The 284,287-nt window shown below is 46.3% G+C and overlaps 10 protein-coding genes and 3 long non-coding RNA genes across 21 annotated transcripts; 10 read left to right on the top strand and 3 right to left on the bottom strand.

Annotated features, from left to right (window-relative positions):
• Positions 1-83,551: 83,551 nt before the first annotated feature.
• LOC134360671 (uncharacterized) lies at positions 83,552-179,018 on the bottom strand. The gene is made up of 4 exons (XM_063075337.1): positions 177,931-179,018; positions 160,457-160,511; positions 115,230-115,345; positions 83,552-83,615 (listed from the first exon to the last, which is right to left on the bottom strand). The coding sequence occupies exon 1, from the start codon at positions 178,617-178,619 to the stop codon at positions 178,014-178,016; it is 606 nt and encodes a 201-aa protein (XP_062931407.1). The 5' UTR covers positions 178,620-179,018; the 3' UTR covers positions 83,552-83,615; positions 115,230-115,345; positions 160,457-160,511; positions 177,931-178,013.
• HOXC13 (homeobox C13) lies at positions 156,001-163,704 on the top strand. Its single transcript, XM_063075336.1, has 2 exons — positions 156,001-156,803; positions 162,158-163,704. The coding sequence occupies exons 1-2, from the start codon at positions 156,062-156,064 to the stop codon at positions 162,412-162,414; spliced, it is 999 nt and encodes a 332-aa protein (XP_062931406.1). The 5' UTR covers positions 156,001-156,061; the 3' UTR covers positions 162,415-163,704.
• On the top strand, positions 171,798-173,768 carry HOXC12 (homeobox C12). Its single transcript, XM_063075731.1, has 2 exons — positions 171,798-172,431; positions 173,229-173,768. The coding sequence occupies exons 1-2, from the start codon at positions 171,828-171,830 to the stop codon at positions 173,465-173,467; spliced, it is 843 nt and encodes a 280-aa protein (XP_062931801.1). The 5' UTR covers positions 171,798-171,827; the 3' UTR covers positions 173,468-173,768.
• A 29-nt stretch (positions 179,019-179,047) lies between the features above and the next one.
• Positions 179,048-182,960, bottom strand: LOC134360673 (uncharacterized). Its single transcript, XR_010021346.1, has 3 exons — positions 182,714-182,960; positions 181,989-182,307; positions 179,048-180,886 (listed from the first exon to the last, which is right to left on the bottom strand). It is a non-coding gene; the product is annotated as an uncharacterized LOC134360673 (long non-coding RNA).
• On the top strand, positions 182,422-183,165 carry LOC134360672 (uncharacterized). The gene is made up of 2 exons (XR_010021345.1): positions 182,422-182,531; positions 182,762-183,165. It is a non-coding gene; the product is annotated as an uncharacterized LOC134360672 (long non-coding RNA).
• Positions 183,166-189,928: 6,763 nt separating this feature from the next.
• On the top strand, positions 189,929-193,197 carry HOXC11 (homeobox C11). 4 transcript variants are annotated; one of them, XM_063075566.1, is made up of 3 exons: positions 189,929-190,698; positions 191,968-192,196; positions 192,320-193,197. In XM_063075566.1, exons 1-3 carry the CDS (start codon positions 190,017-190,019, stop codon positions 192,378-192,380), a joined length of 972 nt encoding a protein of 323 aa, XP_062931636.1. In that variant the 5' UTR covers positions 189,929-190,016; the 3' UTR covers positions 192,381-193,197. The 4 variants fall into 4 exon arrangements, with proteins under 4 accessions (XP_062931636.1, XP_062931634.1, XP_062931633.1 ...); XM_063075564.1 differs by having other exon boundaries at positions 189,929-190,702; XM_063075563.1 differs by having other exon boundaries at positions 189,929-190,702; positions 191,968-193,197.
• Positions 193,198-202,022: 8,825 nt separating this feature from the next.
• Positions 202,023-207,170, top strand: HOXC10 (homeobox C10). Its single transcript, XM_063075466.1, has 2 exons — positions 202,023-202,881; positions 206,067-207,170. The coding sequence occupies exons 1-2, from the start codon at positions 202,131-202,133 to the stop codon at positions 206,342-206,344; spliced, it is 1,029 nt and encodes a 342-aa protein (XP_062931536.1). The 5' UTR covers positions 202,023-202,130; the 3' UTR covers positions 206,345-207,170.
• Positions 207,171-215,881: 8,711 nt separating this feature from the next.
• Positions 215,882-216,916, bottom strand: LOC134360582 (uncharacterized). Its single transcript, XR_010021340.1, has 2 exons — positions 216,565-216,916; positions 215,882-216,122 (listed from the first exon to the last, which is right to left on the bottom strand). It is a non-coding gene; the product is annotated as an uncharacterized LOC134360582 (long non-coding RNA).
• A 51-nt stretch (positions 216,917-216,967) lies between these two features.
• HOXC9 (homeobox C9) lies at positions 216,968-220,240 on the top strand. Its single transcript, XM_063075155.1, has 2 exons — positions 216,968-217,592; positions 219,313-220,240. Exons 1-2 carry the CDS (start codon positions 217,055-217,057, stop codon positions 219,555-219,557), a joined length of 783 nt encoding a protein of 260 aa, XP_062931225.1. The 5' UTR covers positions 216,968-217,054; the 3' UTR covers positions 219,558-220,240.
• A 6,011-nt stretch (positions 220,241-226,251) lies between these two features.
• On the top strand, positions 226,252-229,157 carry HOXC8 (homeobox C8). Its single transcript, XM_063075467.1, has 2 exons — positions 226,252-226,687; positions 228,009-229,157. The coding sequence occupies exons 1-2, from the start codon at positions 226,252-226,254 to the stop codon at positions 228,299-228,301; spliced, it is 729 nt and encodes a 242-aa protein (XP_062931537.1). The 3' UTR covers positions 228,302-229,157.
• A 4,571-nt stretch (positions 229,158-233,728) lies between these two features.
• Positions 233,729-247,550, top strand: HOXC6 (homeobox C6). 5 transcript variants are annotated; one of them, XM_063074645.1, is made up of 3 exons: positions 233,729-234,264; positions 245,383-245,682; positions 246,389-247,550. In XM_063074645.1, the coding sequence occupies exons 1-3, from the start codon at positions 234,183-234,185 to the stop codon at positions 246,694-246,696; spliced, it is 690 nt and encodes a 229-aa protein (XP_062930715.1). In that variant the 5' UTR covers positions 233,729-234,182; the 3' UTR covers positions 246,697-247,550. The 5 variants fall into 5 exon arrangements, with proteins under 5 accessions (XP_062930715.1, XP_062930718.1, XP_062930714.1 ...); XM_063074648.1 differs by having other exon boundaries at positions 234,187-234,264; positions 245,457-245,682; XM_063074644.1 differs by having other exon boundaries at positions 234,235-234,264; positions 244,442-245,682.
• On the top strand, positions 234,188-272,357 carry HOXC4 (homeobox C4). 2 transcript variants are annotated; one of them, XM_063074642.1, is made up of 4 exons: positions 234,188-234,264; positions 269,848-269,964; positions 270,596-271,040; positions 271,536-272,357. In XM_063074642.1, exons 3-4 carry the CDS (start codon positions 270,602-270,604, stop codon positions 271,889-271,891), a joined length of 795 nt encoding a protein of 264 aa, XP_062930712.1. In that variant the 5' UTR covers positions 234,188-234,264; positions 269,848-269,964; positions 270,596-270,601; the 3' UTR covers positions 271,892-272,357. The 2 variants fall into 2 exon arrangements, with proteins under 2 accessions (XP_062930712.1, XP_062930713.1); XM_063074643.1 differs by lacking the exons at positions 234,188-234,264; positions 269,848-269,964 and having other exon boundaries at positions 270,036-271,040.
• Positions 249,901-252,101, top strand: HOXC5 (homeobox C5). Its single transcript, XM_063074650.1, has 2 exons — positions 249,901-250,354; positions 251,062-252,101. Exons 1-2 carry the CDS (start codon positions 249,901-249,903, stop codon positions 251,274-251,276), a joined length of 669 nt encoding a protein of 222 aa, XP_062930720.1. The 3' UTR covers positions 251,277-252,101.
• Positions 272,358-284,287: the final 11,930 nt, after the last annotated feature.

Raw genomic sequence — 284,287 nt, 5'->3', positions numbered from 1 at the left:
AATCTCATTGTTTAGAGGTACCAATTTTAGAGGACAGGAGCATGGATCAGGAAATATGGTGAGAGGCTGGCTCTGGATATAGGGTATTTGCAAACTATAGGTAGAGTTCTAGTGGAAACAAGGTGCTAAGTGTCTGATTGACTTTATGCAAACTGGATTGAATTCAGGGCTAGGATAGTCATCCCTAAATATCTGAAACCAATTATTTTAGTTGGGTTCCTTAGGTTTAATCAAAATTTTTATGTAATGTCCCTGAATAAAATCAGGATCGTTAGAGGCTGCTTTGTTAATCCCCTTGTCTTTGGACATCTGGGGCTTTTTCCCTTTGGAAACTAAAGTGGAAATGTGATCCTTTATCTTCTCTGTCCTACTTTCTATACTGATAGCATGTTCAGAATACCCATTATTCCTTATCTTGAGTCCGTATTCCTTAATAACCTTTATTTTTTTTAATAAAGAAGAGATCCAAAATAGAAAGATGAAGACACCAGTGTTGATGCCTGATATCTATTGGTCTTTGTGTTTATTTCCATGAACGATTAATAGATACTAAGAATGCTCTCGTTGTGTGCTCAGAGCTGGACACAGACAGGGTCACAGTGGGGAACACTAATACTCATTTAAAAATTTTATTTATTTATTTGGAATTTTTTTATTTTTATTCTTTGGCAGCTGGCCAGCACTGGGATCTGAACCCTTAACCATGGTGTTACAAGACAGAGCTCTAACCGGCTGAGCTAACTGGCCAGCCCCTATAATAGCCATTTTTGGTGTTCTACTAAGTCAGGTCCCTGGTTGTCAACAGCAACTGAATCAGAATGATCAAGTTCACGTAGCTCAAGTCCTTTTTCCCAGCATTGCTGTGAACTTTTAGCTCTGGAATGGGGTTGATCATGTTTTAGAGTGACTGACAAGATGGAATTTTTGTGGTTCTGGGTTCTTCTGGGTTAAAGACAAGGAGGAGATTGCCATTCTCTGGTGAACATTCCTCCCAGTCTACTCCTGATTGGCAGTCAAGTCTGGGGAGCAAATGGCCAAGTGCATTAGGAAGCTTAGGAGATGTTTTGTTAAACCATCCTCATTAAACTGGCACCGTCTGCCTTCCTACTCTCCTTTGTCCCAGTTACGGTTGTTTTTTGTGACAGATGTTTCCTAACAGTGTGTGCCAGCAGCATCTGGAAGCTTTGGGTGACTGCTGAGGTTTGGGAAGGCCAAATCTGGAGGTATTTATGTTGTTAGGGAACTTGCAACCATTTTCTTGCCATTGGGCCACCATTTAAAACCACTCCCCCGCCAATCTTCCTTTGGCCAGTGAAAATGAAGATTTCATCCTTCTCTAGCACTTCCTAGCCTGCACTGAAGACGGTTTCAGGAATGAGGTGGTGAGTAGAAAAGATTTGGAATAGATTGATGAAAGAATAGTGTGATGAAAGATGTCTCAGAAGGGCTAATTACATTTGGCATCTTGATATCTGTTGTCCTATATTTCCACTAAAAACCAAGGAAAGACATGAATTAAAGTTGTAGGAGTAGGAATTATAATTAAATGTAAAATCATACCTGGAAACTATTGGAATAGCTACAAAGATGCTTTGGAATCTCCTCTCTAGGCATCTAAAAGAATTGTCTGGAGACATTTTGGCATTAGATTGGATTAGGATTTTAGCAGGAAATGGTTTAGATAGAACTTTCAGATTTAATTATCTCCTTGCTTCCCACCCTGGCCCATCAGTAACTATTTGGGAGGAAAGGGAAGACATTGGCAGGGGGCGACCTGGGCATAAGGGCACGAACTTGTTCAAATAGTCCTTTAATAGCCTGATACACCTTATTCTCTGTGGAGGTAGGTGCAGCAGAAAGAACATGGGCTTTGAAGTCATGAAGAACCAATTTCAAATTCCAACTCTTCTTTTTACTGGATATATGATTTTGAAAAAGTTATTTAACCCCTGTTAATATGTAAAATGGAATAATAATACTTATCTCACTGTTTTTTTTTTTTTTTTTTTTTGTGACTGGTAAGGGTATCATGGTGTTGCCCGCACCGTGTTCAGCCAGTGAGCGCACTGGCCATCCCTATATAGGATCTGAACCCGGGGTCTCGGCGCTCCCAGCACTGCACTCTCCCGAGTGAGCCACAGGGTCGGCCCTCTCACTGGGTTTTTATGGGGCTTAAATGAAATAACGTATGTCCATTGCTTGCAGCTCAACAAGTTTTGGTTCCCTTTCATCTCTCTCTCCATATATCCCTAATTCTTGCACATATAACTGGTGCCCCCATTTGCCAGATATATTTTTTCTCTGCCTCCAGCCTCTGCAAGTCTTTCCCAATGCTTCTTAGCCATTCAAGCCTAGGGCCCTGATTTATTAATTTGTGTTAGTCCCACAAAATGACAATAACAGTATGTACCTTTTATAACCATGCTAACATGAGCCAAGGTTGTGGTTTCTTTCCAGGCACTTTTACTTGCTGACAATTTTGGTTGTAAATCAAAGACAAAGGAGTTCTATCCTCTCACCCACCCCTCTGATCTAAAGTCCCTGATTTGAAGCTAGATCGTTCTGGGTGGGATTTTACTTCCAACCCAAAAGTGATGGGAAGCTTGTTTATAAAGATCATCCAGGGGAAAAAAAAATTCAATAACCTTTACTTCGGGACATTCTTGTTTTTCTCCCAAATTTTTAGTTCGAAAAATATCAAACCAACAGGAAGTTGAAAGAATAGTATAATTTACAACCATTTATCTTTCACCAGGATTGACCAATTGTTAATATTTTGCCACATTTGCACACTCTCCTTCATATGTGTGTATATATATATATAAAATATACATAAATATATACAAAATATAGTTAATATTCAAATTTTGCTAATTGCCCAATAATGCCCAAGTCCAGTCAAAGGTTATGCACTGCATTTTGTTGTCACATTTCTTTATTCTCTTTTAATCTGGAATAGTTCCTTAGTCTCTTCTTTATGACATTCACAGTTTCTAAGAGTCCAGGTCAGTTGTTTTGTAGAAAGTCACTCAGGCTGAGTTTGGCTAATTGTTTTCATCATTAGATTAAGGTTGTGCATTTTTTGAGTATTATGTAAGAACACATTTTTAATTTTTAATTTTTTAAATTTTTATTTTTTTATTGTAACAAAGTAGATTGTACATATCTGTGGGGTACAGAGTTGAACATCAATACTCGTGTGCAATGTGTACTGCTCACATCAGAATAATTACTACATTCAGTAATACACACTCTCATTGCTATTTGCAGCCCTTTACCCATTCCTCCCTCCCCCTCCCGTCCCACTTCTAGTAAGCTCGGTTTTCCATGTATTATTGTGAATGCTGTATCTTTCTTTCTTTCTCTCTTTCTTTTATTTATATGTTTATTATTTTATCTCCCACGTATGAATGAGAACATATGGTATTTCTCTTTCACTTATTTGGCTTATTTCACTTAATATGATTTTCTCTAAGTTCATCCATGTTGCTGTGAATGACAATATTTCATTCTTTTTTATAGCTGAGTAGTATTCCATTGTGTAGATATATCACATTTTCCTTATGCAGTCATCTGATGATGGACATTTAAGTTGGTTCCAACTCTTGGCTATCGTAAATCGAGCTGCAATAAACATGGAGATACAGGTGTCTCTTCGACATGATGATTTCCATTCCTTTGGGTATACACCCAGCAGTGGAATTGCTGAATTGTACGGCAGTTCCATCTGAGGTTGTTTAAGGATATTTTTAAAGGCAGTGAGTGCCATGTAGACAGGAGCATGTATTTTTCCTCCCTGTTGTGTTCCTAGCACCAAGCACAGTGACTTGCATGTAGTATGTTCTTAATATTCATAAAATGAATGGATAACCTAAAACTATGACTGCCACTTTAGGTCCATTATTTTTCTACTGAGGAGAGGGAGAAGAGCAACCTTCTCCTGTATCTTCATCCCATTTTTATTATAAATCTTTGCACTTAAGGGGGTAACCCAAGACTTCTTTTTATTTTATAGTAACGTATCATATAATTTATTTAAAAAGGTTTTAATTGACACTTAATACTTGCACATATTTATGGGTACTGTATGTGATATTTCAACACATGTAAACAGTGTATAATGATCAAGTCAGGTCAATCAACATATCCATCACCTCAAACATTTATCATCTAAGACGACTTTAGTGAGACCACAGAGAAGAGAATACGAGGTAGGGACTATGATGGGAGGAAGCCATGGAGTCTCTATTCACCCTGCGTGGGCCGTGGTGGTGTTCATTCTGTGTACAGACGGGAGGATGAATAAGGTGGTCCTCAGATGGAAAGAAAACAGCGCACACAACCTGGGAGTATATGGTCTGTTTTCTCACTGAGAGAAATTAGTTATTTAGGTTTTCAGATTTTGCCATACCTCCCTCTCCTAACCCCCATTTGAATCCTAAGAATGCCATAGTGAAAATTGATTTCTGTCCCTCCTTCTTTCCCAGAGGGGACAACCCTATAATTCTCCCCTTCTCCACCCTCCCCCCCTCCCCCCACCACACACAAGTGTGTATTTTCTAACATTTATAAACGGTTGTTGGGCGGCCATTCTCTCCAGATTATTTATTGTTGAGAAAATCTATAACTCCTTGGACTTCTCATTTTGATGTAGAAGCTTTCATGCCTGTCGCCTGGGGGAAGTGAGGTTATGAGAGGTACTCTCTGCCTCTCAAAAATGTGTTTTCAGGCTTCCCTGTGGGGCTCTTTCTCTCCCTAGCTCTGATCATCTCAGACATTTCTGACAATCCTTCCTGAGGCATCTGGGGCTTGGGACTGAATTCATCTATTTAATTTTGCAAGGCTTGTGAGAGCCTGATTCACACTGCTCCTGCTCCTTTTCTGAGAGTCTACCTATACCTGTCTTTGCAGTCCTTAATTTCACTGGTTTCTGGGAAAAAGCACTCTTTATCTCCATATGAGCTTTTGGTTATCCACAGTAATGGAGAAGATAATCCAAAATAGTGAATATACAGATTGCTTTTGTTTGATTTTTACGTGATTGAATCCTGGCTTAAAGATAATCCATAACGTGAACAACTTTGACGAAAGTAATCCATCATATTAATCTCCCGTGGGTGGGTGTATGGCATCTCTTTTTTGGTGTCTAGAGTGGGAGACAGGTGGAAGAATGCCTCAGTTTGTTTAGCTCTCTTTTGTTGTCAGAACTACCAGACATGTGTTGAGAAATCTGCAGAACCTGTTCCCATGCTGTGTTTCAAACTTTGGAGGTCCATTCCTTAGTTTGAGAACCAAATACTTAGTTCAGTGAACATGGTGATCAGTAGCTAACATATGAAACCATCACTTTATTTAGGATTCTCATGACACCCAGAGTAAAAGCCGAAGTCTTCACAGTGACTCTAAGGCCCTTCATGAATGATCTGTCCTCCTGATTTCTTTCTGACCTCATCCCTTACCACCTCCCCCTCTTTCACTCTGTGCCAGCCTGAAATAGCCAGGTATCACTTCACATACATTAGGATGGCTATAACTAAAAAAAAAAAGAAAATAGCAAGTGTTGGTGAGAATGTGGAGAAACTGAAACCCTTGCACACTGCTGGTGGGAATGTAAAGTGGTGCAGTCGCTGTGGAAGACAGTGTGGTGATTCCTCAACAAATTAAACATAGAATAACAATGTGACCCAGCGATTCTACTTCTGAGTATATACCCAAAAGAAGTGAGAACAGCGGCTTGAAAAGATGTTTGTACACCCATGCTCATAGCAACATTATTCGCAATAGTCAAAAGGTGGAAGCAAGCCAAGTGTCTATTGATGGATGAATGAATAAACAAAATGTGGTATGTACATACAGTGGAATATTATTCATCCCTAAAAAACAAGACAATTCTGATACATGCGGCAACATGGATGATCCTCGAAGACATTTGTGCTAAATGAAATAAGCCAGTTACAAAAAGACAAATATTGTGTGATTCTACTTCCATGAGGTACCTGGAGTAGTCAAATTCACAGAGACAGAAAGTAGAATAGTGGTTCCCGAGGCCAGCGGGGGGAGGAGGGAATGGGCAATTGTGTTTAAAAGGTACAGAGTTTTAGTTGGGGAAGACGAAAAAGTTCTGGAGATGAACAACAATGTGAATGTACTTAATGCCACACTTAAAAGCAGTTACAGTGGTAAATTTTATGCTACGTGTATTTCAGCACAATAAAAAATGCATTAAAAATGGCCACAGTCTTTGTACTTGCTCTTCTCAGAGAACTGCATCATTGTTTGTTCCCTCACCTGCTCCTGACTGTTGGTGAAATGTTATCCTCTCAGTGAGGCCTTCTTGGACTATCCATTTTAAAATTGCAACTCCCACCCTGAGCACACTTGCTTTGCTTTTCTGTGCAGTACAGATCACAATCTAACACAATATATATTCTTGTTACTTATTTGTTTATTATCTGCTTCCTCCTGCTGGAATGTAAGTGACTTGAGTGGAAGGATTGTTTGCATTTTTTCATTGTTGTGTCCCTGGTGCTGAATAGTTGGGGACGAGTAAACATTTGTTGAATGAATGAATGATGACTGTGACTAGAAACAGGCTCCTAGAGAAGAGAAAATGAGAAGATTCCATTTTTCACCTGGCTTTGTTAACTAATTTCTTCTAGACCTTGGCTATATAGCTCAGACCCAGTCTTCATGATGGCTTTTGTGTTGTTTGCCTTTTCTTATGTGTTTTGAACTGTTTCCAATTTGGAAGTGCTGGTGTGCTATATTATACCACAGTTATTATTTAAAGCTCTCACCCTGAAAACTTCTACTGTCGTATTTCTGACTGCCCCCTACCAGTGTTGCCAGGGTGCTTGAGTCAGAACTTTGGAAACTCTGGGGTAGCTTAGATATCCAGAAAACTTTATACTTGTTCGTTTGGGAGATACAGGTTTGATTGGCTCCAGAACTTTGATTCTCTGGAAATTTTAAGGAGGAGAGAGCTTACATAGTTTGGGATTAAGAAAGGAGCTGAATTTGTATGCAAAGGGATTGATATAATCTCTGAAGATGTTGTGTTTAAAGTCCACTTCTCTGGAAATTTGAGACCTTAAAATAATTATCTAACAGCCCCATTAGGATTCCTCTCTAAATTCTTTACCGAACTTCTAGAAAAGCAGATTGTATCCAGACTGTATTTGAAGCTATTCAACAGGAGCCATGAGGCCAAACTTCCTGACTGGCAGGATTGTTAACACCCAACCAAGGGCATCGGTGAAACTTACTTCCTTGGAAAAATGTTTTGAAAAGGAAAGGTTCGAGTGAGGGCAGTGCCCTTCTTAGAGACGGAGGAATGAACACAATGACCTCCAGAATGAAGGAGAGTGGGTGGGGTTGGCTGGGAAGGCAAGGCAGCCTGCAATTTAGTGGGTGGATTGTTGGATTTGACATGAGTTCTTCTTGGCTACTTGGGATGGAACTTTTGTCTTGGAGTTTGGAAAGAGCTCAGAGAATGAGAGAAACACAGGGAGGAGGAGGGAGGTTAGGAGGGAGCCGGGGGCATTATGGAATTCATACAAGCTGGCTGCATATTGTCTGCCTTTTCTCTGTATTTCGTTAAGCACCTCCCCTGCGCCAAGCACCTCCTTTGGGAGAGACTGTTTCCTAATTAACGAAATTCACGGACCCAGGGCCCTCATTAGGAAATGTCCTCAGGAAGTGCTCTTTAAATAGAAGATTATGCGTGTTCTAGTCTCCTGTTCCCACCTCTGTCTAGCCCTTTCTCTCTTTCCAAAAAAATATTTTCTACTTCTAGGAATCCTATGATATAGCAATCAATCAATACATCTATGTATTTATTTACTCTGTCCTAAATATCTCTTTTGGTTGCTTGGTACAATTATGAGGAGATTCTTGTCCTGGGTAACAGGGGTTGGCATTGGGAGTGTGGAATTCAGGAGGAGGAAGTATGTGGATCTTGGCCCTACCCTCTGTAAGCTTTTAGACTAAAAAGGAATTTAAGGGACACACCCAGGACATCACTAGACAGAAAGGAAAAACTAGTTTCAGCAGAGCATCAGGGCTAGCTGTAAATGCTGGTGGAATGGAGAGAAGGTTGGAGATGGAGGACTCTGTCAGGATGTTATAGGAAGGGTTTTAGAAGTCGGGGGAAAGGTTGTAGAATAGGGTTGAGAAGAGCTAGAGGGTCAAGCCTGGATAGAAAGGAATGAGGAGGGTATCCCTGGCAGAGCAAGTAATGTACACAGGTTAAGGGCTTGTTGCATGAAGTCAGGATGTGAGGAGCAGATTTGCAGTTACAAGGCTGAGTTAGGAGTGAGAGGTGGGCTTGAGGGTAGGGGTAGGCAGAGTTAGGGAGAGGCTCTGACAGCTGGGTTGAAGAACCTAGACTGAATATAAACTATTGGAATAATTGCAGATTATTGTACAGGGAAGAGGTACTTTTGGGAATTGCACTTGAAGATGTTTCTCTTTATTGTTATACATTGGGTTGCAGTTAGGCTCTCTCAGGATTCCCAATAACGTGCTAATAATAAAATGCTTTTCCTTCTGTAGGTCTGGTTGTTTGTTTGTTCTGCCTACTTTCATTTGAGTCATAAAATGTGATTATTTAATTCCCATGTGTTTTTGTTCTTCAGGTTGCTTCCCTGGTATCTTCATACTTTGTTTATAGGTCCAGTTTCACTCGTCTTCAGCAAAAGTGGGAAGGGCCCAAGGACCACCCTGCCTAACAAAATTGAGGGAAATGGAAATGTACTCTCACATTTCTCATGTCTCATGCAGTTCTTTTGTTGAAGCTCAAGTGCACAGACTTGAGTGAATCGTTAAGCTCAGTTCATGGCACTCTGGCATCATCAGTTCATGTAAGGCCTCTTTGTGATGTGCTCTGTTTTTGCCTTTCATCCTCACCTCTATTCTTATTTTCCCTTTTGGAGGCATCTGCTGTAGTGTATTTAGTTAGCGCCCTTCCAATCCATACTCTATATGTTTATTTAGGTATATTAATCCATTCAACAAATATAAAGTGCCTACTATGTGCCAGGCACAGTTGTAGGTGCTGGAAATACAGTAGTGAACAAAACAAAAATTGTCTGCCTTCGTGTTGCTTACATCCTAGTGGGGTGAGACAAATCATGAACAAATAAGTGAGTAAAAGGTTTAATAGTGGTAAGTGCTATGGAAGCAAAAAGTCAGCCAGGGGATAAGTTGTATTGCGGGTGGTCAGGAGTGGATTGCATTTTATACAGAGTGATTAAGGAAGGCCTTCCTGAAAAGGGGATATCCACCAAATGCAGGTAAGGGAGCCATGAAGATATCCGGGGTAAGAGTGGTCCAAGTGTGGAGGACTGCAAGTGTGAAGGCCCTGAGGCAGGATCTTGCCTGGTATGTTAGGAGGCCAGAATGGTTAGGAGGCCAGTGGCTGGAGCAAAATGAATCAGGAGAGAGAAAAACAGAAGATGAGAGGTAGCTGGGCCAGTGGCAAATAATGTAAGGCTGTGTTTCTTTAGTGTGCGTAAATGACATTGTGTTGTACACTTCTTCCTGCTTTTACTTTTTCCACTTAACATTGTTTCTGAGATCTACACCATGTTACTATATGTAAATCTACTTCATTTTTTCTGATTGCTGTGTTCATACAGCAGATTTTATGTATATATTCCCCTAGTAATAAACGCTTGGGTTGCCTCCAACTTCATACTGCCACAAACAGTGCTGTGATGAATATCCTTATTTGAGCCTCTTTATGGACCCAGGAAAGAGTTTCCCTCAGTTATATATTTAGAAGTTGGATTGCTGGGTTAGAGGGTGTGTGCATACTTAATTCCACTAAGATTGTGATTCAGGATGGTGGCCGCAGTTACACTCAAACCAGCAGTGTGTGATAGTTTGTATCTTCTCATTTAACTCTCATATTGATCCCGTAAGGCAAGTATTATTATTCCCACTTTATGGATAAGGAAACCAAGGCTTAGAGAGATTATGCAAGTTATCTGAATTTATGTAGTTAAGCAGAAGAGCCAGGGCTCAAATCCAGCAATTTTGACTCAATATTCTTTACTATAGTACCCAGTACTGCCTCTTCCAGAAATAACGAGGCATCCATAGGCAAATGTATTATTACTATTATTGCTATTAATAATGTCTTTCTCTTCTAGTCATTTCCTCCCTTTAGGACTAGTTGGACAGAAGACAGAATTCTTGAGGTTTGAGGAGCCACCAAAGGGGAACTGTGGCCTCCTCTCAATCTCTGCCCATTTTAGGAATTGGGGTGTCAAAGGAAAGCTGTGCACAGTCCCAACATAGCCACAGGGAAGAGGGTAGTGTGGCATAGTAGTTCACCCTGAGTTTTGACATCAGACAGTCTTTGTTCAAATCCTGGCTGCATCATTTACTATTTATGTGACTTTGCACAGGTTCTTATCTTATCTGAGCCTCAGTTTCCTAATATGTAAAATGGAGAAAACAACAGGACTTGTCTATTCGGGTTGTTGTGAGGAAGTACAAGAAAATAGTGTAGTGCACATAGTAAATGTTCAATAAATGTCAGTTGTTGTTTTTGTTATTATTATTATATTTGAGTCTTGCACTTTTCAATGCCTGGTCTAACACAGTAAGCCTTGGACCCCCAAGGTGTTTAGCACTAGCATGCCTGAGAGTGTCTAGAATCCTTAAAGCTTCAAGGCAAAAATATATATGGAATAAAATAATTTTCATTTTCTCATTAAGGACAGTTCAAGTTTCGTTGGTTGATTTCAAGGCTAGGCATTTATAAAGATGAATTGATATTCAAAGTTGGAGAACTTTGGATCAGATTTTAACGTTAATTATTAGGCAGATTGTATTAAGTACATATTTTTATTAGGTACTGAGATAAGCATTGTTGTACTTAATCTGCCCAATAACCCTATGAAGAATTTACTTGTATTCCCATTTTACAATTGTGGAAACTAAAGCACATAGAGGTAAAATAAGTTGTTTAGAGTCACTCAGCTATGAAGTGGTTGAGTTGAGACTTGAATCCAAGCTGTCTATCTGCAGAGCTCTTACTCTTAAGTCTTTAGCATGCAGAGCTTTGTACTAAACCATGCTGTCTTCCTGTGAAGGAAGGTTTTAGAATCTCTTCCTTTTTAAATCTAGGACAATTCCTTGTCATTTGGGATGATTTAGAGCTGTCATGAGAAGTAAGGGGCTAGTCATAAAAGAATCTCCAGAGGGTGAGGATATGAAGTCTTTACGGTATTTATTATGCATCCCTTATGTCCCCCCAAGTGACAACTTCTGGCCTAGGGGATGTCCTACCTAGAGTATAGGGGCTGAGCATGATGCCTTCAAAAAAGTAGAGATTCTCTAACTGGGGATAAGATGGTTCCCTGCCACCCAAGGCAGCCTGATATTTATAAAACCAGTATCCACAAAGGCAAACAATTCTTTATCACCTCTGTGCGGCTTATACATGCCATGAATTTTCTGCGGTCAAGGTTTTATCACTGTTGGTTTTCTCTTCACACTTTTCATTTTGATTGCCTTCTACAAGGAATGTAATACCACTTATATATTTACCTGAGTCAGATTTATAAAGGTTGCTTGGATACAAAGGGCGTATCTCAAAGTCAAGTAGATAGGAATTCTGGATTATCTATTCTTTCAGGTTTTCTCTTCTCTGTTTGTACATTTGTTCAACAAATAGTTATTGAGCCTCTAATTCACAGTCTAGTACAGGAGACAGACAGCTGGACTGGCATCTTGATATTTTATGGCAAATGGGGTAAGCACAGGTGCTGTGAGAGTAACAGGAAGGACACCTCATCCAGAGACAGAGTCAGGGGAGGCTTCCTGGGGAAGAAATATCCAAACTGGGAACTGAAACATAACAAGTAGGAGTTAGTAAGGGGGCCAAAGAGGGTATTAGAGGCAGGAGAACAGGGTGAGTCTAGAATTGCATGGCGGGCGCATGGGAAGGGATGAAGCTAGAGGAATAAGCATAGGTCAGATTACGAATAAATTTGGAAGGGCCAGTTAGGCTTTATCCTGAGGTCAGAGGGAAACCACTGAAAGGTTTTAAGTGGCAACAACTCAATCAGATTTATAGTTTAGAAAAATTCCATGAGTTAAGAATTGACTCTCTTTACCTTACTTGCTTGTGAGTAAATCATAATGTTAGAGCTGGTGAATGGCAAATAAAGGAGTCTAGGTGGATTTGTAGAGGGAAAGCCTGATCCAATAACCCGAGGGTCCCTTTGGATAAACTGTAAAGAAGACTTTTCAATTTTGACTTGACCTTTTTGTTTTCAAAAACCAGTCAACATTTCCTGAAATTCTCTCAAAACCAAAGCCTGAGCAGGAAGGAAAGTGTGAGTTGCATGACTTGGTTTTCTCTGTTCTCCACTGCTCATTTCCGGGGCATTGCTGTGAATTGCTTACCCAAACCCTTGCTCCCTGTGAGGAGGGGAACATTTGAGTAGCAGCAGGAGAGTGGGGGTGGGGGGGGAGGAAGAACCACACGCCGAGCTCGTTCATTAAGAAAATATATTTGGCATATGCAGACAATGGTTTGAGAGAGTTAAAAATAGCTCCTCGTGAAAAATGAATAGGGAGTTATAAGTGAGTGTTTTAATACAAGCTCCCAGAGCAGGGCAGATTCTCCAGGCGGCTGGCGGCTGGCATCACAGATGGCTCAGGGTGTTTACAGAGCACGGTGTGGCCAGCGAGGAGAGTCGTCTCCAGAAGTGAGCTCACCTTCTCTCCCAGAACCCTGGGGAGAGAGGAGACGGAAGGAGTTGTTTCTGATTGTGAGTTACTGAGCCAGGTGACTTATTTCCTCTCTCTCTACCCATCACGTTCTCCTAACTGTGGACATAAAATTTGTAGTAAGTTTTGCCTTTTTGCTTTGGGTGAGGTTTTTTATATGTTGGAATTCATAAAATTTCTTCCTGGCTCTTCTTTCTTAGTAATAATAGACCCTTAGTTGGCTGCTGGATCCATTTCTTCAGGGTCTTCTTACCCAAGGGCCAGCTCCTCTCTCCTTGCACGTAGTTATGAAGTCTCTGCTGCTTTCTCCCTCTTCCTCTCTTTTCACAGTCCACTGTGGTCTAAGGTGAATAAAGTGACTCACATTCTTTGCCATCAGTACAGCTAAGTGGATAGTGCAGAATGAGGAGAGGGGCTAGCTGCACTTTGGGGGTGGGGGACCAATATTTATATTTTAAACCCAGATGATATTTAAAAAATGGTTCTGTAATTGCAATGAGGCCCTCTAGGCCGTGAATTAATGTGTCATAACTCACGCCCAAGCACTGCGCAAACATCCCGCGTGTGAATTATTGCACAATAAATTCATGCCCTGTTGTGTCTTACAGCTTAATTAGTACATGAAGCTACATGAGTTAGACGAACACAAATGGGATTATGTCATGTGGTGCGTAAAAAAGCAGAATGTTGGGAGGTATTTGGAGCTTTTTTCTTGGGGGGAACAGGATTGACTTTTCTATGACATCCTTTGGTGTCAGGTTTCTGTGATGTTTGGGCTGCAACAGGTGACATGTTCTTTGACATGTGACTTCTGAGCTTTGGTTGGTTGGTTGGTTCAGTAAATATTTATTGTGCATCACATTCTAGGCATTATGGAAGGATAATACATGTAAGAAGAAATATGGCCCCTGCCCTTAGGGAGCTTATATTCTAATACAAAAAGTAAGGCATAGCCGCACCACAAAGTAGAAAGTGATGAGGGCCAAAAGTAATATACAAATAGAGTGTCTTGGGAATTCAGGGTGGAGGGTGATCATTTTTGGTTGGCACAGTGGTGAGGGTCAACTGGTGAAATCAGAGAAGAGTTTGTGGAGGAATAGCATTTGAGTTGTCTCTCAAAGGATGGATGGGATTTTGCCACACAGAACGGGTGGTGGGGCTGGGCAGCGGATTCTAGGCAGAGAGAATAACACTCAGAAAAGCATAGGAGAGCAAAGCGAAGCAGTGTTCAGAGCACACTGAGTAGGCTGTGTAGCTTGAGCCTTGGCTGTGTGAAGGGACAACATGGACAGACCAATTGCAGCCAGAGCTTTCCTATGAGCATAAAATACTTCAGATTTAAACCCACTAACTATTCTGAAAATCCCTGGGGTTGGTTCTTCTGCTTGGCAATATCTATATTCTTGAACTTGATAAAGTTTCTTTACTATTGTCTGCCTTGGTCACCTGCTTGGAAAGTGCTCAGCTGAGAGCACAGTTGACTGCTCTGGGTTCTAGTCTTGTCTCCCCTGCTACCTAGCAATGTGACCTTGACCAAGCCACTTAAATTCTTCAGGGCTTTGCTTCTTTTTCAAGAAAGGTGAGGGGACCGGCCCGTGGCTCACTCGGGAGAGTGTGGTGCTGATAACACCAAGGCCATGGGTTCGGATCCCATATAGGGATGACCGGTTAGCTCACTGGGTGAGCTTGGTGCTGACAACACCAAGTCAAGGGTTAAGATCCCCTTACCGGTCATCTTTTAAAAAAAAAAAAAAAAAAAAGAAAGGTGAGAATAGATGATTTCTAAGGTTCAATTTAGTTAAAATATTCTAGGATTTCCTCTGGTTTTTCTGCCTTCTTGCTTTCTCAACTAGGTCTCTACTGCAAGCAGTCTGAACCTGCATCCTGCCAGCTTTTCACTAAAACCCATTGTTGGAATCTTAGGGGTACAATAAATAACACTCCAACTCCCCGCTTCTATGTTTGGAACCAATTGATAATCAAGACATATGAGACAGGCAGATGATTAAACCATCAGCTTAGATCAGCAGCTGCATTGGATTGCTAATATTGCATCACTGAATTAGACAGACTTATCCCTCAGTCACAGGTGGTGCTGAGCTCACCTGCCCCCCCTCCAGGGCCAGAGCCTTCTCTTGTTAGATTTTTGTCATGTCTGAGCAGGTCGGAATGCATGTGTCTTGTGGGCAGGCTGGCTCTGGGTGGCGGGTAGTGGGGAGAAGCAGCAGTAGCAGCAGCAACAACAACAAAACAAAAACCAAAATCCAGAAAGGGGCTGAGCTGGGCATGCTCAATGCTGTCTCTTCAACTCACCAAGCAAAGAAATTGCGGTGACAGAGGGAGCAAAGGGAGGCTGGGAACATCACTCTGCTCAGTGGCTTTCAAACTTCAGCATGCACTGGCGTCACCTGGAGGGCTTGTTACCGCACAGATAGCTGGCCCCGCCACCAGCAAGTCAGTAGGCCCGGGCGGGGCCTAGTATTTGCGTTTATAACAAGTTCCCAAGTGACATTGATGCTGTTGGTACAAGGACCACGCTCTGGAAACCAAAGCTCCAGCTGAAGCCCTTCCACATACAAAGATGAAGTGAGGGAAACAAAGACTCCCTTCTAACATTCACTTTCATCTAATAAAATGCCCAGATTAAAATACCACAGTTTTCTGTCTCTTTATTTTCTTAATTTTGTTTCCTAGACTGAAGATCCTAGACAAGGAGTGAAACTTGTCCACTCCCCATAGCACCCAGCTAGGCACCAGGCACATAATGAACATTTAATAAATATGTGTTTAATTGAATTGAGAAATAAATGCATAATTTATTTCTTTGGTACAAAAGATTCTCCTTCCTTGTAGGCTTGCACAGTCCTACTCCTTTAACACTATCTTCTAGGAGACTTCTTTGACAAACAGCCTTCTCCCCGTCCTTCTGGCACCTAGAACTGTACCCAGCTGCTGCTTCTAATTTTGCCTTTGTTTGGCTATGCCTGAGTCCTGGCGACTATCCTGTCTATTCCATCATAGTGGAATCTTGTTCAGGGCAAGGACAAGGTTCTCTCCTTCCTCTAGACCTCCTCCCCCAGCAGTGAGAACAGTGTTGTTCATTCAAAGAGCAACAAGGGATAATACAATCCTGGGCAGGAGAATGCCTGGAACAACATCCCTTGGGCCCTCTCCATCTATACCCATGGAATTCGGGGAGGGGCAGGAGGTAGCAAAGTTGATAGAAGGCCCAACCCACTCTTCCTGACTCCATGGAATCCCTGAAGACCAGACAGGCTCCAGTGTGGGCACAACAGGCATCTTTCCTGAAGCAGTCAGAGATTTATGCTTTGGCATAGAAGAATGGCCAGTGTATTCCTTTTGTATTTATATACAGGGCCTACCCTGGGAAGCAGGCATGAGAAGCTGCTCTCTTACTTGTGGGATCTCTGAAATGTTCCCAACAGGGAAGGTGACACCAGGGAAACCTGCTAGAGACAGGGTTACCCATATACCTGCCAACTCTTTTAGATGCCTTTTTGAGAGACTGGTGCAAAAACCTTGTGAGAGCATCTAAGATTCTTTGAGGTGAGAATTCACACCCAAAATGGAGAGAAAGAATGGGACTGAAATAAGAGGAAGTAGTAAGAAGGCAGGGATTGAGACATCATTACTTTGGAAGGGGAAGGTAAGAGTAGAAACTGAGAAAGAGGTATTTGTCAAGAGATGCTTCCTGGAGGAGAATGAATGCATATGGAGCAATTTGGGAAATAAGAAGGATAGGCAGATTAGAAAAGAAATGGGACAGTAATTCTAGGCTACATGGACCTTCAGAGTCATGAAAGAATGAGACTCTTGTGAGGGGCACATTTTTTTCACATTTCAAGTGGACTTTATGAGTCAGTTTTGTATTGTGTATTGTACAGCAGAGGGAGATTTCTGAATCAGGAAGGTATGAGCTATGATTCTCACTGCTATCTGGCGGACAGACAGACAGAGGGAATTGGATAGATGGACTTTTCCTGGGAGACTGTTGTAGAAACTGCTATAGTCATTTAGATCCTTGCTCTTCCATGACAAGTAGCAGATCCATGGACAAATAGCAGGGGTGTCACCTGGGAGCTTGTTAGAAGTGCGGAAACTTAGGCCCTAACCCAGACCTACTGAGTCAGAGTCTGCATTTTTAACAAACTCCCCAAGTGATTTGTACGCTCCTTAAGGTTTGAGAAACACTGGCCTTGATGATCGGTGATAGGTGTCTAGCCTGGGCTGGGCACTTCCTATGGAGAAGGTTAGGAAGGGCCTAAGAACTTTGAAATTGGGAGCTCAAGAGGAGGGGCCTAGGTTGGGGAAACTGAATTTGGGGAGGAGGGAGGAGTGTGGGCCCTCTCTCACCTCCCTGTCTCCAGGCCTCCCACACCAGTCACAATGCCAGCACTTGGCACTCTGCCGACTTTGAGAAAATGCCTGCCATGCCCACACTGGAGTCTGCCTGGTCCTCAGGGGCTCCCCTGGGGTGAGCGTTGCATGGGTTGGGACTGCTGCCAGTTTTGCTTCCCCTACTTCATGTGGATGGACTGAAAGGGACTGGGGAGGTCATGTCAGTCATGCCCCTGCCTCAAGGTTGTGCTGTCCATTAATCAAATGAGTGACAATTTTATTACACCAATGATACTAATTGAGGAGGCTATGGGGGTAGAGGGATTGAAGTAGGAGTTCTTAACTATCTGTAATGGAAATTAGGATATTTTTGTCTTTCAAAGACTTTAAGGAGAGACCAGATGACTAGATAAGGGGTTATACCCTAGCAGGGGCCAAATCAATACTTTTGAAAATATATTGTGATGATTTTTAATGGCTAATGACATATTTGAGACATACCAGAGATCTGGAGTGATGGTCAATGGAAAAAAGTTACCAGGTGGACATTTGAGAACTTCTGAGCTTTTAAAGGGTTTGTTTACTTTATCCCTAATAAGAATGAGTAACAAGAAAACATCAATATTGAAGGGAAATAGATTGAGATTGAACGTAAGAATTTTCTGGGGTTAGAGAGAGGATTGAGGGAGACAGGAAGATGAAGACTCTCTGGCCATGCATGTGGGTATCTCAGTTTGGTTTGGAATGCCCCAGAAAGATTCCTTCCCTGAAACAGAGAATGCACAAAACAAACTTCCAAAATCTTTCCTATCCCAAGGGTTCTCCAGTCAACCCCTAAAGTGAAAGGCTGGATGGATGTGTAGTGTATTTAAGGTGGTGAGGCATGGGGATGATGAATGATAGAAGAAAACAGTCTCATCAGAGCATTGAAACCCTTGCTAGACATTTCAAAACGGGGCTTGGATTTAGGATAATAAGTTGTATTTTAGGGCTCAAATAAGAGTTTTAGGTTTCCATGTCCTTTCACTGTCTATGTATCTATCTTGTTTCATCAATGAGATTTTTAAAACTCCTAACAGAAAAGAACATCATTTATTCATTACTGCTTTATCTCTCTAATGCCTAATACAATGATGATGATAATAATAGCTACCATTTTTTGAATACTATGCCCTACACATTGTTCTAAGTGCTTTATGTAATTATCTAGTGTAATACAACAGTTTCATGAGGTAAGTATTGTTATCCTCACTTTACAGAAGCTGAAAGTAAGGCTTGAGAGGTTAAGTAACTTTTGCAAAGTCAGTAGTGAAGCCAGCATTTGCACCAAGTTTGAGCAAAGCCTGTGCTGATAACTCCTGAGCTATACTCTGCAAAGAGTAGGGGCTCAGTAAGGAATAAATGATCATTGAAGCTTGATGGTGTATTTAGAGGTAATCAAAAGACAGTGGATAATTTTAAACAGTGAATAATGAAAAAGAATTTCTATTTGCTTTTTGGAATGTAGTCAGAGACACACTTAGTGACACATGCAAGCTTATACTCAGACATTCCCTCATTCACCTTTGCTGTGCCCCACCCTGTAGTCAGTAGCTTGGGAACGGGGGGAGGCTGGGTATAAAGCAACTCATTGAAAGTCATGTGTGTATGCACACTATATGGACACACGTGTTTGCATTTGGCTGGAAATATGCCCCAAGGAGTGGGGTACACTTATCTCAGTAGGTCTATAAACATGACTATATTTATTAGACTTTTTGTGTATGTGGGAGTGTGTGTATGTGTACAAATCCTGAATGAGTTAAACCAGCTATAGGGAACTGGCTGCCTTCCACCCCTGGTCTTGGCTGATGTGTTTGTACCAAACCCTGATATTTATTTTTCATCACCTCTCAAGGGAACCTCAATGAGTTTTCTTTCTGGGAAGTTTATGGCTAAGATGCTGGGCTGCTTTGGGGCCCCTATAAATCTGCTATAAGCAGAGGAGGTTTGCAGAGAAAGAGAAACAGCAGCCTCAAGGCAATCCCCTCCTGTCCTTTACTTTCTAGCCTCATACACAGTCACCCTTGTATGGACACCACCCACATAACCACTTTCACTCTCCTAGAGCCTCTCCATGGAAGGTGCTCAGAGAAACGATTTTATTTACTTCTTTGTTTCCAAGTGGGAATCTCTACTTTGGCTGTCCCAGAAAGAGGAGAATCAAAATGTTTACTAATTAAGAAATCTAGATGTTTAAATCTAATGTTTAAATCTAGGTCATTTAAACAGCGGTTCTGTTTCGTAAAATAACAGAATGAACTTTTACTGAAGCAAGAGTGATAAGAGGGGTTGAATGTCTGTTTATTTCTTTAGAAAACTTTAAGAGAAGGTTGTCTGAGATGCTCCTGGAAGCAGGATGCTGGGTGACCTGAACATTATTAGGAGGCAAACACAACATAGGATTTCCCCTCCTTCACCTTCCAATGCTGGTAGTTGGGAGACTTTTTTATGAGGATTTTTATGACAAACTTTACTTTACATTTGACATTTAACAGCATCTTCTGTCCAGGCCAGGAGAAAATATAGATATTTGTTGACATATGGTGTCAGGAGACTGAGGAAAATTGACTCTGGAGAAGGAAGAGGGAGGGGTTTCTCCCTTTCCTCAGGTATGTAAATTACCCAACTTAATTTGTGTAGCATATGCTTTTCTGTGCTTTGCGCTTTTCTCCGTAATGAGATCAAGAAATCATTTTGTTGTTAATAAAGAACTCAGTGGGGGGAGAAGGGAGATGAGAGACACATAGATGGAGGCATAATGGGGGCTCTGTCCTGTTTGAACCTTACATATCCTTTAAATAAGAGCAGATGCAAGAGAATTTGGGACAAATGGAACCTGAGCTGGGACCCAGGTCTTGGTTCCTGTCTTACCTATTCAAGGCCTCAGCTTCTGCAGCTTTATTTTGAGTGTCATTGGTTTTTGCATTTCACTCTGTAATGATGAACAGAAGTTCAATATTAAATGATGCCCAAAGTCAAGAAATCTTTCCCATTAGCTATGTCTTTTCTCTATAATTCCCTCCTCCCAGTCTCTCACTACTGAAATCCTATACAATCATCATGGTCCAGCTTAAATGCTATTTCCTGCCCAAGCCTTCCTGGATAACCCCATCCAGAAGCAATCTCTTTTCTTTGAACTCCTATAGTCCTTTGACTGTCAGTCTTACCACACAGAGTCTTCAGTTTTTTTTTTTTTTTTTTTTTTAAGATGACCGGTAAGGGGATCTCAACCCTTGACTTGGTGTTGTCAGCACCAGGCTCTCCCAAGTGAGCTAACCGGCCATCCCTATATAGGATCCGAACCCATGGCCTTGGTGTTATCAGCACCACAATCTCCCGAGTGAGCCACGGACTGGCCTTATCTTCAGTTGTTTTTATTGTGCATCTTCTCTTTCTTCCTTACTCAACTGTAAGCTTCTGGAGTAGAGGGATGGTGTCCTGTATATTTTTATGTTCTCAACACAGTGCTTAACACTGAGCTAAAGAACTGTTAAAAAAAAAAAAAAAACATAATGAGTGGTATACAGTTGAAGGGAAAGAGGTCATGGGTAGAGATGTGGAAGTAGGGGCATTATGGATATCGATTAAAGATATTGTTAATAAAACTTGGACATGATACTTTCAGGTATGTATCATATTATTAGGGAAATTTTATCCCACTAGTAGGTTTATTCCCTTATAATTTATTTATTCATCATTCAATTTCTCATTCAAATATAGAGCTTTTTCTAGTGGGAAATGGACAATAAGCAAGAAAACAAATGATCAGATAATTACAGATTGTGATAAACACATGAAGAGAATAAACAGCGTCTTGTGATGGAGACTACCAGGGAATGTTCTTTAGATAAGGAGATTAGGAAAGGACTTTCTGATCACTGTAATGCATTTACACTACTATAACAATGAGTTAATTTAATTTATAACCTGAATAACCACAATAATCAAATCAATAATAGAATAAGAATAATAGCCTTCCCACCAGGGGGCGCTTTTGTCAACCCAGCCTTAGGTTTGGTTCCTTCCAGCCTCCCTTCTACCTAAGGAATAGAGGAACTCAAGGCCCTCCCTTTGCCTCAGGATGGACCCTGCCCCCTCTTCTCGCCTAGGAGTCGGCAAGCAAAACAGGTGTTAAGAGCTTTGATCTTGCTAGAGACTTGGAGACAGATCAAGGTAGAGGCCTCCAAATAATGCCTCGGGATGTGAGAAGCTGGGGAAGAGATGGAGACAGAGGTAGACAAAGGGAGAGGCAAATTGTTGTCATAGAGATTCCCTTTTTACCTCTCATCTTAGTCTCAGTAGGTTCTGGTCTCTGTACGTCTTGGGGGAGCTGGTCAGGGCCTTTGGGCTTTTGGGGAGGGGAAAGATATCTCCTGAGCGACTATAGAGACCCTTTTGGTAATTCCTGGGTTCTTGCTACAAGGTTGGAGACAACCAGGGTTGTGAGAAGCATGCAGTCTGCCAATTCCCCAGCAGACTCAGGTAGTTCTTTCATTACTAGGGTCTTCTTTTGACTACTTTCCGTCCCCCTTCTTCCTGCCATAAGTTGGGGGCAATAGTTCATGTCTCTTGTAGAGAGGATTGGTCACATTCTCAACCCCTGCTTCCTGTTGGGTAACATACTTTGGTTGCTAGCTGAGAAATAATGGTTTCTCTTCTCAAAAAGGACTTGACCTTCTTGGTCATGCTGAGGGACACCTCAGACTGTTGAAAAGATCTTATTTTGGTTAATGCAAGTTTCTTTAATTGAGTTTGTGGCCCCCACCTCTCTTCAGCATGATCCAATCACCTCCCAATGGTCCCACTTTTCAAATACCACAGTCGAATTTCCCATTCTCTTAACACTGTGATAATGGGGATCAAACTTCAATATGAGTTTTGGGGGGACATTCAAACTATTCTAATTCTTATTTGGAAGTCCTTTTTGGAGTCTGTCCCTCAGTGGGAGGCAGCGTTATTGGTTTTCTTCTTAGGCATAAGGGATAGGGCATGTAGCTCAGGACAAGCCATGGTGAATTCTGGTGCCAGGGTTGACATTGGTGCGGATAAATATGAAAGATTTTCACAAGGAGCTGTGTTCAAAAGATGGTAGGAGGAGGAGGTAAGGATGGAAGCTAGAGGAAGAAAGAGGGTCCAATTACCCTCTTTGGGTCCCTTGAATCAGAGGATGAGAGAAAGAGGGAGACTTTAGTCAACATCATGTCTCTGTTTACTACTTTACTTCACACTTTAACTTTTTTCAACCACTTCCCCAAAATCCACATTGCTAATAACTTCCCTGATCCTTTATTCCACATCATGTGAGTTTATCTTGTTAAGTTACCCTGGAGCAGATACTCTTATGACCCATCTCAGTCAGGGGAACATTTTGTGATTTTTTTTTTTTTTTTTTTTTTTTAAAGATGACCGGTAAGGGGATCTTAACCCTTGACTTGGTGTTGTGAGCACCACGCTCAGCCAGTGAGCGAACCGGCCATCCGTATATGGGATCCGAACCCGGGGCCTTGGTGTTATCAGCACCGCACTCTCCCGCGTGAGCCACGGGCTGGCCCGTCAGGGGAACATTTTGAAGTCCTAAGTTCCTTCCACAACATTATAAAGCCACTAGTAACATCAAAGCAGCATTGGTATTGGGAATTTCTCCCTTAGACCTAAACTCACTTCCTTTTCCTGCAGCAAAGCTGTCTGCCTACCTCTTCGTTCATTGCTTTATCTTCTCTTTTCCCTCCTCACCAGGCCTATTTCTTTCTATAACCACTTAGCAGGGATGGGGAGAATGTTCTATACATTTTATTCACTCCATTCTTGTGTATTCAGTTTTTTAATTCTTCCCCTGAAAACTCTCCCGTCCTGTCTCCTGATCTCTTAACCCCCCACTACCCACCACCCAACCACCTGGCCAGTTCTTCTCATCTCCTTTCCTTCTCATTTCCATTCCTTTTTTTTTCTCCCAACCTTCTTTATCTATGATTACATCTTTGAGGAGATGGGAAGATAAGTTTTAGGGACAAAATATGTGAGGGACATATGCAAAAGGCATAGTGGTTAGTCATAAGGAAGGGCTATCAGGAAGAATCTGATAGACACGACATGCGTGGCCCAAGGGGCAGTTGCCTCCTGACCCATCCTTCCTAATAAATGGGACAGGGGTGATGGTGACAGGGACTTAAAATGTGGTTAGATTTGGGTCAGGCCAAAGGGAACTTCTTGGTCCTATAGAGCAGTGTTCTCTTACCCATTGTTTCTTTTCAATTTCTTAATTTGGACTTTGTTTAGTGAGATTATAATGTAATTGGTGATCCTTAAGGAGGTGGCATGAATCAAGATTATGGCCTGGATTCTATCTCTTTCTTGGCCTCAGTGTAGGTTGCTTTCTTTGGTCCACGTTGGTCCTTAGACATAACCTCAGCCTCTGGCTTCACTTAGTTAATGGTTAACCTAATTTTGGAAGTTGGATGGCTACAGAAACATGGTATTCTTTGGTGAGTGGGTTCCCTGTTTTCATTTGTCCATTCATCCGATTCTGAGTAGACCAGAAATAATAATAATGTTAATAGTAATGGAAACAACTATTTATTGAACACTGTACATAGTCCATCTTATTTAATTCCACAAGAATTCTGTGGAATAGGTAGCAGTATTCTCATTTTATAGATGAGGAGCTGAGGCTTAGAGAGGTGAGGTTCCTTGCTCATGGAATTATGACTATTTGCTTCTAAAATTTTCTTCTTCACCACACCGCTCTGCTATACTGTACAACTATCTTTTGGAGATCTTTAGGTAAAAAGACTCCTTTTTATCCTTAGTGCCCTGTTTGGTCTGAAGCAGCATCAGGAAACAGTTGAAAATGCTGATAGATTCTGAAGCAGACTGTCGAACCTGTTTTTCTCAGTAATAGTAGGAGGATAATTGAGAGATCCTTTTAATGAAAGACAGAGACCTTTTTTGGCTGTACCTAGAACAGTATGTGACACACAATAGGAACTGTGGGTTTAGTGAAGATAATGCTCTTAGTTTAGGATTGGGGATACTTGTGACAACCAGGGTAATCTGTGAACACTACCTAACCTCCTCTACACTAGCCTCAGAAAGGTAGTGACTCCCCGTTTATCTGGAGTTATCGGCAGAAAAATGATTATCTGCTTTCTGGATTTTTTGTGGCAAAGCTTAAGTCTAGATTGGCTTACTCAGTGACACTCTCCCCACCCAAACCAATTCTTCCTGCTGTATAGTTGTCCTACCACCCTGAAGCAATGTGACCTTCTAATATTTATTTGAGTTAAATAGAATTAATAAGGTAAGTTTGTTATAAAATATTATGTAGTATATTCTGAAGTGTCTACATCCATTGAGGATACAGTTATGGGTTATCCTAATTACTAATCCAAATTTTAAATAGCCAAAAGGTCATTTCAACTTGGAATGACCCTAAAACAGGATGTATCTTGTGTTCTTGGAATTCACAAAGTTTCAGATCAAATTACGGAGCTTCCCTGAAGATGTGCAAATCTTCTCTTGTTCTCTATTTGTCCCGTGTCCACCCCCTGAGCAGATGAGCACAAATAACTTGCCTATGCAGGATCTTTCTTTTTGTTAATTAAATTAAATTAATTTTTTTAGTCATTTATTTTTAACTGTACCATCTGTAAGACAGATGGGTGCCCATGATGACCAGCCCAGGTCTAGGAATGTGAGATTCTCAGGCACTGGAATCTGCAGTCTTCCACCTGAAGATAAAGCTTTGCAGCGGTAAAGGTGACAGAATCAAGCTGCTTTATAGACCTGAGAGAACTTAAGTGAGGGGAGGATGTGGAAGGGGGGTAGGTTGGAATAAGCAGGCAGCTTGGGATGCTCCTTGGTACTGGCTCCTTGGTAACGGTTACTTAGCAACCCCCATTCACCTCTCTTGGCTGCCTTCTCCCCCCGCCCCCCATCTCCCTCCCTTAGCTGCTGCAAGGAGCTAGAGAGCTTGAAGTGAATGACAATTTGGAGAAACAGCCGCAGCCTGAAGATCTAAGAGGCTCTAAAGAAGATGGATAAGAAAATCGATGCATAATAAAAACTGCAGGCAAAGCCACCTTGACGGAGGGCGGGTGGCTCTCTCCTCCCACCCACGTTAGTCTCTCCAGGCCCAAGGCCTCCACTTTAGCCCAGAATCCTCTCTTTCTTTTCATCTACCTTTTACTGGTTTAGGGAGGATTGTTTGCCTTTGGGGTGGAAAAGGTAGCAAGGAACCCAGAGGAGAAGAAAACAAAGTATATGTGGGCTATACGTGCATATGGGGGTGCTGGGTTAAGGGAAGAGTGATAAGGCAGGGATTATAAGAGAGATGCTTTGCATGGAAAGGGGTTTCAATTGTACCATAAAGTCATGCCCTTAGTCAAAAGGAAAACCTTAATCATGGAAGCCACCATGTGAAATGTGTGAAGCTACCCTCTCTGTAGGATATTAAAGAAAAAAGTGTAAGTAATCTTTCTGGAAGGTCTGGGCTGGAGTATGCCTTGGATAAATGAGCTACTATATGTATATGTATCTACTACTGACACATAGGAAGGATATAATAAATATCACTTTCTTACCTTTCTTAGAAGCTGGTGATTGAGGGAAAGACATTTTGGAGGTCATGTGGGCCTGAGAATTTGTAGACCAATTCTGTGACTACTAATGATTCTGGTTCTTAGTAGATTCCTTCCACACAGTCAGGAAGTTCTCTCTGTTATCAAGCTTCACCCCATTTTATTGAAATTAAGGCATTTGATCAAATAATCAACTCTTCATTCCTTGGTGTTTCCTGAACACCAGCCAGGTGTCAGGCACTCTGAAATAGGTACTAGGAGGACCTCATCTATCTGGGATACAGGGTTTAAGTATTATGCACAGAGAGTGAAATAGAAATTCAATAGGGAGTGGGAACCTCAAAAGAGATCAGACATATGAGAGTGGTTTGAAAATTGTAAGGTGTGATACAGTGGTACTGGCGAGGGGATTTATTTCAGGGTTTGAAGTTCTGCCCGTCAGCAGGGGATAGGAGAGATCATAAGTGGGGTGGGTAGAACTCATTCAAACCAGTCTGGTCCTATTGGGAACAGTGCACTGTTCCAGGGAGCTATGTGGGCCTATGATTATAGAGCTGAGTGGTGAAGGATTGGGATTAGAGCAAAACACTTCTGCAACCTGGCTTGGGCTTATCTGCTATCATCTCCTTCTACTTGAATACCTTCCACTTTCTCTCGAAAAAGGACATGTTTTTTGGTAAGCCATCTCTTTCCTATCATTTAAAGCAATCTAAAAGTTCCTTCATTTCAAGGCTGCCTAACTGGATTAGAGGAGAAACGGTGACTTCTTCGGTCTCACTGTGACTGGACTTGGAACCCCCACCCCCACTGTCTACCCCTCCCTCTCCATTTTTCAAACACTGCCCCCTCTTCTTATTTCATACAAATCTTGGTTCCTACTCTCAATTACACTCACTTCTGACTTCTGTGGGATATTATTATTTAATATTTCAACCTAGAATCTTCTGATTTTTTTCTCTTTGCTTTGTTTGGGTTCATTTGTCCTTATTTATTATCACACTGTGACTATATTATGAGACCTTAAAGTGCAGGAAGACTGTCTGTATAATTTCCTTGTATAACACCCAGCCCAGAAGTATGTGCAGACAGACAATGAAGAAATGCCTAGTGATTGGCACCCTAATGTCCTGCTGCCTCTTATATCAAGTCTACATCCCACATTCCCACCTTTGTGATCTGCCTATCACTACCCACCTTCTTCCTCCCCAGGTTGCCCACTTCATTTTTTTTTAGTGATCTACCTATCACTACCCACCTTCTTCCTCCCCAGGTTGCCCACTTCATTTTTTTTTAGTGATCTGCCTATCACTACCCACCTTCTTCCTCCCCAGGTTGCCCACTTCATTTTTTTTTTATAACTCTGCAACTTGGATTCTTTTTACGCTTGATTCTGAACATAAAACACTCAAAAAATTATTGAGGGGGAGGAAGAGCTCTTAGTTTAAGGAGTCAGGCTACACAAGTCAGAGCCTGAGAAATGCATACAAATGAAATTGTGTACTGGGTACCAGACACTAAACATACACAGTATAAAAGAGGGGTTGGAATTAGAAATGTGGCTTATATAGGAAAGCCTTCCTGAAGGAGGAGAATACTGAGTAGGGCTTGAAAGAAAGGAAGGGATAGACATTTTGAAAAGAAAGAAAAGGATAGATTAAAAAGGGAAAAAGATGTGTCAGAGAGAGGTCTGTGTGTTTGGAGGCAGACAGGATAGAAGCAGGTTTGTTTGGCTTAAAGCAAAGAGTGAGCATTGTGGAATCATGTGGAAACTGCATGAAGTTGAAGCTGTGAAGCTTAAGCTGAGGAATAATGATTTGAAATTAGTGGTAATTGTGAGCCATTGCTGGCCCCTGAGAAGGGGAAAGGCCGGGATGATGGTGAAGGTTAAAGTTGTTGAGTAGAGAATGACTCGGTGGAAACCGGAGACTCTTAGGCAGCTTCTTCTGTTGTCCTGATTCTGATCAGAGACTTGGTCAATGACCTGACTGGTGTGTGGGGTGAAGATACAGGGAGCGTGTTGTTTCCCCAGAGCTTGCATCACAGACTTCTTCCCTTTGAACAAAACCCTCTGTTTTCATCTCCTACTGTCTCATTGCTCCCCTTCCCCCTCTCCACCTTTAGAGGAGCTCTTGCAGGCCCAGCAGAGGTCTGCTGCTGCTGCTGCTGCTGCTTGTGGTGGCAGTGGTGGAAAAGGACTACTCCACTGGGCCAGGAATTCTCAGTTGTACCCTTTTGTGTTTCTTTATATGTCTATTTTTTAGACCTTTATCTGTGTCTAAAGAAAAATGGAAATTTTAATCTAATCACTTCTTGTCCTTCTAGGTTGGATGACGCTTGACTTATTTCAGACTGAATGTGGAGGTGCTAGACTTTCCTGGCCCTTCCCTGGCCACTTTGTTGCTCATGTCACTGTCCCTAAGCTTTTTCATAATATTTGTGAGATGCTGGGAGAGGCGGTTGTTGAGGTTGAGGAAGAGGATGGGCTCCTTGCAGGGATGTTCAGACATCGAGACCTAATAACCCAGAAGATTTAAGCATCTTTTGAAAGGGTTAATAAGATGATGTTGGGCCTAGGAAATGGGAGGATGGAGAAAATCAGTTCTCTAGACTTGGAGTTCTGGGACTAATTTTCTAGGTTGGGAGATCCTGGGCAAAAGTAAAGTGGGAAGCTTCCTAGAGAAGAGGGCAGGGATTGGGATGTAACAAATGTACTAAAAATTAGGCTAAGTGCTGAGGGTTTCAAGAATAAAGGTGGAGAGAAAATTGGCAGTGACCGAGTAGGTTAGTGTTTCTCTCAGTTGTGTTCCCGTAGACCTGCACAAGCTGAACCTGGAAGGCCCCCAAAGCAGGTAATCCTGTCCAACCTGCTTTCTTACCTGAACCAAACTGAAATGAAGGAAACAAATATTTACTGAGCATTTACTAGGTGCTAGCACTGGTTTACTCTTTCCATATGTTTTCTCTTTAAGTTAGATCCTCATAAAAATCTGTACACTAGGCTCAGAATTTAAGGTCTCAGATAAAAACTGGTAGAGGTGCCAGGTAAACTCACTTCGGACTTCAGAATCATTGCTTTTTCCATGACATTCCACTGCATTTCCATCCCCAAATTCCCTTCTCCAGTTGGTCAGTATGGTGTCTCCAATCATATTACATGCACAATCATGTATGTAAGGCGCTATGCTTCATGTTGTAGATACTAAAAAGAAAGGCAGTCCCTACCCTCCAGGTGCTTGAAGTCATTTGAGGATATATATACAATGTGTATATTTAAGTATGGCATTGGGAAACTATAAGTCAAGGCAGTAAGACAGTGCCCAGTGAGTGATACGGACAAGTGTTGTTGGAATTCTGCGAAAGGAGGGAATATTGTGATGGGATGACTAGAGAAAGCTTCATGGAAGTGGTAGGAATTTAAGGAAAATGATAAGAATAGGCAGAATATTCTACATGAACAGAAAGGCTCAAAGTTATGGAAGCAGGAAAGCAAAAGACATTCTATGGCTTTCTCTGAGCTTCTTGAACTTCTTAAGGTCAAGGATGATATACATTCACATTTGATTTCTGAGCATGCCAAATATATAGTAGCTAGATGTTCAGTGCATATTTGTTCAATAAATGAATGAACAAGTGATGCATATCTGGAACAGAGAGTTTGTGTAAGGACTTTGAAAGAGATGTGAACAGAACTGCAGGCTCTGGTAGAGGGGATGAAAAAACATCCAAAAACTGTTTAAATGAGATTATTCTTGAAGCAGTGGACATATACCTTGTAAAACAGATGAGAGGCAGTTGAGATACTGATGTAGAAGTTTAGATGAGAGATGCTAATGGACTAGACTAGGACAGTGGCACGGGAGTATAAACAAATGAACGGAGGTGCCAACATTGTGAAAACATCATGAACAGACCTCAGTCACTGATGGACTTTGATGAGTAGCAGGTAGGGAGGGTGGGTAAGATGACAGAAGAGGGAAAAGGAAAGAGAAGTAAAAAATGAAGGTGGAGATTCTCAGCTCTGATGACTAGTAGAATCGTGGCACCTGTAAAAATAAAGGGGGAAGTTAGAAGAGGCTGATTTTGAAGGGAATATAAATTACATTTTAGATTAAGTTGGTTTAAGGTGCTGGTGGAACACCCACTAGGATAATTCATCATACATTTTTGGAAGTGGAAGACTAGAGAGCATATGGTCAGGTCTGGAAGGACCAATTCAGAACTCACCCACATTAGGGCTGGCTGATTAGCTCGGTTGGGAGAGCGCAGTGCTGGTGACATCAAGGTCACGGGTTTGGATTCCCATACCAGCCTGCTGCCAAACAAACAAACAAAAACTCACCCACATAGAAGTAATAATTAAAGCTGTGAAAATGGATTAGATAATTGAGAAAAAAGGTGTCGAGAGGGAAAACTGTCTCCTTTGGGAAGGAGAGAGTACATAATAGGGCTGCCTTTAATGTCTTCTGGTGTTACCAGTTCTTGTCATGTTCTTGAGAGACAAAGTTAAATAACTCTCTAGAAACCTAAAAGACCTATGCTCAGTCCTCTGTAAGTCTTTTCTTCTTCACTAAACTCCAGATCTTGACCAGAACAATAATAGGCTGGGCTTTCATTGAAAATTTTTAGTTATCTTGGTGAAACAGATGGTAACTATCTTAGATACATGTTTGTCTTCTCGATTTCCAAATCCCTACCTAGAGAAGTAGTAAATGTTTGGGCAGTTCTGCTCAGGCTAGCTCCAAGTTTTCATGCTTTGATGCAAATCTACTTTACACCCTTTTATGAAAGGCTAAGAATCTCAGTCTGGGAAGTGGGTGGGTGGGGTGGACAGTGATTTGTTCCTGAGCCCCAGACGCTTCACAACTCCCCACCCTTTTTATGTTTCATCCAGAGATCTCAAAGCTCTAAACAAGCCTTGATCCTCCCTGACCCCTGAGTCATCCTCTCTTTCCATTTTCCCAGAATGGGGGGTGGTGGGGGGAGGCGATGTAATTCCATGTTTGGGGAGAAGTGTGTGGTGGGTGGGTGGGGGGCAACCACAGGGATCCAGGGGCCCCTTCCCAATCACGGGGTGGGGTGAAGGGCAGGCATTAAGGTGGCTCTAGGTAGTTTGGTTTCAGCTTGTCCTTTTGAGGTTGTTTTTATGACAGAAGAGACTCAGATAAAGAGTCCAAGCTGGAGAAATTGAAGAACAAACAAAGCCGTAAAAGACACCGATAAAATTCCTCCCAGCATGGAGTAGTCTTTGGAGCCTCTCTCAAGAACCTCAGAGTAATCTGGAAAGGCTAATTAAGCCTCACAGCCTTCAGTGGGGACTGGGGCAGGAGCAGGGTTAGGAGAAGAGAGCATTGAGGGAGATTTCTCTTCTCTCCCTCTTTGCTGAAGGGGCCCAGGTGTTCAAACATCCAATTTGGAGGTTGAATTAAGATGGGGAGGGGGGAGGAGAATGAATGATGGGAAATAGTGGTATTATGTAAGACCCCTTTTCATAAAGGACCACCTGAAATTATGGGGGCGGATAGGTAATGAGGATCCTGAACTAGACAACATCAAGAATGGAGAGTAACTGGGTGGGAGTGAGAGGCTCTGGGCCTGTGAAAATAGTAGGTCTGCACGAGGATGGTATGAACAATGGGACTAGTCAGGGATGGAGGCACCTGGACTCAGACGGTGAAGGTCTGAGGGTGAGGGGGGTCTAAACTGGGGGACTGTGAAGGTAAAACATCTGCATTTGGTGGCCAATAGAAGTTCTGGGTGGGGGGAACTATGTGAGAATAGGAGAAAGAATCAAAGGGATGCTGAGATCGGGGGTTGGGGGTTAGCTCTGTGTGAGCAAAGAAGAGACGTGGTGATCCGGGAGGAATCCTCAGCCTAGGTGAGTGGTTAGAAAGCCAGGGGTCAGTCTTTCCCCCCAAACCAGTTCTTTTTCTGTTCTTTGTTCCTGATGAATTAGTGGTTTGGCAACAAAGAGAAATCTTATGAACTGATGTGACTTAGAGGTGGGAGGGAGAGAGTTGATGGGGGAGTGTGCGTGAGGGGGAGCCATAGAGACTGCTGGTTTCCATGGTGATAGCCGAAATCTTCATTTCTATTCTCCTGAATTCTGCAGCATGTCAGGAGAAACTATAAGAGAGAAATGCTACTTTTTCATCTCCTCAAAAGAAAAGGAGGTTGGTGAGGGTAGGGGTCTTTAGCAGGGTAGGGTCTCTATGTTCCAAGATTAGTTGAGTTCTCTCCTCCATTTCTAGGTACACTCCAGAAGTTTGTGGATGGAGAGCAGCAGCAGAAACCGGAGACCCTTCCTATCGGTGGAGTGGTCTGGGCTTCAGGAAACACCTTCATGCAGTGCCTTCCTAATTGAAGTATAGACAGATAAGCCTCTCTGAAACCAGAGACTGAGTCTGGGTCCCCATGGTCAAGTGATCCTCTTGGAAATTTCCCTTGTAGCAATAGGAACCTATTTCCTACACACTGAATCTCTCCAGCTCTTCAAGGAGCCTGAACATGGTCTGCCTGCTATTGGGAAGAGGGGAATGAATCAAGGGAAGAGAGGTTGATGATGTTGGGTGGGTAGGAAAGGTCAGTGAAGAAGCCTTTGCTGCTATGGCCCAGCTGTCAAATGTGTAAGGTCTGGAGATTGTAAAAATCCTGGCTGTCCAATTCTATCCACTTTTCCCGTGAGGGCCAGAGAGCTCAAGTGACTCACCAAAAAAACACATAGCACATCAAGGATTCAAAATTGCTTCCTGTCCCAGAGTACCCTGACCTTTGCCCCAGTCATACCCTCTTTGTTGAGCTCTCAGTTGAGGTAGGTGCCCAGATGCCCAGCACAATGAGATCATGTCTTAGGCACAGTAGCTCCTATGTGCTCCCCAAATTCCTTCCACCTGCCTGACTTGTCTAGTGACTTCGGAGTAAAGCAGCTGCCAAAGGTGGCTCCTACATCCTTTGGGATTTGCTATGGGATGTTTGCTGAATAAATATCTGTCTCCTGTCTGTCTGTCTTGTGCTCAGTTCTTCTCAGCCCTCATATCCTTAGCACTTAACCTAGCCCCTGACTTCCAGGATCTCCGAGAAGTTACCTCCTCCAATAGGAGGCAGCAGCTGCTGGGGCTTTGAGGGAGTGCCTCTTGCACAGAAATTTCCCCTTACCTTCTTTTTTTCTCTGTGACCCTGCTTTGTTCTGTTTCACTAGTGTCCTGGTAGCCCCTCATTCTCTTACTCCTGTGTACCTCCAATGCCTGTTTTTCCTCCTCCTGGACACTGTAGCTCCTATGTCTTTTCTGTGTCCCCTTAGCCTTTTCTCTTCCCTTAGTTTCTTCATAACTTTTGCTCATCTCCCTACAATGTCCTTCAGCCCTTCCAACCTTCCTTTCTCCCTTCTTCACTCCCCTGTCTTGCTTCCCTACATATTTATTGAGCACCTTTTAAATGCCAGGCCCAGGTTAGCTCTGAGGGTACATCTGTGAACAATCATGCCCTCAGCTCTTTGAGGAAGTTTAGAGTCTAGTAGGGGAAACACAAGCACTAGAGCAATTTTCGTACAATGTGACAAGTGAAGCCTGCTGGCTGCCTTTTTCCAAAGTTCTCTTTCAGCTGTGACAAGTTGGATTGACTCACATTCCCTTAGTAGTGAATTCCAGTATTTCATAATTCCAGAGTTCTTCTCAATGCCCAATCTTAGTTACTCCTGCAGTTAAGATTATTCCCTGAACTTTAGTTTACTCACCTTTACTTTTTCTTTTTTTAAATGAGCATTATAATAATATCTACTTTCCTCATATCCTGGGGTGTTTGTGAAAATTGGTTGAAATAATGGGTGTAAAAGTCCTCTAAAAACTTTGTGAATGTTAGACAAGATTCCCTCTTAACTTCTCAGTGGAAATGGAGGAGAGCTTTTTCTCCTCCAAAGAGAACAGCTCAAGAGATAATTTTAAATAATTCTGAACTGCCTTAACCTTTAGTCTCTTTTCTATTTACTCATTATTTATAGAAAGCAATTCTTTGATCTCTATAGCCAATGAGATCCATGTCTCTTTAAAAAATTTTTCCTTGAAGAAAACATGCCTTTCATAGTACTGGAGGTTGAAGGCAGGCTTCAGAAAGGAGCTCTTCACCACCCAGGTATGAAAACATAAGTCATAGAAGAAATCCCCCAATCACGGTGCATTTCTTTGGCATTATCGTTGGAGTCAGGGGAATGGCCATGATGACCCGGGAGGAGTCTGAGGATTACATGGGAGAGAGGCAGTGATGCTTGATCCTCAGTGATGGATTTCTAAGATAGATTAAGAGTCTGACTAGGCTGCCCTGAGTCAGAAAATATCATCAAGCCCTGCTCCTATTATTAAGAGCAGCTGGCTCGATTCGCTCCATTACCTGCTGAGGTGGAGGCAGAGAACAGGGGCAGAAGCTGCTCAGGGGCAGAGAACGTTCCTGGATCCCAGGCTCGGAAGCCAGCTGCTTCCCAGCTCATTGGAGTCCATGCTGTCTGCGCTAACCCTGACGGACGGGTTGCAATGGGGTATCACTCTGTTGCTTCTCCAGTTGATGGATCCACATAACGGGTTTCAGGACAACTGCCTGACTTTCCAGGGTTTCCTTTCTCCTCTACCTAGCTCCAGACTGACCCAGGCATGTGCTTTTAGTTTTCCAAACTCCCTTCTCAGCCCCTCATAATCCTATCGGGAATTTCTTCCAGTGGTGTAGCTTGAGGCTCATCCTTTATTTTAGGGCAATCCTATTTCTTCACAGCCTGGTCCTGGTAGAAACTTTTACACATTGTGCTAGTGTCCTGTTGTTTTCAGTCCTTTCTCTAGCCCAAGCATGAACGTTCTCTTTTTTCCTGCCTTCTCCACCCCCTCCTTTTCTCTGTGTCTTCCATGACCCCTACTTTAGACAGAGGTGAGGTTTGGCTTCTTTGGCCTCGTGGGGTAGCCACTGTTTTCTTCTGTTTCCCACTTTGATGGTCAGTAGGTTCTTCTCACAGTTTGCTTTCATTCTCTACCAGTTAATTTCTCTACCAGTTAAAGTCATTCTCATCCCTTTTCTCCTTAATGTCCTTGTGGAGCCAGAGACAGCTGCATTTTCCCAAGGACTCTGAGCCTGGGCATTTTAAGGGCTTGCCTTTCCCCAGCGTTAGCCGGTTCTTTCATCTGCAGGCCGCTGAGTGAAGAGTCACACGCACGCACGGCACCTGCAGAGTTGCTCCTAATGACTCAAGATGAACAGGTCGCGCTCAAAGGCACAACAGAAACCCATCTGTAACATGGCTGTTTTTCTTTCAAATCCTTAAGAACATAAGCAACCCATCCTATGGTAGGAGAGTAAAGGCGGAGGGGAGGGAGTGAGAGATGGTTGCAGAGTTTGACTTCAGGAGGTGCATTTTCCAGCATGTCCTCAGCCTAGAGTGGGCTTGGATTCTAGTCATGTTTAGATAGTAGTGCTATCTTGTTATGACCTCTGCTTCCCCCATGATTTTTTTATTGTAAAATATATATAACATAAAATGTATCATTTTAACCATTTTTAGGTGTGCAGTTCAGTGACATTAAATACATGCACACTGTTATGCAACCATCACCACTATCCATCTCCAGAACTTTCTCATCTTCCCAAACAGAAAGTCTGTACCCACTAAACACTAACTCCCCACGCCCCTTCCCCCCAGCCCCTGGCAGCCTTCCGCTATGATTTGACTCATCTTCTTAAAACATCATTCTGACCACAGAGGCTCTAGTTCTTCTTCTATTTAATCTCAGCTCCTCAGACTGAATTCGAAGACCTTCTGCATTGGCCCTTGCAGACTCACTCCGAAGAGTTTCTATCACTTCTTGGCTCAGAGTCCCTTCCTGAGAGGCAATTCTGGGTCCTACTCCTCATGCAAGTCACCATTTCTCTACCTGATCCTTTGCATAGGGTGCCCCTCCCCACACTTCCCCTCAGCCAAGTTGACCCTTACTTTCACATTCTGTTCCATACTTCCCCTGTTTTCAGACACCTCATGTCCTCCTACAGTTCCCAAACCCAAGTCCGGCTGCCTGCCCCAAACAAAAACCCTGGCTTGGCTTGCCAGGTTACCACAGAGATTCAGTTTCTGGCTGAGGCTCACCAAAATCTTGTTACTGAACCCAAGTCCGGCTGTCTGGCCCCAAACAAAAACAAACCACATGAAGTCAAATGTTGGTGGAATAGGAAGTCAGCTTTTATTCAGGAAGGAGAATGGGCAGACTAAAGCCATCTCAAAGTCTCAGGTTTACTGAGGGGTTTTTAAAGAGAGGATTGAGGGAGTGGAATGTGGGAAGTGAAAAGCAGGAGGGTGGGGGACATGAGCTGTGGGGGCTCCATGCAAGGAGCCAAGGCAAGGTGTTGCCAGACTTCCTTCTGGCTTCTGTTTTCATCCTAGATGTTATCTTAGGGTCCTGCCTTGGGTTGGAATCAGCACAGCTTTACTGATGTCTTCCTCGCTTTCTCAGGGTTTGGACAGTACGTGTTTTGTGGCAAGTCTGCAACTCCAGGCTGACTGGAAAACAGCTTCACATTGATGTAAATAATGTCATCTTGCCCCATAACCGGGTTCAAAATATCAAATAACCATGAGAAAAGAGGGAACTCAGAGAAACACATGCTAAAACCAAACCAAAACAAAACAACAAAACAAAAAAAACTTTTTTTTTTTTGTCTAAAGCCCATGAGGTTTTAGGTCCCAATGTGGCTTCAGTCCTGCTCACTCCAACACTACCATGCCTTAGCCTCTATTACATGATCCCCTCTTTACAGCCTATGTCTAATACTCTGTCTGGCTGTTCTCATCCTTTCTTGCTTCTTTGTCTGTGTCTTATTTCCACCTCAGCCTGGAGGCAGCCTCTAGGCATGAGCTTCTCACTGAAGTCCATGAATTCAGTGTACTCTATTCTAAATCCTCACTACTTAAAGTGTGGTCCGGGGCCTAGCGGCATTGATATCACTCAGGAGCTTGTCAGAAATATAGAATCTCAGGCTCTACCCCAGAGCCACTGAATAAGAGTCTGCATTTTAACAAGATTGCCAGATTATTGGCATGCATATTAAAGTTTGAGAAGCACTGCTGTAGAAGGGGAGGTAAACAATTTATTTTGCAGGTGTGCATAAGTAAAAATTATCTATGTAACACCTTTAGACTAGATTCAAGGAAGAAGGATATTTTGTCTTCTTTGAATTGATGAGTCTCTAACAGAATTGCCTAGAAAGCTGAGGGTACAGGAGTCAGTGTTCTCAAGAGGAAGGCATGAGGCTTACATAATGAGAAACTCCCTAGCTGTTTGTTTCCTAGTTAGGCAGAACAGGAGCAAAGTTCCCTAAAATTCACTTTGAGGTCGGCTGATGGTGTTTCCCCAGAATTAAGCACTTGTCCCCAAGCAGACATTTGTCATAGAAGTCCTAGGGGGTAAGCGGGCTCCAGGTTTCTAAATAACCTCCTGGTTTCTGTCTCCGTGGCTGGTGCTGATTCATATTTTGTAAGAGGTTTGACTGTAGCTGGGAATAGCTGAAGAGCTGGTGTAATTCTCTGTTCTTCCTCATCCCGCTGAGAGGGAGTGAGGAAGGGCACGAAGAGTGGAGACAGGGTGTGGGAGTCAAACCTGTTCTTCACATAGCAATCGTCTCGTCTCACTCTTTGCTCTCACTCCAAAAAGCTGAGTCCACAGCTGGGAAAACTTGGAGCCAGTCTCTAAGTCTGCTTGGCTCGTATCCAGCCTCCCTCTTTTTTGTTCCTTCTCCCTTTGCAAATCAAGAGGAGTGGGAACATCTTCCCCTAGTCTCCCACTTACAGGTGTAAGAGAACTGTGAGATGCCGAAGCAAAGGCCGTGAGGTGGGAGTTTGAAATTCTTTAGGCTAGTGCCTGGCCCTTTTTGGTTACTCCAGAAGAAGATTCAAGATCCACTTGCCTTATTGCTCTTTAGGGCATGAAGGGATCATAAAGTAACAGGGGGGCAAAGTAGTTCGGGGGAAGATGGGGAGGAGGTGGTCTGTCGAGTGGGAAAATAATGTAAATAAGAGGTGTTTTGCCAAAATCAAGGGAAAAGAGTACTCCGAGTCTTTCCCACATTTTTCTGGGTCCCTGAGTCTCTGAATTTTCCTCTTTTGGTGGAGTAATGTGTTTCTTGTTCTTCTAGTGATGATTTCTAGAGCAGAGGCCTTCAGATATTGCAGCCTGAGCAAAAGACCTCATGTGTGTCTCTTGTCATCTCCAAAAGTATTTACCCTTTGAAGCAGTACCCTTTGAGTTTTACCACATGCTATTATATGATCTTTGAGTGTCATTGCATGGCCAGAAGTGGCGGGGTAAGGCTCTTGCGCCTGGTGGTGGGGACCAGGAGGGAGGCCCAGCCCAGGTCTTTCAGGATGTCGTTCCAGAATTTTAGTCACTCAGAGTAAATAATAATATCCTTCACTGCTCTCTTCCTTAGGGGCAGCTTGGGGCTGGTTATCACTAGGATATCTCACTCTTGTATTTTGTACCAGCTCTGGGACTTGACTCTTAGAACCACTGCCATAGCATTTGGTTCAGTATTGCATGGTCTAAACATGTCCATTTTCTCCATCCAGCTGAGGGCTCCCTGCAGCAAAGATAGGCACCTCCTTTCTCTGTATCTCACTTCATACCAATGTCAGTATAGAGTGGCTGGTAAGGAGAGAATTTAAGGGACTCTCACCTTTCTAGTGCAAAAAGTATCTAAGATGTTGACCCATTTGTATGTAGTTCCTTTATGAGAGAAGGAATAGGCATTTTTAAGACAATGTTTTGGGTACTTGGAGGTGGGGGTATATTGGTGATGGCTGGGATATGGAGAAAATATGAAATTTTAGCCAGGAGAAGCTATCTCAGGAATCTGTAATGAGTGTGTGTGTGTATGTTGTTATTTCTTCTCCAACAGGTGGCATAATTTTTATGACCAATTATTTCATTTGTAATGACGCCGAGATAACACAGATCTCATCTCATTCCATGGCACACACCAGGTACTCGTGGGAGCTAGAAGACACCATCCTTTATACAAGATTTGGTTGGCTAGAGTGTTTCCACCAAGATTCAGTTCTAGCAGGAGAGTGCTAAGAAAACACTTTGTGAATAGCAAAGTATAAAAGGTACTAGAAGTGGGGCATGGAAAGGACTGCAGGTTTAAAATGATTTATTGGGGGTAGGTAAAAGACCTGTCTTCTAGCCTGGGAATTTTGTGATCCTTTACAGCTTCTGATAGTGTTATTTACATGTAACAAATGAACAGGGGGTTTGGGCTATAAGTAGTGTCATCCCAAGCCACAGAGAACCAGTCTTTTCCCACCAAGGATCTTAGGGCTCAGTTGGAAAGGATTGGCTTTAGGAGCTTTAGGAGGTTTAGAAAAAGACGAGGGGCCCAGATTTGGGGAGGAAGGTGCTCCTCTTGGGACTAATGGCTCTCTTTTCCCTTACACCCAACTTTTGAGTCAGGAGAGTGCTGATGACCTGGACAGAGCTGGCAGCGGGCCCATCAGGTCTGCAGGCAGGCAGGTTAGGTATCGCCATCTAGTAGCTCCCTCTGATTGGTCTGGAACACCTACCTGCCCCTGCCTCCAGTTTTCTCCAGGATCTTGTCCATCTACTTGCCCTTTTACCATTTTCTGTCTGATTTTCTTGTCCATTAATTGTTAAAGATGGGGTATTTGAAACCAGCAGGCCTGGGCTTGAATCCAAGCTCTGTCACTTGGTATTGTATTATTTAGACTGTTTGATTTTGTTTTCCCATCTGTAAAATGGAGATAATAAGACTTACCTCTCAGACTAGCTGTAAGGGTTAAATAAGAGAATGTTTAAGTGAGGGCTTGGCACTTAGCAAATGCTTAATAAAAGGTAGTGAATAATTTTCTTTAGAATTTCCTCTCTCTTCTTCCTGACCATTTTCCATTAGAGTAGAGAGAATCAGGGAGAGAGAGAGTGATGCCCAAAAAGATGGACATCGGAGGTCGACTGTAAGAAAAATGGAAGGATAACAAGAAGGGCTGTTACCATGGAGACAGAGACACAAAAATTGTTATAGATAGAGGAACAGATAATGAACAAGGCAGAAGCAGAGAGAAAGTGAAAGATACAAAGATGGACAAGGGAGAGAGAACAGTGAAAGGTACGTGAAGGAATGAGGAGATGTAAAGTCAGATGGAAAGGCAGAGACGTGAGCGAAAGCCAGACAAAGCTTGTCAGAGGACAGAGATTTGCGGAACTCGGTGTAAGAGGCCTGGGGTTAGAACTCGCCTGCCTTCTTCTTGCCCCTTGCTACTGTAGGGCTTGAGTTCTAAATCCCTGGCCCATCCCCGCTTCCTCCCTGCAACCCGTTCATCCCCCTCCCAACTCCGTATCACGGCTCTGCCTCTATCCTGACGCTCAAGCAGCCCTGCTCCTTCTCTCCTGCTTACCTCATCCCACACCATCTTAGTTACCCAAATCCACAGGGATTTTTCATTTCAAACAAAACTGTTTGGAGTGCAAAAGCATCATGGTGTCAGCCAGTCAGTGCAATAACCAGGTGTAGTTTTACAGTCGCTCCCCCCGACTGTAACTGCACTTTCATATATCTCTGGCTGCGACAGGCAATTTTCTCTCAAAGATTGTTTTTTCTGGAGCCTGTGATTTCTACTCTCGCCTCCAACCTCTGGGATATTAAAACGGGGTCAGTGGCTCTTGGCAGGCTGACCGATTTGTGGCCACTCCCTAGCTCCTCTACTCACCACCCTCATTGCCATGTTTCCAATGTTGTCATCCCTCTGTCTCTGTACCCCATCTAGTCAGGCTGGAGGAAAATGGCTTCTGTGGTTAAAGCTCTCTAGAGAGATGCCTCAGCCTTCTGGGGGGTTACTGTCCTCCATACTGAGAAGTTTCGTCATGTGTCTAACCTTAAGAGTTGATGTTAAGTGGGGTGAGGGTGGGGATCCAGGAGAGGATTCACTTTCTAAGCCTCTCACTGTCTTCCTCCCATCCCTTCCCCACCATGACCCCGTAGTTCCTTTCCACGAAAGTATTGTAGCTTATTTTCCAAAGGGAACGTTTTGAAGAAATGGGTGAATATATATGTGTGTATGTGTGTGTGTGTGTGTGTGTGTGTGTGTGTGTATGGTTATATATATATGTTATATGTAAGGTTATATACATACATGGTTATATATAGGGTTTTATATACATAAGATTATATACATATATAAGGTTTAACGTTAGAGAACTTTTCTCTGCTAGAAACTGAGGGTGGAGTGGGGTGGGGTGGGAAAGATAGTGTGATCTGTTTCTGGAAAATTCAGAGAATAGAAGGAATTCTCATATAGATTAAGGGCTAGGCTAGGGGAGTTCTAGCATGAGGGGAAGGGATATGCAACCTTTAGATCTCTACCTCTCTGAAAAGAGATGATGCCTTCGCTCTTATTGCCAAAAGCAATCTCTTCCCACTGAAAGCAGTCTCTTCCATTGTTTGCTGGTATGGTATTTGGTGGCCAGAAAAATCCTTTTCCTATCTCACCCAGGTAGTGTTCTTTTCTTGGAAGAAAGACCTGTATCTGCCTTTGGAGTTGTCCATTTTGGGATTTCTCTATTCTTTTCCTTCGCTCATGGCCTGATGCAAAAAAAAAAATCCTTCCTGAGGTCTAACTCTCATTCCTCTTGCTTTGCTAACAGATCTAATCCTCTTGAAAAACAACATGATACAACATACTCCCCCTCCCCACTCATATCATCCCTTGTTTTTATTAAATAAAAGTAAGTGGAGCTATAAGATGTGACTGGCCTGGATCCCGGCTTCATAAAACAAAACTAACACCCTCTTTATCAAGGGGCTGAGGCATCCAGAGAAGATTTCTTAGGCCATTTTGCTGTCACGTAAATGGGAATCAATATTCAATAAGCCCTTGATGCACTACACTAGCGGTTCACTTAATACCGGCTTCCAGTACAGTAAGTGGCGTTGATATAGGGAGGGCTTGTTTGTAAAATAACACTGCAGCCCTCACCTCCTGGATATTGAATCTGGCTTCCTCTAGGCAAGAAGATTCAAGACTCTGAGGAGCAGGAGTGTCATTTTGCCAATCCCACTGCCTCAGGGCAGACTTTCCTATAATCTAGCTTGAAAAACAGAACAGATTCTATGCTTTTATTAAAGCCAACCAGTCTAAGAGATCCTAGAGGTTAATAGGCCCACATTCCTATTAGGAAGTTTCCCGCTGTGCCTGGCCTGATTGCCTCCTCCTTCAAAAAATTAGTCAAATTGAAAACCAATTGAAAAATAGAATTGATTCCACCACTAACATTATGAGAATAGATCCTCCTGTGCCCTGAAAACCTGCAGTGGTTAGAGATAATACCTCGTTTCTCTCAGCCCTGTGTTTGCTATAGGAAAAGCCTGCTGGCTGCCTGGCCCCCTGGTGGATGGATCGAAGTCTGGGTTTCTCTCTGCATAGTGACTGAAAATTTGGTAGGAAACGGACTATTTAAATATGGTTAATTTCTTTTCCATTGTATAACATTTTTGCTGGGAATTTGTAACCCTAGGCTTGCTTCTCCCACATAGCTCTAAGCAAGCATGTGTCAAGGAAAAGCAATCTAACATCTAAAAAGCTTCGTATAATACATTTCAGAGCCAAATAGATTTTAGAAAATTTATCAAACGTTTTCAGATTGTCTGTGCCACTGTTCTTCAGTCCCAGTGCTCACAGAGTTTAGGAATTAACAATTTTGGATGTAAGGGGGAACTTACAGAGAGATTTATCTTGCATTATAGCCGTGGCTATTTTTTATCCCATTTAGGGTGTTTGGCAGTTTAGAGGAAGCCAGGGGTAGAAGACTTTCCAGCACTGCTGTTGGGGGATATGCTTGGGATGTACTCTCTGTACTGACTCTGTCACTGTCCCTACAGGAGAAATGTCCTGGATTAAGCCTCCTAGAGTCACTTTAGACCACTTTAGAAAGTCTAACTTCAGCCCATCCTGTTACAGATAGGTTTAGTGAATCTAAAGCAAGAAGCAGGTATTTGGCCTCTCTTCCTGGGCACGAATTGCAGCGGGGAGCAGCCTGCAGTGTTTGCCTGCATTAAGTTTTTTTATGGAGGGAGCCCTCCAAAGATATTGAGTAATGAATGCGTGTTTTGAAGGAGAGATATAGATAAACTCTGGAATGTTTCTTGCCTTCAGAGTTCCTCACTTGGCCCAGCCTGTTTGCTTTGGACCAGAGCAGCCAGGATATCTGGGAGTGCTGATAACCTGGCTAGGGGCTTTTACAACCAGTTTCTGGGGTTCCTAAATGAAGGAGAAGGGTACTTGCTCTTCTCCTTATACAAATAGGAGGAAAAGAGATATGTTAAAGCTGCAGGTGCTGAAGTTACACTTAGCAAAGGACTTCTTGACAGCGAGCACATGGCTGACTCATTTAGCTTGGAGTCCACTGTCTTCATCTCAGGCCTTGTTTTCTGCTGCTCTGTGTCAGGTACTAGGACCAAATGTAGTTCTGACATCTCTAATCTCATCAATTTCCAGGTTGACCTGGCTGACTAGATGGGAGTCCCTACTTCCCTCTCCTTTTCATATGAGTCCTTCTTGAAGCTGTATGCTTAAAAGATAAAAAACGAAAACAGCGAAATGCTTTTCCTTGGTTAGATAGAAGGATCTATTCTCCCTGCAAAACCTTCAAACAAATTCCCTATATTAGTGAGGTGTGCACTGAGGATGAGACCAGATCAAGAAATTGAACGATAGAACAGATTCCAGGGCATAAAACTCCTAGGGGATCATGAACTCTTAAATTACTTTCTTGGGGAAAGAGGTCATGAGTGGGATTTAAAGATTTCACCACTCTCTGAGATGGTTGGGCTTTTCCCAGCAAAGGGACACATAGCCAAATGTTGTCTTGAAGAGTTCTACCAAGCCACATATGAGACTTTTTCTTTTGCAGCCTGCTTTATACTGGGAACTAACCAGTTATAATGGAGCAGTAGCATCTCAACAGAGCATATTACTGATGACCAAGCCCCTCTTCCCCTCTGGTTAAACTCCCATTCAATCATTCGGTACCTCTGGCAGTTCATTTCTTGCCTCAGCTTGTGTTCTGGCATCAGTGTTTCCCCACACAACAGCTGATGACATCTCTTGGCCTCCCCCATTCATTCAGCAACGCCTCTCCCCCCAACCCGCCTCCTCTGCCTGCTGTCCCAGCCTGTAACCCTGATCTCATTTCCTCCTACCTCTCACACCATTCTAAGACCTCTTGCCTCAACCTGTGTCTGGGCTCTTTTCTTTGGAGCCCCTCTCATTCCTTTGCAGAGCCCGCTCCTCTCCAATCTAGGATCTCACCTGAACGTTTGTACCCTCCCAAAGACTTTCAGGAACCAGGGGACTCCCCAGAGAGCAGGGTGTCTCCTGTCCCTGAGGTTGCCCCCAGCTCCTCGGTGGGGCAGATTTCATGCCTAGGTTGTGTGTTGTTTGTCTGTCTCAGACTTTGCAGCCCCTGAGGCAATGGCTCTGTCTTTGCAGGCTCAGGAAAGCCTTGGCAGCCAACAAATAATAAATAATACCCTGTAACACCACCTGCAATTGCTAATGAGTGTCTTTCCCCTGCCTCCCCCACCTCTTGGAGTTTGGGGGTGGGGACCACAAATTTCTGGGCAAATGTATGCCTTCTCGTTTTTCCTGTCTAGGAGAGTTGACATTGGAGGGTAAGGGTGCAGGTCCTTTGTAGGGGCACAGGGATAGAGATGACCTTGTGGGGCATATTAAATAAAACAGGGTATACTTTTAATATTTCTTCTGATTTTATAGTTTTGGAGAGATGGAAATCTTCAGGATCATGACAACAGGTCTGGGGTTGTTTGGGTTTCTTGGGGGCTCCTGGGCTTTGGTTTTCAAAGGCAAGCTGGGGAGCTATCACCTCTTCCCTTAAGGAATGTTTTCCTAAGTCATTGTTTGGTGCTCTAAATTTGATACTCAGGGGGTCATCTTCCTCCAAGTCTATGCACAGGTTAGGCCACTAAGAGACTCTACGGTCTTCTTTAAGGTTTGGGTTGTTAAGGTTAGCACACCAAAGTCGGTTTTCTTGTAGGTACCTGTGCTTGAAATTCCAGCAACTGCCACCAGGTAAATCAGTGGTGATTTGGCCTGGGTTCATTCAAAGAGAGCAGGACAGGTATGTAATCTTGTCCTCTAATGCATTTTAAAATTGTTACCCCAAATGCCATTATTTTAAAGTATATTTTCTAATGTAGGTTTGACTCTATTCAAAAACACATAGGCCAGCAGGCAAAAGCCTTTTAAACCTTTGTTGTGGTAGTTATAGTAGCAAAAGGGAATGAGTAGAATACATGTTTTTCAAAGGTTGTCTGTCTAGTGTCCCATCCAAATGGTCCATGGATTTCATTTGTGATTCACTTTTCTTAAGGCAGCCTTCGGGGTCTATATCAGGAAGAGTCATTCAAAAAGATTTTGGGTTCACTCCAGTGTAGTGATCTCTGTGGGACTTGGGGAGGCAGGTTGGGATGTTTTCATTTACTTGATCCACGTAGCTATTGGTGTGGTACGATGGAGGCTCTAAAGTGGGGTAGGAGAGCGGGATGGGTGGTAAATAGAAATCGCATTCTGATCTACATACTGTGGATGTAGGATGCAGTGGGTGAGAACTCCCCTTCTCAGACTGAATCCAAGCTTTGTATATAGGCCACTTCTATAGAAGAATTGGTTTTGCTTCTTTTTATACTCTGGAAAACGAAGACTAGCCCTCCCTTCCCTGCCATGCAGTGTCACTCCTAAGACGTGAGTTTCCTAGAGCCACCCTCCTCAGACCCCGTCTTGATTCAGGGAATGTTTCCTTAGCTACAATCCATCCTCTTAAAGGAGATGTTTTCCTAAATTATGCTTCTCTCTTCCAAAATTACCCCTGCTCATGCCTCCCGCCAGTTGTTGGGGTGTAAACAGTCTTGTCTGGTACTTGGGGTAAACGAGCTCTGTGTTGGATTATTCTGCATGACCCTGCTTGTAGACTGCTGGGGGAGGAGTTAGCCTCCTTTCCATTCCCTGGAGTCGAGACCCAGACCCAGGCCAAGGAGGCTCATTTTCCCACGTGTAGGAAGCTGATGGGCCCCCCTCCTGAGCAACATTTGGCTCCTTAGTTCCTCTGAGTCATCCCCTGACCCTGACATTCTGTAGTAAGGGCTCAGACCCGTCAGGCCAACCTCAACCAAGAGGGCTTAATGAGCACCTGGCGGCTAAGTGCTTTGAGATCTTTCAGATGAAAAGGGCTGTCAGTGGTTCTGGGGTTATTATTGTTAGGGTAGTGGCGGCGGCAATTACTCTAGATGATCAGGGCATCCAGCTCCCTTTGTCCCTCAAAGGAACACTCAGCTCTTGGAGGAATGGCTGTCTGCTGGCTTTATCTGCCTTGGGTTAGCTCCCTTTGTCCCTCAAAGGAACACCCAGCTCTTGGAGGAATGGCTGTCTGCTGGCTTTATCTGCCTTGGGTTCTCATGGGGTATTAGCAGCCTCCTTCTACTGCTTGCCCTCTTCCCTCTGCGGCTGGACAGGTAGCATTGCAGAAGTAAATTCTGAAATGCTCACTCTGGTTGTGAAGCAGTTCTGAAGAGTGTAGAGTGACAGAAGCCAGCGCCAGGGACGGAGGATAACAACCTCATTTGACTTCTGTCTCTAGGATTGAAAGGAGAGGAGAGTGGCTGGTGCAGAAGAGCTTGAGAAAACCAATTCTATGGGTAGGCATGAGAAGAAAAGGGAATGGGTTTGAACTACAGCTGCTCAGGAGCCATGTCAAGTTTATAGAGGTGATATGAAATATATCCAACCAGGGAAGTGGAAGAGGCACCTTCTCTGAAGGGTTTTAAGGGAAGAGAATTTTCATCTCTGACTTGGATGGCTGGAGTGAAGTAGCGTTGCAGTGGCAGAAGGATCACCAGGGTGACCTTAAGGAATATGTGCTCCTGAGTGAACAAATCCACAGGGCACAGCCCTCTTCCTCTTCTCTGCCTGAGAGAGGTGGGGATTATGTTCTGGGATTTAGTCCCGAATAACAGTAGATGACAGCAGAGTATTTTGAGGGGGAAAATTGGTTCTGCTGCTCCACTGCTCCTAAAACCACCTGGGTAGGATGGGTGGGTAGGAGGATCGCAGGCAGGGGAACTGGGGCCTCAAGTCCTTATCCCCTCCTTGTCCATGTCCTCAGCACCTTTACTCTGGGAATGAACACTGTTCCTTTGCCATTTCCACAAACCCAATCATCTTCCTTGGGAAGGAAGAAAAGTCACAGGTTATCCTTGAGAAGTCCATTTTTGTCCTGTCCTTCTGGGAAGTTATTTTTATTTCCTGGAAAATCTTCTGAACCAGACAGGAGAGATGCTTTTCTGTGTTTTAAGCCTGAAATAAAGATTTCACACACTCTAGCCTTAACACCCTTACCTTAACCACACAGATTGTCCCCTTTTCCCTTGCTTTTTAAGCCACAAATTTTGTATAGTGCCGTCTTCCTCACTCACATCTACACTGAGTCAGTTATTACCCTCCTGATCTACAGGGCCTTGAGATTTGGCCTATACCTCTGCATTGTTTGTTGCCAAAAGTGGCTGTTGTTTAATCTATTTTACCTACTCTGAATTATGTGATACTCATTACAATTATTAGAGGTCTAGAAAAGTGTATTTAAAAAGTCACATGGCTTTTAAAAAAAGGCTATAAATAAAAAAGTTGTGATTAATATAGAGAACAGAAAGGTCAGAAATGGAGGGGGAAGAGAGAGGAAATCGGAAGAAAAGAAAATGCTGATCGATGCACTGAAGTATTGCAAGCTCAAGAACAGGAGAATGCTGGCCTTTCCTGAGGCTAGAGCAGAAACAGCTGGGATTTTAAACATGAGGGATTAGGAGTAGGCTAAAGGAATTGCTGCTTTACCGGGAAGTCGAATGAGGCTACTCCTGAGAAATCTACCACGCTTAGAAATTCTGTGTGAAGGAACAGTGAAAGTGTAGGGGGAGCCGGTGTAGAAAGAGAGGACTGACTGCCTAAAACAATTCCTTGCCACCCTCATCCCTGGCTGTTTTCTGCCCTCTCTTATCTGTCAGGATTGTCCAATCCCGCTCTCTGAAACACATTTGATGACTCAACAATGACCAATTAGGCGTTAACACATCTATCTCGTGGGCTATCTAGTCATCTTTATGGAGAACAGGATCTTAAATCTCTGCTCATCAAGACAGCCAGAGGCTTTGCCTAAGCGGTGGAAAGAGCCATAGACATTTTTCATAATTATGATGACTTTTTACAGGGAGAGCTATAAGTCCTGCTCTATAACTTCAGTGTGAGAGAAGAGCCCATTGCAGATTCTGTGATGCAGGGAATGGAGCCATCTGATGGCTGTCTTCTTCAGGCAGTCTGTGCTTTCCTACCATGAACAACTTCTGGGAGCAAAATTCACAAAGAGGGGATAAATATGGCTTCTATTCTGGGAACCCTTCCACTGAGATGAGACAGACTATAATCTCCAGAGGCAGACAGTGAGTGACAGAAAGTCAGGAAATTAATGAGCAGTGCATAGTCTGGCTAAGCTCTAAATATCTGTGTGTAAGGAAGGGCATTTGGGGGTCATTAGCTATGGAAGCCTTCCTGGAGGAGGCAAACATAGAGCTGAGAACAAGATGGTCATTCTTAGAGGACGTGGCCTTGAGATGTGGTCTTCCTTAGAAGCATAGATATGGATCATCGAGAGTCTTGTTATCTTTTCCAATTGATTGATTAGCTCATATTCCCAGTCTCTCCTTATGAATCTCTCCCAATGCCCTACCCTACACCTCCAGCCTTTATAAGAATTTCATGACACCCCACAAGTCAGGCCTGAGATCCTCTTATTTTAGCACCACTCTGCCTGGCCCAACCCTGCTTAATGACTTTTTGGTCTATTTCCTCTTCCCCTATAATGCTGAACATTCTTACAATTTGCACTTCAGGCCCTGATTTCAAATACTAGATCCTCAAACTACTCAATTGTCTTTTTCTCATCCTTCTGTGCTTTCTTTACTACAACTAAGCAGCTCTCATTGGCCAATAAGAGGACAGCATGTCAAAATGTGAATGATCAGTAATCTCTGCTCATTTTCCAAGCCAAGTACCCCAGAGCCTTGCCTTGTCTGACACCTTTCTTTGGCTAATCATATAGCATTGATGGTCTTCCACCTCCTTATCTTAATCCTACTTATGTGTGTTTCAGTCTGCATGTCCCTGACAGCAGGGCCTGTGTTTGCATTTTTTGCTCCATTCTACACTCCTCATAGTGCAACTTAGACCCTAAATTCATATACTCCAAGGTGCCAGAGATGAACAATTACCTAGCAAATTTGATCTGGGTAGAAAACTTTTGGTTTTCTGGAGCATGTTAGGAGAATTAAGATATCCATATGATTGCTTCTGTGGCCTCTTCTTTAGTCAGGTAGGCACAATGTTATGAGTATATGTAAATCATAGAAATTGACCTTTGATATTCTCCAAAAAGATTCTTTCTTTGGCCATAACACAGAAAGGATGAGCTATTGTGCTTCATTGACTTATTCAACAAATCGCCTTATTTGTGATAGCTACTATTCTGGACAGAGGATAAAAAAATGAATAAAACAAGGTCTCTACCTTTTAGGCACTTTCAGGTTGGTGTGAAGATAGACAAGTAACCCAAATCTGACGGAGGTGTGTGCAGGTCCTGGGATGAGGGAGAGATATCCGACTCAGATGCAGGGAGGTGTCATTTATGGGCCCAGTCAGCAGAAGGGGAAGAGTGGTTGTGGTAGCCTCAGACTGAGGTTAGACACTAGAAAGACCTTCTCAATTAGATTATGATTTCTTCATCTACTCATTCACACTCTGAACAATCATTTACTAAGTCCCAACTATGTGCTAGTCACTCTGCTCACTTTTATTTAGAGATAGATAAAATTAAATCCCTGCCATCAAGGAGCTTTCAGTCTAGAGTGGTGGTCAGAAAAATAAACATCTAAAATAAAATATGATGAAGGCTGAATAGAAGCATGGGAAAGCTGACACCTCCTCAATTAAAACTTGTTGAAATGTTATGCTGCTTAGAATGTGGAAGGAAAAAAAGAGGGAATTTCAATGACTTACCCTCTTACTCCTTTCAAGTCTGTGAATAGGTTGATTCAAATTCCACTGTGCAGTTTATTTATCATCTGGAATCCCAGCAGTCGAAGGATCCGGAATATATCAAACTTCCTAGGTCTCTGTCTGGACACCCTTCCTAGTTCAGGAAGCAATTAGTCTGAGAGAGACAGAAGTGAGAGTGGAGGAGCAGAATATATATCCTCTTAAAATAATTTAGTAACAACTGTAGGTAAGTGACCAATAATTTATAGAGTCTATTCTTTTTATAGAGATATTTCCTTGCTGCTCAACCAGAGAGCTTGCTGGGTTTAGAGGATTAATCTTTGACGTAGTAAATATGCTCAAGTTATAATTCAGTCGCAGGGATAAAGGAAACTTAGACTTCTCTTGTACAAGGGAAAAAATATGAAATGGATTTGGTGAGGACCCACCATGGTAGTCTTTATTGTCTTTTGTAACTGGTGATCTTGTAGATCCTCTGATATAATGTCCTTATTTTATAGATGAGAAGACTGAGATTTACGCGTATGAGATGGTGGCAGATGCAGGACTGGAACCTGTGTCTCTTGACTCACTTCAGGGCTTTTAATACCACACCATGCTACTGCATGCCACAGTCAAACCTTACACATTCATGCCTTACCTGCAAGCTCTTGTATCGACTTCTTTCCCTTCAGTTCTTTTCTGTCCATCCCTGTTGTCTACTTTAGCCAAACCAAGTTCCCTCCTGGCCCCCTGTCCTTGCCACGTGTTTTCTCCCTCTGAAAGCTCCCTTAAGCACTTCCCCTCCCGGCTGGGATGCCTTCGCTTTTCTCTCCTTCTGCTCCTTTATTCCTCTCCAACCCAGCCCCATACTCCCTCTTCCAGGAAGCCTTCCCTAAGTAACCTTTTCTGTCTTTGAATGCTTCCTGACTCTGCATCTTTTCAGCTCAGTTGTTGGTTCGTACTTGTTGTTTTGTTGCTTAATAGGCATTCTGAAGTCATTTTAAAGATATTTATGTTCCAACAATTTACTTTGACAGGAGCTTCTTAAGGCAAAGCCTAGAACACACATCTTATATTATTCCCTGACTAGAGCTAGACCTAGGATTGGATAGTCTAAGAAAGTTAAAATTACCTCTATATTTGGGGAAAGGAAAAAAAAAAAAAAAAGAAAGAAAAGAAGACTGTCCAGTTTGGGGGTGATGGGAATAGTGATCTTGTTTAGAGGCAGTGGGTATTTGAAATTACTTCTTAGGGTTATTTCCAGTTCTGGGATTCTATAACCCTGTGAACCAACTTGGATATGCCATAGCCTTAACACGATGCTGTTACCAATTTTGTGGCCTGTGTTAATAAGACATCCCACAACTAATAGGTGGCAGAGTAGTGTGTCCATAGCAGGTTATAAAAAACAATAGCTTGGTGAATGGACCTTCCTATGTGGAATGCATTATTAGGTGGAGAACCTGGCTGCCCAGTGGATGACCTCAGTTGCTGCCTGGAGGTCTCTACCTCAGGGAAGGGTGGCCCTGAGAGCCATTTTGACCCAAGTTCAAATTCTCTAGAACAAACAAGCCAATCTCTTGCTCCAAGCTCCAGCCAAAGAGGCTCCAGTGTGTTTATTGACTCTTGCATGTCCCTGCCCTGGAGAACAAACAAACAACTCAACCTGACTCATTCCCTCCACCGACTGTACTCAGTTCCATTGTTGGGGTTTGCCAGGAAAAATCCTCAGACTCTGTGGAAATTAGAGAGCCAAAGGTTATGGGTTTCTGTTCATATATCCCTACTCCTGCCTGAAGAACATGAATCCTTCCTGGACGGGCTTCACTGATTCATTCAACAAATACTTACTGCATGCATATGTGAGGCTCTCCTCATGATTGGGGCTCCTGACTCCTGCTACAGAGAATGCTGATGTTCCCATCTTTTAACTAAATGGTTCGAAGACCCCTTTCCTAGCATCTTGCTGGAATAATAATGATAACTTTTATCATCCTTCCCACCACTGGGAGAACTTAGTTTCTGAATCCTAACCACATTCTCTCACTAAACCTTTGATGGATCATTTTTACCTCTTGGGAAACCCCACCTTACTTTCATGGAATCACGCTTCACATTTTCCTCCATAGAAGAGGAGGCAGACTTATGCTTATATTTGTGCTCAACTTACTTTCTACCATTGTTTTTAGAAAGAACCCAACTCAGACCCTCTCCATTGTTGTGTTTCCATGAGTGCTGTGTTTCCTAAGCTGTGTGATCCTCAAAGCGCTTATGTTTCACATGATGTTAATAGGGGTTTCTAAAAAAAGTATTACATGATCAGGTCAGTTTAGGAAACAATGGGATAGACAAAGTTAAAATCTTAAGCCGCAGGACTTCTCAGAACATTTAACATATAGTATTCATTTCGAATCTCAAGAGGGGACATAATATGACATATTTTTCAAATTATTAAACCATGGAATCCCTTTTAAAGAATAATATGTTATCAGTTTTTGGGACATTAGTGTTTCATAAAGTTCAGTTTAGGAAATGCTGATGTAGTGAAAGGAATATTATTTTTTTCTTTGTTATTGTGTGTGTGTGTGTGTTTGGGGCTGGCCAGTATGGGGATCTGAACCCTTGACCTTGGTGTTATCAGCATTGCATTCTCCCAAGTGAGCCACAGGCCAGCCTCGGGTCTTTGAATTAAGAGGCAGGAACCTGGAATTGCATTCCTCTTTGCCACTCATTTTTGTGACTCTGGGCAAATCACTTCACCTCTCTGGACTTCTACTCCTCTACCTGGAAAATGAGGAAGCTGAATAGAATTATCTTTCAATCCTCTTTTCGTTCTGTACAAAAGCACCCGCAGGTGGACCTAATATCCTAAGCCCCAGAAACAAAATCTGAGGTGGATATCTTGACACACCCACAAAGGACATACAAAATAATGGAATGAAACATTAAACCAATGTGACTAAAGAGAGCTGGAGTAAATACATTTTACAGGAAAGAAAAGATATTTGTGGAAAGAAAACATGGAGGTTCCATATGCAGCTATATGTCTGAAGGGAAAGATCTGAGAAAATTCCTTGGAAGAGAGGTGCATTGGTATCAAAAGAGGAAAGAGAGGATATTCTCTGCTGACAGGGGTGGGTGAGGAGTGGTGGGGTATCCCCATTTATGGGGCAACTACTTGGCTGAAAATTCAAAGAGAATGGAAGAAAGTTCACCTGGGAAGTATGATGGAATGAGCCAAATACTGGGTCAATGAGGGTAAAGGAAATTTTTTCTGGAGCACTTGAGAAAGTGGTCAACACGCATTTCACTCCCAGTGATCTGTGATGAGGTCGAAACCCCAGGGTGCTTGAACAAGGCGCATACATGTGTGGATGCCCTTGGAAATAGACAAATTCTCTAGTGGGTGGCCCAAACCTTTTCCCTCTTCCTGCATTGAGTGTGATGGGTTAGCGCCCTAGATTAAGTTCATGCCTCTGGGCACTGTCACTTACAGAAGATAAGAGCGATGAGTTTATCTTTATAGCTGTTCTGGTTTGATTTATATTCTGTATGTGTGTGTATATGTGTGTGTGTGTGTGTGTTGAGTCTGTATGTATGTCTATGTGTATGAATGTGTTTTCATATGAATGTGTACTTGCACACATATGTGGAAATGTGGCCATGTTTTATATGTATATGTGGTTTTGTAAAGTGCTTATGTGTCTATTTATGGCTGTGCCAATTGTAAAAGGGAGAGGTTTAATTTTATGTGAATGTGTGTACAATGGTGTGTACACCACATGTGTATGTGAAGAGTGGTCTGTTTTACATATATGAGGCATATACTGTATTCACATGTATATTTTATATATGAATGTTTATATGTATTTACATGTCTGTATCTTAGGCTGTATCTACTTGAGCTACTTATTTTTCTTTTTCTTTGTCTTTAGGGGTGGGACTGTTCTATAAATAAATGTTTATTGAGAGCCTGCTGTGTACAGGGTCTGTGTCTATGTACAGATATGGGGGGAGGGTCTCAGTTTGTAAGGATGTAGGAAAGCACACATGCACTTATATATATGTCACCAAATTTATGAAATGTCAGTGTGTATCCTGATTTCTCACCTAATTTTTAAATCTTGCATTGCATATCATTGTAAGCTTCCCCCAGTTGTTTTCTGGAAAAAGCAGGAGATAACTAACTAGATTTAGTGTAAGCATGTATATGCGTCTAATGAGGTATGTCCATGTGGTGTAAACTCATACCCTGTTCATTATCCATTTGTGATTTCCTCCTAGATCTTTATGCCATCTCACTCTAGGCACTTTTTGCTCCTACAGAGCTTGGAAAAATACCTAAGACCCTCATTCACCACTGTGAATAAACAGCTTGTTTTTCCTTCCTGGTTTGTCTAATCCAGGAAGAAAGGGTGGGAAATATCAATGACTGATATTAAGCTCTAGTTCTTTGAGAAGGCTTTTCTTTTGCCTCTCTTACGCCTCATCTTCTCTACCCTTCAACCAGTTCTCCTAATCCCTCGAAAGAGAGACACAAGGTTTTCTTTTCCCCAGAGAAACCAGAGGGAGAGCAAGAGAGATTTTGCTCCAAGGGAATCTGCTCCCATTTTATGGGGTTTGTCAATAATGTTCCTTCATTAAGATAGCATCTCAACAGAATGAAAGAGGCCTCTGCTCTTCGGAAAAGAGTTGTTTTTTCTTGGGGGGGGTAGTGAAGGGGGCATTAAATAAACCTGTTTTTTAAAAAAGTACCTCTGCAGCAAGGAAATGTGTTATTATTGTAATTGTCTAATGCTAATTATACTTATTACTATAATAACCATTTTGTTGTAACAAATGATGTAATCCTCTTTATTTCTGTCGCTGCCAGAGGCGAGTGGTGTGTCTACAGCGAGAGGGGGGATTGGGGAGTGTTCTTGGTGGGGAGATGCAATCCAGACCTAGTGAAGGTGGAAAAGTTTGTGCTGGTCAATGGCTTTGCACGTGGGGGTGGAAGATGCAGGGTGGAAGATACCTGGATTGTTTTACGCTTGCTTCTCTCTGGAACTTCCCATTCGAGAGTTTTTCCTGAAAGCATTTAATCATTCAGTCAGACCTTCATTTATTCATTCAACAAACATTCATTTAGTTCCTGCTTTGTTCCATAATGTTAGAGTTGGCCCTGGTGGTATAAAGTAAATCAGATAGGATCTTTACTGTTGAGAAACTCACAGTCCAGTGGTGGAGGCAGGAATGCAAACACTATTTTCAGTGCACTAGAATAAGTTTGATATGAAGAGGTGTATTTAGAGTGCTATGAGAATATGCATAGAAGAGGTGATTTATTCTGCATATGGAAGCCTGAAAAGCTGAGTCTTTTGGAGGAGCACTAGGAATTTGCAGCACAGAGAAGGGAGGTTAGTCATGCCAGGGAGAGTAAACTGTATTATTAAAAGAATGTAGGCATGATGAAGCCTGTTTGTTGTTGTTAATATTAATAATAATAATAAAAACAATAATAAAAGTAGCATATATTACTTCATATCAGACACTGTTCTAGGCACTTTCATGTGTCGATTCATTTAATCTTCACAACAACACTCTGGGGTAGTGCTATAGTGAACGTTAAGTAAATCAGTAGATGCAAAGTGCTTAGAACAGTGCCTGACATGAATATGAGCTATTTTACTGTTGTTTCATTGTTGCTGTTATCACCATTTAACAGATGAAAAACTGCAGCTTAGATTGAGTAACTTGCCCAATTTTATTCGTCCCATAAGCAACAGAGCTTGAGTTTGAAACCCAGTTCCGAATACAGCCCCAGTTTTTAGCCACTCCTGTACTTAGAGTATAGGGCGCATGCTAGGGAGGGGTAGTAATTTGTAATGAGACAACTAAATAGTTTGGGGCTAGAGTGTGAATGGCCTTATGTAGCAGTAGAGGTTTTTAAACAGAGAAGTAATAAGATAAGATCTGCGTTTTAGAAAGACAATTCCAGGAAACTAGGACGGTGTGGACAACTGGCCTACTGGGTCTTCCCATCCCAAAGTGAAGCTGAGCGTTCAGCTTCTGAGACTGCAAGCTCTTTCTCTCACTGCATTCATCTCTGCAGGTGATCCAGCCAACTGAGCTGACTGGCTGCCCTAGTTGGCTGGCTGCGAGACATGGAAGGAAGGAGAAGTGGGCAACTATCAGGTTAATAAGCTCTGTGGAGAGAGCCAAACCAAATTTCCAAGTCCCCACGATTGGGCTGTCTAAATGAAGTGCAGCAGTGTAGTATCAATAGGTCTTCACTTCCGTCAGTTAGTTGACACTGCCGATCTCTGACTTTTGGGCCAGGGTCGTGTCTGTCTGGTTCACCACTATATCTCCAGTACCAGCAGAGGGCCTGACAATGGTATATGTTAATAAGTCTATCATAGGAATTACCAGTCACTTGTTCTGGAGGTCTGGGTACCTCCAGAACAAACTTGGCCTAATGCTCCCACAGTTGAATTTTTCACTAGTAACCAAATAAGTTATTTTTCCTGTTATCAGTGCCCTTCTCTCCATCCCACTGCACACACAAACATATGTTTCCCCTCCTCTGTCTTCCCGTCACCCTGAGTTCAGCCATTTCACCATAGAGGAGCATATCAAAGATAATAGTAATAATGGCTAACCGTCATCGCATTCCTACCAGGTGCCAGGCATCGTTCTAAGCACTTTACCTGTGTTAACTAAGGCCTCACAACAACTATACAAGGAGATACTATTGTCATCCCCTCTTTACAGGTGAGTAAACTGAGTTATGAAGATGTCAACTCGTCCAAGGTCACACAGTTGTTAAGTAGCAAACCCTTATCCTCTTCACCAGTGCTTCTGAAAACCTAATATATATACAAATCACCAGAAGTCTTGTTAAAATGCACATTCTGGTTCAGTGACTCTATGTTGGGGTCCAAAATTGTGCACTTTTTATAAGCTCCCTGGTGATGCTGAGGCTGTTGGTCCATGACCACACCTTGAGCAGTAAGGCTCCATACCACGTTTGCTGCCTTTACATACCAACCATTTTCTGACTCCCTTTGTCATGACCTGTCAGAGTTATTTCCTGAATAGATGTGACATTTGTTTAAAAAAGTTCTATTAACCATAGGAGTCAGCTTCCTCCCAGGAGAAAAAGGGGAGTTTCAACAGGCCAATTGTTTTGACCTGTCTTTGTGATCCTTGTACAAAGAACTGAGCCTAAGCAAAGGGAAGGCAGCTCTAGACTTACTAGGTGTGGGCCTGGCTTTCTGTAGACTCTCATTATGCCTACTGGTTGGTGGTCACTGGTGGAGTCTCCTCTTTTACTGAGGTACTAGTTGAATTAGATCTAGGTATTTAGGGTGAAAGTGTCCCCACCTTGAGGCTTCTGCTGTCATCCATTAATTTACTGTGGCTCTGGAATCCCCAAGCTCAGATGTCTAGACTTCTATATCAGCCCCTTCCAAATGTGGAGTTAATAAGAGAAGGTAGGAAGGTATAGGAGAGCAAAACGTCATGAAAAGAGCAGATCAATAAATTTATGAACAGGTATTTTTAAAGGTCCTGATATTAAAATGCAATGATTTTTATCCTAAGCTCTAGGTCTCAGGTGAGTTGCAGAATAATGTAGTCAGCTCTTATCCAATATTTTTTCCTAATCAAGGCTGCCTTCCCCTTTATTTCCCAGCAAGGGGTACTTATGAGACATAATTCCTAAGGCAATTCTGAAGGCAAAGACACATTTTCGGAAGTTAAAAAAATACCACATTAAAACGTCCAAAATAAATTATTTTTTCTACTGCCTTGGTAAGTGCTGTGTCACAGCTCTCCTGCCTTAGCCCGGATAACTGGGAGTTAACTGTAACCATTTAAATGGGAAGCTGAATCTGTAGGATTGCTTCCTAGTTTAAGATTCTCTGATTCCATTCCAATCAGGCCTAGGACTCTGGTACTCGAGTGAAGCAGTTAAGACCCCAAGAAGCAATTATAGCTTCCAGAAAGCTTGTGCTTTCCCTTGGAAAATCCTTAGGCAGGTCAACATTTGGAGAGATGGAACTCCCAGTGGAGGAGGCATAAAACCTAGTGCTGTTGTTTTTTCTCATTCTTTCCCTTTCTTCCTGCCCCCGCCCCCCCCCAGCTCTCCTTAGAGTCCAGAACTGCATCATTGCCACCCTTGCTAGCAACAGCCACCCGAGTGAGGGTTCAATATTCAGACCCTTCCTCACTTCTCCCATTGAAATTAACAAAACAAAACAACAAGGTTTCTAACTCCTTCAACAAACATTTCAAAGTACCTGTGATGAATAACACACTGGGCTAGTTGCTATGGAATATACAAAAGCAAATGAGAGATAATCATCGTCCTCAAGACAGGGAGAATGCCGTGTGAAGATGAGGGCCAAGATCAGGGGATGCGTCTACAATCCGAGGAATGCCAAACACTGCCAGCAAAGCACCAGAAGCCAGGGGAGTGGGCTGGAGCATGTCCTCCCTCGCAGCCCTCAGAAGGAACCAACCCTGCTGACACCTTGATTTTGGGCTTCTAGGCCCCAGAAAGACAGTACATTTCTGTCATTTAAGCTGCTCAGTTTCTCTGCAGGAGCCCTAGAAAACTAGTAAAGATGTTAACTGTATAAAAGCAAAAAAAAAAAAAGAATAGACGAGTGGAGGAATAAGTTGTAAACTGAAATATGTACCATGAGAGAGGTACAGAGAGTCCTATGGGGTTCAAAGAAAGAGAGCAAGTAAAATAATCTGTATGAGAGGAATTTTTTAAAACTATAAATACTCTGTAAATATAAATTTTTAACTTCCTCAAGCAAGGAAAAGAGAACAAGATTGGGAATTGGGAGGCTTGGCCCTAGAACAGGGATTGGCAAACTATAGCCAAAGTCTGTTTTTGCACAACTCTCAAGCTAAGAATGGTTTTAACTTGTGTAAAGGGTTGTATTAAACAACAACAACAACAACAAAGAGGAATATGCAACAGAAACCATATGCGGCTTGCAAAGCCTAAAACATCTACTGTCTGGTCCTTTACACAAAAAACTGGCCAACCCCCTGATCTAGACCAAATTTTGCCAGAACTCTGTGACTGTGGACAAACCTGGCTAAAGGGCTGGACCTTATCCTATATATAATAGGGTTCATCAAATGACTAGGATGACTAGATCTGGTGTAGGAGGATGAATTGGAATGGGGATAGTAAGTAGAAATGTCTAGGAGGCAATGGAAAATTCTAACCTAGCGTGTAGAAAACCAGTGGGAGATGTAGATTTGGGAGTCATCAGCACACATGCAGGGATTGAAAATAGAACAGATGAAATCTCCCAAAGAGAAGACCAGGGATGGACACCTGGTAATACCCACTTCAAGGGGAGGTGGAAGAACAAGAGAAGAGAGAAGGGCACTGAGAAAAAGTGATCCAAAAAGTAGGAGGAGAACAAGGGATGAATATTATCACAGACGGAGAAGGTTGTCAGCAGTGTCACATGCCAAAGAGAGGTAAAGCAGAATGAGGAATGAGAAGAAGCCATTGGACAGGTCCCTGGTGGCTTTGTGGTGACTTTGTAACCACAGTTTCAGGGGAGTGGTGGTTTCAGGGGAGCGAGGCGGGAGTGCAGGGCAGTGCAGTGCCTTTCACGATGTTGGTAGTAAAGAGAAGGATAGAGACCTGCTAGCAGGCTGAGGGGGTGCAGACTCAACAGAAGCACATAACACCCATTTTGCCTACATGCAGGGGTATTTGAGGATCAAATTAAATAACACATGTGTAAGTGCTTTGAAGACTGTCAAGTACTCACAAATAAAGGGATTGTGTTGTTATAAATTACAGTAGTTCTAAATTCTATGACCATCTGAAATTATTTTTGTCTTTTTCTCTAAGTTTATAACTTAGAACCAAAACATTTCTATTTCCTATCCTCAAGTTTAAACTTTCCATTCTTGAAGACCTTTCTAGCAGCTGACTATGACCAACGTCATCTTCCTATTTTTTGACTTCCGAGTATAGAAATATCTGCACCAAACAGGCAAACCTATCTCTCATTCTCCTTGCAAGCCTTGTTTTCCATCTCTTTTGAGTCTTCACCCAGGCCATTTGCCTTGCTTAAAATTTAAGGTGGCTTATTTTAAGGCTTGACAGATTTAGCAAATAAAAATACAGAATGCCAATTAAATTTGATTTTCAGATAAACAACGAATAATTTTTAGTGTATATTCCATGCAATATTTGGGCATGAGTGTCCTTTATTTTATTTGGCAGCCCGACTTCTCCTGCTCTCTTAGTTTGTCCCTATGTGTCTCTTTCTTTACAACTCAACTAAAAGCTCTTCTCAGCTCCTTGGCATAACAATTTAATAAAAAGAATATAGCCTTTTGTTGACAAACAGACCTTAATTCAAACCCTGGCCCTCTACTTACATGTGTGTGACCTTGATTAAATCTTTTAGTCTGTCTGAATTGGTAAATTACCTTTCAAGACTCTAGTAAGGATTAAATTAAACAATGTTTGGTTTGATTGCTTAAGACTTACATATTTATTTAAACCTCCCCTTTCCAACAGATAACGTCTTTGCAGTGCATGCCGTCTCTGCTTAGATACTCATTTTATACCTCCTTCATTTATCTTGTTGCTTAGGTTTTCACTCTGGGTCAGAGACTTGGGGAGTGGGTCTTGCCTTTCCCAACAATAAGGGGGTGATCTATCCAAATCATTCCTTATAGCATCTAAGGCTGGGATTTACCCCCAAGGGGCCTCTGGATAGGATAGACTAATGGGCTCTCCTGTTCCTTTTTTCTCTGGATCACTTGAAGGGTTGTATTTCTTTGGGACCTCAAGGGCAGGTCTTCAAGCCCACGTTCTGTCACCACTGCTGTGCTAGCTTTGCATAGGTTTTCTGAGTGGGTTGATGGCGGAAAGGGTGTGGTAAGCTCTTTGGGGTGAAGGGTGGGGAATGGGGGGGAAACAACAGTAATCATTATTAATGTTCTTCTCTGTGACTCAGATTAATTATAATTACTGAGATTCATAAGAGAGAGTTGACATGATGGAATAATGGTAGAAAGGCGAAGGTCCTCATTGTATTTTCTGTTCAACTCCCAAACTCCCAGCCGGAGAACATAACTTCATTTACCCAGTTGGGCTCCTGTGTCTGCCCCAAATACCACTGAGTGCCAGGTGGAAGGTAGAACCTGATGCCCCTGTTCCTTCTTGCCTGAAGTTTACTCTCAGACATCCCTGTTATAATATCTATCCACTTCCTCTCCCCCTAGATATGGGTAAGTAGCCAGGTTATCTCCATCTCCCAGCTGTGATTTTTATCTCAAGCCTTGCAAAAAAATCCTACACATGACCAAACTCTGTAATAGAAGGTGTTTTTTCCCCCCTCTTCCCTTCTCTGGTCCCCTGGAGCTTATTTCACTGGAAGGGAATGCAGGTTGATGTATTTTTAAATGGCTTTGATTTTATCACCTTGCTTAATGATTTGGCACGTTATTTATTAGATGGGGAGCTTCCCAGAGGGGCCTGGCCCATTAACGTATAAATAATGTGGCAAATAGTTCAATAGAGCCGTAAAAAAAGTGATTTAGAAATAAATTGACCTCTGTTTGTTACATGTAAACGAAGGCCCAGGGTCATAATGTATTTCGTGCCCTTAAGCTGGGATGGTGGGGTTGGGATGGGAAGAGGTAAGCAGGGGGCTAGTGCAGAAATGGGGGGGGCAGGGATTTTTCATGCAGTCCTCTTTTATTTGCCATGGTTGAGGGTGTGGCAGGTGTGAAGTGGGCTGCATGTGGTGTGTGTGCAGCTGGGTGAATAGTACTTATGATCTGGGGCAGCCATGTGGTTGGTACAGATGAGGGGTATGTTGGTTGAAGGTGGGGGTTTCCTTACAGAGGCAAATCTCTGTGGTCTCCTCATTATCGTTTTTGTGTTTTTTGGCAGCTGGCAGGTATGGGGATCCGATCCCTTGACCTTGGCATTACCAACACCAAGCTCCAACCAACCGAGCTAACTGGCCAGCCCTCATTATCGAGAAGTTAACACTTAACTCAGGTATGTGGAAAGAGATGTTGATGGTTTGGATGGCTGTGTGTTTTTGAGGAGAAGCAGGTCTATTCAGATCACCAAAGGAGCTCATAGTGAGCTCCTTTGATGGGGACACTGTCTGATTCATCTCCTTCTAGTACAGTGTGTAGCACATAGTAGGAAGTCACCAAATGTTAATTAGAAATATAAAACACATATCTACATATCTACCATGATTAATGAAGGAAAGAACAGTACAGATAATTTCTGAACTAGTGGTAGATAAATAATGGATATAATAGCTCACATTTACTTAGAACTTAGTATATACTAGGAATTTTGATATGCACTTTACATAAATAACCTAATGAAATCTTTTAAATGTTTAGATTGTGAAGAAATATGACACATATTCATGAGTGCATAAAGAATATATGTGCATTTTAATGAATAATATGGCAAATAGAAACAACCATGAAACTACCACTCAGATTAAAAAAAGAAAAATCTTTGCCGGCATTCCGGAAACCACCTGTCCTGTAGGTCCCTTTCTCATCACAATTCCTTCCAAAAAAAGTAACTATCCTGTATTTTGTAATAATAATTTTCTGGTTTTCCATCATGATTCTAGTAACTTAAACAATATAGTTTAGCCTGTTTTTGAATTTTACACAAATGCACTCGAACTGTGCATATTCTTTTGTGTCTTGCATTTCTTACTCAATGTTTTATTTGAGACTCAGCCGTGTTGTTGCATGTAGCTGTGATTTGTTCATTTTCGTTGCTGCACATATTTCATTGTATGAATACACCATAACTTATCCATTCAGCTGGTGGTGAACATCTCCATCCTTTCCAGTCTTTATCAGTTGAAAACAGCACTGCTCTGAACATTCTCGATCATGTGTCTTAGTGCACATGTGCCCACATTTTGTATATACCTAGTAGTGGAATTTCTGGGCTATAGGGTATGTGAACATTCAAGTTTACTTGGTAATATCACATGTTTTCCAAGGTAGTTATACCACTTTTCACTCTGACAAGAGTATCTGAGTGTTCCTGTTGTTCTACCATCTTTGACAGCTCTTAGTTGTATAAGAGTTTTCCAATATAACCTTTACAATATCGTATGTCATTGGAACTATTATTCTTCCCATTTTACAAATGATTAAACTGAGGCCCAGGGCGTTTAAGCAACTTGCTCAAAGTTGTATAACTGGTAAATAACAGAGCCAGTATTTGAACTTAAGCCTGACTCCATAACCCCAGCTTTAAATCTCGATATTTACATTTTGTTTTAATAATGAATACTTGATAGATTTGGGATAAATTATATAACAAAAATTTTCAGCACATTTAACTTTTTAAAATAATTTTGTTTTTGTTTGTTGGCTGGCTGATATGGGGATCTGAAGCCATGATCTTGGTGTCATAAGGCTATGCTCTAACCAACTGAGCTAAGCAGTCAGCCCAACTGTTAAATAACTTTATAATGTTTCTTTAAATATTTAATGGACTATCCTTCTTTATGCTTACTATCAACTTGTGCAGTGGGTGAGGTGGCTTGTTTCATGGTTGGGGTGAGGGGAAACACAAAGATTAAGTATTTGTTTGAGAGTATCTAACATGGAGTTGACTGTAGGATGTCCAAGAGAAACTCCCAGAGATGATCCAGACCACCTAACTCCATAGGCAGGTGAAAGATCTGTAAACAATTCCAGGGAAAGAGACTCCACGCAGGAGCCAGAAAGTCCTTTTCTTGGGCTACCTTAATTCCTGCTGCTATTTTAACTCATTCCCTCTAGTGCATTCTTCCAAACACAACCCTTAATATATGATCAAAGGCCCCCTTTCTGGTTTCAGGGTATCTTGTTGGCTGGGCAGAGTTTCCAATAGAGTCAGGGCTTTAGGGTGTCTTTCATCCCAAGAGCTCAAAGCCTCCCACGGACATTAACCCATTAATCACCAAGCTGCTCTGTGAAGTTGAGACCTAGTCAGTAGGAGCCTCCCCCGCTTCCCAGGTAGAGAAACTGAGTCCATGACTTGTCCAGAGCTGCCTGGGGAGTCAGGATGGAGCCAGGCAAGGAACCTAGGTGTCCAGGGAGATCATCTTCTCTACCACCAGTGATTCAGAGTTCCAGGTTTCTTTTCTGTGCATTCAGCAGAAAAAAGGACTCATTGGAGAATGATGAAAGTTAAGGCTGGTGGTACAGAATACCAGGATCCTTTTTGGATTGCTGAGGAAAACAGCCTTGCCCAAGGAGATGTGCATTTCTAAAGGCCAGAGCTAGGTTCATTCATTTTTGTATCATCAGTTCCTAGACTGTGCTTGGTTCATAGAAGGCCCTTAATAACTGTTTGCTAAGTGAACGAATGTGTGAATGAATGAATGAATCAATGAACAAATGGCAGGTTTCCTGAATTTACCTTACTGATTTGGGCATTTTCCCCATTTCCATTTTTTTTTCACTGACATCTTTGGGAAGAGGCATAGGGAGGAGAAATTGAAATTTTAGTTGAACTTCTCTGGATGAGATGTGAGCCTCGGTGGAGCAGTGAGAAGAGATGCCTTCGGTGGATAGGCTGGGAATGGAGGAGGTATGGGTTCCTAAGACCCACCTTCACTTTGCTTAAGAAGATCTAAAAATGAAACTAAATTTTAAGCTTATTTTAGAAATTCTGTCCCTCACCTGCTGGATTACTCATCTAGGACATGCAACTGGACCAGTTACAGTCTTCATCCACTCCACTGCAACTAGTGGAGCTCTAGACCATCTGACCAGAAAATAATGTGAATTTTATTTTTTCCAGGTATCCATCATCTTGGTGCCATTCTCAATGGGTTCCTGTTTAGGGGAAGTAGTGAACATGTATTACTTAAAATGCTCTCAATGTGCTCAGAGATCACAAAATCAGACTGTTTTAGGGCTAGAGGAAATCCCTGAAGTCATGGCCTACAAAGTCCCTGTGTTCAGTAGAAAATGCTTAACCTAGTAATAGGATGGGTTGAAGAGGAGTTATCTTATTTAGAGTGTTTGTGTATATGAGGCTTGCTATATATATCTCTCTGTATATAACTACATGCATGTATGCAATTTGGCTTAACCATAATATGTAAGAATCTTTGTGAGTAAAGGCACCAGATGTGGGGAAGTCCGTATTTGTGAATGTCCCTTTGCTTCCTTTAGGTCTGGTATAGCTTTTCTCTATCTTCAGACTTTCTTTCCCCTCACCCCTCACTTGATGCTAGTTGGAAGCTCCTAAGGAATCTTGAGGTTGAGAATGTTCACTTCCAACTCTTCTCCTGGCATGTCTTTATTTCAGCCACCCATCTGATCCCATCTCCATCCCTAGGCGGGCTTCCTGCTGCCTTCGTTTATCTCCCTGTTTTATGATGTCATTTAATTAGCTCGCACACGGTGGTTTTATGGGACAAACACGGCCTTGTTTGCCTTATAACTGCATTTCATGGCTCTATGGGGACAGGTCAGGAAATCTCAGCCCAGCAGTGTTTGGAGTTCAGGAATGCTGGATCTTAAGGAACCTAGGAATTTTGGAAATGGTCTGACTTAGAGCTCTATCTTCTGCAAACTGGAAAAGAGTCACCTCTCTCTTCTCTAGCTTCCCATCCCACGGCATATGAATAATCCCGTGGGGGAAATGGAAAGGCTGTGCCAACCATTAGGGGGTGAGGAGATACCAATTCTCTTGCTGTCTTGAATCTCTGTTGCTTGTGTGAGCGTCACACACTTTTAGCCCATAGATAGAGTGGCTGCTTATAGGATACTTATAAGCCTCGTGAACATCAACTCTAGGGGAATGAGATACTGATATTGTAGGACACACACGAAAATAGGCCTTGTGAGAAAAATAGAGAGAATCTTGCTCCTTTGACAGAGGAATTTGTGGGTCAAATGAGACAACTGGGGTGTTGAACCCAACAGGGTTCATCAGATGCTAACTAGGGAAGTAGGGGTTACCATTTATTACTTAGGAATGCTTTGTTTATATTAGGAATACAATGCACTTTTTTGTTTTTTGTTTGTTTTGTTTTTGTATGTTGTTGTCTCATTAGTTAGTCAGGTTAGGAAGTTCTGGGGAGATATAAGAATGAATTATCTAGAACCATCCTAGAAAGATGAGTTCCATCTGATTTCCTAACATCTCTAGTGAAGGAGACCCTGCCCCCTGCTGCCCCGTGTGACAACATTTCGCCACAGCAGCTTTCCTTCTCTTGCCTGCAAAGTCACTTGTATACCTATACATGTACACAATAGAAATGTCCATAAGCAATTTCTTGATAAATTGCATGATTCTCTTCTCAGCTTTAGACAAAACTGTGGCTTGTTGTCTGTGAATGACAAAGTAGAAATACGTGAAATCTGTACAAAGCAAGGGATGGGCCAAAGGAACCATGAGAAATCTCTGCTTCTTTTGTCCTCTCTCTGCCCTCCTGTACCCCTGCCCCGCACTCCCCAGGAGTGAGATTCTAACCCTTTGGCCCTCGCTTCCTGTTCCTCCTCATCTGTTCTTCTTTCCCCCTCTCTCTGGCTCCACATCTTCCACATCTTCCTCCTCAGTGTCCCTATGTTCAATACACATTTGGGGTTCTCCTTCTGAAACTCATCAGTCTGATTTCTCCTAAACCAGGGCAGAAATATGTGCATGAAAAGGGGCCTGGGAAAGGGTGAGCAGGGCTTCTGGGGAAAGGGAAACTGAGGCAACATCAGGCCAGGATTGGGAAGAATGTTAGAGTAGAAGTTGGGAGAGAAGCACCCTAAATTGAAACTATAAATAAGAAAAAATAAAGTAATTCTAATCTCAGATACAGAAATCTATATGAATAAATTAATATGTCATAAATTTAAAATTGGATATTTAAAACATTGTTCTCCCCTCTTTTGGAATAGTCTGGATCTAGCTCTGTCTAGGGACTCGGTCTCTCTGGGGCCTCTGTTTCCAGAATCTACCTGGTCCAAATGTCTTCAGAAAATTTATCCTAATTCCCTCTTGCTGCTGCTTTCAACATCTTACAAGACTGGTGATCATACAATTCATCTTGAATGTTCCCTCCTCCCTGGGAGCTTGTGACAGCACATCTCACCTGAAAAACCATTAGGTTCTGAAAATGTTGGGACTGGCCCCGGCACGCCTTTGCCCTTCTGTGCTGTCCTATCTCCAGATGAATTCAGAGAAGGTGAGGGTGGTGTTCAATGGATGCTCCAACCTCCCCCTCCTCTTTCACTGAATTGCCAATATATTTTCTCTGACAGTTTGCACAGATAGTTAAGATACCGTGTAATTACTGTTGCATTTGAAAGCCAAACATGATTTATTTCTGACAAGCACAGTCATCTTTGGGATGACTTGGTGTGTGTGTGTGTGTGTGTGTGTGTGTATGTGTGTGTGTGTGTTGGTTATGTCTTTTTGTAGGAACAGAGTAAGTATTAGACTCTATGCCTCTCTCCCACTCAGCTACCTTCCTTTATTGAGTCAAGAAACATTGGCATATACAGAGCACTGGAGGGGGAGAGAGTTCCCACCCTCAGGAGGCTCTTGGTGTGATGGGAAAAATGTGATACATACTTAGGACAACAACAAACACACAGCCATAATGAGACAAGGGCAGAGAGCTGGCAGTGACAGAGGATGGTGAGGGACTACTGGAAGCAGAGTGAGTGGCCTGTCAGCAGAAGACCTCCTGCAGGAGGGGGTTGTGGGGCAGTATCTGGATGAGGAGATTCAGGGCCAAAGAGAAAGGAAAGGAGGGTGTCTTTGATGAGAGACAAGAATGACCTTTAAGGTAGAAGGAGAGAAATTTGCATGGAAGGAAGCTGTTTTGCTAGCTGAAATGAAGTGTCTGAATGAAGGAGTCACAAGAAAGTGTAACTGGGCAAGGAGGAATGTCCCCATGGGCAGAGAGGTCTAAGTGCCAGTTGGTGTTTTGTCAAGCCTCTGTTGGGAGGCATTTAAGTAGTGCCTTTGAAGCACCAGGTCCAAAGGGGGATTTCCCACCTGCTGTGAGGAACTGGGATTGACAAGGACAAGAAAGAGATGAGGGCAGCTAAAAGGAGTGGGGGTACAAAGACTGGAGAAGACAGTATGAGGGCCTGACTATTGCTTCTGAGCTTGTGGCAAGGAAAAAAGTGATTGGTTCTCTTCCAGTTCCTTCTAATTCCAGTAGGAGAGTTTAAGGTTGGTGACAGAAAGGATTTTATAATTTCCCAAAGCAAAATGCACCACTGCATTGTCTTCTATGCCCTGAAATAGGTTTGGGCTGTGAGGAGGGCACCTGGCTCTAAGGCAGAAAGGTGCGCAGGGATAGGGCCCATCTCCAGCCTTTGGGACAGGAGGGGAATGGGTGGTTGGTGTTCTTAAGTTTTGCTCTCGGCGTCTCTGGCTCAGGCTTCTGTCAGTGCAAACCTGCATCCCAGCCCCGCCCCAGCTGTTGATTATACCCCTTGGGATGCATCACTGCTAAGAAAGCAGATGTGCCAGATGTGACATGTTTGAAAGAAAAAAAATCCCTACCTCTGAACCTTGGGGAGAGCAGCTAATCACCATGTTGCTGCTGCTCATGGAGAGGGCAGGACTGAGGCTGAGTATATGCCAGCTTCATACCCTCTTAGCCCCTCTGCAGGGAGATCTCCAAGCTCTTAAGGAACCAGATATGGGTAAAAGGAAGCGAGGAGAGAAGCAAGAGAAACTGAGACCACATATGAAATGGAAGAGATTTTGGTTGCACGGTAGTGGGTGGGCTGCTAGCTAGTTCATCTTACTGGGTTGGGCTCCTTATGTAAGGAGGTGCTGGGGTGTGTGTGTGTGTGTTCTCTAAGTATGGGTTCCTCGGAATTCAACTAAAGAGCATCACTTTGGTTTATCTATCAACTTCTTCTAGATGACCCCCATGACTCCCTAGGAAGCTTCTTACTCCATACTTCCCTGCTGCCCCTAATTTTATTTTCTTCCTGTCCTCAGAAGTTGAGCTCAGAACTTGCTATATGTCTTGTCCTTTGCCTGAGGGTAGCCTTCTGAGCCTTGCTGACAGATGTCTCAGTCTGGGAAGCCCCAGCATGCTTTGCTTAGTGCCTCTCTGCCAAGGCGGCGCCTGAGGTACCCAAATGTCAGGGCCTCTGTTCTTCAGCTGCTCTCCCAGTCACTTCCCAATGCTAATGAGATAGAGGAACAATTCCTTTGATAAGACAAGGAGGGGACTAGGAGAAGAAACCCAAGAATGACTCTTAGGTGTACTAGAAAGTTGTAAGACCAAGGTCAAGGTAAAGTTACACAATACTATACAATGCCTGGGGAATGGAAATAATGGTGCTATGGTATTTGCAACCCTTAAAAATGTAGTTGATTCCAAAAAACATATGCTTAGATTCCTAGGAGGTGATTCTTAATTACATCTTTAAGTGTTGGCATTTCTTATTTTCTAAACTGGATTCAAACTCTTCTAATCTGAGTTAGACTCAAAACAAAGTAGACCTATCACCAAGACATTTTGGAGGCTAGTCCTAGGACTTTAAGTTAGTAAGAGTTCTGCAGTCCCTACCAGCTAAAAGTCTGCTGACTAAACCAAATCCCTAAATCCCAACCCTGTTCCTAAACTTGATTCTGAAATTGACCCTAAATGAAATCCCAATTCTAACCCTGCTCCTACCTCTCCCCTCCCCCATCTCCACTGCCTAGAATGATTTGGGGGTAGGAGGGATTAGGGAGGAGAGGACAAGATGAGGAATGCCTCTGGGGAAAAGGAGGAGGAGGAGATCCAGCCAGAGCGACCTGGAGGAGCCAGTGTGGTATCTGGGAGCCTGGGGCATGATCCTGGTACTTGCCAAGCCATGAGTCACTACATCATTCTCTATGGCATTTCGTTGGGGGTGTGTCTGGGCTGGCAGCTGGTAAACAGGCTAGCTTAGAATAAGGTGCTCCCCATCCACCCTGCTCCCCAATTTGGGGGAGAAGGGAGAGTCTTCTGTCCTGAGGGTCCTTCTTTCCTCTGTTCTTTTGATTTCACAAGACTCAAGCAAAGCAAGAGGAAATACTTGGCACTTAGAAATTCTTTGCCATTAGTTGCAAGGAAATCATGGAGAGACTAAATCACTGAGAATGCAGAGTCTTGAAGCTTCCAAACATGAGAGGTGACCTAGTCCAGCCCCCTAAGCGTCATCCCCCTCAGGGACGCTGAGTTGCCCCATTCTGCCCGATGCCCTCTCATGATGGGGCCCACACTCTACCCCACCTCCCTACCAGTGTAGTCATTGCCAGAATCCAGATAGGCATCCATTGTGGCTGGATAGAGATCTTTATGGGGTTAGACCTGTGCTTGTGGATGAAATAGCAGCTGGAAACACCTGGAACTTTTTTCTGAACCTCATAGCTACCCTCAGCTAACTTCAGTCATGATGCATCCATTTTCTATCTACAAAATGGGACCAGCCCCGACCCTTACTCTTGGGGAAGGGAGAGAAGGAGCAAGACACTAATGACTGTTTTCTGATGTTGAGGAATGATTAGGGTTATTATTGTTTATTCCTTGGGGAAGCCAAACTACCATCAGCATGACTCTAAACACATGTAATGTAACACAGTTGCTGTCCTGAGGGCTCATGGAAGCTCCAATCCTTCCTCTCTGTTCTTAGCCCACATCTGCCAATCCTACTGTAACTACTGTAAATAGGACTTGGGGGAAGGAGGGTGGCTGGTACCTTGATATCTTCCCTCTAGGCTTCATTTTCACAGCCTGGAGCAGAATTTACACTCTCTTCCCATCAGGGATTTACCTCCTGTCCCAGCATCCTCTGCCAGGTTTGGAGGCTAAAAGTCCTCTAAAGCCAACTGGGAAGTGAGTTGCAGGACTTAACATACACTGTGTTATGCGAGACTGCCAATGCTCCGTCCAGCGAATAACACAGTAGTCATGGCAACTAAGCCTTTTAAATTCCCAGGTGCTACCTACTTGGCAAGGACCAGTGCTTCAGTTTGTTGAGGATTTCAAAAATACCATTTTTTAATTTAGGAAAAAATCAAGATGTGTAAATCAAAATATGTAAGTCAAAAGAGGGTTGGGGTCAGAATTCCTGCTCTCTGCCTCTCTCTCTCCACATAATAATCAAACATTGTAGTAACAATAATAACTAACATTTAAGTAGCATTTTACGGTTCCAGAGTGTTTTCATTTATAATTACACAATAACCTTGTGTGCCTGGAATTCTTACCTTCATTTTCAGATAAGGACATCAAGGTACAGAGTACCCACGTGATTTCTTCAGGGTTACAGAATAGTAAGTGACAGAGTTGGCATTTGATAAAAGTCTAGTAACTGTGGCAAGGGGGCTGAAGAACTTTTTATTGTCCAACTATGAGAGAAAGGATTAGGGAGCCCTTTCGGAAGAATTTTTAGGATGGGGAACGCAAAGTTTCTAATTCACAGAAGTGTTCCTAATGCATAGCATCAGGATAAGATGGGATCTGGGGCCCAAAAGAAATAAGGTGTAAAATATAAAGTAAATCTAATTGTAAGGTCAGGAAAATATGAAGGAAACTGGGAAAGAAATGCCATCATCTACAGGCTGATAATATTTTATGCTAAAATCTTGTATATTCCAAGCAGTCTTACTTAGAAGGAATCTCCACAGGCTACTCTGTCCAGGTCCCCACCTCTGAGCCATACTGTTAGCATGCGGTTGGGTTCGGTGCCCAGTTCTTAAAGACATCAGGGGAGCAAGAGCTCATTGCAGCATTTGATCCTCCATCCATTATTAATTTTATCTTAGGCTTCACCTAAATCTCCTTTGCTGTCCTGGGCTTCTGACCCAGGGCAGTGGGGGGCTGAGGGTTTCAGCCACACCCCCCTGACATCTGCAACCAACCCAGTGACAACTGACCCACTGCTGGAAGTCTCCTGGTCTTCCCTGCAGGAATGAGGGGGGTGCCATGGGCCTCAACCACACCCCTCTCCTTCCTCCTTCTCCCATCCTATTTCCTTCCCTCTTCCTCTCTCCCCCTCCTCCCAACTACTCTGCAACAATATCTTAGAATGTAAAAAAAAAAAAAAAATTAATAAATAAACTTTAAAAAATTTAAAAAATAAATCTCCTTTGCTGCTGTCCTGCTAGCTCTATGTTAGTGGGGGTAAGGCATAGGGTGTGTGTGTGTGTGTGTGTGTGTGTGTGAGAGAGAGAGAGAGAGAGAGAGATATTTAAAAGGCTGTCTAGAAGCTCCAGTGTAATATACATTCATGAGTTTTTAAACAGAAATTCATACTTTTTGAGCTTCTTCAGTCTAAATAACACCAACTTCCGTGGCCTTTCCCCCTCATGTCCCCCTTCTGAATAATACTTGTTGTTCCAGTTCCCTCTGGGAGGTCAGGGCTCCAAGACTATGAAAAGCTGTTATGTCCGGCTGCTCTGATTCAGGCTGTTCTTGCATTTTCACTTCATATGTAGTAAAAGCTTCATGACAGGACTCCCCTCCTTCAATTCTCTCCCTTATACTCATCCTAAACACTGTTCCAAGATTTGTCTTCCTAAAGCATGACTCTAATCATGTGACTTTTTTGCTTAGAAATGTTTGCTGGTTCCCATAGCTACTTTGTTGAGGGCTTACTGCACACCAGGCACTAAGTGCTTTACATGCATTATCTAATTTAATCACTACATCAACCTATGAGGTAGGGGCTTTTGTTTTCTCCTTTTAAAAATAAGACAACAGAGGCACAGAGTGGTTAAATGACTTGTTTGGCATCTCATGACTGGAAAGAGGCAGAGCTGAGATTTGAACCAGACACTTGGGTCCCACAGTCCATGCTGTCTGTAATACTCTGTATATTTTTAAATGTATATATCTCTTGAAGTGAACAGATATGATGTAGTGGGGGGAGTGGTGAGAGGGAGGGGAGAAAGAGGAACAGGTAAACGGACACGAAAGTCAACCATAATGTATATTGAGAAGTTAAAATAAAAAAAATATATAAAATAAATGTATATGTCTCTTGATGGCAGAAACTGATATCTGTCATGCCAAACACCAAGCACAGCACACTATTTAGTAATGTTCAGTAAATGCCTGTTGATTATGATGATGGAGACAAAAGCAATTCTACATTTAATTTGATCAGGAGGAAGGGGGAATTTTAATTGTGATTATGCAATTTGCCTAGGATTATATGGACTTCTTGATCCCTGAGGACTTTGCTGACTTAGTTGAGGAATTCTCTAGAGAAAGACCCAATTTCTGTCCTTAGAGAGCTCCCAGGCTAATGAAGGTGACTCCACTTAGATCTCAGACACAAACATCTTTACTGAATTTGCATGGTTGTCCTGCACCACTCAACAAGAGTTTGGAGGCTCTGGTTTGCTCTGATGGTAGAAGGAGATGGTACAGGGAGACCAGAGAAACTGAAATTCTTTGGTGTCTCCAGTGGTCCTTGGAGATGTGTAGACTGGTTGTGGCACAGGGAATTTGGCTGGTCTGTGTGGTGTGCTTCCACTATGTGGTCTCCAGTGAGCCACTCAGCAAGATATGGTGGGCTAGGGATGATTTACCCCAGAACAAGGCAGAGCTGACAGGACAGGAAGAAGCTCCTCAAGACCACAGAATAGCAGAACTAAAGCTATAACCAAAGTCTCAAAGGAGCCCACCTGAATGTCTCAGTCTCACAGTGTGGTGGTGGAGAGGCAGCACCATTTCTATGGCAGAATGACTCGGTGCTCCAATCACCTGGTTGTGCCCGCCCTTGCCCCCACCACCCGCAGTTTGGTGAAGTGCCCTGCCCTGAAGCAAGAGCTGAGCTCCCAGTTTTTGGGGAAAGTGAGATGCAGCGTCGCCTGTCAAATGGGTGGTTCCCCACCCCCCGCCCAGTTTACGAGCCCAGGGTGGCTCCCTCCTTCTAACACCCTCCTTCTGTTTATGGCCCTGTGCAGTCTTTGATGTCTTCTTCTTGTGAAGGGTTGGTGGGGGAGAAAGAAGCCAACCTCAGCCAAAGAGGCCCTGCCCATGGTAGTTCTTGGGTGTGGGAAGGGGCTCCAGGGAGGAGGGCAGGGATTTAGCATAAAGAGCAGTAGGTTGGACAAACTGACATGTGGATCCCTTTCAGATTTGTATTTCTTTGGAAAACATTGACATGCTACTTGGTCTCTTTCATAGTGTTAGAAAGAGCATGCATAGGCTTTAGAGAGAGCCAGACCTGGGTTCAAATCCTAGATCCTCAATGTTTTGGCTTTTTGAGCTTGGGCAAGTTGCTTACTCCACTGAGCTTCAGTTTCCTAACCTAGATTGAGTAAAATACTATTTACTTCACAGGCTGTCAGGAGAACTAAGTAAAATGTGCACATAAAGTGCCTAGAAAAGTGTCTTACATCCAAGCGTGCTCCCCTAATTAAAAGATAAGTTCCTTGATAGCAGGGATCTCAGCAGCTTGCTCCCCGTCCTATCCCTCCACCTTCTCCAACACCACAGGCTTCTTTGCCTCTCTTCTTTGTTTAGGTAGAGCGACATTTTTACCAAAGCTCCCCCTGCTTTCCTTACAAATGCACAAATTTGAGGATCCGTGCCAATATTCTTTTCTGTCATCTGCAGGCCCCCATCTCAAAGGCCACCAAAAGAAAAGATAAACAGAGAGCTTCTCCTACCCTGGAGAATCCTGTAAACAACCCCCTCTTCACACTTGGCAGTTTTCCCTCTTCTCTGCCATATCCCCTCTCTCCTCCATTAAAATTATTTTATTTGCTTTGCTCCTATTCTTATCCATCTATAATTTTTATTTTATAGCTACCCCATAATGGTCTCTGGCCATCCCTACTGAATCACTAACTGGTCTTACTTTAGGATTTAATTTGGTTTTATTAAAATTACCAAAATTCTCCCTGGGCAGGTGTAGACCTGGGTAGGGCAAATCCTTCTGGGCTGTTGACTGTGAGGCCCCTCCCCACTGGTAGATTTCCAGACCGCTTCAGTTTTGCATTCAGCCACAGCGGGTGAGTGTTCCGGGTACAGATGGAGCATGTGTGTGTGTTTGTGTGTGTGTGTCCTTACCCTACTTTGTCTTGTAAAATTGGAGAAAATGAATTTCCCACTCTCGCAACCTTTACTGATCCATTTCTGCACACTTGATGGGAGGAGATGTTTATCTACCTTCCTTTTGCCTTTTCTAAATTCATAAATAGGAATTTAGAGAAATCCTAGGCAGCAGTTCTAAATGTAGCTGAGACCAGTGAATGTACCACAGGGTGTCTGTTAGTGATACAGGGAGGGTGTATGTGCGTGTGTGAGCGCGTGCATGTTTGTCTAAATGTAGCTTGAAGTGTAGATGTTTCCCAAGTGACTAGACACTATAGTCTCATAGAACTTTGAGGATATAGATTTACACTGCCTAAGGAAAGAGCCGTAATGTATTAAGAGGCTAAAAAAGCTGCCTACAAGTAGCTGCTATACCTGCACCAGGGTGTGTAGACACATCCTAACATGTAGACTCTATCAGAGGTAATTTTTGGTGTGGAGTCAACCACAGTAATAGGTTTTAAGCTGCTTTGTGCCTTTACTCTTTCTTTCCAGGGAAATGGGGTAGGAAAAGCTTGTGAAAAAAGATTTCCATTTAGATTTTCCAATGTATTACTTCTTCTTTTGGATAAAGGTATCTCCATTAGGATTGAGAAATTTTAGTTTTAGGACAGTTGGACCCAGAAACTGTAGAAGAGAAAATAGGATTCAAAGAAAATGAAAACAACAAAATTTAAAAAGCAACTTCCTGAATTGGATTTTTATATGAGGGTACTTTTAAAAGTTCATGGAAAGATTAGTATTATCTTTAAACTATTTTTCCATGAATTTTTGGAAGTACCCTCATATTTATCCTGGCGGTTGATCACTGACTGTCACTCAAGGCCACCAATCCACACAGATCCCATTGAGAGGTAGAAATTAGGGCAAACGTCTTCCACAGTCCCATGGACATCTTTATTTTATTCCCCTGCATGAAGAGAAACATTTTCAATTAATCAGAGCTTGTGCCTTCCTCTGCCTTCCTCCAAGTCTCCCCTCGTATCCTAAGATCCAGGTAAGCATTTTCCTACCTCTATCTACTCACATCCCAATTATCTCCTACAGGACTGGGGAAAAGCTCTCCAATGGGAAACATGAACTACACACTTCTTTACTAGAGAGTCCCATAAAATTAGGTCAGAGAGCTGCTGGGCTAGGAGTCTCTGTTTTGGTGCCTCAACTTCCACTCCCTCCCACTGCTTTGCTTGGCTGGATTCAACTGACATTGAATCTGCCTGCTGCTTGTAAGAGAAGTAGGAGTAGAGATAGGGTAAAAAAAAAAAAAAAAAGAAAAAGAAAAAAGAGAGTTAGCTTTGTATTATGGATAATGCAGGTACTCAAGTTCCCCCTTGAGGATATAATTTTGAATCTAGAGGGTTGAATGAGAAATGAGGCTGTTTGGGGCAGCCTAACACCGGGCACTTGAAAACTGATATTTTCTCACCATCTGTCCTTTCCTTTTAAAAAATAATGTAACTTGGAAGAATGTGATTATCCTAAAACATTTTATTTTTTAATTAAAGAGGGTTCATTATACTACCCGTCTCATCTCGTCCCAGAGGAGGGAAACCCTGTGTTCAGCAAGTTTGCTAAGAAATAATTATAGGTTCAGATCTTCCCCAGGCCCCGAAATTCAATTAAAATTTTTTTGTTTTAAGTTGCTTGCAGTCACATGGTATGTATATGTGTATGTGCGTGTTCTTGTGTGTTGCAGTTTTCCTTGTAACTACTCTGGGAATGGGTCCTCAAGTGGAGAGTCATCCCCACGTTTCCAGCCCGATTTCTTTGGCTGTATCTCTGTGAGCAGATATGAACATGATGAAAAATGCTTCTGATGAAAGAAAACTTACTTTGTGTTTTGTTTGTTGGTTAGTTTTTTTTTTTTTTTTTTTTGCTAGAATCACCCCAGTTGTCTACCAGTTCCCAATTCCTGAGATATATCTCTGGCTTATACTGTATTAGGTCCATGTAGATCAATGGGTCTCAACGTTCATTGGGGATCTGAATCACCTGGGGAACTTTTAAATGGCAGAGATGCCTGGATCCCACTCCCAGATGTATAGATTCGTCTGGTGTGGCATGGAGCCCAAGCATCAATGTTTTTAAAAGCTCCTCTGATGTTTCTAATGCAGCTAGGAATGTGAACCACTGGGGAGATGGCAGCTGTGTTTGGATTGCACAGATGATGTGGGGATTTTGCTGATTAGTAAAGAAACCTAAACAGTATCATGAGTCCCAATTTGACTGCCACCACTGCTCATCTCATTGTATAGTTACTTTAAGTCCTGTAAGCATAGGGGCAGAGTGGTTACCTGTCCCTTCTATCCAGACTCTAAGTTCTATTTAAACCTAGGTGGAAAGAGAAATTCATAGCTGTCCCCACCACCACATCTTTCCCCGTCCCAAGAGAAGGGGCAGTTCTATTGTAGGACTGTCCCTATTTATGTAAAGAAGCACATAAAGAAGATTATTTAGGGAGGACAGTGGACTCTCTACAGGTGACCGACCCTGTATGAGCAGGCTGGCACAGCTAGGGCATTCAGGAGATGGGGCAGTATTTATGGATTCATTTAAGTCACAGTTGACCTCTCCCCCAGTTTAAAGAAAATAGCTAATAACCCCCAGGCTTTAAGGCATAAGCCATCCTGGCAGCCAGAAATATGAAAAGAAGGTGGGTAGTCTGTGTGAGGCCAGATTCTTACCAAATAATAAACCAAAAGAGACATGTCTAATAGAAATCTAATAAATGAATTAATAAAATAAATAACATAAATGTGCCTATGAATCCCCATATATATCAGCATATAAATGTACATAGATTTATATATATTAGTGGCTTACATAATGTGTATGTGTGTGTATAGACTTAGACAGAGTGCTATTTAAATTTATTTATAGTCTTATGGAGCATGGAGGTAATTATGCAGGTATCTCAGGCATATTTTAAAAGAATTATAGTTATTTTCATATTATTTTTGAAAATTTTATGAATGTCCTGATGCTTCCAAGTATTTAGATTTATAAAGTATGTCTGTGTTTTCTAATTTGTATACAGATGTTTGTTGTTATCTATATTAACTTTTTCAGAAGGAGGGTACTGAATCTGTGTAAATAGGCAAAGTGGGCAATTCAGACTCAGGGTACTTTAGGATTTACATAATGTGAGTTTATTGATTATGGGAATCCAGTTCAAAAACCTTCACTTATTTGGTTCCATATAGATATGACCCCTAATAATTTGAACCAGTTGAATGTGCTTCATTTTGCTTTTGAGGATGCAGGTGTGTCAGCTTGAGGTGCAGCAGGTAGGACCTTCAGGCCCACTTTCACTTATCTGTACTCAGGAAGGGAGGAAGAGTGGGAAACTAACCAAGAAATAGCTAAGAAAGATACTTTCAGTTTGGCTTCGTGATGAAGTCAGGATCTCAATGTCTCTTTATCCTCTTCTCTTACACACAGGCACACACACAGGTATGCTTGCATGTACACATGTACACATTCACTCACTGTTTTGTCAAACTGACCCTCATTTCTTTCTGGGCTTGACTGGCAGCCGCTCAATGGTCCATGGAGGGGAAGAAGTGAACCTGAGTGGTCTCCAGAGACAACAATAGACCAGCACCCATTATCCATATATATAGATGCATACTAACATACGTAGAGGTATGCTTCTGTCCCAGAGAGATTGACAAAAGAATTGTTTACAAACCACTACAAAATCCTCGTCTGATTTCTGTGACATTTCTGCTTATCTGGAAATAGAGTTTGATTCTGTATCTGAAACTGGAATAGATATTGTAACTATGTCTCTCCAAATTGCCTCTAATAGCTGGGGCCCAGGGTACACAGTGGACAACGGGGGGTGGGAAGGAAGCCATCTACTACCATCTTCCTGTCCCCTGTGGATGGTCTGGGCTGGGCTCAGCTGACAACAGAGGCTCCTGAGACTCTGCTTTACAGGTCCATTTATGAAGATTTTTTATGAAGAAGAATATAGATGAGTTTTAATAAGAATCCTCTCTTTCTCTCTGGGCAGGGTCTATAACAACTTAGCTTTAAATATGCATCTCATTCTTCTAACTGCTTTCTCTTAACTTATTGGCAAAACCAAAATGAGGTAGATGAGGAGACAAAAACAACCTGGCCTTGGAAAAAAACAACCCTGTCCAAACCCAAGATTGACTACTTGTGGATGAAATAAAATAAAAGGGAGCTTTCTGAATTTTTTGGTCTTAGACTTCCCATTTTATTAAATAGGTACAACATGAAACCAACTTTATTGATTTTCTTAAATTCAGATCTCTCCACTTTGTCATGGGTGTATAGGAAGAGGGAGCAAAATTGCTCTGTGAGTTTCAAGGATGTTGCCCTGTGTCATACACACTAATGGTGTCATCCACACTAATGGTGGTGCCATTAATCATTGTGTGGACATATCAGCTTTCTGATTTTCTCCTGGGAGAATGGTCACATATTACGTAGGTCTGTGCCAACAGAGTGAAGTAAGGCAAGGTGGATTTTACCCCCTACTCATTTACTCATTCAGTAAAGTTTTTTTGAGCCCCTACAATGTACTGGGCATTGTTCTAGGTTCTGGGGTATAAAAGAACAAAATCCTTGTCTACAGGGTACTCACAGTATTAGTGGCAGAAACTGACATAATAACAAATAAGACATTAGCATCCCAGACAGAGTGCTAAGTGTAGTGAAAGAAATAATGCACAAGGTATTACTAAAGCACAAAGGAACAGAATCTAACCTACTTTTTGGGGTGAGGTGTGGGATAGGCATGGATTCTCAAGGACAAGCAAATGATGAGAACTGGAACTCTATTTTATTCACCTTTATATCTTCTAGTCCTAACTATGGTGCCATGTTTATTCAATGAGTCGATTAAGAATTTACTAGGTCTCTTGAAATGCAGTGGCAAAAGCAGTTTAATAGGAGTCAAGAGGCCTGTGTTCTGGTCTAGGATCTGCTCCTGCATTTTGTGGCTTGGCCATGTCACTGCCTGTCAAGATGAAATTAGGAGAAGATCTGCACCAATACCAGGCCTTTACTTCTCTGTTTAAAGAAAATGTTCTGTTCCTCCTTCCAGTATGTATATAATATATAACAAACAAAATCAGGGTTTTCCTTCTGTAATCCATTCATAAAATATTTGTCAGTTCTCTATAATCCTGTCCTTCCTCAATTTTCTGTGACACTTTTTAAAAAGTATTTTTAAGTTATTTGGAAGAGTATTTATAATTCCAGACTAGTTTCTGCAAAAGTTAGGGCAGGTTGACTAGTACTGAGGAGGCTGGAACCTGAAAGAAAGTGAAATAATATGAAATGACCCATTTGGCTTAGTTCTGCCAGTGCTGAAAAACAGTTTAAAATCACTGTGTACTTACAGCAATGGGGTAGCAGGCACAGCATGGGGACCACATCATATCCTCCTCCATAGACTACTTGTTTCTCTGCTTGAGCCCAACAGAACGAGGCTGGTGGCCAAAGTGTCCTGACCTGGTTGGAACAGGAGGACATGAATCCCTCCTGATCATGTTTCTTCTTCCTTTTCCTTGAAAGAAGGGAAATAAAAACCTAAATGTTCTACATCCAATCAAATAGCTCAGTGTTAAAGCTGAAGGGCCTGATCCTTTTCATAGTATTAAAACTCTCGTGGACCTCAGTCTTCTCTTCTGTAAAATGGGTATAATAATTCTCTCCCTACTTACTATTCAAAGTGCTTTTCTTTTATAGTACTTATCATAATTTATAATTTATATGTGATAATGTCTGTCTTCCTAAATAGATAGCAATATTTAGGAAAGCAGGGATTGTGTTCTTTTCCTCTCCATTTAATTCCCAGCATCTAACACAGTGCTTTCACATACTACTCACTCAATAAATATTTTTGAGTTAAATGAATGAATGGTATTGTCAGATCAAGTAAAATAAAATATTTGAAGTCCCTTCAAAAAATTATAAATGGAAATATGTGTACAGCATTCTTTCTTGTCATCTAGATTGTAAGTTCTTTGAGTTTAGGAAACGTCTTATAGTCTTTATTTCTCATTCAACCTAGTAGAGCACTTTTCACCAAGCAGGTGCTCTGTAAATAATTATGCTTATCACTATAGTGCTTAAAAGAAAATTATAATACTTGTAATATAATCTGAAAATGAGTTTAAGAAAACAATTCAATTTACAATAGCATCAAAAATAATAAAATACTTAGGAATAAATTTAACAAAAGGAGTATAAAACTTATACCCAAGAAACCACAAAATGCTGTTGAAATTAGGGAAGACCTAAATAAATGTAAAAACATCCCATGCTCATGGCAGTACTTTCCAAATTGATTTACAGATTCAATACAGTCCCTATCAAATCCCATCTAGCTTCTTTGCAGAAAGAAGTGGATCCCAGAATTCACATAGAAACCCAAGGGACCCAAAGTAACCAAAACAATCTTGAAAGAGAAAAAGGTTGGAGGACTCACATTGCCTGAGTTTAAAACTTACTATAAAGCTCCAGTGTGGTAGTGGCATAAGGATAGATATATCCTTATCAATGGAGTGGAATTGAGAGTCCAGGGATAAGCCCTCAAATTTTCAGTCAATTGATTTCAACATCAGTGCCAGTACAATTCAATGGTAAAGAATAGTCTTTCCAAACAGTGCTGGGCCAACTGGATATTCACATGCAAAAGAACTAAATTGGACTTCTACTTCACACTACATATACAAAAATGAATTCAAAATGCATCAAAGGCATAAATGTAATTGCTAAAACTATAAAACTCTTAGAAGAAAACATAGGTGTAATTCTTTGTGACCTTGGATTAGGCAATGGTTTTTTAGATAAAGGTACAATAAAAAAGAAAAATAGATAAATTGGACTTCATCAAAATTAAAAACTTTTTGCTTCAAGTGACACCATCAAGAAAGTGAAAAGACAACTTGCAGAATGAGAGACAATATTTGCAAGTCATATATATGATAAAAAACTTATATCTAGAACATGTAAAGAACTCTTATAACTCAATAGTAAAAAGACAAATAACCTAATTAAAAATGAGCAAAGGATCTGAATAGACATTCCTCCAAAGATGGTATCCAAATGGCCAATAAGCACAAGCATATGATCAAGATTATTAGCTATCAAGGAAATGCAAATCAAAACCACAATGAAATACAACTTCGCATCCACTAGGATAACTGTAATAATAATAATGAAAACAAGATAACAATAAGTGTTGATGGGGATGTGGAAAAACTTGAACCTTCACATTCACACATTGCTGGTGAGAATACAAAATGGTGCAGCCACTTTGGAAGAGTTTGGCATTTCTTCAAAATGTGAAACCTAGAGTTACTGAATGACCCAGCAGTTCCCCTTCTTGGTATATACACAAGAGAAATGAAAACATGTATCCACATAAAAACTTGCATATGAATGTTCATAGCAGCATTATTCGTAATAGCTGAAAAGTGGAACAACATAAATGTCCATCAACTGATGATGGATAAATAAATAAAATGTGGAAGAGTCATATAATGGAATATTACTTGGCAATAAAAAAGAAATGAAGTATTGATGCTACAACATGGGTGAACCTTGAAAGCATGCTGACTGAAAGAAGCCAGTCACAAATGACCACATATTGTGTAATTCCATTTATATAAGTTGTTCAGAATAGGCAAATCTATAGAGACAGAATATATTAGTGATTGCCCAGGACTAGGGTATTGGGGGGAAGTGGGGAGTGACTGTTAATAGATATGGGTTTTCTCTTTGGGGTGATAAAAATATTCTAACATTGATTGTGATGATGGCTATACAACTCTGTGAAGATACTAAAAACCATTGAATTGTATACACTTTAAATAGGTGAATTATATGGTATGTAAATAATGTCTTAATAAAGCTTTTAAAAAATTATAATACAGTGTCCACCATTAGGGAACCAAATAATTGGAAAAAATTTTTTGTTTCCATCTAAAAATCCTGATTATTTTATTTTGGAAGTTTATTTATTTATTTTTCTATTAGCTCAGTGGTTTGGAGTTTAGGGTAAAAGTTACAGGAAGGATCTCAGAGGAGAAAGAAAGAGCAGAGAACAGGGCAAAAAGGAATCCAAGTTGCTAAGTCTTTTGAGAAATGCCTGGGAAGCCTGTTCACTTTCCTAGCCCATGTAATTAGGTAGGTACTTTATCTTCAAGACTCCAAACTTGAATATTTTTTATTGCGATTTCTAGTTTTGATTGTGGTGTTCAGAACTGTGTTGGCCCAGTCTCCTTCTTTGGGTCTGGAGACATTAAAAATATGAAACATTGACCTCCTGGCATTCTTTAGTCTCCCACATCTGGATAATTGGTGGGTGTGGAAAGAAAGCCATGGAGAATTTGTGTTCATCTGGAGAATGGAAAGGTGACAAGGAGTTGGGGAATGACTCAAGAAGACTGGAGTCTAGGAACAAAATGCTCTGAAAACCTCTCTAAGTATAAATGGGAAGGAACTTGGACATCTTGATGACTGAGTTGACTCCTATTGTGCTGTAGCTTTGATTCTAGTCATGGTTTTCTTCCTTCCTCCAAAAACCAAATTTCAGTGACCTGAGTATCTGTCACACCCATTTGTTCTGAACAGCCCCTTTGAACAGAGCCTTTCTTGACAGAGAGAAGTATGGGTAGGTGAGGGAGGCAGAGAGATCTAGGAAAAAAAAAAAAAAAGAATTAGCTGCGGTCATTGGGAAACTCAGTCTGATGGGAGAAACAATACTCAGATTTAAGAACTAAAGAATTAACAAATAGAAAGACCTTCTTTATTTGAAAAAAAGCTTCCTGGATGAAAAAATGTTTAGCCACATTTTAAAGGAAGTTCAGAATGTATATTGTTGTGTTGTTGCAGAGGAGAAGAAATTCCATCCAAGGTAGTCCGCAGAAAAGTGATTGAGGAAGCAGTCCCTCCTCTGACACCGGGCCCCAACCACAGGAACAGGCTCTGCCCCAGAGCTGGTTAACTGAGGCCTTTTGCCTGCACATCCTGAGTGATTTGATGTGGCTAGCTGAAGTCCAGTTAAGGGTAAACTGAGGGGCAAGCTAGGGGATACTATGATGTAGCATTTTGGCCTAGGTCCTGACTAAAGAATTTGGTGCATTTGCAGTTACCTTTAAGGGGAGCAGAAGTCAGAGAGTTAAGATCCCTTGCTGTCATGTGGGTTACCTACACCAAAACAGACTTGTGTTCTGCTCTCTGGCCAGCCCTACTCTCTGCTCTTCTTATCCCAACTTGCCTAATTGATACCTTGGCCGATGGTGTCATTAACAATGCTTGAATAATAGCCTGACCGGCTGATTTCAAAATGGGAGAGGTGATTAATATGTCGGAAATCCAGCTGTGGGGAGCAGGAAAGGGGCTGTACCAAGGAGTGAACCATGGAGGAGGGGTCTTTTTGTGCCCCCTCACTGCCTGCTCACTGTCTTCAGCAGCAGGGAAGAACTTGGGGATTGAAGTTTGATTTCCAGCTCTTTCTTGGTTTGCTGATCTCTCTCCATTTCCCTCCCCTACCTCCCCCAACAGCACACGTTCTGACACCTACAAGCTCGTTACATGATGATGACCTATATTTTTATCTTTTTTATGAGCATCAAACACACATCGTCTTGCAAGCACATGTGTTTTTTTCCCCTATTGACGTGTGAGTGCCTTTGATGGTAATTTATTGTAGGGTTGAGCAGCCAGGTCTTAATTGTACCCTAAAATTGCTTACCATTTTGATGCCTCCAAACCATCCCAAAATGTACCTTTTTCCTACAGAAGGGTGTGGGGCAATCTCTTTTTTACTGTCTTCTATGGTGGAATGTGGTGCTTAGAGAGAACATGAGGGAGAGATTCTCCAGCTAGGTTTCAGGGACGCCGTGGTCCCCAGCTTCTAATTGCAATTGGGCTCTATGAAAGGTTTGCCCTACTCAGCAAAATTGAAGTCAGTTTTTCCCTCATAGTTTAGGGCCAACATGGCTTCACTGATTACTCAGAATGGTCAATGAGCAGTTTCTAGCTTTCAGACTTTTTGGGAAATTTCTATTGTGGCCACTTGCATATGTGAATCTAGAAGGGATTAGATATGAGAAGGTTGTACATTAGCCTAGGGCAGCTAACCCAAAGTATATCAGGCCTTCTGAAGTTATTCTGCAATAATCTCTACTTCCACATCTGACCACTCCCTCCCCTGGCTTAAGCAGAACTCAACATCCAGGATATCCAGTGGGGAGCAGAGGTAGAGGAGGAGGATGAGAGGAATCCTAAGAATTTAGATTCCGCCCAAGCAGAACTTAGTTTTTAATTATAATTTGAATTTGGGCCTAGTAGCCTCCTTTGCCTTGGCCTCACTTTGTCCCTTAGTACAACAGAGAGCATCATACCCTAGGACATTCACAGTCATTACAGGAGGATGAGTCAATGTTTCAGAACAACTAGGAATGTAACCTGCATCTCATGAAAATATAAGGGGAAAAGAGAGTCTGAAATTCCTACCTCTCTTTCTCGAGAGGCCAGGGCTGTAGCGTCCATATTGACCCAGGCTGTTGTGCTGGACAGTGGCCTCCCTATGGACCAAGTCCTTGTTAGCTCTTGCTACAGACTCTCCAGTCCAGCTGGGTTCACTTGTTCTCTGTCTCCCACACATGACACTCATCACATGTGCTTGCTCGTACTTGTCTCCAAACATTTATGCAGGCCAGTTTCCTCCTCCTCCAACCCTAGCTAGTGTTTCTCTGTCCTCCCTGATCAACTGTGTCCATTTCCTCTTTATATACCTGGTCTTAAACTCACTTCCACCAGAAAACTTCCTTAATTAGCTTTGTCTGGCTCTGAGGACTCCATTATTGTATAGATGCTCAACAATACACTGTTTGAGCTTATCTCTGTGTCCTGCTCTCTGCCTGTGCCCATGAAGGGACTTGGCGTGTCCATCTGAATGAGCTTCCTGACTGAGAAAGACTATTACCATCATCTTCCTAAAAAGACAAAAATGTCTCTTCTGTTAAAGGCATTCTCAAGAGGAAGATTTTACACTCTTTCTTGGTCTCCCATTTTTATGTTCATATCAGTGGAGTTGTAAAAATGCACATGAACTTGATAAAGACAGCAGCTTTCATGATGGAGTCTGTGGGAAATCTCATTTCCTTGTGATAGCTAGAAGATTGTTGGTTCTTACATTTCAGAAAATAAGTCAGTTATCTGGAAATTTCAAAGAAATATGGTACATCTATCTTAATTACTGGGTTCTCCAAGACACAGAGAATAAACTCTAAACTCTGTTGCTTGGTCTTCAGAGCCCTCCATAATGACACTACCTATATGTGCATTTCCATCCCTTTACATAACAGACTACAATGTCACAGGTGTACTTGGGGTTCTCGAACTTGTTCTATGCTCTTCTACCTCCAGACCTTTGCACACGCTGTTCTTTCTGTCTGGAATGTCATTCCTTTCCTCTTCAACCTGTGAAGATCTGACTCTTCACTCAAAGCCCAGCTTAAAATCTTCTCCAAGAGTACTTCCTAGTGTCTCTAGTGACAACTATTTCTGTCTCTTCCCCAACAATAGTGTCACATGATTTGAACCTCTATTGTAACATTGCTTGGTACTAGAATCACTTATATATGTATTTGTCTCTTTTACTAGTTTTAGGCTTTTGGAAGGTGGCACTTGTATGTTTTTAAACTGTACATCCCATTATATTCCTGGGCTTAGCATAATGCTTTGCACAGAAGTTGCTCAAGAAATGCAAATTAATTTGGATAACAGAGCCAGGTTTTTATGTTTATTTTGTTCTTATAGTAGCTTCTCTAATCATATCACCATTTTGCTCTGTACAAATCAGTCTCTGGGTATTCTCACCTCTATCTATGATAAAACTAGAATATCTAAAATAATATAAGTTAGACTGATGATGGAACTGGCAGGTTGAGAATTGATTCAAGGTGCCTGAAAACAGATTCATCCTTGGAAAGTTTCTGAACTAGTTTGAGATGATCTCTCCTGCTTGGCAAAAGGTTTTTGAAGGGAGTCTGTGCAAGTCTACTCAGGGAGGAACCAGGATCAAGGGAGAGGCAGCTGAAGATGAGAAGAAACTGATTTCTGGGAATAGAATCAGTTTAAGGATTTTGTAGGGCAGCAAAAAGAACAATATTTCCTTAAAGGTATTCATTTCACTCTTGGCACCAAGCTTGTTGCTTTATGCTACAATAATGTCACTGACAGCACTTTTCCTGTCAGGTGCCTAAGGAAGGGCTGACAGTACTGCTCCTATTTGCTTGTTGGTAGGAGGTGAAGGAAGAAATGGCTTTTGACTGCTTATGTTCCATATACTTTAGACAAATCTAAACCTCCTAGGTCTCTTACCAATTTTTCCCATCAACTACTCACTCCCCCACCATCTCAATTCTCCTGACTTCCAACAAAGTCTTTTTATTCTAAGGCAAACTGCTAAACTGTTTCCCTTGTTCGTGCTTACTCCCTCTCATTTCTGTTGGTCCACACACTCGTATCTTTAGTCCTTCTCCACTATGGTCGATCCTATAGCTTCCTTCTTGCCAAACTTGCCAAACTCTAGTTTACTATCTCCTCTTCCTCATCCAGAAAGTCTTCTCTGACTAGCTTCCAGAAACATCTTTAACTCTCATCCTCTCCAGCATTGATTTTCTGTGTTTATCTGTATCTTGTTTTCCATCATACAGGGAACTCCCCCATATTGATATTACTTTTCCTATGAGCTCTGTATTCATCCCCAGGGTTTCCACTCCCCCCAGTCTGAGAAATCATTGGCTTTCTCTTGCTTAGAAAGTTAAGCAACTTTAGCGAGTGACAATAAAGAGAGATTTAGAAGCTATTGACTCTCTTGATCCCTTTCTTCTATGCTCAGTCCTTCCTTTCAGATTTTTCTTTCTTCTACAAATGCTGGCTGAGCACCTGTTATGTGCTAGGCACCACTCTGATTTTTTGTCCCTGGAGAGAGCTTATACTCAGTGCTCTTTCTGAGTAGGAGTTTAGATATTGGTCTGATACTGGAAATTACTTAATCAAATCTTCCCAAACAATGTTGAAAGTGTGGAAGTCTGATGGAGTACAGAATTAGGATTTCTCTTCTCTGTTAACCATTCTCCCTATTCTTAGCATTGCTATTTGTCAATGGTCCATCTCTCAGAACTTTATGAAGAGTAGTTTTGTGTCTCATTCTGTGATGAACAGTTAGATTGCCTCAAACATAATTTTAGCATTTACTGAAGAACCCTAAGGAGTGGTGGGAGACTAGATATTCCAATCTTCCAACATCCTATGGGAACACACATGTTGTCTCTTTCACATACAAACACACACACACACACACACACGCACACACACACGCACACGCACACACACACGTGTGCATGCATGTGAAGGCTTATACAATTAAATATAGTTGAAACTAAATGGTTAGGTGAAACTGGAGCGAAGAAGTAATCTTAATTAGTTGGAGTTAATATAGGAAGACTTTGCAGAAAAAGGATTTGAGCTGGGTTTTAATTGGAGACTGTGGGAAATAGAGATTGTGAAGATGTTCTAAGGGATAAGAGACATTGTCCAACCAGGGGCTTTAATGTGGAAATGAGTGTGGCTGTGGGGGTTGGGGAATGGGTTATCTTGGCTTAAGCACAAGGTCTAAGTAGGGAAAGTAAAAAGAAATGAGTTTGGTGAGAAATTAGGGTGGAATTGGTAGAGGACCTAGATGACCAACCTAAGGATGTGTCTTCCTGGCTGGCAGCAGGGACGTAAATAAAATAATTTCAGGAGGGCTAAACTTTTTATTCTTTCTCTTAGCTTTTGAGAAAAAAGGATTAGGGCTTTTGGAACTCTGACTGCTATCTGACTAAGGTGCTCTACTAACATGAGGTAAAGAACAAAAACCAATTATAATGTAAGTGTAATGTCTAGCTTTTTATAGAATATTGTCTAAATTTCAGCTGTAATTATTTATTCAAATAGGCTCCCTGTTTCATTTTGGTTAGTTCTACTCTGGAATCATAGAGTGACCTATAGAAGTTAATCTACCCAGACACACGCTTCTTGCATCCTTCAGTCTACCCATTTTTCCCATATAACAGGGTTTCATGGTAAAGCAAAGAAACTTTCATTGACCTTTACCTTTCTGGAGTGACCATCTTGAGGGAAGGAAATACCACCTAGAAACTGTCTCTGGATTTTCCCAGCCTGCTATAGGAAGGCCTCCCAAGGCTGAGTTATGCTAACTGACCACAAGTGAGGAGAGTCCCAGCTCTGGGTTCCCCAATTTTTATATTTCCACCCCTGCTGGGAATTCCCCTGAAGCAGAAAGAAGGAGAATGTTTAAATATGAATAAGGGGGTAAATATTGTAATGTACCTACCTCTTCCCTTTGGCATATTTAGATTTAAAAGACAAAATACCAAGAACGTAATTAAATTTTTTAGAGAAAGAAGGAATAGAGTTATCAAAGAAGAACTTTCCGACAGAGTGGATAATTTAACTGAGTGAAAGAAATTGTGCAGTCCCTTTATCTGAGGAGCTGGAAGAATGGGGCCAGTTACCATCTGTCTGCATGATTTTGGAGACAGTGGAATAGATGAGACCCCCAAAGCTCTGTCTTCAGGCCTAGGATTCAGTGATTTCACAATAGGATACAGAGAGAGGTAGCTAGGGTGACTTGAACCCCTCTTTTCTTCCCTATGGCTGAATACCCTTCTTGTTCCTCAAGAAAAATATTTTTGCTCTTCTACTTCAGAGAGGAAAGGTTTTGAGGAAGTGAAGTTGAAGTTTATTTAACCTAGATGTGCAAATGGAATTTTGTGACCAATTTTGATATGATTTCTATATCTAGATGAATAGCCAATGTCGTACTGAAATGCGGTCAGTTCTTTATTCTTTCTCTTCCTTTTGTTATTCTTTCTTTTTTCCTCTTTGTCTCCGTTTTTCCTAGTAGAGACTTAACTGAACAATCCGGATATCCCTGACTGCCTGTTTTTCATTGAGTTGTAAAGAGCGAATTGAGGTTTGTGTGTAAGGCAGTGGGCTAAAAAAGGGCTATTTTGTTATCGATTTTCTTTTTTTGTTTTTAAAGAAAGCAATACTCTAGTAACTGTTTTGTCATGAATGCACTTAGTGAAATCCAAATAAATCCTAAATGTAAGAGGAGCTGAAAGTCTCCCAATTTAGAACACGGAAATTCATGTGATTCCCCTATTTTTAATCTGATACCTCACCCCCTCCCCCAGAGTTATTTGGTGTTCCCAAAACCAGAGGCTGTTTCCAGACAGTAACCTTTAATCTCTTGTTTTGTTATATTTGGTAAGTGAGCGTTGTTGTTGTACAAGGTGGTGGAGAACTCCTTAAAAGACTATAAGTAAGGAAAAATAAACAAATGGGATTATATCAAACTAAAAAGCTTCTGCACAGCAAAAGAAACAATTAACAGAGTTAAAAGATAACCAACAGAGTGGGAGAAAATATTTGCAAAATATACATCTGACAAAGGATTAATATCCAGAATATATAAGGAACTCAAACAACTTTACAAGAAGAAAACAAGCAACCCAATTAAAAAATGGGCAAAAGAGCTAAGTAGGCATTTCTCTAAGGAATATATACAAAGGGCCAACAGACATATGAAAAAATGCTCAACATCACTCAGCATCCGGGGAATGCAAATCAAAACCACACTGAGATACCATCTAACCCCAGTTAGGATGGCTGAAATCCAAAAGACTCTGAACGATAAATGCTGGCGAGGTTGCGGAGCAAAAGGAACTCTCATACATTGTTGGTGGGACTGCAAAATGGTGCAGCCTCTATGGAAAATGGTATGGAGGTTCCTCAAACAACTGCAGATAGATCTACCATACGACCCAGCTATCCCACTGCTGGGAATATACCCAGAGGAATGGAAATCATCAAGTCGAAGGTATACCTGTTCCCCAATGTTCATCGCAGCACTCTTTACAATAGCCAAGAGTTGGAACCAGCCCAAATGTCCATCATCGGATGAGTGGATACGGAAAATGTGGTACATCTACACAATGGAATACTACTCAGCTATAAAAACGAATGAAATACTGCCATTTGCAACAACATGGATGGACCTTGAGAGAATTATATTAAGTGAAACAAGTCAGGCACAGAAAGAGAAATACCACATGTTCTCACTTATTTGCAGGAGCTAAAAATTAATATATAAATTCACACACACACACACACACACACACACACACACACACACACACAAAACCCGGGGGGCAGGGAAGAAGATATAACAACCACAATTACTTGAAGCTGATACGACAAGCAAACAGAAAGGACATTGTTGGGGGGAGGGAGGAGAGGGAGAAGGGAGGGAGGTTTTGGTAAGGGGCAACAATAATCAACCACAATGTATATCGACAAAATAAAATTAAAAAAAAAAGACTATAAGTAGCAGTTAGACTCTCAGCTCTTTTTCCTTGATCTGCGGATTACTCACTCTGTGGATTTTTGCAGATTTTGTAGAAACACTGAGTCAAAAAGAGCATCAGGGATAGACACAGATGGCATGGATGTATGAGTGGCTTTGTGCAAGTATCTTTTTTGTGTGTGGAACTAACTACATTTGTGAATCTGCTTAAAAGTGGCCTCTACCACTAGATAGTAAGCAACATGCAAGGCTTATGTCTACTGTGCACCACTGTATACTGACCACTTAGCACAGGACTTGGCGCATGGTAGGCACTCAATAAATAAAGAATTACGTGTTCCTCTGCTCTCATCCACTGGCTTGGATAATGAGAAGTGCCTCCTTCTCAGGGTTTGGGAGGTTGCTATGCTATGGCAAAGGGAGGAATCAGAGACGAGCCACAGAGACTATGATCTGCTCTCTCTGGTGAGGCTGGCAGCCTTAGGGTAGATTCCTTGTTGGCTGTCCTCTTCCCACCACTGGCAGCATCCTATTATAATACCTGGAGCATGGGCCAGGGAATGATCCAGGGCTAAGGATGGGAGGAAGTGAGTCCTGGCTATCAGGACAGACATCTTATTCCAGTTGTAGTTGTCCCAGATGTGGCAGGGTTCCCAGCCCAAGCCCAGTGACCTGCAGGGCACAGTGGGGGGAGGGGGGTTGGTAGCATGAGTCAGAGAGGAATGTGAGGCTGGTTGTTTGGGAGTTTCATTCGGTGAGGAGAATCTGATTCCCCATGCCTCTCAGTTCTCTAATGGAATCTCCAGGGTCAGAGCCTAGAAACAATTACTTGAAGAAGTCCCACTGAGCACCGACAGTCTTTTGAGTCTCCCAGAACATTGGCAGGAGAAGAATTTAAAAAGATTTTAATGGGCAGAGGACAATTCATAGACCAGAAAAGTATCATAGAGTATTTCAATAGAAAGGAAGGTTGAGAGACCCTCTTATCCATACTTCTGACTCTATTCTAGATAAGTAAAAATCTCTCTCTCTTTAAGATCATCTGAAAATGAGAGCAATCCCATATGGAGGCCATGACCAGGGCGATGGAAGTGCAGTACAAATTCTCCAAGCTATCATTTCCTTATTCCTTTGGTGGAGTGAGTGGACACACCAGGGAGACCCTCACCTCTACCTCCTTCAGTGCTCAGATTCTTTATATATGGTGCACAGTGGTGGGAGATGATGGCAGGTGCAGAGAGGCCCTCATCCTTGGATCCTACAGGAGAGGGGACCTATGAATCTTGTAAATATGATGACACCAGCAATGACAGACTCTTCAGCCGCCTGGTAGTCTGTAATTGAAGCCAGGAATTCAGCACACACTCAGACACACCCAGCCTTCACCATGGGTTCCCAGAAGCGAGTTCTTGCATAGCCACTAGGCTGGGAGGACCCTCACTTAACCAGTCCTCTCTAACAAGCTCTGAGACCTCAGAGCTGAATCCTAAATTTTCAAATTTAGTAATTTTTTTTATCCCTCTCTCTATTTCCACTCCCAGTAGTGTCTAAATTGTTCTTGCTAGCTGTTCCAAGTTGCTAAACTCTCCAGCAAGTGAGATCCAAGCTCCATGGCAGTATAATGGGAAATCCTCTCATTTTGGTTTAACTGAAATCTTTTTCTGTAATAACCAGAATCTAAAATTGATCAAGCCAGAAAGTTTCTGCACTGCTCCAAAGCCCCAGGCAAATAGGCTGGGGATTTTTCCTGCTGTTCTCCACCTCTTTCCATAATGAGATGCTTTGTTTCCATGAATCGGCCCTGATCCAGACTTCTAGACTCTATGACAGGACATTTCATCCCTCCCTCTGCCTCCAGGCAGGACTGAACTTAACTCATCCCAGTCTGAAGGGTGTCTCCTTTAGACCTTGTTTCAAGATTTCCTGACTCTTGGGCCTCTTTCAGTTTAAAGTGCACAGCTGATTGCCCCTGTTGTCTGATCTTAATTTCCTATGGCAGTTCTAGCCCATTTCTTCTCACTGTGGAAAGGAAGATCCATGTCCCTCTTATAACTTTCCATCTAGAAGTGTTTTAGTTCTTTTGCAATGCTTCTCAAATGTTAGTTTGGTCCCATATTCTCCTTTTGCCAGAAGAAGAAAAAGAGTGTTATTTAAAATATGCCTCATTATCTGAACATTGTTGACCTGAGTTAGTATTCCATATTTCTTTTTTCTTTCTTTCTTTCTTTCTTTCTTTTTTTTTTTAAAAAAAGATGACCAGTAGGGGATCTTAACCCTTGACTTGGTGTTGTCAGCACCACGCTCTCCCAAGTGAGCCATGGGTTGGCCTGAGTATTCTGTATTTCTGTCACTGCTGTTTTTGTGCCTCACCCCCCACCACAGCTGATCCTTTCTTTGGCCTGAGACTTCAGTATCAGTTTTCTCCTCCCAGAAATGCCTTTCCCTCTCTCATCAGTCCTGACCTTCCATTACTTCCAAACCCCGTTCCATTCTCTCTCTCTTAGACTGCATTTCCTAACTCTGCATTCCCTGTATAGTCCCAACCCTTCTTAATTCCCATAGCAACAATGTAAAGAACTTCACTCAGCTGGACTCAAGACCTGCCCTTGCTACACAGTCTCCAAATATGACGTATAGACAAGAAGAGCCCTGAGGGGCACTCACAAAAGCAGCAGCATAGGACAATGGGATGTGTAATAGCATGGAAGTCAGGAATCCGATCTTCTAGCATGGATCTGGAACTTGGACAGTTCATAACCTCTCTGGCCTTTCACTTTAATTATTTGGACAAGGAAGTATTGAATTAGGCCATCCCTAAGAATTCTTTAACTTAAAAAATCTTTTGAATTCGTGCTTTCTTTTCTTTCTTGGTCTCTTCCAATATCATGGACAGAACTCTGCAAGCAGGGAAATCACAGAATTTTGGAGAGGAAGAATGAATTAAAGGACATAATTGATAGGGACAAATCTCCATTTTATGTGGCTGTAGTGCTGGTGGTAATGATTGGGAATTTTAGTGAGGATGGGGAAGGGCTGCTGCACCTCCTTATCCTCTTGCAATCTTACAAAAATTGCTGTATGTGTATCAAAGGGTAGGGAAGTGGCTATGGCCTAAGCCCTATATCCTCTGCACATCAGTGCAATGGCCAACAGGCACATCATAGCAGTGCATGTGTTGTTCTGTGGAAAGGTTGGCCCACCCTCATTCAAGTGACTGAAGAAAGACCCTACATTAAGTTCTTATTCATTTCTCTGTTAGAAATTCCCAAGTCCTATATGAGTAGAAAAGAAGACTATTTCTACCTGATACCAGTCTTCATTTTTTAAGTGAAACAAGTTTCTTCTATGATATAATGATCATTATGCTTCATAACAATCCCTGTAAAATAAAAGGCCATAAAAGCAGTAATTTATAAGACTATGTGGTCTCGTGTGTTTGTGTGTGTGTGTGTATGTATGTGTGTGTGTGATTTATGTGATTACCACTCTGGACTAGAGAAGACTTACAGAAATGTCACACTAACCATGCCACTTATCCTGAGCAGGAATAGAATTACATTATTTTAAGCAGTTAGACAACTTAGATTTTTTTAAAAAGGGGGAGTCCCTGAAGAGCTAGAAGAGAGAGAGGAAGAAAAGACTAATATTTATTAAATACCTGCTATATGTTAGGTATTGTCAAACAGCCTTTATATACCACATATGCCTAAATGTAAGGTGAAATGTTATCTTCCCAAAATGATTTCTCAGAAAAGAAGAAGGTGTTTTATATTTGAATCCTTACAAAGTCTCATATTATAGAATACTTTTTCAGTTACTTTTTGGAGAAGACACATTAGCCTGCAAAAACAAAAAACAAACAATCCCCTCCTCCACCAAATAAAAAAACCTAATTAATGCTAGTTTAGATTGCTTACAGAGGCCATTTGATGGAATCTGTTTTTTTTTTTTTTTTTTTTTTTTTAAAGCAGACTTGAATTTCTGGGAACATGACAGGCTGGGTTATTTGAATCAACTTTCCTGCTGAAAACTAAAAATTCTGGATAAAATATTTAAAACACCTTAAAAGCATCAAAGAGCTGAGAAGTAGTAAGGAAATATGAGGACAAAATCTAATGGAAAGTGAAAACTCAAAGTGGTAAGTGGAACAAAAAGGTCACTTTTAAGCAGAAGGTAATTGCTGATAAAAAGCAAACTTGAACTCTGGTTTTGATGGCTAGACTCACAAGTTAAAACTCAGAACTGGCTCAAAGTGGGGAATATAATAGGAGACCCTCCCCACATAACATGAAAAATCAAAGGGTTATCCCCTTAGGGTAAGAGTGAAATAGAAGTAAACCTACTGCCTCTGCCACCTCTCCAAAGGATTATAAGAACATCTCCTTGGTGTTGGGCAGAGCAAGGCGAAAAGTCCAAGCCAGCCTGATTTGCAGCCCAAGTTTACATTTACCTGGGTAGTCAAAAAGAACCTTAAACTTTGAATTTAGTTTAAAATGACTCAAGACTAGTATTTCCCCTAAGGCAGCTGGCAAAAGCAAAGGCAAATCCTCCCTCAATAAAGACATCTTCATCCCAAGCCTCAAGAATGTCCACAAGTAATTCTTCAAAAACAATGAATAAGCAAGCACACAGAAAGAGAAGGTACCATGAGTGAGAATCAGCAAAAACAACAGACAGCAGGAACAGATTCACGAAGACTTCAGAGACTGAAATTGTCAGGCACATATTATAATACAAGCTTGAAAATAGTTGCAGAGAATATAAAAAGTGATCTACTAGATTTGAAACAGAACCAAGTAGAATGAACCTAACAGCAGATTGGACCCAGTTCAAGAGAGAATTAGTAAACTAGAAGAAAGGTCAGAAGAAACCCAGAATATACCACAGAGAGAGACAGATATGAAAATATGGAAGAGTTGAGAGATAGGGAGGATAGATTGAGAAGACCTACTACACAATAATTAAAGTTCCAAAGCAGAAGGAGAGAAAAATAGAACAGAGGCAACATTTGAAGAAATAATGACTGAGAATTTTCTAAAACTGATTTAAGACACTAAGAATCCTAGTGAATCCCAAGCAAGATAAATTTTTTAAAAAATGAAAAAACAAACAAAAAAGGCTACACACATGTTAATGAAACTACAGAATATAAAATATGAAGAACAAAACCGAGGAGCCAGATAAGACTTCTCGTTTCTGGCCATGAAGAAGTAACTGATATGGAACTTGTCCTTCCACCATAAACAACTGGAACACACACACACACACACATACATGTTTTTAGACATTGGGACAAGAGGCGGTGCAAGGCTGTGATGCCTGAGAGAGGGGAAACAAACAAGGAAACAAATCTCTCTTGCTTCCAACCCGGAAGCAATTTTCTTCATTTTTGTTTTTGTTTTTGTGTAACATAGTTATTGTACATATCTGGGGGGTACAGAGTTGAGTATCATTACCTGTGTGTAATATGTGATGCTCAAATCAGGATAATTAGTCTGTTCAACATTACACAATGCAATCATTTTTTATGGCCCTTTACCAATTCGTCCCTTTCCTCTCCCCCTCCCCCTTTCCCATCTCTGGTAACCTCAGTTCTGTTCTCTCTTTCTGAAAGTTCAATGTATTATTGTGATTGTTGTATCTTTCTTTCTTTTTATTATTATTATTATTATTTAGGTCCCACTTATGACTGAGGATGTGAGATATTTCTCTTTCTGTGCCTGGCTTATTTCACTTGACATGATTTCTCTAAGTTCATCCATGTTGCTGTGAATGGCAGTGTTTCATTCTTTTTTATGGCAGAGTAGTATTCCATTGTGTATATATATATCACATTTTCCTTATCCAGTTGTCCGATGATGGACATTTAGGTTGATTCTAACTCTTGTCTATTATAAATAGAGCTGTGATAAAAATGGGGGTGCGGGAATCCCTTCAACATGATGATTTCCATTCCTTTGAGTATACACCCAGCAGTGGAATTGCTGGATAATATGACAGTTCTATCTGTAGTTGTTTGAGGAACCTCCATACGATTTTCCATAGTGGCTGCACCAATTTACAGTCCCACCAACCTGGAGGCAATTTTCAAACAGCAATGGGCGCGGGGGGCATCAAGCAGAGCGTGGTGGTCATTCTGAGTTGAGGAGATAGAAATTGGAGTTTAGGAAAGCTGAGACAGCTAGAACTTGTGTGCCGAAATACTTGAGGGGAGAGAACTATGCAGAGAAAGAGCTCCAGGAATCTGTATAGAGCCTCCTGATATCTCTGAATACTAATCTGTGCATGGGTAGAGTAAAACCTCATGATGCTGAGCAAATAAAAAACAGCAAGTAAGGGTAAGCTGAGCAATTCCCAGAGTTTACACAGAGCTTGGAAACATTCAAATTCCACCCACCCAGAGAAGACAGACATCATTGAACATTTGAAGTAATTGGTAGGGACTCAAGAAAGATGATGCCTTATTATTAAAGCTAAACTAGCTCAGACTTATCCCTAATAAAACTTAAAAACAAGCCTCAAAAAGATAAAGCCTATCTGCAAGTAACTTAGTGTTTGCTAAACAAACTTCAACACTTTTTTTTTTTTTTTTTTGTCTTTTTCGTGACCAGCACTCAGCCAGTGAGTGCACTGGCCTTTCCTATATGGGATCCGAACCCGCGGCCAGGAGCGTTGCTGCGCTCCCAGCGCAGCACTCTACCAAGTGCGCCACGGGCTCGGCCCCTTCAACACTTTTTAAAAGAAGACAGAAAAGTCCAAACAGCAATGTAACATTCACAATGTCAGAATCCAATAAATAATTACCAGACATGCAAAAAGGCAGCAAGTTGTGATTCATAAATAGAAGAAAAATCAGTCAAGAGAAACAGACCTAGAAATGACAAAGATGATGGAATTACTAGACAATGACCTTAAAACAGTGATTATAAATGCATATAAGGATATAAAGGAAGACAGAACATAAAGAGGACAAAAGAAGATACTTTTAAATGGATTTTCTCAAGCTGAAAATATATCTGAAATGGAGAGTTTACTAAATGGGCTTAACTGCAGATTTGATACTGCAGAAGAAAAGACCAGTGAGCTGGAAAACAGAAACAAACCATACAAACGAAAGCACACAGAGAAAAAATACTTTCTTTTTGTTTAAAAATAAACAGACTCAGTGACCAGTGGGACGATATCAAGTAGTTTAACATTCATGTAATGATACAGAAAAAAAATACTTGATAAAATAATGGCTAATTCCCCCCATTGAATAAAAACTATAAACCTACAAATTTAAGAAGTTCAATGACCTCAAGTTGGTTAAACATAAGGACGACTACATCAAAGCACATCATAATCAAATAGCTGGAAAATCTGAAAGTAGCTGCAGAAAGTAGCCAGATGTATTATATTAAATATAAGGGAACAAAAATAAGAATTATTAGAGATGTTTTGTCAGGATCAATGTAAGTCAGGAGGTATTGGAAGAACATTTTGAAAGTATTGAAAGAAAAATATGTGCCAACCTGGAATTCTATATCCAGTTAAAGTGTTTTTCAAAATGAAGGTGTAATAAAGTCTTTTTTCCAGACAAACAGAATCTTAATAAATTCTGAGTGTTAAAGGAAATTTTTTAGAATAAAGGAAATGATACTGATGGAAACTTGGGCCTACAAGAGTTCCAGAAATGGTAAACATGTGGGTAAACATTAAAAGACTTTTTCTTGTTTTAAAAGTTTCTATAAAAGATAACTGGCTGTTTAAAGCAAAAATAATAACAATGTATTGTGGGGTTTATAACATACATAGAAGTAAAATGTACAACGACAATAGCCAAAGGAAATGTAAGTAAACTGGTATGAAGTCCTTACATTATATATGAAGGGGTATACTGTTTGAATATAGAATCTGATGGTTAAAGATGGATATTGCAAACCTTAAAGCAACCAATAAAATAATAAAATAAAAAGGTATAGTTATTAAGCCAGTAGTAAAGATAAAAATGGAATCTTAAAACTTACTGAATCCAAAAGAGGAAGGGGGAAACAAAGAACAGATAGAATGAATAGATTTAGTTTCAGCTACATTGATAATTACATTAAATATAAATGATTTATACATTCCAATTAAAAGGTAGAAATTGTCAGATAGAATAAAAAAGCATGATCAAACAATATGCTATGTCCAGGAAATGCATTTTAAATATAGAGTTACAGTTAAAAGTAAAAGGGTGGGAAAAGATGTAGCGTGCAAATACAAGTCCTAAGGAAGTCAGAGGTGCTGTGTTAAGCTCAGACAAAGTAGACATTAGCACATGGAATAGTAAGAAAAAAAAGAGAAATAGGTCATAAAGATAAAAGGTTCATACATCAAAATAATATAATAATAATAAATAAATAGCTGGCAAACTGCAGAGCATCAAAATACATAAAGCGAAAACGACCATAACTATAAGGAGAAATAGACACATCGACCATTACAACTGAAGTGGTTTTTTTTTTTTTTTTTTTTTTTTTTTTATAATTGAAGATTTTTAATTCTTCTTTCCCAGGAGGTGATAGAATGAGTGGTCAGAATATTAGTAAGGATATAGAAGTCTTGAACAATGTAGCTAACCAACCTGACCAGATTGTCCTTTACAGGACATTACTACTAGCAGTGACTGCAGAAAACAGTGGGCCCTCTGTATTCATGGGTTCTGCATCTGTGGATTCAACCAACTGTGGGTTGAGAATATTTGAAAAAAAAATGTGTCTGTACTGAATATGTACAGACTTTTTTCTTATTGCTATTCCCTAAGCAATACAACTGTTTACATAGCATTTACATTTTATTAGGTATTGTAAGTTATCTACAGGTGATTTAAAGTATACAGGAAGATGTGCATAGGTAATATGCAAATACTTTGTCATTTTATATCAGGGACTTGAGCATCCTTGAATTTTGGTATCTGTGGAAGGTCCTGGAACTGATCCCCCTGGATTCTGAGAGACAACTTACATTGTTTTCAAGCACACATAGAACATTTACCAAGGTAGACCATTTTCCCAGACCATAAAACAAGTCCTACTAAATTTAAAAAGATTGAAATCATGCAGGGTATTTTCTGACCACAACAGAATTAAATTAAAAACCTAACAAAAAGTGCATCTGGAAAATCCCCATATTTCAGAAAATTAAATATAATATTTCTAAATAATCTATGAAAGAGAAATCACAAGGTAAAATAGAAAACAGTTTATTATAAAATAAAACACAGTATATTAACATTTGTAGGATGTAGCTAAAGCAGAACCTAAAGGGAAACATATCTGTAAATTCTTCTTGTAATAGAAAAGAAGAAAGTCTCAAATCAATAACCTAAAATTCAATTTAAAGGACCTATAAAAAAAAAGAGCAAAATAAATCTAAAGTAAGTGGAAGGATAAAATAATAAAGATTATAGTGGAAATCATGAAATAAAAAATAGACACATAATAGAGAAAATCAATGATACCAAAAGCAGTACCATTGAATAAATTAATAAAATCTATAAACCTCTAGCTAGCATGATAATGAAAAACAGAGAGAAGACCAGATTACAAATATCAGGAATAAAACAGGAGACACTATATATTCTATAGACTTTAAAGGCTTTATTTAACAGACTTTAAAAGGGAATATTATGAACAACTTTACATTAATAAATTAGATGAAATGGACAAATTTCTGAAAGACACATGTTACCAAAACTGACACATGAGTAAAAAATGTGAATAACCTTAGCTCTATTAAAGAAATTGAGTTTATAATTAAAAAACCTTCCCCTGAAAAGAACAACAAACCCATATGCCTTCCCTGGTGAATTCTATGCAACACTGAATGCAGAAATAATACCAATCCTGCAATTTCAGAAAACGGAAGAGGAGGAAACACTCTATAACTCATTTTATGGCACCGACATTACATTGACATCAAAACCATACAAAGACATTATAAGAAAAGAAACTTATAGACTGATATCCCTCATAAGCATAGATATAAAAAATTTTAACAAAATATTAACAAATTGAATCCAGCAAAGCCAGTTTAACATCTGAATATCAATCAATATATGTCACCATATAAACAAATACATAGAAAAACTGTGATCACCTCAGCAGAAAAAGCATTTAACAAAATTCGGCCAGCTAGAAATAGAAGGGAACTTTCTATTTCAACAAATAGAAATTCTCAACAAGCTAAGGGAACTTTCTCAATCTGATAAAGAACATCTGTGGAAAATATGCAGCTAACATCATATTTAATGGTGAACATTTTCCCCCTAAGATGAGGAACAAGGCAAGTATGTCCACTCTTACCAATTCTGTTTAATGTTATACTGAAAATCCTAGCCTGTGCACTAAGGCAAGAAAAAAAGACATACACACTGGAAAGAAAAAAGTAAACTTTTTATTTGCAGGTAACATGATTGTGTATATATAAAATCCTAAAGACACAATCTAGGAAAAAAAGTATTAGGACTAATAAATAAATTGAGATATGTTGCAGGATATAAGGTCAGTATACACAAAAATCAATTGTATTTCCATGTATTAGCTATGAACAATTATAAAATAAAAATTTTTAAATACTATCTATAGCTTCCAGTCAACATGGCAGAATAGATCCCCAGCACCACTCTCTCCCACAAATCAACCAATTTACAACTGTTAAAAAGCAACAGCAGCCAAGCTGGAGCCGCTAGAGCTCAGGGGAAGAGCAGGAGAGACCTATGGAGTGCATAAAGGTGGGAGAAGCCACAGTGAGAGAAAGAAAGGATAGCTCCCACCATTTTTGAGCCCCACTTTAAAGTTGGAGCTGGTGAGCACACAGAGCAAGAGCTGGCAAAAGCCACAGCTGTGCCCTTCCTATGAATTTGCTTGGAGGCAGCAGGGGAGAAGAGGACCTTGGCCCCCAGGTCAGCAAGACCATTAACAGGGTTCCTGTGGACCCACATAGAAGTGAGGAGCCACAGACAACAGAAAAAAGGAACCACTCAGAGGCCAGTGAGTCATCACAAGGGACCAGTGCATGGCCCATCCTATGGGAAGTGTTTGGAGTGTGGGTGGTGGAGGAGAAAGGTCCACCAGGGGAACATTGGGGCACAGCAAGGACAGCTGATCTTTCCTCCAATCAGCACAGGACTACTCAGTGGAGACTGGTCAGGAATATAGAACTGCAGGAGGTGCAGTTTGCTGAAAAGACTCAGGCCCAAACCAGAGTTTCTATGCAACCCAGGTATACCAGACCCCACGAGACCTGGAAGTACATACAAAGTCAACCATTAAAACCTGAGCTGCACAAAAAGCCTTCCCCAGGGAATTAGCAGCAATGAAGCAACTTAGCTTAGCTCAATTATAGGGTTCATGTGCTGGTCCCCACGTGAAATTCCTCCATTTTAGAAGTAAGCAAATGACAACAAATTAGCTCCAGTGCAGAGTTTAAGTGGTGGGAACAGTGAATAATCCAACACAGAACTGAAAGAAAAAACAAAATACCCACAGATCAAAGTTTGATAACTAGTAAAGGTCTAACACCACCAAAGAACACCTATAAAACCTAGAAGGACCAGAAGCCCCCTGGGCTCCCAAGCCAGGGAGATGGGAGGGCTGAGGGCCTCAGCTAAGCCCCCCCAACATCCACAACCAGCCCAGTGACGACCACTGAGCTGCCACAGGAAGTGGCCCGGGCCCCTGAGCTGGAGTAGTGGGGGGCCGAGGGTATCAGCCATGACCCCCACAATCCACAACCAGCCCAGCAACGACCACCAAGCCACCACAGGAAGTGCCCTGGGTCCTGAGCCTCGGCAGTGGGGGCTGAAGGCCTCAGCCACACCTCTCTGACATCCACGACCAGCCCAGAGATGAGGCAGTGGGGGGCCGAGGGCTTCAGCCACAGCCCCCTAACACCTGCATCCAGCCCTGGTCTCTCCTGCTGGAATGAAAGGGGAACCATAGGCCTCAATCATGCTCCCCCTCTCCCTTCTCTTCTCCTTCTCCCCGCAACTGCTCTGCAACAACATCTTAGAATGAGATGTGGAGCTTGGGGAAGCTGAACCCAGCTGCAACCAGGTAAAGAGCACAACAAAAACACCATTTTCATACAGGTAGCCCTCCATAGCCACTGCAATTGCCATGGCTGCCACAAAAGTGGCTAGTTCTCCATAGCAGCAGTAACAGCCAACGTGCAGATGGCATGCCAGACTCCCAACTTCATTGACACAAGGAGATGCACCAGCAGACACCAAAAAAATAAAAAATAAATAAAAAGAAGAGCTCCTCTCTCTTCACAGAGCACACTCCAAAGTAATACGAGAAGCATCTGATTTATGATAATAGGGGAGGACTTGATCATACCTGTCTCAGTACTGGACAGATCATCTAGGCAACAAACCAACAGTTAATCTATTAGATGGAGAGAACAAATCTATGGTTATTAGAGGAGGGAGGAGGAGGGAGGAGGAGGGAGAGAGGGAAGGGGGGAAGGGGAAAGATTGGATAAGAGGCATAAAGAATAAGTATGATTTGTAGCAATGGATATGCTAATAAAAATACATTAAAAATACTATCTATAACAGCATTAAAAAACCCACATGAAATATTTAAGAATAGATTTCACAAAATATTGTGTAGGACATGAACACTGGAAACTACAAAACATTGCTGAAGAAATTAAAGAAGACCTAAATAAATGAAGAGATACAATATGTTCATGAATTAGAAGATTCAATATTATTAAAATGTTAGTTCTTTCCAACTTGATTATTAAAGAAACTGAATTTGGAAAGATTTATTGCAATTTCAATCAAAAATCCTACCAGCCTCTTTTTTTTGTAGAAATCTATAAGCTAATTCTAAAATTCATATGAAAATGCAAATTACACAGAATAGCCAAAACAATTTTGAAAAAGAATAGTTGGAAGACTTACCTGAATACAAGATTCATTATAAAGCTGTGGTAATCAAAACAGTGTGAAATTGATATAAAGATAAACAGAATAGAGAGCCTAGAAATAGATCTATACATTTGGTCATTTGACTTTTTTCCCAATTTTTAAATTGTGTCTAAATACATATAACATAAAATTTGCCATCTTAACTATTTTTAAGTATACAGTTCAGTGGCATTAAATATATTCATAATATTGTGAAACTATCTTCATTATCCATCTCTATAACTCTTTTCATCTTGTAAAACCAAAATTTTATATCCATTAAACAATAACACCCAATTTCCCTCTCTCCTTAACCCCTGGCAACCACCATTCTACTGTCTGTCTCTATGATTTTGTTGGTCAATTGATTCTGGATAAAGGTGCCAAGATAATTCAATGTAGGAAAGAATACTCTTCTATCCAGTTGTGATGGAACAATGCATGTCCATTTCAAAAAAGAAAAAAAACCCCAGCAAACACAACTTTGACCCTTTCCTCACATAATACACAAGAATTAATTTGAGTTGAAGCAAGACTTTTCTACAAGAAAACATAAGAGGACATCTTTACAATGTTGGGGTAGGTAAAGATTTCTTAGGATGAAAAACATGCACCATAACGTTTTTAAATTGTGAATTTGATTTTTAAATTAAAAACTTTTTTTCTTAAAAAGACTTCTGCTCTTTGAAAGACACTATTAAGCAAATGAAAATGTAGTATAAGAACATGAGAAAATATTCACAAATAAATACATATGACGAAGGACTTGGATGGACAAAGAACTCTTACAACTCAATAATAACAAGGCAAACATACTAATTTAAAAATGGATAGACGATCTGAACAGACACACAAAAGATACAAATGGTCAATAAACACATTAAAAAGTTGGTCAACATCTTTAGTCATCAGAGAAATGCAAATTAAAATCACAGTAAGATATTATTACAACACTAGAATGTCTCGAAATAAAGACTGACAATTCCACATGTTGATGAAGATGTCATGAAATAAACATACACTTACCTTAAAATCCAGCAATTGCATTACTAGGTATATACCCAATATAAATGAACATATATGTGCCCACAAGGAGTTGTACACAAATGTTCATAAGCAACTTTATTCATAATAGCTAAAAACTGGAGGCAACCCAAATGGCCATCAGCTGGTGAATGGATATACAAATTGTGGTATATATACACAATGGAATAATTCTCAGCAATAAAAAACAATAAACTACCCATACATGAAACTTTAGCATATTGGACAGAATATATTCATATTTTTTCTCTCATATTCTTTATTCTATTAGAATTATTATCTTTTTCTTATTTATTCACATGAGTCTGTTATACAGTTCAGGTATTCACTAGTCAGAGAATGGTTCATGACCAGCAGTATTGGCATTACCTGGAGCTAATAAAAAATGCAGAATCTCAGGTCCTGCCCCAGACCTACTGAATCAGGATCCACAGTTTAACAAGATCCACAGGTGTTTCACATGTGTGCTAAAGTCTGAGAAGCACTGGTATTTAGTCTTTCATCAAATTTAAATATTACAATTAATTTTTTCCAATCTACCATTTTCTGTTAATTTTACTTATGTGTTCTTCATGTTTTTCATTGGAAAGAAATTCTTATTTGATGTAATAATATTCATCCAAAGTTTCTTTTGTTTTTTTTTCTTTCCTGTTTTCTATTTGATAGATCAAGTTCTCTTCTGCTGCTTTAGAAGTTCTTATGGCTTTGCCCTTAACTTAATATCCATATCTATCTTATCTACCCTTTTTTATTTTAAAATATATCATTATCTAAAATACTAACAGGATAAGTTCTTTAGCATGCTGTTGGGTGTCTGTCTTCCATAATTAATTTTTCTACCATGTTGATATCTTCTGGATTTTCAGTTTATATTTTCATGGGTATACCTTCTTTTTCTTTAGTTTAATCCTAGCTTTTTTCTACAACAATAAACTTAAAATTTTTAAAAAATTTATCAATATACAATGTAGTTGATTTTCGTGTCCCTTAACCAATTCCTCTTTCTCCCCTCCCTCTCTCCCCTCCCCCCATCATAACTGTTCACTTGTCTTAAGAAGTTCAAGGAATTGTTGTGATTGTTGTGTCTTCTTCCCCCCTTATTTGTTTGTATGTTTATTTATTTATAGCTCCCACAAATAAGTGAGAATGTGGTTTTTCTCTTTCTGTGCCTGCCTTGTTTTACTTAATATGATTTTCTCCAAGTCCATCCATGTTGTTGTGAATGGTAGTATTTCATTCTTTTTTATAACAGAGTAGTAATCCATTTTGCAGATATACCACATTTCCCTTATCCACTCATCTGATGGTGGACATATGGGCTGGTTCCAACTCTTGGCAATTGTAAATAGTGCCGCAATAAACATGGGAGTACAGATATCCCTTCGACACGATGATTTCCATTCCTCTGGGTATATACCAGAGGTGGTAACTCAAAGTGGTTTTATATCTTAGGGTCTTATGTATGAGTCTTTATCCTTTATATTTCCCCCAGCTGATGGATAAAGTTTGCTATAGGGCTAGTCCCAAGGCAAGGTTTATCTTCTACCCCGTCACACTGTTTTCTGAAAACAGGCTTGTTTGTGTGATTCCTTTAGTCCCACTTCCTTTGTTTCTCTGAAGCAAACTGGGTCTAGAGAAGCTCCTGTTGCCAACCTGTATACCCTGTTGTGAGAGATTTGGTTTTGCACTCAAGGTATGCTCCCTGAAGCAGTACACTTTGCTGATTCTTTACATCTGCAGCTAGGTGCATCCTCTGTTTCTCCCCCCAATCCTGTTCAATGGCTACTTCTTTTGGGACCCTATCTATTTCTTGGCTCATCTTTCTTGTGGCTTCACTGAAGATTTCTCATCCTCCTTGTTATTTTTGGTGAATTTACAAGAGGAGAAAGGAAATATGACATCTTTATACTGCCATCTTCACATTGCCATCCTAAAACAGGAAGTCTGTCTAAACTATCTTGGAAATTCTTGCATCTTCAGCTTGTAGCACGTCTTTTAAGGTAATGAGTTCACTAATCTACTAACTGAATGTAAAACAGTTTATTCTTTTATGATTTAAAATGTGCCTCTCATTCCATTTTTTCAGGATTTGGTAAATATTATATTCACCCACAATCATAGCCTTCTTGACTTAAAAGTTTTCACCATATGCTACCCTCCAGATTTTATCTTTTTACATAAAGATCACTATTATCATAAGTCAGCCCTTCATGTCTTCCCTGGGCTATCTCTAACTTCATTATGTCTAGGGAGAAGAATCTAGGAGCAGGGTCGTTATCCTATGCGTGGCCACACCACTGTTTTGTACAAAGTCACCTCTGAACACTGGTCTGTAAGCATTCTAGTATTCCTGTGCTCCCAGTGTCAAAGAACAGAGCCTTGTCCTCCAATGACAGTGATATAAAAGAAATGAAAGTCATTCCCTGTCTTCTGCGATCTCCTAGTCTAGAGTCTAGTTTGGGAAAGTTCTCTCTCTCTCTGTCTCTCGCACACACACACACCACCACCAGCACCACCACCAACAACAAAAGACTTAAGAACACTTAATAATGTAATATCTAAAAAGTGGCAAAATAGCATAATAAAACTATATTTGTAACTGCTGAGCAGTCATAGAGCAATAGAGCTGTCACTATTGGGTTGAATTAACAAGGGAAGTCTTCCTGCAAATAGCAAATTTTACATGGAATTTAGACAAAACAAAGTTTAAGTCATTGCTATGAAACTTATTTGCGACAGAATCTTGAGCAAAATGCCTAATCCTTCCAAATGCCAGTTAACTCTTTAGTAAAATGTAGACAGTACCTGCCTCAAATGTTTTTTTTAAACGTTAACTGAGATGATACATCAAAACCCTTAGCACAATGCTTAGCATGTAATATGTATTCAAGAAGTCTTAGCTATTCTTATTTTTATAAGGAGAGAAATTTGAGTTACTGCAGAAGGGCATTTTTGATATGAAGACCTGAGGTTCTGCATGAATATAGTATGTACGAAAGAGGAAGTACTTGAGCCAGAGAAGAGATTCCATTTAGAAATCCATGAGATGAAGAGGTGGGAGGGGTGGCAAGAGTGTGTGTGTGTGTGGGGGGTGGGATAGGGGAAGCTGCAAAAGAGATGAGTTAAGGCCATACTAAGGAGCTTTGATTTGATATGATGAACAATAGTAGCTACTACATAACAAGGGGACCCCATGAAAACAGCTTTCATGGACTGTTGATTTCTAACCAGTGACTGGTTAATTTAAAGACGGGAAAAACTGGAGGCATGAAAGCTGGTTAGGAATTTGTTGAGATAATCCAGACATAACCAATTTGGTTCTAGACCAGGTTTAGGACTATAACAATGGCAAAGAAAGTATACCAGATTCAGCTGATGGGCCACGCCAGGCTGGATCCATGTCTTGCCTTGATTTCTGGCTGGACTGCCTGTTGTTGCTGAGAGGTTCCAAGGCTCAGTTACAACTGAGCAACCTCCCTCTTGCTGCTTGTGCACACTCACAGGCTGCGGCCTCACTGCACACTATGCTGTGCATCTTTTATCTTCCATTCAGGCACTTCCTTATTGCCATCGATGCTTAAGAAGCTTGTGTACAGCACATATGCATACAAGACCCAGAAGTTCATGGTAATCAACACCTTACGGGAGAAAACTTGAATAATAGGAGCTATCAGGTGAATTCTTTTCCCTTCCTTTCCCTACACAGGCTGTTTAGGGATGCAGATGCTTCACATGGCTCATTTGAAAACATCCTTCCATGTGAAGCAATCAACTTTTCATAAAGTTATGGCCAGCCATGGAAGGCATTCCTTTTTATCTGCGGTCTCTTTTTTTCTGCTTTACTCTCTTTATCCCCACTCTTGCTTCCCTTGGATTGCACTTCTCAATAAAGTATTATCACACAAACTTTTGCTTCAGGCTCTGATTTTTAGAGAAACTGGGCCAAGAGAGAAGAGTAGAATCTAAGAGATGCTAAGGTAGAGGAATGGAAAGAATTTGGTTATACCCTAACTGTGTATGGCAAAGATTAAGGGAAAATTTAAAAACTAGCTCCAAGTTTGTAGATCTGGGGACCTGGGGACGGATGTGTGGTGAAGGTACTCTTCATAGCAGTGATGAAATGGGGAAATTAAGAGTCAACTCTACTGCTCTTTAAGGTATGGGAGGGGCTTGTCTCTATCACAGAAAGATGGTGGGAAAGTCTTTGGTCTCCTGGGTCAGAGTCCTTGCCCTGTATCCTCTTAACACTATTTATTTATTTATTTAAAAAAGGTGACTGGTAAGGGGATCTTAACCCTTGACTTGGTGTTGTCAGCACCACGCTCAGCCAGTGAGCGAACCGGCCATCCCTATATAGGGATCCGAACCCGTGGCCTTGGTGTTATCAGCACCACACTCTCCCAAGTGAGCCATGAGCCAGCCCCTCTCTTAACACTATTTAATGTCTACATTTACAATGGCGTTGGGACAAACTGGGTTTGGTTTTTAATCCATTTTATGGCATGAAGTTTAATAAAAACAAATACAGTCAGGATGAAAGACTTAAGAAATAATCCTCCCGATTTTCATTTTAATATATAGTTTAACAGCAAAAAACCCTAATGAACAGAAATTAGTACCATTAAAAAAAAGGGGGGGGGAAGCAAAGCTGTTTGTCTAAACTGGCCATACTGAGCCCAAAGAACCCTCACGCTCCAAAAACAAAAACAAAAGCAAGGATTGTAGTGTTTGAGAGGAGGTTTCTCTGGAAGGACATTCAAATGTCCTTTTTTCCCCTCAGCCTATCAATCAAGTATTTGTCCCCATTGTGAGTGGACTACATATAAGGTTCTCCACAGGTAGATACTAAAGAAACATTAGGCATCAGCCTTATCCTCTTAGGACATGAAATATAATAGAAGGTTCAGACCACATGAGAATGAAATAAACCAGGATACTTACACAGATCAAGCAAGCCCAGCAGAGACTGAAGTACACAGCTTCTATCCACTCTCAAGTAGCTCAAATTTAATGTGCTAAAAAGTAGAACTCATGTGCTTCCTCTAAGCCTGCTCTTTCTTTTGTGGTCCCTGTTTCCACTGAGGGCATCCAGTTGCCTGTGCCAGAAACCTGGTCATCATTCTTGACCCCTTCTTCTCCCTTCCTCTTCCTCTCTATGATTATTTAAGTGACCAAATACTCCCGGTTTTAACTCTTGAATATTTCTCAAATCTACCTCCAGAGGTGGCAGCCTGTATTGACAGCAGTCTAGGCTAACAGTCTTCTAGCTTAGATCCCCTGGTGAGGAATCTCCTCAGACTCACATTCCTTTTCTAGGTGAGTGAAATACAAATTTCAAACCTAAAAAATAAAGCTGGGAATTCATCTGCACCCTTCCATCTATGGGAAGTTGGCATAGGCCCCTGAAGATTGCTGTGCACGTCAAACCAAATGGGACATAGAAAAGGTGGTTGAGGAAACCCAAGGGACTGTATAAGATGTCAATGCAGCTGTATTTTATTGGACGTTGTTAAGTCCTCCCATGACTTGGTACTGCATGTGCTAGTCTTGGGATAGTCAGCTGCTGGGGCTTTAAGAAGCAGAAAATGGGAGAGATGAGCTTGATTATTCAAATAAAGTAGATTTGCCATGTAGATTATCTGAATAATTGCCTCCTTGTGATCTAGGGCAACCTGACTCCCATACTTCTGGAGCCACAGGAAATCTGAGAGTCATGATCATCTGTGAGAAACTAAATAGAGTGTCTGAGGGGGCAACTGCAGAGTAGGAAATGAAAACAGACTATTCAAAGTGGCACGTGAGTAACGTGTTCATTGTGGCAGGTAAAAATTCAGCCCAGGCTGGAAGTGAGTCAGGGGAGCAAATTTTGGCTGGTCTCTGACAATTTCCTCATTTTATTTTTTGAACTTAGGTTGATTCATAAGTAATTTCATTTAACATCCACTTATCCCAGCATTTCTAACAATTAAATTTCCATTCTCAAGGAAGCAGTCCCTAGTTCCCCTCACCCAATATCAGTTTCCTTTTTATTCTATGTTCACATAGTACCAAGGGACTCAGTCTGTACTGTATTTATTTGCACTTATTTGTATGCTGCTTTGTGAGTGTTTTTAAGCCATTTTTCTATATGTGTGCCATGTTCCCTTAAGTGGATTTATGTTCTTTTAGGTAGTCTCTTCAGTAGTCATTTCCTCCTCTCCTCTCATTTGCATTTTACAACTCTGTTCATTTGTTGCTGTCTCATAAAACCTCCATGTAACTTCTTAATACCTTCATCTACACATTGCCTTCTTTCTGCTATTGACTAAAAGTATGAAAGCAATGCTGCATATGCAGTCGAGATATAGTGCACATGCTATTAGGTTTTTGCTTTGCAGACGATCTGCTTTAAGACAACATGTCAAGGAACTCTTTGCATTTCACAGCCTGGGTTCCTTGTGCATACTCTGTGTTGCTGCCCACTGTGCACAACCAGCTGAGCCTCTCGCACAGAACACCATGGACTTTGCCCTACTCTGCTTGGAAACCACGTTCTCCTTCTGTACTTGGCAAGTGAGCAAGAACTCATGCTTCTAATCCCAGCTTGAATAGTTAAAAACCTAGCTCCTCTCCTAGGCAGTTAGTCACTCATACCATCTGCTAACATAACGCTTTTTACAAACCTTTACTAAGGCCCATGCTCATTTTATTAGTGTTTGTTTTCATGCTGGTCTTCACCAAAATGCATATTTCAAGATTACAGCTTGTTCATCTTTATACCCACATCACCAAATACTGCATCTGCCACACAAAATGTTGGAGAATAAATACGCAATGACTAAGTTCTTGTATGGTGTGTTGATAATTCTCTGTTCTATATTTCCATCCCTACAAGGAGCCTGCCTGGACTAATTATTCCAGCTTTATTCTTCATATGCCTTCTTTGCCTCAAGAATTAGTGTCCAGCTGTTCCTAATCCATCCTTGTCACCATTCCAGCTCCCCCATTAATTGGCAGAGCCAGAATGGGGCGAGGGGTGGTTTAAACAAATCATGTATTCATTTATCAGATATTTATTCCAATATTTATATCATGCCTACCATGTGTCAGCTACTATTTGTTCTAGGTGCTGAGGATACATCAGTTATCTAGATAAAGTCTCTGTTGTCATGATGCTTATATTTTAATCATTTAGTTTGAAGGTCAGGCTGAGAGACATATTGAGAATGGAAAAGTGAGCTTTTTGCCCTCATGGTCTAATAAATTCAATCCAAAGCCACACACAGCTTTGTTTTTCCATTTTTATTTGGTAATTGAGTCCTATCTCCATGTGTCTTTCTGTCATCATGTTTCCCAACAACAAACACCCACAACGATACACACACTTCTCCCTAGCACCCATGTCATGCTGTAGACAGACACACCTGTATGCTCGTGCAATCACTACACTCAACAGTTCTACAGTGTATATGTACTCATAATTATACATTCACTCCAATATCAGACCTCCCAAGATACAAAGTACACCACCTTCTCCTCCAATAATACGTTATCTATTCAGACACATTTTCTAATGCATATGCATGCAGGTGCACACAGAACACACCAGCAGACCTCAGCTTTCCCTCCATTCTCCTTCCTTCTTTCCCTAGCAAGGAATGGATGTAGAAATATGTTCTGTCACGAGCAAAATCTCTTTGAAAACTATCATGTTCTCATAGGCTAAGTTGAGGCTGGAAACCATTTAAAATAGTGCAGTTCTCCTAGGAGGAAAAACGAGTGCTCTCTGCTGGAGAAGGACACTGAAAGAGAGAAACAGTTTATGCAAAAGATGGCCATTCTGTGCAAGGTGCAGTAGTCCTGCCATTCTCCCTACCTTTTAGACATTGCTCCAAATCCTAGATTTTTAGATATCAGTGTGTTGCTCTCCTGTCTCCCAGCAGAACCCTGACCTATAACAGACACAGTGCATCTCATGTGAGGGGAAGGAGAGAGAGAACTAATACGTAAAGACTATCCTCCTTAGGTCAGGACTTTTATATATGTTATTTTATTAAAAGTTTAAAACAATTCATGTGGTAGATAGTACTTAACTTCATTTTGTGAATGAAGAAATCAAGGTTCAAAGACATTAAGTAATAGTGGCTTTAGGATGTGAACTCAAGTCTGACTGACTCCTAGTTTATGGTCTGTCTTTCTTTCCACGTGCTAGGACTGACCCACCAGGAAAGTTTGAGTTTTTAGAGTTCCAGCCACCCCCAACATCACAAGGGTGTTCTGAGTCAGGGGCAAGGGTTATGGATATAGCTTATGTTCATGAAACAAACACATTGGCTTATAATAAAATGGATCTACAACAAGACCCCTTTACACACACATGCATGCAAGCACACACACTCGAGAGGACTTCAAAAAGTTTGTGGAAAAATGGAATTAAAAGATAAAAGTAAAAAATATAAACTTTATTTCTCAGCAAAAGCCCCAGCAAGTTCAAGACACTTTTGTAAAGATGATACCAGCTATTTAGTCCATCCCTAAAGAACTGAGGGTCCTGGGAATTTAGCCACATCAATACAGTCTTTTTTACATTATTAATTGAAGAAAAATGGGTGCCCTTTAAATATTTTTTTAGATTAGGAAACAAAAAGAAGTCAGAAAGAGCCAAATCAGGACTGTAAGGCAGAAGCCTAATGATTTCCAACTGAAACTCTTACAAAATTGCCCTTGTTTGTTGAGAGGAATGAGCAGAAACATTGTCATGGTGGAGAAGGACTCTCTGGTGAAGCTTTCCTAGGGATTTTTCTGCTAAAGCTCTGGCTAACTTTCTCCAAACACTCTCATAATAAGCAGATGTTATCGTCCTTTGGTCCTCCAGAAAGTCAACAAGCAAAATGCCTCAAGCATCCCAAAAAACTGTTGCCATGACTTTGCTCTTAACCGGTCCACTTTTGCTTTGATTGATCACTTCCACCTCTTGGTAGCCATGGCTTTGATTGTGCTTTGTCTTTAGGATTGTACTGGTGAAGCCATGTTTCATCCCCGGTTACAATTCTTCAAAGAAATGGTTCAAGATCTTGATCCCACTTTTTAAAAATTTCCATTGAAACCTCTGCTCTTGCCTGCAGCAGATCTGGGTGTGACTGTTTTGGTACCCATTGAGCAGAAAGTTAGCTCAACTGTGATTTTTCAGTCAGAATTGTGTAAGCTGAACCAGTTGTGATGTCTGTCATGTTGGCTGTTGTTTCTGCTGTTAATTGTTGGTCCTTTTCAATTAGGGTGGGAACAAGATTCATTTTTTCCTCCCAAATTGATGTGGATGTCTGCTGCTGCAGGCTTCATCTTCAATATTATCTCGCCCCTTCTTAAAATGAATTATCCATTTGTAAACTGCTAATTTCTTTGGGGCATTGTTCCCATAAACTATTCATTAAGCATTAATGATGTCACCATTCTTCCACCCAAGCATCACCATTAATTTGATGTTTGTTCTTGCTTCAATTTTAGCAGAGTTCATGTTGTTCTGATAGAGGTTTTCAAACTGATATCTTATCTTCTTGGTGCCTCAAACTAGATCTTTTTCAGACATGATATAACAAGTTAGTACAAGTTTATTTTAGTACAAAAATATTTTGCGATCCATGCATAGTTTTTTCGTAATTTGCATTTTTCCATGAACTTTTTGAAGACCCCTTGTATACATATGTGTATACTATGTATTACATATACATGTAGTATACACATATATTGTACATATATATGTTGTGTACACACATACACATATATACACACATATATTGTGCGTATATATGTTGTGTACACACATACACATGCATATGTACACACATTTATTGGTAGCTGGTAAAACACTTTCACAGAGATTCTAATGATAACATACCTTTGTGGTGTTGTGGTTTACAGTTTCCAAATGTTTTTTCATACATTGAACCCCTTTGATCTTCACACCAAATCCTCAGAAGGATGTAGTCCATACCGATTTTATATTTAAGAAAACTGAGAGTGAGCAAAAATAAAAAAGAGATCCATATTTACTGCAGAAATTATTTTAGCACACATGCCCCCCCCAATACCTACTAGGGTCAGTCATGGCACTATTCATTTTCTCACATATCAGTTCTGTGAAATATTACTGTTTTACCCATTTTACAGATGACGAAATATTTGAAGTATGTGATGAAACATTTCATTTAGCACTATTTTCTAACAAGCTCAACTAACTGACATCGAGGTCATACTGGATGGGCAAGTATTAATAAAGGCTGCTCTAAAAACTACAAAAGAAGGGAGTCATTTATCTCAGGAAATCTTGTCCTCTCAGTCGCTGCTTCTGCAGCTTCATTCTATTATCTTGTAGCATTATTTCCTCAGAAAGAATGAAGCACAACTGCACGCTATATTCTGAATAATCACTTTCAGAGATTTGAAGCCCATTATGCTATTGAAGACACTAATCTCCCAGCTCCCATCATTTCATATTAGAGTGGACTTAACGGTTAAGTTCCTCAGTAGAGGCTCAAAGCTATAATGTAAGAAAGACCACTCTTTTTCATCTTCTGGACCCCTGAAGACATATTTCGCACAGGTCAAATAACCTTGCAAAAGCTACTGGCCTGCCCACCAATGGTGAGTGTAGATTTGTACAGGCAGCCAGGGCAGACAGAAGGCTTGTGACCTGGTTTTCACCATCCCATACGACATGCCTTCCTGTCTTTCCCATCCTAGCCTTCTTCCCCAGACTTAGAATCCTTTCCTTGCTTCTCTCCGCAGATCTAAGTTCACTCCTTTTTCATCACCCTTTCCTGCCACTCCTTCCAAAACACACATACAGAGACACACACATGGAATCTTGCACATGCCCCTTCATTTAAACCCTTTGTTCTCTGACTTGGTTTTTCTCTAGTTAGTTTCTTCACGTCTTTCCAGCACATCTCTGGAGCTCAGTCAAGTGCATCTTGGTTCTGTCCTCGTCTCTCTTTGCCTTGGTTTCTGCTTTGGAAGTGCTGTCCCACTTCTCCCGTGGGACTGGACTCTCCCTGGTGGAACGGGCTCTATCTCCTCCTTCCCTTATTCCATGATTTTTCTCTTACTCTGTGAACACAAGGCAGTCATCTCAGAAGTGGCTAACTTACACATCACTGATGATCCTCCAAGTCAGTTAATTATTTCTTAAATTCCTATTTAAGGTCTTGCCTTAATTTTGAATATGAATTCAGCATTTGTCAACAATAGTTTTTCCTGCTTATGACATTAGCTCAGGATGACAGGGAAAGTGTGAGAGAGAAAAAAATATATAATTCTGGGGATGAACACAATTTCTCAAGCCAATTAACTGAGACAGTTCACATGTTTATCATGTTTAAACTATTGGGTGATTAATTTAGGGAATTTTATAGACAGTTTAATACTTGCCAGCATAGGGAATAAGCCAGTTTATATAAAAGAGAGAAAGAACCCTGAGATATATCCACCTCTCATGATCAGTACGACAAATAAAAGATTGGGACATTAGAAATGTTTCCTTAAATTATATAGTTCAGAATGAGGGTACAAATAGTCAGCTCTTTAATACTGGCATGTATATTATCTTTGGGAAATTTAAAGTACTAACTTGACTGTTCCTTGCCCTTCAGCATATATCTTGGCTACCCTCCGCTAGTTATTCCCAGGTTGGCATTGCAAACCCTTTCCGACGAATGCTTACGTAAATCATAGCTAAGGTAACTCCTTGGGCAAAATCAAATTTAAAAATTCATCTTATAATCTCTAATATTTTATTGTCCACTTTCGTTTCATTAGCACAGGATCAATAGTTGCCTCAGATTAAACCAAGACTATTTATTGAGTGCCTGGGACAGGTATGGTAAGAGTGCAAAGGTGAGATCAGTTCAAGACCATAAGAGAAATAAATTGTGTTACCTGAAGTGAACGTGGCTGTCTGGACCATCCCCAAACCTTCTCTTTTGCTACCTAAAATGCCCATTCTGTCCCACACCTTCTCTGACGTGTAGCTGATTCATTCTTTTTGACCTCGCCTTTCCTGTTCTCTGCTTTTCCCACCTTGGCCTTTTCAGGAGTGCTACACATACATACATACACTGAGAAAAAGCTCCCTCCCTCCTTCCCTTCCTTTCCCCCTCTCTTTTGGTCACTACATGCGTATGTATAGTGCTAAAAGTACTTGCAGACTTTGTCATGCAATTGGTGATTTTGATGGGGGATAAGGTAGGGAAGTGCTTTCCTGATAGGGCCACTTGGGTCAGGTAGCACAACATAGAAATACCACCAGCTAGCTCTCTCTGTGTGCCTTTGCCACTGTTATTTTTTTTCTATGTAATCTTTCATTTATTCAACAAGTATCTACTAGGTATCTACTACGTGCCAAGAATTATGCTATCCCTGTGGTTCAATAGGGACATGATATTGCTGTTTCCTTCTGATCACCAGATATTTAAAAATCCTAATGAAGAAAGCTATATTAGGAAAACAGCTATAAGAGGAAGCTGATTTTTTTTTCTTATCCCTGGAGGCTTTTATTATTTAAGTGGGGTGGGGGAGGGAAGGGAGATGATGATAAGAGAACCAATATCACTAGTCAGAGAGTCCTTCCTCACATTAGCTCCTGACCTGGATGGCAGGGCAGTGGGTGGGAGGTGGGGGGGGGGATGCCTGAAGTCATAGCGCCTCCCCATAACTTCTCACTCTTATTTTCTTGCCCCAGGGCACCCCCCAACCAAGAGGGAGTCTGTCACTGTAATTAAGTAGTCTGTAATCAACAAAGTCCCATTAAGAAATAATGAGACTAGTAATGCAGTGGGTACCATTGGTGGGGGATTAGTGAAACTCATGTGGTTTCCTACAACTCCCCCACTTTCTGAGGAAGTGGGGGTGGAAAAACTGTTGACTCAGCACTCTTAGCATTAATCCCTGCACTCTCCGTCATATTCCCGAATTCAACTCCTTGCTGAAGTTGTATGTGGTGAATGGAATTTGACTCCTGAGCTTTGGTAAAGGGGTGTATGTGAGCACCTTGCTGGCACAGTTATACCGTAGTCATCTCTGTATTCCCAGTGCCTAGCACATCACAAGTGCCCAATAAATGTTCTGTGAATGCTGGGAAAGTGGGTTGGAAGCACAAATTGAGGATAGAGACAAAATATTCTGCCTTCTTGCCCAAGACTTTCTCACATTGATTGTGGCTCCATTAGCATCTAGGTAAATATGATTGGCTGAAGGGACTCTTGGTACTAAGGACTACAGGCTCTTTTCATAGTCCTCCCGTGTTGAATCCTGCCTTCATTGTAATTACCTGTGTATGAGGGCATAAGTTCTTGGAGGACAATGATGGTTTTACAGTTTTATATTTCACAGAGTGTTGAGTGTTCCCTAACCTCAGTAAAGTTCTAATGCTAAACTCACAGCAGTAAGGATTGAGGCTAGACATATGAAAAAATTGCCATGCCAAAAAATCAATGACGAGGTCCCCAAAATATCCTTTTCTGTTAATTTAACTGAGTCCAGTAAAACAATGAAAGCTAAATTGAGAAGGGACTAATCAATCTGGAGTTTCACGAAACATGATGTTCGATGCCAGGGGAGCTCACTCTGTATTAAGGTGTAGTTCATCCACTTTCTTAAAGTGAATTCGTGGAAACTGAAGAGTCTTATATGTAAAAGTAGGAGAATGACCTCTCAAAGTGCATTTCAGCCCAAGGCTCCTGGCAGCTTATGCAACTTTAGTATCTCCCAAGCGTGTAGGTTTGATTGTCTTCCTTGGCCCTGGAATTAGAGATGGGTGGGCTAATCAGGGAACTGAAGGGTAGAAGTTCATATAATTCATTTCTTTACTTTAACAACACTGCCTCTAAGTTGTACAACCTCTTCTCAAGCAAAGAGAGAGTCCATGACTTCTTTCAAGGTAGAAAGTTCTTCTGAAGAGGGAGGCAAGATTGTGGGGGAGGGGTACCTACTGCAAGTCACATAGATTTGGGTTTCAATCCAGGAGAGTTTCAATTCACTCTCCAGCTCACTTGGACAAGTTACTTAATCTTATCTCTGAAGTGACGGTAACAACATCTGCTATACAAATTTATGAAGATTAAAAGAAAAGGAGATATATAAAGAACCTCCTAGCACTGGCTCACAGTGAGTGCTCAGATGTTGGTTAACAGTAGAACTAAATCTAGCTTTGATTCCTCCTTTCCCAGGACGTGCTGAATAATTTTGCCTGGGTTTATGTGAACTTTGTGATTGTTCTCATGTGTCTTCATTTGTTTTGTTTCCCCAGTTAGACTGTAAGCTCCTCTAACCAGGGCCGGATATTCTTTGACATTAATCTTTGATATTATTGAATTCCACAGAAGTCTTTAGTGCAGGATCCATGGCTCAGGTATTGAATAATTATTATTGGTCTGCCTGACATTTCAAGTTCATGAAACGTATTATTTGATCTTCTATGTCAGGGGAGCTTGCTCTGTATTAAGATATAGTTCATCCATTTTACTTTGGGTTTTTTTTTTTTCACTTTTCTTATTTTGAAGAAAACAGACTTTATTGCCTATCAACTAAAATAAGCAGTCAAACGTGTATTTTTCTACATTTGTTGAGAGCTTATCAATGTCAAATAAAATACTAATTTTCATCATTTTATTCTGTTCATCTGTTTTATTGACCAATTCTTTATTTTTCCTTCAAAAATGTTGCGTGCCATACTTGTGGCAACGAAGTATTTTTATTTTTATTTTTTTATTTTTTAAATTTTATTTTGTTGATATACATTGTGGCTGATTATTGCTCCCCATCACCAAAACCTCCCTCCCTTCTCCCCCCCTCCCCCTTCTCCCCCCCAACAATGTCCTTTCTGTTTGCTTGTCATATCAACTTCAAGTAATTGTGGTTGTTATATCTCCCCCCCCCTCCCCCCCCCCCCCCCCCCCGGTTTTGTGTGTGTGTGTGTGTGAATTTATATATTAATTTTTAGCTCCCACCAATAAGTGAAAACATGTGGTATTTCTCTTTCTGTGCCTGAAAATAACTGGGGGGGTTTTTTGTGTGTGTTTTTCGTGACCTGCACTCAGCCAGTGAGTGCACCGGCCATTCCCGTATAGGATCCGAACCCGCGGCGGGAGCGTCGCCGCGCTCCCAGCGCCGCACTCTCCCGAGTGCGCCACGGGCTCGGCCCTGGCAACGAAGTATTTTTAAACACCATAGCTAATGGACCTGAATGTTCATCCACAGCTACCTATATGCTCATTAAATGCAGTGGAATTCCTAGCAGTTTTTTCTTAGCTATCTTCTACTTCAAGTTTTTTGAAAACATTTGTCATGACAAGCTTTATACATCTTCAAAACACATAGCCTTTGATGCACCTTGAAGAGCCCAACTACGGGCCTGCAGGCTTTTCCACTGCCATGCCAGCATGGCTGACTGCGCCTGGCATGGCTTCCTCCCTTGGTGGCCACGTGGAAAAGCTCATCCACTATTCTTAAGTGCATCCAGTGGAGTCTAAAAAGCCTTATATGTGGTTCGAAGAAAACGGTAGATCAGGAACATCAGTGCACACTGCAGGTGGTAGGGGAGAAGAGAGAAGCTGCAAGGGAAGAGTAGGAATGGATGAGAAAATTGGACCTGTTTTTCTTGGCTGAATCCATACACTGAACAGAGTCTTCTCTTCTAGGCTAAGGGTATAAACTGCAAATTTGAGCACATGAGCCCCTGGCCTGAAATCACATCTTCAAAGTGAGCCTGGTGCCAGGGGTTATCTTCATAATCTCTTTTCCTTCGCAAAACAAGAGTTCTCTTTTCCCTTGTTTCTTCTAATGATGAGAATATAATCCTGGCAGGAGTTCACCATTTCCCCAATATTATTGGTTTATTTTTTGCCATTATCTGTGTGTGTTATCCATTTTTGAAATCATTTACAGCAATGTTTTATCTTGGCCCAGCTTGCTCCTGGTACTCTGCATCCTTGGGCATGGCCATCTTCTTACTCTATCATTTGGTGAGAGCTAGAATGAAACAAACCTCTCCAAATATCCATTCCTTTCAGAGAAATCCTTCATGCTAGGTCGGAACCCTCAGAGAGCACCTTCTCATGCTGTATCAGAAATCTCCTGTTTTGGCTATCAGTGTCATAGTTTGCTACCAAATAGTGAGTCAACAGAGAACCCTCCCTAAAACAGTGAAAGGCCTTGGAAGCCTTTGGTTTAAAGGATGTGAGATTAATTCCTGAGAATTTATGAGGTATAGATGTCTCTCCCAACCCTCACCCTTCTTGCCTCATGATGTCTTAGCATTTGTACGTTTGAGACACAACCAAAGAATATTTAACAATACTGCTCACCTTCACCTGGAAGCAAACTTGGCTGATTCCGTGACATGTCCTGCAAGGGAATAGGTTGATTTGGACAGTGGACGGCAGAAAGCCTTTGCTATTCAGGATACGGGAATGGGGGAAATGGAGCCAGAAAATGCTTTATAGGGCAGTGAGAGAAGAAATGGAAGAATATCCAAGGTATAGCTGACTTGCCTAAAAGAAGGATATACTTAAAAGACCCCAAAGACTGAGGTTTTTGTAACATGAGTGATGAGTATTAAAGGTAAAAGATCCCTGCTTTCCAACAGGGATATTCTTAAACCTACCAAGCAAAGGAGAATCCACATCATCTTTCGTGGTGGGGAGCTCTTGTGAAGTCTGACCTTAATCGCTCCAATGCTATTTTATTTGCCTGTGTTAATGTGTTGCTTCATAAATTGTTCGTAGTTTATTTATATTGCATATATTTTGCCATTACAGGTCAACTCCTCCTGGTCAGGACCTGACTCTACAGGATGGTTTTTTCATCCCCTTCCTCAGAGGTGCCCACGTCAAGATCATACTAAAGAAGAAGCTCAAGAGCAATTATTAACCAACCACAGGTGGAAGCCCAGAAAATACAACAATCAACATCCTGTACCAGAGGGCTTTGCTGCAGACTAAGATGTAATCCTGCCATTTTCTTATCATAAGACAAGTCAAGTCTGAAGGGGTCTGTGTGTAATTTTGAAGGGAAAGAACAGACAGACTGCAGAACTCAGTTCCCACTTTGCCTTGTGTCTGGTCCTGTGAAAGGGGAAAAGAAGTGAACTCTCCTACAAGATGGCTGAGCAGGCAATAGAGGAAGAGCTTTAAGATTTGTACTAAAAAGAGGCTGATTGGAGCCTTCGCTGGAGCAGCTCAACTATCCTAGTTTTAGCCTGTTCCTATTCCTTGCCATTCCCACCTGTAATGCTGTTTTGGCAAGAACTCCACATTGACTGTTCTCAAAGTACTTTGTAGACTTTAATTAGTTCTGTGGGAAGTGAGGCAAAGCTCAGCCTTCATTCTGCCAACAAAGATGATGGCAGTGGAGGTGGAGGGAAGGCGAGGAGAAGGTGGACAACAAGACCAATTGTGCAACTTATTGAAGGCCATGTGGTGTAAGAGGAACTGGGGTTAAAACTCCTGAGTCCCGAGTCTTGGTAAAAATTTCTAAGCCTTCTACATTTCTAAACAAGTAGTGGGCTCATCCTACTAACCTACTTTGCTAGGGTGTTGTTGGTGAATGCTTATAAACCCTATCCTAGATGATAGGTTTGGAAGATTGTTAAGGAAAGCATGTCATTAAGTCCCTACTCACCCCCTATTCGACAAATAGCCCTGGAGGGAAATGGAGGTTAGCCAGAATCGGACAGCCTCCACTTCAATGAGGTAAACTGAGATTCAACAACAGGAATGTTCCAACAGCGAAGGAAATCAAGGAAGTGCGTTGGGGGTGAAGAGTGATTTGGAGAAGGACTGAAACAGGTGACATAGGGTCAAATACTACAGAAAAACTTACTCCCACTAAAGTCATTGTGGATAGTTGCTTTCCAAAAATTCGGGACACTAGTTTTATAGTAGTTTCCCTTCCTCCCTTTGTAAGAGCAGAAAACCTCTCCAAGGCCTATCGCTAGACAATTAAGTGTTTGCTAATTTGTTTCAAATGGTTTGGGCCTGGGATTGCTCTGTGCTTCTCTAAAAGAAGGGGTTCAGAGTTTAGGTTCTGACATCAGAGACTTGGGTTAAAATCCTTTGCCACTTCCATCTGTGTGAACCTGAGTAAATTATGTAACTTTGCTAAGCCTAGATTTCCTCATCTATAAAATGGGCCCAATAATAGTGTCTAACTTAAAGATTTGTTGTGCAGGTTAAATACAGTAGTTTGGGTAAAGCCTTAACAGAGTCCAGCATGTAGTAAGCCCTTGATCCATTTTAGCTACTCACTCTTCCCTGTGTGGGTTACCCATTTTGGAGATTATCCACAGTAATTTCTTTGGCCAATTCCTGATCTTCTCCCTGACCCCTTGGCTATCTTTTCCCATCTTGATCAATGAGAAGTTAGGGAACACTAATACCAAATTCTTTTTCATATCAGTTAGAACAAAAAAGAATTAGGAAGGTCAACCTGCTGGTGTAAAAAATTTTACGCAGGTTAACACTGCTCTGCATATTAAGTATGCTCTCAAAAAGGCTAAGTAGCTCTTTTTATACTGAGTAATTATTAGGTGACTTTCTTTGCAATTCTGAAGTAATATTCTCATAGAAGCAAAAATCACAGTTAAGGGAAGAGGAACTAATACTTTCCATATCTAAGTCTAATTGAATCCGCCCAGTCACCCAATAAACAGGTCTTATTATTCCCACTTTATGGATTAAAGAAGAGAAACTCATATTAAATAGTACACTCAAAATCACTCTTCTAGGGATGGTAGAGCCTAAATTTGAATGTAGTTCTGGCTCCCAAACTTGTCAATTTTCTATTACATCACACTCGAAGGAGTCTTCTGCCTTTGTCAACGGTCAGCCTATGAGCACTGAAATTTCTAACATAAATTCCAGAAGAACTTGATCAATGAATTCAATTATTTTTAAAATCTTTCCCCTTATGATTAAAACAATTATTCACTTTAAGAAACTATCCACATTTCCTTTCATTAGTATAGTCTATCAAAAGCTGACTGTTGCCAGATAATAGAGAGAACATACTATATGATTCCATCTGTGTAAAACTCTAGAAAATGCGAGCTCTTCCATAATGACAGAAATTAGATCAGTGGTTGCCTGGGCAGAGGTGAGGGCTGGAGGGAGAGATGGCAAAGGGGTGAAAACAAACTTCTGGAGGTGATGGACATGTATATTATCTTCAAAGTGATGATAGTTTTACAAATGTATAATTATGTCAAAATTTATGAAAAATTTTAAAAGCTGACTGTATATTAATAATCTACACACAGAAGAAGTATTGCTGCATTAAGAGTGAAAACAGAGTACTGATTTCCCTAAAGCTCATTGTAGACAAATACATGTTGCCTTCTATACACCGAGAGCGAAGCTGCTCTACTAGACCGCGAGCTTCCCAAGGGCAAAGGCTGAGTTTTACTTGTCCTTGAATCCCTAGCACCTAGTGTAGTGTCTGGTACATAAGTTCTCAATAAATGTTGAATTGAACTAAATGTTTCTTTGGTAGTTTACACCAGTTCCACAGAATTCAAATGTTTAAGCAGCTTGCCAAATATTAAGCAGATTTCCTGGACTGGCAGAACCATGTCAAGAAGCTTTTGTAGATGTTTCAGTTCCCAGGGGTTCTAATTTTGTACTTAACCATAGGCATGGTAAGAAATGACACTGATCTGCTAACTGGATATCAACCAACTTTGTGAGTCTCCAGGTCTACTTGCAAGAAAGTTGTGCTGAAATTGATTTTTGAGGAGGTGTGAGAACTGGCAATGGGAAATCAAGAGAGACTTTCCTTCTTTACGCAGAAGGCAGATGCCAAAGGTAGTCTATCTAAATGGAATTAGAGCTGAAGCTGCTGTGGAGACAGTTGGTTTAACCTCAGGAAGGGTTTCCTGTCCATGTGCATTTGCAAAGTTTCAGTGACTTACTGAAGCAATGGAATCTACTTCATTTTGTTTGGTAGCAGGGGGTGGGTGCTTGGAGGTTGTTGAACACAAGAGAGTTTAAAGTTCAACTGGGAGGGGAGAGGTGTTTGTAAAGGACAGACGAAGTGATTCTCCAGTTTTCTGTGAGCCTGAATTTATCACTGACAGGCTGCAAGGCATAAACTAAAAATGAGCATATACTACTCTATCCAGCTCTCTCTGTCTCTGCTTCCATACTTACCCCTTATCCTTCACCTGAGACTTTCTATTTAGTAGAAACAAAACAATCTCAAGAGAGTATGGTGAAACCACAGTGGAAAGGTTAAAAGGTAAAAAGCATTGAGAGTTAGAAATATTCTACCTGAAGCCCAACAGAGAGGTGGGGACTTGCTTTCCCTGGAGACTTTGAAAGTTTAACTATAATGGCTTTGAATGGAGGAAGGAGATGACCTCTAGAGCTGTTTGGATCTCATTGGAGAATGTTTTACGAGTCTTATGATCAGGTCACCTGAAAAGTCCTTCTTGTTCTATTTAACACAGGGTGACTGCCCCAAAGAGGAGGAGGTTTCAGAAGGAGTCAGTGGAGAAGGTTTGGGGGAAAAGAGGAGATAGAAAGTTTGTCCTCTAGAGTAGAGAAGAAGTGGAATGGAGAGGAAATCTATCGAGGGATAGACTGATGGTGTGGGGATGAATGACACTCCTGGTGCCTCCAAATGGATATCACCATCAATCTTCGGTTTTTCATCCTAGTCAAGTGAAGGGAAGCAAGAGTGGAAGGACAATGCAGTGTAAATTATTACACAGCCCTCGGGTTTCCAAGTACAGCCAGTAAAAGAGATTTATGGAGTGAAACTTAGAGCATAGGGTTCTAGAAAATACTCACATCACCTTCAGGCACACTTACCAACTACATTTGTGCATGAGTGAATGTGTGCACCACTCCCCATCCTGTGTACCTGCACATACATTTACCCCACTATACTTTTCAGAAATAAACCTGTCTATTCCTCTGTTTCCACATAGGCTCCAGGCTGATGTGGTTTTGTTCAGGTTGATATGGTAATATGCTATAAAAATGATAAGTTGTCATCACAGAAGTCTGCACTAAAGATTTTGGATTGGATACGGTAAATGATTGTTCTTGAGGAAGGACATGAGGAAATTAGTGTTTCATGCATGTTAGTCTGTTAGCTATATACATAAGAGAGAGTTATGCTTTGATTCACTAGAGACAGGGAGACTGAAAAGGAGACTATGCTGTTAAACAAAAAGCATAAAGGTGGCTCCTGGAAAGTTCAGCTAAAAAATTAGGACTGTAACTGCAAAGACAAGACAGACTGAACCTGGGGGAATGTGTGTCTGTCTCCCGTCTCCTATTTTCAATTTTCTGGGAGTCTGTATATAGGAAGGAGCTGAATCAAGAGGGACCTTTGATCTTGTGTGGTTGGGTGCTCTAATGAGGAAGCCTGATGCCCTGTCTGGGTTTTGCAGGAGTTCACTCAGAGGCTTGCTAACAAGGACTTTTGAGCCAAACCCATGGCTATGTCCTGGCTGGTTTGAAGCAGCCTCTTAGACAAACTGAGAGAGGGAAGGGGAAAGGGAGACTTAGGTTGCTGAGAGAGCAACTCAGCCGTCCTCCCACCCGTAGTTGGCTCTTAAATCACCCCACACTGATCATAACCACTCTTTCCTGAAAAGCCTTCCTTTCTTCACTTGATTTTAATGTTAATGGTTGGGAAGTTACTTTTGGTGTTTAACTTCATTCTCTCGTGCTTCAGTGGTAACGATGTTTAGGACGTATGTGCAGAAGATTTTAATAAGTTTTAAAGTAATTGCAGAGTCATTATAGAGCCTTATAATACTATCATTTCAGCTGTATTTGTTTTTATTTGCCATTTATTAGGTTAAACCATATGCAATTGTTGACATATTTGACCATTTGCAATTGCTGACATATTTGACCATTTTGGCTTACAGAATGATAATCTTGTAAGTTTCAACTGCATATTAAGAAACTATTATGTGCTTAATAAAACTATGAGGCAATTTGGTGTGATGGTTAAAAACTAGAGCCAAAACACTTTTTTTTTCCATTTCAGCTCCACCATCTAGTCTTGAGTAAGTCACTTAACTTCTCTGAGTCTAATTTATTTATTTTAACTGCTGCATATTATTCCAATATAAAGAATGTGCCACAGTTTATTTAACCATTCTCCTTTGGGAGAACATTGAGATTGTTTCCAAATCTTTGCTATTACAAACTTGCTATTTAATTTAGTCAACCAGTGTTCACTGAGTGTCTACTACTTCCAAACACTCTTTTAGCCACTGGGGATTCAGCAGTGAGCAAAAGATACAAATCTGTGTCCTCATGGAGCTTACAGAGTAGTGAAGGGGAAACATTTAATAGACACAACAAGTAGGTAAACTGTATAAGATGTTGGAAGTGCTATGAGGAAAAAAGCAAGATAAAAGGGATAGGGACTGCTGAGGTGGTTTGCAATTTAAACAGGGTGGTCAAGGAAGGCCTTATTGAGAAAGTGACATTTGGACAAAGACCTGAAGGAGGTGAGGGAGTGAGCCATGAAGGTATCTGAGGGAAGTTCCAGGCAGAGGAAATGTTAGTGAAAGGTCCAGGGTGAAAGCAGTGCTACAATGAATATTCTAGTCCATTTCTCTTTGTGCCTATGAGCAAGTGCTTCCCTAGTGTATACATTTTGGAATGCAATTGCTGGGTTGTAGGGTATGTACACCTTCAATGATACTTCATATTGCCAAATTGCTCTCTAAAGAAGTTATACCAATCTGCAATATCACCAGAAGTATGAAAGTTCCAATTGTTTCATATCCTTGCCAACACTTGCTATTGTCAGACTTTTCTATTGTGCCAATGTGATGGCGTGAAATGATTCTTGTTGTTGTTTTAACATGCATCTTTCTGATTACTAGAGAGTTGGACATCTTTTCATATTTTTATTGACATTTCAGATTTCCTTTTCTGAGACTTTCCTGTTCATATCCTTTGTTCATTTTTCTATTGAACTTTCTATTGAACTATCAAAATTTTGTTATGATTTGTGCTTTTTGTGTCATGTTAGGAAATTTTTTTCCTATTCTAAGGTCATAAAGATTTCTCATTCTTTCAAATATGTTAAATGCCTACTATGTGCCAGGAACTGTTGTAGACTTGGGGAATAAAATTGTGGATAAGACAGACAAAAGGCCCAACCTTATGGACTTTGATTCTGGGTTGAGAGAGAGACAATAAATGACAGATAAATAGAAAATAAAACACGAAGAAAAATAGAGCAGCCTGAGCAGATAAAGAGAAACAAATGGGCTATGTATTAGTCCATTTCTGTTGCTTATAACAGTGTACCTGAAACTGGGTAATTTAAGAATAAATAAAATTTATTTCTTACAGTTTCAGAGACTGGAAAGTCCAAAGTCCAGGGAACACATCTGGTGAGGGCCTTCTTGGTAGAAACTCTCTATAGGGTCCTGTGATGACCAGGGTGTCACATGGTGAGAATGGGCTGAGCAAGAGAGCTAACTTTCTCACTTGCTCTCCTCTTAAAGCCATCAGAACCACATCCCTTACTCCATAAATGGATCAATCCATTCACAAGTGCACAGTCCTAACAATCTAATCGCCTCTTAAAGGCCCCACCTTTCAAATACCATAATTGGATTTCCCAACCTCTTAACACTTTTACAATGGAGATCGAGTTTCCAGTACATGAACTTTTGGGGGACACATTTGACTCATCACAAGAAGCTGTTTTAGATAGAGTAGTTAGGAAAGGTCTCCCTGAGAAAGTAACATTCAGCAGAGAACCAAACATGGTAAGGGAGCAAGACATGGGAACATCTAAGGAGAAGGAAATTCCACACAGAGGAAACAAGTGCAAAGGTCTTAAGATATCAGCCTGCTTGGTGGGTTACAGAATGGTTGAGAAAATGGCTGGTGTGACTAAATGGCATAAAAGTACAAGGAAGAGTGGCAAGTGGCTGGAGAAGTAGCCAAGGATTTTATTCTGTGATGGAAAGCCACTGGAAGATGTTGAGCCACGGACTGATTTACTTTTTAAAGGATCATTATGACTACTACCATAATAATCAGGAGACAAAAATGGGAGTGAGAAGATTGGTTAAGAGTTTATTGCTATAGTCTAAATGAGAGGTGATGTTGACTTAGACCAGGGTAGTCACAGAAAAAAATCATGAGAAGTGGTCAGATTCATAATATAAGATATGACCCCCAAAGCACAAGCAACAAAAGCAAAAATAGACAAATTGGATTGTATCAAACTAAAAAGTTTCTGTGCAGCAAAGGAAACAATTAACAGAGCAAAGAGACAACCCACAGATTGGGAGAGATTATTTGCAAATCATACATCAGATAAGGGGCTCATATTCAAAATATATAAAGAAATCAAACTATTCAATACTAAGAGATTTAATAACCCTATTTTTAAAAATGAGCAAATGACCTGGAGACATTTCTCAAAAGAAGACATGCAAATAGCCAACATATATACGGGAAAAATGCACAATATATTTTGAAGTTAGACCTAATAAGATTTTCCAGTGGATTTAATGAAGATTATGTGAAAGAAAAGTCCTTATCATTCCAAGTTTTCTGCCTGAACAAATGGATGAATGATAGTGCTATTTTCTTAACTGGGAAATGTTGCAGGAGGAGGAGGTTTGGCAGGAAAATAAATACTTTGTTTTTGAACATGTTAATTTTGAGATGCCTATTAGCCATCCATGTGGAAATTTTGAATTGGAAGTTGAATATATGAGTGTGTATTCTAGAGGATAGGTATTTGCTAGAGATGCGAATTTGAAAGTCATTAGCATAATTGTGTTGCTTTTTCTTTTTTTTTTTGATGGCTGGCTGGCCTGGGGAACTGAACCCTTGACCTTGGTGTTACAAGGCTGTGCTCTAACCAGCTGAGCTAACTGGCCAACCCCATAATTGTGTTTCTTGCCTTAAATTCTCATATATTTTCCTCTAAAAGTGTTGTGCTTTTGCTTTTCACACTTAGAACTTCAAGTTCAATCCAGTTGGAATTTTATATAGTGAGAGAAAAAGATTTATCTCTCTCCCCACTATGGGTGGTTCATTGTTCCCAGCAGTGTTTATTAAACAGTCCAGCCTTTCCTCCACTGGTTTGAAATGTCCGATATCAGATTTAAATAGTACGGGTCTGTTTCTGGGTTCTCTATTCTTTTAAATTGGTCAATTTGATTATCCCTATATAAACACTACACTGTTTTAATTATGTGATTCAATCAGGGCTTAGGGCTTAGGGCAAGAACAGGAACAACTGTACATATTTCAAGCAGAAAGGAATTTACTGCAGGGAATTCAATGCTTACGAAATTGTTGGAAAGGCTAAAAGAACAGGAGTCAGAAGGTGCCATTAAATTCATAAGTTGAAGAACATAGTACCATGGCTGTGATCCAGATGCCAGAAAGCTGCTGCTCCCACCATCACGGCTGCCAGCACTGCCTATATATGCCCCAAAGCTTCTGGAAACAAGGTCGCAGTTGGTATTTATAACTTTCTTAGTCAGCTACCCATTCCATGTTGTTTTTTCCCTCAGTCAGAACCCAGCTGTTTTGGGTTCCCTGGTGGTGAGACCCAAAACCTTTGTACCTGAAGGAGCTGAGCTTTCAGTGGTCCTGCCTGTATTCGGTTGCTCTACTTTTACAATAGCTTTATCCCTGGCCATGGAGGTACTGTGACACACCCCAGGGGATCCCCTAGGATTTAAGAACACTCCTCTGTGCCTTCATTGCAAAGCAACCACCCTGCTTCACCACAGCTGGTATAGAAGCCCCTTTGCCTGTTGGTTCAGTGGCATGAAGAATACAAAATGGCCAGAAGGCTATAAACCTCTCCTAGGAATTAACACCTTAAAACCAGCAAAATGCAAAGTTGAAGGAATGGTAGGCAAGAAAAATGTCCAAGTAGGTCATCATGTGCAACAGTGAGAGGAGTCGGCCCTACATACACTCTCGGAGCCTAGATCCATGTATGCTGGCTGTGGGAGAAATATCTCCAAATATGGTCCATACAGTCAGTCTTGTAAGATAGCATCCCAACCTCATGAGGCATCTCCCTGCTAGTTCTGTAACAGAAGCTTCACTAGGCCATTCTACCATTCTATAAAGTCAGCTGACTACAAATGATGGGGTACATGATACGTGTTGAATCCTGTGACCATGAGCCCACTGCATCACTTCTTGCTGTAAAATGAAAACTTTGGCTAGATAAGATATTGTGAGGGATACCATGATGGCGAGTAATGGTGCTGATAAAAAGCATTATGGGCAGAGAAGGCAAATTCATATTCAGAAAAAATATCTATTCCAGTGAGGACAAAACACTGCCTCCTCCATGATGGAAGGGGTCCACTGTGACCAACCTGCCTTGGCTGGTTCCCTCAGTTATAGTACCTCATTCATCTCTGCTCTTGTCAGATTATCCCTTAAGAAGTATGGTAGCCAGATATGCCATGATGAGAGGAAATCTGTTTTGATGAGCCCATATAATTTCCAACCTTGCCATCATAGCTACTGTTAATGAGCTCTTTTAGCAAGCCCTGGGTGTCCTGATAAAGAGGCTGATTGACATTTACAGAACCAGGTCATCTCATTCACCTGACTATTGAGAACTGTCAATGCCCTTTGGTGAGTGAGAATTCACCAATTTGTAGTTTTGTTGATTCTCCCTATTGTATTTTTGTTTTATTTCCATCTGCTTTGGTGGTGGTGGGTTCTTTATAACTTCCTGGAGTTGGGAATCTTAGCTCTGTTTTTCTTTTCTAATGTATTTATGCTATAAATCCCTTTCTAATACTACTTTAGCTATATCCCACATGTTTTTAAAAAGGACTTAACCTTTTTAGAGTAGTTTTAGGTTTTTAGCAAAATTGAGCAGAAGGTACAGAAATTTCCCGTATACTGCTTGCCCCCACATATGCATAGCCTCCACTATTATCAACATCTCCCACCAGAATGGTACACTTGTTACAACTGATAAAGCTACATTGACACAGATACATCATAATCACCTAAAGCCATAATTAGAATTAGGATTCACTCCTGGTGCTGTTCCCACATGTTTTGATTTTGTATTTTGTATTTTTATTTATACTTGTTTTTATTTTTGTGTATTTTTAAATTGTTCAGTCTAAATATTATCTAGTTTCCATTATTAGTTATGCTTTAAAATCTGTTCTTAAATTTCCAAGTATATGGGAACTTTATTTTTCTGTTATCGATATCTAAATTTATTGCTTGTATTCAGAGAAATGTGGTTCATATAACACTGATTCATTTTATTTGTTGAAATTTGTTTTGTGGCCCAGTGTGTGGTCAATTTTGGAAATGTCCTGTATGTTCTTTAAACAAATGTGTATTCTCTAATAGTTGTATAAAGGATTCTATGTATATCCATCAGAACATGATTGTTAATTGTATTATTCAAATCTCCTATGCCTATTTATTTTTGTCTGCCCAATTATTAATTACTAGAGAGTTTTTAAAAAATCTCCAACTATTTGGTGAATTTATGAATTTCTTCTTATGATTTTGTTTTATGTATTTGAAGTGGTTAAAGTAAAAATTTGCTATATCCTCCTGGTAAATTGTTACTTTTATAATTATAAAATGTCTCTATTTTTTTTATTGGTTATGAATATTCATGAGATACAAAGCTGATTTGTCTTAAAGTCTATTTTTTAAAATTGTGGTACAATATATATAACATAAAATTTACCACTTTAACCATTTTCAAGTGTACAGTTCAGTGGCATTAAGTGCATTCACATTGTTGTGCAACTATCATCATTATCTATCTCCAGAACTTTTTTATTCCAAACTGGAACTCTGTGCCCATTAATAACTCCTTATCCCCTTCCCTCAGCTCCTGGTAACCACTATCTAGTATATTAAAATCAATTTTGCCTCATATTGATAGAGACATACTATATTATTTGGTATCTTTTTCCATCCTTTTACTCTCAACTATTGTGGATCATCATGATTTATAACAGCAAATAACTAAAAGTTTTAATCCAGTCTGACAACCTCAATCTTTTAACTAGTGAGTTTCATCCATTTACATTTATTGTTTACTGATAATTTTTGTTTTATATCTAACATCTTATTTTGCGCTTATATTTTCCATGTATCTCTCTTCCTGCTTTCTATTGAAATGATGAAAGTTTAAAAAATTCCCCTTTTCTCCCTTTTTATTCTTTATGATTACCTTAATTTTAAATTAAAAAGAACCATACTGGTTTAATCAATACCTCTACTATCCTCCCAAATAATTCAAGCCATGGGATACTTAAACTCTGATCATATCTCTCTCATTATATATGTTATTGTTGTCCAGTATTACCATCTTATTTTCTAGTCCCCAAATTAGTCACTGTTACTACTGTTTGCACAAAGTTTGTTTAGATATACCTACAGGTTTTCCAGTTTCTTTACTCAATGGAACTATTCTCCAAATTCCTGCTTTTATCTTACTTCTAACTTACAGGTTGAAATTTTCTTCAGGAAATTCCCTGAAGAAAATGCCTTTAATGAGAGGTCTATTTCTGGTAAGAAATCTGTTTTGGTATGTCTGGAAATTTATTTATTTTATCCCTACTTTTGAATGATAATAAAGCTGAGTAAAGAATTCTTGATAATTTTTTCTGTCTTCAGTCAACACTTTGAATACATTATTCATTGTCGTCTGTTCTCTATTGTTTATTTTGGAAAGTCTGCTGTGAATATAATTGTTTATTTTTATTTATTTTTTATTATACATACATATGGGATACAATGTTGATTTTCAATAATTGTGTGAAATATGTGGTGGTTAGATCTGTATAGTTAGCTATCCAGAGGATTGGAAAACATCACATCGAAGGCATACCTGCACTCCCATGTTTATTACAACTCTATTTACAATAGCTAGGTGGTGGAACCAACCTAAATGTCCATCAATGGATGACTAGATAAGGAAATTGTGGTATATATACACAATGGAATACTACTCAGCCATAAAAAAGAATGACATTCTACCATTTGAGTATAATTGTTGTTACTTTGAAAGTAATGTGTTTTTCTCTGGTTGCTTTAAAGTTTTTCGCACTGAGCTTGGAATTCTTTACTTTATGGCAACATATACAGGTTTGGATTTAGTTTAATTGACCCTACTGAGGACTTGTGCTATCTAAATCTGAGGATTTGTGCCTTCTCTTAATTCTGGTAAATTTTCATTCATAATCTCTTTGAATGTTACCCTGTTTTTCTTTATTCTCTCTCCCAAGAACTTACAGTATATGTATGTTAGACCTTCTTTTTCTGCATCTTTCAGCCTCTAATATTTTCTACCTCTTTATCTCCTTGTGCTATCTTCTGGACAATTTCCTCATAACTCTTCTCTAACTCTATAATTCTCTCTTTACCTTTGCCTAGGTTTCTTTTTATTCATTCATTCAGTTTCTTCATAAACTTAAAAAAATTAAATATAGCACATGTATATAAAAGTATGTAAGACATAAAGGTATTGTTGAATTACTTATTGTTGCTACAGTTACAGATCAAGAAATAGAATGTTGCCAGACCCCAGGTGCCCTCCATGTGCCCCTTGCTGGTCATAGCTCTTTTCTTCTCCACTAGAAGTGATCATAATCCTGACTGGTATGGTAATCACTATTTTTTTTTGCAGCTGGCTGATGGTAATCACTTTTTTGCTTTTAAAAAATAATTCTACCACCTTATGTGCATTCCTAAACAACATAGTCTAGTTTAATGTTTTTTGAACTTTATAAAATAATAAATGTTGTGTTAAGTTTTTGTGTCCTGGTATTTTGACCACCATTGTATATAAAATATTCACCTCTGTTACTGTGTTTAGCAGTAAGCCCTGCATTTTTGAGTGTTTATATAATATTCCATTGTCCAATATACCAAATTCTACTGCTATGAACATCTTTGGTTTCCAGTTCGGAGCTGCTGTGAACAATGCTGCTGTGAACATTCTGGTACCTGTATACTGGAACATAAAGGTATGTGTTTTTAGGTTATATACTTAGAAATAGAATTGCTGGATCTGAAGATAGGTATACCTTCAATATTTCAGATAATGCCAAACTGTTTTTCAAAGTTGTACTGAATTGCACTCCTATCGGCAGTATGTGAGTATCCCCATTCCTCAACAACCTCATCAATACTTGGTGTTATCAGATCTTTTTATTTGACCCAATCTGGTGGGTATATAATACTATCTCATGTAGCTTTAATTTGTAACTAGTAATTTCACTAGTTGCCAATTAAATCATACGCTTTTTTCCATTTGGTTTTTGTACTTAATGACCCTCTTAGATATGGTCCATTGGCACTGAACATCCATTCCCATTTCCTTCTATTTACATTTTCACATAAGAGGATTTAGAAAATGAAACAACCAAATACCTACCTATATTTCCCAGGTTTTGAATACAAATTAGGTTCCACCAAAAAGACATACTGATGAAAGATAGAAGGCAGAAGCAAGGTAGGGACCATCTTTCTGATACTGTTGGTGCTGCACATGTCTTTGCCAATGTGAAAGGCAGGTGTGATAAAGACAGTAAGTTGGCCCTGACTTGCACTGCTCCAGCCCATTCACTAATTTGTAAACACCTGATTCCCTGATTCCTTCTTGTTTAAGATACCTAGAGAGATTTCTTTTAAATCCTGAACCCTGACTGATACAATGACTATTGTACTTCACATAGTCTAAGATGCTATCAAAGGTAGGAAGCACCATTATTTTATTGACTCTAAGAAAGCTATTGCTGCAATTAAACTATGACAAATGCTTTCCTGACACTTAGAATTTTTTCCCTACCTATTTAAAGAGCCATTTTAGACTTTAGACACAGGTTTTCTGACGTATTACTCTTGTGTATACATAAGAAAAGAAAATGCATGTGTAATGAATTAGTTAGTGTACTACTAAAACTTCTTCACATTCAGAGTTCAACTTTTCTGAATGGCTTTTAAATTCCACACATTTCTACACAATGATGTCTTCTGTGATGCCAAGAGCATTAGTGGTGGACCATTTCCTAATGAGAGTGCTCTATATTGTCTTTAGGATTTTTCAAAGTGACTGTGATCTTTTCTGCAAATTTTGATGTATGCGAGCATTCAATGACAACTATATCAAAAGGTCTGCCTAGCCAACATTAATTGTAGGAAATATTCTGGCCTCAGAGGTGCTAAAATATTGACAAAGCACATCTTAGGATGAATGAAATATGGTATTATTTAGTATCTAGAAATTCTAGGTTCTTTTGCAAATTTGTCTTTTTTTTGGATATATTTTATTCTTTCTTATTTTTAAAGATTTCTTCTTTTGCATCTTTAATTATATAAGCATACTTATTTTATTATCTGGATGTGGTAAAGTATTATCTTAAGTTCTTGCGAGTCCAAATTTGTTGTTTAATGTGTCTGCTGACATTTTTTCTTTTGGATGGTTTCTTCATACTTTTGTGGTTTTGATTTATGAGCTTAAGACTTTGTCTGTGGGAATGCTGTGTGACCTGGGTTGAAGATGTCTCCCTTAAGAGAGGTTTTATATGTTTGCTTCTGCCAGGCAATCCAGCCTAGAATTACTTTTAATACTAATTTCTCAGTTAAGGAATTCCTACACTATGCATATGATATCAATTTGGACCCCAACCTGGCCTGAAGGGAGGCAAAAAGTCTCCTATGGGAATGTGTTTTGATATGTTGGAGTCCAATCCAGAGCCCAGCCAAGAGAGATAAGCCTCTTTGTCCTCTCCCTTTACCAGTGGGTAGATATTTTTCCTACTTTTCTTTTTTTGCGGGGTGGGGGAGGGGGCTGAACTTTGAATCCAATGCCTACATGACCATTAAAACCCAATACCTTTGGTTACCAAGATCAACACCCACCCCCAAACACCTGCAGGGAAGCTTCAGGATCAGCTCCCACAATCACCACTCAGGTTTTCAGTTCTCTTCTTATATTTGGTCCCTTGGGGATTTTTCTTTCTTTCTAGCAAGCTCTGCTATGCATTTAAAAGATTTTATATTTTATCCAGTATTTCTACATACTGTATAGTAAAGCATTCTTGTTTACTATAATGCTAGAAACAAAAGTCCATCTCATTACCGTGTACTATAAAATTTCCATTTAACAAAGGAGAAGATTAAGGCTCATAGAGGTTAAATAATTTTCCTACAATCACACAGATAACAAGTGTTGGAACCACAATTCAAACCGAGGTCTTTTGTCTCTAAAACACATGCTCTTAGCATTGAACCACAGCTAGGCAGCCTTGCTACTTTTAATTTCCTGATACGACAGTGATCATTTGCATATTTCCAGCTAATTGAATCATTTAATTCTTGCCTTGTGTAACAGATTTGAGTTAATTTGTACTTTACCAAGACACCACAGAGAAACTTTGTTTTTTGGTTTTTTTGGATGGCTTACCAGTGTGGGGATCCAAACCTGTGACCTTGGTGTTATCAGCACTACACTCTAACCAACTGAACTAACTGGCCAGCCCTTCCTCTGATTAATTTTGTTTTGTTTTTAAAAGAAACTCTGGTGAATTTCTGAACATTCTATTTTTACAAATAGACTTCTAGGTTTGGAAGCTACTTTAAAAGGGCATCTTGTCCATCCCCTTGCTCCAGACAGAACCACCTTCCAAACATTACTCACAATCTTTGCTAGATGACAACGTCCTTGGGATCTAAGATGATGCACAAGACAAGCTATAAATTATTTCAGCCAAATTCTTAGGCCTAGTGAGTCTCACTGGCAAGGGTTTTTCTTCCTTAATTCTAAACTCATTCTCTCCTTCTGCACCTTCAGCTGGTCCTTATTCACAGGGGAGAGAAAAAAGAGCTTTCCTTGTCCTCTTTAAATAGCATTTTTTTGCCCTGTCCCCATTCTTGAGTAACCACAAGCCCTTATGGAATTACTTGGATCCTTTAAGCTTTCCCTTCTTTCTTCCTTTTGGGTCATGATTTTTTTTTCTTGGCTGTAACTCCTGGTGAGTTATTTCCCATTAATGATGCTGACATACAGACCCAGATAAAGTGCTATATAAATGCTAAGTAATCACAGGCAGGCTTGCTTTTGTGATACAGGTTATCTCAGGCTGCTGTGTTATGGGATCAGACCCCCATTGACATTCAGGATGAAGTTTACCAGCTGCAGATTTTTTTTTTTTTGCAATGGAATATTGTGACAAGTGCTAATGCTCTACCAGGAGCCTTCAAAAGTGAGCGTGCTATTATTTGACGGTCTTTCTGTTTTTCAGCATACACACACCAAGAACATTGAGGTGTACCGGTGTATACTAATAGGCTTTCAGAATATGGCCACACCAGGAGCTCTGGGCAAATCCTCTTACTGGACATTCAGGGTAAGGGTGGAGAGATCCAGAGAGAAGTGGGCCCAAGAACCTCTTATGGTGGAAATGGGCACACCCATAACGTAGACAAAAACTGGATCTGATCAATGCACCTGATTTTTTTGACTTAATCAAATTATCTCATTTTTTGGTTTTGACACTGTATAACTACATTCATAATCAAAGAGCCCATTTCCAACATTTGTGTAGGACAGGTGACCATAGACCTGTTCATTCTCAGGGTCACTGTCTATATGACCCCAAACTGGCTTTTGAAAGATGAAATTTTCAGTTATTAGGCTCTTAGTCCTCACAATATCAAAAACGTATTTGGAGTTTTTTATTAGAAGACAAAACTGAAATGCTGTTTGGGCATTTTGTAGACAACTATGGTCATCTTCTAATTTTATTTCCCATCATAAACTTCTGGACACTTGGATAACATTGTTATTGTATGTGTGTGTGTGATTATATACATACATATATACATACATATATATCCTAAGACTATAGCTGGAAGGAACTTTAGATTTTATAGGCAATTTTCACATTTAATTGATGAAGAATCAAAGCCAGAGAAAAGATGACTTACCAAAGATACTCTGTTATTAGGCAACAGATGTGGACTAACAGTCTATATCTTCTGACTCCTGCAGGATTCGGTGCACTTTCCTCTATGGTACACAGGCTAGTAGGGGCTAGAGATTGGAGCTAATTTCCATAGTTGTTTCAGAGAAGAAGGCATTATGTTGTTTGAAGGTGTTGGTTAGCATATTCTTTCTTACAGACGAAAAAATAGATAACATAATTTAAATGCCATTTTAAGTCTGTTATTCCCTTAGTCTTTTCTATAGCACACCTATGAAATGAATAGCTGCTAATAGCACTTGTGTCTTTATTCATATCTAAACTGATGCATCTTAGTATATATGCATTTCCAATATCTATATGTACATTTCCAATATCTGCATGTGTGCTTATGTGTATATAGTATAAAGGGGTTAGTATTATGTTTTCCTCCATGGGGTGTATATTATTCAAACCTTATCATCAGTCTACCTACTAATTCAATGCACTAGTCTACTGTTGGTGCATCTTTTGCATATTTTTCTTGGGTGTTCAAGAAGAAGCACAATCAGAACATAGAAAGACATGTACATGCAGCCTTAAGCACACACATGCACACATGCACAGAGATGTACACGGACACATGCTACCACACATTCCCTGGCTCTTCCCTGGATACTACTGTTGTAGTCGGCCAAATAGTATTGCCAGTTCAGGCTGAAACCAGTGGAGCAGCCTCCTTTTTCTGTTTACCTTATACAGCTGACCAGAGATGACTGCATTACCCTCATGTGCTTAGACTTTGCCTCTTTTCTAAGAGATAACTAGAGCAAAAGCTTCTTCTGCATCAGTATTTTTGTCAAAAACCCCTTTTCCGAGGAATTCCTGTTTGATTCATCTTATCCTGCCAGATTTATAGTTCTCCAGCTTTCCAGTCTTTTCTCCCAACACTCCCTGATACAGAATTTCTGCTCAGCCAGATTCCTACACTCTCTCCACCAACACATACCTTGTCCTTTGCAGTCTCTACACTGCACAAGCCATTGCCCAACCTGGGACACAAATCTTTTCTCACCTCTCCCCTAAGCCCCGTTTAGCTCTCCTCCACAACTCAGCAACTCTCCCCTCCTTGGGGATCACCACCTTGTCTGATCCCTCCAGCCTCTGCTGCAGCCTCCACTCCTACTCTTCCCCCTGCATTGATGTTGCTCACCTCTCTTGTCTCTCAGTCTTCTTATCCATATTTTTGTCTGGGTCCTGAATCTATGCTCTATCTCCCCACACAAATAGGGTGCAGCTCCCCTCATGCAGGGCTTGGCTTCATCTCTTGTGTCCTGATGCTCCTCTCCCCCAGCCTAGGCAATGCCTCGTTCCTGACAGCATGTTGATTGAACAACTGGCTGGAGTAGAAGCTCAGCATTAAGACTTCTTCTATCTCTTTTCTTAATTAATTTGATGTGTTTGGCATCAGCTCTGCTGCTGGAGGGGTATTTTCTAGGAGGCAGAGGAGTATTGGAGGGCTTGCTCCTTTTCCTTCCCTTCCCAAATAGACTAGTATTTCAACCTGACAGCTCCCAGCCAGTCCTCTGGCTATAGAACATTGAGTGTTTATTTTCCTGATGTTTTTATTCCAAAGTCTTTGCCAGGGTCATGTTGTTGAAGTCTGCCAAATGACTGCAGCCCCTGACCCTGCTACTGAATCTGACCCTTTTTACAGGTATAGCTGTTGTCAGAAAATTATAGAAGCCAAAGGCAAAAAAAGAGGCTTTGGGAGGTCATCTTGGACACACCCTTCTCTCTAATCTAATAACCAACCATTTCAGCTCTAGTAAATTAGAAAAGATCTAGTGTTCAAAGTGCTATGCATGAAGAATGGATGTCACACTCTTCAATTCCCATTCCATTGTCTAGCAGCACCCTTCCACACCCTCCATCAGAATAATACGTTTCATTATCTGGACCCACAACCTCTCCTTTTGAATGTCAGGCCCTTTCCACATCTGTTGTTTCCAGAAAGTGGATGATGGTGAATATAACCCACTATATACTTGAAAAAGTGAATTAGAAGATTGGAAATAATCCAGAGAAAGTGGGCCAAGTGTTTATCTGTGATGAATAATTCAATATTCAATGAAATCTCCATTCTTCTTAAAGACCAGAGTAATTTCCAGACTGATTTAGTTGTTAACTGTGAATATCCAAAATCCCTTCTGGCTCACAAAGGTAAGCAGGTTTCCAAGTGTGGATGAGTCTTACCCACAGGTTTCAATGCTTTTTGTCTGCCCACATCCCACTCTACAGCTCTTTCTCCAGCTCAGGCTCAGAGAGTGCTGGTGCTGCATGTACACATAATAAGGGTCTTTGTAATGCCACACAACTGGTTGCAAGCAGGAGGAAAATGTTATCTGGTTAATCTATCCACTTGCTATCATGTATCTGAATGTTTGGAAGTGACCCAGTGAATGACTGCAGTTCTCCTTTGTTAGCACATAGATAACCCTAAAATCTTGTAGTTGGGCAGTATCCATAGACAAAAATAACTGCATCATTAACACTTCTTTAGTGGGGGAGTGTTGGGGGGAATTGGTAAATTAAAATAAAAAATAAATGTAAAAAACAAAACAAAAATTGATAAATTAAAATAAATGTAAAAAACAAAACAAAACAAAACAAAAATACACTTCTTTTCTCCACTTGGCATGTTGTGGCTGACAGGCCTTCTCCCCACCTGGTGACCCCAAGGCTGTCCTGTGGCTTGGCACTGGTTATATAGAGAGATGCCAGTGTCTAAAAAGTGCCAGAGTCTGGCAGGCAACCTGACTATGAGGCGGCTGCTGTGATTTCCATAAGACAATAAACAGAATGCAAAACAGAATTGTAGGAAGGAGGCTGCCCAGTTCCTGGTGTTGGCAGGGGCCAAAAAGCAAGAATTCATTTCCTGAGAGTGAGTCTAGTCTGTATGGTGAGGGAATAGAATGAGGGAAATTCGAGTGAGCCAATTCAAAGAAATATATCCTAATCATCTTTTAAGAGAAATGCTTTCATACCATCCTCCTTTGCAAGGGACCAATTGGGGCTGTTCCCATATTGTCTAGAGAAGTGAGTGGTGGTTCTTTACTTAGATCTGGAAATATATAAAACTGGATAACTCAGAAAATCTACTTGAAGTCCTAAATTGTCCAGAGCTATATTTTTGACTATATGTCAAGTTAAGCAACAAATTACCATAACTCTGGCTTTATTTGGTGCTATGTATTTTCCACTACAGTAGCCCTGATCTAGCTGATTTATCTCCACAACTCAAAAGCACTAGAAAATTGTGTGAGCCAGTTGCCCACTTGCTTCATCCCTTGAACCTCTAGTGGGTCTGAAACAGCAGTTAAGGATAAGGGAAAGAAGAGAAATACAAGGTTAAGAAACAGAGAAGCAAGAATCACTCCTCTTTCCCTCAACAGGCATCTAGGCTGAAGCGATCCTGAGCTAGGGAGGGCAGATTTCACAATAAACCAAGCTCAGAGCCTTGAAGCTACACTGGACTGGACATTCTGATTACAGATTTGAAATTGTATGTATGACTTGTTGTTATAGGACTGTCTGTTACCCATGAGTGGGCAGAAGAGTCTTGGGGCCTCCTGAAGTTTGAACCCAAGGGCCAAGAAGGCTTAGCTAACATTGATTAACACTTATAAGGGATGATGGAAGACAAAAATTGTTGCATTTTGTCTTTTAAAGAGTGTATGTTTATTAAGGATACACTGGGATGTGATAATAAATAAACTCCAAAATGTACGGTGGCTCAAATACAATAGAAGGCTATTCCTCCCTCAGGTAAAGTCCTAGACTGGTGGTTCTTGTCAGTAGGCAGCTCTTCTCTGCATGTGATTTGGGGATCTAGGCTCTTCCCATCTCATGTCTGCACTGTTTTTTATGGTCTCACAGTCGGCTTCCTGACAGAAGAGAGCAGAAAGCATGGGAGAGGAAGATGGCAACATACCCACTTACTCAATCGCGTGGTCATGTCATACTGCAAAGAAAGCTGGGAAATGTAATTCAGCTGAGGGCCCAGAAGAAGAGCTACCAGATTTGGGGGGGAGAAGTTGCTATTGAGATATAGAGTTGCTGGAAGATTCTCATGCAGTACCAGTGGTCCAACCACTATAATGAGCATACTTATGAGTCCTTCTTTCTTCAAGAGGAAGATCATCACTCCCCAAAGAGATTTTCTCTAGATGTTGTGTATTGATGGATGATGGGGAGTAAAGAGGGAACAGGGGAGAAAAAGAGAGGACTTCTGTGGAAGACTAGAAGCAAAGGTGGCCACTACCAGCTCTCCCACCAAGATGAACAAGACTCCTGTAACTTGACTACTGAGAACTTTCACCTGCAGGAGATCGGTTCCTTCTCCCAATGTAACTTCTAGCCTCTTGTGTGCTGAAGATGACCCTGCAACTCCTAGGTCTCAGTGGTCCTGGAAATGGGCCCGACGCTAAAAAATCCTTTTTGCTACTGAAAAAAATTCAGTAAGATTTGCCACTAGACACAGAAGCCAGCAAACTTCATGAAGACAGAAGAATCGCCTGGCTTTTCAATCCTAAATAAAATAAATGTATTTTACATCAGATTAATTCCAAAACTGGATTTATTTTTTGAAGTGTCTTCTTCTGGTAAAATCAGAAAACACATCTGGCAGAGATGAGGTCATCACGAAAAGAGTTTGACTATTTGCAATAAAAAACACTCACCTCCCTTGGATTCTCACTCGTGGTGGGGAGCAAACAGCTTCTCAGGACTGGTCACAGAAGTCAGAGCTTCCGGCAACTCGATCCCCCTGTTACCTATATCCCAGGCCTCCAACCCGCTATTAAGAATGAAAGGGAGTCTCCATTCTCCCCCAGATGTACCCTTTTGCAGCGACACTAACTACTTTGTTCATGTCTATGTGCAGTGAGATTTCCCCCTGCTCTTCTAGTTTCACTGGGGCTTTATTTTAAGCACCCTCTCCTACCCCATTTCTTGAGACCAGCCGGGACGCATGCTGGAAAAACAAAACGGGGGAGGAGGGAAGGCCCGTCAAATTCCAAAGCACAGCTCAACCAAGGCTTCCTAAGTAAATGAAAAGGATTTGGGGAAGAAATAATCCATTAGGGTAAACACTCAGGGGTTGAAATTACTCCCGTCTCCCTCCAGTGCGGTGATGACGGATCCGCATAAAGTGCCTTTTGGTGCGTGCAGCTCCGCAGGTTACATAACTGCGAAGTGCGGTCTTCGGCGGCTGCGGGGGTCAGTAACCCCCGAGTTCACTGCCGCCCTGCCTTCTCTGCAGCCTACACGCAAGCCAGGTCTGAAGGCTTCGAGAGTCTGGGGACCCGCGCCGCGCCTCGGCTGCAGGAGGCCCGCGGACTCAGCTTGCGGGGCCCGTGCCCTTGCCCCCGGCCGCCCACCGCGCCAGCCGCAGCGACGGCGCCTGGAGAGGGGGCCGCGCCTCTCGAAAAGCGGTCTTTAGGGGCGGTCGGTCTTGAGAGGCGATTGCGGGAAGGTGGCTCCCCGCCGCCTCAAGTGGAGCCGCTGCCGCGGACCCTGCCTCCGGGGCGGGCTGGGAGGCGCTGGGCGGATGCGCGGCCTCCGTGCTGCGCCAACACATACAAGTTCCGCTAGGAATGTTCGAAAATACAAGTTTCTCCCCGATTGACTTTTTTTTTTCCCCCTTGAAGCGTATTACCTTCAAGAAAACAAAGACGTGGACAGGCAGGCGCCGCCCGGTCTGGGAGCGGAGGTCTGTGACTGAGACAGATTTCGTTTGGTACAACTGGAGGAAGCAAGGGTCGCCCCGTCCCAGGCTGCAGCGCGTGGACCTCTGTCTCTGGACTGTGGAAGTCGCCTGGGACTCCCTCGGAGAAAGGCATGCTCTCCCGGCTTCCCGAAGCCTGAGGAGGGTTCCCCGGAGGCATGGGACCCCAGACCCCCGTGCGGGCGGGACCGAGAGAAAGCTCCGCGCAGCACCGGCCGCACCCTCCACGTCGCGGGCCGGCAAGCGCCGGTCGAACGGCTGCGGCTGCGGCTGCGGCGGGCGAGGGCAGCGAGTCCTCAGCCGGGAACTCCCGCAGCGCCTACCCCCTCCGCCTGATTTCGGCGGGGGGCAGGTTGTCAGTTTTCGGGGCGGAAGACGAAGCTGGTGGGGAATTAGTCAGGAGCTAGTCCCGAGCTATTTGAACGGCCCCGGTGTAGAGAAGAAAATTAAACAGTGTGACTCATCTCTACAGTAGAGATCTGGAGAGAAATTATGACCCCACCGGGTTTTCCGCTGAGGCTCCCCCAGAATGACCCTGCACGTTCGAGCTGGCTCGGTCCGGGAGGGCATGAAAAGCGCCTTTTCAGCCTTGAGAAGGGGGCTCTCCCCACAGCTTTGGATACTTGAAGATGAAGCTACTAAGTAAAGATTGAAGCGATCGTGGAGAGGGAGGTGCCGAGGGGGTTTCCTTACTGTCCTAGGTGTTTGTCACCAAGGCACATTTTGAAGCTATTACAAATATGTTCCCTATTCGAACAGCGTGGACAGCATTCTCCAGGCTCCACTATGTGGGAGCGGGTCACAGCCTCAAAGTTCTCCGTGGGGGTGGGGGAGACAATATTCCAGCGTTCTAGAAAACATCCTGGAAGCAGGGTAATCGTCAAAGAATTCCGACAATAACTCTTCCTCTCACTTACCTTTTCATTATTTGAATAATTCAGGAAAAGGTAAATTCTGATTGTTTGTGGAGACTCATCATTGCTGGAGAGGAAAAAAATAGAGAAAAAAGGAAAACCTAATAGAGACCAGTGCATTGTGCTCGGAGATGGTGGGATGAGACTGCTGTGCGTTTTTCCCAGTGTAAAAGGACAGAATCTGCCTTCCTGGGGCACCGGTTCCCGGAAGGATATTGTTTCTGTTGTGATAAAGTCATAGAGCTACATCAAGTTATCAAACCGCATATATATATATGAGATATATACATGTATATATATATATATACATGTATATATCTCATATATATGAGAGAGAGAAAGGGAGAGCACAACAAGGATTTTCTGCTTATGTCGATGGAAAACATGTTTCTTGGTGGGAATATTATTTAGGCTCCAGTTTTTTTCCAGGATGATCAAAGCTGAGTAGGACCAGTCCCCTCTGCATAGTCCTTAAACTGCATATGTATTTGCAAAATGAAGTTGGGGCATCACCCCACACAACCTTCAGGTGAAAACTCAACTTGAAACTGCGGATTCAGATCTCTATTTCAGGCTCACTGAACAGAGCATCTGAGATACCCTGCCAGGTTCAGAGCCTGAGGAGTGATCCCTGAGAAGCCAGTTGGAAACCTTGGGGGTGTTTCTGGACCTGGCAAAGAACCTACTTCCCTAATGGCTGTATCCATAAGGCCAGACCCCTTGGGGGAGAGAGGGTTAGCTGGGCTTTCTTCTTTCCAGGATGAATCACATTTGGGAGACTTTTTTCAAGGGTGGGGCTAAGCTTTGAAAAGTAACGAGTCCACTTTTCTTATTGGCAAAGTTTGGAAGGAGAAATTCTGTTTAAGATCCTTGTCCCTACTACTTAAATTACCAAGCATTGTAAAGATAAGATTTAATTAGGAAATCTGTAGACCTACAGTGCACCAAGTTTAGAAGTAGATTTGAAACATGTCCAACTGTGTATGTGTATTGTCATCATGGGCTTCTATGTAAGACATGATCATGCCATTTCATGTATCTTATATGCAGCAAATGGCAACAAATATACAGCCACACAGAAATTAATGCTAAGATTCCTAATGCCTGAATAATTTGTTTTTCTCCTTCACCACTATGCCAAGCTAAGATTATCCCAACTTTTCAGAAATCTCATGGCTTTTCTCCCTGTGACCGCCAGTCCTTCCCACCTACCTACCACCACCATCACCACCCTTTTCTTTCTTGTCTTTTTCTGTTTTCTTTTTTCTTTTAACCAGAGATTCACTCAAATCTTTTGAGAACTCTCTGTAGTTGTATGATTATTTTTTAACTACTTCCCTATCCCAAGACTGGGCAGAAGGGACAGAAAATAGTTGCTTCCCCTCCACCCACATTTGGGAGGTGCCCTTTCCACAAGGACCAGCGGACAGGCAGGGGAAGGGAGGGAAGGCTGATTCTTGGTCTTGGCAGTGGATGTTGCCAACAGGAATCAGCAATCAGGATGTGTTCCTATAGATAAATACAGGAGCCTCTGGAGACACAGGGACCTAACTCCCAGCACCCCGAGTCTGTTCGCACAAGCACGCCCATGAATGCCCAGGTACTCGGTCAGCCCGCGCGTATACCCACGCACCCAGAGCTCTCAGCCATCCCATTCGTGTCTCTTCTACCCCACAAATATATGTACCTGCCTGTGTGCGCAGCTATAGGTCCCCATAGAGTGCGCACAAGTGCATCGATCAGGATTACGTGCGATTGTGCCTGCCCCGCGCTGGAGTGGAGCGGGCGCTTCCCGGTGCGGGCACTTATGCCGCTCTCCTCCCTGTCGGCCATTTGTTGTCCTGTGTGGAAGCGGCTTTCAACAAGAAGCTTGGTTGGGGTCAGTGAAATAAAGTACTAAGTAATTATCACATGTGAATGTTAAAAATCAGCATATCAAAATAAACGAAGGAACTCTGTATCGGGAGCCTTCCAGAGAGAGAGCAAGAGGAGTTAGATGTCGCCGAGTTCCTGGCGTAGCCAAGCGGCGGTGACTCCTCTGGCTAAGAGGAATCGCCATCCAGGCTCCAGAAGTGACCCGAGTCTCCCAAAACCCGTGGAAGGAAATTGAGCTGAAAAAACAGTGCCAACGCCAGCATTCTGCCAAGTGTGGCGAGATGGCAAGTTAGTTTTGGGGGCGCAGTTCTGCTAAGCGATGGCTGAGGGAGAAACAGATCTGAGAATTTTACACTGCAAAGTTTCTCCTGGATGTCCTCAGACCTGGTTCTTTAGTCTCTCTTAAAAATAAAATTATAAAAAGCATAACCTCTGAACTTACATGTGCCTGAATACCATTTCCACTTAATAGCTAACTGCATCAGAAAAAAAAACCCCAAAACCCAACACTAATGGAGATGGCTAAGGAGCATGTCTGTGCCAACACATGTCTTCACCCGCAGAACTATAGGTCCACAAACCCCCTCCCTCCATCTCAGCATAGACATAAAGACAATTAAAGGCTTTAACATTTTTTAAAGTTAAACATTGCTTTTGTCATATTCAAGGGAAATATTATTTTAGAAGACAAAAAAATTTAAAGATTACCTAATTGTATGGATATGAGTATCTGAGGGCACAATCCTATGTTAATATTTATCTCAAGTTCCCTTAACACCTAACAAAGAATATATTCATATCTACTGTCTAGAAATGATGGGTCATAATAGATGAGAAATACTACTACTTCCTTAGAAATTCATTAATAAGCCAGGCACTGAAAAGAGGGTTACAAGTGCTTTAAATCACAAATGCGGATTATAGCAGAGAAAGATTTTCCTAAGGCCTCCTAGTAGGAGAGTAACTGCGCCATGTCCCCTTCCCCATGCTATGCCTTAAGAATTGCACCTTTGCAAAATGAGGATTTTTTGTTTGTTTTGTTTTTTGCTTTTTAATCTATTTGCTGATAGTGGCTCAGCCTAGGAAGAGATGACTGACCCTGTATAGAGCAGAAGTTGGTGGATTCACAGGCTCTTCCCCAAGCTCACATCCTAGCCATGTTTTCTTTCCTTTCATGCCAACCCCATCAGACTGCCCCAACCCACAGCCCTGTTATGATAACTTACAAATGTTTCCATGCTAAACAACACAATGCACACCTATTGAAACACACGTTCCCCAGCATGCACACTGTTCAAAAACCAGAACTCAACAATCGTGCTCCCCAGAAATGCTGAAGGCCAAAAGTATGAGGAGCCTGGGATGGTCTCTATGCCTTGAAAGATATTTTCTTTTATCTGAGTTAAATTTTCTCTGACTATGCAAGTGAGTGCAGTAATCTTTGGGAAGAAGAATGAATGTTCCCAAACTCCTTTCTAGTTCTTTAGATTTAGTCAGCTTTGCTATATGTACAAAGCAACACCATGATGAAGAGAAAAAAGTGCCTCTACATACTCCCTAAAGAAGGGAAAATTTGAATTGGATGAGAGGAAGGAGGCAGAGAGGGAGGCAAACCCACCCCAAGGATATGAGAGTGATACTTTCCCTCCAGTTTCTAAAACTTCCTCAAATTATATCTTTGCAGGAAGGTTTAATTAATCACCACCAGCAAGAGTCTTGTCCCAGATACTCAGACACATGAGCTCCCTTCTGCCTTTTTGCTCCATAGATCCCAACCAAGATTGGTTCTTTTAACAAAAAGGGATTTCTTCCCCCCCTTTAGTTTAGACTTGGGTCTCCTCTTTCCTCTTTTTTGGAGATGGGGGAATTACATTTTCTTTCTTTTAATTTACTGTGCTCCGATCAATGATTTTCAGATTAGAATGTGTTTTTTTCTTTGACTGCTGAAGGTGTCTGGTCATGGGGAGAACTAGGCTATGATCCATTTAGGGTATAATTTTCCCTCTTTCTCATGATGAAATACATATACTCCCTCTACCATCTTCCTCTTAGGACTCCACCAAACTCCACTTCCCACATGGTGGCAGGGTGATGAGGTCCCTCACCTTGTTAGAGGTGAAATGTCCAGCCCTCTAGCTATACCATTTATATTTAGTCATTCTTTGGGACAGGTTAAATAGTCCACTTTGACCAGAGGAATGTTGTATTGGGGTTCACAAACCCTCCCTGCCCTAAGAAAAATGTTATTTTCCATATCTTCTTTTAAAGTAACTAGAAACTTTTTAAAAGGAAAAAAAAAAAAAAAAAGAAAGAAAGAAAGAAAGAAAGAAAGAAAAGGAGTGACTGGTCTGTCTCCCTTCTAGGAACCCCAAACCTAAACATTAAAAGATGGAGAGATGGAGGAAATGATCAAAAGTGATAAATACCTTTTCCAGGCATTTGATTTGTTGGCTTTCTGATCAAAAGGGGCCTTTGTTAGATCTCTGCAAGGAAGCCAAATCCAGCCCCCAGCAAACACTCCTCCACCTCTTCCCCAACCCCCCTCATCTCCCTTGTCTAACTTGAAAATGAACTTGGACTTCCCTCTCAGACAGGCCCTAAAACCAGAAGAGATTTTATTTGTCTGTTTCTGAAGGGCTTCCTAAAAGGGGGAGGTGTTTGGGGGGAGGGGAGGGGGCAGAGGACCCTTTCCTGAAGCAGAGGACAGGGTGGAGGCAGGGACTCTGGGGAGGCCAGAAAGGGGAGGAAATACTTTGTAAATTTCTTAATTCTGCATTTATTCCTTGGACTGTTTTAGTCAATGGGGAGTGAGTGTGTGTGTGTTGGGGGGGGGGGTGCAAATGACAGACTGAGATACTGCCCAAAAAGAAAAGGGGGTGGGTGGGATGAGGATTAGAGAAGGGCTGAGGAAGGGGCTCTGTGATGAGCTTGGCAGGGCTAGGAGGGCAGGGAAGCTGTGGGAGAAAGAAGGCTGGGGTTAGGGACTCATTCCTAACAATTCCCCATGGAAGGAGCCACCTGACTTCCCCTGACCCTTGTGTACCACCAGGCAGAGTCTGCAATTAAGGGCAGGCTGGAGGAGAATCCAGGAAAGTATTGGTGATAACAGCCTAAACCTGGACACCTGTATGGATCCTTGCAGAGCCAGAGAGGAAAAGTTTGGTGTGGCCCCCAAACCTGGGCCAACACTGCAAGTTTTAACTAGGCAGCAGGGAAGAGTGGATTTCCCTGATGTCTAAAAGAGGGAAGTGAGTGGGGCCTAGAAGAAGGCAAGTTTGGGTTTGAGAGCAGGAAACTCTGAAGAAAGGAGCAAAGTTATGCCTCAGCCATGCTGGTCCCATCTTCCCTCAAACTGGGGGGCCTAGGAAGGGAGAACAATAAAGGTGGAAGATGTCAGGATGGCAGCCACTGTCCAGGAGGTGAGTTCTCAGGCTGGGAGAACTCACCTCCTGATGGTCCTCCTCTGAGGCCTGGCTTGTGGGGGGGTGGTGGTGGTGGTGGAGATCAAAGTATAGCAGATTTCAGAGCGATTCAGGAGCCTTGGAGGTGGCATCTTAGGCTGCATGCTCCATGGGCTTCTCCAACCTTCTGGGAGGAAACTGAGCAGGGCCAAGAAGCCGCAGGATCAAGCACTTTTCTTCCCTTCTCCACCAATATTACCCTTTGCAGCCCACCAGGAATTTCTTCCAAATGTGTGAGAGGGTCTCCCCACTTAGATACAGTCTTAAGGGTGCCCCAATAGGGCCCTTCCTGAATCCCCAACCTTGTCCTGTAAGTGGCTCCTCAATCTCAAATATCGCTTTCTTTCCTGGATAGCTCAGGCCCTATGTACTCTGTGCTCCACCAATCTCCTCTTCCACTCTGCAGCCAGGACTCTGGACAGGAAAGGGCCCCCCAAACTGTATGCCCTACTCACAAGGCCCCAAGTCTGGGCCAGAATCCAGACCCCATAGTGGTGAGGCTCTTTGTTCTCCTTCAGCCTCAACCCACCCCCTCCTTTTTTAAAACTGGAATTTCTCCCATAAAAAAAGGGAGCAGGAGCTTCAGAGCTTCAAGTTTTTTTGGTTTTTTGTTTTGTTCTGTTTTGTTTTTAAGAATATAGAAGAAACAGAGAAAAGGGAGAGAAATCAACTGATGCCTGATTTTCAGAGGAGAAAATCTGGGCATTGAATAAGGGACACACTGACCTCATTTCTTCCATCCTTCTCCGTAGCCTAGTATTCCAGCTACACGCAGCCCTCCAGTGTGTGTGTGCATCAGGCTTGCACCCTCCTGCTGCAAATGCTGCTAAGTTACACCTCTGACTTTGTCTTTAATACAGTGGTCCAGGAATTCCACCCTTCAACCTCAGAAAGTCACAGACATCTGCCTCTTCATTTTCCTAGTATTTTCCTGGGGGATGTCTTTGTAAGTAGAGAACAGGATGAGCATGGAAAATGTGTATACAGACACACAGAGACCTTTATTTGCATATAGAAGATTTAGACAGAGATCTGGGTATCTTCATGAACACATTTTGTCTGTGTCCACAAGGGCATGTGCCAGAACAGTGCATGCAGCTTGCACACATCCTCAAAACCACAGGCACGCGTGTGCGCAGGCACACGCGCTTGCACACACACACACACACACACACACACACACGCACGCACACACACGCACACACACGCACATTTCCAGTGAAAAGGCACATTGAATATCTCCTTTACATGTTGGAGCATTTGAAAGAATTTCAGAGTTGAACTTAGCCGGGAACTCGGTTCACGGGAGGAAGCTGAGGGCAGAGTGGCTCCTGCTGCTCTGCCTTTGCAGATGTCCCTTTGAAAAAGCAGCCTAGAGCAGAGCCAGGGCTTCACGAAGGGGCTGAGGGGCCATTTTCCATTTTCCTTCCATAGAATTAAATGCTCCATCTTTTTTCCTACACTAGCAGCTCAGCTAGAAACCGAATAGGCACATTTCTTCTCATTTCTCTTGATTTTCTCTAAAGTCCATCTATAGTCAAGCCCCACCGCCCCATCCCCAAGCCCGGCGGGGCGAGGTGTGGCCGTGTGGTGGGGGGTGAGCGCCGCAGCAGCCAAGGGCTTCAGCGCTCGGCTTTCTAGGGCGGGATCGCCTCGGAGATGTAATGACTACGTTTCCACTGGTGCATATTCTCCTGGAGTGTTTAATTCGATTTTATTTGTGTCTCAAAGAGATGTACATTTTTTTTTCGGGGGAGGAGGGGAGAGGCGACCCCAGGCTAAAAGTTAATTAACCATCAAGGCTTTACTTTCCACCGCCCGCCGCAGGCTGTTGCATCGGCGCCTCCCTCCCGGGTCCTGGCGCGCCCCAGCCCGTGGAGCCTGCATTTGCAGGCGTAGAAGGTTGGGGATCCAAGCGAAAGAAGTGGGAATCCTTCACAACATGCGGACTTCCCCAACTGCTTTGAGAGCCTTCAGCCTTTTCCCCTCCAGCTTTCCCACTCTCCCAAGTGGCTTTTTTTTTTTTTTTTTTTTTTTACGTCTTAGGCTGGTCTTCTTGAGGAAGGGACTTGTGTTCCCTCTCTTCTCGCCGCTAAATTTTGGCCGCATAATGCCTCCTAATAAATGGAATTGTAAAGTTGCTGGGTTAATTAAATCTATATCTCATTGCAATAGGAATAGTTAATGCCCTTGTATAAACCTGGAAAAGAACATACTATTAATTTTATTTATTGCTGGGCCGCCCGGCACCCAGATCCTTCCCTCTATTCTGTCCCCTACACCCAAAGTCTGAGGAACGTGTCTTTGGGTTCTGGCCCGCAGGAGACGCGTCTGACGTTGGGCTGGCCCGGGGAGGGAGCCCCAGGAATGGGGGTGGGCGTTTTAGGCCTTTTGTTTCTCCTGGAGGCCCCACAGAGCCCTGTCCACGGCGCCCCGGGATCTCCATGGGGGCGCGGCACGTCACAGGAAGGGGACCAGGGCCTCCGCACCACCTCCACGACCAGTGACTGAAAAAAACCTCCCCACCCACCCACCGCTACCAGCCAGGCCTTAGGCAAGGGGGCCAAGGTCACACGACCCAGTCTAGACTTGGCCATGCCATGTTTGCTCTCATCGTTTTACCTTGACCTTGGACTCCAGCGGCAGGGTAGCCAGTTTCCCAGCCGCGCCGACTCCCAGCAAGACTCCACCTTCCCCTCCACCACCACTGCTCTCAACACACACTCAAGCTGGCCTGCTTATGTTTCAAACCTCTTTCTGACGTATTTGAACCCCTACTGCCAGCCCAGCCCTCAGCCTGCTTTCTGAACTCTGAGCTGACCCTTCTGGGTGAAGATCACGCTGATAAGAATTACGTTTCTCACTCTAACTCAAGCAAGCCGCGACACTCTCAACCATCAAACACTATCGTCCCCCCTACAGGGAAGAGGGAGGTGGCCCGTGGGGGCCTCAATGCAGACCGGGCCATCCACTCTCTGGTTTGAGGGGCCTGGTGGGTTCGTCTTGGCATGGGGGAGGCGGAGGGTTTGAGTGACCTCGGCCTGTGTGCTGTCTGGACAGGAGCGCCCAGCGTTTAAAACCTGTGGCAGAAGCAGGAAATAGGGAGACGCTGCAGCCCCTCTCCCCTCTTTTTTTCTCTCTATTACTTCTCCTCAGGGAAGCCTTGTGCTGAAAGGGAACTTGGCTCAATTCCACGGAGATGCTCCTCCGAGAAGAGGTGACTATATTGATGCCCCAACAAGTTGGAAGATTAAGAGGAAGGCGGGGAGGGGGCTTCTGAAAAGTCAGTAAGTTGGTGTTAATTTTTTTCTTTAAAATAGAGAGTACTTTTAGAGCATTAAAACATTCCGCACTAAAAGGGAGTGACCCCCCAAAAGCTGTGGGGCTAGAGTGAGGTTGTTCAACTGCGGACTACGTTGATGTTGGCTCCGTTTGGCCCCATAGCCCTCACCAGCCAGGCTCAGCCCAGGCCGCTGAGGGCGGAGGCAGGTCCTGCTGGGCTGAGGTCGGACCTCCTGGGGTTCCCAACAGTTGCCCCAGGGAGGGATCCCTCCGAAGGGGCAGCGCCGACTCTCCCCCATGTCCCACGTTTCCTTTTGTACACCTATACGAGAGGGCGCTCTCCTTCGCATCCAGGGCATTCAGCTTTCCTAGACTGAACCCTCCCCTCCACCCCATTGCTTTGAAAAAATCTCACTCCGAGACTATTTCTACTGCATTTTGAGATATCAGTTTATTCTATAGCCCCCATTTTCTTCCTTTTATTCTTTCTCCATTTCTCGCCGAGTATTCCATCGTTTCACCACCACCCTCGTGTGATGAAGCCTGTGTTGGAGGGCTCTCACGCACCGCCCCCACCCCCAGCACTCTCCTCTCTGCTTGAGGAAGATCTACCAGCAAGGAGAGGAGAGGGTCCTATTCAGACCACTGGGGCTTTGGGGAAAGTGGCTGAAAGTCGGATAGGGAAACACAATCCCGGCATCAAAGGCTAGCTGCGCGGCGTTGGGTTCTTTCCTGAGCTGGAGGGGAGCCTGCCAGCGACGGAGCACTCCTGCCTGTTTTCTATTTCTTCATTGATTATTATTTTTTAAAATCCTGTATCTCCACAACCCTTAGCTCCAAGCCCCAATTCAGAGACTTCGGCAGTCACAGCGGTAGGTTTGTGGGTAGGGGTCTGTCTCCCCCGTGCCCATCCTAAGCCTAGAGGGAGGAGCCCAGGAACAGTGTTCTCCTCCCCAGACCCCTTCGCGTCGGCCAAATTCAGCCTCCCCCTCCTCCCTGTCTCTCCCGGGGGGGCAGCCAGGATAGAGAGGGGAGTCGCCCTGTCCCTTTAAATCTCCCAGCTCCCTCCTCCTTTTCCCTTCCGGAGAGCCAATCAACAGAGACCTCCTCCTTTTCGCCCCACCCCACCTCGAGGGGAGGGAACCCCAGGAGACTCAGCCAGGGCGTCACGTGCGCTGACCGCATCACGTGGGCGCGGGAGGGGTGTTGAGGGGAGGAGGGCTGGAGCCGGTGGATTTCTTAATGAAGTGTCTCCGCATGCGTAGAGGGAATGTGGGGAGGGAGGTGGAAGCACCAGGAGGAGGAGAGGAGGGGAGGGGTGAAGCAAGGGAGGAGGGATGGGGGAGGGGAAAAGGGAGCGAGGTGTCTCCCTAGCTCGCTGCCTCTGGCAAGTGGAGTTTTTAAAAAGCTCCAGCAGATCATGTCATGACGACTTCGCTGCTCCTGCATCCGCGCTGGCCGGAGAGCCTTATGTACGTCTATGAGGACAGCGCGGCGGAGAGCGGCAGCGGCGGCGGCGGCGGCGGCGGCGGGGGAGGCGGCGGCGCGGGTGGCGCGGGGGTCGGCTGCAGCGGAGCGAGCCCCGGCAAAGCCCCGAGCATGGACGGTCTGGGCAGCAGCTGCCCGGCCAGCCACTGCCGAGACCTGCTTCCGCACCCCGTGCTGGGCCGCCCGCCGGCTCCCCTGGGTGCCCCTCAGGGCGCCGTCTACACGGACATCCCGGCCCCGGAGGCGGCGCGCCAGTGCGCCCCGCCGCCGGCGCCCCCAACCTCGTCCAGCGCCACCCTGGGCTACGGCTACCCATTCGGGGGCAGCTACTACGGCTGCCGCCTGTCGCACAACGTGAACCTGCAGCAGAAGCCTTGCGCCTACCACCCGGGCGATAAGTACCCGGAGCCGTCGGGCGCTCTGCCCGGTGACGACCTGTCCTCTAGGGCTAAGGAGTTCGCCTTCTACCCCAGCTTCGCCAGCTCCTACCAGGCGATGCCCGGCTATCTGGACGTGTCGGTGGTGCCCGGGATCAGTGGGCACCCGGAGCCGCGTCACGACGCGCTCATCCCCGTCGAAGGCTACCAGCACTGGGCTCTCTCCAATGGCTGGGACAGTCAGGTGTACTGCTCCAAAGAGCAGTCGCAGTCCGCCCACCTCTGGAAGTCTCCCTTCCCAGGTAAGGAAGGGGCCCGGGCACCGCCGCCACCGGGACCCCTCCCCGCCCTGCCTGCCCTGGGGCTCCGCACCCCAGCCACCCCCGCCGTCTGGCTTCGGCGCGCCCGCTCGGCTGGGCTGCCGAAGGAGCCGGCCAGGCGAGCTGCGCTGAGGAATGCGCTGGGGAAGAAATCTGCTCCGACACGTTCCCCGGAGCTGCCCGGCCGAGAGTGAAGCAATCACAGGCGCCCGAGCGCCGGGCCGCCGGCTGGGCTCCGGTCGCCTCCTCCTCCCCCTGCCGGCTCCAGCCTCACGCGGGGCTCCGGGCCCCTAAACCCGCTTCCGGCCAGGAATGGGGGTGGGGTGGCCTCCAGTGCCTTGGAATCCAGAGCAAACCCTCAATCCACCAAATAATCGGGGAGAAAAACAAGAAACCCCACTTTCTTTACCTAATTTTTAAGGATCATTCAGGCACTAGATAGTCTTTTTTAAATCGGGGTCTAATTTACTGGAAGCTACAGAAATACAGGATTTTTTCTTCTTTTATTTAAAAAATTTGGCCACGAATTTCCTGATTGTTGAGGGAGTAGAAAAGCTAAAATCTCTTGAGAGAGGGTGGAGAGAAGGGGGCTCGAATCTGTCTCCTGGCGTGTAGAATTTTCTTTGCCTTTCTGGTGTGCTGAGCTCAAATCCTATGAACATTTCCACTGCCAACTCCCCCAAATGTGGTCGAGAAAGAGGGTTAGTTGTCGGTGCCCCAGCCACAGAAAGAGAGGAGTGTGGGGATGAGAGTCGATGGAGAAAGACCTGTTCTGGGGGGTGGGATGGAATCTGGGGTACAGACCCCCGCTAAGGACCCCTTGGTCTTGTCTGGCTATGTATCGAGAAGGCAGAATTCACCTATGTCCTGTATTCTCTCCAACTGAGGCTATCTCTGAATAGGAAAGGACCCTGCAATTCCCCACTTTCCCCCGGTGGGGAAATGGGGAGGGGAAAACCAGTCTCAGATTTTCCAAAACCACATAAGGAGCTTTGGATTCTGCCCTGCGCTGAGAAATCAGGATTCAAGGTCTAGGGAATCCGGCATTTGAGTTCGCTCTCCCTGTAAGCAGAGTTCAATGGAAGAGGATCCTTGCTTCTTACACCTATGGGGACCTGGGAGATTCAAAGCAGCCAAAGATGTCTCCCCATACTGTCTAGAGGGCTTCCCTAGCTCCACTTGCCAGGCCCAGAGATGTTTTCACTGGAAAGCATAGACTTGAAGACCTCCTATAAGGGTGGGCCTGAAATTCCTCTGTATCCGGGACTGGGAGCACTGGGAGTGGAGTTCGATGGTGAAAAAACACTGAATGATGTTAGAGAGTGCTGCAAATAACATCCTTGTAAATATTATGAGATTACATAGTATAACACAACAGCAGGTGGGATCCACCCTAGGCACCTATTTCTGACTGCCAGAATTAAGGATGATAGGATTTTAATACATGGCATCATGCATTACTTACTCTGCATTGGCTATAATATTTTTATATGATATGATTTTTTAAATTAACCACCTAATATGAAACACATAATGATACATTTCTAAAACCCAGGCAATTCACATGTAGGTATATAATGATGTATTATAGAGAGATGGCCCTTTAATTCTTCATCTCACCAAAATGGAAAACTCCTTAGGAGACGGGGATCCAGCAGGCATTCCTGGGGCAGGGGAGCTGATGGACCATGCCAAGGGACAGGGGAGCAGGTGCCCACCAGGCCCCCTGTGGGTGGGGGTGCAGGCCTAGAGCAATGGGGAATGGGGTTTAGAGTGAAGAGGCGGAAGAGAGGGAACTGCTCTGGCATGCTGGTGTAGTGTATGCATGTGGAATGGGGTGGGGGTAAAGAATTGGAGAGAAGCTTAGAAATATCTTTGAGTAAAATAAACATCTTGAAGATTCCCAAGAAAAAAACTCCACTTAAAAAAAAAAATCACTTTTTGATCACAGCCTCATTGAGAAAAATATCTGTGAAAACAAAACAAAATAACAAAAAAATCCCAGCCCCGTTGAGATTTAATACACTTGCAAATTATGGAATGGAAATGGATCTACAACTCAGCCTTCCTCAGCAGCTATGTGTTCACTCACTCCCTGTGTGGAAATGGAATCAATCAGACTGGTATATCTCAGTGAGTGCAGAGGTCCAGGCAAGAGGCAGATGAAAAAGAATTATCTTCAGACAATCCTCTATCTTTCTACCCACACAGAGATCTTTTAGAACTAGTGAGATTTCCAGATAACTCTGTCTATGCAATTGTGGTTTGTTCGGCAACATCTAGGCATAAACACTGCTGTCTCTCTTCAGCGCCTCTGGCTCTGAGAAACCTCATCTATGGTAGTCTGGGCTGGTGTGGGAGATGGAGGCAATTGTTCAGCAAGATCCAGATAATTAGGGCCAAGATATGTTGTGGCTTCTTCCTTCTTCCAATTATAAAGACCCTTGCTTCATCGCTCTGTTTTTTGTTGTTTTTTGTTTTTAATCCTCCTTATTGTGAGTGCAGACACTTTTAATTAATTAATTAATTTTTTGACAGAGAGGCAGAAGTTCTGGGAGAGAATCAGACAGTGAAGGAGAGAGAGAAAGAAAGATGGGGTTGGGGGAGAGAGAAAGAAACAATGGGCTCTTTAGGCCATACTAGAAGTCTCTACTTACAAGCCTTTGGATTTTGCTTGAGAAGAGCAGCTAGCCTGATTTCTAGCTGGACAAGCTACTCGTCACAGCCTAGAGCCTGGTTGTGGGTGTGGGTGGTCAAGAGTGGGTAGGCTGTGGGAACCTGTACACAGAGGCCCCTCAACCCCAAGAGAAAGCTATGGCTAAGCACTGATCTGCTTTTTATTTGCTCCTCAGAGGTGTCTATTGAGTTCTCAGGTATGAAGAGGTTTGTGTATGTGATCCGGAGGGAAACTAGGAAAGGGGTGATTGTAAAATTAATAGCCAAGTCCCAACTCACTTTAGATAGTGTGGACAACAACTCAAGGTTTAAGCTACCAGATGATTCCACATCTGTAGATCCCACTTCCTTTCCAGACAAGGCACCAGACAATGAAAGGGGACTTTGTTGAGAAAGCAAGACTGGAGCTATCTCCCCAGGAGACAAAAACAACCTGCAGTTTGATCTGATCTGTGAAAAACTTGGCCAAATCAATCCTTGCCATCCTGTAGAGAAAAATAACCAGTGTAGACTAGTTACCTACTTTTTAAACTGAGTTTTTTAGACTTGTGTTGATCAACCTCACTGGAAATTTAGAGTTGGAGTTTAGAGAATCTAAATTGGGTGGGTGACTGTGAGAGTTTATAGAAGGTGAGGTAAAAAATCAGGGACAATTATCTGGTTAATTTAGAAACTAAAACCCATCTTTACTCCCATTTTGCTCTCCAGGGAAAAGGAAGTGTTTTAAAGTTGAATTGTACCAGGTGACCTATTTTTATTTTCAGACTTACTGTATCATTATGTTAAGAGTCAGAAGAGTCCGACTTTAAAATCTGGCTCTGGCCATTTAAATTATTTTATGCACTCTGAGCCTTAGATTCCAGATCTTGTAAATTTGGTTTAATAAAATAATCCTGAAGAAATGTTCTGAGGGTTAAAAACAAAAACAGACAGACAAAAATCATTATATCACTACTTACCCTCTTCATTTTATTCTTCTCCTGGAGTCATTAGTTTCCCAAATCATGGTTATATCTATAAGAGTAAGGCAAATTTGAGAACAGAGATTTTAAAAAAATTATCTTGTACAAAAAAAAAAAAAAAACCTTTTAACATAAAGTATCTTAACTGTTAAAGTGAAGTCATTTTTTCAGATAAAAAAAACTTGGCAGAGGGAAATGACAAGTCTGACAATTTTCCTGAGAAATTGTCACCAGGAAGACCCCTAACCAGGCTATTAGAACCCCTTGTTTCCCATTTTCTTCCTGAGCACTTTATTTCCCCCTGCATTTGATTGTGACCTCTTCACTCCCCATCCTGTATAGAAAAGGATCCCTGGGAAAGAGCAGACCCAATGGGGATGGATGTAGAGAAGGTGTTTTATGAGGGTGGTGTGGGAACAAGCATTTCAGGAAGAACTTTGTGTCTTTACCGTGGTCTGTGTCCACAGTTCCAGGAGGAAGAATCCCCAGATATTCAGTCCTCCTCATTAGCTCCCACCTGAAGAAGTCTAACAATTACATGGAAAAAAGTGAGGGCTGAGATGTTCAGATAATCTTCCTAGTTCCCTACTTCCCCCCTTGAAAGTATGCTATGCCCTTTTATGGATAGGGTTGAGGCTGAAGTGGAAGACAGGTATATAAGTGATATATATAGTTTTTAGTTCCCGTGAAGTTCTCACAGCCTAAAGAAACTGAACTGGTAGTGGTTGGGATATCAAGGTATTTAGGGTTTAGGGTGAGAGTTTGTGCATGGGATGTAGACAGTTTCCTTCAGCCTTGAAGGAATGGGGAGAAGAGGGGGTTGCAACAGAATTTGCTGTTTGGGTGGGACTGGGGTGTGCACACCCTACTTCTAGGGACCTCATTCTCTATGTCTCAGGTACAGGACCTCCCAACTTGGGTGTTGCTAGATGGTTCACAACATTGGGCCCAAGTTCACTCTAGGGAGTGATTAGCCTTCAAACAGGCTAGTTTCACCTACACACATTTCTTGTAACTGTTTGTACCTCAGACCCTTAGTACAGGGCCATGGCCCAAAGGCATGAGGACCCACGTGGTGGTTTGTGCCCACTGAAACTGCCCACCTGCCCACCATGCTCTCTCCCAACAAAACAACAAAATTCTTCCTCTGACAATGGGGCAGAGTATAAGCCCACAGGCACCCAAATGCTCTAACTGAAAGAAGGAGGGATTTTTCTGAATACCCACAATCCTGCGCATGGCACGCCAGGGTGGAATTTGTGGAAGGGGCCCTCCAAGGGTTGGGGGATCCTAATAAGGAGTGCTGTGCAGAGCCTTATTGGAGACTGAGAAAAAAGGAAAAAGCAGTAATACTGATCCTGTGTCTATTTTTAAAAATGATATTTTGTTCATCATGAATTTTTAAAATTTCTTTTGATTTTTTTGAAAAAACTTTTCATTAAAATATTATGATTACTGTGTTTTGGCGCCCCCTCCCCCAAAGTTTGCACCAAGGACAAGTACTCCAGTGGCCTCACCCTAGTCGTGGCTTTGTTAATAACAGAGATGCAAGATTGGGGGCTTCACGAGGCACAGCAATCAGCTGCCCCCTTTCAGCCCCTGCCCAAACCCTGCGCCTGGGCAGCCTAGCAGCCCTGAGGCCCCTAGCCCAGCCCAGCCGCGCCTCACTTCCTCCCGCCCGCCTTCTCTCTCCCCCAGACGTGGTTCCCTTACAGCCCGAGGTGAGCAGCTACCGGCGCGGGCGCAAGAAACGCGTGCCGTACACTAAGGTGCAGCTGAAGGAGCTAGAGAAGGAGTACGCTGCTAGCAAGTTCATCACCAAAGAGAAGCGCCGGCGCATCTCGGCCACCACGAACCTCTCCGAGCGCCAGGTCACCATCTGGTTCCAGAACCGGCGAGTCAAGGAGAAGAAGGTGGTCAGCAAATCTAAAGCGCCTCATCTGCACTCCACCTGACCGCCTACCTGGCCGCCTGCCCCATCTATTTATGTCGCCGCTTTGTACCATAACCGAACCCACCGAAGGACGCTGCGCCGTTGCAGAGTATTTAATGTTATCGAGAAAGAGGAACCGCGTCGGAGGCGGAGAGGCTCCGAGGCCGTGCTCAGCCATCCCTTACTCCCCATCCCATCCCCAACCTCAACTCCCATCTCGAGAGGCCTCAGCAGCTTTGGAGGTGGGTCCCGGTGGGCGGTGGGAGGAAAGCTGTCGGCCTCTACTCCCCCTCCCCCTCACCCCTCACCCAGCCAGAATTCCAAGTGGCAGCGGAGAGCCCGATCATTCCAACCAAAGCAGGCTTGGGGAATCCCAAATGACCCGAATCCTGTCTCATCCTATACCCAGGCTGGTAGAGGACCCTCCTTAAGGGTGCGATTTCGGTGCAGGATTTGGCGAGATCATACTTTCCTTCCAGTTCCTTCTTTTCCCTGTTCCTACCGCACACCTTATGCAAGATCTCCCAGTTAAGATTTTCTGTGCATATTTTAAAAATCACGTTAATATTAATGATAATTGTTAGGGATCTGGCAGCTTGATTGGAGTACAGGCGGTGCTGGGAGCTTGTAGGTTTTCTTTCTTTCCTATTAGTCTCAACAAAAGCTGGAATAGGTGGCAGCCCCTACCCTACTCTGCCCCCCATCCCAACCAAGAAACTGAATTTCTCGGGGAGCAGCCTTTGCTCCCCACAGCCTCCCCTGTTCTGCTCTCTCCGGTCAACATCTGGAAATCCAAGGAGGATTAAAAACTCCAACCACGCTGCTAAATATGGCTTATCTCTCCTCTCTCCTTCTCTCTCTAGGTGGTGAGGTTGGGGATTAGGCCAGGTACAGAAGCAGAACTTTTTTCTAAGGACAAACTTCTCTTCCAAGGGGATGGAGAGTGGCGTCCCTCAGCAGAATCCCTCTCCAGTCACCTCTCCATCGAGGCAATAGCTTAGGGGAGAGGCCTCACACTTTCACTTTTACTGATTTCCAGAGTAAAGCTAGAGGAGCTAGTCCAGGAGGCTGGAATAACTGCCCCCAATTAGCCAGCTAAATATAGAAGCTGCCTAACATTTCCCTCCTCAAAGGCCAACTCGGTGCTGTGGGAGCCCCCTCACCTCCTCCCTTCCTACTGGTGCATTACAAAACAGTGTTCTTTTGAAATGTCCATCAGAAATAGGCTTTTTTTAAAAAAAACGTTGTGTATCTGTATATAGTATTGTGATGTCTGAATGACAATGTACTGAATGCAAAAAGAAAAACCCCATAAACCTGTTTTTAAAATAAAGTATCTTTTTTTTTTGCCTTGATTTTATTGCTTAGATTCCTTCTGAAGCCCCTTTTGTCCACTGTCCACTGGCTCTTTGGGTCAGTCTACAATGAAAGACCGGGTGGGGTAAGAGTATGCACATCACCCCCAGCTGGGCAAATCCCCAAACCATATTTTGTTCCACTTAAGTTTTTGAGTTATTTGGGTTATCTATACTACCTAGGCAGGAGAAAACTTCTTCCCATCCTGATGCCCAACTTAGATGAGTGTATGTTGTTGAAGGGAAAATATAATCAGTGACTAAAAAGGCCTGGAAGCAGGTGAGTGAGAAAAGTACATTGCCAGTCACTTCAGCTTACAGTTGGGGGCCAGCCCTGGCTCTGGGTGCTGAGAAGGCAGCATCCCAGCTGGGAGCTGACTAGGGTAGTGGTGGCTTCGGTGGTGGAAGCTAAACTAAGGCTCCTAGTGCCCTACTGCTCCCAGAAGGTCCCAAATACCTTCAGCCAGTTGGGGCTGGAGTTGGGGGTGGGATGGGGTTGACACAAGCTGTGGGTGGGGGGGCCACCTTCGAGCTCTGCCTTCCCTGGCTGTGCTCTTTTTCTTCCCCCATCATCCTATGCGGGAAGGTCAGGCTGCTAGGATCACTTCGGCCCCCAGTTTGCCAAGCCCAGCCCAGTCTTACTCTCTAACATTTCTGGGAACCCCAGTCTTCCAAACAATCAGAAGCCCATGTAGATCCTGCCACTAATTTGTTTTCCTTGTCGCGTCAGTGCCTATCTCCCTATCTGGTGGAGTTAATGAGATCGTTAAGTTGTCAGGTTAAGAGACTTTTAAAAAGCAATATAGCCTAAAACAATGTTATCTCAGATTAAATCTTTACTGCAGCAATTTTTATTTATATATAATATTTTTCCTCGCCCAAGACACAGAAAGACTGGAGGCGTCAGGTTGGAAATCAGAGTTCTCCGTTGTTCTGCCTTTGCCTGATGGAGCTGAAGCTTTTACAATTTCATTTAGATAAATGTTTCTGGGGGCAAAACACACACACACACACACACACACACACACACACACACACACACACACTCACACAGAGCGTCTGAGAGACAAAGAACCTGAACAATTCACCCTTTCTGGAGGCTCTGCTACTGGTGTGGCTGCAAGTCCTGTTCTACTATGATCTCAACTCTGGGTTAACTACCAGAGAACCACATGTTGGGAGTGGAAATTTGAGAAGGAATGTGTGAATCTCCCAGCAATTAGGTTCATTATTAATTCCATCTTCCTTTTCTCTCCCCACCCACCACCCCAACTTCTCTCCAAAACCACTGGGTCTCTCCTGAGATGGAAGGAGCTGGAGACTGAATGGGTGTGTTTGATTGGTAAAAGGAACTGAGTGGACATGAGGCCTGGAGCTCTTTAGATATGGACCCCCACCTCTCTTGACTGCTTTGGGTAATCTCATTACACAGCTGTAGACACAGTGGAAGTTGGAGATTCAGTGGGTAAAGAGAAGTCTAGAGTTTGCCGAGGGATCCCTCCACTTCTGCATACAAACCCATGCATAAAATATGAGTGAGTCTTTCCATGTAGAGGCCCCAGAAGAGGGTGATGGAAAAGAGAAGCTTGTGCAGGCTCACTAGGAATACATTGAAACACTGGTAGCCCTGGCAAGGACCGCAGCTCCTCTGAGTCCCAGTGTGCTAGAGTGTTTAGGACCCCCTCATGCACTGGATTAAATATACCTGGATTGATTTTGGAGGATTATCATGCCTGGATTAATTTTGGAGATGTGTCTCCCATAAGAGTAAGCAAGCATTGTGTGAGTGTGTGTGTTCTGGGGAGGCAAATTTGGAAAATGTATTATTCTTTCCCTGATTGTATTGGTGATGCCTTTCCTTTCCTTCCTCCAAGAATTGGCATTGTCACTGAGGACTCCATAAGATATTCCTGTGAAGGAGTGTGTGTGTGTGTGTGTGTGTGTGTGTGTGTGTGTTTAGAACCTTTGAGCAGACGGGCCGACCCCGTGGCGCACTTGGGAGAGTGCAGCACTGGGAGTGCAGCAGTGCTTCCCGTCGCAGGTTCGGATCCTATATAAGGATGGCCCGTGCGCTCACTGGCTGAGCGTGGTGCGGCCAGACACAAAAAGACAAAAAAAAAAAAAAAAAAAAAAAAGAACCTTTGAGCAGAGAAGAATGTCCTGCCTGCATGTATGTAAGTGTGTGAGAACGTTGTCAGCCTGCATACTCATCTCAGAGTGTAGAATGTATTTTCTCCTCTTTATTTACATCTACAAAAAGTCTTTCTCTCCAAGGCCAGTCTCCTAGCATTTGTGTTAGAGTAAGACTGCCTGTGAAGGCAAATGTGAGGGTACAAGGGGAAAGGGGAGATCTGAAAGGCTGGGGAAACCTCTGTGTGGGAAAACAGATTGAGAAACTGAGGCTAATCTTGGCATTTCCCACTCCCCCTGTCCTGCTAGGCCAGGACTGGGGCCCCAGGTGGGCTGGAGCTTCACAGGAGTTTCCATCTAGAGGTCACTGTCCCAGGCTGCCAGGGAGAGCTCAGCTAGACCCTTTCCTGAGCTTGGGGGAAAAAAACCCTTCCCTACCTGCATCTTAGTCACCAGACCGAGGGCCAGCAGAACAGGACTTTCAGCCAGCAGTCCCACAGCCCAGAACCCACCTGAGAGAACAAGGCCAGCTGCTCTCTGGGCAGATCCCTCCATGACTGTCTGCTCCTGCGACCATCTGCTCCTGGGTTTGATCCACAGGCGGCTGGTCAGCAGGGCGGGCCAGCAGCCCACGGTGGGTACAAGGCGGAGGCTGGGGTGGCCGCCATGTCTCTGAACAGCCCTCCCATTGGATCTGGGATCCCTGCGGCAGTCCCCTCTACGTCTCCATCCTGTTCAAAAGACAACTCCCCACCCTAGGATCCGCCTGGGTCCCTCTTGAATGGTATTGGAGCCCACCCCCAAGAAAATTCCAAGTGCTGATTCAGGCAGATATTTATCTGGACCTGCAGTGTTGGAGGATTGAGGGGCCCTGGGGAGCGAGGGGCTTGTGGGAGGAGGAGGGAGCCAGAGTCTTTTCCCAGCCAACCAGGTTCTTCCTCTTTTAGCCTTGACCGTGACTAGGTCTTTCTGACCTTGACATCACAGGGAGCACAAGGAAGGGGGAAGGGTGGAAAAGGCCTTGATCTTCCGGTGGTCAGCGAAGGGGAGGGCCGCTTGTCCCCCTGACGCGCCATTCCCCTTCCCATCGGAGCCCGCCGCCTCTGTTTACACACAGAGGAGGTGTCGTCTCCAGTCTAGACAGGGGCGCTAATAACGCCCATAAAAGGCGGCCTCTCCAGAGATGCTCTGACAACTCAGCTCCCGCGCGCCAGCCACTGGCCGCTCCCTCCGCCTCCCCCGCCCCGCCCTCCGATACCTCGGCTGGGCTTGCGGGTGGCCTTGGGGAGGGGGATCCGGAAGTTTTCTAGAGGCGGAGAACCCCTGCCCTTCACCCTTCTGAGCCTCTTCTGTCTCCGAAGGTAAGTGGACCTCCATTCTCCCAGCCCAGCCAGCCTCGGGGTTGGCAGTACATTCTCCCACCCCCAGCAGCCTCCTGGGCCGGTGTTCTAACCCCGGTCCGCTCTCGTCCTTCCCTCCCCGAACTGGGGCCCGGGGTTTGGGAAGCAGCTGGGTAGCTAGGCTGAGCCGACCCCAGGCAGAGCTCAGCCTCTCGCCAGAGCTGGGCCTAGCCAGTGGACATGGTCACAGCCAGAGGGACAGTCCGAAGGACGAGGACACTCGCCGTAGTCCTCAACCCCCACCTAGCTTAGAGGCCCGCGGAGACCAGGCCTGGGGCTCTTGGATACATTGCAGGCGGCTGTAGGTGTGGCGTCTGATGAGATTTTTTTAAGACTTGGTTCCCACACCTTTCCTGACACTCAGTAATTCACTAGGTGGAGGAGATCCTCTGCTGGCGGAGGGGGAAAATGTCAGAGCCTCGGAACTATTTAACTGTTAGCGCGCCACCGAAAGGGTGAAAGGGAGAAAATGGGGAAAGTGGCCCTTTCAGGGATGCTGGGGGCGGGAGGCTGTAGTAAGATGGTCTCCTAGAAGTTCCGTCATGGGGGCTCTCACCCCCTCCCCATTTTCTGGGTGGCAGTCGGGCCGGAGTATTTTAGTGGGAGGGGACCTTAGAGAAGCCGCAGGAGGATTGGAGGAGGTAAGAACCCTGCCGGCCCAAGGCTGCTTGCGTGAGGCTGAAAACCTGACTGGGCTCCCTCACCCAGCGTTCGTCTAAGACCCCCACCTCCAGGCTGCACATCCCTAGAAATCCGCACCTGGAGAAGAGGTCTCCCATCTTCTCCTTAGGTCCTAGGCACCCGCAGGGAGGACTGGGTGCCAGATGGGCTCCGACCTCGTCTCCACCCGACAAAATTCCCTTACCAAGCCCGAGCTGTCCCAGAAGGGCGAGGTAGGGCGGGGACCCAGGCCCTTCCCATCGGCCGCTTTTTATCCCCACTCCAAACCGACCCAGCTCTTGCTTACATCCCTTCAGGGGTCCAGGCCCTGCCTCATTTGCATACGGGGAGAACCGCTTCCTGCAAACTAGACAGTGACCTTGAACTGGGCCTCGGCGGCCTCTTGACCAGCCAAGGAGCAGGCAGCCGGAAGCCGAATAATTCCCGACCTGGGGTGGCGGGGGATCCAGGACGCAGCCGCTCACAGCCGATTCCCGGCGGCCTAAGCCTCCGCAGCCGCTTTGCCCCTGCCACCAGAGCCGGCGTAGGTTTTATAATTAAGTCCTTTCTCCCGGCTCGGCAGCGGTTAGAGGCCGCGAGGATGCTGGCGGTATGGAGGCACAGACTGAGGTGTGGGAGAGGCGACGGGGCATCCAGCTGGTGGATGCGCTGAAGGACGTGGGCTGCCTTGGACCGCATCCTTGCCTTCAGTTTTAATTAACCCCCGAATTAATGAGCAGGGCACGGTTGAGCCTGGCCATCTGCGGCGGGAGCCAGGGGCCCAGGCACTAGCAGGCAGGCCACCTTTCTAGCGGTGTGATTTGATGAATGTGCAGCAGAGTTCGGACGCACTAATCACTCCGCGGGTTTGGGAGCCTCAGCCAGACCAACTATAGTTTTGCGTGTGGGCAGAGAAGTGACGAAAGATTAAACCTGGCTGCACGCTGCAGCCCCAAATCTCAGTTTTCTTCACCCAGCCGCACCCGCTGCGGGCGAGCAGCTCTCACTGAGGCCGGACTTAGATGTGAGGCTTCGCACCCGAGCCTCCCGCCGGCCCCGGGGACCCAGGCCGGGAGCCGCGGGGTTTTTTTTGTCCGAGTTTGGTTAAGGAAGGGACGCCTGAACTGCGTGTGTGGCGGGGTTCCTTAAAGACGAAGAGAGCCTGCGTAGTGCACCGGGGGTCTGGACTTAGATTGCCTGGGTTCTCGCTAGGATCCTGAAAACCCCTAGGTTCTCAGTGGGCCTCAGGGAGCAGGACACTGGGGATGCGGATTTTGCCGATACTTCTCTCGGCAGCTCTCCTTGAGAGAAATCGGGGTCGGCTGCACGGAAGGACGAAGGGTTTGTGCGTGTGTCTGTGCCTAGAGTCCGAAACCTGGGGAAAATGGCCCGTTTCGATGCGGCCCGAATCGGGCTGGGAGATACGTATGTCTGGAAGCCTTTTCCCTCCCTCGCCCCATCCCCATTTCTTCCGCGTTGCATCTGCCGCCCTATGGCCGCTGCTCCGCGCTCGGCGGCCTGGCCCGGCAGGGCAGCGAACAGAGCTCCCGGCCTGAGATTTGCGAGCTGAGGAGGAATGGGGAAAGGCTGAGGCCTTACTCCTGGGGTCCGTCTTCTAGGAGATTGGAGTTATTTAGGAAAGGAAAAGAAAATGGGGAGGAGACTCCACCCCACAAGAGCTAGTGATTGTTCGGCAAAGCCCAGCTCCTGATCCATCACATCAACAATAGCGGCTGAGCGCCGAGGCCTGGAGAGCCTGGGCGCAGACCTAGCTGCCGGCGAGGTCGGATTGAAATCAGCAGCAATATTCAAGTGACCCCCTGTCTATCTTCATAATCAAAATAACTCCCAAATAAAATTTTTAAAAACGAAATTTTCAGTGGTGCTCACTAACGCATCTCAAAAGGGGGAGATAAATAAGATGTTGGAGATACTGTGACGTGGAATTTGCAGCTGAGGGATGCTCCTCTCCGCAGCCTCGCAGCCCTTATCAATTGGGCACAAAAAGGCCAATCCAGGAGAATCTCCTGTCCATTTCTTGGCGCCCCGGCTCTTGCGGCTCTGACCGAGGGGACTGCGCCTGGCTGGCATCCGTACCATCGTTTGGCCTCGGTTCGGGCTCGTGGGCCCAGCACGGGGCGGGCTCCTGGGGGCAGGAGGGGCCGAGCGGGCAGCCTGGCGGCCTGGGGTGGGGAAGGGGAACCGGCCAAGCAGGGCGAGGGGAGGGCGCCGAACTGCGAGCTGCTCAGGGCAGGGCGGCGCCCGCGGGGACACATTTCTGTCGGAGTGAGTAGCTATGGTTTGGGATATGAAATCGCTGGGGGAGCGATGGAATTCGAAGAATCTGCGTTTCTCTCTGCCGCGTCCAGCAGAGGGGAGAGGGGAGGAAGAGCGAGAGAAAAAGAGGGAGATGAGAATCTTCTCTGCCCGAGTCAGCTTTTGTACCATTCTGATGTTTAACTTTGACCTACATGGCTTTCTTTCTCTCGGACTCTCTCGGTCGCTCCAGTTTCCTCTAATTCTTCCTGTGTTTTTTCGTATTTAGACGTTCGCCAAGTTATTTATCTAACCTTGTATATAACTTAAGCCGTGCATTGGGTAGGAGCTCGAAATACTCACATAGAAATCCGACTGTTTTCTCTGCTAGACCCCAATAGGATATATCTAGCTGGAGGGGGGAGGAGGGACTTGTTTCTGTTTTTAATCCGCTTGGCTCTTTGCTATGGACCCAGTTGAGATTGGACTGTGGTTTTGCAGATGTCGATTATCTCGCCAATGGCCAGCATTGGGTTCTCAGCCTTCTGCGGAAGGCGCTTCTGAGGTTTGCACCATAACTATAATTTTTAAACCCCCAACAAAATAATTCTCTGAGGGTTCTTTCCCTCACTTCCAGCCCACCTCACAAGGCAACATACTGCTGGCTTCTACACTGTCTGATGCTCCAGTGGCAGGCTGGGCCGGTTCTGGGGTGTGGGTGCCAGTGAGAACCAGGCACCTCTCAGGCCAGCCAAGCCGTGCTGGGAGACCCGCAGGAGATCCCCAGTCCCCGGAAGAGGCCGCGCACCAGTAGTGCTGAGTCCCCAGATTTTCGAGAGCGGGCAGGCAGGTCCAGATTAGCTAAGGCGCTTCCTTTTCCTGCTTCCTCTGCCTCCCTCCTGCGTCCTTCCTCTAACGGTAAGTGGAGGTGTGAGGCTCGGGTGGCTGTAGGCTTGGGGAAGAGGACCCCAAACGTCTCTCCAGATTCCGAAGGAGAAAGGGTTGATGAAGACGGGTGCAGCAGCCGCGGGACTAGGAGAGAGAGTGGCAGGAAAACCTGTCCTTACCCCCACTTCGCCTCTACTGTAAATAAACCCGGAGCCAAAGGGCTCATCCGTCTCCTTAAACAGCCAGTAAACTTTATATGACACAATATCTAATAGTAATTTATTGGGGAGATATTGTAAATTCCAACGGTTTTAGTTAATAAAGGAGCTAATTAAAGAAGGACGGACTGTGCTTGGCCAGCTGTTGGCGGTAAGATAATACACCTGGGGGGGGGAGAATGCAGGGTATAGGGGTGTGTGTGGGGGGGAATTTTTGGTGTGGCTTTTTCCCTCTTGCCCTGTGTTGGAAGATTGCTTCACTGCATTAGGTTTTATATGATTTTTTAAAAAAACCAGGATCCAGCGAATAAACCTGCCCCCGCCCAGCGTCCCGCCAACCCCCACACAGGATTGGGGAAGGGGGAAGTTAGAGTTGGTGCAGGGTAGGGGGGGATCGGCTGTCCCCACCCCTCCCCCTGGCGGCGGTGCCCACGTGAGCAGAGCGGCCAATGGGTGGCCGGTGCAGGTTTAACTATGTTTAATGTCAGATAGCAATAAAGTAGAAGCTGCCGGTCGGGCCCCGCGGAAATGGGCGAGCATAATCTCCTGAATCCCGGGTTTGTGGGGCCGCTGGTAAACATCCACACGGGAGACACCTTCTACTTCCCCAACTTCCGTGCGTCGGGGGCGCAGCTTCCCGGGCTGCCTTCGCTGTCCTACCCACGCCGCGACAACGTGTGCTCGCTGCCCTGGCCGTCAGCGGAGCCGTGCAATGGCTACCCGCAGCCCTATCTCGGTAGCCCAGTGTCGCTCAACCCTCCCTTCGGCCGCACGTGCGAGCTGGCGCGCGTGGAGGACAGCAAGGGTTACTACCGCGAGCCGTGCGCTGAGGGCGGCGGCGGGGGCCTGAAGCGTGAAGAGCGCGGGCGCGACCCGGGAGCGGGGCCCGGGGCAGCGCTGCTGCCGCTGGAGCCGTCGGGGCCGCCTGCGCTCGGCTTCAAGTACGACTACGCGGCAGGCGGTGGCGGTGGCGACGGAGGCGCAGGACCCCCGCACGACCCGCCCTCTTGCCAGTCGCTGGAGTCTGACTCCAATTCCTCCCTGCTCAACGAGGGCAACAAGGGCGCCGGCGCGGGCGACCCCGGCAGTTTGGTGTCGCCGCTGAACCCCGGCGGCGGGCTCTCGGGCAGCGGTAAGGACCCCGGCCCATTCGTGCGGCGTACTCAGACCCGACACCTTACCAGGGTGGGCGGGGTAGAACTGAGCTAGGGCCGCCTGGGGTGACAGAATGTGCGTTGAAGAGGCACTTCTTTTAAAAAGAAGTGTGGGTGGGGGGGGCCTATAAACATGTAAATATCCTCGTAAAAGAACTGCAGAGATTTCCTTTTCTGTCTGCCTGCGGCTGGAGGGGGCTGAGAACTTGGGAGAAGGGGGATCCTGACCGGGTACTTCACCAACCATGGGGGCGAGGAGGTGGGAATGGAGAACCTGGTCCTTGCTCTCCCAGGCACCTCTCCCTCCGCCTTCCTACAGGCCCCCATTACCTACATTTTTTTTTTATTTTAAGAAATGTCAGTGGACACGATTTACTCTTGCCACTCGCCCATGTCTGTTCTAACTGATCGGGGAACCAGTTCTGAGGATGTAGGAGGAAGGGGACAAGAAACAAGGAAGTAGAAAATCGGGGAGAGATTTGGGGAGAATTAAGGGGAGAGGAACATAGAAGGGTCATGGGTACTGCAGCAGGAGGTAGGGTTAAGGAGCAAGGGCAAGGAGTCAAAGGGAAAGAAAAAGAACAGTGCTGAAGATGAGAGAGCTGGTAGGGATGGGATCTCATAGAAGAGGCTATTGGGATGCCTGGCAGCAAGGAGAAAGGAGAGGAAGGACCTGGGGTCTGGACCTGAGCCCAAGGTGGAAGGGTCTGGGGAAGGGCACTGGGCTGGTCACCCCTTGATCCACTGGCCAACCCTGCGGTTCATCTCCACCCAGGCGCGCCCTGGTACCCGATCCACAGCCGCTCACGGAAGAAGCGCAAGCCCTATTCGAAGTTGCAGCTGGCGGAGCTGGAGGGCGAGTTTCTGGTCAACGAGTTCATCACACGCCAGCGCCGGAGGGAACTCTCAGATCGCTTGAATCTTAGTGACCAGCAGGTCAAGATCTGGTTTCAGAACAGGAGAATGAAAAAGAAAAGACTTCTGTTGAGGGAGCAAGCTCTCTCCTTCTTTTAGGGGATGGGACTTGGGCGCCAGCCCCAGACTGAGCCTGTCCCTGGCAGAAAGCAAGAGGGGGCACCGCCGGGGACAAGGTTCCCGCATAGAATGCCAGGCGTCTCTGGCAGGCCTTCCCTGGATGTCCTCTTGTCTGTTTTGTTAGTGGTTCCCTCCCACACACCCCCAGCAGGCCCTGCCAGGTCCCAGAGAGAAGGGAAGGAACCCAGCCAGGGAGAGCAGAAGCCCACAGCTGCCTGCGGGCGGCAGGGGCAGAGAAGGCTGAGACGCTGTGGACGGGTTGGTTTATTTGAGGCGGGATTGGGACGCTGCGCCTCCAGCTGAGGATCTGGAGAAGCAACGACTCAGACGCCTCCTCCCTCCACTTCCCTTCCTTGGTCTTAAATGTCTTTGCCTGCAGGAGCAGACTAGGGTGGGGACAGGGGAACCAGGATGCCCCAAACTCACAGCTGGTGGGGTTAGGAGAGCTGGAAGTAGGAAGCAAGAGTGGAGGATCAGCGGAGAGGGCGGAGGGTGTTAGGGTAGATCTGGCAGGGTCAGAGAAAGTGGGAGAAGCAAGGAGGAAGTGCAGTTTCGGAGAAGAGAATGATCATCAAGGTCCAAAGTCCACTCTGTCTGAATCCTCCAGACCCGGACACCAACTGGCCGAATAGCAGGCCTTTGGCAGACTGGGCTACAGACAAGGCGGCCATCAGCCTCATGTCCCCTCTAGGACAGGTCTTCAGAACGATCTCCTGGTCCCCAGTCCTCTCCCGAGCCCCCTGCCCGCCCGGGGCGAATATCTGCTCACAGGTGTGCCGCCATCCACTCTTTCCACCGCCTAGGCGGCTGTGGACCAGAAGGGACAAGCGGGAAATTGAGCCCAGCGGACGCAGCCTCAGGTTCAGTAGTCACCCCAGGGACCCCCACCCGGCCCTCCGGGGAAACTCAAGAGGCTGTGGAAGGGCCTGCGGAGCGCTGCATTGATTGGCCTGGAGAGTTTCTGGCAGCCAAGGTGGCGGCCACTGATTCTCCCTTTCCTGCTGGCGTTCACGGTCACGGCCGGAGGCTGGACCCGCGTAATTTACGAGGCAGGCGGGAGGAGAACCCGCCCTTAAGGGGCTACTGGCCGCGGAGGACCCGCTCAACCCCGGTTTCCCAAGCTGGTGACAATGAAGGAGAGGGGCGCTGCAGCCCCCCCCCCCAACTCCTTTCTTTCTTTCCCCGTCCGCCTCCCAACACCGTCCTTTGTCTGGAGACCCGCTGACTTCGCCTCCGAGTACGAGTAGGAGGACGAGGACCAGAGCAGAGGCGAGGGCATATCCATAGAACCGGTTGGAGGCCAGAAAGTGGCTTCTCCAAGCCAGAGGTCCTTTTATCACAGACTCCTCAGGCTTCAGCCCCAGCCCAGTAGATCCTGGGCTGGTTTCATAGAGAGGAGCAGTGAGAGAGCCCATCAGCCTTCCCGCCCTCTGTTTTATCCCTCTATTCAAGAGTCCTCCAACCTCCCTTCTGCTGTCTTGCCCTTGTCGGCAGCAAGAGGGGTATGAAGCAGGGCACTGACAGGAGTTAAGTCCAGCCTGGACAGTGTGACACTGGTTTGCTGGCTTGGAGTGTTTCCTACTTGTGTTGAGTCTCCCCTAACAAACCCTCCAAAGGCAATCCACAGAGCCCCCCACTCTCCCACCATCACACAGTTTCAAGTTCCTGTATAGGCTTGTGCAGAGGCACAAACACACAGACACAGCTGAGCCCAGCACAGCACTGGGCCAACCCCACTCTCCCTACTGCACTTGTAAGCAGGTAGCCTCAAAGTCCTCATGCAGTCCTGCTAAGTGGAGATACAATCACAGGCCTCTGTCTCCCAATGGGCACCTGACACTTTCCTACCCACATACACTTGTTTTAACCTATGTACAAGTTTCCAGAAATCATCCCTATTCCAGCTGTCCACAGTCTCCTATGGGCTTGCCCTGAGTATGAGGCACTCCCCCACCTTGCCTGGTTACCCACTGTACCCCTTCATGCAGTCCTTCCTGTGACCTCATTTGTGGGCTCTAGGGTCCTGGACTCGAGCTCCATCACCCTGGCCTGACTTCCACATCCTAATAGAGAAGAAGACCAGAACACTCCAAAGGGAGTTGGGGGACAAATATATGCAATATTCTCTTCCCATTGCTTTAAACTTGACTTCTTTGAGCTTCTCTGTCAACCTGTATCCTGTTCTCTGTGTCTGTTGCTAGTACCTAGTGTAGTCCCAGTGGGTAGTCACCCCTATCCTATCTCCTTCCCCAGATCTCTGTACTGTACTCTCCAATTCAAATGTCTGTCTTTAGCACGTTTTCTCTTTATATAGTCCTTGTACAGAGTTGCTTCATCATATTAATATTAATAATAATAATAATTAAAACATGGATGTATGATGATGTGATTTTTTAAAAAAATAAAAATTCTACCCAGAAAATGGGAGCCCTAGCCTCCTAGCCGTTTCCCACATTATTTTTTCCAGTTCAGGTGAATAACAAAAATAATAAATGTATAATAATAAAAGAAGAGTAGGTACAGGAGCAACAAAAATATATGAGCAACCAAGATCTGTTGATGAGCTGCCATCTCCAGTCCCAAACAATTACTAGCAGAGAGAAAATTGGGGGGTGGTAGATTGGGGGTAGGAGAGGGAGCTCTGAGGAGTCAAGAGGACATAAAAATAACATGGACAACCCAGAGGCGGCCAAAACAAGCTTCAGAAAAGGAGGTCTGTGCTGTAGGAACTCAAAGAACAGAAGTTGGGGTAGGAGCACTGGCAGTCTGAGCTGGGACATGGGGGCAGTGAGAGTGACCTGGGGACTGGGACGGGGCAGTATTGATGGGCCCAGACCTTCAATCCTGGGGTCCTAATCTTGCAGCTTCACTCTGAGAGGACATTTTGTGCATTGTAAGATGACTGGGCAGGGGACTAAAGACCCCTTGGGGCTGGTGAAATAGGCTCCACCTCTCAAAGCCAGGGACACTTTCCAGGCCAGGCCAGAGAGAGGCCCAAGTTCAGGACAATGGTGAGATCAGGCTGTGTCCATGAGTCCTCTGCACCTCCACCCTTCCTTCTGTAAGGAAAGCCTTTCCTCTACCTTCACCCTTGAGCCTCTTGTCACCCCCCTCCCCCAGTTACCCTTTCTATTCTGTCTGGCCCTTGTCTAGGCAGTCTCCTCCAAATTCCTCCTCCACCCTCCTAGGCTTGTGCTGGAATACCAGGGGCCCCCACTGAGCCCAAATTCTAAGCCACACCTCCCGCCCTGAAATATTTTTTTCTCTCCCTTTCCTTATTCCTGTAATTAGAGAAACTAATGAATGTAGATGAAATTGCATTCTCCCTTTACCCCTAATCCTCAGCTGCCTCGCACAGCTGAAGGATGCCTGCAGGAAGGGGACTCCAAGCCTTGGAGTGCCCATACAAATGCCCACAGAGTGCAGAAAAGGCTGGAGAAGGGTAACTCTGGCAGCCATGAGCTGGGGGAGGGACTGGGTGGCTGAGCCTGGGTCTGAATAAAGGGAGGTGGGGGCGGAGCATGAATTCCAGTGAATCTGGGCAAAAGACTATTGATTCTTAAGATGTGTCTACACAGGAAGGATTAACAGTGGAGACGTTACTGGCTAAAAAGAAAGGAAGGAATTTAGGGAGGCTGTGAATAACTGGCTTTTAATTTATTCCCTTGATTTATTCTGAGACACTCTCAATCTGAGAGACAAGGAACCTTGTTGGGTGGTGTCTATGCAGGCCCAGAGACTCAATAACTTGGGAAGTTATCAGAGAAGGAAAGACACTATAGCCTCCTTCTCATGGCTAAAAAACAAGTCCTTGAATCTCCTGGCCAAAGAGGAGGTCATGGTTGGAACCGCGACCCAAATACTCAGGGTGCGGCAGAGCTCTGGATCTGGGTGAGGATTGCGTCTACGTTGCAACCATCTGTCTAGTTTAATCCCCCAAACTACTATTTACTCTGCTGACTTTAAGACAAAGCACTCCGTGTCTCTACCTGGGTTGAAAAGCAAGAAAAAGGGAGAATTATCTGGATAATTTAGGTAGCAAATAATTCTGCTGGTGCGTGTGTAAGCTGACATCATCCAAATGAGTTCTGTATTTGGACCTGATTATTCACGCAGTTGTTCTGCTCCACTCTGACCTGCACAGACGAAGCTGGGTATTTAAAGCCACTATAGAGCTGGCAGGAGATGGGCCCGGCAGTCCGGGTGCTGTGGATGTTAATACAGCCGGAAACCCGGCACGATCGATGGCTCAGACCCAGAGCGAAGCAGGGACAGCGGCCCTGATCCGCGAACAAAGCAAACCCCGGGGACCTCGGGTTCCGGCCAGGCCAGAGCCCCCGCCCCCCGCCCCCGCCAAGTCCAGGAAAGCAGGAGCGGTTTTTAGGCCCCAGGCGGCGCGACAAACACACCCTGGAACCGCCAACCCTTTGCACGGCGGGCACCTGGAGGCGCGGAAGGTTCCTGTGTAATTCTGCGTGAGGTGGTGGACAGGTCCGGGATCCCACGGCCGTGCACGTGCTGAGCCTTAGGCCGGAGCGGCCGCCCTTCTGTGTCTGCCTCGGTTGACAGAGTTGCCGGTTTTCCGCGGAGAGGCCTGCGGCCCGCGTGGGCCGCCGCGGGACTCCCCGGCCTTGCCCCGTTCACCGCCGCAGCCCCGCGCCGTGCTCGCAGTGGCCGCTCTAGGGGAGGCCCGAGACAAAGGCGTGTCGGCCGCCGGTGGATGACGCGGGCGCCTGGGCCGCTCCCCAACTCGTGCCTGGAGCCCTCGGTGCCCCGGCCCGGTGGAGAGGGCTCGGAGTCTCCGGTCCAGTTCGCCGTCCTCCTGGTCCCGGCTCCGGTCCGCCCCAGGATTCCGGGGAGAGGAAACCTGGCGCTCCCCAACGGCGTAGCTCCTCGCCCAGCGGCGCCGGCAGCTCCGGTCGCCTCCCGAGGGCTGCTGGGTCCCCGCGTAGGACGGGATGACCCCTGCTGGCCGGAGCAGTGGAGACTGCCTCACCGAGACCCAGACCTGCCCAATTGCTCTTCTCCCCGTGAGTTTGTGGGAGACCTCGAAGAGCAGTCGGAGTCCGAGGTGCTGCCCAGGCTGCGGGAACCAGACCTTTCTCCTAAGGGCCTCCCCTCTGCTGGGCATGCGGTGTTCCCATGGCAGCGGCCGACCCTTCCGCCTCCGCCAGGCTGCTTCTGGCTGGCGGCTCTGACCCGGAGGCTGCTAAGGCCTGTGTCTACCGCTGGAGCCTGGCATAGGAGCCAAGAAACTGGACCCCGATGAGACCAAACACAGCTGGACCTTTACGCACTCCGAGCCAGTCTGTTGCCAGAAAAGGAGGACAGGTCTGTACGGATGGAACCCATCTCGGGAAGCTCTCTGTGAAAGATGCATAGTCCACATACGGAGCATTGAAGAGATGCTCCATAACATACACACCCGATCATAGTGCCGCCGTAACAGTCTAAAATGAACAGATATCTAAATCACATGGACGTTCTGGGCATGGAAAATCTAATTCTCTATAAAACATACACACAGAGGCATTTTTTCTACTGCATGGGAAAGCAACCTAACAGGAAAAGATTATATATAGCATGTATATTCACCACATGTAAAATTTTATTTACACATATAAACACTACACATACATATATCCTACACAGGGAATGTGCATTCCTGAGTCTACTGAGCTATGTGTGCATATATACTCCATGGGGCATATAAAATGGAAATGGAAAACGCATCCAGATCATATATCCACATTAAAAACAGCATAGACAATACATCATATTGTTATACTTACACAAAGTGCAGATCTACCCAGTAGATATACTCTGTAAATTATGTTTTTATACATGGTATGTACCAAATACACTGGAAGTACATTCTTCAGGTTCACCGATTGTATTTATCATACACATTTCTCTGGTGATCTTAAAAACAATAGCAGGAGGAAGCTCAGGCATTTGCAATGACAATCTTCATCTGTTGAGCCTTTTTCTGTCTTTCTATTATTTTTGTCCTTTAACCCCCCCCCTTTTAAATGCATTATTTATATGTCTTCTTCTATTTCTATTTCTGTTGCATTTCTTGTCTCAAGTGGGGGTCTATATTCAGAGCACAAAATTCTGTTTGCTGCAGGGTCCAACTGCATAATCACAGCCATGTGGAAACAACGTTATATAATTAGGTCACCCCACGTGTCTCAAGACCCATTCTTCTACACCTAAAATAAGTGTAGTATAGTTACTCTGTGCTGCCGGTTAGGAAAAGGGGTGCCACAGTGGCCTGATAAGGTATGTAACAGGCAGGTGGATCCCCGGGTGTGTGCTGGGTGCTCACAAACTCCCAAAGGTTAAAGTTTGTTTAATTTTGAAATTTATTTTTTAAAATCCTGAGTCAAGGGAGCAGCATGAAGCAAAGACTGGACTTCAGCTTCTATGTCCCTCTCAAATCCGGGAGCAGCCCCACTCCTCGGCACCCAGCCAGGGCAGGGAAGCTTCTGGCCTACTCTGCCTATCAGATCCAGTTCCCATCCTTAAACTGGACCAGGTATACACAAACAGCAGAAAAAAATTTCCCAACAAAGCCCACACTCAAGGCTTTTGGAGAGACATTTTTCTGGCACCAAGATGACTCTGTTTTTGTCCCCTAAAGAATAGTCCCACTTGAGTCTTTCCTTCTCAACTAAAAATCCAGGACACATGCCTATGGAAAAATTCTTTGAGAGACTGTGCACTCACACTCAGCAGAGATATTGTTTATGAGTCTATGGGTTCCGTGTAGACGCGGCCGTATTTTACAGTCCAAAGGAATCAATTAATTAGCGCCTCCCAGTCCCCCCGCCGGCCACTGCTCGGCTGAGCGCGCGCCTGAGATAGATGTGCGTGGCCAGCTCGCTGGTCTTGTTAACAAGCCTCGTCATGAAGATCGAGATGATAAGGAGAGTGAGGAAGTGGAGGCGGGAGTGGGAAGTGGGGGGCAAGGGGTGCTATCCAGGGCCCGACCCGGCCTGGCAGCGTGTGGGGCATGACCGTAGCCAGGTGGCCAGGTGCTGCCCTGGTGCCCGCTTGGGTTTATCCAGAGTTTTCTCCTGCAGGAGTTCATGTGGTGAGCTGGGACCTGGATAATTCCTTCTCCTCCTCTCCTCAAAATTTTTTCTTTCCTTCATGGAGCCCCAAATTGGATTTTTTTAAAAATTAAAAATATAAACCTCTGTCCGTGAGTGCCTGTCTCACCCTCTGCCACGTTTGTTCTTGTTCAGGGACCTGCCGCCTTGCTTCTTTCCCTGCATTTCTCTGTGGTTCACTTTCATCTCCATCTGGCGCTCTCTTCCTTCTTTCGGCTTTCTCTCTGGCTTTGTGGTTGCTTTTTCTACCAGGTCGGGTGCTGAATCATGCCCCAATGAGCTTGTAAAAAAAAAAATACAAATACCCCCTGGTTATCTTGTGCCAGAGTGAACACCCCCAGATAAACCAGACCCAATGGAAAAAAAAAAAAAAAAACCCACCTTGGGTGTAATTGCTGCTTTGGGTTGCAGCACTTAATTCTGTTTATTCTCGCCAATGTGCATACTTAACGGAGAGATATTGATATTAAAGGGCAGGGGGGAATTAATTTTACTTTTATAGTCATCTATTAAGCGCAGAAGATGATCTGAGGCTCCTTTAAAGGGACCAAAAAAAGGGAGGAGGAGGGAGAGAGAAAGAAAGGGAGGGGGAAGGGAGAAATATGACTGAAGGGGAACAAAGATCTTTGCCTGAAGAAACAATGTAACACTAGACAGAACTATAAAGTCTGGGAATGTAAGAACGCAGGACTCTCTCAAATTCCCCCATTTGGAATCCTGTCCCTTACACTTCCTGCTGAAATCCCGACACTGACTACACAATGGTATTCAAGGAAGAATTCATGTAATTATCCGGATAATTGTAGAGGGAGAGAGAAAGCATGTCCACTTTATTGTCTGACCCTCTCTGGTGTCTGTGCAGAGGAGGGGAAGAGGGATGTACAGGATATAGAGGGAAAGAGGTGGTAGGGTCTCCCAATGTCACCCTAAGCCCTAGAAAATGGCTACTTCTAAATCAAGGAGACCCTAGGCAGGATCTTACAGATTGGGGATATACTGAAGAAGGTACAAGAGATGATCCAGTTTGAAGGCCTCTTACCCAGTTTCATTTTCCTCCTACCCTGCTTGGTTTTACTTTGTTTGCATAGACCTGTCTCCTCTAGTATTGCTATCCTCACAAGTAAGTGAATAATAGATAATTATAGGGGTGTCGATTATATTATTTTATAGCCACACAAGATATGATTAGAGTTAATGTCGGATGCTCTTTTGAAGCCTGGGAGGCAGCAGAGGCAAGGTAGAGAGGTCCTGATAGTCTTTCTTTTTCCTATTTTTTGCATCTCCAGAAATGCCTAATTCTCTAAATTCCCTCATGAGATGTCTTAAATCTGTAGAATTTTAGGGGCTAAAAACCCAGAAAAGGGCAAACAAAAATTTGGTACCTGAACTCCATCTCAGAAGCAGTGGGCTCTACTCTCCCCATGTCCCCCACAATCGAAGGTTTCACTCTCAGTCCAAGGCCACTGGGGTCACAGAGCCTTGGCAGGTGAGGCCAGAGAGAGGAACACAGGATATTATCAAAACCAAGTTAATTGTTATCCCCAAGTGGACAGTAGGTGCAGAGTAAAGCCCCCTTTGATCCCAAATCGGCCTTCTTTCTTGGGGTCTTCCTCCCCAGGGACACCTGGGTAGGGGCAAAAGCCAGGCTGGGTCTGTGGAGGTCGGTTCAGGTTGGGAATGAGAAGATTGAAAATATTTTCCCTTAAAAAAAAAAAAGAAATTATTTTTCCTTGTTTCTGAGATTGAAGAGGACGGAGGCTGTGGGAGAGAGAAAGACTGCCGTGGACGCAGTGCCAGAGAGCAAGGCGAGACAGGACTGAGGGACGACTATGGGGCTGGCGGGCGAGAGTAAAAGGAACGAGTGAAAGAAGAGGGGCAGGATGAGCAGCAGGAGAAAAGGAAGAGAGGAAAATAAAAAGGAAAAGGTAGGCAGAAGGGAAGGAAAAAACAGAAGAATGGAAATGAACATAAGGAGAGAGAGACTGAAAGAGAAAGGAAGGAGGGCGGGAGGCAGAGGCGAGGGTCCGCGGCTGCTCTGCCCGCTGCCTGCAGCGGTCTGGGTGGGCGGGGGCGCCATGACAAAGTGAAGGTCAAGTTAGCATCGTACCTTATAAGGAAGGCGTCGGTCCTCCATTTCAGCCTTTCTCCCTGCCAGGACGTGGCCGCGGCATTTCTCGTCTTGTAAACACCGGACTCTTCGGGGCCTTAAAAAAAATAAAGACCTCCCTCCTTCCTTTATTGGGGGCGAGCTCTGCCGGCCGGGGTGAGCCGCGGACGGGGACGTCAAGTAATGAAGACTCCGGGGAAACTTTTCGCTCCTCTTCTGTCTCTGGCTCCGCTCCCCGCCAGCTGGGCCCCCTCCCCCTCCCCGCCCCCCCACGCCTCTCCCCTCCGTATCTCCCGGTCTTCCGTGCTCTCGCTGCTGTCTGTAACTCTGGGCTCCGTCTGTCCACTCCTCCGCTCTCCTACCGCAGACTTCTAAATCCGTTCCATGGCATCGCGAAGCAGAGCAGGACGTAAGAACTGGAGAGAAAATTAAACGTCATACAGAAAAGTTCATTTACAGCTTACATGTCTGAATATTACGGTTTCCTTCAGAACACAAGGCGGTACGTTCGGTAAGGAGAAGTGAGGCAGCACGGGCGGGAGGGCCGGTGCGGCAGGACACTTGGATTTATTTATTTCTCAGATCAGAGGCGGAAAGAAAGGGGGAGAATGTGGCAAGTGCGAGAAAAGCGTTTGAACCCCGCAACTAGCAAAGAAGGGGGCTGCAGTCGGCGAGGTCGGAAGCAAAGCGCGACCACGCAAGGACCCGGTACTTCTGCAGCGACCCGCGGTCGCTGAGTGGGCTCAGCCGAGGCCTTGTGTGCAGAGAAACGAGTATATTAGATACTTGTTGGTCTGGGTGAGAAGGGAGCCAGGAATGGAGGGGAGCAGGGAGACACGAAGAGTAAGGCTAAGGCGGCGCCGCAGCCGGCCAGTGAGACAGTGAGCTCCGGCGCGGCAGCAGCGTGCAGCAGGCCGGCTCAGCTGGAGGCTCCGGGGGAAGGAGCCTAAACTGGGGTCCTTGATCCTCTTCCTCTGTAGCACTGCGGATGAGACAAGAGAGACAGGGTATTGATGTGCGGATATCTGCAGGAGACTCATCACCTTTTCCCCTGAACTTCACAGCTTGTTTTCGTCTCTTCTGAGCTCATGGAGCCATTTTAAGGCCTAACCGTTGCTTTTTAAATTGGAATTCTAAATGGCAAGGAAGGATGATCAGGAGGCAATGATGAGGGATTCTGGTTAAATATGATGCTTTAAAAGCCCCCAATTTTTGTCACTGCCACCCTCACCAACTGGAATACCAGTCTCTGGAATCAGCCCCCTCCCACTTTGTCTACCTGGTTGAGAGCACCCCAGGGCCATTAGGGACCTGAAGTGGGGCCTAGGGTCGGGTGGGAGCAGCCAGGAGCAGTGGGGGTGCTTTATGCTGCTCCCAGGCCTCAGTGGTTGGTGCCCTCCTGCCCTGTGTACCAATAATGAAAAACGAAGGGGGAGGATTTGATGATTTCTGATGGTGTTAAAGGATCCTGGCTTTCAAAGCAGCTTCTGACTCTGAGATCTAAGGTGATAAGTGTTTCTCTCATAGATATTTCATCTGGGCAAAGTGCCACTTGTGTCACCAAGTGTCTGGACTCAAGGGAGCTGAGGGGGTAGCCAAGGGTGGGGACATTTGTTGCCAGGAAGCCACAGGGTGGGAACAGCAGGCCCTCTTTGGCAGTATCCAGAGTTCTGTGGAGAGTATTTTAAATGGTCGAAAGGGACTAGAGAAGCCCTTTCTAATGTCTCCTCAGCCTGGGAAGGGGAGTCCCAGGAAGAGAGGGGGTTTACGAGCTGGGACCCTTCCCCTTAGTGTGGGAAAGATAGTGATAGCCAGACCTCATCCTGCAAAAATGTGCTTCATGTCTGTGACAGAAAATTGGCAGGCACTTTGGAGATTTAGGGAGTTGTACAGAGTGGGACAGGGCCAGACACCCTGGTGAAGGCAGAGGCTGAGGTAAGATTCAGGGTGGGTAGGTGAATCTGAGAGGGTAAGGCTGGGAAGGTATCACCCAAAACATTTGCTCAGAGAAGCCAAACACACACAATGGGCTCCGATATTGAAAAACACCAGATGATCTGCTTCGAAGGGGCATAAACAGGCCAAGCGGATGCAGGTTAATAAAACCCGCAAAAGCCCAGACAGGAACACTTAAAATGCCCCAGAAACAAAGCACACCGTGACAAATTCTCACCCAACACACAAGTACACGCACTGGAATGTTCCCAGACACACAAAGAAAGAGATCTTTCTCTATCTCTGGCCTCCACGTGTGGGATGCTCAGGTATACCTGCCCAGCTCCAAGCATACATGTGAATTTGTACTCTCCTAAAATGACCCAAAGAAACCCCTGGGGCTGGGGCAGGCACTAGTTACATGCACACTCCCACAGAGCCAGCCGGTGTCTCCTGAGCCTCGCTAATGCACGATCCATACCCGGAGATAAAAGTCTAGACAATAGACTGCTGTTTATGACAACTAGGCTCTCCAAGTTTGGGGCCAGGCGATAAATCTCTGGCGAATCTTCCTGTAACTCAACTTCTGCTGTAATGACGGGAGAACCACGGAGACCACAGAGAGGATAGCAGCAAAATGGGGGAGACTTTTAAATCGCCAGCAGAAGGCCGTTTCCCTGCTGAGAAGAGCAGGCCTAGGCCACTACACTCCCCCCACGCAGCGCGTCCACCCTGTGGAAGCTTTCGGATCAAGCTTCAGAGCGTAGGCGAGTCAGGGTTCCCCGCTGCTGGCCCTGGCGTCTGGGATCCCGGAAATCTGGGCGAAGTGTGCAAGCAGAAGACAGTGCCTGGAGGCTGGGACACCAAAAACTATTCTTGCTGCAGGCAAAGGGTCTTTTTTTGTTGGTGACTAGAATCTTCTTTTTCTGTATCACCTGAATTTTTTCACCCCTTGCCTGCCTCTCTCTCTCTCTCTCTCTCTTTCTCTCTCTCTCTCTCCCCCCCCCCTTTTCCTTTTTGGATTGGTGGCCTGTTCCCTTTTGCATTTTAGACCCAGGCGTCTGATTACAAGTAAAGAGCCACTGAAGTTGATCTCATAAAAATGCCGAGAGCTCACTTTGATCAGCGCGGACTGGGTCCCGAGCCTAAAGTAGGCGCTAAAGCCTGGGGATGGCGGCTTGGGCCAACCCGGTCTCTGCTCCGCAGCAAGGCGGGAGATCCGGGTGGCCCAACAGGGCAGTCCCGCCCAGAAAAGGTATTTTCTGTGCTGCTGCAACTCGCTTTGGAAACTAAGGCCCAATGGCAGGGGCTCCATTTCCAGACCGCTTTTTAAGACGTTTCCTTCATTTTAGAGCATTTGGTGAGGGGCCCAGTGAAACTGGCTCGTAAAATGGGGCTTTTATGGGGAGAAATGGGGTCGCGTTTCTAGCCTCCGGGTACAATCCCTCTGCGGAGGAAGCTGGATAAGGTTGCTGGACAGAGGGGCTGCCTCCCCCCCCACCTAGTCCATAGGCCATAGGTTGGAGGAACCTTGGAGTAGGGTTCACTAACTTAGTGGCCTGACTTGGGGCCTCGGGCTTGGGGATATGGCCAGTGCTGAGGAGAGACGATAGCCGCGCACCGGCAGTGCCATCTCCTTCTCCTTTCCTTTCTGGGATGGAGCTGGGATGTCCCATGTGGGTGCAAGATAAAGCCTTGGCCTGAAAATCCCAGAGCACAGTAAAGGGATATCAAACACGGCGATATTGCACTAAGGAAGAGAAATGTGTGCAAAAAGGTGCAAGCCAATTTCTAATGATGGCTCCTCCTTGCTGGTCCAGCCTGGGAACTGAGGGTGTCCATGCGTGGGACTCTCCACTTATCTTTTGATTGACTCCACACCGGGCTGAATTTAGAATCCAAGCCCACCAAAACTCTTACAGGACCCCTTTTTCCTCTCAGGGTTTTCCTCCCGGCTCATGGTCTGTGGGGCGGGCCTCTTTCCCTACCAGGATCTGCTCTCTAGAACCCAGAGCAGCAACAGGAGGTAGACGATCTGCAGGGGGCCTCCAGCACTGTGTGGAGAGGCTGCGCTGGGGGACGCCCAGGCCTGAATAGAAGATACTGCCCCCTTTTGAAGCCGCCCCTGTTGTCTGTGTGTGAGAGGGAAGGGCTCTAGTGTCTGTCGTGGCCCTGGCCAGACTACCACGGCAGCCGCCCAGACCACAGCCTCCTGCTAGCGGCCAGGCAGGCGGGCGGCGCTGACGGAGGCCACCGAGACCCAATGGGGAAGGCAGGATAGCCCTGCAGCAGCAGAGGATTTCAGGTGAAGGCTCAGACTCCAGAGGGATGGAGGGGCCACAGGCACCCATCACGTGGTGGGGGGGAGGGAGCCATCTGGAATGGGGTCTCTGGCCAGGCAAGGGATTGGGGGCCACAAATGGGTCTCATGTCTAGGAGCTTGGCCAGAAGCTGCAGACTGAGAGGGTGCAGACTGGGGTAAGCAGCTCAGCAGATGCTTCTGGGTGGCCTGGACCGAGGGCTGGGCAGGGAGGCCGCTACTCCACATCGTGGACATTTTTGCCAATCAATATCTAGCTGAACACAGTGGCCAGGGCCTTCTTTCCTTGACCCCAGCAGCTGGGATTTTTTTAAGTTGAAAAATTAAAAGTCAGACCAACACTAGAAAAAAATTTAAACTTAGTGCCTTACTTTTAGGGGGAAGAATATTACTTCCCAGTAGTCTCTGTTGGGACACCCCAGAGTTTCCTGGACATCAACTCCTTGACATTATTTTTTGCCTTTCTTTTTGTTTCAAGGAAATAGGGCCGCCAGCAGCTCTTTGCAGCCGCCTGGCTCACTTTTATGGTGGCCCCGGAATTAACTTTGTGGTGGTCAAATTCAAGTGCTCAGGCCCACAAGCTGTCTCCTCAGAGGAAGCAACTCCCTCCTCCCCCAGGCCCTAGCTGTGCAGAATAGGCCTTAGGGTATTGGGTCCCATAACACCCTGAAGGCCAGGACGGGGAAGGAAGCAGAGCCTTGGAGAAGTGGGGAAACCGGGATCTGAGACTCTGAGCCCTCATCCACACCTCTGCAAGGGATAGGGGTACCTCTTGCCTCCCTCTTGCTGGTTCCTATCACTGTTTGGGGAGCATTTTTTCCTCCAGTAAACTCGAGTTTAATGAGGTCAGCAAGAACCCCATAAACGCCACAGTCCGTAGTTTTCCACCACTATAATTAAAAATGCTGGCCCCAGCTCACCCTATAAAAAGGGCTAGAGGAAGGAGGAAATGCAACAGATTTTTCTTTTTGTGGCCCCCTTCCGACAGGAGAAGTCCCACTCTTTAGCAAAGACCGAATCTAGCTTCTCTTTGCCTTCAGTTATGATCTGGTCAGGACTAAAGAAGGGCTCAGGAAGCAGCACCCAGCACTGAGTGGATAGCTGGGCACTGGAGACCCATCCACAAGTATTTCAGAGCCACCCTGAGAATGGGACCCATGGTCAAGGCAGACTCCACACAGGGGTGTGGCTCTAAAGGTTGAGCAAGTTTGGGGAGGCAGGAGTGTTGAAGAGAAATGGATTTGGGGGATTGCATTTGGAGACAAGGTACCACTGTATGTGTAGTGTCCTCCCCATCTGGTTTGGGGGCCTCAGCACCTCATCATGCTTCATCAAGGAAAATCAAATCCAAATAAAAAATTTAAAGTAGAAACTGATTTAAACCAAGAGTTAGGAGTGTAAGGAGGGTTTGGGCTATTTTTGGCTTTTCTGAGAGTGCAATGAGCTGAATCTTTGGGGGCTTCAGTTCGTCCCTTCTTTCCCAAACAAATTGTGCCGTGAGGGCTCCTTCTTGGATCCAAGGTTGCTTTCTGCTCATGCTGATTGCTCTGGCCCCTTAGACCTAGTCCAGAACCTTTCAATAAAGTGATTTTCAGCTGCCCAGATGTGTCCTGTGGTGCCTAGAGGAATGGGAGGCAAGAGAGGGCAGAATCATTTAGTCTACCCCTTGGGCCCCAGATATCCAGGAGGCTGACAGACTTGGAGGAGGGCAGGGCAGGACTGAGAAACAGGATGAAGGCACTAAGGTCTGGCTGCAGCCCCAGGGAGAGGGGTCGAGGGCATCCACTAGGGAGTGGCCCCTGGCCCTGCCCTGCTCACCCCAGGGTCCACAGCTCCTTTCCACTGTCCTGCTGGTCTATATTGAGGACCCATACCAGGCTTCACCACCCACTTCACAGTCCCCCCAATCACTCAAGGATAGGAGCCCCAAACCTAGTCCCCTCACCATATCCTTCCTGGGCCCCGACACCAGGCTTGTTTTCAACCCACTAGCTGAGGCTGAGTCCCCAATCCAAAGGGACCCGACAGAAAAGATAACATGGCTATCATTCCAATCTTTTTCTTTGGGGTTTGGGGTTTTAAAATCCACAGTGGATGTAGCTTTCTGCGCATTGATTGACAATAAAGGCAGGCATGAAATATTCACCCAGGGCCACTTTCTCATACTAAATATTTAACACAACATTAGAGAACGTTTTTCCCAGACTTCGCCAGGCACCGGCTGGGCGGCTGGCGCACTGCTCACCACTCGTTTATGACTAATCTGAGTCCCTAGCCGGCAGCACAGCAAGCCAGACAAAGTTGGGACACTGGCTTGCAGCTGGGCTGTCTCACCTTGGGGAAACTTCGGCTACTCTTTTGGGGAGTCTCTCCAAAGATTCCAGAATGAGAATCTTGACACCCAGCTTTAGCCAGGAAAAGAATCGACTTTTTTAAGCTCTTGTACACAGGCGCTGACTCTGCGGGTTGGAGGGGTAAGAGTCCCTGAGACTTGGGGGGAAGGATTCACTCCTCTTCGGGAAATCAAGCTGTGGGGAAAGAAGACCTCACTCCCACCCCAGTCTCCTGCTGAACACAGGGAGGAGGCAAGACCCCCGTCTGTGAAAACCCTCCTCCTCCCCCCAGTCCTGGGGGGAAGGAAAAGAGCAGCAGCTAGAAAAAAAATACAATTACCCCCTCCCAGCCACCACCCCCGCCCATCCCACTGCCCACCCCACCCCAACCCTCTCTCTCCTGCTTTGCTCGCTCTGTGGAATGGAGAGGAGGGGAGTGACGAGAGAAAAACGAATACAAATCTGCAATTGATTTTCATAATGTTTCTGCGGTGTTTGCAAACCAATCGCCTGAACGTCCCCGATCTTACCTAAGAGAGAACCCCTCCTACGTCTGCGAAGTGCTCCGAACTGATATATGACAATATCTACTTTGGATCACGTGCTCGGGGAGAGAGACTAAGACGGATAACGCGTCATCTCGCCTTCCCAAATTTTCCCCCCTCGCTACACCGGGTCCAAAACCTCCAACCAGAGCCGGGAGGAGAGGAGAACGATGTTCAACTCAGTCAACCTGGGCAACTTCTGCTCGCCGTCGCGCAAGGAGAGGGGCGCCGATTTCGGCGAGCGAGGGAGCTGCGCCTCCAACCTCTATCTGCCCAGTTGCACTTACTACGTGCCCGAGTTCTCCACGGTCTCCTCCTTCCTGCCCCAGGCCCCCTCTCGTCAGATCTCCTATCCCTACTCGGCCCAAGTGCCCCCGGTTCGGGAGGTCCCCTACGGCCTGGAGCCATCCGGCAAGTGGCATCATCGGAACAGCTACTCCTCCTGCTATGCAGCGGCCGACGAGCTCATGCACCGGGAGTGTCTGCCTCCTTCCACCGTCACCGAGATCCTCATGAAAAACGAAGGCTCCTACGGCGGCCACCACCACCCCAGCGCCCCGCATGCAGCCCCCGCCGGCTTCTACTCCTCAGTCAACAAGAACAGCGTCCTGCCTCAAGCCTTCGACCGTTTCTTCGACAACGCCTACTGCGGTGGCAGCGACGCGCCCGCCGAGCCCCCCTGCTCAGGCAAGGGTGAGGCCAAGGGGGAGCCCGAGCCGCCCCCGGCCTCGGGACTGGCGTCCCGGGCTGAAGCGGGTGCTGAGGCCGAGGCCGAGGAGGAGAACACGAATCCCAGCTCGTCCGGTTCAGCCCACTCGGCGGCCAAGGAGCCAGCCAAGGGAGCCGCCCCCAGTAGGTAGCAGCGGCCCGGAGCAGGCGGGCAGCGAGGGAGGGAGCGGGGGAGGGAGGGCTAGAGCAGGGGGAGGCGAGGGGAGCGGGGACGGCCTCGTGTTTTGGGTCAGTCCGATTTTATGTGGAGTTTTATAAGCATTCAAAGGATTTTATTATAACCTACAAAGCCCTCTCTCCCAACGACTCGACTTTTTACGATGGAGAAGGGGTGGGGAGGGAGGGAAAAGGGCTCTTTGGAAAAGCCGGGTGGACCCCCCTCCCCGTTATCTCCCTCGGTCTGTGAAATTTTTAAAAGCGCCACCATTGCGGGCGATATTAACTTTGATCGTGAACTTAGAGGAGCATTTAAGGAAGGATGGGGAGCCGGGCTGCCAGGGGGTGGGAGGGAGGGGAGGGGTGGAGGGGGAGAAAGGGGAGGGCGAGGGAAAGACAGAGGGAAGCCCAGAGAGGGGGAGAGGTGAGAGAGAGGCAATGGAGCAGAACCCGCGACCCAAGAGGCGAGCCGGGTCTGCGGTGCTTCTTTCTAAAACTGTTTTTGAAAATGTTCAAACTACGCGTTCGCGGGTCCTTGAGCACAAACCCAAGCAACCCGCGGGTCAGCGGCGACAGGGGAATGGGCAAAAGCGGCTCAGGGCTCCACTGCGCTCCAGGCGGGGGTCTCCGCGCTTTTCCTGGGTTTGCGGCCTCCGTGACTGCCCAGCGCTGCGGCGTGGAAGGCGACGCTCGGCGGGCGTCCCGGGGCGCCAAGGCCCCGGAAGCGGCTCTTGGTCTCGCTGTCTTGGTGCCTGCTCTCTGGCTTCCTCCCCGCCTTCCCACTGCTCTCGCCAGATCTCACTGCTCGGCGCCTGTTTACTGCGGTTCCCCCAGATTTCTGGGGGAGGGGTGGTGGGCTTTCAGAAGCACTAGGGGGGCAGGGCGGGAAGGCGCAGAGGGCTTGGGGGAGCAGGGAGGGGGCCCAAGGGGACGCACGTGGCCCCAGCGGGCTTTCCTTCTCCCCCAGATCCCTTCCGCCAATGCTCTCGCCCGCCCGAGGGGGAGGGGGCGCGGGTCGCTCCGTGGCCTGGGATTGGGATGAGCTAGCCCTGGCACGGGGGTCGAGGCTGGCCCCGGCGCTGCAGCCCGCGCGTAGAGAGCCAGAGGCCTGGCGGGAGGGCTGCCTGGCGGTCGGGCTGGGAGAAGGGCTGCTGAGCTCTCAGCGGGCTGGGGTCGCCCGGGTCTCACGTGTCTCTCTCCCCCTCTCCTCGCACTTGCTCCCTCCCCTCCCTCCAGACGCCCCCCGCACCCGCAAGAAGCGCTGCCCTTATTCGAAATTCCAGATCCGGGAACTGGAGCGAGAGTTTTTCTTCAACGTGTATATCAACAAAGAGAAGCGGCTGCAGCTGTCCCGGATGCTGAACCTGACGGACCGACAAGTGAAAATTTGGTTTCAGAACAGAAGAATGAAAGAAAAAAAACTGAGCAGAGACCGGCTGCAGTATTTCTCGGGAAATCCGCTACTGTAACCACAGACCGGGCCCTTTTGGGGGAGGGGGGAGAAAGGGGGAAATTATTTTATTTTATTTTAATTTTTTATTTTCTAACTCGCCTTCTTTCCACGGGTGGAAAACTGGACTGTGGCCAGGGCTGGCCCCCACCGCCAATGCCGGCACTTCTGTCCGAAACCTCCTTCACCTTCGGTCTGACTCTCGCTGTGGGACAGGGACCGGGCCTGGAAAAGAAATGAAGGGAAGTGTCTGACCCACGGCGAGTGGACACCATTGGCGCCGAGGCCAAGACTCTTTATTTAAAAGAAAACACAACTCGCGACAATGTCTTGCTGCTCGGATTGGGTGGGGGAAGGGCGAGAGTAGTGGGCGTTTGAGCCGAGCAACGCTTGAACTAAAAGCCTTCCCTTGCCCAAGTGAAAAAATCTGCTAAGACACCTTGTCTGCAGAGGGAAACCTCTCTCGGGCTCCCCGCCCCTATCCCACCTTGCCCCACTGCTAGGGGGCAGCTAAATGTGATCCTGCCTTGCTGTGAAATTCTTGTACTTTCGACCTGGTGTTAGGTGTGCAAAGTCCGTGTCCTACCTCCGTCTCCGCCCAGGCCCCGCCCGAGCCTACTTGTTCTCCCCGTGAATGTGTAGAGCCCTCCTTTGAAATTTAACTGGTGCATTGAGGTATCCTAACTGTTTATCCAAGCAGTGCCCCACTTCATGGATTTATAGCTATAGTCTATGCAGTGACCTCCTCTTTTTTAAAAACAACAACAACAACAAAAAAAAAAGATTGGGTTGGAGGAGGCAGTAGGGAGATGGAACTGGGAGCCTCCCCATGCTGGGGCCTGAATTTTTGTAAATAAATTTCACAGGCATTTCTTTCTACCTGGAGGGGATGGGGGGAGGGCGCCTAGAATGAGATTGAATCACCCATCTCTCTCCATATGCGTGAGTGCGTGTGTACATGTGCAATCCCCCTCCTGCTCCCATCCCAGAGGGATTGCTGTGAATTTTTTTTTTTTTGGTGGAAAATAAAGATATTTCATTCTGTTCAATATTATGATTTTATTTGACCCTTTTATTAACCCCTCTCCTCTTAAAACCCTCCATGCTCCCAAGGCGGCGGTGGAGGAGGAGACAGGCCGGCGACAGAACCCAGCCGGTGAGGACAGGCACGCAGAGGTGAGGTAGGCTGGTGCTGCCTGGCCTGGAGCCCTTCTCCACTGGCAGGTCCAAGAGTGTGGCCGTAGCTTCCTCTAGCTCTCAAGCTGAGGACATTCCACAGCTTCTCTTAAGCTCCCTTTTCTCACGTGCAGCTCGAGCTGTGTCCGAACTCCCAGAAACGCTTTCCGTTTAAGTACACGTTTGTTGTGGAGTTAATTGTAACCATCATCGAATTTAAATTTATAGGAATTTTCTTGGCTCCACCGCCCTTCTGCCAGATGTCTCCGTCTGTCGCAGTTAAATGTGCAGGGTTGATGGTAGGGCTTTCTTTCTTTTTTTTTTCTTTCTTTCTTTTTTTCCCCTCTGTGAGAAGACTGTGTTGGAATTCTTATACACAGTTTTTAAGGAAGGAGGGGAGAGGAGGAGAAACTGGCCACTCCTTTTCCTCTCTGCAGCCCGTGAGGGTGGGAAGGTAGGGCCTGGCCCCTTCCCCTCTGGCACAAATGGCCAGGCTCCTCCAGACACAACAAGATGCCTATGCTGGGGCCACCCTGATGTTTATACATTGGGTGTCCCAGAGTAGAAAGCCCCAAAGATTTGTTTTGTAGGTATTGGCAAGGGGTGGGGCACTGGGGAAAGTGGTGACCTGTGGGGACAGTCACCACACCAACTATATTTGCTACATGTTTCTTCTGTATAAAGATAACTATGTCCCTTTCAGCACTTTCAGTGAGGGCACTCTTAGTTTCTGTTCCAAATTAGTTATTTGGGGGCAGAGGTTTGTAAACAATTCCCTGTTCTTGTATAACTCAAAGAAAATGTTTTTGTCAATACCGTTCTGTTGGATGAAAAGGAAAAGCACCATGACTATCAAAACTAGGTCCTATTGTTGTTTTTGATGGCAGGGGTTCCTGCACCTTAGGTATCTGAATCTCCAATTTGTAAATGTGGGTTGTAAGATAAGATTTGCAAACTGGGATGTATATGCAGCCCACAGTTCCCTTATGTGTCCTCACATAAACATTTTAAGTCAGTGTGCCTATGGGTGCACATGAGAAGGAATATTATTTGTATGCTTTTGCCTATAGTATGGAGTCAACGTGACCACATGCACATCTAGAGCTTGTGTCCTCTGCGGTGTGTGACAACTGGCAGTGTTTAGTGAGTGTGGGCAAGAATGCAGTTGAGGGTACTCTGTGTGTGTGAATGTGTGTGTCTGTATGTGAGAAAGAGAGATAGAGGGAGACACTTCTCTAGCTAAGTTTATGCACTAACCATATCAGGGAATATTAGCTTGATGGCCATGTTTCCTGTGAAATATGATGACTATAACTCTATGGAACAAAACTGTTTATAAAGCAAAATAACCTCCAATGGCTCCTGATTTTGGAGACAAATATTTAAAACCCGAAGCTACCACTTCCCATGCAATGTGAAGCCCAGAAAAGATCCTCAGCTCCAGAAGAGATTTCTAAAGGATGCGAAGAGACGGTCATCATGAAAGAAAAACAAAGGCATGTCTGACCCAGGCCCAGGAACCTGCCAGTCCTTGGTGACCCTCTAAAAAACAAAAAAAAAAGGGGGGGGGTGGTGTCTCTGGCCCCCAAACAAACCCACCTTCGGATTCCTGGTATGTCCAACCCCCCTTGCCAGTCAGGGCCACTCTGGGCTCAACCTCTTGGGGTAATCCCCTCCAGCCACAGCGCTGCCCGGGAACAAAAGATTCTCGTCTAGACGCGGCCATAAAGCGCCCCCCGCGCCTCTAAACCCAGTTTCATTTCGTCCTTAACGACCCAGTCTGGCCTGTGTTAGAAAACGCTTCCGCCCTAAAATAGTAAACAAACCCGCAGTGGAGGGTCTTGGCTCTCCCAACACACCCCAGACCCCCACCCTATCAACCCCTTGCCCCTCATTTTCCCTCTTTTCCTCCAGCCTTTCTCAGCTCACAGCTCCCCAACCCTCTCCCCTCCCCCTTCCCCCCAGTAAATAAACCCGAGGCCGAGTTCAAAGTTTCCCGGAGCTAAGGAGGAATGTTGGTTGTAAAAACCCAAGTTTATAGCGCACGTGGGAGTTTACAAGGGTATTAAGTGGTGTGGGCTGAGAGAGCATTCTAGGCCCCTCCCCCCCACTGTGGGTTTTGGGGGTGCAGGGAGAACCGGGGACTCTTGAAATGAGAAATGGGTTAGGGGTAGCCTTGAGTTTGGGTTTCTTTGTCACTCAGATCTATAGGTTGCTGAGGAATGGGGATGCAGGCGCCCCTTGGAAGAAAGCCCACAATCCCCACCAAGCACCTCTAAGAGAAAGCTCAAGGGTTCTAGGTGTTCCAGATGGAAAGGATGGGGAGAGTCCTGTTTTGGAGGGGGCAAAAAAGGTGCAGGGCAGGTGTCTGAAAGATGAACAGAGTTGGGAATACCTGGAGTCAGTTCTCAACTTGAGGTGAAGAAACTACTTGGGCTAATTTCTCCAGTGGGCTGAGGGCAGAGAGGACTTAACTCACCAGGGCAAAGAAGAACTTTGAACTTCAAGGGAGTCAAGGGCACCACCCCTTCCCTCTCCCTGCCCTATCAGGCATCTGTAGGGCAATTCATTTCTGGGTCAATATATTCCCTGAATGGGGCAGCCCCTGGAGTTTCCTGATGCCCCATCATTGCATAATACTGTTTGCTAAACCCTCCCTGCTCAGAGCCCCCAGCACCATGTGCACGCGACTACACTCTTTATTATTCATATAAACCTTTGGAAAGGCAACGCCCCAGGAAGTTTTTATAACTTTGTTTGGCATAAAACTTTTACAAGATTCCCCCTCCTTTTTTTTTTTTTTTTTCCAACTTAAAGTTTTGGTCTTGCCATAGAATGAAATCTCATATCATTGGGAGGGAAGGGATAGAGGGATTCTGGAGCCCAGGAGTGGAGGAGGAGGTTGAGGAGTGTCTGGAGCTGCCTCTCCCCACAGAAGGCAAAAAGACTTGAAGGTCGGGGTCAATTCTTCCTGAGGCCCACCTTGGACCTGGCTTTGGGGGCTGCCAGCCAAAAGAGGCTACAAGCCTCCAGGAGAGTCCTGTCTATTCTGCTCTTGAGACACACCCTTACAGACCCTCAAAGTTTGGACAGTCAGCAGGACAAGATTTTCCTTGTCATACCCTCTTGCTCTCCTGCAGGCACTGTTCTCTTTCCCCTCCCCCCTCCCCCCTCACCACACACACACACACACACACACACACACACAGCCCTGCACACTCCCTCCCCCCAATCCACTGCACAAAGCAGAGACCCATAACCTTGACTCAGGCCGCTGATTTGGGAAGGTCTCTGAACACACAGCCCTGCATCCCAGTCGCCAGTGAAGTGAACAATGGGTTAGAAGAAAGACAGAATACAAAATGCCAAGAAACTCCTGCCCGGAGGTTGCAGTGGTTTCAGGACCAAAGGAGACCGAGGACCAGGAGGGCTGCAGTCCAGGATCTCAGAGAACAAAGGTGTCCATGTGCGGACATGGCCTTGGGTTGCCAAAGCCACGGATTACCCCTTGGGCCCTCCCCCGACCTGGGGCTGGCAGAATCCACTCCCTCATTTCCTCTGACTTCAGCTTTGGGGGCACCAATTGGGCTCAACTTTGGGCCACTGTGATGTTCAGCTCTGGAGGTCAGGACAACGGTGGGGCGACTTCTCCAAAGGCAGCCCTGGTGGACAAGGCTCTTTTGGGGAGATGGAAGTGAAGATACCTGACCCCTGGAACCTGGCACTTCAGGTAGCTATCAGCATCAGTGCGGATGTGCCTCCAAACCTGAGATTTTTCTTCCCTCTAATGGTGACTGCTGAGGCCTGGCCAGTGGCTGCTCGCAGCCCTACACTTCGCCTTGCGAGGAGCCGAGCTGAGGCTGAAGGCGGCAGAAGGTCAACTCCAAGCCTTAGCAGCCAGGCCGGGAAGGCATGCAGCTGAGCCTGGTGCTTCCTCTTCTCCGAGCCCAGCACAACAGAGAAAAATAGGAAAGACTAGGAAAGAAAGACAAGGGGAAGGAAAGAATTGAGAAGGAAAGAAAAGAGCAAAGAATAAATTGTATAATAAAGAAAGAAGGAAACAAGGAAATGGGGAAATAAGAAAGACAAATTTAAAAAGAAGGAGAAAGAACCAGAAAAAGGAAAAATGAATTGCAGGGTGAAAAAAGAAGGAAAGAAAGAAATATAGAGAAAGAAACAAAGAGAAAGGAGAAGGATAAAACAAAAAGAAAGAAGGAGACAGAAAGAAAGAAAAAAAACCCCAGCTATATCTGAAAAGGAATGTAGCCAGTGAGGGAGGATCGGGGTTTTTCTTTGGAACAAGCCAGCCCAACCACAGCCCCAACTCTGGCTAGAAACCTGACCTACTGGGGCAACTTAGAAACAAACCATTAAAGTGGGGATCAGGGCCTTCACCCCAAGAAATCCTCCCATCTGTCTCCTCCTCCCAAAGCTTCTTCCAGAGGTGTTTCCAGTCTGGTTTCGATTCAGGAGGCAAAGTTAAATAACTGGCTGGCTTCGGCAGGGCCAGGAAGCAGTCGGGCTGGCGCGGGTTTTCAGACTTCAGGATTCCGGGATCTCAGGGAGCATTTTGGGTAAAAGTGAATATTTGTGGCTGTGTACACGCAATTAAGTGCAAGTTAGACACGTGTATAGACGCTAAACTCTGCAGCATCTAGGTGCAAGCGTGTACAAGGTCCAGATGTGAGAGCGATTCTGCGGGCCGGGCTGCTGGCGTGGCTGCGAGACCCTGAGCAGACCAGAGGTCCCTCTAAGTGTCCCTGGCCTCCCACCTCCTGTTCCTACCTGTTTGAAAAAAATTGGGGAGGGGGGCCTGCGAGCATTCCAAATTTCGCCTGCGATTTCCCAGCTCCCAAGTCAGCTGGGGCAGAGCCTGGTGCTAGTGGAAAAAGAAAAGCAAATCTTTCCCTCAAGTTGTGGGAAGAGAAGGATTTATCTTGGTCTCCAAAACAAGAGGAAAAAACCTGCAATCACCGGTGTGATTTTGTTTTACATTTCACTTGAAGAGATTTCAATACACACACCTTGTTTTTATTTTATTATTTTTCTCCAAATAGAGAGACACTCTTCCTTTTTCATTTCATCTTCAGAATTTCCCAGATGACTTCCTTAATCTCTTGGGGAAATTCTGATAATTTTCTCTGGAGAATTCAGGGTGCTTTAGGGTGTTTTCAGGGCTACAGGCACCCGGAAAACAGCTGAGGTTCCTTTCTGTTCATCCAGTACCACATTTTCCTCCTGCTTTTATGCGGGGACCCTATCGCCCCAGCCCCTGGCCTGCCCTGTGGAACCTGCTGGATTCTCTTGGAGTATCAAGGAACTCTGAAACTCTCCTCCTCTCCCTTGCTCACAGCCCCACAGGCAGCAGGAGGCCCAGCCCTGTCCCTGCTACCTCTCCAGGGTCTGGGTGCCCCTGGAGGAAGGGCGAAAGGGGCCGGGGCTCCTGGAGTCGGTGGAGTGAGTCCCTCTCTAGCCTGCAGCCCCGGATTTTCTTGTCCCCAAGTTGAGGTAAGAAAGGGGAACCCCAGAGTCAGGCATAGGCGCAGGTCTCTCGGCGCTCCCGGAAAGTTGGGGGAATGGCTTGAGGCAGTATGGGGGTGATTCTAGCAACACAGACTTCCTCTGGACCCCAATCCAGTGGTCAGGGGTGCAAGCCGGAGTGTCTTGACCCTGTGGGCAGAGCCGGTGGGCGCCTGGCAGCGGCAGCAGCAGGGGTGTCTGTGGCGGCCCGGGTGCCTTTGAACGCCAGGCCCGGACAATAGGACGGAAACGGCCTTTGCTCATGGCCTCGGGAAAGACCGAGCCCGAGGGGGCAGGGCTGGGACCCAGACCCGGCTGGACTTCTCCAGACCCGCACAAAAATGCTCCCCTCGCTCCGTCCTCACACTCTCTTCTTTACTTCCACGGAGGCAGAATCCCAAAGTCTGGGAAAACCCAAGTTACTCCAGCCTGCGTCGGAGAGAGCGGGCTTTTGTTTAGCAGCGCGGGGTTTCGTTTGTCTTGCGTAATTAGAGGCAAACATTTGTCCCACCGGGGGTCCCACTTAGGCTGATGAATTTGATTTCTTTTTTCATTAATGGGCCGTGTTTATCATACTTCTAATTATTTCAACTTTAAACACTATTCGTTCTTGTGAGGAGGTGGGAGTCAAAGCAGAAGGCTCCTTCTCCCGGGAGGATTATTTCTATTAATAGTGGCCAGGATTCTGAGGCGACTCCATCCGCTCCCACGGCTGAAGTGAGTGGTGGGCTTGGGATGGGGGTCAGGCTGGTGGGGCTCTCCCCAGGCCCAGCGGCTTCGTTCCTCTCCTGCTGCTTTCCCAGGTTCCGCCTCGGAACTTGTTTTTGAGGAGTTTATCTCCTTCACCCTCTTCTGCCGACTCCCACAACCTCCTCCCAGACTGGGCCTTGGACCTGTCCCCTGAGGGGCTCTTTCCTCAGAACCCTGCACTGATCCCAGCCTGGTCTGGGCAGAGGTTCCAGGAGCACTGTCCCGGCTCCCCGCTACTAGTACCGAGAGAATAACCAGGAAAAGCTGAGGTAGCCAAGTGGCACCTGGCCTTGGGGAAAAGGGCCCAACAGACTGCAAAACGGGGAGGGGGGGCAAGGACACGGGACCAGGACGGTAAACTCCAGGGACAGGCATACCAGGCAAGAAAATAAAGATGTGAAAGGGGGGGAGGGAACCCCCCAAAGCCATATAATTCTCAATTGCTTTGGTCTTTAATTTCATCGTCCCATAAATGAGGAAATATCAGTTCCCATACTAAATTTTTATCCTCGGCTGATAAATATGACGGGAAATTTTCGTTGGGTCCTCGTAAAAGGGAACAGTTTCGATCAAACTGGTGGGGAAAGACTTATGCAGATAATACAAACAGAGTGGCCATAAAGTCTCGGTCGTTTCCCGTGGGATGGGCGGTGGGACAAATGGCTCCCTGGATTGACTGCTGCCCGGGTTGTCCCAAGTCTCGTCTGGGCCTAAACAGCCTAACCTTGCCCTGGACAACCCCCATGCTGAGGCCACGGCGACCCCTGCAAATGAAAACACAAAACCATTCCCAATCCCTCCCGGCTGCTCCTGCCGGCGAGTCACACTCTCCGCATTTCCTTCCAGTTTTCCGGGGGTCCCGGGACCCCTGCGCCTTCTGTCTCTGTCCGTGGCCAGGGGCGTTCGGCGGCTCTGCCTCCGCGGCGTGTCCTCCCGCGCGGGCTCGGCCTCCGCAGGCCTCCGCCGGCCTCCACGCCAGGGCGCTCGCGCTCGGGTCCTTCCCCCGCCAGGCTCCAGCCCCGCGGAGAGTAGGAACCTCAGGCTCTGTCCGGGAAAAATGCGGGGCGACCGGAAAGACAAGTTGTTCTCCGGATTCCGTTTCCTGAGGAAGGGGTGGAGAGTTCAGTTCGCTTTGGGAGAAAAGCGAGGGAGAAACGGAAAGAACTATCCGAAACATACATTGCCCCTTATTTCTTCCCTTTATTAAAAACAAAAATAGACTGTTCTCTCTTCATTCCCAAATGCTCCCGGCCCATTTCGCCGTGTAAAGGACACTTCTCTGGGTCGTATTTGGTCGCTCCGCTGTCCTGGCCTCCCGTGTGATACAGGACTCCCCCCAAACGGCCGCGGCTCCGCGGGTTTCTCTTTCTCGCCTTTCCCTCCGGGCACAGTCCCTGTTTTGGAGGAGGCAAGGTCAGGCAGAGAGTGACGGCCGCCAGGGCCTGGCGCCAAGCAGCCGAACCGGCTCCGAGGCCACAGGCCTCCGCTCGCTGAGTTGGTGACCCGGGAGCCGCCCGCCCAGCCAGGCCCAGGCCGCGGCTCTCGGGTCGGCGAGTGGGTGCCTCCGGTCGCCGGTTTCCTCCTCCCCCGACCCGCACCTCCTCTGGGAACTTCCTTTCCCGGGCAGTCCTGAAGTGACCGTGACCCCCTCCCTAACTCACCCCAGACACAGGAGATTCCTAGTCAGTCCCCACAGGGAACTTGCAACTCAACCAACCTCCGAGACAGGCGTCCCCCAGCTCCCAGCCCCAAGGGCCAAGCCCACGGACTGAGGAGGCAGGGAGGCAGGAGAGCAGAAACTTGAGTCCTGTTTGGCATCCCTTAACTTTTTCTCCCTTTCTCTGCCCACCGGAGCACCCTCCCTCTCCCCCAAAAAAGACCCTCACCCCACTCCCACCCCAGGAAAGAAGCGGGGGAAGGGGCCTAGGAGATAAAGGGGAAGGCAAAGAGTGCGGAAGAAGTACCTGAATCATGTCTTGACCTTTTAATTTGAATTTGACTGTTTTGAGCCCAGGGTCGCCTCCCTCTCTCCCTCTCTCCCGCATTTGCCCCCTCTCCGCCCCCCTCTCCCCAGGAGTTACAAGCTGGTTCCCGAGTAAACAAACCCCACTCTCCCCAGAACTTCCCCCATCCCCATCCCCCCTCCCGCCCCCGCCGCCCGGGGGTCGCTTCCTTTGTTCGCGGGGAAGGGCTCGGGTGCCCCTACCCCGCGGCAGCTGCTAGGTGGCGCTGTTACTCCACGCTGCGCGCTCCGCCTGCCTACAACTTGACCCCGATGACGTCACGGCCGTCTGAATCATCAAGGCCATTTTCAAATCCCATTGGTCTAGCCGTCACATGGTGAGGACCGAATGCGCGGATAATTATGGAGCTGATATTTCCCCCGCTCCCCGTCTTTCCCCTCCCGTCCCTCCAACCGCGCCCCCCCTCCCGGATGGGGAAAAAAAAAAGATGTCAGCTCCTCCGCTGTAGTATTGCTCCTTAAAAACCCCTCTCTCTGAAAATGACATGCCCTCGCAATGTAACTCCGAACTCGTACGCGGAGCCCTTGGCTGCGCCCGGCGGAGGAGAGCGCTATAGCCGGAGCGCAGGCATGTATATGCAGTCTGGGAGTGACTTCAACTGCGGGGTGATGAGGGGCTGCGGGCTCGCGCCCTCGCTCTCCAAGAGGGACGAGGGCGGCAGCCCCAACCTCGCCCTCAACACCTATCCGTCCTACCTCTCGCAGCTGGACTCCTGGGGCGACCCCAAAGCCTCCTACCGCCTGGAACAACCTGTTGGCAGGCCTCTGTCCTCCTGCTCCTACCCACCTAGTGTCAAGGAGGAGAATGTCTGCTGCATGTACAGCGCAGAGAAGCGGGCGAAAAGTGGCCCCGAGGCAGCTCTCTACTCCCACCCCCTGCCGGAGTCCTGCCTCGGGGAGCACGAGGTGCCCGTGCCCAGCTACTACCGCGCCAGCCCGAGCTACTCAGCGCTGGACAAGACGCCCCACTGTGCCGGGGCCAACGACTTCGAAGCCCCTTTCGAGCAGCGGGCCAGCCTCAACCCGCGCGCCGAACATCTGGAATCGCCTCAGCTCGGGGGCAAAGTGAGTTTCCCTGAGACCCCCAAGTCCGACAGCCAGACCCCCAGCCCCAATGAGATCAAGACGGAGCAAAGCCTGGTGGGCCCAAAAGGCAGCCCCTCGGAGAGCGAAAAGGAGCGGGCCAAGACCGCCGACTCCAGCCCAGACACCTCGGATAACGAAGCGAAAGGTAAGGCCGCCTGGGCCGCGGGCTGGCTGGGACTCCCGGGCACTTGGTCTTCGTGGCCGGGGCTGGGGTCACGGGGAGGGTTGTGCCAAGGAGGCCCCCGGACGGTCTCGGGAATGCGACCCTGGCTTGCGACTAGTGTCTGCTGAGCTCCAGTCTGATGGCGCGTCAATTAGCTGGGGAAGGTAAGCGGCGACGTGGAGGTAGGTGCCCAGGCCGCCGGCCGTGGGTGAGACGGCGGGGGCGGTGCGCACCCCTGGCAGCCTGCAAGGCGCCCTGTGCTGCCCAGGGCCGGAGATTGCTCCTGGGCGCATGCTGGCTTTGGTTTACTTTCTCAATGCTGGTGTCCTGGGGGGCTGATGTCCCCCGCTCAGGTCCGAGGCTTGCAAAAAGCTTAAAATGGCGATCTTGGGCCAGGGACTAGGGAAAGCTTGGGAGATGGGGGATTTCTCTTTATTGCGTTTTCCCAGTTGAAAATTGTTTCCCGCGAAACGTGATTTGTTGTTTGTGGGTCGGATTTGTACGTTCGGTTTGGGCTCCTGAGGTTTTTGGCTCGGCCGGGGGGCCTTGGACAGCGGGGCTGGGGCCGGAAGAGGTGGAGGTGAAGAGCTGCCCGCCACGTCCCTCCCTCCTCCAGATTCCTGGCTTGGGGATGCCGTTGGAACAGGGCATTTGGAATGTTGTAAGTTTTTTGTCTCCTCTTTAAAATTTTTTCTTTGTCTTTTTTTTTTTTTCTAGTTAAATTACATTTTTACCCCCACTGGTTTCCAAAAGCAGCTTACAAATGAGTGGTTGGGAAATTTCTGTGTGCGTGGCAAGTGATTTTCTCCTGAAATAAAGTGTGGCTTTGGTTGGATTTCATTGTGGTTTTGGTTGGAGAGAGAAAGCCTAGCCAGAGTTCAAGCTCAGGGTTCAAGATTCATTTCTGCTTTAGGAACTGGAGGCCTTCCGGACCTTTCTCTGACACCTGGGGAGAGAATGTAGAGGAAACGGGAGCAGGCGAGGGAGGCTGAGGGGAACGACTTCCCTTGAAAAGTTGGAGCAAAAACCATCGGAAAAGACCCAGTGGGGAGGAATGAACCTGCTCCCCATGACACTGGCTACTGGCAGCAGTATGTATATAACAGGGGCTTATTGGGTGTAGAGGCAGATGAAATATTGAGAGCGGAGCAGGCTGGGACGGCCTGGATCTTGTGGTGCTTTGTATATGGATGCGACGCACACGCATGCCTGACGGCGACCTGTGTCACACTCGCACACACCCCTCTCACATGCTCCTCACACACTCACACATGCCTGTGCTCACACATGAACACGCTTTCTTGGCAGGCAAGGGCAGAGCCTCACCCTCTTGGATCTATTCAGTCTGTTCTGCAAAGGTGGCCTTGGCAAATCAGCCCATAGAGACACTGGCCAGATAATCAGCATGGGTGCATTTGTGAGGATGAGGGGGAGGATGAGGTCCCCATACCCAAGAAGCTTTCCTTGTGGCCCCTGTGCAGTGTGAAGGCTTAATTGTATACCCTCTCCATGGACCCTGGACCCTGAGTTTAGTTGGGGTGCAGAATTACGGCAGGAAAAGCTGTGTTCTAGCCCCACCAAAAGCAAAGTCAAGGTTAGCAAGTCCAACTCCTAACTGGAACTGCACCCATTTTGGAAGGCTCCCCTTTCTCTCCTGCTGTTCCCACACAACTTAAGCCCTCCCACCCCAACAAATTTCCCTTAGCCTACACTTTGAATGTGCCCTTCTTGCACCCCCCCCCCATTTTGGTGTCTCCACCAAGCCAGAAGCAAGAGAGCTTTTGGCTAAAGATCCCCATTTATAATTTCTTTCTTCCCTCCAAAACCCAACAACCCCAAAATAAAATAAACAGGACAGAGTTAGATGTGGAGAGTCTGTAAACAATTCGGCAGGAAGCTGCAGATGCAGAGGCAAGAGAATAATTAAGGACGCTCAGATTTTTTAGACTGCAGCCTCAGGTTTGCTTTTTTCCTGGTGTTTCCTGGTTCCCCAAAGGCCTCCACCTCACCCCCAATCAAGATAAGACCCAGGAACATGGCAGCTTCATTTGGCATAGGAAGGAGAGCTTGGAGTTATCAGCAGAGTCCTTTGCTGGATGCCCCTCTCAGGTCTTTGGACTCTGTTTTTCCCTAAAATTGACAGCCAAGTTCCTATCTGCTGCTTGAGGAGCAAGACTGGTCTGTTTCAGCAAGAACGTGTGCCACAGAGAGAAGCTGTCAATAAGATAATAGGAAATACACATTATACTTTAGTGTTTCCTTATATAAATAGAAACATATGTACATATCTATGTGTATGTATACATATGTGTATAGGTGTGTGTATCTCTGCAGGTATACACATGTACTTGCAGACGTATACATCTACATACAGACAGACTGGGCAGGAGTTATCTAGGAGGTTGCATTTCCTCAGGATATCTCTCTCCCTTGACCTTAGGTCCTCTGGCCAGAGAAGTTGTCTGAGGACCCCTCAGCATGCCCCAGAGCTGTTTCCCCTGACCTCTGTGTTTTCACAAGCTCCCCTACCTCAGCTACACACACCTGGGGGAAATGGCCAGGGGAGGAGGAGATGGCAACAGGGAGAGCTAAAGGGACAGAGTCACTCTGTGACAACTCAGGTGGGAGTAAGAGCTGGGGGCCTGGTGTAGGAACAGCTGCAATGGCCTCTGGCCACAAAGACTAGGACAAAGTCCCTCCATGGAGTTGAAAAGGGTCAAAGCTCTGTGGGAATTGCTCTGGGCTGGGGGTGGGCTATGCACTCACTGGGGCCTGGAAAATGCTTTCCTGTATAGTTGGATTTTTCCAATGGAATGGAACAGAGCAGAGGGAGGGCCTGGTGAGGTTTAGGGCATCCACCAGGGTCAGCAAGCTGGGGGAAATGGAGAATACTCAGTATCTACTAGGTTAAGGCGGACTTGGGTAATTTAAGTTTAATAAACCCTTTGGAAACAGGAACCTTCTCCCTTTCTCCCCTCTAAATCTAGAGTCCAAAAAAATTCTAAGAGTCCTGAGCCCAAGAGGACCCCACCAATCAGGCCTGTGAGGCAAGAGCAGCTCCCCTGTGCTCCCTCAGCTGCCCCAATAGCAGGCTGGCAAAGGCCGCAGCACTGCGAGGGGGGTTTCTCTTCGAGGGATACTTATGTAAATAATGTTATTTTTAACAGAGGAGATAAAGGCAGAAAACACCACAGGAAATTGGCTGACAGCAAAGAGCGGAAGGAAGAAGAGGTGCCCCTATACTAAACACCAGACGCTGGAATTGGAGAAAGAATTTCTGTTCAATATGTATTTGACACGAGAGCGCCGCCTGGAGATTAGCAAGACCATTAACCTTACAGACAGACAAGTCAAAATCTGGTTTCAAAATCGCAGAATGAAACTCAAGAAAATGAACCGAGAGAATCGGATCCGGGAACTGACCTCCAATTTTAATTTCACCTGAGTGCGCGGTCTCCCCTCCCCCCTTCCCCTTCCTCCCTTTCCCCGCCCCTCCTCCCTTTGTGCCTGGTGATATTTTTTTTTCCTCCCTGAGTATAAATGCAACGCGCCTGCAAAAAAAAGCAGAGACCTCAGACTCTCCTTCCAAGGGACCTATGGTTCGTGCTGCGAAGATACTTCCACCTAAAGCATGAGAAATGGGGTGCGGCGGTGTGGGGTGTGGGGTGTGCCCTCATAGATGGGGGTGGGAGTGTGCCTGGTGTGTGTGTCAACCCCTCACTCAGCCACACACTCACACACAGCATTCTGTTCTCCATGCAAAGTTAAGATAGAATCCACCCGATTGTAGGGGAAAAAAAAAAAAATCAACCAGAGAGGGTCTGTAATCTCGCAGAGCACAGTCAGAATCGCTCCTTCCTTGCTGCATTTCCTCCTTAGAAAAATAGATGTTTTGGAAAGTTCAGCTAGTGTTTGTGTGTATGTCGTAGCACCCAGCGCCTCCACCAAACCTTTTCCATGTCTTTACCTCCCAGTCGCTCTGAGAATCTGCTTGAAGTCTCGTATTTGTACTGCTTTCTGCTTTTCTCCCACCCCTCCCAGCACCCCCACATTCCCATCCACTAACGTCTCAGAAAATCCATCCAGAGGAACAAAAATATTAAAAATAGAACATAGCAAAGCAAAGACAGAATGCTCCCTCACCCCCATGTTGCCCTGTCCCTGTCTGGGAGTTGTGTTATTTAAAGATATTCTGTATGTTGTATCTTTTGCATGTAGCTTCCTTAATGGAGAAAAAATCCTAATAAATTTCCAGAGTCGTAATCCTCAAATGGGTAGTTTTTTGTTTTTAGTGTTTTTTAGCGACACCCCCTCCCCCAAAGAGGCTGAGTGTGTGGATGCGTGTGTTCTGTGTTTGACTCATCTCCTAGAGCCTTTCTAGAACGTCTCTTGGCGGGTTTAATGTAAGTGAGAGACCATAACGTTGATTTAAATATTATCCAGGTGACCACAATAAGTCAAGGTCATAAAACAGTAATGTCAGGACGGTCTTGGTGCGCGCGAGAGGTGGATTTTATGATCTGCAAATATAATGTGGTGCTGCAGTAAAAGATGCATTTAAAGGTGACTGGAGGAGGGAAAGAGGCAGAGAGCAAACTGCAATCTTGAGGAGCAGACGGATCTGATTGCCTGGGGTGTTGAGCTGGGCGCACCCCACCGTGGCTGGGGGGCACCCCAAGAGCCCCCCACCCATCCAAGGAGAGGAATAAACTTAACTGCCGGAGGGGCACGAGGAGCTCACCGCCCCCCCCCCTTCGACAAGCAGCTAACAGAAGCGCTGGTGGCAGCAGCAGGAGGAGGAGGCAGCGACAAGGTAAGAGAAGCGGTTTCTTATTCTTCTCTTGGCGGCGGAGTAGGGACTAGCGGCATCCCCAGGTGCCCGGCGTGCGGTGGACAGAGCTGGGAGGAAGGTGTTTTGAGCATCCGTGCTTACTGAGAGCCCAGGATTGCCTTGTGGCCGCTGGCAGTGAAGGGCAGCGGCTGTGAGCTCTCTCTTCTCCCTTCCCTGGCCCATTGCTATGGGGTTCGGCGGTTAAAGGGGTAAATTGGTGGTTTTTGGCTTCTTTATCATTGCAGGCACCAAGGGTTGCCTTGAGGTTGACACACTGGTCTAGGTGTTGCTCAGTCTGGTTGTCTGTTGGGAGGAAGGGGGGGGTTAGAGAGGATTGAAGCTTGAAGCTTAGGTTTTCTTGCTTTTTGCTGGTTTGGGTGTAAGCCTTGTCCAGGTTCCTGGTCCCCCTGGCTGTGGGGCTTTGCCAGGCAAGTGTCCTGATTGGAAGTGGCTCCAGGGCAGAGGCGCTTGTGGTTTGGCCACCCGTATTTGCTGGGAAGCCTAAACTGAGCTGAGAGAGGGAGAGGATCAGAAAGAGTCTAGGAGGAGAGCAGAGGAGATCCATATAGGGACCCAGCTAAAGAGTGGAAGGTAGATCCAGCTTCCCCCAGGGCCAGGGCCACATGCAGGGGAATAGCTCCACTGCGGTGCTGGGGGTGGGGCAGGGATTTGGCGGCTACTGGTCCCGTTTCACCAGATTGTCCCTGAGTGATTTGCTTAGACCAGAAACTGATGAAGACAGTCAGACCCCCCTACCCACCCAGCCACCCAAAGTCTACTCTTTAATCCTTAGGGAGGTTGTGGGGGCGGAAAGGGGGACGGGGCTGAATTTCTTCCTTCCCCAACCCCCTTCCCTTCTCCTCCGGATAGATGCAAAGCCGAATCTCCCGCCCTGCTTGCTCAGCTGATCTGTGGCTTAGGTAGTTTCATGTTGTTGGGATTGAGTTTTGAACTCGGCAACAAGAAACTGCCTGAGTTACATCAGTCGGTTTTCGTCGAGGGCCCCAACCCACCTCTCCTGCTCCTTTTCTCCCCAGTGGGACTGCCCCACAGCCCCTTCCCAGATAGGGCAAAGTGGGTGCATACCAAGGAGGGCAAGGTGTGAGTGGGGCCAAGGGACAAGTCTGGAGAATTCTGCCTTATACCGTCCCCTCCTCAGCCTGTCCCAATCCCTGTGACTGAGGGAGAGGAGTTTTTCCTGCAGCTATTGTCTCCTGGGCCCAGCTGATGGAGACAGACAAAGAAGGTCCAGCCAATTCCAAGGAAATTCAGGAGTTTGAGTAAGAGGTGGCCTGGCAGGCCAGTTTAGTTGGGCAGCAGGGTGGGGCAGAATCATTATGAGGGAGGAACACAGAAAGAGAAGGAAGTCTATGGAATGGTTAGCTTCTCTCACCTGCCACCTTCAACGAAAGAATATGCCTTCAGTCGCCTGGGGCTGGAGCTTCCCCTTAGAAAAGCGAGGTGCCTGGAGGTCTGAAGAATTGGGGAATTCTGAGTGACAGCCCAGCCACCTCTGCTTTCCCTTCTGCAGCTTTATTTCAAGGGGAAGGGTAAATTTGGGGTACTAGAAAGTTAGAGGAAAGCTCTCAAGTCCAAGTAGAAACCACCCTGCCCCCTACACTCTACTGGGAAACACCAGGGCAGAAGCCTGGCTCTGGCCTCTGTTTAGCTGTCTGTGGCCCCGTAGGCCTTGATCTGTGTCTCTGTGGCTGTCAGGCAGTTGCCTGTCTTTGCGCTGTGTGGAAATGTCTGTGTGAACAGAGACTGCAGCACCCACTGTTACCACGTTGTTGGGAAGGTTGTTGGCTGATGCCAGAGGGTGGTGGGGAGGGTAAAGGGGTAGGGGAAATCTGAGCAATGTAAAACTTTGCAGAGCTTCCTCCACTCCTTTCCCCACTCTGATTCCTCAATTCAGGCCCTGGTTGCTAGAGAGAAAGGTCTCAAAAGAGGTTTCTTTGCTTGCGGAGAAAAATGGGGGAGAGGTCAGAGAGACTGGGGAGATACACCCCCGCTCTCAGAGATACTGGGAAAGGGAAGCCAAAAGAAGGAGGTCAGATTCTTGGTTCTCTTACTTTGGAATAATTATGATTATTATAACATTATAAACTTTCAAACAGAGGGATGAAATAATGTCCCTGTAACAAAATATATATATAAATTCTATATTCTCTATATTCTTGTAGTAGTTAGCTGGGGAGGGGGTGACATACGTGACCTTGTTTAAGTGTGAGTCTCTATTTCTATCTCTCTGTCTCCTCTAGACTCTCTGATCTCCTGTGTATATTTATGTGCATACTCATTAATTTTTCTCTCCCTCTCATATACAAAGAGATTTATTTTGACCCTCAAGGAATCTGAAGGAGAAGATGGAAGTAGAGCTTTTCATCTCCCCAGCTGAATTGTCAGTCTGTCTGTCCGTCATCCCTTTGCGGGGGAAATTTTTTCTTTCCTTGGAGGGAAGTACTCAAATCTCTGGATGGCTCCCAGGGAAACAGGGACATTTCTAGAGAGGCAGGCCAGCCGGTGGGAGGCAGGCAAGGGGCTCCCCTGGTTTGGGATCCCCTCTCAGCCTCTGAGTCTTCGGGCTGCCCCAGGCACAAAGCCAGATGGGGTGAAGGGAGTCTCAGGCAGGGGCAGGGTGCTCAGGAGTGTGTGGCTTGGAGAGACTGTCCCTGATGGGCCAAAATTCACCAATGAACGACTTCTGAGCTTTGGGTCCCTCTGCCCCTATTTCTTTTTTAGAGTTGATAGGTTTATGGGGGGGGGGATTGCCACAGAGCCAGAGGTTGGGGTGTTCCCTTCCCTAAATCCTGAGAAATGGAGCAAGGTCTCTTAGGGCCAAGGTGAGGGCCAGTTTGGTGGTCAGAGTCAACCCCGGGGGGCCCTGAGGCCGTGGATCATGGCTGAGGCGATGGTAATTATTTATTCGCTTCGCTGGAAGGGAGTCTTCAGAAGGAACAGCGTGAGAGGAGGGAAAAAATTATCTCTCTCGTCTGCGTATATTAAGATGGATTTTTATTTCTTAAAGGACCCTCCCCGCCGAGAGCGCATACGCGTAAACTTAATATATGCTCCGCAGCTCAACTCCAGAAATCGCAATAAAAGTTAAAACCTCCCCTACTGGTTTTTTTTAATTATGATATGGGAAAGAGGAGCAGGATTTATAGAGCTGAACTCTCGGCGTGTGAGTGTTTGAGACTTGCGGGAGAAGGAGGAAAAGGCAAGAGCTCGCCAAGGAGAGCCTTCGTCTCTGAGATATCTCGCCGGCTGCGGGAGCTCCAGCTGGCTCAGCAGTGGCCTCCCCGGTACCTCGCCCCGGCCCACGGCCTTGCCTTGGCTCGGAGATGCAGCCCTTCTCAGGAACAGGTGAAGGGGGCGGCGGCAGCCGAGGACTCGGGGCTTCGGGTGGGCTCCAGGGCGCAGGGCTTTGTGTAGGTCCCATGCAGGGAATGAGGTCTGAAGTCCTGGGCAGGGCCGCAGCCCAAGGGTGGCCCGGCGTGCGGCTTCGCTGGGAGGGGTGTCCAGACAGGGCGCGAGAGCATCGACAAGGTGGATTGTGTGTGGACTTTGGCCGCAGACGGAGCAGAGCCGGCTCCTGGGCTGTGGCCAGCGGCGAGGCGGGCAACCGGATGTTGAGTCTGTAGGAAGGACCTTGAGGTCCGTAGGGTGTTTGGGCTGCCGAGGCGGCGGCCGGGAGCCTGGAGCGTGCAGTGCGCGGGGTGCAGCGGCAAGCGTGGGCGAGGCAGCAGGCCCCGCACACCTCTGCGGCTGCTGGGCCGCGTCCGGGACGTCTGAACTGAGGCCGACCAATGGTCAGAGCTTGAAAAATAAATGCAGTTAAGGGTCTTTTTTTCTTTTCCAAGTAAGAGGTCCCTTCTTTTTTCTCTTTCGGAGATACCTGGATTTGGTCCAGAGCAGGTTGCCCGCGGGAGGGCCCCGCGAGCGGCAGCGCGCGAGGGAGGGAGAGAGGGAGGGAGGGCGAGCAGGAGGGAGGGAGGGAAGGAGGGCGGGCGGCGGCGGCTGCGGTGGCCCGGGCTTCCCTCCCCCGGCGGGAGTTGGTTGCCCTGCATCTGTGGCTGTGGGAAGCCCAGGAGCAGGTAAAGAAGGCGCTTCCCGAGGCGGGATTGGACCAAGCCAGAGGGACCGAGTCTTCTGGGTCCCTGCCTGAGGGAGAGAAGGTAGGGAGATCGGCGCCCGCCGGGCCTGGCAAGAGGCCTCAGGGAGTGTTGAACCTGTCTGTGATTTCAGGCTCACACCCATGTTGTGAGTCTGTCTGCCTCAGGAGATGCGGTTTGCCTGTTTGTCTGTCTGAGAAGTCCCAAATCCTGGACTCTCCTTCCAAAGGCTGGAAAAATTCGGAAAATTCGTCGGAATGTGCACTTTCATTCATTGGATTCTCCGCAGCTGAGCGGGGCTGATTACGGCGCCCTCAAGTTGGAAGGGCGCTTTCCTCTTGTTTTCTGGGTGCGGAGTCCTCTGGCTCTCTCCGCCACCGGCGGAGGTTTCGGCTCCAGGTTCTCTGGTCGCCCTGAGGTTTGAGACCAGACAGCTCCTAGTCGGGCAGGGAGGGCGGGGGAGAGACCAGCCGCTCTGGCCCCTTAATTGTACTTCGGGTCCGTATTGTCTCTCCTTTCGCCACCTCCGCTTCCTCAGTCTGGGCTCCAAAGTCACTGCAAATTTCCTTGCGACACGTACATCACACAAAAGATCAGGTAACAACGCGCTCAGGGCCATTGGGGCTCCAGGCAGAGAGCAGCCTTAGCTCTGGGGCGGCTCCCCCTCCAGCCACTCCCCGGGCTGGAAAACCAGACCGTGTTGGGGGAGCCGGAAATAGCCCCGTTTGCTGCGGAGCGGCAGGGCGGGGGCGCCGGCGGGAATGCAGGCCCTGCAGGCCGTGGCGTTGAGAGGGCCAGGTTCACAGGCCCTGGGGGGTTTACTCCCACTGGGCTCGGGGGCCTGACTCCTGGTGTGTAGGGATCCCGGATACCCACCTGGGGTGGGGGCAGGACGCGGGTCTCCTCGCGGCAGGCCAGGAGAACTCAGTTTCTGCTTCCAGCGCAGGCCTTAGCTAGGAGGAGTTGTGTGCGGGTGTGTTTTTCCCAACAAAGAGGGATCCGGAGAGAGAAGAGGGGAAAGTAGAGGAGAACGGGGAGGGGGCGGGGAGGGGGAGAGGGCAGAGGAGAGGTGAAATGAGCCCATTTCAGGGGGAGAAGGAAAATGAAAGCAAATGGAGCAGGCCTCCTCCGCGCAGGGCGGGCGCTGACGAGCCTGGAGCGGGCTCCCTGCCTGCGGAGGCTGGGATGGCCCGCTGGGGGCACCGAGGAAAGCCTGTTTTAAATTTAATCCGAACTTGACGGTGTGGATTGAACCGGAGGGAATTTAAATCACTAAAAGGGAGGCGCTGGTCAAGGGGGAGGGGACGACTCTAACCTGTCTTTCTGTCTGTCCTTCCCACGGTGCTAAATTGGTTATGGTCGCCGTTGCCCAGGTTTGAGGTGATGGAGTAGGGGTGCCCCTCCCCCTTAAGGGGCTCTCTTGCACCCAGTGGAATCTGTTGGCGTTGGGAGGAGAACTCTAAGAACCAGAGTGAATGCAGAGCTACTAGCTAAAGCTGGGGTTTCCTCCTCCCTAACAGGGACTCCCAGTGGCCTCCAGTCCCTTGGTTCACCCCAGCGGTGCTGAAGAAAATTGAAGGGAGTGGTATGGGTTAGAGGGAGACTTAGAATGTGGAAGGAGACTCAGGAGTAACTGAACCCCAGGAAGAGAAGCCCTTCTTGGTGCCCCCATATCCTTTGTGCCCCCACACCTACAAACCTGGATTTGGGGGAAACCTGAAGATCTGTTTTAGAGCCCTGATCTGCCACCCCACCTCCAAATGTGGAGAATGGGGGCTACAACCCAAATGCAGTTGTGGAAACTTGGACCTTGGCCTAGTGGACTCAGGGACTCGGAGCCTCTTCTAGCCCCCATCCCTAAGGCTGCCTCTCTTTGCAAGGCCTAGGGAGAATGGGACATTGGTTGGGAGGGGGCTGTGGGCGAGGCCTGCTTCCTGATCCACAGCTGTGCCTTCGCCTGAGTGGGGAGGGTCCGGAGTTCATGCTTCCGAAAGGAAAGGAAGACGACAATCTCCCCCTTGGTTTCACAGGGGATTTGACTGCAGCAGGGATCCCAGCCAGTGATCTCTACTGCTCCACTGCTGCCGCCTCTGCCGGGTGGGCAGGCAGGGTGTGGAGGCAGCTCAAGAGTTGAAAGGAAGGCGGTGTTCAAAGAGGGTAGGAGAGAAAGGGGCGTCTCTTTACAGCCAGCATGTCTATTTGAGGGGCTCTCCCAAATAGCAAAGACCCATAGGAGAGGACCCTTAGGACCTCTTTTCTCTAGGAAAGCTGGGGTTGGGGCAGAGGGGCTCCTGTCGCCTGGCGAAGACTTTAAAGGAGGAGGAGGCTTTCTTCCTCTGTTTTTTCATTCCTTGACTAGAGTGTGGCTCAGCCCCCAGCCGCCTGGGCTACTGCCTGGGCCAACATGAGATTCTATATCCCGGAGGCCAGTGTACCCACCCAAACAGGTCTCCTGGGAAGGCCAGGAGAGGAGGCCTCTTCCTCCTTTGTGTCCAGACAGAAGTGGCTGCCGCGCCCAGAGCCAGTCCCGCGGCAAAGGCCCGGCAAGCAAGCGGGCTGCACAATGCCACGGCTGCTCCGCCAGCTCCGCCAGCTCGCGCCTTGCCCCGTCCTGCCTGCGTATCGCCGCCTTCCCTCCGCCTCGCTCTCTGCACGCCTTCCTTTCTCTGCTCTCCTGTCTCTTTTTATCTTGCCTTCCTTCTTTTGCTTAATTCTCCCTCTTTTTTCTTTCTATCCCAATCCTCCATTTTCTTCTTTCCTTCCTCAGGCCTTGGCGCTGTGTATCAGTTGGTCTGTCTCAGTCTCAGGCTGTCTTGGACTGAGTCTCTCTCAGGCTCTGTCCCTTGATGTGCTCTTGGTCGCAGTCTGGCCCCTGGCCCCGCTGAAGGCTAAATGTCTCTTTTCGTCGCTGCCAGCAGCAGCCCAAGAGCCGGCTGGGTCCCCAGCCGCCCCGGGGCTGGGGGAGGTGCTGGCTGCGCTGGGGATTTGGAGAAAGCCTCGGCAGGGGGACTGGAACCTCATGTCTTTTCCTTGAACTAGTGTGAGAGATTTTTTTGATTGACAGCTAACCTGACTCCATCAAGGCCAAAGAGATATTCTGTTTCTTGTTGTAATTTTGGTTTCCTATCCAGTCTAGCCCAAGGGAGGGGAAGACAGTCGGAGCCCAGGGGAAGGAGGCTGAGGCCCCAGGTCACCTCTCCCCAGACAAACACTTCCCTCATCTCCCCCCCACCCCCATGCGTCGAAATCCCAGCCCCGCTAGACCGAAAAGGAAAGAATAGGAGAGGGGGAGGAGCAGGGACTGGGGAGGTGGCCTGTGGAGCTGGGGTCGGTGCTGCTATACCCTCCCCACCAACTTTCCTCCCCTCTACATATTACACTCTCTAGCCCTTCTCTACCCCAGAAGAGACAGAACGACAGAGATTTGGGAGAAAACCAGCCCCTGCCCCCACCCCTGGCGTTTGGTCCCCTCCTAGGGACAAGAGATGGAAAGAAGGGCAGGCGTGGCCCATGGCCGGTTCTGGGAAGCCTCTGTCCCTGCTGCCTTCAGATCCTGTATCACAGCCTCAGCCCCTGCCTATTTCCCCTGGCGCAGGTTGGGACTCTTCCCTTCTGACCCTGAAATTACACCCCTCCTTCAAACTCAGTCTATCCTGCTTAGGTGCACCATGTCTCTGGGGACATCACCTGTCCCTCTCCTCCCCCCAGCCAACCTCCCTGCCCCCCTGTCCTGCACCCACAGTAAGAATTTCCTGCTTGCCTAAAGCCCCCCTTTATTAAACCACCATGGGACAGTCTGATGGAAACAGAAGGCTGGGCAAAAGGAACCCCAAATTCAAGGAGGAGGGTAGCAACCAACTTATTGGGGGTAGGAATCCAAGTTGTTTGATATTCCCCAACAATCACACTGCCTCCTCCAGAATTCCTGCACCCGACCCCAAAGAAATTGCTTTCTCCCATCCCTCTGTTGCTTTTATCCCCGTTCCAAAAACAGCCTACAATTTTATTTAATGAAAGACACATTTATGAACAATCAAATGATCCTCATAAAAATTTTATTGAAGGACGTAAAAACAAGCTACTTGCCCACGACCGAGGTCGCTCTCTCGCCTTGCCCGCTCTCACCCTGGCTCTCTGGAAGACAGAACCAAGGAGTGACTTCTTTTTGGGGGGGACGGTGTCGCAGAGATGGAGTTGGGGGCAAAGGAGGGTGAGCAGGAAAACGGGATAGGGACGCCCCACTTAAGTTCTGTAGATCTCTCCTCCACTTCTTCAAGCTGGCAAAGAAAGATAAATAGACATAGACAATAAATCTAAAATAAAGGCGCCTGTTTATCTGTGCCAAAGCAAAGAGAAGATTTCTGACGCAGCTGATAAAGGTGTACGAGATCCGCAGGTTCTACCCCTCCCACCCGCAGACCACCTTCCCCAAGCTTTCCCTACCCCAGATTTGGGGGGCTGAATTGGCCAGTGACAGAAGGACGCTCCCCTTTCCCTCCTTTCCGCTCTCCACCCCAGCTGCCTCAGTCCCCTCCCACCCTCCCTCCCTCCTCGCTGCTGCTGCTCTTGAAAGAAATACATACATACACACTATTTAAAAACGCATTTTTAAAAGCCACGTTCCGAACTGACAATCGCTGATCTCGGCTCGCGCAGAGACTGCGGGAGCGTCGGGGCCGACAGAGACGGATTACGTCAAGAAATAGTTCCTCCACCTACCTCGGCCGGCCTCCCCGCCCCTGTGGGGCTCCCGCGCCCGGCTCGGCCCCGGGGGTCCGGGAACCCTGGCTTCGGAGACTGGCATTTTCACCCCATGAAAAAATCCTCATAGTTAGGGGGAGGCCATCTGCTTGTGGGTGGACATGGGCATGGGGCGTTCTCTGATGAGATATGAGCCGTCCTGAGGGGGTGGCCGGCGCCTTGGGTCCAGAGTTCCGGACCCCCAGGAAAACGCAGGTCGCGGGGATCAGCAGAGAGAAGGGGGTGGGAGAGTTAAAAAAAAAAAAAAATAGCAAGGAAAAAAAAAAAAGCCCCTGCGCATTGATCCGCGCCGTATTTTTGGGTAAATACGATCACGTGGGGGCCGGGAACCAATGAGCTGCGGGGAAAAGGCTGGAAAAATAATTACCTGCCTTGATTGTTCTGTGAGCAGATAAAAAGTACATATACAGTTCATACAATAATCTTATGTATGTAAAACCCTGTTACGATGTCGGCGACGGGGCCCATCAGTAACTATTACGTGGACTCGCTCATCTCTCACGACAATGAAGACCTCCTAGCGTCCAGGTTTCCGGCCACTGGGGCTCACCCCGCCGCCGCCAGACCCAGCGGGCTGGTGCCGGACTGTAGCGATTTTCCGTCCTGTAGCTTCGCGCCCAAGCCCGCAGTGTTCAGCACGTCGTGGGCGCCCGTGCCCTCGCAGTCGTCCGTGGTCTATCACCCGTACGGCCCCCAGCCCCACCTCGGCGCCGACACGCGCTACATGCGGACTTGGCTCGAGCCGCTGTCCGGCGCCGTCTCCTTCCCCAGCTTCCCGGCCGGGGGCCGTCACTACGCCCTCAAGCCGGACGCCTACCCCGGGCGCCGCGCCGACTGCGGCCCGGGCGACGGCCGCAGCTACCCGGACTACATGTACGGCTCGCCCGGGGAGCTGCGCGACCGCGCCCCGCAGACACTGCCCTCGCCCGAGGCGGACGCCCTCGCCGGCAGCAAGCACAAAGAGGAGAAGGCCGACCTGGACCCCAGTAAGTTGGGAGCAATTTTCCTTTACAACTGGCGCGGGAGGGGAGGGGAGACGGGCGGGGGGAGCCGGATTACAGCCCCTTCGAGCGGCGCAGGGAGCGCGGGAGAGGGGCGAGGGGCGAGGACTCAATAAAAGCGAATTACCTTGGGGAGCTTTCAGGGGCAGGAAGGTCTGAGAAGGGGGCCCAGGGAGCCAGGTTGGGAGAGGGCCTAGGGGGGCTCCTCTCCCACGAGCTGGTTTTGATGAGAGACCCCTGTCCCCCTTCCCAGCCCAGGCTTTTTGGCTCAGTCGCCACTTTCGAAGAAATGCAGACAGGACCAGGGGATGAGGCAGGGGCGAGGTTCATTTTATGGTTTGCAATGGGACAGGGGAGAGGTGAGGAGGACCCTGGGGGCAGAAAAGGAATACCCCAGGGAGAAAAATCACCCCTTCCTCCCAGTCAGCATGGGGGATCCTCACCCCACTAGCAACAGAAACAGAAGATCCATGGACTTCTCTTCCAGAAGCACTGGGTGAGGGGTCTGGGAGATTTCTCAGCCTGGGAACTTGAAGAGATCAGTACTTCCAGAGAGAAGGGGGGAGAAAACTGGGGTCTGAGTCGTCTTAAACTTGAGAACCCTCTTCTGAGGGTCTGAAAGGGTTGAGAATAGAAGTCTGGGATGAGGAGTGGGGAAGGCATCTCTAAGATTAGAGAATTCTACACATACACACTCTCTCTCACACACACATACACTCTCTCTCTCACACACACATACACACTCTTCAATCAGGGAAACAGGAACCTTCTGAGTATTCCAAAGAAGGGCTGGGGTAGGTGGGGGGCAGGTAGGAGCTGCAGAGCCAAAAAAAGGGGAAAGAAGGAGAAATAGCGGGGGAAGGGGTGCAGCCCCTTGGGCATGAGGAAGTGTCTGGGGGAGTCCCAGGAGGGGGCTGCAGGAAATCTTTTCCTCCAGCCTCATAAGGGGCCAGGGCCTAATTATACCCCTCTGAAGCCTTCTCTCACTGCCCTTAGCTACTCCCATAAACCTGAAATTGGAGGCTTGGCTCCTGCAGAGCCTGTCCTGGGGCTGGCAGGAGGGGGGCACTGGAGGCCAAACAGGCAACCTAAGATATAGGGGAGTTGTCCCCAAGGCCAGCAGCTCTCTGGGGAGAAGAGAAAGACTTCCCATCCCAGCATCACCCTGAGAATTCGCCTCAACAGGGTCGAACTCCGAGCGGGAGACGGGTGCTGGAGAGGGTGGTGAGGGGTTTAGGGACTCTCAGGGTCAGGAAGCAGAACTGCTAAAATTTCAGGACTTGGTCGTGGGCTGGGAGGATGGGAGGGAGCAGAGGAGGAGGGAGGTGGGGAGGAGAGAGACCTCGCTATAAAAATAAAAAACAAGAGAGAGAAGCGTTTATGGGCCTATGAAACGGTTGGGAATTTGGACTTTTTATGAGGATATTCTCGAATTACTACTCTTGAAGCAGAGGACCAGACTGTAGGGGCTTTGATAGCTTCAGATTTTCTACCGTTTTAGGTACTGGAAACTAAGAAAAAAGGGGGGGTTAGGGAGGGGGCAGAATGCAAAAGGAAGAAGAGGGAAAATTCCTAAAGCAAAACGTATCCAAATTCAGGTTCAATTATTGGGTTTGGGGAGCTTGGTTAAGCCTGGGGGTGGAGTGGCAGAGGTCCTGGTCTGGAAAGGGGCTTCACTGACCCCTGCCTGTGTTTGGCCCTCCAGGCAACCCCGTGGCCAACTGGATCCACGCCCGCTCCACGAGGAAGAAGCGCTGCCCCTACACCAAGTACCAGACGCTGGAACTGGAAAAGGAGTTTCTCTTCAATATGTATTTAACCAGGGACCGTCGGTACGAGGTGGCCCGGGTTCTCAACCTCACTGAGCGGCAGGTCAAAATCTGGTTTCAAAACCGGAGGATGAAGATGAAAAAGATGAATAAAGAGAAAACCGACAAGGAGCAATCCTAAACCCTGCCCAGCCTGCTGCCTCGGCACAGACAAGGGAAAAACAAAAGCCCCACAAAAATACCCCAACCCAGGCGGGAGAGAGCACGAAAAAGAAAAGAAAAGAGCAAGATAGAGAAAAGCCAATCAGCTTAAAAAGAAAAAAAGGGGGGGGGGAAGGAAAACTCTTGCGATTTGGGAGGGTTCAGTGTTGAGAAATTGGTGTTTTAGAGTTAGTTCTACGCAGTGAGGAGGAGGCGGGGAGAGAAACCGCGTTCTCTTCCCCCAGCGCAACCGAAATAAATGACACACACAAATGTGATTTTTTTTTCTCCTTTCTTCAGAGAAGCCAGTACTTGAATCGCTATATTTCTTTCTTTTTTTTTTTTTTTCCTGTATCATATTTGGTCTGGGCTATCCCTCCCCAGGCCTGGAGCGCTATGCGTGCAGATTTTGTACAAAACACACACACACACACACACACACACACACAATAATGATTCCCAGCCCAGGAGCTGAGGGGCGAGGGCCGGGGACTGCGCCGCAGGCTGGGTAGGGCAGGGCAGGCCGGTGCCTCCGGCGTATACGTAGCAGTATTTCCTCTCACCCCCAGCGTCCAACCCCAGCGTTCGTCCTGTAATGTGCTTCTGTTTGTTATGGTAGAACAGCTCTGTGTTAATATATCGAACTCACTTAAAAAAAATCAGAAACCCAACTGCATCCAGTTCTCGTTATTTGTTATTTTTCCTCCCTGTGGCTCCCAGGCTGCTGTCATGGAGGCAAGTGCTGAGATCCTCTAGGGGAGGCTGGAGACAGAGAAGGGGCTCCTGTACCTCGGAAGGGCAAATGCCTGCTGCTTCTCTCCGGGCAGGGCAGGGTGGGGGTGGGGGTTCCAGGGACAGGGTGGAGGCTGCTGAGGCTGGGGCCCAGCTTGTGCCTGCCCCGGCTGGCTACCTATAAGTTTCCTGGTAGCTAGATTGGGGGGTGGTGGTGGCACAGCATGAATGGCTTTCCCTGGCTGTAATTAATTGTAATAATTTATGAGTACATGAGATCGGAGGGTAGAGATAGGTGAAGATGAAAGTTGGGTGCTGGGTGAGGGCCCAGGGTTGGATTCGTGCCTGGCTGCATTGGTGCTTTGGTGCTTCCAGGGATGGCTGGGAAAGAGGGCTGGGAGGGGGCTGCGGCCAAGAGGAAGGCCAGGCAGGCCTCAGGGGGCAGGACAGCCATTAGGCCTGCATTGAGAGAAAAAGAAGAAAAATGCAGAGGAGGGGGAATAGGACAGAAGGAGAGAGGGAAGGAAAGAAGGAAGGAAGGAGAGAAGGAAGGAGAGAAGGAAAGAGATGGCAAAGTCAGTACAATCAGAATTAGATTTGGTTTCTACTTCTCAGTGCATTCTCAGCTCCTCTCCCTTCCTTGCTCTCCTCAATCTCTCTCTCTCTCTGTCTCTGTCTCTCTCTGTTTCTCTGTCTCTCTCTGTCTCTCTCTCATTTAGTTTGAATGTTGGTCTGGGGATGACCTGGGTCAGGCTGAGCAGCTGCAGCATTTCTACGGGATGGTGCGGCCAGAGCTCAATGAAGCTAGTCAGAGACTATCCAGGAGTGGGGTGCTCCCTGGTGGGACCCCAAGCCCCCAAGCACAAACGTGTGGAGATGTATGTAACAGCCTGGTGGGGCTGGGTGGCTGTCCTGCACCCCAGAGCACCTTCCCTAGAACCAGCAGTTTTCATCTGCTAATCAGAAGCAGACACAAGCTGCCGGGTATGCCTCGGCCTGGCGCCCCCTTTCTCGGAAATCCCCCAATCTGGAAACTATTAAAATCAGACTGCCTGAAATATAGCCCTTTAATATCTTAGGCTGCCCATTCTACCGAGGGTGCAGGGTGTTGCTCTGCATACTTGGGTGATACCACCATAAAAGAAAAGAATTGGGGGCCCCAGCCCATTTGCAGTTCCCCCGCTAGCATCACCTTACAGGATGGGTGAGGCACTTGTAGAGACCAGCCATTTCCCTATCATTTGAATCTCTGACCTTCTCTTTCCATTAAGCAGTCCAATTTCGGGGGCTGGAGGAAGTTAGGAAAGGGTGAAGATTTTGTTTTGATAACATTTAGGGGAGGGAGCAATAAAGTCACAACTATGGGCTTCGCAGTCTCTGAAGCACCCGCTCCTGTTTCCCACCTAGGAGACCTTCCCAATTTCAGAAGCATTGTTTTCTTGGTCTTTTTGAAAGATGCTTTGCCAATGGTTTTCTCTCTTTTCTCGCTTCCTCACAACTCCCTTCGGCCATTTCACTGTTCTGGAAACCTGGCCCCAGTTCCGCACCCGATGGAGGCCAAGGCACCCCTCTCTCCCTGGGTCTGGACCGCCGGGATGCGCGCTTCTCTGCCAGCCCGAGCTCGGCAGCGTTTCCGGGCTTCCACCCCGCCCCTGCTCCAAGGCCCTGTCGCCTCCCCTCGGCGTCTGTCAGCGCGGCCTGCTTCCTGCAGCCCGCCGAGCCGGGCTTACTGCGGGCAGGAAGGAGGGCCGCAGGGCTTAGAGGACCCTCTGCAGAGCACGGGATACAGACCAGGCCCATCCAGCCTGACCCACTGTTCAATCCCAGCCCAGCCTCCAGCCTGGACGTCAGGATTGGATTGGATTTTTATTCACTATCACTTATGAATTAAAACAACAACACGACACACATCTGGAGAAAGAAATGGAAGCTGGAGAGAGAAAGGGGCTACCAAACGCCCCCCTGCCCTAGTCTTCCCTTCCCATCTCTCCTCTGCTCCTTTGTCAGAATCACAAAACCCTAAAGGTTGTTCCAGTTGGGAAGGCAGGATAGGTACATTTCCACAACCCCGAAATGCCACTTTTATGGCGCTGTTTGTCTCCCTGCTCTGGATTCTGAATGGGGTTGAACAAAACAGCAGCGCGGAGCTGGCTAGACGTCTGGGCTTAATTGTTTTATGGTTTAAATAAGGTGGACACTCTTTCCTTTGAAATCGGATTATAGGAATGTTTTGTCTATGGCCCACGGAGAACAGGATCTCACTGGCTGGAAGGGAGAGGTGGAGAGAGCTCTCGAGAGAGGGATGGGCTACAAACCAGGGGGCAAACAGCCTGGAGAAGTCAGAATCCTACCCCAAAGTCCTGCAGGCGGTGGCAGAATAGGCGGTGCGGGGCCAGCATCAGGGTAAGAAGGGCGAGGAGTTTAGGGTGTAGGGTGCGCGCGGCGGACAGGGTGGTGGGGGCTGCGCAGCGTGCATCCGCGTGCGCGGAGGTGTTCGGACCTTAGAATTGCGTCTGAATGGAGGGAGATCGTGGCAGTTTCTTTGAACAGTGTCTCACTGCGAGAAGGGAGGGTAACGAAAAGAGAAAAGTGTGGAATCTTTTACGAGGTTTATTTCAAGAGCTTAGAAAACAAAAGAACAGCGGTCCCAGGACAACTCCCTTCCGCGGAATCCCTCTCTTTCGCACCCATTTGGAGGCTCCTTCCTCCCACTTCCCACCTTTGGGCCAAGCCTGGGACCTCTCCTGGCTTTTTCCCGGCCCGGACTGCATTGGAGCAAGTGGACGCGAGGTGGCGCTGTTGCTCAATGTTAGAGACGGCAGTGCCCCGGGCCGTCCTGGCTGCACTGACATTTGAGGCCCGGCCGGGAGCCACCGCGAGAAGGCCCCGCGCCTCGGGCCGGACCGACCCCGCTGGCTCCGAGCAAATCAATCCTCTCACCTGTGAGGTGTAAATAATTCGCGAGTGGCAGCAGGAGATGGGCCCTCGCTCTGGTAGCGGGCTCGGGAGGCGCAGGAGGGCGGGCATCGAAAATAATCGCTTTGCGGAGGAGATGTGTGCGAAGCGGGCAGCGCGTAATTAACACAAAAAGGAAGAACGACCCGGACAAACGAACATAAATCCGTGGTACCTAGGAGGGCGGTGCAGGCCCCGGGGAGAGGGACAGAGACGGCCCCGGCGAGGATGGCTGCTTGCGGTTCCTTTATTTCCAGGCTCAGGGAGCGAAACAAACCAGATACGTGTAAAAGAAAAAAAAAAAAAAAATTAATTAAATGTAAGAAAGGCGAGGAATCCCCGAAAGGGAAATCAAGTCCGGCCAGGGGTTTCAGGACTGGTGGGTTCTCCGGGCAGGCGGCGGTGGCGGCACACTCTGGACAGTCGCATTCCAAGACACAAAAGCCCAGAAGAATAGCTCTGTGGCAGGGTTTTCGCTGGACCATAAAATGTCGAAATGTCCCCCCACCCCCTAAAAGATAAGGCGCAGGCCCCAGAGCGGATCCGGCCCTCTGGGCCTCCTCTTTCCAGGCTTCCAGGCGAGGGAAGAGAAAGTATTTATGACAGTCTCCAGTGACCCAGATGCTGGGAGCCCAGAGTCAGCCCTGTTCATCTCAGCACCTGAAGAGCAGGCTAAGAAAAGGCAGGGCTGGAGCCAAGGCTGGAGAGGGCTCTTGGAGTGATGGAGATCCCCACTATTCTGGACTCTAGGGAGGCCGGCAGCCCTGGCACAGCCCCCCTCTGACCCTTCCCTCCTACTGCTCTCTGGCCAGAGTTCTGGGTGTCAAAGAGTTTGGGAAGTCCCTAACTCAGATGGGACTGGGTTCCCCCAAATGCAGGAAATCCTGGAAAGGTCTCTTGCTGTGGCACCAGTGAATCTCCTTTGGGAATCTGGCTGAGAGTGGCCATTTCCCCAGCAATTATTTAGATAATAGAGGGATGATGGGGTTGTGGAGAGGAGAGGGCTCTTTCTCTCTAAGCTATCCTGCCCTGCACTGCCATTTCTTTCTCCATCCCCAGAGCTGGGCTCCTAATGGGGAAGGAAAAGATCTGGTTTTCTAACCGCCTCCTTCCTCATCCAACCCCGAAACCCCAGGATGTGGAAGGAAAACAGGTAACACATTTTTTTAAATGATGCAACGAGCTAGAAGAGCATCTGTGTTTGTCAGATACTATGTACATACGTGCCTGAGTGTGCACGTGTGTGTGTGTGTGTACAGTGTCCGAGGTGACAGGAATGCTTCCAGGCATGCATATGCTAGTTTACAGTGAGCATGCACTTGATGTGTCTCAGGGTGAGAAGGTAGCATGCACAGTGTGTGTGTATCCGAGTGTGCCCCAGAATTGCCCTGTGTGTAACAATCTCACAGACTGTGGAGGGAGAGGACTAGAAAAATCACTCTTACTCATCTTTTCATTCATATGCCCTCAACACACATAAACATGGCTATCTCACTTTCTCCCTTTTTCTCTCTGTGTTAAGCCCACATAATTGTACACATCTATGGCCAGGGAAGGGTACTGATGAGCTAAGGTTCTTTCATTCATTAGAATTAACTTGAATTTGTTCAGTCTTGGGGATGGAGGAAACCCCCCAGAGAAAGTGTGGGTAAATATTTAAAGAGTGTCTGTTGACAGTTCCCATCCACATCCTGGCCTGGGCAGCCTGCCTGGGAAAGGGAGGCCGGTAGTGAAGCTGGGGGGGGGCCCTCCAGACCAAGCTGGCTTTTCCTATGGAGTGGAGGTATGTGGGGACAAGTAAGAGGCCTGCTCTAGTCTCCTCCAACCTAGATACAAATAATCTCTTAAGAAGAAACATCCTGAATCAGCCCAGCCAGACGCCAGGGACACACAAACTGCCCTTTCCTTCTTAGTCCCCATAAGCAGCTTTGCTCCCAGAGCCCCCAGTCCAACTCATGCCATTGCCCGAGTTTCCTGCTCTAGGTAGGGGCTGGTGTCTGAATGGGCAGTGTGTCCCTGACTGGGTATATGGAGTGCCCCTCCCCACCTCTGACCCTCTTCTCTATCCATAGCAGGCAGGCAAGAGAGTCGTAAGAATCTAAGGGAAACAGGGCAGCTTCTGACCCTTGGGAAGGGCTAGGGGACAGAGGATCTGATACCTGAAATACCTAGGGGATAAGGTGTGCTTGTTCCTCTTCGAAGTCCCAGACTTAAAGAACCCCTTGAGAGCCCATCTTTTTGAGTGTGGGACCCTGCTCTGGCTTGCTGGTATTCAACCCCTTGGGGGTCTTATACCTGTTGAGATAACCTGAGTTGACCTGCTAGCTCAAGTATCTGTCTCTCAGAGAGGAAGGAAACGAGAAGGGGGGGGGGAGGCACCTTCTCTGAATGCTTACCTTGGAATAGCTGGCCCCGTCCATTAGCTGGGGCTGGCTCATCACCCCCTACACACACCACACCCCCATCCCTCCCCCTTCCTCCCCTCCCCTTCCTCCAGGTCCCCCCAGCCCTGAACCCCTCAACCCCCGCCATCTCTCTCTCTCTCTCTCTCTCTCTCTCTCTCTCTCTCTCTCTCTCTCACTCTCTCTCTCGCCTGTCTTCATGTCGTGGATTGATGAACGCGAATCGCGTGTAAGCGCCGCCACCGCCGGGAGTCTGAGGAATTCGCCTGGGCTGTTAAAGGAAAGAGCTAAGTGAGAGAGCGCGAGCTCTACCTACCGACAGTGAAGAGAGCCGCCGCCGCCGCCGCCCGCTCGCCTCCCGCCGCCGCCGCCCGAGCCCCAGACCCGGGAGCTCTGCTGAGCCGACCGAGCTCAGCCCCGAAGGCCCCCCCACCTGCCCAGCCCCAGCCCACCAGCCCAGCCCAGCCCAGTCCGGGGAGCCAGTCGGCCTGGGGTTCGGTCCCGGGGGGAGGGGAGTTTCGGGGGTACCGGGCGGGGGAGTCGTGAGCCAGAGGGGAGGGGGCCGCGGGTTTTCATGTACCCAGCATGAGCTCCTACTTCGTCAACCCCCTGTTCTCCAAATACAAAGGCGGCGAGTCCTTGGAACCGGCCTATTACGACTGCCGGTTCCCTCAGAGCGTGGGCAGGAGCCATGCGCTGGTGTACGGGCCCGGCGGCTCGGCGCCCGGCTTCCAGCACGCTTCGCACCACGTCCAAGACTTCTTCCACCACGGCACCTCCGGCATCTCCAACTCGGGCTACCAGCAGAACCCGTGCTCGCTTAGCTGCCACGGAGACGCCTCCAAATTCTATGGCTACGAGGCGCTCCCCAGACAGTCCCTTTATGGGGCTCAGCAAGAGGCAAGCGTGGTGCAATATCCCGACTGTAAATCCTCCGCCAACACTAACAGTAGCGAAGGACAAGGCCACTTAAATCAAAACTCGTCTCCCAGCCTCATGTTTCCATGGATGAGACCCCACGGTGAGAAGCCTTTTCTCTTTCCCCCTTGGTCTCCCGCGCTCCGGGGTCTTCCCCCCTCCCTCGCCTCCTTTTTGTCTGCCCTCGCTCTCCCTCCTGGCTTTGGGGTCTTTCCTGCCCCACCCCCGTGCCTGGGTGGGTTTCTGGAGGTTGGGAAGGGTCTGCAGGGGGTGGGGCGGGTGGGGGGCGCCTGGGACATTTTGGGGATTGGGGTAAAGGTGGGGAAAAGGTGGTGTGTGGACGCAAAGGGTTAAGAAAATCTCGTTTTCTCCATCTCTGTCTGTCTCCCCTGTCTCTCCTTCTCCCCACCTCTAAAGTCAAAGTTGGGGAGATAGCTGAGAAGAGGTTACCAGCCTCTCCAAAGGCAGAGAGCCTGGAGTCCAGGATGGTGGCCAGGCTGTCTTGGGCAAAGGGAGACCCCTGTTTCTCTCCCCTTGCCAGAGAGTGGTGAAACCCCAAGGACAGGTGCTCTGGCTCTGTAGGGTACCCACTGCCTCCAGAGAACTAGCCTGAGGGCCACTACCCCAACTTTTCTGTACTTCCCCCAGTTGGAAAGAAGAGAGTCTGAGAGGAGGGGGCAAAAGTGCTTGAAAGGAGGGGGGGCATAAAGATTAGGGGTCTCAGAGGTCCAGGAGACCCTAGCCAGGCTCCCCCCAAATAAAGGGCTTGTGGGGTCTTGCTGAGATCTGCAGAGCAGCTCAGGTCATGAGTCCCTCCAAGGGTGGCCCCTCACGGCCCAATTTCGAAGTACAGGGGGAAGCCATAAAGCGACAAGTTCCGGCAGGGATGGCCCGTGATTTATTTGCTGGTCTCCAGTTAGCAATCAGGCAGAGCAGTGATACATTCCAGGAGATCAATTATTTTTCTTATTGGAAAAGCATTAGGCAGAGAGAGGCAAGGAGGGGGCAGTGGGCAGAGCCCCTTGTCTTTACCTCCAAGCCTTCTTTCTTTCTTTTGGAAACAGACTGTCCCCAGCCCTGCTCACTAAATGCCACTCTTAACTTGTAAACAAAGCTGCAAGGGCCAGTTTCCTGGGATTGCAGGCCTGGGGGGACTCTGCAGGGCTCCCCTGCTGGCCCCTGCAACCCCCCAGTTTCCAGACAGACCTCAGTCCCCGCTTCCAACCCACCCCACCTCCCAAGGTGAAGCCAAACCAAAACAATCCCCCAACTTTCCTGCCCTTGCCTGCCTTCTGCTCTTGCCTCTTCCGCAGGAGGGGAGAGAACTGGGGAAATCAGAGGTGGAACTTTAGGGGAGGAAGAGTGGCAGGGGAAAACTGAACCCCCACCCAAATGTAACCAGACTGGGGTTCTGTTCTGTCCAGCTCCGGGGCGACGCAGTGGACGACAAACTTACAGCCGGTATCAGACCTTGGAACTAGAAAAGGAGTTTCTCTTTAATCCTTATTTGACACGAAAACGCCGGATTGAAGTATCTCACGCCCTGGGACTGACCGAGAGACAAGTGAAGATCTGGTTCCAGAACCGAAGGATGAAGTGGAAAAAGGAGAACAACAAGGATAAATTGCCAGGAGCCCGAGATGAAGAGAAGGTGGAGGAAGAAGGAAATGAGGAAGAGGAGAAAGAAGAGGAGGAAAAGGAAGAAAACAAGGACTAAGCAAAAAAGAGAGATTTTCCCCCCATTTAGCAACTCCCTTGAAGTTTCGTTTTATGGTAGCAGATAAATTGAGAAGTTTACGACTGTCATTTGCTTTTATAGAGAATAGAATGACACTCACAACTCTAACTACCTGTCAGATACTTGCAGCTCTGGTTTTATTACCTTTGGATTTCCCCCACTCTATTTGTTTGGGGGCTGGAGGGGGGAGACCGAGACAGCGAAAAGTTCGGACTCTCTGTCTCTCTCCTTGCCCCAACACACACACTTGTCCCTACCCCCAACCTTCTGAGTCCTTCCTGGATTTTAAGGTCTGAGACCTGGCCTCCTTGTCTCCTCTCTCTGCCCCTTCTTGCCACAATCACACCTCCCTGCTTCTCTGATATTTATTTTAGAGGGGATCCCCCTCAGAATGCAGAAGAGGACTCGTGGCTTTGTTTTTATGTGAGCATTAGTGTACTAGATTTTTTAACAAGGAAAGAAAAATTAAAGAAAGGAAGGGAAGGGAAGGAAAGGAAAAAAATTTTTTTAAGTAAGGAAAATATAGCAAGGACTATCCCCTTGCCCTCCCTGGGACACCCTGCTTAGAAACTCCCTCTTGACTTTCTCTAGGAACCTGATGGAAATCTGAAGGAAATGTGGGTCTCTCCTCTCCCCCTCTTTCCATGGGGTAGATTGGAGCCTGCAGTCACCTCTAAAATCCTACCTAGTCATCCCATGGTCACTCGGGCCCATGCCTTCCTCTCCTTCGCTGTTTGATTTCTGTTCTGTTGGGCCCGGCTTCCTCTGAGCTGCATTGGTGTTAGCGCTCAGAGATCACTATAATCATGAAAATAATAATAATATTAATAATAATACTGATAATAAACCTTTAACATACTACCTAAAGGGAACCTGCAATAATCCTGACAAAGAAAAGGAATTTTTAAAAATCCTACTGTAGGAGAAAAAAAGAGAAAAAAATGAAAAGCGAAAAAAAAAAAAAAAAAAAGGAAACCTCCAACGTATTTTATCACTACCTATAGAAAGAAATCCTGCTTTGAGAGTATTTGTAATGCGGTTTTGTTGTCGTTTGTTGCTGCTTATTTCACTAAGAAAAACCCAACAACTGAGACTGCCTAGCCCGCCGGTCCTGTGCGCTTTTATTGTGCTTCTAACCCCAGTAGAGTAGAACTAAATTGCACTGAATGTATAGTTAACTCTGTCTTGAATTCTCTGTTTATGCAATGTGCTCGAAAGGAAAAAAAAAAAAAAACGTTAAAATATATCTATAATAATAATTTTTGGTCATTTGTCTTTATGTCCAGCTATGAATGTAGATTTTGTGTCCCGACAGCCCTGTTCCTGGTCCAAGTACTTTGTATTGTATACGTGAGTCATAATAAAAAAAAAAAGGGAGAAAAATATTTGAAGCTGGAATGACTTGCTTTTTCTCCACAGCTCTTTCCCATTTTCTACCCCCTTCCTCCTTATCCCCCTTTCCCAACAATCTGGACGATGTCTCCTCCAATTATCTGGCTTTGGGGTGGGCGAACTCATGTGGACAGGAGCCTGGGGACTAAGAGGGCAGGCTGGGCTAGGAGGGCAGGTGAAAGGGGTGGGAGGTTGAGAGCAGGAGGAAGAAGAGGAAGAGATCATTGGTAGGGAGAGGAAGATGTATACAATATGCTCTTGGGGGAATCTTGGCTCCAAACAGAGTGGGTTTCTAGCTGCCAGGACCCCAATGGGAAGAAAGATTTCCTCAGTCATCCACCCTCTTCCTCAGCCTTGGGCTGGGCCCAGACAAAGAATCTGCCCCATGCCCCTCCCACAGCTATACTTTTCTCTTCCAGGGGCTGAGGCTGAGGATGAGGCAGTGGGTTCTTTTTCATCTCCACACGCCCCTTGTGGCCAACCCTTGGCACCCAGCGCCCAGCACCAGACTAGTGGACAGGGTGGGGGGAGTGTGAGGCTCAAGGCAGCTGACCTGTCTGAAGGGCTTGGCTGGAAGATGACTAAAGATGGGGAGTGCTAAGTATGGGGGATGAGGAAGCTTAAGCCTGGGGGAGAGGAGAGGGGAAGGGGAAAGTGAGTGATCTGGTACACCAACCAGCCTGGGTTCACATCTTGAAATTCAAATTTGGCTGCACAGAGCCATCACTGTCACTCAGCCCACTGTGCCCACCCCAGCCTCTGTTCCGGCTGTTTCAAGCCTGCTCCAGGCTTCACCTTGGCAATTGGGCAGCTTGCCTGGCCCCTATAGTGCGGGCCATTTGCCTGGGGTAGGGGGTGCCTGCTGAATGGACAGTCCCATATCAGTAAGGAGAGTCTCCATTAAGATCATTATTCCCCAAAATAAAAAGTTGAAGGCTTAGGGACCCAGGGGCAAAGGGGTCTCTCACTTCTTTCTGGAGCGTCCTAGACAGAGAACTCTGTTTATGCCAATAAGATTCTGGTCAAATAATCCCAAATTCCAGAGATACAAGTCTTGTGACTCAGCCAGGAGAGGGGGAAAAGGGAGGGGAGGGGAATCTTCTGGTCTAAAAACCAGACCCCCAGAGACTAAAATATTTTTGAGGCCAGATCTTGCTGCTCGCGCGAGCTGTCTCTCTCTACCTCTGTCTCTTTCCTGGTCAATGTTTTTCCCAGACCCAGGCCCAGGCCAATTCTTGTGTAATTTCACCGGGGTCCCAGTCCCTGGCTTCCACGCAAAGTGGTCCTGAGTACATGATTGGGTTAGGCTCCTTCATAGGGGACTGCAGCACAAGAGAGGCTGCGGAGTGGAAGCATATACTGCGGGCAGCTGGGGATAGCTTTGAGCAGGAGCTCCGGGAAATCTACCAGAACCTGGGGTCCCTGCTGTGAGCTGCAGCACCAGCCAGGTAACCCTATTTGTGGGTACAACCCGGCTACCCACCAGGGAGGCTCAAAAAGAGAGCATGTCTCTCGGACCTCAGGCCTTCCCACGGGCGTCTCCACCATACTCCGAGGGATGGCCGAGAGCCGTTTCATTTTTAAGCGTGGAATTATTATTGCTATTAATAAAAATATCTGACCCAGTAGCTGAGCAGAATGAACCCTGCATTAAGTGTCTCCAAAGAGCCTCGCTGCTTCTCCCCATGTCCCCCGCTGCAAATATCCCATTTTTTCCTGGCCCCGCTCAGCAGTGTCCGTGGCCCCAAGCCCGGCGCGTCGGAGGGCGGGGTGCGTCTGGCGCCCGGCTTCGCTCAAGATGCCTGGCATCGGGAGGATCAGACCAAGGGAGCCCCAGCCGCCCCCTCACGCAGCACCCCCTCCTCCGCCCCTCCTGCCCACTGCCTATGTTTTCTCGTTTGGAAAGAAAAGGAGGTAAAAACCCGTTTTATGGGGGAACGTAATTGCGAGCGGGATGCGCTCTCTTTAGAAACGCGTCCTCCCGAATGCTCCCGCCGTCCCATTACCGGAATGGGGACCATTCGGCTGCTGCAGATAGGACTTACTCCCATTCTTTACTTTTTTATTAGCCAATCAAAGTGGCTTCCGAAAGCTATTTGTGATTTGTGAAAAATAGTATCTTTCAAAATGCTGAGTTGAAGCATCTCGCTCATTTCGCCTTGAATTTATTATTCTAATCTCAACCGTAGAGACAGGATAATGCAGCTATTAAGTTGGGGGTAAATTCGTTTCTCTGGATTTTTTTTTTTTTTAAATTCTCGGCATTTTCTTTCCTTCCCCACTTCCCCATTGCAAAGGCCAAGAGTGATGCGGGCCTGCAGGAGATCTGAGGGGTGGGGGGTGAGGGAGGTAATGAGCACCCTAAAGAGCTCCTTGGGGGACCCTTCCATAGGACAGTGGGTTGGCCTTCTCAGTCTCATATTCCACAAATGAGATGCCCCAGTGACTGCCTGACAACTGGAAAAGTTACCCCAGCCCCAATTAGAGAGAACTCAGAACAGGTTGTGCCACAGACTAGAAGTAAAATTTCCGGTGAGCTGCCCGCAGCGCTGTCCCATTCTCCCCACTGCCCATTGTGAAAAGCTGGGCCAGCGCTTCCTCCTCGTAATTTTTAACTACCTGTTATAAAATTTATGGGTGGGTTTGTAAAAGAAACGAGGTCCCTGCGTCCAGCTGAGGGAAGTGCTTTTTGCTTACTGTGGAAGAAGTTTGGGGAAGGGGTGAAGGATCCTCTTTTGGTCGATGTGGGGGTACCCAGCCATTGAGGTTCCCATGCCAACTTGATGCGGGACCAAGGGGAGGGCTTCTGGCCTTCAAATCTCCAGCCAGTGGGGAGGATGGGCAGGCTGCAACCCCACAATAAATAGTTTCTATGTGGGAATTTATTCTGGGTTTCCCACGCTGGACACACTACCAAAACTAGGGGTCTGGAGAAAAGGGATGCTCAGAATTTTAGCGTGGAAGGTGGAATTCAGGCCAGTAATAGGTTCTTTTTTCAGGGCCTTGGAAGTACATTCCAGCTGCCCAGACATTGACCGGCAAATTTTTCTGAAAAAGGCAGGTGGGTGTGGGTAACCTGACAAGATCAAAAAGGCTTCAAACTGCCTTGCACCCCAAGGAAAAAAGAAGCGGGAATCAAGACCTTAGGCTTTAATTTTAATTATGAAAAGATTGTGAGTAAGCTGCCATTTGAACCTAGGAAAAGAGACCTAATGCGAGGGATGGTCTTGAAGGAAAATGTCATTCTCGCTGAGAAAGGGAAATGGGAGTGAGGGTTGCTTTGAGGGTCCTGGAGGCCACCCCAAATTCTCACCCCTCTTGCTGCCTCGGCAGGAATGCCCAGGGCCCGTTCAGCCCTTTCAGCTCTTCAGACCACAGCCGGGTCAGGTTTGGTTGGGAGATTGCCAGCGGCCTGTGACTCCTGTTCCTGTCTGATGTGGAGTGGGGGTTAGAAACACCCCGATAGAAAAAAAAAAATGTTGATCTTCTCCTAGAAAAGAAGGCAGGGGTAGAGATGGCTTCCCTTTTCAGTCCCTTCACTCACCAGCCGTCACTGCCCCAAGGCCACAAATCTTTACAAAGCTTTAATTCCCCCAGATCCAACCTTAATACCCCAATTTATTAAGGAAAATATTTAAAATTCGGCACAGCGAAGAGAGGCAGCCAAGCCCCAGCTCCCGAACCCTTCCTTTTCTCTCCGTGTCCGGCCCCCCTCCCACCCAGCTCCTTCCGCGCTCGCCGGGAGCAGCCTGGCCCGTGGGGAGTGGGCGGTGGGTGGGGTTGGGTGGGGGTCAGGGGATGCTCCCTCTCTGAGAGAATTGGGTAAACATGGCGACCGCGGCTCCCATTTGCACACGCTACACAAATGCATCGCATTCCCGGTTGTTTGCAGAAAATTTACAGCTGAGTAATAAAAGTTTACGATCGACTCACAAGTTGGATTGGCCACAAGAAGTCATGTGGATTCCATCCATGAACGTGAACTTTTTATTGTGGTTTGTCCGTTCGGAGCGCTCCGCAGAACAGTCCTCCCTGTAAGAGCCTAACCAATGCCAGGGAAACCTGCGCTGGGCGCTCCCTTCATTATCAGTATTTTTTTTTAATTAATCTGATTAATAATTATTTTTCCCCCATTTCATTTTTTTCCTCCCAGGTGGAGTTGCCGGAAGCTGGGGGCACCTGGGGAGGGTGGGGATGGGAGGGGAGAGGCAGGAGTTGAGGGCATCTCTCTCTCCCTTCCCGACCCTCTGGCCCCCAAGGGGCAGGAGGAATGCGGGAGCAGGAGTTGAGATGGGGAGCTGCAGATGCCTCTGCCCCTCCCGTCTCCCAGACTCTCCCTCCTGCCCCCTTCTTGCAACTCTCCCTAATTTTGTTTGGCTTTTTGATTAGGACTATTCTTTTTATTTTTAAATTTATGTAAAGTACATGTGTGTGTGTGGAGCTGAGACAGGCTCGGCAGCGGCACAGAATGAGGGAAGACGAGAAAGACAGAGAGTGGGAGAGAGAGAGGCAGAGAGAGAGGGAGAGAGGGAGAGTGACAGCAGCGCCCGGTAAGTGTTTCCTTATTGGTTCAAATATGTAACTAATGGTCCGTAGCTGGGTGGCGGTTTCAAGATAAGGACAGCAGCGGCTTGTCTTGGTTAGAGAGGAGAGGGGGTTGGCGAGAGGGTGGGCGCGTGGGTAATTATGGGGAGGAAACGTGGGGGAGGGAGAGAAATGGGGTTAAACCGGAATACTGGTAACTGGTAGTGCGGCGAGTGTGTTGTCCTAATGTCACTGTGCGCCGAATTGGGGGCCGTGGGGGGCGGGCAAGAGGACTGCGCCTGTGGGGCGCAAGCCCGGAGTCGAGGGCGCCGGCCCTCCGCCTGATGCCCGCCGTGTCCGTACCTGTTTATTATAGATCTGCGGCCTCTTGGCTAATGGGACCTAGACGGAAGGGGCCTGGAAGCTCAAACTCCAGGGCTGGAGAGAGAACCTGTAGGCTGTGCTCTTTGCCCCCCGAGCAAAGTCAGCCCCCCACCCGCAAACAAACTTTCCGCCTCCCCCTCCCTGTCCGGCAGTCCCCTCCCTTCCGGAGAGCGCGGCCGCAGAGCTCACACATGCGCAGTGTGGGCCCAGGGCCGGGCCGCAGAGCAGGAAGCCAGCGCGGCTAGGCGGGCGGCTGGGCCTGTTAATTGGCAATTAGGGGGGAGGCTGGTAGCTGGTGCGCGTCAGCTGAGGGGAGAGCGTCTGCCCACCCCATACTCCCGCCCCCTCCAGGGTGGATGGAGGGGTGGGAGGTGCCCTGAACTGCGGGTGGAGGGTGGGGTATGCGGTACTCAAAAGCTGTCTTGTGCTCGGAGAAAAGAGGCCTATCAGCTTTACCTTCCCGGGTCCGGCGCCCCCACCCCCAGTCGCGGCCATCCCACCCGGGATGTCCACTGGACTGCTTCACCCGCCTCTCATGGTTGCTTTAGGCTTGGACCTGCCCTGTCAGGGGCAGAGGTGGGAATGGGGGAGGCCTCAGGCAGGGCGGGGACAGGCCCAGGCTTCGCGGGCAGGGCTTCCCGGGTGCTGTGGAGGTAGTGAGGACTCAAGGGGCGGCCGGCTCAAAGGGTAGGAGCGTCAGAATGGGGCGGCCGGGAGGGTCCTGGGCGCCCGGGATCTTCCTAATAATTGGTGCTAATGGCGTGTTGTATAGTCTTAACCCGACACATATGGTTTCATAACACAGTGGCTTAATTTTTTCCAAATGTATGTGGCCCGGAATGTGTTACAGTTTGATATACGACCCCGCCCTGCTCCCCGGCCTGGGTCCGAGATGACCCCTATATGTGTGTTTCTGTTTATGGGCGACGCACACGCAAGCGCTTACATACCCAGGCAGACACACCCCAGAGCCGGGGGTGGGGGGCGCATATGCCTGGGGAGTTTAGAGTCTGGGGGCCAGACTCACCTTCAATCCGAGGCAACACACCCTCCTCCCAGTCCTCTCCCAGAGGCGCAACGGGGATTCTGCGCCAAGCCCTGGTGGGGGAGGGGATCATCCTCGATTTCCTGTTTAAACCCTAACCCGTCGTGGGGGGGGGGGGAGTGGGAAGAAAACCCGTTTTTATCATATTCTTAAAAACACAGTTCGACTGCGTTCAAATCAAACCCCTTGGGTCCGAGCTGTGAATCTTTTCTCCCCTCCCTACATAACCCCCTTCCCTTCCTCTCCTGCCGCCCCCAAATTCCCCTTTGGCAGCCTACATAAAGGCCTCTGAGGTATTCTCCCAGGGGAAGAAATGGCATTTTCTCTCCCTCTCTCCCCCCGCCCCCCCATAGGACTAGCGTGTCGGCAGAGGCGTCTGCCGAGGGGCTAATTTCGCGTTCCTTGTTTACGATCGGGAAAAGCGCTTGGCTCTCCCCAAATGGGCCCTGCCCGCCGCCTGCTCCGGCTGCCACGCACTCTCCCGCCGCTCATGAAAAGCCCAAAGGCTGACGCCCCGGGGAACCAGGCAGTGGGCGGCCAGGATCCGGAGTCTATGGGACCTGAAAAGGGCAAGGGGAGTACGGTGGGACAGTGGAGGGGCCCGAGAGGCCCGAAAATGGGAGTCTTTCTCCTGGTGTAATGTGCGAACCGCCAACCGGTGAGGCCTCTATTTCTCTCTCTTTCGCCTTTATTTTGTCCGCCCCCGCCCCTGTGGATGACTGCACTGACATGGGACTGGGGTGGGGGGGCGCTTCTTTGTTCGCCCCCGAAAGAAAACCATTTCCCGAGAAGGCCATTCAGGCCAGTGGGGATTCACCTGGGATATTAAAGGGCCCCCTCCCATCGGAGGGGCGGGCCTGGGCGAGACCGGGGTATTTTTCTAGGCCTACAGGGATCTAATTGAATGTGCTGACAGCGAGATTTCGGGGTACTAGGGTTTGAGGTTAATAGCACCATCCTGAGGTCCTTATATAATGTTTTTATCGATTTTCTGTCCCTTCCTGGCTATGGTCCTGCAGGCCCCCACACCTTACCCTATGCCCTTCACTCCTAGACCCCTCCTTATGAGACAGTGATGTGGAGAAAGCATAGCAGAAGTGACTGGTCCTGGTTTTCCAGTTTTCTAGTGTGGCCAGGGGATAAACAGGACCCCAACGCTAGCCTTCTGCTTCTCGGTTACTTTCGCTTTTCTTTCCCTTCTTTCTCTCCCTCTCTGGCTGTGAAACAGGAGCACAAGAGGGGCCACTATTAGCAACTCTCAGCCTCCCTGCAGGCCAAATTTTCTGTAGACATGGTCTTTTGCTGCAGGAGAGCTCTTCTGTGATTACCTAATAATAGTCAGGGTGGCTGAGAATAGAATCTGGCTCAAGGACTCTGCAAACCTCGGGCTGAGGCTGCAGAGACACTGCATCTGTGGGTCAGGGCCTGGCAACATTCCCTGGAGCCCAGGGCCGCAGGTTTCCCTTCTGAGCCCTGATTATGGTCCTGCAGGCCACCACACCTTAACCTATGGGCACTCCCAGGCCTGCCCTTACGGGGGCTTTGTCAGCCTTACCATCTGCTGTATTTCATGCACCGATTCCTAGCTAAGGAGAAATGGGCAGAGCAAACCCTTTCTCTCTGGTCTGACAGTTGTGATCCCCACGGAGAATGCGACCTTGTTTGGAGAAGGCGACCTTGTGGGTTGGCTGTTGTATTCTGAAAGCAGGCTTGGTAGCTTTATACATTTCTTATATATGGGCTCAAATGTACAGACTCAGACTTATGCATGTACAGATACAGACTCATATTTCCTCGGTTGTTGATTGTGTATAACCATGCCCACATTTGCTTAAACACCATTTTATGTGCATGCAAAATTTTGTTAGTCCTCACTAGATGAGAGTGGGCTCCTGGAAGTACTTGGGTGCACCAAAGAGGCTTTCTGTGTATGCTCTGCTGGAGATATGTGTGTGCTGGAATCGGGGTATGTGGGTTCCAATAGGCAACGGATGCCACAAAAGCTTTCTCAAACCCTATTGCTTTTGCTGTCCAAACAGCTGCGCTGGAGAAATTCTAAATCCCTTCTGCTTTCTCTCCACACCTCCCCACAAACCTCCCCTACTTAGAGAATGTTTCACAAGGGGAACCCAGCTGTCTGGAAAATGAGTTCTGTGAGACCCTGTCAAGGGTATGGTGGGCCTGCGAGCAGTTCTGCACAGTTGGGGCTGGGCCCTAGTGCTGGAAGCCTCACTAGTGCTGAAGGGATTGGAGTAGTTAACAAGGTAGCCTCTGGGCAGTGGTCTAGGGTGGCTGCCACCAGGCGAGGGTGCTTGAAGAGGCTGGTGGAGAACGTGAGCCAAAAGGGGTCGAGGTACGGTGAACATCTGTTCCTCTTCCTGCTTGTCCTGGCTGCTCACCCCACCTCAGATGTGCCTGTGTCTGTAGGGACAGATTAGGAACTCTATAAGGTCCCCCAAATACCCAGATCTGGTTACTGGTGGGATTGCATTTTAATCCTTTCTGCTACCTTAGCCAGGGCAAGCCCGGGGTGGGGAAAAGTTTGGTCCGGCTGGCGGGGGAGAGGAAGCTGGGCCCGGCTGCCGGCGGTGCCTGGAGCCCTGAGTACGGGTGGCGAATTAATCAGCCTCCTCTCCCAGACTTTCTCCTTTCTGGGGCCACAAAGACAGGGCAGAGGGGAAATATAAATGTCACCGGAAAACCCCATAAAAGAAAGCAAGGAGAGGAGCGGAGCTCGAGGGGTTTTCCACTGCTCTCTAGGCGATCAGGTTCCTCCCAAGTCTCTCCAGTCCAGACATGCTGCGCAGGAAGGCGCGCAGCTTTCTTCCACCTTCCTTCCCTCTCACCAAGGGCAGCCTCAAGCTTTCAGACCTTGACCACCCGGGGCGCTGGGTGACATTACCCCAGAACTGTGCCCCTCACCAGGCCCACAGCTTCTGCCATGGTGTCATAGCCGCCCCTGTTTATTGTGTCTGTGAGTTGTTTACTTGTTTTGTCTGCTGCCACCCTGTGTCAGAAACCCGCCAAACCAGCAAACTCGCCCAGGAGAACAAAGTGCAGCGCTATCCCGAGCTCCCTCCCCTTTCCAGCACCCCCTCCTGCCCTTACAAGTTCCCTCATTCTCCCTTTTGGAGGGGAGGAAGCAGAAATCGTCCTAAAATAGGGCAGCTGTTTATTGGGTCGGGGGAATTATGGGGACACCATAAACCACAGGGTGTCCCGGTGGTGGAGAGACTTATGAGCAGTCCTCCCCTTGCCTCCGGCTTTTCTTCCTTCCCCCTGGTAACCGCTTGGTTAAGGGGGCCACAGTCATTAAGAAAGTTGAGCACACCCCCCCACCCCACTCCCCTACTCCTTTCTGCAGAAGTTTCCCTGAAACACAGGTTGTTGGGTTTTAAATCAGGGTAATGTTGGTGGATTCATAAAATTAGATAAAACATGTCGCTCTTCTCTCACTCTCCCCTCTCTTCAGCCCCCCAAAATAGCAGGGAATTTAAGCAAATCCTACAAAATTAAATTGCCCCTTCACTAAAGATCCTATAAATCTCCAATCCCGCCAGGTGTAGAGTCAGAGAGGCCGCAATTCGCCTTTAATCTTGCTACTGGCTATCAAATCTAAAAGAGTAGAATCGAAGTAAGTAATATTCTCGTTTCTGAAATTAATTCCCTCCTCCCCATCTCTCTCCCTCTTTTCGCCAGCACAGATTAAATGGTTCTTTCAGATCTGCAAACAATAAAGGATAAAATTATTTATAGGGAAATGAGGAGTATGTTTCATTGTTGGCTTATTGTTCCAGAACATAATAACATTTTATTTTCAAGCGGAAGAAGTTAGGCCAGGGAAAGAAGAGAGGAGAAAGGGATAAAAAGTAAGGTTAGGCTGGGTACCCACACACAAAACTCCTGCTGTATATAGGTTTTATGACTATAATTTTCTTATGGCAACTCAGTGTGATGTCATAAATGACTAGTTCTTGAATTTTACAATTCTCATAAACCTCCAAAATCAGTCCAAGCAATACTAGATGTCAAAGGGTATAAGAGAAGCCAGGGCAATGGGGATCCTTTGGCCCAGGGCAGAGCAGCACACCCCCTATTACCCCTTCTTTCTCATCTGACACCCTCTTGAGGCCCTATTTTGGGGGCAGAAAATAGTTTGAATATTCTGTATGTTAATTTTTCCTCCTGGACCATGCAAGGCCCCTTGCTTTGCCCCCTGAAACATTCCTAGGCATCTGAGCTCCCTCGTCATCCCCATTCAATGGGGATGAGAAGCTCCGTTCCAGGCTCTCCACATGCCCACTCCTCAGCTGATATTCAGCTGCTTCGGATAGAGGTGGGAGGCTTGGGAGCCAGGCCCCAAAAAGCCAGAAATGATTTCTTCCAGATGGAGCCGGAAGGGGGCTCGGGGTTGAATGTGATGGAACAGAGGTGCTTGGAACCTATTTTACTTTTTAACCTTTAGCCAGAGAAATGAATTGAGAAGCCAAACACATGCCGATGTGAGGGTTTGTATCTGCTGCTGGTAGCAGCAGTAAGTGGAATGTCAGCAAGGAAAGGTCAGGCAGAAATCTGGAAAAAAAAGAGAGAGGAGAGGAAATATGACATGAATTAGTAGAGACCCTCCATATACCTTTTTTCTCTATTTAATTGCAATAAAGCAAAAACAGCTCTCAACTGCTTCTTAGCTCAAAAGAGGAGTCACCAGCACAGGCCTCCGAAGTGTTTGGGGCAGTTCTCAGCAGCTTGACATGCCCCATCTGGTCTCTTTCTCTTTTCCCCCTCCTTGCTGACCCCCAACTCCCTTCAGCTGTCTAGCCTGGGCCCTTTCCCCAGAATATCGGCACCCCCAAATGGGATCCATTTCTGGGTTAGGTGTGTCAGATTTCACTTTTCTCCTAGCGTCTCCATGCTGAACTTTGAAAGGAGAAGGAGTGTTCCTTTTTGGAATGCAGTGAGTTTATGGTAGGGGGGGAGGAGCTACATGCTCAGACAACTTCCCCCACCATATCTATGAGAAACTGGAAGCCCCTTGGGTGAGGCATGCTTTGGTGTCCCCAAGCAGACTGAATTCCCTACCCTGCGTTCAGGTTCTCTGGCAGACCGGGAGGCTCTCTTGGCAATCCTTTTACTCTGAGTTCCACGGAGATCAAAAGAGCTTGTACACAAAACACCATGCATTTAGAGTAGGATTTATTTTTAAATCTCTAAATAAAATATCTAATCATAAGCCAGTCTGGCCAACTGAACAGTCGCTCTAGAACAGCAAAGCTTTAACCAAATAGTGCGATTGTGAGGGGAGCTGAGCAATTATTGAATCTCAGCTTTCTCTGTAAGAGGGATTTTAGCTCTCGCCCAGTGGCACAAAAGGGGCCGGCAGGGCAGCCGCTCTTTTCCTGCTCTGGAAAGCTAGAATTGGGGGTGGGGAGAAGGGACGGGCAGCTGCAGTAGCTTCCAGGCAGCCAAGCGCCCAGGCCGAGCGCTGAGTCCTGCGGCTCCACTGTTCAAGTCCCTGAGCAACCTCCGGAGGCGCCGAACTGAGCTGTAGTTGGCGGAGCTGGCAGCCAGGAATGGAGTGTATCTGCGTGCAAGGGTGGGTGAGTCACAAATATCCATACAGAGTTGGGGGATCTGGGGAGAGAGAGGAAACCGGCAGAACACAAATTAAGGAGGACCTCTGGTAAAGATTGCCCCAAATAAAAATTCCTGATCTCATCCCCTTCACTTCAAATATCCCTCCAGAAGAAATTAATATATTTCCCAGAGCAGAGTGGAAAGCAAAGGCAGGCAAGGTGAGGCCTGCCCATGAACCTCTTTAGGGCCAGGTCCAGTCCCACCCACCCTCTCCCCAGGTCAGAGCCACACAGGCCCCCAGCTTTTCCCTGGCCTGGAGCAGAGTAAAGCTGGATTGGGAGTGCTTAAGTGCCCAGGCTCCAGTGCAACCCTTAGCCTTGGGGACTCCAGGCCAGTGACTGCACCCTACTCAGGCCCAAGGCGCAGGCAGTAAATTCCTCTCCTGTAATTAGCGCTCATGAAAAGCATGTGTTTTGGATGGTGATGGTTGGGGGGGACTGAAACAGCTAGTGGCAACTTTCCCCCTTTACTTCTTTTCTGTGTTTTTTTGAATCCTGTTTTTGAATCCACTAATTACAGCTCTAAAAGTGAAAATCTACTCTTGATACCAGGCCCCCTCCAAAAACCTGATTCAGGAGGCCAAGGGGCCAGAGCAGCACTGAGATCTGCTTAATGGGGGTGTTCTCTGATTTTTAGGCTTGTTATATAGAAAAAAAGAGCAACTCCTCTCTCCTCCTTCCCAAGGCTTGTGCATATTTACAGAGCTTAACTGCAGTTTTAATAAAACATCTGTTCTTGCTTCTGCTGATGAGTTTCCATAATTGTTTTCAGACAAATTTAACAGGAAAATATAAATATATTTAGAAAAATCCAAGTCCCAGCTTTCCCCCCATAGACAGCCGTTCTTTTGAAAAAAAAAAAAATTAAGTTAACATGAAATAGGAAAAGGAAAATATAATCCAATGGAGGAAAGATCGGGCTCATCTGATCTGCTCTCCCCCCTTGGAGCGAATCCTTCCGGCAGATTTCAGTTGCATAATTAAAGATCTAACTGAAAGAAGGAGGCTTCTTCCCTCAGGAATGGAAGGTGATGGGAGAGAGTGTGTTGGAAATTAATTTTGCCAAAAGCAGTGGGGGAATTTATTTGTATTTCTGCTTTCCTTTCCCTCCCCCTTCCAGCATTTCTGCCTTTTTCTTCCAGCAGCTGGTTTCTGTTCATTATAAATCGGCGAGACCTTTCAGTCTCTGCCCTCTATTTAGGGACGTAATAAAACACTTAACTTTCCGGGCCCGAGACTTACATTCTGCTCTTCAGGTCGCACCCCCCACTCCACACACACACCGCCCACCTCCTTTAGGCTTCAAAAGAGAATCTCCCCAACTTTGGGTCCCCTTTTCTCTCCAGACTTGGTTGAAGAGGGTCTCAAGGAAACTCAGGCATCCTTGGGGTGGGGTGGGGGGTGGGGGTTATTGTAGCAAATGCTTCCCCGGAAGCCTTTCTTTCTTTCAAGGTCCCACCCTCCCCCACCTACCCATAAAAGGGATTTTAAAATACATAGAAAATCAACACTCATTGAAAGCGAAACCTCATTAAGACATCCTATCTTCCATCATTCAATTTGTTGTACATTGCAACAATTTAATATCTTGAAGGAAATATCACCGACATGATTTATCCCTCTAGCAATCTCTCTGAAATGGGGGGAAACTTACTCTCTCTTCTGGCTTCTTCTACCTGTTACACTGCTACCCTCAGGGCAGAAAGGAGGCTGGGAACTCTGAGAGAGGCTACTTGTGTCCAGGGGTGCACAGACTTGTTCCCTAGCTCAGTCTCCAGGGTACTCCCCTCTTGTTCTCTCTCCCTCTACCTCTTGCCCTCCAGGGGGCCTGGAGCCCCAACCAGCTGTTGGAAACCTCTGCCCAGGCATGCCATGAATTCAAGGACAGCTGGATTCTAGAGTGGAAAGCAACTCATGTTGGTGTCTATGTTTGTGTGTATACCTGCCATGTTACCCCAAAATGAAATAACTCATCTAAAAATTTCTTCCTTAATTTGAGAACCTCCTCTACCCTTTCAGCTTCATCTCCTTGGGACGAAGAACGTGTGGTCTAATAGGAGAAACCATTACAATTATAGGGGTCTTTCCCTTGCCCTTTTACATACCAACACATTTCCTTCCTTTCTAAGGATGGGGGCTGTATTTTTATAAGCCAACACAAATTGTCTGGCAGGAAGACTCTTCAACCCCCTAACGAGGTTCATGTATTAACTAACATGTTGTCTCCACCAGCAGCTACACACTGTCTGCTTTTGGGTTCGAAACTTTATTTTTCTCCCCTAGTGACACTCCAGGGAAACCTTAACGTTACAGAAGATGAATAAACGAGTTTTTTCCCAGCATAGTCCCGTTTATGGCTTTATTGCTACCCATTGATTACTCCGCTTTGTTACACAGAAGGAAAAGATCATAAAATCCGGCGACATCCGGGTTCTTGTTATAGAAAATCGCCCCCCCCAAAATGGTGAGGGGAAAATATGAGCTTTCACTACTCCCTGCACACACCCCACCGTCCCCTTTTTGTCAGCTCAAAGCATTTTCAGCCTATGTCACAATATTAAATTAAGTTTGGATTAATCAGGAGAAAAACCCCATCTGTACACCTTCCGCTGTTTCAGTTCGCCCACTGCGGCTCCCTCAGAAGCTTCAGACTCAGCTGCCTTTTCCTAACCTTCTCTTCCTTTTTCTCAGCCCCTAGGCAGAAAAAAATGGGGGTAGGAGCTGCTGAGAGGCCTCAAAGGGGCGACTGGCATTTGGGTGAGACCTCCCCAGGAACCCTTTGCTGGGGTCCCCAAGCCCCAGAGTTCAGGTCCAGGGGCGCCTCCCCTGGCAGGGCAGTGAGTCTGGAGGGGGCAGGAGTCTTCGGATCTGTGCAGGGGCTTGAGCCTGCAAGAAGCTAACTGTTCATCAGAGCCCCAACCAGCCTTCTCTTTCTGGCTGGATCCTATGTGAATTACCCCACTGGCCCTGGCTGGCTCCAAATCATAAATTCTCACCAACATAAACAGGAGTTGATGTCTCTAGAAAGACTCACAGAGTTTTCTTTCTTCTTCATTTCTTCCTCTCTCTCTTTCTCTATCTCCCATCTTTTACTTCTTTTTCTCCCTTTCCTATTTCATTTTTATACATTTTCCCTTTTAGGCAAAAATACTACAAGAGTTTCCCCAAAAAGGGAGTCTTGAGGAAGAGGCAGAAGGGGGCTACGAGGCAGAAGAAAGCAGATGCATGGCCTCTTTGCCCACTTCAGCTGTGCCACTGTGCCTTGAAGTCTCATCCTCACCCCTTTAGACCTAATTATTGCTCCCCACATCCCCCCACACCCAATACTCAGCCACACTCTCCTTTTTGGCACCCTGTTTTATGAAATTTCTTTCTACTTATGATTTTTTTAATGGGAAAAAATATATACTGTTTTAGTGATGGGGAGGACTCACTTTCATGGGGTGTCAAGCCAGGATTTCCTGTAGGATTTCTGGGGACCTTCCTGAGCTGGGAAAGAGGTCCTCTCATTGAGAAATCAGGATGTAACTTAAGAAGGGGCAGATATAAAAGATGAAATTCAATTGAAAATACAGAGATTTGTCCAGCCTGACTCTAATCACAGCACAGCAAAGTTAGCTGGGGCTGAGAGGTTTCCTGGGAGTACAGCTGTCCTTCCCTGGGCCCCAAGGCCCTGTTCATGGACACGCACCCCTCCTTCACCCCCAAACCAGTTCCCTTACATATATATTTTTAAAAGAAATCTAAGTCTTACTTTCAAAGCACACACTTAGTCTCAACTAGGGAATCAACAGAAGCAGAAGCGATTTTTTTCCCCCTTCTTGACATCTGGCTTGCGATTGGCTGGAAGGGGGTCAGCTGACTTTGTCATTTTGTCTGTCCTGGATTGGAGCCGTCCCTATAACCATCTAGTTCCGAGTACAAACTGGAGACAGAAATAAATATTAAAGAAATCATAGCCCGACCAGGTAAAGGCAAAGGGATGAATTCCTACTTCACTAACCCTTCCTTATCCTGCCACCTCGCCGGGGGCCAGGACGTCCTCCCCAACGTCGCCCTCAATTCCACCGCCTATGATCCAGTGAGGCATTTCTCGACCTATGGAGCAGCCGTTGCCCAGAACCGGATCTACTCGACTCCCTTTTATTCGCCACAGGAGAATGTCGTGTTCAGTTCCAGCCGGGGGCCGTATGACTATGGATCTAATTCCTTTTACCAGGAGAAAGACATGCTCTCAAACTGCAGGCAAAACACCTTAGGACATAACACACAGACCTCAATCGCTCAGGATTTTAGTTCTGAGCAGGGCAGGACTGCGCCCCAGGACCAGAAAGCCAGTATCCAGATTTACCCCTGGATGCAGCGAATGAATTCGCACAGTGGTGAGTTTTACAGCTCCGAGATATAAATTAAATAAACTGAACTGGCTTTATGACCGGCTTCCCTAGAAGAACGGGCGGAGAGAGTTTTTTATGGCCCCATAAAAACAATCACGCTCGTCTCCTCGCCGACGCCGAGACAGGGCCCCTCTTCTGCCCCCTCTGCTCGCCTCCTGCTCGCTCGCAGGGGCCTGGCCCCCTCGGCCCCTGACGGACTGGAGGGCTCCAAGGCGAACTGAGGGGGCAGGAACAGGACAGGGGATGGGAGGGGGGCAGAGGTAGGGGGAGCCCCCCAAAGTCGAGTCAGGCTGGGGGGGGGAGGAGAGGACAGAAAAGTGGGGAGAAGTTTCCATGGAGCCAGGATGCTTGGGGAGATGGGGGAGCCCAGTCATTGAGAAATAGGGCCCTCGTCTCCAGAATTTGGGATTTTGCAAAAATCAGCTTTTAGACTTGCAGTTTTCTGCCTGGTTTTTGCCCCGCCCCCACGCCCCATACACCTTTCTTTGGGACACACACCTCCCACCCTATGGGAGGACTAAATGGAGTTGGGGTTCTGGCTGTACCCCCAGTGGGGGTGGGGTAGGGCAAAAGAAAAAGGGCAAGAGCCCGAGGGGACTGTGAGCTGCTGGCCAAGTTGGGAGGGTCAGGAGTTTGCTAGGCGAGATCGTCTGCTGATTGTTTTTAGTGTGTTTTGTGCCTGGATCTCTAGGGGTCGGCTACGGAGCGGACCGGAGGCGCGGCCGCCAGATCTACTCGCGGTACCAGACCCTGGAACTGGAGAAGGAATTTCATTTCAACCGCTACCTAACGCGGCGCCGGCGCATCGAGATCGCCAACGCGCTCTGCCTGACCGAGCGACAGATCAAAATCTGGTTCCAGAACCGCCGGATGAAGTGGAAAAAAGAATCTAATCTCACGTCCACGCTCTCGGGGGGCGGCGGAGGGGCCGCCGCCGACAGCCTGGGCGGAAAAGAGGAAAAGCGGGAAGAGACAGAAGAGGAGAAGCAGAAAGAGTGACCAGGACTGTCCCTGCCACCCCTCTCTCTCCTTGTCCCTCGCTTCCCTCGACTCTCCCCTAATCACACACTCTGTATTTATCACTGGCACAACTGATGTGTTTTGACTCCCTAAAACAAAATTAGGAAGTCAAACGTGGACCTGAAAGTCAGCTCTGGACCCCTCCCTCACCGCACAACTCTCCCCACGCGCCTCCTCCTCCTGGCTCCCTCGCTAGCTCGTTCTCGGCTCGTCTGCAGGCCCCTTCCTCCCCCGCCCCACAGGCCTTGGGGACTAGGTCCCTGAACCTCGCTCCAGACCCCACAGATTTCCCTCCAAATGAGGACTTGGCTCCCCCGCCACTCCCTCACCGCCCCCCACCCCGCCCCAGCGCAGAGAGCCGGCTCCCGGGCCCTGGGGCCTCTGCTCCGGGACCTCGGGACCCGGCCTGGTAGCCGGGGAGGGCGGGAGGACCAAGGAGGGCGCGCCTTGGCCCCACAGCAACCCCGAGGGCCTCCCCACAGCCCCTGCCCAGCCCGTCTGCCCCAGCAAATGCCCAGCCCAGGCAAATCGTATTTAAAGAGTCCTGGGGGTCATTATGGCATATTACAAACTGTGACCGTTTCTGTGTGAATATTTTTAGCTGTATTTGTGGTCTCTGTATTTATATTTATGTTTAGGACCGTCAGTGTTCCTATCCCCATTTTAAAAAGAAAAAAAAAAGGGAAAATGACAAAAAGAGAAAAAAAGTGAATGACGTTTGTTTAGCCAGTAGGAGAAAATAAATAAATCCCCTCGTGTTACCCTCCTGTATAAATCCGACCTCCGGATCCGTTCTCGAATATTTAATAAAACTGATATTATTTTTAAACGTTTATATCGGGATTTCTGTTAATTTGCTCGTCCGCCGGCCTTGGGGTGAGAGTTGGAGCAGGCTACAAACCCTACCGCGTCTACCCGCCGCCTGCAAACCCCCCAGCCCTCTGCACTCGCCTTTCCCGAGCGCCTGGCCTGGTCTCCCGGTTCTCCCGTGATGGCGCTGGGGGACTGGGAGGCCTCTCAGGGCTCCCTATGCGGAGCAACACACACCCCGCAAAAAACGGCCGCATAGGATTTTGTTGGGGGGGGAGCCTGGGTTAGTCGTGTTGGGCTCCAGCCCCACACAGGCCTTTCTTCATGCCTGTGATAGCCTGGGGTCCTCTGCTTCTGAACCCCCAGGCCCAAAAGGCCAGAAAAAAAAGCACTATCAATGCACCAGGGTCGCCCCCGCCCACTCCCAGGAGTTGGGGGGTGGGGCGCCGCACGAGTAAGCCCCTGGCCTGCGCCAGGCCGGCTGTTGCGAAACGTGTTGGAGGCGGAGAGCAGAGAGGAAAGAAGACTGCGGGATTCGAGCCCTTCGGCAGGGACTGAGCGATTCAAGGACACCTCGAAAGAGAAAGCCTGGAAACTAAGCTCTCGCCTGCTCTGGGACTCCTGACGTGGCCTGGACAAAACTCCTTTTTCCTTACAGCCCCAGCTGGTCTGGTTCCTTCCTCTTCTCTCCTCAAACCTGGCGGTGTGAAGCACAGTCGGACCCTATTTCCCAGCTCCGACCTTCTCTCCCCAAGCCCAGCCAGAGAAACCTGAGTGGGCCTAGGGGGAGAGGTGGTGAGGACAGTGTCCTGGACAGAAAAAAATCTGCCAGTTTTCCAGACCCTCCAGATGCCCTCCTGCGCCTCCACCAGCGGGAAGGGGGGCTTCTCCTGGCAGGGGCGGAGATTTCCAGGGGAGAATCAGGCAGGAAAGAGTAAGACTTGGGGCTAGAGGAGGAGGGGAAAGGGAAGAATGGCTGCAGAGACCCTGGTGAAAAGCTGCATAGGTTGCCAGGCGCCTGTCCTACCCATTTCCCAGCCGGGTTCTCTTCATGCCTCCAAACAGGTCAGAAATTGCTCTCCTATGGACCTTCTGGATTCAGGTCCCTGGGAAGCCTGGTCCAGCGGCCTTTTCCTCAAAGGTCACAAAACAGGCCTTTTTCTCTGCCTTGTTCATATAGTTTTTGTGGAGGCTTGAATCTTGCTTCTCCATACCCTCTATTAACACCTATTTTTTTAAATCTAAAATATCTGACATTTGTACCGCATGAGGATCACACACAGGTATGCAGAACAGTCCTCCAGTCCGTTGTGTCAGGTTCTTTTACACACACACACACACACACACACACACACACACACACACACACACACACACACACACACACAAACACACTTGAAAATTGCCTTGTTGCCACTCTGGAGTCCCTGGCATGGTGAGGTCTACCAAACTCCACCAGCTCCTCACCTCCAGGATCATCCTAGAAAATCTCCAGCACTTCAGCCTTTTGACCTCATATCTAGTTCTGCCTGCCCAGGACCTCTCCTGGGCTTCCTGTCTACCTCTCCAAAGGCTGAGTTTACTTTCCTATACTGATAGGCACCTCCTCAGCAGTAGCAGGGCCTTGGGGCCTCCAAGGCAAGGAAACTTTGAGGCAAGGAACCTTTGAGGCAAGGGACCTCAACCTCTGGTTTAAGAAACCTGAGATAAGCCTTCTTGGCTCTCCAGCTTGGATAGGGGCCAGTCTACCTAAATCCCCTTTCCTCAGCCATTTTGAAGATTGGAAAGTTCTGGTGAGTGGAGGAGAACGGAGCTATCATTACAAAAGCATCTCTGTGCATCCTAAATAGGGCCTCATCTTTTCTCAGATTTAAATAGAGCTTAAAAGTGCAGCTCAAGGATTTGTTGAGGTAACAATCAGCTTCTCCTCCACAGGATAGAAAATCCAGCTGCCGGAAGGCGAGCCGGCGCTCCAGGATGCAATTCCTCCAAGTCGGCACCAGGTGTCGCTGTGGGCTCGTTGTCCCGGCTACCCCCCAATTCCAAGAACCATTTTTTTTTCTCCCCCTTCCCTCTTTCTCTCTCTCTCTCCCTCTTCCCCTTGGTTGGGCTTTGCCAACATATCAAGATGCGTTTCGCCGGCTTCCATCACTAACCTCCCGGAGGTCATCAAGCCAAATTTATGAGTGGCCGCTCGAGTCACGTGACTCTATTTAAGGCTCCCTTATTTGGGAAGAGCGCATAGGATAAAGAAAGAGATATCTCCACCTATAAATTGTGCACTTTGGAGAACAAAAAACCCCTCAACTTCAAAGAGTCACAAATCACCCTTAATCAAAAAGGGTGCAGAAATTTTTTTGGGCCCTCCCCGCCATGAGCTCCTACGTAGCCAATTCATTCTATAAGCAGAGCCCCAATATCCCTGCCTATAACATGCAAACTTGTGGGAACTATGGATCGGCCTCAGAGGTGCAGGCATCCAGGTACTGCTACGGCGGATTGGACTTAAGCATCACTTTCCCACCGCCTGCGCCTTCCAACTCTCTCCACGGGGTAGACATGGCTGCCAACCCCCGGGCTCACCCCGACCGCCCCGCCTGCAGCGCCGCGGCCGCTCCGGGACACGCTCTGGGCAGAGACGAAGCGGCTCCTCTGAACCCCGGGATGTACAGTCAGAAGGCGGCTCGCCCGGCGCTGGAGGAGCGAGCTAAGAGCAGTGGGGAGATCAAAGAGGAGCAGGCGCAGACAGGGCAGCCCGCCGGACTGAGCCAGCCACCGGCCCCGCCACAGATTTACCCGTGGATGACCAAACTGCACATGAGCCACGGTAAACTTTAGGACTTCATTTTGCGCGCTCGGGTCCGCCTGGGTTTTATAGGCCATGCGGGGCAAATAAAGAAAAAAAACCTGCGGTCATAAATTTTACGATCCAGGCATCAATGGCTCGTAAAACTGTCCACTAAAAGGCTTAGAGGCTGTGTGCGCCCAAATTTACGACGACATAATTGGATCATAGGAACAAAACGTGTATAAAAGGCAATATTCAATTTTTGGGGGAGAGGGAGGGAGTTAAAAAAATAGAGGGATCGGAAGGGTGAGGAGCGCGGGGCTCCAGAGCGGGGATCCCCCCGCGGCTCCCTCCCTCCCTCCCCTGCGGAGCCGGCTCGGCCGGCGCTCGCTGCTCCGGAGGATTCCAGCGACTCGGGAGGGGCGGGAGGGGGGTCCCCGGTGCTCGGATCTCGAGGGTGCTTATTGTTCGGTCCGAGCCTGGGTCTCCCTCTTCCCCCCACCCCACCTCCTCAGCCCCTGCGGCTGCTGAGTGAAGGCTGCGGTGGAAAGTTTCCTGCCTGGGCGGAGGCGCCTCTCCCGGGGCTAGGCTGGGCTGGGCCGGCCCGCCCGCGGCCCGCAGGGCCTGTCCTGCCGAGCTCGCCTCGTCTCCCTCCTGCCGCGGGTGGGGGCCTGGGGCTGGGGCGGGGGCGCCGAGGCGCTGCACGCTATTCACCCCTTCCTGGCTTGGGGGGGCTTATGTTCCAGAGACGGACGGCAAGCGGTCCCGAACCAGTTACACGCGCTACCAGACTCTGGAACTCGAGAAAGAATTCCACTTTAACCGCTACCTCACTCGCCGCAGGCGCATAGAGATCGCCAACAACTTGTGTCTCAATGAGAGACAGATCAAGATCTGGTTCCAGAACCGCAGGATGAAGTGGAAGAAAGATTCCAAAATGAAAAGCAAAGAGGCTCTTTAGAGGCGGCGGGGAGGCCCGCAGAGAGCACCCTGAGCCGGCTTTGGTCCCCCGGCTTTTCCTCTTCGGTTTCCCTCTCTCTCTCTATTCTGGGGCGGGGGCGAGGGCTGGAGCACCGGCACCCGGGCCTCACAGACAAAAGCGCTTTCCCTTGGCATTCCGCATCCCCACTGACCCAGGGTTCCCGCGGGGTTGCCCGCGCTGCCCCGTCTCCCTTCAGCTCAGCGCAGTACCCAGGGCCCAGGGCAAGCTCCGCAGGGCCTGCGCAGGGCTCCCCAGCGGGCTGCGGCGTGCTGGCTGCTGCTGAACGAACCTCGGCCTGGGCCGCCTCACCGGCTCCCAGCCCCAGCGCGCCCCGTCCGAGTTAAGGTGGGCCGGGCGGGTGCCGCTGGCCCCTAGCCCCGACCCTCCGGCCTCGCCCTTTTCTTTGTTCCCCGCTAGGCGGGCCAGGCGGCAGCAGGCTGGCGTAAGAGTGGTGGTGCCTGGGGGAGTCCGTCGCCAGACTCGGGGTGCTTCCTTGCAGGGACTAAACTCGATCTTCACTTATTAAAGATCTGCGTATAAAAGGGGAAGATACCTGAACATCCGCCTAAGGACCCCTTGGTTGCCCTGTGCTCTCCAAACCTTTTTCCTCCAGAAAAACCCGGGAACCTCCCCAGCCTGCGCCCGCTGCATGTCTTTTCAGGCCCGCAGCCCCAGCCTGCTAGGTAGCTCAACTATTGGGGTTTCCTGCCACCGGACCCCAGCAAGTGGTCTTTGCTGTCCCGTAGTCCTTGCCACGACTTTCTGTGCCCTTCCGTCCCATCGCTGTTGCCCAACTATTTATTGACTCCGGGTCCTGCCTGAAACTATATTTTGTCATATCAAATAAAGACGAAGAGTGAACAGGACTAAAGAAGCAGTGGCTCCTGTCTGTTTGGGGCATGTATTGGGTAAAAGTATCTAAATGGAGTGTGAGGTGTACGGGGAGGCCCATAGCCTTTAAGTTTCCCCTTTAAAAAAAATTTTTTTTAGGAGCTTCTAGGGGCAGCGAGAAGAGGGAGGCAAAATTGAGTTCCTTTCCTGATTTTTGGCTCCAAGAAGTGCCTCTGGGGAAAGAAGAGGGACTTCTGTACTGGTTTTTCCTGTGCTGTGTCTATCCAAGGCATTCCGGCCTCTGCACCCCATTCTTACCTTGCCTGGGTGCATCTGAGGCCTCTAGACTGGCAGCAGCCCCCCCGCTCTGTGCCAGAGCTAATGTACAGGAATTAGTGGCTCTGCCATGCTCAGATTCAGGCTTTTCTGGGCCTCTGAAGATCTCTCCTGAGGCTAGGTTGTTCCTGGGGGTCCTCGATGTACATAGAGGGAAGACTGAGCACTTAGTCTAGAGACCCATTTGGTCCCAAAAGGATCCTCTGAGAGAGTTAGTACTGCTTGGTAAAGGGTTGCTGGGGGAGTTAGAAGAGATGTGCCTCAGCTTTCTAGGATACTGGGGGAGAAGGGAGCAGGGAGGGCAACCAGCCTGGCAGGAAATGTTCAGACTGCTTCCCCCACCTTCTAGAGTTTAGGGCTATGCAGGACATCTTATTGGGAAGGGAGCTGCATAGACCAGTGCGGAGTCACGTCTGTTTACCATCATTTATCTCAGTCTCTGGGATTTTGTGTGGAGGGGGAGGATGGGCCAAAGGGAGGGTGAAAAGGCAGATAATTCAGGTGGTGCCTGAGGCTGTCCTAGGTCCGTGCTCTGTTCTTCTCTGCTCCAGGCTCCTGGGATGGGGTGGAGGAGGAAGCACTTTACAGAAGAAACAAATGTGGGAAGGGTCCATAAAACTTTACTGCATTTCCTCTCCAGCCTCCCACAACGGGGTGATTTCCTAGAGGCAAGCCCAGGCCCCCCACACTGGTGGGGTGGGGGTCTTGAGAAGGGTTAGGAGGCTGCTCCTGCAGCCAAAGAGGGAAAAGGAGTCGAGAGTCTCTGGGGAGGGGCAGGGGAAATATTTATGATTATTAATGCTGATGCTCCTTGGATTTATTATAAGGACTGACTTTGCTGCATCCCCAAGCATCCTGTCGGTCATTTTAAAAAAGACCCAAGAGCCTTTTCTCACCCCATGCCTAGCACATAGGTGTTCTCAACACATGTTTGTTGAACTGCACCCATTACTACCATCCTTTCCCTTCACACCATGCTCACGCCAGGTTAGGGCACTTGTAATGTCTCTCCTCAACTGGCACGCAGCAGTCAGCCAGCACCAACTTCTCTTCTCTTCTCTCTCTCTCTCTCTGAAATAAAATGTGTAATTTTCTTCAGGGAGTTATTTTAATTTTTTCTCCATGCTGAGTAAAACTATTGGGCAAGCAGTGAAGCATGGAGAAGCACTGGTGTCTCCGATGGGTAACAGTTAACTAAGAGAGAGGCGGTGGTGCCCGCACTCACCCACTCCCACCTCGCAGGCTGCTGAGGCCCTGCGTTTCCTCTCCAGGCGACAGACACCACCCCAGGGGAGAATCAAGGGCTTTCCCAGGGATGCCCACAACATTGGTCATCAGCCAGGCAGGGTGCACCAGCCCCACTGTGAAATGACTGCCTCCACCCAGCAGGGTTTGGGTCTCTCCTTCCCTGGAGGGGCTGAAGGATTGACTCCTTTTGGCCAGGCTTGGGTAGATGAAGCCTTGCCTGCCTGCTCTCCCCTCTCCTGTCACAGTCTGCAGGTCTGTGCCCAGGCCCCAATCTCGGCTCCAGCAGCATCAGCGGCAGGCAGCGGCAGCAACCAAGCCAGAGGCCTCGGACCTACTCCCCCGCACTGGGGGTGCGTAAGGCCCAGACTCTTGCTTTCTCCCTCAGCAGAGACTTCTGCTTCAACATCTAGGGTAGCTCCCTGACCAGCCAGCCTTCTGGAAAAATCTCCAAGTACCAGGGTTTGACATTGCTCTTGGGGAGTTAGTAGAGGGGCTTCTGGGTCCCCAAAGGAGACCAAGGAGGCTGCCTCTCCACTTTGCCCTGGAACCCACCCCCTCTGGGCAGTGAAAAAGAAGGGGAAGAAGCATGACTTACCTTCCCCGGGGAGTGGAAAGAGGGGGACATGGCCCACTCTGAGCAATTAGAGGAGAGAGGAGGAAAAAAATGGAGAAAAAAAATATCAACACGACCTCAAAGGCGACAGGTCCTTATGGAAATAAATAAGTAAATAAGTAAGGATCCACCCTCTCCCCCCTCCCCACCCTGCAAGGGGGTGTGGGGGGTGGGGCAAAGGAGCAGCACGAGGGCTTTTTAGTATAACTGAGCATTAGAGAAATAGGCATGGCTTCTATGTGAATTTAGGAGTTTGAAACTTTTGGAGGTTATTTATGTGAATGGCCCGAAGGCAAGCCCGTGAGTGGCTCTTGGGGGACCACGTGATGTCATTAAACCAAGTTTTATGGTGTAGGGAGAGCTGACAAACCCACAATATATTTACATCATATATAATCTTAACTGTCCAGCCACGCAGCTGCTGGTGAGGTTTAATGCTAGGACAGAGGGCCTGGCAGTTAGAGGGGATTACGGCGCTGGGGATGATGGTGAAAGAGGTTACGTCTTCGCAAATGAATCCCAGGCGAATGCTGTAAGTTAATTCTCTCTTTCTCTCTCAAACCCTTTCTCCCATTTACCTACCTGCCCCCTCTTGATAGAAGGCAGTTCCCACTCATTAAGGAGAGGGGGAAAAGGCCTCCCCAGGCCTCCCTAGCCTGGGGTGGAAGAAGAAGAGAAGAAGCCGCTGGAAAGTAGGAAGATGGGGGAGCTTGTCTCCCCAAACTATCCCTCTCCTCCTCACCCCTTATTCCCTCCGGCTGCAAGTCAACTGGGGTAGAGAGAGGACTTGGTTCTTTAGAGTTTTGCCATGTCTTCTTGACCCCCTCTCAGTTGGGAAAAAAGCCAGCGGCAGAGAACTGCGTGTTTGGTGTTTGTAGGAGTGTGTAAACTCTTAACACAAGCGCAAAGTGCCTTTGGGGCCTCCTGTTCCAGGGAGGGGTGAGCTCAGCCCTTGGCCAGTGGCCCAGAGTCCAGGCAGGGTGGGAAGCTGGGAGAAAGGCAGGGAAGGAAGGCTTTGTGGCTTCAGAGCCCACGGATTGCTGCTGCCTGGACTGGCAGAAGCATCTTAAAGAATTGGGTTGAGCACCGTGTTCCCAAAGTATCCCCTCCCCCCCAACCACCACCAGGCGTGGGTGGGCTGTTGTTCTCACCTCCTCAGTAGTTTGGGTTTTAGTCTGCATGGGGCCAATGTGATTTTATGCTCCCCCCCTCCCTCTAGCTGCTAGGGTCTTTCTGGCATCCCTAACCCCTTGCCTCAGGTAAAACTAGGCCTGGCACAAGGAGGTCTGGAGTTTCCTGCTGTGAGTGGAGTGGAAATGTGTATTGGATGGATGGGAGAGAAGAGGCAATGTCTCTACTAGGCTGGGAAAGCCTCCCTAGCCCAGAGGACAGAGTGGCCCTTAGGGGATGCAGCTAGCAGGGCTCAATCTGGGCATTGCACCCCAGGGCCAATCCTCAGGCTGGGGCTCCCTTCAGATTTCTAGAAAGGAGCACCAGAGGCCTTGAGCATGGGAGGCATGTGTCCTCCACACCTGCAAGTGCGTGACTCCCCCCAACCTCCCTGCATCACTAGGAGCTAAGCCGGGAAGGTGACATGTGAACTCAGACTCTTCTATGCCGCCATGAAGAGGGAGGGGTTCCGAAGCAGGGCTGAAGGCTGGCGGGCCCCTGGTGGGCCATTCTTCCAGGCTGCGGGAAAGGGGAGGGGAGCAGAGGGGGCGAGCCAGGGGTGCCCCTTCGAGAGTGGTGTGCGGGTGCCTTGGGGCTCTAGGAGGTCTGAGCACTCGCTTTGTGGAGAGGTCTGGTTGGGGGGTGGGGAGGAAACACTGTTAGCATCGGCCCTGCTGCCCAAAGTGCTTAGGAAGAAGCGGGAATCAAGCAGGGACGATAGCCCAGGCAGACTCTGTGAGAGTGAAGGGGGACAGAGGCCCGGAGAACTGGGAGTCTGAACCGAGCTCCATCCGTGGGTCCAGCGTCTCTCCCTCGCGTGAGCAGCAGCACCAGGTGTGGAGGACTCCCCTGACGCCCTCCCTCAGGGCCTCAGTCCTGCATCAAGATGTCAAGATTCAGCCTCCCACACCTTCTCCCTGACACCTTTATTTCCCTGAGAAGTGTTAGGATCCCAGAGAATTTTCTCTAGTAGCCCATTCCAAAAGATAACTCTCAGATTCCTTCTTCATTACCCACCCTCTTGAACTCTTCCCTCCCTACCAGTCTGTGATTCGGAGGGTTTACGGAAACTTTTCGATCCAAACAGCAAGAAGATGGGAGTTTCCTTTAGTCTGAAACGTGATTCTTTCCCTCCTTCAGGCCTCCCCAGGACCCTAGTGAGTCCAATGGTCTTTAAGCAGGAACTTAGCTGGGGCCAAAGTCCCCACCCAGGTAGGACTGCATCGCCCTCCCTGACTCCTGGCCTAATCTTAGTCCCATTCCCTTCCTCTATGTGTAGAGGGGTATGTTTCTATGTTTTCCAAATTTACACAGTGTCTCTTGGGGCATCCAATGACTTCTTCACCCCCTTTTTCTGTTCTTTAGGCTCAAAAGTTCCATTTAAATACCACTCTCTCTTCCTGTAATAATAGATCCTCCTTCCCCTCAAATAATTTCCCTCAGTCAGTTTTTTTATTTTTATTTTTTGGTGGGGGACGTGGGCTGGTGGCTGGCTGGTACAGGGATGGAACCCTGGACCTTGGTGTTAGCAACACTGCGCTCTAACCAACTGAGCTAACCAGCCAGCTCCAGTCAGTTTTTTAATGTTTTTTTCAGTTCCACCTGGAAATGGGACAAACACAAAAGGGACCTGGGATTCTTGCTTTTCCCACTCCCATCCCCGTGCCCAAATTTGAGGTCTTTTGGGGGGATGGGCAGGCAATCAGGTGCCAAGGTGCCCGAGCCAACCCGGAAGGCTTTCAATTTTGTTCCTAGGTCTTTAACCCTAGAAGAGGTCAAGCAACCAATCAGGAATATGCTGAGCAGGGTCACATGGCCTCCATTAACCAATCAGCAAAAAAGTATTTGGGTCTGTCTCTTCCCCTCCCTTCTCTTCTCTTTCTCCCTCCCTCCCTTCCCACCACCCACTTAGCCCCTGGGTCTACCCTATCTCAGATATGGAGGGACAGGAGTGATGCTGAGCATGTTCTGGTCCCCCACCTCTGTGCCTGAACCAGCTCTGAGGAGTCTTTGGTTTGTGTCCTCAGTTTCTAACAAAACTGTATCTTAAGGCTAATCTCAATTGTACAGGGCCCTGAAATTGTGGGGACATCCTCTGGATTTTTCTAATGTTTGCCAGCATGATCCTACCCAATTCTCTGGACTTTATAGATGTGGACTCTAAACTAGGCTGTAGAGCAAATGTGGACATGAGCTCCAGACCTGAGTTCAAATTCTGACTGTGATTACTCCCTATGCACTTACATTTCACAGGTTTTCATTCTCTTCTGATCCTCATGGAGGCAGGTAGGGTGAACTACCTCAGGCATGGCTGGGAAAGGGAACAAAAGTGAAGATCTTTTAAAAGTTGTGTTTGACACTTTTAGATTGTCAAATAACTTTGAGCCAATTAAGAGAAGACTTCTGCAAAAGAGTGAGTACAGAGAATCAGGACTCTCCTCACCCTCCATGTTAAACAGTTGATGAATTTGTTTAAGCCCCTTCCTTTCTCTTCCATTCTTTTTTCTTTATTATTATTATTATCTTTTTGGTGCCTGGTTGGTATAGGGGGATCAGAACCCTTGACTTGTTGTAATACTACACTGTAACCAATGGAGCAAACCAGCCAGCCCCCTTCCATTCTTTTAACAAGTTGTAGTAGTAGCAGTAGCAGCAGCAGCAGCAGCAGCAGTGGTAGTAATAGACTAGGTGATGATCCTGTGTTCTAGCCAATAGCTATCAAAGGGCAGAGCCACTGAGGGTGTGAATTTTAGTGTTTGTGTTTACTTGAGTCAGATCAGAATAAGCAATGGGTGAGAAATTATTTCTGAGCAGGAGCATCTGATGGCACAGAGAATGTGCATATGTAACAGAAATGCTGGTGTCCCTTGAACACTTGAGCTGTGCCTTCAGTCAATCCACTGGTGCATCCAGATCCAAGCATTCCCACCCCCCACTCCCCCATCTTCAGGACTTTTTTCCAGTGTTAATTTTCTGGTTGGGTTTTTCCCTCCCCTCTCTTTCTCCTCCTGATCTCTTACTCTCTTTGAGCAAAGGGACAGGAGTTCTGATGGGGTGTGTCACCCAGACCTCCTAAGTCTTCCTCTGGGAGCATTAAAGGTGTGGGAATGGGAGGGACAGTCCAGTGTAAACTGGTCTTTGTCTATACACCCCCACTTGTTTGCTTTACGATTGGGGTTGATTTGCAGACAATGCCACAGGCCAGGTGGAAAGGATTAGGACGGGAAGCCAGAGAGGGCAGCTCTTCTCAGAAACCATTGAGCCCTCACTTCCCAAGTCACCTCAACCACACTGCTCCATTTGCATCTTTTATGAGTTAGAATTAAAGCACACACACTCATTTTTCCCTATTGGATGGTATGGTAGCCTGGTCTGAGATGAACTCTCACCTCCAGTGCAGGCTTTTAACACTGGTGTTACCAGATCCCATTAAAAGTGAGAAAAGAAAGTCTGGGAGATTGGCTCTGTCCACATAGGCACTGGGAAGAGAGATTTTATTGGAATGCCTAAATTCCTCATATACAAGTAAACTTTCTCTGTCTGTAACTGCTTTGGGTTGAGTTTTAGAGAGGGGAAATGCTGAAACATCGTTGTTCTGGGATTTAATTCTGTGTCTTTTTTGCTGAGGATACAAGTGCTAACACTCTGAGCCTCCTCCTCAGCAGAACTAGAGCCCCTGAAGCCCTTTGAGGTAAAGAAGAATGAAAATCTGGAATCAGGACCCCAAGCTAGGACTTTTGGGGTTAGGAATTCAATTTAAGGAGAAGACTAGGCTGTTAGAGAGTCAAGAAAGTCACATCCCTTCCCACCCTTCCCGCTTTTATCTGGTCCTTGAAACCCATTGTGGTGTGTCTGTTCTGATAATATCTTCCTTGGCTGCTTTGATGGGGCCCCAGGAGCCCAAGGAGTTACCAGACAGGGTCTGGGCTGAGGAACAGGGAAGATAGAGATCTCTTTGTCCTTGAGCCCTACAGAACCCTGGGATTCACCTCCATCTCACATTCCCAGGCTCACTGGGGGGCAAAAGGGAAACAGAGATACCCAGGAGGAAGCATTGTGTGTGTGTGTGTGTGTGTGTGTGTGTGTGTGTGTGTGTGTGTGTGTGTGTGTGTGTGTGTGTGAGATGTGGGACTTAGGGAAGCTGGAAGGTTATCCAGTACCTTTTCTCTATACCTGCACACATGTACAGAGAAAGTTCTACCATGATCTGTAGCCCCATATGGGCTGGGTGGAACACGTGGGCTCAGTTACCTCGGATACTTCCATACTGCACCGCAGGTCCCAGAGAGGTAGAGCAGGCTGGGTTCTGCCCTCTAAAGATCCTTAGTTCTCCCAGTCCCAGGCCCTAAACACCAGAACACCTGAGCATACAGAAGTATATGTATGTGCACAAGGTGGTATGGTAGAGGTCAGAAGCCTAGGCTGGACATAGCAAACCAGCATGGAACCAACTTTCCCCTCCTTTCCTCCCACTCCATGCTTCCCATCAGCCCAGCTTGGAAACCATTTTTCCTCCTCACTCCACCCCCATCCCACAAGCCCTGGGCAACTGTTGAGTTTCCTTCCTTCTGCCTCCTTGGAAAACCCAAGTCCTGCAGCAGCCCCCATTGGTGATGGTGGCTGGGGTCTTGGGAGCCTATGGTGTCCTGTTAGCCCAGTCTGGATTGTGAGGGGTTGCAGGGCCATGAGGGGACTAGGAGACCAGAACCCGACCTAATCATATCCCTTTTCCGGCTGTTCCAGGCTCAAACTCCAAACCCCCAGGGCTGCTTCTTCGCTCAGACATTGGAGAAAAATTTTGCCAAGTACATTCTTTAAAAAGTCATCTTTCTGGCTGGAAAACTCTATGTGTGAATGAGGGGACTAAGGGTCAGGTCTCTCATTTTGGATTGTGTCTCTCCCCCTCCCCTGGGTGGAGGATGGAGGTGTAGGCTGAGTTTTTATTGAGGGTGCTTTTCCTGTTGGGAGTACAGACAGGGTCATAAATGCCTTGAGGAGACTGTTTTGATCTGGTGATTTCTCAGGAAGTAGCATCTAAGGTTTTGCTTTGTAAATCACTCTCCCCCTAAACTGGCCAGCTAGATTGGATTGCACTTCCCCAAGCCCACTGGAGGCCCCTCCTTGCCTCTCTTCCTCAGTAAACTAATGGAAAAAAATAAAAGACATCCAGAATCCCCAAAATTCTTTGCTTCCAAATAGAAAAGGAGCTAGTTGGTGATTTTTTTTTTTCATTTCAAAGTTCCAAATTAAAAAATTGTGCAACCTTTCATTTCCTTTTGCCCACACAGACCCTGGTCCCCCAACTCCTCAATCACAGAGGAACTAACCTAGAAAAGACATCCAGAATCCCCAAAATTCTTTGCTTCCAAATAGAAAAGGATCTAGTTGGTGATTTTTTTTTCATTTCAAAGTTCCAAATTAAAAAATTGTGCAACCTTTCATTTCCTTTTGCCCACACAGACCCTGGTCCCCCAACTCCTCAATCACAGAGGACTAACCTAGAAAACAAACAGCCTCTGAGCCTGGTGGTAAATACCATCACTCCTAGGGGCTCTCCTCTCTTCTGGGGCTACTGTCTCCCTGTGACCCCTTTCCCAAGCCTCAACCCCCTTCTTGACAAGGTGGGACTTCAGGCGTGTAAGAGAGAGAGAGTCAGGGAAGCCACAAAAGAGAGGAGATGGGAGTAAAGCACATGGAGACCCATCTCATACCATATGAATGGAGGAAACCCTCTGCAGTCTGTGACTGGTTTTATGTAATTAAGATAAATACAGGAGTATGTGAAAGCCCACAGTCTTCTCTCATCTCTCTCTAGCAAACTGTCTGTAAACAAAATCATATTTTATCTAAATAGCTCCATTTTGTAATGATAATGAGCCTTCCCCTCCTAAAAACACCCCAACCCCCAGGAGTCCCTCCCCTGAGTCTGGGGCTAGGGAGCTGAAGGAAAAGTGAAGAGCTCTCTACCTCACTCTGAGTCTGGGCTACATCAGGTCAGGACATGTTCAGTCCTGGCATCACGGCTTATATCACTTGCCAGTCAAATGCCCATATATGCTGGAAATGACACCATAGTTTATATGAGTTCCTGGGCCCTCTTAGTACTTGCAAAAGCTGTAGTTTGCCCTTGTTCATTTCCAAGAGAAGTCTGGGCTGGGAAACCCCAAACCCTCAAGCACTAGAGAATCCACCCCATTTTTGAAACTCCATGCAAATACTCTTTATGGAGAGCTGAGCATTCCAATAGTTGTACATGTGAAAATGTATTTATAGATCTTTCTATATCTATATCAGGATGTATGTTTTACACCCTTCTCTGCTCCACTTTAAATGCAGATTTACAGATCTTTAGGTTCATAGATCCATAGTGAACATAACAGCCTCTGACGAGAATTTCTGTGTACCACATTACCAATTTTTCTATAGTGGTTGGATGTATATGCTGAGATATATTGGTACAGCTCTCTCTAAACATCTAAATGAATTTTTTTTCTCTGTTGGAAAGAACTATGCATGTGTTGTTCGATCTGTATTTTGAAAATTTTATCTAGATTTATTCAATGGTCCTAACCCATAAAATAGCTACATATTTGAAGCTACATATTTGGAGATCTTTATAGACTCTGCAGTTTTCCAGCAAATATTTGAATGTACGTTTAGAGATGGTTCCATAAGGCATATATCTTTGCGTGGAACATAGATCTCCCCCTAGAAGGACTTACTGCATCTCTCTATCTCTGACTCTGTGATCTATAAAGGTATCGGGTGAGTGGGGGTGGGAAAGAAATACCTTTTGGATATTTTACTTATTAAAGCAAGTGATTCTGTTGCTATCTCCAAAGCTATGTCCAAGTGTAGTCCAACTAAGTTATCTGTCCCCTGAAAACTCACATGAGGGATCACAGCCTTTCTCCAGGCTGTCTCTGTGACCTGAAGTTCCAGCCCAGGCTCCCCAACCTGCAGTACGTCCCATGGCAGCCAGTAAAGAGGAGGAGGAAAGAAGAAAGGGAAGACCCAGTCCTCCAGCCCAGTTCCTCTTGGATCCCAGGGTGAGAGGCTGACAGAGGCATATAGGTCTTCTCCTCTGAACCCCCATTTCCAACTGGGTCTTTGAAATTTGAAGAAAAGAATGTTCAAGTCCCCAACTATTTTTGTACAGTGCCCAAAGAATGCCAGGGTCACTGCACAACCCATAGGTGCCCCTTCCCGGCTGTTCTTGGTGCCTAGGGCCCAATTAAGCCGGCCGCCGTGCTTCCAGCAGCCCGGCTCTTATCGGCCGGGATTGATGCCTCGGCGGCTCCTGTATATCATTTCCAAGATTTTTTCTGTCCAACTCCTCGGCTCCTTTGGCTTCTGCGGCTTTGACTAATGATTGCTACAGATGCCAACGTCTCCAGAATCCTAATAGCCAGGCAGGCCGACTCTTATTTACCCTGCAACATTACTGTGGGGGAAGGGGGTGTACAGGAATTGGGGTGCTGTAAGTCGGGGGACAAGGAGACGGTTGTGACAACTCAAGTTTTGCTGAACTTCTTCTCCAGTGACAAAGACATTCCACCCCCTCCTCTCTCTGAGGAAAGATATATATAGTCATAAAATACTGCTAATAGTAACACATTACTGCCTGGTTAGAGGGGATCAAAGAATGAACGGGACATGGGAGAATAAACAGAGAAGTGTTTATTAGTTGTAAACAAATGAGAGATTAAGCGGAAAACCAGCGGTTTGGAGAGGAAAGAGTTTCTCCTTCCAGATGAGAGGAAGGGAGAGCGCTCAGCCACGGCGGGAGCAGGGGCTCCTTTTCTTTATTTCTTGCCTTCCCCTTCCTCTCCCACTCTAAATCCATTCTTTACATAAATTAGAATTATCCCCTCTTTCCCTTCCTTCACCTCACCTTCAATCCCTCGGGTGGAGGGGGCTGAACAGTGTGTTCCTGGGTAGGTGCCCGCCGCCACCCGGAGGCTGCGGCCGGGTGCCCGCTGGGGCTTCCAGGGTGAAGGGGCCTGTCTGGGGATGTGGAGCGAAAATCAGATCCCACCTCCTCCCCAGCTTGGGGACCGCGGCCAGGATCGCCGGCCCTGCGGTCCCACTCGGGATTAGTAGCGTAAAGTTGTGGCTGAGGCTTTGCTTCTCCGGGAGCTTCTCGCCCACCGGCGCGGGGCCCCGGTGTTTGGGGGAAGGGGCTGGAGCTCCCCGCGAGCCTGGAGCCGGGCGTCGTGCTTCCTCCAGTCTCAAGCCAGACCTTCTCAACACACACCTCATTCGGGTGAAGAGAAAAACACGAAAACGCGGACAGCCCAGCTCCGAGGCCAGGCAGGAAGTGATAACCCAAGAATAATGGAGCACAAAATAATTCAAAAAGGGGAATGGGCAGGACCTCAGTCCCGTGTCGTGGGGCGGCTGCAGCCCTGGCCGCGCCGAATACCGTGGGAGGACCATTTCCTTGCAGTGTAGGGCGAGGCAGCAGCCCGGGACCGGACCAAGGCCCCGGGATCCTCGCCGGCCGCCGGAGGGGCAGTCTCTAAATTACAGCCCATCAGGAGGACTCGGAAACACAAAAAGGCAGCCGAAAGGTTTAAACAGTCGGAGGCAGAAGCGTCCCGAGCCAGCCAAAGCGAAAATCAATCACGTAATTAAAACAGAAAGGGGGGAGGCCCGGGGCTGGGGGTCCCGGGTTCAGAGAGGTGGCTAGATGCTGGCGGAGGCGGCGAGCGGCTCGGCGATGTGGCTCGCCCGCCCAGACCCGAGCGCTCGCAGGGGCTGCGGGAAGTTTTACCAGATCGCTATTGATTCCCGCTTGGCTGGGAAGGGCAGACTGTGCGCCCTCTCCCAGGCCGCATCCTGAAGTCGCTGATGGCCCCTTCTCCGGCTTCCCCATTTTTATGGGGCTGAGTCGTGCAGTTGCAGTTGAAGGCTGCTCCCCAGATCCCAGTGGTGCCACGGATTTGCTGAGGCAAGTTTGTTTGAGAACCTAGGTGGCATCAAGATGCTGCCTCTGGGTTTGAGGGGATGGAGGGAGGTGGCACCCCAGTTTCAGGCACTTACCTATTTCCCTCCGCCTTGATTCTCCCAAACCAGGATTCAAGGCATGCCTTTGGAATGACTCCTGTCTATGCGCCAAAGCTTGGTAGGGGGGTGCTAGTGGTGAGCTTATTAAAGGGGTCCTTGGGGCTGAACAAACTGGACCCCTTTGGGCAGGGAAAGAAAAGGACGAATTCCTGGAAGAAGCCATAATCAGGCACACAGGGAGCTCTGTTTTGTGAGGTAAAGATGTTCTTGTTATTATTGAGGTTAATAATGGTAATGATCTGGTTTGGCTGGGTCAGCCCGAGGAGACGGTGCTTTACAAAGTCCTTTTTCACAGAGGCTTTCCTGGAGTAGTCAAGGACTCCCCAACTTGGCTGTGGTTTGAGATAATAAAATGAAGACCTACCCTTCCTTCCTCTGCCCTCTCCTCTCACACTCCTTGAGAACTCCAGAAAAAGGGGAACCTTGTAAAATCTCTATCACCCCCCCCATCATTTTCCTTTGCTCTCTTCAGTTTACTAAAATGCACCGACTTTGGGCATTGGCCTTTACCGGAGCACCCTTCTTGTAAACGAGCAAAGTTTGTTCTGCAAGCGGTTACCTGACCAGGTCCCCATGAATTCTGACTCTGACCCTGGAAGGGACCAAGGATTCTCTTGCCTGCTCCATGGAATTCTCTCTCTTTCCTTAGCCTTTCCCAGCATCTGCCTTCCTTGGTCCTAGGTGCCTGATCCCACAGTTCTCTGGCAGCTTAGAGGCCAAGAACAGATTAGAGCACCTTGAGATGCCCTCAGCATCCCCTAAAGGGTGTCCAGCTTCCTACCGTTTCCTTAATTCTGGGAGCACCAGGCCAGGGAGCCCTCCATAAACTAACCTAAGGCCAGCCTATTTTCTGGGTCTTTTCAAGCCATATTTAGGCTTCTTCAAAAAGTCCCCCCCCCCAACAAGAAAGTTCAGGTTACAAAGCTCCAGCAGAGTAAGCCTCCTGAATCCACAACGTCCGGAATTTTTACCAACAATATTCATAATAAGAAGAATTAAAGTTTGTATCGAAGGGAGAAAGGGACACCCTAACCCAAGTTTTAAAGGGGATATAATCCAGCAGCCGTGGATAGGAGCGGGGGTCAGTGAGGCTGGGATAAGCAAGAAGGGGGTGGGGAACCCAACCTCTAACTAACAATTTCTCCAGCATAAAAATGAAACATCAAATTCGTTAGCCCAGGGCCTTCATTTTTCCCCTTCCACATTATAACTAGTTATTGAACTCGCTGGAAGATCTAAAGGCCATTTGCGAAGAGACAAATTTCAATGGAGTTTCCCCATCAATAACCCAATGGCAGTGACCTATTGGAACAAGTCAAACACCCGAGGTGAAATGCAGGTCACTCTGTCTAACCAATATTAAAATGCGGCCACTTTTTAAAAAGCCACTTTAAACGAGATTTGAGGAAAATTGAATTCCAAGGAAGGCAAGGCAAGGCGGGGGAAATCCATGAGAGGACCTTGCCTATGATTTCTGAACAAACAAGAGAAATTCATCTTTAATATTTAAAAGGGGGGCAAATTAACATTCTATGATTGCTTTTTTTTTTTTTTTTTTGGAGACTATAAGCGATTCCAGGAGGGAAAAAAAAAAAGGTTGAGCATTTTCTGGTGACACGTCCGGGTTATTAAAATCATTTTAGACCAACTCATTACTTTTACTGACAAGAGATTTAAGAAAAAATCAATTAAACATTTGCATATTCTTTTGCATACATTAGCCCTGCCTGCTGGCATTAGAAAGGGACAAAAACACACATATATGCACACAGACACATATGCACACAAAAGAAAAAAATGAGATGAGTCTAGCTTTAGTTTGGGGTTTTTGAGTTGCCTAGAGGAAGAAACAAAACAAAACAAAACAAAATGAATTGCCTGATTGCATACCATCTAAAAGTCAATTTATTTGAGGAAAAAGAAAGATACATTGCAATTTTTAATCCCTAAAATAACAACAAAACACAAAACAAATCCCCCACATACACACACACAAAAACCTCTGCACTTCAAAGAGTGGGGAAAGGAATGACCCTCGTTTTCCTTCCCTTTGCCCTTCAGATCCTGAATTGGTTCTCCCATTTATTTTTCTCCCTCGGAAAACCCAGGGAGTGTGAGAGGTGAGATTTTAATGCAGTACAGAATCTGTGAAGCTGCTGAGGTCTCTCAGCCGGCAGCTTGTTACTAGGGAGGGGAGGAATATGGGTTATCCAACGGTCAGTATGGTAATCCGGGCACAATAAGGCCTCACACACAATGGACACATATTTTTCTTCAGCGGTGTCAGAAGGGAAGCGCTTTGTACTGAAACATGTTTCCGAAAGAGAAACCAGATCGAGATTTTAAAAGGAGATGGAGTGGGGGGTGGTGTGCCAAGAGCATTTGGATGCTGGCAAAAGGTGGTCAGAAAAAAATAAAAAATAAAATTGGGCAGAGCGAGGTGGAGGTGCTTGGGCTGGCAAGGCGGGAGGCAGGAGGGTGATGCACAAAAGAAGACAGGACCAGATACAAGGATTCATCACAGGCGAGATCGGCTTCAGCATCCCCTCCCCATCCCAATTAAGCCATAGCTAAATGCAGAAGCCCTTCAGAAGGTTTTTACTTCTGTGCTTATAATAATATCCAGGTGAAAATGTTTGTGTGTGTATGTGTATATATATATATATATATATATATATATATATATATATATATATATATATATATATATATATGTAGTGAAGTATTTTATCCATATGATAGGTGACTTTCTTGCTACTAAGCTATAGGAGCCCAAAGAGAGATTTTTAGTTGTTGTTTTTGTTGTTCTTTTGTAAATGATGTAGTTGAGTGTGGGCACATTTGGGGGAATCTCCTAGATTTCACTTTCTGGGTGTGTATGTTGAATTAGCTGTGCAAACCTGGCATGAGAACTCCACGTATTTATGGCTGCATAAGGAGGCATTTAATATATTAATGAATATTAATAGTATGTATGCATATATATTTGTTAACTGTAATAACCAAAGACACTTGATATTCAGTCGGAAGTATCTGAACACTCTGTGTCTACTCATTCACACTGGCATGAAGTGGGTCTCCTTGACCCACCTGAAGGAACCCAGAAACCTGGGGGATAGGGGTGTACAAAGTCTTGTACAACGTCTTGGGAAGGAGGATGAAAGTTGAAGAAAAGAGGGTTGAGGTGGGGGCAGAGAGGGCAGAAGGTGGGTGTGAAGGCTGGGAGGAAGGGAGCCAGGCCAACAGCTCACCTTTTCAGGTGGGGAAGAGAATATTTCCAGCTGGAAGGGATGGGGCAGCCGCATCCAGGTGCAGGCCTAGGAGGGAGATTGAGGGTGAGGCTGGAAGGCTTTCTCCCCCTTCATCAACTCCCACCCTACCAGAGCTCTCTGGAGCTTTGGACCTCCCCGTGGGGCCGTCTGGGGCTACAGTTCAGCCTTATGTAGTTCAGGATCCAGCACTGGTTCCCCTTTGCCCTTCCAGCAACTTATAATTAACCCGCCCCCACCACCAAGAATTACAGAAAAGAAAACCCTCACACAACTCCAAACCACTACCAACCAAACAGCAGCCTCCCCCTCACTCACGGTCTCAAGTTCCTCTTCCAAACCAAACCAGACCAGCCAGCCTTGCGGGCAGAGGTTCTTGGACAGGAGCGGGCAAGGGTTTTCGATCAACTTTGGAAATTTGGGAATCTATCATAAGAGATGGCCGATCTCTAGGGAATTCCTGTTTCCTCACCCGCCCTCGGTGACAGTGAAGGTGAGGCACTGTCCTCTTGGGGAGGAGGTATCCAGGGACCCCCAAGCACCAGCTCCTGCGGAGATAAGCACTGGCCCTGTGAGCCTGGGTGGGGGTGGGGGCCTAAGCAGTGGGAGCGGGAAAGCAGCGAGGCGCCCCGGCAGGGAACGGCTCCTTTGGGTACAGCCTGTGACCCAGCTTCCCTTCGTTCCAGCCCCCAGGGTGAGCCCTAATTTAGAGGTGGGGATCCTCTCCCATATCCCAAAGGTGGTGAGAGAAGGGCAGGGAGTCTCCCGCCTTCAGTCACCCTCTCACAGGGCTTTTGTTGTTATTATTATTATTATTATTATTATTATTATTATTATTATTAATTTTATTTTTTTGCCTTTCCCCTCCTCATTCCCTTAATTGCAGATGTTCTAATTAAACCCTCAAATAGTTGTTATGCCGTTTTAAAAGGTACTTATTCAAGTGTCAACCAGGCTGGGCTGGGAGGAGGCTGCGCAGGGAGGCGAATTAAAGGTAGATTGACTAATCACAGCGGCGATCATAATAATAAAATCAGAGGGAAAAAAATCACATTACTACTTTTCGTGGAAAGGAGGGAGCAGGCAGCCAGCAGCCGCCAGCCCTGCGCCGCCGCCGACACAAAGAGTGCGGGCGATTCCGCGAGACTGATTTATGACGTTTTACAGCCCTATAAAAGCTGTAGCGACGAGGCAAGCGCTCCTACCACCGCTGGCAGATTTAGTCTAATAAATAAAACATAAACAGTTAACTTTATGTGTCACTTTTATTGTTATCAAGTAAAATATAGCCGAGCCCCGGCAAGCTATGATTTTAAACTATAATTGTTATCAAGTACAACAAGGGGACCTGACTCCCTCCCAGGGCTCTCCCCACTGCTACCCCCCCAACTCTGAGTTATGGACGATCAGTTAATTGGAATTGGTGGCACGACATGGCCACCCCTTGCTGATGGGGAGGTTGGGAAAATAATCCTTCCTTGTCCCCTCTTCTATGGCCCTGACACCCCCCCCCTCAAAATCAAGGTATTCCTGTGGATGGGTGGCAGAGAGGAAAGGGGGTGAAAAAGGGTTTAAGACCCCCCTAAGGCCTACCCTGCCTCCCCAGCTTGGTGGGTTTACCTCTCTGTTTTTGGAATGCAGCCTGGAGCTGGCCCTTGGGAATACATGTTTACATGTAAACACACATATTACATGGATACAGTCCCTGGCAGGAAGCAAGCAAGCTGTACCCACACAGGCCTCCCTCTTAGCTAGGTCTGCCCTCTGTGGGGATGGAGAAAGAATCTCAGGCCTTGGCCGGGCACCATCACAGGGCACTGACTCTTGGCAGAAAGCTCTCCTCCTTGCCCCAGCTCTTTAGGAGCCAGGCTTGGAGGTAGTTGTCAGAAAACAGTAGGCCAGGCAGAATGGAGAGTGGAAACTCTGGGTCTGGGGCAGGGAGAGTCAATGGGCAGTAGGGGAGGGCAAGGCTTCTGAAGTCTGCTTTTGCCAACCACTTCCTGTCTCTCTTCAGCGGGGGCTCAACCCCCAGACCTCCAGAAATGACGTCAGGATCATTTGCATCCCGCTGCCTCTACCTGCCTGGTCCAGCTGGGACCCTGCCTCGCCGGCCCCATGGCCAGAGGGTTGGGTGAGTGTGTATGGGGGAGAGGGGCTGGACTCTGGTATCCTTGGATGGGGGGCACCCTGGGCTCTCCAGCCTCCTTGGCTCAGCCTGGGCCCCTCCTCATCCAACCTCCACTCCAGTCCTCATTCAACATCCTCTTCCTGCTAAAGAGGGGCGCTGCCCGATGACCTACACAAACTGAGATACAATCGCCACGAATGGAGACCTCTGGAAAAGCTCAAGAGCCGAGGCCCACGGGGCCCACTAGAGGCCCCAGGGGAGACACTGGGCGGAGGCTGAATCACATCCTCTCGACAGCCCCCCAGTGCCCAGGCTTTGGAGGGGAGCTGGGAGCTTCTATCTCCTTTTGCAGGGGAGGGTTGTCAGTCTGGAAGGATGTGCACTGGGGGCACCCCAGCCCCTGCCAGCTAACCCCGCATCACCCCCCTACCCAGCACCACCACCACCACACACACAAAAAAATTGGATACATTTTGAATAAAGCGATTCGGTTCCTTATCCGGGGACTGGGTTGCTCCGTGTGATTGGCCGGCGGAGTCACATGGTGAAAGTAACTTTACAGGGTCGCTAGCTAGTAGGAGGGCTTTATGGAGCAGAAAAACGACAAAGCGAGAAAAATTATTTTCCACTCCAGAAATTAATGATCATGAGCTCGTATTTGATGGACTCTAACTACATCGATCCGAAATTTCCTCCATGCGAAGAATATTCGCAAAATAGCTACATCCCTGAACACAGTCCGGAATATTACGGCCGGACCAGGGAATCGGGATTCCAGCATCACCACCAGGAGCTGTACCCACCACCGCCTCCGCGCCCTAGCTACCCTGAGCGCCAGTATAGCTGCACCAGTCTCCAGGGGCCGGGCAATTCGCGAGGCCACGGGCCGGCCCAGGCGGGCCACCACCACCCAGAGAAATCACAGCCGCTCTGCGAGCCGGCGCCTCTCTCAGGCGCCTCCGCCTCCCCGTCCCCAGCCCCGCCAGCCTGCAGCCAGCCAGCCCCCGACCATCCCTCCAGCGCCGCCAGCAAGCAACCCATAGTCTACCCATGGATGAAAAAAATTCACGTTAGCACGGGTAGGCAACTTTGCTTTTTGCTCACCCCTCCCTCCTCTCTTCCCTAGCGCTCCCCACCCTCCCTGGCCCCCTCCGGCCCCCGTCCGCCTTTCTCTCCTTCCTCCTCTCTCTCCAGGAGCGACTCTGGGTTAGCACAATTGAACTGGATTTACGAGCAAGAATGGGTAATTACATCCCCCATAAATTTTATGGCTTAGCTACTCTGGGCAGTCCGAGCCATGTGCTACGATCTGTTATGTATGTGTGAAAACTATGCTCGCTTTCTAAGGGCGCATAAATAATTCAGTGTCGTTACAATGAGGATTCCCCTCTTATTACACTACAAAGTCTCCAGCTTCCTTCAACTTCTTTATAACCTATTTGACTTGATGACTTTATTTCCACCACTCCCTCCTCCTCCTGTTCCTCAGAGCTGAGGAAGGGGTGAGGGTGGGGGGCTGGGAGCCTGCTGCCTCTGAACCCCGCTATTTGCTTTTCCCCTCCCCCACCCCCCAGTGAACCCCAATTATAACGGAGGGGAGCCCAAGCGCTCGAGGACAGCCTACACCCGGCAGCAAGTCCTGGAATTAGAGAAAGAGTTTCATTACAACCGCTACCTGACCCGAAGGAGAAGGATCGAGATCGCCCACTCGCTGTGCCTCTCTGAGAGGCAGATCAAAATCTGGTTCCAAAACCGTCGCATGAAATGGAAGAAGGACCACCGACTCCCCAACACCAAAGTCAGGTCAGCGCCCCCGGCCGGCGCTGCGCCCAGCACCCTGTCGGCAGCCACCCCTGGTACTTCTGAAGACCACTCCCAGAGCACCACGCCGCCGGAGCAGCAACGGGCAGAGGACATTACCAGGTTATAAAACATAACTCACACCCCTGCCCCCCCATGCCCCCAGCCCCCCCACAAATTGACTCTTATTTATAGAATTTAATATATATATATATATATATATTTTGGTTCTTTTCTCTCTTCCTCCCATCTTGTCCCTTGTCAATTCTAAACAGACACAACAGATAAACAAACAAGCCCCCTGCCCTTCTCTCCCTTCCACTGTTAAGAACCCTTTTAAGCATGTGATGTTGTCTTAGCATGATACCTGCTGGGGTTTTTTTAAAGGCCATTTGGGGGGTATTTATTTTTTAAGAAAAAAAAAAGCTGAAAAAATTATATATTGCAAGATGCGATGGTGTGGTTTGGGTGAATTTCAGGGGAAATGAGGAAAAGAAAAAAGGAAAGAGATTTTTAAGCCAATTCTCCTCCTTCTCCTCCTCCTTCCCCCTTCTTTCCTTAGGCCTTTTGCATTGAAAATGCACCAGGGGAGGTTAGTGAGGGGGAAGTCATTTTAAGGAGAACAAAGCTATGAAGTTCTTTTGTATTATTGGGTGGGGGGAGAGGGGGGAAGACAGCAGACAAAGCTAAATGCATCTGGAGAGCCTCTCAGAGCTGTTCAGTTTGAGGATCCAAAAGAAAATCAAAATGAACTTTCAGTTCAGAGAGGCAGTCTATAGGTAGAATCTCTCCTGACCCTCATTGTGGTTATTGTGTTTTGGACAGAATTTACTTGATTATTGTAAAACTTGCAATAAAGAATTTTAGTGTCGATGTGAAATGCCTGATGATCAATAATAAACCAGTGGATGTGAATTAGTTTTACGTCAATGTCTGATGGTTTCTTTTTATCCCCCTCCTCTTTCTGACGTAGTAACATCCCACCTTCTCTATAGTTGCCTAAGTATACTCTAAGCAAACACACAAATCTTAACTCTCAACTCCACTTTTCCAATGTCCTTAGAAGAACTAGCGAGGGGGTTGTGGTAAGGGATCTTCAGAAGAGGGGATGTGGAAGATTATGGCTGATTTCTCCTGTCCTCTTCCCTTGGAATCTACAGAGACTGATTCCCCTGGGGGTACTTACAGTGGAGCTGAGGGGGAGGGGGGTCTCACTTTTCTGTAGTTAGGTATAGTCACTTCTTTTTGTCTATTTCTCTCTCCTCCCTTCTGTCTGCTGAGCAGTCTTGCCTAATTTGTAGACAAGAAGGCAAGTTTAGGGAGCAGGAAGTAGAAGAGTTTTCATCTTTCAGGGCTCTTTTGGGATGAGGAATTAAACAAAATGTCCTCTCAACATTTGCTTTCTCCTTAAAAGAAGAAAGGTTTTGAGTTTATGATTCTGAAGCAGCAAAGTGACCTGTCAGGATGGCTTCCCTGTTTGTTTAGACTTGGGAAAAGGGCGAAGTGGAGGCCAGAGGCCTGGGAGGCCCCTTGCATGTATAGGCCTCAAAGGCGGGATGCCTGGAGATAATGAAAGACTTTTACGTTTTCCCTTAACTTTTATCATGGACCTACCAGGTGTTGAGAAGAGACTGAGAGAGAGACAAGGTCCACCCTGTCTTCCTACAACCTCCCAGGTCCTGGCAGGGCTTGGGGATAACCTGAACAAGGCTCTCTGGCTGTAAAAATAAATAAATAAATGTGTTTCCTTGGGGCTAAGAAAAAGAACAAAAAACTAGGCTGGATTCCCTGACTAATTAATTCAAGCCAAAGTTTCCCAAATATTTCTGGGCCTGAAAACCAGGCCCTAAGCCAGGCCTGCTCAATTTTTTGCTTGTTTGTTGGGAGAAGGTGGAGGAGGGCAGTTGGTGAAGTTCTCAGGCAACTTACCCAAACTTCAGGACAGAGAGCATTCAGCAGTGGATGAAAGATGGGAAGATACCTGGGTGGGTAGAGGAGCCAGGGATACTCATTTTCTCTATCCCCAAATTTTATAGTGAAAGGAAACAGTGGGACCAAGTTGTAAAAATTTGTTTGGTGTACTATGGATTTATTTCCTCTTGAAGCACTTGCTGGCTGGTACTGAGAGAGAGAGAGAGAATGCGTGTATGTGTGTGCACCTATCTGCGTGTTGGGGGAATCGCTTAGTCCTTTAGGTCTACTTTCTCTTCCCTCAATTGTACCCTGGAGACAACAAAACATGCTGCCTACAGTGTGAGGAAGCAGGGCCAATGATGATCTGGAGTTATTTTATGTAATCATGTGAATTAGGGGCCAAATCTGACTGTAGCCCCTATTATCTTGAGGCAGTTGCCTTTGGGGCAGGAAAAGGTGGGTATATCTCTGCTTGGGAAAAGGGAAGGAAGGTCTGAGGTGTGGGCCAGGGTGTCTTTTCAAGCCTATAAAGAATCAGGGAAGGGATAAATTAAGATCCATAGTTTTTTCCTAAGTTTGCTCATTTAGCTTTGGGGGAATTTATTCCCCTCTCATCCTGAAAGTGGAACAAATGAGAGGAAGGAGGGGTAAAACCACTACATTTTCTTTCATGAGTTTCTTCCTGAACTTGCTGAAGGGACACCCTTTAGCACAGGAAAAGGAATATACAAGTGTTGGGACCTTTATTTTCTTTCCTCTTTTTTATGGGCTTCTGTTTTTCCTTCTTCTCCTCACACACACATAGTCATTTTCTGTGTGTCTCTTTCTGTACGACTTGGTGTGATAAGGGGAAGCACAAGAAATCCATAGTTCTCAAAAAATAAAACTAAAATTCCTTACATTTGAGTTTTTGAAGATTTTCCCTCTGGCCTTCCCTACAGTGGCCTCCATTTTCTCCCCTTTCCCCAAACCTCTCCTTTGCCTTGGACCTGACCACCCAGAATGGAATCAGGCTACCCGGGCAGGAGCAGGGGGGCGGTGTGGGAGGCCAACTGGGCTGGGGCCCCAAGCTTCAGCAGTCTTGGTCCCCACTGCTCTTCCCGCCTGATGCTGCTCCACTTTGCTGGGAAGCCGAGGCTGGGCTTTTATTGAAGTTGGGTTGAGCAGTGGGGAAAGGCTGGGGGGAGGACACAACCCAGGTTCACGGGGAGGACACAGCATTTTCTCTCCCATTGCCTTTATATTCGGCAGCGCCTCTGACCTCTTCCCCACCCCCATCTCCGACCCTCCCAAGCCAGCCATTGCTCAGCCCCTGGTCTCTAGATAGGATGCCACTGCTTTTGCAAGACTGGGGATTTCTTGCCCAGAGTAATGGGAGAGGCAAGGCGCATGAATGCCTGCTGGCGCATTGTATCTCTCTCTTCAATGGCTAAGTAAAAAGAAGATGGGGTGAAACAGGCGACACCAGCCTTCCAAGGTCCTTCTCTCCAAGCACCAGGAGATTCCCACAGGCCAGAAATCCCTTTGACATGTAAGTAGTTAGTACTTGATCTGCTCTGGGGGTGGGGAGCATGAAAGTTTAAACTCTATCCCTGTTCACCACTCAGTTTTTGTCTCAACTCCAGGTCTTGGGGAGGGAAGGTGGGAAGTAGAATTGTGACAGGAAGGGTTCTGCTTGGGGAAAAGGGAGTTTCTATTCGGAGTCCATGTAGCCGGAGAGTGAAGAAACTTGGCTCCAAAAGGAGAGAGAGAGCGCCCGAGAAAGTGAAGGGAAAAAAGACTGAAGCACTTTGTTTCTCTGCAGGCCTCTTGCTGCTGTTTGTATGAAGTTTTCCACAAAGTTTTCTCTGCAATCTGTGCGTTAGCTTTCTTCCTGCATGGATTTGGCAGACTGAAATCCAGAGACATATTCCTATTGTTATGGGGCTGTGTGTGTGTTTGGGGGAGTGGTAGGGAAGGTAAAACAAGGAATTTTCAGGAGCTTGGGGCGGGAGTGCCCTCTTCTAGGCATGGTTTCTCTGCTTTTCTGGAATGAGGGAAGACTGACTAGGAAAGGGGCCCTTGAGATAAGGGTGCTATGAGGGGAGGAGCAGTGTACTGGGGCAATTCCACCTTTTTTTTTCTCTGCTTTTTGGCCGGTCCTGGGCAAACATGGTATTGCACTCACAAAGCCACTTTGCTGGGTTTTCCGCAGCTTCTATCTGCCATCCCACCTTTGGAGAGCTAATTCTAATTAAAATGGTCCCCTTCATGGGCCGGCCCGTAGCTCACTCGGGAGAGTGCGGTGCTGATAACACCAAGGCCCCGGGTTCGGATCCCATATAGGGATGGCCGGTTCGCTCACTGGCTGAGCATGGTGCTGACAACACCAAGTCAAGGGTTAAGATCCCCTTACCGGTCATCTTTAAAAAAAAAAAAAAAATGGTCCCCTTCCAAGAGACCCCTCCCAGACTTGGAAAAAGAGATGGAGGATCCCAGAACTCCAGCGGCCACCAGAGCAGAGGGAATATTTATTACCTCTCTGGATGTCATTACCTAAGAATACAATTTTATGAACTTCCTAATCTGTTAGCTTGATTTATCTGGATGGGCAGGGGCCCAAAATAAACATTTGGGAGATTTGGTGGGGGAACAGAAGGCTTTGCCTCTGACCAGTCTTTCTGATAGAACTGACTAGAGCCCTCTCAGCTTGCTTTTTCCACACACCGTGCATCACTAGCCCCATTTTAATTTTTCTCCTGCAGTGTGTGCTGCTCCGGCTATATGAGTTTTAGCCTCTTGAGAATTAAAAATGGTGGGGTGCACTGTTTGAAGGAATCCCCTCAGACAACTTAAAACCTGTGCATCTCAAGGAGCTCGGATCGCTTTTGGACTTGGGGAGCAGAGAGAGACTAAAGCCAATGCCAAGGTTTGCCCATCTGCCCTCCAGGGCCAGGAGCTCCTTCTCAGACCTGGTTCTCCTTCCACTCCTGACAGATTTTCCTTCTCTCTGGTGTCAGCTCTGTAGCACCTTTCAACACATGGCCAACCCAGCCGAACCCACATCCATGCCAGTAGGGATAAAGGCCTCTGCAGCCCCATCTTACAGTTCCCATTCCTGCCAGGCTTAGCGGTTAAACCAGGAGGAAGGGAAGACAGAGATAGGTAGGGAGGTCTCAAAGTATGTTTGAGAGTGAATAGGGTTGCAGAGCCTAATAAGTCGAAGGGACTATTTTAAATTTCCAGTTCCTATCCACAATTACCAGATTCCCTAATACGTAGAGTCCTCTAGGGTCTGCTCTGCCAGCCTGCTGGGGTAAGTCAAGCCAAAAGTCACCTCTACTCACTCTTCCTTTTTTACTCCCTCTTTTCCCAGCATCAAAGATTGGGAGAAGAAAATATATTTGAATTTCTGAGAAGAGAAACCCTGAAACTGAGTGCGTAGAAGGCACGGCCAAAGAGCCAAATCCTAGGTTCCCGCTCCCAGCCTCTGGCTTCCCGGGAGGCCGGCGCGAGAGACCGGGACAGATGCGACTGTCTTCCTCTAGCGGGGAAGAAGAGCGCTCGGGATATCCAGGAATGGGGCCGGCCGGGGCAAAGGCGGGGTTCGAGAGGCCGGCGACGGCCCGGCTCCTCCTCCGGGGTCCACGCTGCGTCTCATCTGGGCGCGGTGTCACCTTCAGCTAGGTCACGACCCCGGGCTCGGAAGGCGGACGATAGGGCGCGGGTTGGGGACGCGGGCTTCGTGGCCGGCTGGGTGGGTTCCCTGCGCGGTGCACTCCGCCCGCCTTGGGGGTCTCGCCCTTTAGGTCCAGCCTCCCTTCTCTTTCCCCTATTCCGCCTTCCATTTTTTCATGGAAAATTTGAGCGGATTCTCAATTGCTCCTCCACCGCTACTCTACCGCTAGCACAACCGAATAAGATTTCAATTTCTTTAGAAATAGTTACAAGAGCAGGAAATGGGATCCTTTCAAGATCTTTATGGGGACGGAGAGGGGAGATGCAGTTATCAGCAGAAGCCTTCTCCACCCCGCCCTCAGGGCGGCCGTTAGGGACCCCAGGCCATCAAACCAACACCTCCTCCCTTAGAAGAATTCCAGGCCGAGAATGCCCCCCTCCTCCCCCAACCTCAGGGAGAATTGCCTTCCTCTGTCCCCTGACGTTGTCTCTGGGTGCCGGGATAGGATTAAGGATTTTATAAAAGGGAAACACTTTCTCAAATCTACTGGGCAGGGACAGGGCTCGGCTATTGATGGGGGTTGGGGGTGGGGTGGGGGAGGTGAGTCACTCGGGAGAAGTCCCCCAAGCCCGTTTGTTCTTGTTGGGGTGGGGTGATCTCTCCCCACAACGGTGACAGCCTGGCTCATATTTGACTCTGCCCTTTGGGCAGTAGCACTTTGTTTGTAACTTCGTACATGCGGAGCCTTTCCACTCAGCTGGAACAGATGTTGGAAAATAAGGTTACAGAATGGGGCTCGAGTTCTAGCAGGAGGAGCAGAAAGGCAGCCAGTGTGGGGAGAGGAGGAAAGGGCGAGGTGGGGAATGTTCGCCGTGGGCGCTTGCTTTGGCCTGTAGCAGACGCCCCCCACCCCCATCTCATCCCTATCCAGCCTGACCTGGCGCAGGTGTGACAGGGAGAGGCGGTGATGGACTCAGTCTCTCGGATGATTTCAAACCGTTTTGGAATGTGAGTGCCTCCAGCTCTGACTGGCTGCCTATCTTTTCTCGGTTGTTTCAGGGTCTCTGCCTAGCACTTCTGCTGCTTTCTGTGCTCCTTATTTCCTCATGTCGTTGCTCTTCTTCCCCTCTCATCCTACAATAATCCTTCGGGACAATCCCCAGCCCGAGTGCCCTTCCTCAGACTCCCCTTCAACTGTAAAAGCAGAGGAGAGAGAACCAAAAGGTGGGGGTGACAATCTGGAAGGGACAGCTGAGGTTCAAAGGTTCCAGGCTGAGCCTCCAGTCCTGGCCGCCTCGGGGACTGAAGTGACCACTCCAGGGTGGCTCCTGGGCCAGTAACAAATAGGACAAAGTTTTATAGCCCAGGGCAGATGTTGGCTCACCCGGATTCCCCTTTATCTCTCTTCCACGGAAGAGGCTCCAATCTTAGCTATACCTTTGTTCTCTTTCCTTTTTCCCCCTCCTCTCTCTCCTCTTCCTCTGTTTGATCCTGCCCGCCCCACCCCCCGAAATTGTTTCTTTAGATCTGGAAGCATCTGTTCCTGTCTGCCCCTCCCCCACACCCTCATTCCTCCTTTTTCTCCCTCCCCTCAAGCAGTCAAAAAAAAAAAGCTCCCAAATGGAGGGGCCTGTGGCCTCTGGCCTATTCTGATGCACCATTTCCCAGACACCTTTGAGGCTAAACCTTGAGACCCTTCCCCAACTTCCAGTCACTTTTATTTCATTCTCCCCACTGGAGAGGGTCCTGGAATTGCACAATTTGAGTATTGGTCCCTAGGGAACAGTCTCTTCTCTCACTGGGACAATTATCCATTTAATTCAGGTAAAAGCATGGAATACCAGGTTGAAGGGTTTGGTGCTGCATTATTTTAGATATTTACCTCAGTTCTCTGCTGGGCTGTTTTGAACTCTAGATTTTGAATACATCTTCATATTCTGACCATAGAGAGGCAATAGCTCTTTCTAACCTTTCTACCAGGCCATTTCTTTTATCATCCTTCCCCCCACCCCCGTTCCTTCCCTTGGTTGAACAGTCATTTTCTGAACAATAAGAAGGCCCCCCCAATCCCTCCCAGAATTCCCTCATCTAAACTAAGGAGACCAAAGTAGTGTACACATTGTGTATTTTGGAGGGCCTCTTTGTCTTCCAAAAAAAATAAAATAAAATAAACCAAAAAATTACTCTTTCATATCCTCCTTTGCTCTACTCATATTCAGGGAATATGTGATCTCTAAAGTTTGAAGGAGAGGATGGTAAATCCAGTCAGTGTAGACAGTAGTCTGTTCTTTTCCTATTACTCAATCCAGTTGGGTCTGAGTCTAGATAATTCAGGTCCAAGTTCTTGAACTTTGCTTGATAGACCTGTCCTTAGCAGAAACCCACTTTATATCTCCAGGGCACCAGAATGGAATAATCCTAAGATCCTTGTCTTAGTGCCCATGATTGAAAAACTGGTGGAAAAGAATAAACCTTCCTCACTCCCTAACCTCCAGCTCCATCCCGAGATCCAGTCCCTGCCTCTGATCCTACCTCCTTCTCTATCTCAGAAGAGCACCAGTTGGCTAAGAGCCCCAGATTCAGGCTCCCAGTGGCTTTTCCATTCAGTTTCCATGGTGATGAGAGGCAATGGAACTGTCTATCTTTCCCACACACATACACTGTGTGAGCAAACCTGGACCACCAGGATGTTTTCTGGGAGAACGTTACCTGCAAAAGGTACAGGAGGTGGGAGCCTGTACTTTGTGATAGCATCTTTGCTAATTAGTCAGGATGGAAGAGGAAGGACTATGGAGAAATCTCTTCCTCCAGTCTGTAATTTCACACAGTCCTTTCTCTCTGCATAGGTTTACCTAGAGGCACACCCTCAAAATGTACATGACACGTACATGCAAGAACCTGAACACACTCATTTCTTCTGTTCATATATATGTGGGTAGGTGACTTTGCTGAAGGCTAGGGGTGTGTGTGTGTGTGTGTGTGTGTGTGTGTGTGTGTGTGTGTGTGTGTGTAGAGGTGATGAGAAACAGAGAATGATAACATTCCAACCAGAGCACCTATGAAGTGGGTTCATTGACTTATCACTGATGTCACTGGTGACAGAGGCTTTTACTGTCCCCTCTTCTCCATAAACTGCTCTAAAAGGTCCACTCCTTTTCTGAAGACCATGTGACTTGAGGACTTACCCTTCATCCCATGACTTGGCTCCTTAAGCCTGGGGTAGCTAAAGAGGAAGGAGGCAGGAGTCAGAGTACTCTCTAGAAGATCAAATTCCTCATTTAATACTCTCACTTCTATGTCAAAGTTAAATCAAAACTATGAGCATTATGAGCATTTACTCTGCCCATAGGTAGGACCTAGGAAATAACCACAGCAACAATAGCAGCAGCAACTGCTTAATAACTGTCTCTCAGGGTTGTTAACTGCCTTACAGTGGTCTTGGAGTATTAAAATTATTAACACATGGAAAGCTCTTAGAGCTTGGCATAGAGCAAGCTTTCAGTGAGTGCAATCTATTACTTTATTATTAACAGTATCAGGCATTTTCTTGAGTGCTTTCTATGAACCAGGCACTGGACTAGCTTCATTCAAGCCTTATAATAACACTGTGAGAAAGTTATTATGTTCCCATTTGACACAAGGGGAAGCTGAGTGAGGCCCGAGAGGCTAAGGATGTGCTCCACTGGCAGAGCCTACACTCCAATCAGATCTGCCTGACTCCAGAGTGGGTGCTCTGAACCATTCTAATTCTTTGCACATGATGGACATGGGCACTGGCTGTTAAGATAGGACTGAGTTTGGCAGGGATGTAGCGGCAGCACCAGCCCAAAGTCAAGTGTAGAGTAGCCTGGGCTTTGCTACCTAGCTTGGTCTCACCTTGGTAGGTCTTGTCCTCATCATCACCAGGCTCTAACCCAGTGTTCCTCAAATTTTTTGGTCTCAGAATCCCTTTACAATCTTAAAAATTATTAGAATCTTGGCTTTGCCTTTTACCCTGCACCTCTGGCCCAGGCCCTGCTCCCAGCTGCTTAATTATCTTTGAAGGACATTTAAGTTTTTTAAAAATCATATATTTATCCAGCTGTTGAGAGCCATTCCATCCAATTGCCTAGAAGACCTCTTCTTGGACCACAAATCACCTACCATAGTATCCCTCTTTGTTCTGATGAAGAAAGAAAAATTAAAGAAAGCTACCATGGTTTATTATTATTTCAAGGAGCTCTTGTTTATATGGGTTATACTAATCAATATTTACCTTATTAGAAATTAAAGCTTAAATCTTTTAAAAAATCTTTTTAAGAAAAATAAACATTACATGTTAACATAACTTTTTATAAAAAAAAAAAACTGTTTTCCAAAAAAAAGACCTTAGTGTGAAAAATATCAGTTTTACATTTTTGCAAATCTCTTTAATGTTTAGCTTAATAGAAGACAGTTGGATTCTCATATCTGTTTCTACATTTAATTTGTTTTGATATTTGTCTTGGTTGAAGTATCTGAAGTACATAGCCTCATGCAGCTATGTAACTGGGAGAGGAAGTTCCTGCAGAGCTCTGGAAAGGTTCTCTGGGACCCCTGGGGATCCTGGGACCAGGCCTTAAGAACCACTAATCTAACCAGCTAAGACAACCAACAGAAGCCACTCTATAATAATTATTTAGGGCACTCTTTTAGCTCCGACTCCAAGCCCATCATCAATTCACTATTCCATACTGTATTTGAATTGTGTTATCTCAGGCAAGTTACTTGATTTTTCTATCCCATAGATAGATAGATAGATAGATAGATAGATAGATAGATAGATAGATAGATAGATAGATAGATAGATAGACAGATAGAGATAGACAGACAGACATCTGTGCTATTTGTGTCATAGGTGCATTATTCATTATTTTTAGTATGAGTATATAGAATAAAGTGTAAATTAATAGATAAAATAGCTTCCACATGTTTACCATTGTTTGAGGTGGGTGGCTCTGCTATTAATACCAATCTTGTTTTTCAGAAAGGGAAACTGAGCCAAAGAGGGGTGATGTGACTTGCTGAAGATGACGGGATCAGCAAGTGGTAGATAATAGACTATAACTCCTGTCCTCTGACTCCTAGAGCTGTGCTCACCCTCTCTGAAGCCCTCTCTATAGAGACATGGCTGCATAACATGCATATGGAAAGTGGATGTGTGCCATGCATAAGCCATTTATGAATGTTTGTATTTATCTGAATATATCTATATATGAGAGAAAAAAAAAGACTTGTACCCCTGTCTGCAAAGTTACAGCTTTGCTGAAAGATACAAGGCACCAGCCTGCCAATGTTTTTCCTTACTCACCAGATCCTCCATGTCTGTAGTCCTGGGCTTGATATGTCCATTGTTAGGAACCCTTCTTCCTTCCAGGTCCCCTGTTGGTACATTCTCACTGAGAGTATATAGATAGTCCAGCTCTTCACATGAGCACACAGAACAGGCACACCTAGGAGTAGCAGACTGATCCCCTTCTTTTTCTTTTTCCTGTATATCATGTCTAACATACCTTTTCAAAATAAGTGGTCTACACATGTGCAACCAAGGAAAGCATAGCTGTGTGAGCTGAGGTGTATATGTGTCTCTGCAGATGCAAATGTAGAACCCTTGGGTGTCTGTATACCTATCTGGGTAAGTCCCATGCAAATGTATGAGCAACTGAAGTCTCAGTTCTTTCATTGATCTAATAAGTATTTGTTCACAGATTCTATACTTTATGACTGTATGGGGTTTGTGTTTATGCAGGATCCAATGAGGAGAATCCTCAGTGGGAAGTCAGCCTGCCTGAATTGTAGCCAAGATTTTTGCTCCCAGTTACCTTAAGCAAATCACTTACCCAGTGAGAGCCTCCACTTCCTCATCCACATAATGGGGTGAAATATAGTCTCATCTACATCTCAGGATAGGGAGTGTGAGGGGGATATAATAGAACATGCCTGAGTGATTCATTTTTAAAAAAATTCTACAGATCTGTTGATTGATTCTTTTATATCTCGGAAAAGTCCAAACAAAATAGTAGAAAGAATAATATAATCAAACACGAGTGTACCCATCACTTCACTTCAACAGTGGCCAACCCACACCCAATCTAGTTTCATCTATTCCCCTACCCAACACTACCTCATATGTGTGTGTATGTATATATATTTCAGCAGCTGGCAGATACAGGGATTGAACCCTGGACCTTAGGGTTATCAGCACCACATGCAAACCAATTAAACTAACCAGCCAGCCTGCCTTACCTCTTACATTTTAAAACAAATCTCAGACATCATACTATTCCTTTTGTAAGCAATTCAATAAATATCCCTAAAAGATAAAGCCATTTTTACAATAAGCACAATATGATTCTAATACCTACCTAAAATGTGTTAGCAAAATTCTTTAGTTTTTAAAGAGTAAAAAAGGTCTAAGAAATGCAGAGCTGACTCCTCTCTGTCTCATGCTCAAATTTGATGACTGTTAATAAGAGGAAATGAGAGTGGAGAGAAAAGGATGAAGTTTCCTTTTTTATTTCCATCTTAAATCCCAAGCCACCTCCAGTTCCTTCCCTTCACTCATTAGGTCCATTAGAAATGGGCTGAGAGGAGACCCTGGAGGTCTAGATGTGGTGGAGACAGCCAGAAGGGGCCCTTGGAAGACATTGTGGACTCATCTTGGAAGAAAATAGGATTCGAGCCAGAGGGAATCTCCATTCTCAGGCATCAGATTTCTTCCTTGGCTTGCCAGGCATTTGAGAGGTGTCTGAAGGCTCTTTGGAGTTACTGATCTCCAAAGATGTGCAGATACATGTAATAGAATCCTCATACAGAAACTCAAAAGAAGATTGCACAGAAGCACAGGTAAACCCACCTGCTCATACACAGCCCATGTACAAACACATGCAAACATTCAGAGGCAGATGCAAATGTACAAGTACATATCAGCAAACT

This window comes from Cynocephalus volans, chromosome 12, assembly GCF_027409185.1.
Source record: "Cynocephalus volans isolate mCynVol1 chromosome 12, mCynVol1.pri, whole genome shotgun sequence".
Taxonomy (NCBI): Eukaryota; Metazoa; Chordata; class Mammalia; order Dermoptera; family Cynocephalidae; genus Cynocephalus; species Cynocephalus volans.
This window is presented reverse-complemented; position numbering and strand designations above follow the sequence as displayed.

Coding starts and splice junctions, on each gene's coding strand:
- HOXC4 (XM_063074642.1), top strand. CDS start 270,602: ATGATCATGAGCTCGTATTTGATGGACTCTAACTACATCGATCCGAAA. Junction 271,041..271,535: donor AAAAATTCACGTTAGCACGG/GTAGGCAACTTT, acceptor CCCACCCCCCAG/TGAACCCCAATTATAACGGA.
- HOXC9 (XM_063075155.1), top strand. CDS start 217,055: ATGTCGGCGACGGGGCCCATCAGTAACTATTACGTGGACTCGCTCATC. Junction 217,593..219,312: donor GAAGGCCGACCTGGACCCCA/GTAAGTTGGGAG, acceptor TTGGCCCTCCAG/GCAACCCCGTGGCCAACTGG.
- HOXC12 (XM_063075731.1), top strand. CDS start 171,828: ATGGGCGAGCATAATCTCCTGAATCCCGGGTTTGTGGGGCCGCTGGTA. Junction 172,432..173,228: donor CGGCGGGCTCTCGGGCAGCG/GTAAGGACCCCG, acceptor ATCTCCACCCAG/GCGCGCCCTGGTACCCGATC.
- HOXC11 (XM_063075563.1), top strand. CDS start 190,017: ATGTTCAACTCAGTCAACCTGGGCAACTTCTGCTCGCCGTCGCGCAAG. Junction 190,703..191,967: donor AAGGGAGCCGCCCCCAGTAG/GTAGCAGCGGCC, acceptor CCCTCCCTCCAG/ACGCCCCCCGCACCCGCAAG.
- HOXC6 (XM_063074644.1), top strand. CDS start 245,283: ATGAATTCCTACTTCACTAACCCTTCCTTATCCTGCCACCTCGCCGGG. Junction 245,683..246,388: donor GCGAATGAATTCGCACAGTG/GTGAGTTTTACA, acceptor CTGGATCTCTAG/GGGTCGGCTACGGAGCGGAC.
- HOXC13 (XM_063075336.1), top strand. CDS start 156,062: ATGACGACTTCGCTGCTCCTGCATCCGCGCTGGCCGGAGAGCCTTATG. Junction 156,804..162,157: donor CTGGAAGTCTCCCTTCCCAG/GTAAGGAAGGGG, acceptor TCTCTCCCCCAG/ACGTGGTTCCCTTACAGCCC.
- HOXC10 (XM_063075466.1), top strand. CDS start 202,131: ATGACATGCCCTCGCAATGTAACTCCGAACTCGTACGCGGAGCCCTTG. Junction 202,882..206,066: donor CTCGGATAACGAAGCGAAAG/GTAAGGCCGCCT, acceptor TATTTTTAACAG/AGGAGATAAAGGCAGAAAAC.
- LOC134360671 (XM_063075337.1), bottom strand. CDS start 178,619: ATGCCCAGCAGAGGGGAGGCCCTTAGGAGAAAGGTCTGGTTCCCGCAG.
- HOXC8 (XM_063075467.1), top strand. CDS start 226,252: ATGAGCTCCTACTTCGTCAACCCCCTGTTCTCCAAATACAAAGGCGGC. Junction 226,688..228,008: donor TCCATGGATGAGACCCCACG/GTGAGAAGCCTT, acceptor TGTTCTGTCCAG/CTCCGGGGCGACGCAGTGGA.
- HOXC5 (XM_063074650.1), top strand. CDS start 249,901: ATGAGCTCCTACGTAGCCAATTCATTCTATAAGCAGAGCCCCAATATC. Junction 250,355..251,061: donor CAAACTGCACATGAGCCACG/GTAAACTTTAGG, acceptor CTTATGTTCCAG/AGACGGACGGCAAGCGGTCC.